Source organism: Colletotrichum paranaense, assembly GCF_030867605.1.
Source record: "Colletotrichum paranaense strain IMI 384185 chromosome Unknown Scaffold_11.1, whole genome shotgun sequence".
Classification (NCBI taxonomy): domain Eukaryota; kingdom Fungi; phylum Ascomycota; class Sordariomycetes; order Glomerellales; family Glomerellaceae; genus Colletotrichum; species Colletotrichum paranaense.
This window is the reverse complement of record NW_026848969.1, coordinates 1-240,126: the sequence shown is the minus strand read 5'-3', so window position 1 is coordinate 240,126 and position 240,126 is coordinate 1. Positions and strand designations below refer to the sequence as shown.

At 51.7% G+C, this 240,126-nt stretch overlaps 82 protein-coding genes across 82 annotated transcripts, besides 1 other annotated feature; 38 read left to right on the top strand and 44 right to left on the bottom strand.

Moving 5' to 3' along the window:
- Window positions 1-7,056: 7,056 nt before the first annotated feature.
- Window positions 7,057-7,587, bottom strand: CPAR01_12403 (uncharacterized protein; the record flags this gene model as incomplete). Its single annotated transcript, XM_060496659.1, has 1 exon — window positions 7,057-7,587. The coding sequence occupies one exon, from the start codon at window positions 7,585-7,587 to the stop codon at window positions 7,057-7,059; it is 531 nt and encodes a 176-aa protein (XP_060344192.1).
- Window positions 7,588-9,351: 1,764 nt separating this feature from the next.
- CPAR01_12402 (uncharacterized protein) lies at window positions 9,352-9,713 on the top strand (the record flags this gene model as incomplete). The annotated part of the gene is made up of 2 exons (XM_060496658.1): window positions 9,352-9,359; window positions 9,470-9,713. 2 exons carry the CDS (start codon window positions 9,352-9,354, stop codon window positions 9,711-9,713), a joined length of 252 nt encoding a protein of 83 aa, XP_060344191.1.
- A 1,320-nt stretch (window positions 9,714-11,033) lies between these two features.
- Window positions 11,034-11,129, bottom strand: CPAR01_12401 (uncharacterized protein; the record flags this gene model as incomplete). The annotated part of the gene is made up of 1 exon (XM_060496657.1): window positions 11,034-11,129. The coding sequence occupies one exon, from the start codon at window positions 11,127-11,129 to the stop codon at window positions 11,034-11,036; it is 96 nt and encodes a 31-aa protein (XP_060344190.1).
- A 3,851-nt stretch (window positions 11,130-14,980) lies between these two features.
- CPAR01_12400 (uncharacterized protein) lies at window positions 14,981-16,340 on the top strand (the record flags this gene model as incomplete). The annotated part of the gene is made up of 4 exons (XM_060496656.1): window positions 14,981-15,030; window positions 15,095-15,177; window positions 15,231-15,314; window positions 15,385-16,340. The coding sequence occupies 4 exons, from the start codon at window positions 14,981-14,983 to the stop codon at window positions 16,338-16,340; spliced, it is 1,173 nt and encodes a 390-aa protein (XP_060344189.1).
- An 8,449-nt stretch (window positions 16,341-24,789) lies between these two features.
- Window positions 24,790-26,570, bottom strand: CPAR01_12399 (uncharacterized protein; the record flags this gene model as incomplete). Its single annotated transcript, XM_060496655.1, has 5 exons — window positions 24,790-25,611; window positions 25,668-25,793; window positions 25,851-26,044; window positions 26,121-26,128; window positions 26,185-26,570. The coding sequence occupies 5 exons, from the start codon at window positions 26,568-26,570 to the stop codon at window positions 24,790-24,792; spliced, it is 1,536 nt and encodes a 511-aa protein (XP_060344188.1).
- Window positions 26,571-28,118: 1,548 nt separating this feature from the next.
- Window positions 28,119-28,805, bottom strand: CPAR01_12398 (uncharacterized protein; the record flags this gene model as incomplete). The annotated part of the gene is made up of 3 exons (XM_060496654.1): window positions 28,119-28,607; window positions 28,670-28,726; window positions 28,776-28,805. The coding sequence occupies 3 exons, from the start codon at window positions 28,803-28,805 to the stop codon at window positions 28,119-28,121; spliced, it is 576 nt and encodes a 191-aa protein (XP_060344187.1).
- A 521-nt stretch (window positions 28,806-29,326) lies between these two features.
- On the top strand, window positions 29,327-30,999 carry CPAR01_12397 (uncharacterized protein; the record flags this gene model as incomplete). Its single annotated transcript, XM_060496653.1, has 2 exons — window positions 29,327-30,842; window positions 30,908-30,999. The coding sequence occupies 2 exons, from the start codon at window positions 29,327-29,329 to the stop codon at window positions 30,997-30,999; spliced, it is 1,608 nt and encodes a 535-aa protein (XP_060344186.1).
- A 599-nt stretch (window positions 31,000-31,598) lies between these two features.
- Window positions 31,599-32,938, top strand: CPAR01_12396 (benzoate 4-monooxygenase cytochrome P450; the record flags this gene model as incomplete). Its single annotated transcript, XM_060496652.1, has 2 exons — window positions 31,599-32,783; window positions 32,855-32,938. The coding sequence occupies 2 exons, from the start codon at window positions 31,599-31,601 to the stop codon at window positions 32,936-32,938; spliced, it is 1,269 nt and encodes a 422-aa protein (XP_060344185.1).
- Window positions 32,939-32,975: 37 nt separating this feature from the next.
- CPAR01_12395 (uncharacterized protein) lies at window positions 32,976-33,098 on the top strand (the record flags this gene model as incomplete). Its single annotated transcript, XM_060496651.1, has 1 exon — window positions 32,976-33,098. The coding sequence occupies one exon, from the start codon at window positions 32,976-32,978 to the stop codon at window positions 33,096-33,098; it is 123 nt and encodes a 40-aa protein (XP_060344184.1).
- A 256-nt stretch (window positions 33,099-33,354) lies between these two features.
- Window positions 33,355-33,981, bottom strand: CPAR01_12394 (uncharacterized protein; the record flags this gene model as incomplete). The annotated part of the gene is made up of 1 exon (XM_060496650.1): window positions 33,355-33,981. The coding sequence occupies one exon, from the start codon at window positions 33,979-33,981 to the stop codon at window positions 33,355-33,357; it is 627 nt and encodes a 208-aa protein (XP_060344183.1).
- Window positions 33,982-34,610: 629 nt separating this feature from the next.
- CPAR01_12393 (serine endopeptidase) lies at window positions 34,611-37,510 on the bottom strand (the record flags this gene model as incomplete). Its single annotated transcript, XM_060496649.1, has 4 exons — window positions 34,611-35,698; window positions 35,761-36,534; window positions 36,595-37,348; window positions 37,403-37,510. The coding sequence occupies 4 exons, from the start codon at window positions 37,508-37,510 to the stop codon at window positions 34,611-34,613; spliced, it is 2,724 nt and encodes a 907-aa protein (XP_060344182.1).
- A 1,179-nt stretch (window positions 37,511-38,689) lies between these two features.
- On the bottom strand, window positions 38,690-39,887 carry CPAR01_12392 (short chain dehydrogenase; the record flags this gene model as incomplete). Its single annotated transcript, XM_060496648.1, has 2 exons — window positions 38,690-39,603; window positions 39,668-39,887. Coding segments are annotated over 2 exons (1,134 nt in total), but the record flags the coding sequence as incomplete, so codon positions are not given.
- A 663-nt stretch (window positions 39,888-40,550) lies between these two features.
- On the bottom strand, window positions 40,551-41,779 carry CPAR01_12391 (uncharacterized protein; the record flags this gene model as incomplete). Its single annotated transcript, XM_060496647.1, has 5 exons — window positions 40,551-40,755; window positions 40,813-41,300; window positions 41,366-41,590; window positions 41,653-41,667; window positions 41,726-41,779. The coding sequence occupies 5 exons, from the start codon at window positions 41,777-41,779 to the stop codon at window positions 40,551-40,553; spliced, it is 987 nt and encodes a 328-aa protein (XP_060344180.1).
- Window positions 41,780-42,341: 562 nt separating this feature from the next.
- Window positions 42,342-43,185, bottom strand: CPAR01_12390 (uncharacterized protein; the record flags this gene model as incomplete). Its single annotated transcript, XM_060496646.1, has 3 exons — window positions 42,342-42,947; window positions 42,998-43,032; window positions 43,086-43,185. The coding sequence occupies 3 exons, from the start codon at window positions 43,183-43,185 to the stop codon at window positions 42,342-42,344; spliced, it is 741 nt and encodes a 246-aa protein (XP_060344179.1).
- Window positions 43,186-46,107: 2,922 nt separating this feature from the next.
- Window positions 46,108-46,335, bottom strand: CPAR01_12389 (uncharacterized protein; the record flags this gene model as incomplete). Its single annotated transcript, XM_060496645.1, has 1 exon — window positions 46,108-46,335. The coding sequence occupies one exon, from the start codon at window positions 46,333-46,335 to the stop codon at window positions 46,108-46,110; it is 228 nt and encodes a 75-aa protein (XP_060344178.1).
- Window positions 46,336-47,312: 977 nt separating this feature from the next.
- Window positions 47,313-48,743, bottom strand: CPAR01_12388 (riboflavin transporter MCH5; the record flags this gene model as incomplete). Its single annotated transcript, XM_060496644.1, has 1 exon — window positions 47,313-48,743. One exon carries the CDS (start codon window positions 48,741-48,743, stop codon window positions 47,313-47,315), a length of 1,431 nt encoding a protein of 476 aa, XP_060344177.1.
- A 1,661-nt stretch (window positions 48,744-50,404) lies between these two features.
- Window positions 50,405-51,416, bottom strand: CPAR01_12387 (uncharacterized protein; the record flags this gene model as incomplete). The annotated part of the gene is made up of 2 exons (XM_060496643.1): window positions 50,405-51,114; window positions 51,185-51,416. The coding sequence occupies 2 exons, from the start codon at window positions 51,414-51,416 to the stop codon at window positions 50,405-50,407; spliced, it is 942 nt and encodes a 313-aa protein (XP_060344176.1).
- A 1,785-nt stretch (window positions 51,417-53,201) lies between these two features.
- CPAR01_12386 (uncharacterized protein) lies at window positions 53,202-53,959 on the top strand (the record flags this gene model as incomplete). The annotated part of the gene is made up of 2 exons (XM_060496642.1): window positions 53,202-53,549; window positions 53,606-53,959. 2 exons carry the CDS (start codon window positions 53,202-53,204, stop codon window positions 53,957-53,959), a joined length of 702 nt encoding a protein of 233 aa, XP_060344175.1.
- A 594-nt stretch (window positions 53,960-54,553) lies between these two features.
- CPAR01_12385 (oxidoreductase) lies at window positions 54,554-55,621 on the top strand (the record flags this gene model as incomplete). The annotated part of the gene is made up of 1 exon (XM_060496641.1): window positions 54,554-55,621. The coding sequence occupies one exon, from the start codon at window positions 54,554-54,556 to the stop codon at window positions 55,619-55,621; it is 1,068 nt and encodes a 355-aa protein (XP_060344174.1).
- An 897-nt stretch (window positions 55,622-56,518) lies between these two features.
- CPAR01_12384 (cytochrome P450) lies at window positions 56,519-58,302 on the top strand (the record flags this gene model as incomplete). Its single annotated transcript, XM_060496640.1, has 3 exons — window positions 56,519-56,749; window positions 56,823-58,060; window positions 58,131-58,302. The coding sequence occupies 3 exons, from the start codon at window positions 56,519-56,521 to the stop codon at window positions 58,300-58,302; spliced, it is 1,641 nt and encodes a 546-aa protein (XP_060344173.1).
- Window positions 58,303-58,621: 319 nt separating this feature from the next.
- Window positions 58,622-60,091, bottom strand: CPAR01_12383 (arrestin; the record flags this gene model as incomplete). Its single annotated transcript, XM_060496639.1, has 1 exon — window positions 58,622-60,091. One exon carries the CDS (start codon window positions 60,089-60,091, stop codon window positions 58,622-58,624), a length of 1,470 nt encoding a protein of 489 aa, XP_060344172.1.
- A 570-nt stretch (window positions 60,092-60,661) lies between these two features.
- On the bottom strand, window positions 60,662-61,507 carry CPAR01_12382 (enoyl-CoA hydratase; the record flags this gene model as incomplete). Its single annotated transcript, XM_060496638.1, has 1 exon — window positions 60,662-61,507. The coding sequence occupies one exon, from the start codon at window positions 61,505-61,507 to the stop codon at window positions 60,662-60,664; it is 846 nt and encodes a 281-aa protein (XP_060344171.1).
- Window positions 61,508-63,044: 1,537 nt separating this feature from the next.
- CPAR01_12381 (uncharacterized protein) lies at window positions 63,045-63,902 on the bottom strand (the record flags this gene model as incomplete). The annotated part of the gene is made up of 1 exon (XM_060496637.1): window positions 63,045-63,902. The coding sequence occupies one exon, from the start codon at window positions 63,900-63,902 to the stop codon at window positions 63,045-63,047; it is 858 nt and encodes a 285-aa protein (XP_060344170.1).
- Window positions 63,903-64,558: 656 nt separating this feature from the next.
- CPAR01_12380 (homeobox and C2H2 transcription factor) lies at window positions 64,559-67,277 on the bottom strand (the record flags this gene model as incomplete). The annotated part of the gene is made up of 3 exons (XM_060496636.1): window positions 64,559-64,664; window positions 64,717-65,641; window positions 65,702-67,277. The coding sequence occupies 3 exons, from the start codon at window positions 67,275-67,277 to the stop codon at window positions 64,559-64,561; spliced, it is 2,607 nt and encodes an 868-aa protein (XP_060344169.1).
- A 1,208-nt stretch (window positions 67,278-68,485) lies between these two features.
- CPAR01_12379 (major facilitator superfamily transporter) lies at window positions 68,486-70,151 on the top strand (the record flags this gene model as incomplete). The annotated part of the gene is made up of 4 exons (XM_060496635.1): window positions 68,486-68,887; window positions 68,944-69,405; window positions 69,463-69,889; window positions 69,961-70,151. The coding sequence occupies 4 exons, from the start codon at window positions 68,486-68,488 to the stop codon at window positions 70,149-70,151; spliced, it is 1,482 nt and encodes a 493-aa protein (XP_060344168.1).
- Window positions 70,152-70,986: 835 nt separating this feature from the next.
- Window positions 70,987-71,844, top strand: CPAR01_12378 (uncharacterized protein; the record flags this gene model as incomplete). Its single annotated transcript, XM_060496634.1, has 1 exon — window positions 70,987-71,844. The coding sequence occupies one exon, from the start codon at window positions 70,987-70,989 to the stop codon at window positions 71,842-71,844; it is 858 nt and encodes a 285-aa protein (XP_060344167.1).
- Window positions 71,845-72,386: 542 nt separating this feature from the next.
- On the bottom strand, window positions 72,387-73,988 carry CPAR01_12377 (major facilitator superfamily transporter; the record flags this gene model as incomplete). The annotated part of the gene is made up of 1 exon (XM_060496633.1): window positions 72,387-73,988. One exon carries the CDS (start codon window positions 73,986-73,988, stop codon window positions 72,387-72,389), a length of 1,602 nt encoding a protein of 533 aa, XP_060344166.1.
- Window positions 73,989-75,941: 1,953 nt separating this feature from the next.
- Window positions 75,942-77,084, top strand: CPAR01_12376 (glutathione-dependent formaldehyde-activating enzyme; the record flags this gene model as incomplete). Its single annotated transcript, XM_060496632.1, has 1 exon — window positions 75,942-77,084. The coding sequence occupies one exon, from the start codon at window positions 75,942-75,944 to the stop codon at window positions 77,082-77,084; it is 1,143 nt and encodes a 380-aa protein (XP_060344165.1).
- Window positions 77,085-79,121: 2,037 nt separating this feature from the next.
- On the bottom strand, window positions 79,122-79,295 carry CPAR01_12375 (uncharacterized protein; the record flags this gene model as incomplete). Its single annotated transcript, XM_060496631.1, has 1 exon — window positions 79,122-79,295. One exon carries the CDS (start codon window positions 79,293-79,295, stop codon window positions 79,122-79,124), a length of 174 nt encoding a protein of 57 aa, XP_060344164.1.
- A 555-nt stretch (window positions 79,296-79,850) lies between these two features.
- CPAR01_12374 (uncharacterized protein) lies at window positions 79,851-80,045 on the top strand (the record flags this gene model as incomplete). Its single annotated transcript, XM_060496630.1, has 1 exon — window positions 79,851-80,045. One exon carries the CDS (start codon window positions 79,851-79,853, stop codon window positions 80,043-80,045), a length of 195 nt encoding a protein of 64 aa, XP_060344163.1.
- A 1,471-nt stretch (window positions 80,046-81,516) lies between these two features.
- On the top strand, window positions 81,517-84,980 carry CPAR01_12373 (catalase/peroxidase HPI; the record flags this gene model as incomplete). Its single annotated transcript, XM_060496629.1, has 6 exons — window positions 81,517-81,814; window positions 81,887-82,041; window positions 82,475-82,547; window positions 82,738-83,169; window positions 83,336-83,471; window positions 83,741-84,980. The coding sequence occupies 6 exons, from the start codon at window positions 81,517-81,519 to the stop codon at window positions 84,978-84,980; spliced, it is 2,334 nt and encodes a 777-aa protein (XP_060344162.1).
- A 257-nt stretch (window positions 84,981-85,237) lies between these two features.
- CPAR01_12372 (major facilitator superfamily transporter) lies at window positions 85,238-86,891 on the bottom strand (the record flags this gene model as incomplete). The annotated part of the gene is made up of 2 exons (XM_060496628.1): window positions 85,238-86,220; window positions 86,276-86,891. The coding sequence occupies 2 exons, from the start codon at window positions 86,889-86,891 to the stop codon at window positions 85,238-85,240; spliced, it is 1,599 nt and encodes a 532-aa protein (XP_060344161.1).
- A 436-nt stretch (window positions 86,892-87,327) lies between these two features.
- Window positions 87,328-88,239, bottom strand: CPAR01_12371 (uncharacterized protein; the record flags this gene model as incomplete). Its single annotated transcript, XM_060496627.1, has 1 exon — window positions 87,328-88,239. The coding sequence occupies one exon, from the start codon at window positions 88,237-88,239 to the stop codon at window positions 87,328-87,330; it is 912 nt and encodes a 303-aa protein (XP_060344160.1).
- A 513-nt stretch (window positions 88,240-88,752) lies between these two features.
- Window positions 88,753-88,839: a sequence feature (Short protein (CPAR01_12370, KAK1527812.1) was converted to a misc_feature.).
- An 862-nt stretch (window positions 88,840-89,701) lies between these two features.
- On the top strand, window positions 89,702-90,640 carry CPAR01_12369 (uncharacterized protein; the record flags this gene model as incomplete). Its single annotated transcript, XM_060496626.1, has 1 exon — window positions 89,702-90,640. The coding sequence occupies one exon, from the start codon at window positions 89,702-89,704 to the stop codon at window positions 90,638-90,640; it is 939 nt and encodes a 312-aa protein (XP_060344159.1).
- A 19-nt stretch (window positions 90,641-90,659) lies between these two features.
- On the bottom strand, window positions 90,660-91,178 carry CPAR01_12368 (MarR-family transcriptional regulator; the record flags this gene model as incomplete). Its single annotated transcript, XM_060496625.1, has 1 exon — window positions 90,660-91,178. The coding sequence occupies one exon, from the start codon at window positions 91,176-91,178 to the stop codon at window positions 90,660-90,662; it is 519 nt and encodes a 172-aa protein (XP_060344158.1).
- Window positions 91,179-94,072: 2,894 nt separating this feature from the next.
- Window positions 94,073-95,753, top strand: CPAR01_12367 (glycolipid 2-alpha-mannosyltransferase; the record flags this gene model as incomplete). The annotated part of the gene is made up of 3 exons (XM_060496624.1): window positions 94,073-94,534; window positions 94,577-94,699; window positions 94,770-95,753. Coding segments are annotated over 3 exons (1,569 nt in total), but the record flags the coding sequence as incomplete, so codon positions are not given.
- Window positions 95,754-96,226: 473 nt separating this feature from the next.
- Window positions 96,227-98,487, bottom strand: CPAR01_12366 (uncharacterized protein; the record flags this gene model as incomplete). The annotated part of the gene is made up of 4 exons (XM_060496623.1): window positions 96,227-96,850; window positions 96,910-96,931; window positions 97,543-98,086; window positions 98,469-98,487. The coding sequence occupies 4 exons, from the start codon at window positions 98,485-98,487 to the stop codon at window positions 96,227-96,229; spliced, it is 1,209 nt and encodes a 402-aa protein (XP_060344156.1).
- A 1,265-nt stretch (window positions 98,488-99,752) lies between these two features.
- Window positions 99,753-100,415, bottom strand: CPAR01_12364 (uncharacterized protein; the record flags this gene model as incomplete). Its single annotated transcript, XM_060496621.1, has 3 exons — window positions 99,753-100,198; window positions 100,251-100,300; window positions 100,375-100,415. 3 exons carry the CDS (start codon window positions 100,413-100,415, stop codon window positions 99,753-99,755), a joined length of 537 nt encoding a protein of 178 aa, XP_060344154.1.
- CPAR01_12365 (uncharacterized protein) lies at window positions 99,921-100,289 on the top strand (the record flags this gene model as incomplete). The annotated part of the gene is made up of 1 exon (XM_060496622.1): window positions 99,921-100,289. One exon carries the CDS (start codon window positions 99,921-99,923, stop codon window positions 100,287-100,289), a length of 369 nt encoding a protein of 122 aa, XP_060344155.1.
- A 230-nt stretch (window positions 100,416-100,645) lies between the features above and the next one.
- CPAR01_12363 (uncharacterized protein) lies at window positions 100,646-101,203 on the bottom strand (the record flags this gene model as incomplete). The annotated part of the gene is made up of 1 exon (XM_060496620.1): window positions 100,646-101,203. The coding sequence occupies one exon, from the start codon at window positions 101,201-101,203 to the stop codon at window positions 100,646-100,648; it is 558 nt and encodes a 185-aa protein (XP_060344153.1).
- Window positions 101,204-102,655: 1,452 nt separating this feature from the next.
- On the top strand, window positions 102,656-103,257 carry CPAR01_12362 (acetyltransferase; the record flags this gene model as incomplete). The annotated part of the gene is made up of 2 exons (XM_060496619.1): window positions 102,656-102,869; window positions 102,929-103,257. The coding sequence occupies 2 exons, from the start codon at window positions 102,656-102,658 to the stop codon at window positions 103,255-103,257; spliced, it is 543 nt and encodes a 180-aa protein (XP_060344152.1).
- Window positions 103,258-103,297: 40 nt separating this feature from the next.
- On the bottom strand, window positions 103,298-104,571 carry CPAR01_12361 (FtsJ-like methyltransferase; the record flags this gene model as incomplete). The annotated part of the gene is made up of 2 exons (XM_060496618.1): window positions 103,298-104,406; window positions 104,469-104,571. 2 exons carry the CDS (start codon window positions 104,569-104,571, stop codon window positions 103,298-103,300), a joined length of 1,212 nt encoding a protein of 403 aa, XP_060344151.1.
- Window positions 104,572-104,966: 395 nt separating this feature from the next.
- On the top strand, window positions 104,967-107,431 carry CPAR01_12360 (DEAD/DEAH box helicase; the record flags this gene model as incomplete). The annotated part of the gene is made up of 3 exons (XM_060496617.1): window positions 104,967-105,197; window positions 105,267-106,517; window positions 106,574-107,431. The coding sequence occupies 3 exons, from the start codon at window positions 104,967-104,969 to the stop codon at window positions 107,429-107,431; spliced, it is 2,340 nt and encodes a 779-aa protein (XP_060344150.1).
- Window positions 107,432-107,764: 333 nt separating this feature from the next.
- On the bottom strand, window positions 107,765-110,119 carry CPAR01_12359 (uncharacterized protein; the record flags this gene model as incomplete). Its single annotated transcript, XM_060496616.1, has 1 exon — window positions 107,765-110,119. One exon carries the CDS (start codon window positions 110,117-110,119, stop codon window positions 107,765-107,767), a length of 2,355 nt encoding a protein of 784 aa, XP_060344149.1.
- Window positions 110,120-111,613: 1,494 nt separating this feature from the next.
- Window positions 111,614-112,956, bottom strand: CPAR01_12358 (uncharacterized protein; the record flags this gene model as incomplete). The annotated part of the gene is made up of 5 exons (XM_060496615.1): window positions 111,614-111,959; window positions 112,017-112,157; window positions 112,215-112,332; window positions 112,389-112,758; window positions 112,810-112,956. 5 exons carry the CDS (start codon window positions 112,954-112,956, stop codon window positions 111,614-111,616), a joined length of 1,122 nt encoding a protein of 373 aa, XP_060344148.1.
- A 1,972-nt stretch (window positions 112,957-114,928) lies between these two features.
- CPAR01_12357 (carboxylesterase) lies at window positions 114,929-116,698 on the top strand (the record flags this gene model as incomplete). The annotated part of the gene is made up of 2 exons (XM_060496614.1): window positions 114,929-115,357; window positions 115,421-116,698. 2 exons carry the CDS (start codon window positions 114,929-114,931, stop codon window positions 116,696-116,698), a joined length of 1,707 nt encoding a protein of 568 aa, XP_060344147.1.
- A 1,356-nt stretch (window positions 116,699-118,054) lies between these two features.
- CPAR01_12356 (uncharacterized protein) lies at window positions 118,055-119,221 on the top strand (the record flags this gene model as incomplete). The annotated part of the gene is made up of 1 exon (XM_060496613.1): window positions 118,055-119,221. The coding sequence occupies one exon, from the start codon at window positions 118,055-118,057 to the stop codon at window positions 119,219-119,221; it is 1,167 nt and encodes a 388-aa protein (XP_060344146.1).
- A 1,633-nt stretch (window positions 119,222-120,854) lies between these two features.
- On the top strand, window positions 120,855-122,732 carry CPAR01_12355 (uncharacterized protein; the record flags this gene model as incomplete). The annotated part of the gene is made up of 3 exons (XM_060496612.1): window positions 120,855-120,959; window positions 121,014-121,878; window positions 121,927-122,732. 3 exons carry the CDS (start codon window positions 120,855-120,857, stop codon window positions 122,730-122,732), a joined length of 1,776 nt encoding a protein of 591 aa, XP_060344145.1.
- An 899-nt stretch (window positions 122,733-123,631) lies between these two features.
- Window positions 123,632-130,057, top strand: CPAR01_12354 (TPR/MLP1/MLP2-like protein; the record flags this gene model as incomplete). Its single annotated transcript, XM_060496611.1, has 3 exons — window positions 123,632-123,920; window positions 123,988-129,387; window positions 129,441-130,057. 3 exons carry the CDS (start codon window positions 123,632-123,634, stop codon window positions 130,055-130,057), a joined length of 6,306 nt encoding a protein of 2,101 aa, XP_060344144.1.
- Window positions 130,058-131,236: 1,179 nt separating this feature from the next.
- On the bottom strand, window positions 131,237-133,046 carry CPAR01_12353 (P450 monooxygenase; the record flags this gene model as incomplete). The annotated part of the gene is made up of 5 exons (XM_060496610.1): window positions 131,237-131,658; window positions 131,722-132,375; window positions 132,448-132,547; window positions 132,630-132,749; window positions 132,807-133,046. The coding sequence occupies 5 exons, from the start codon at window positions 133,044-133,046 to the stop codon at window positions 131,237-131,239; spliced, it is 1,536 nt and encodes a 511-aa protein (XP_060344143.1).
- Window positions 133,047-134,384: 1,338 nt separating this feature from the next.
- CPAR01_12352 (uncharacterized protein) lies at window positions 134,385-135,034 on the bottom strand (the record flags this gene model as incomplete). The annotated part of the gene is made up of 3 exons (XM_060496609.1): window positions 134,385-134,552; window positions 134,691-134,873; window positions 134,981-135,034. 3 exons carry the CDS (start codon window positions 135,032-135,034, stop codon window positions 134,385-134,387), a joined length of 405 nt encoding a protein of 134 aa, XP_060344142.1.
- Window positions 135,035-135,639: 605 nt separating this feature from the next.
- On the top strand, window positions 135,640-137,118 carry CPAR01_12351 (tannase and feruloyl esterase; the record flags this gene model as incomplete). The annotated part of the gene is made up of 1 exon (XM_060496608.1): window positions 135,640-137,118. One exon carries the CDS (start codon window positions 135,640-135,642, stop codon window positions 137,116-137,118), a length of 1,479 nt encoding a protein of 492 aa, XP_060344141.1.
- Window positions 137,119-138,632: 1,514 nt separating this feature from the next.
- Window positions 138,633-140,302, top strand: CPAR01_12350 (FAD binding domain-containing protein; the record flags this gene model as incomplete). Its single annotated transcript, XM_060496607.1, has 4 exons — window positions 138,633-138,796; window positions 138,841-139,178; window positions 139,238-139,434; window positions 139,502-140,302. The coding sequence occupies 4 exons, from the start codon at window positions 138,633-138,635 to the stop codon at window positions 140,300-140,302; spliced, it is 1,500 nt and encodes a 499-aa protein (XP_060344140.1).
- Window positions 140,303-140,743: 441 nt separating this feature from the next.
- On the bottom strand, window positions 140,744-142,393 carry CPAR01_12349 (major facilitator superfamily transporter; the record flags this gene model as incomplete). Its single annotated transcript, XM_060496606.1, has 3 exons — window positions 140,744-141,028; window positions 141,091-141,798; window positions 141,854-142,393. The coding sequence occupies 3 exons, from the start codon at window positions 142,391-142,393 to the stop codon at window positions 140,744-140,746; spliced, it is 1,533 nt and encodes a 510-aa protein (XP_060344139.1).
- A 1,092-nt stretch (window positions 142,394-143,485) lies between these two features.
- On the bottom strand, window positions 143,486-145,471 carry CPAR01_12348 (multicopper oxidase; the record flags this gene model as incomplete). Its single annotated transcript, XM_060496605.1, has 4 exons — window positions 143,486-143,659; window positions 143,728-144,630; window positions 144,703-144,998; window positions 145,066-145,471. The coding sequence occupies 4 exons, from the start codon at window positions 145,469-145,471 to the stop codon at window positions 143,486-143,488; spliced, it is 1,779 nt and encodes a 592-aa protein (XP_060344138.1).
- Window positions 145,472-146,596: 1,125 nt separating this feature from the next.
- On the top strand, window positions 146,597-147,231 carry CPAR01_12347 (uncharacterized protein; the record flags this gene model as incomplete). Its single annotated transcript, XM_060496604.1, has 2 exons — window positions 146,597-146,771; window positions 146,843-147,231. The coding sequence occupies 2 exons, from the start codon at window positions 146,597-146,599 to the stop codon at window positions 147,229-147,231; spliced, it is 564 nt and encodes a 187-aa protein (XP_060344137.1).
- A 610-nt stretch (window positions 147,232-147,841) lies between these two features.
- Window positions 147,842-151,535, bottom strand: CPAR01_12346 (calcium-translocating P-type ATPase; the record flags this gene model as incomplete). The annotated part of the gene is made up of 5 exons (XM_060496603.1): window positions 147,842-148,432; window positions 148,487-148,702; window positions 148,798-149,940; window positions 149,992-150,422; window positions 150,473-151,535. The coding sequence occupies 5 exons, from the start codon at window positions 151,533-151,535 to the stop codon at window positions 147,842-147,844; spliced, it is 3,444 nt and encodes a 1,147-aa protein (XP_060344136.1).
- Window positions 151,536-155,516: 3,981 nt separating this feature from the next.
- CPAR01_12345 (heterokaryon incompatibility protein) lies at window positions 155,517-159,166 on the top strand (the record flags this gene model as incomplete). The annotated part of the gene is made up of 5 exons (XM_060496602.1): window positions 155,517-155,802; window positions 155,874-155,995; window positions 156,068-156,581; window positions 156,637-156,700; window positions 157,009-159,166. 5 exons carry the CDS (start codon window positions 155,517-155,519, stop codon window positions 159,164-159,166), a joined length of 3,144 nt encoding a protein of 1,047 aa, XP_060344135.1.
- A 129-nt stretch (window positions 159,167-159,295) lies between these two features.
- On the bottom strand, window positions 159,296-163,141 carry CPAR01_12344 (amino acid permease; the record flags this gene model as incomplete). The annotated part of the gene is made up of 4 exons (XM_060496601.1): window positions 159,296-160,426; window positions 161,389-161,968; window positions 162,024-162,874; window positions 162,950-163,141. 4 exons carry the CDS (start codon window positions 163,139-163,141, stop codon window positions 159,296-159,298), a joined length of 2,754 nt encoding a protein of 917 aa, XP_060344134.1.
- A 3,212-nt stretch (window positions 163,142-166,353) lies between these two features.
- CPAR01_12343 (uncharacterized protein) lies at window positions 166,354-168,714 on the bottom strand (the record flags this gene model as incomplete). Its single annotated transcript, XM_060496600.1, has 1 exon — window positions 166,354-168,714. The coding sequence occupies one exon, from the start codon at window positions 168,712-168,714 to the stop codon at window positions 166,354-166,356; it is 2,361 nt and encodes a 786-aa protein (XP_060344133.1).
- Window positions 168,715-171,392: 2,678 nt separating this feature from the next.
- On the top strand, window positions 171,393-171,563 carry CPAR01_12342 (uncharacterized protein; the record flags this gene model as incomplete). The annotated part of the gene is made up of 1 exon (XM_060496599.1): window positions 171,393-171,563. The coding sequence occupies one exon, from the start codon at window positions 171,393-171,395 to the stop codon at window positions 171,561-171,563; it is 171 nt and encodes a 56-aa protein (XP_060344132.1).
- Window positions 171,564-173,889: 2,326 nt separating this feature from the next.
- Window positions 173,890-175,644, top strand: CPAR01_12341 (major facilitator superfamily transporter; the record flags this gene model as incomplete). Its single annotated transcript, XM_060496598.1, has 3 exons — window positions 173,890-174,147; window positions 174,219-174,455; window positions 174,526-175,644. The coding sequence occupies 3 exons, from the start codon at window positions 173,890-173,892 to the stop codon at window positions 175,642-175,644; spliced, it is 1,614 nt and encodes a 537-aa protein (XP_060344131.1).
- Window positions 175,645-176,038: 394 nt separating this feature from the next.
- CPAR01_12340 (artemis protein) lies at window positions 176,039-177,923 on the bottom strand (the record flags this gene model as incomplete). The annotated part of the gene is made up of 4 exons (XM_060496597.1): window positions 176,039-176,060; window positions 176,138-176,843; window positions 177,003-177,767; window positions 177,878-177,923. The coding sequence occupies 4 exons, from the start codon at window positions 177,921-177,923 to the stop codon at window positions 176,039-176,041; spliced, it is 1,539 nt and encodes a 512-aa protein (XP_060344130.1).
- A 641-nt stretch (window positions 177,924-178,564) lies between these two features.
- CPAR01_12339 (major facilitator superfamily transporter) lies at window positions 178,565-180,126 on the top strand (the record flags this gene model as incomplete). The annotated part of the gene is made up of 2 exons (XM_060496596.1): window positions 178,565-178,709; window positions 178,766-180,126. 2 exons carry the CDS (start codon window positions 178,565-178,567, stop codon window positions 180,124-180,126), a joined length of 1,506 nt encoding a protein of 501 aa, XP_060344129.1.
- A 1,418-nt stretch (window positions 180,127-181,544) lies between these two features.
- On the top strand, window positions 181,545-183,193 carry CPAR01_12338 (uncharacterized protein; the record flags this gene model as incomplete). The annotated part of the gene is made up of 3 exons (XM_060496595.1): window positions 181,545-181,704; window positions 181,754-182,088; window positions 182,150-183,193. The coding sequence occupies 3 exons, from the start codon at window positions 181,545-181,547 to the stop codon at window positions 183,191-183,193; spliced, it is 1,539 nt and encodes a 512-aa protein (XP_060344128.1).
- A 3,004-nt stretch (window positions 183,194-186,197) lies between these two features.
- CPAR01_12337 (uncharacterized protein) lies at window positions 186,198-186,810 on the top strand (the record flags this gene model as incomplete). Its single annotated transcript, XM_060496594.1, has 2 exons — window positions 186,198-186,413; window positions 186,694-186,810. The coding sequence occupies 2 exons, from the start codon at window positions 186,198-186,200 to the stop codon at window positions 186,808-186,810; spliced, it is 333 nt and encodes a 110-aa protein (XP_060344127.1).
- Window positions 186,811-187,865: 1,055 nt separating this feature from the next.
- Window positions 187,866-189,461, bottom strand: CPAR01_12336 (uncharacterized protein; the record flags this gene model as incomplete). Its single annotated transcript, XM_060496593.1, has 1 exon — window positions 187,866-189,461. One exon carries the CDS (start codon window positions 189,459-189,461, stop codon window positions 187,866-187,868), a length of 1,596 nt encoding a protein of 531 aa, XP_060344126.1.
- A 4,919-nt stretch (window positions 189,462-194,380) lies between these two features.
- On the bottom strand, window positions 194,381-196,130 carry CPAR01_12335 (uncharacterized protein; the record flags this gene model as incomplete). The annotated part of the gene is made up of 5 exons (XM_060496592.1): window positions 194,381-194,596; window positions 194,673-194,825; window positions 194,889-195,605; window positions 195,942-195,995; window positions 196,047-196,130. 5 exons carry the CDS (start codon window positions 196,128-196,130, stop codon window positions 194,381-194,383), a joined length of 1,224 nt encoding a protein of 407 aa, XP_060344125.1.
- Window positions 196,131-196,922: 792 nt separating this feature from the next.
- CPAR01_12334 (uncharacterized protein) lies at window positions 196,923-197,373 on the top strand (the record flags this gene model as incomplete). The annotated part of the gene is made up of 3 exons (XM_060496591.1): window positions 196,923-197,138; window positions 197,211-197,258; window positions 197,323-197,373. 3 exons carry the CDS (start codon window positions 196,923-196,925, stop codon window positions 197,371-197,373), a joined length of 315 nt encoding a protein of 104 aa, XP_060344124.1.
- Window positions 197,374-197,638: 265 nt separating this feature from the next.
- On the bottom strand, window positions 197,639-199,569 carry CPAR01_12333 (protein kinase; the record flags this gene model as incomplete). Its single annotated transcript, XM_060496590.1, has 3 exons — window positions 197,639-198,192; window positions 198,251-198,650; window positions 198,727-199,569. The coding sequence occupies 3 exons, from the start codon at window positions 199,567-199,569 to the stop codon at window positions 197,639-197,641; spliced, it is 1,797 nt and encodes a 598-aa protein (XP_060344123.1).
- Window positions 199,570-201,366: 1,797 nt separating this feature from the next.
- CPAR01_12332 (uncharacterized protein) lies at window positions 201,367-201,632 on the top strand (the record flags this gene model as incomplete). Its single annotated transcript, XM_060496589.1, has 2 exons — window positions 201,367-201,522; window positions 201,585-201,632. 2 exons carry the CDS (start codon window positions 201,367-201,369, stop codon window positions 201,630-201,632), a joined length of 204 nt encoding a protein of 67 aa, XP_060344122.1.
- A 566-nt stretch (window positions 201,633-202,198) lies between these two features.
- Window positions 202,199-203,584, bottom strand: CPAR01_12331 (uncharacterized protein; the record flags this gene model as incomplete). The annotated part of the gene is made up of 1 exon (XM_060496588.1): window positions 202,199-203,584. One exon carries the CDS (start codon window positions 203,582-203,584, stop codon window positions 202,199-202,201), a length of 1,386 nt encoding a protein of 461 aa, XP_060344121.1.
- A 3,267-nt stretch (window positions 203,585-206,851) lies between these two features.
- On the top strand, window positions 206,852-208,777 carry CPAR01_12330 (L-ascorbate oxidase; the record flags this gene model as incomplete). Its single annotated transcript, XM_060496587.1, has 3 exons — window positions 206,852-208,195; window positions 208,255-208,521; window positions 208,586-208,777. The coding sequence occupies 3 exons, from the start codon at window positions 206,852-206,854 to the stop codon at window positions 208,775-208,777; spliced, it is 1,803 nt and encodes a 600-aa protein (XP_060344120.1).
- A 356-nt stretch (window positions 208,778-209,133) lies between these two features.
- On the top strand, window positions 209,134-210,427 carry CPAR01_12329 (cytochrome P-450; the record flags this gene model as incomplete). The annotated part of the gene is made up of 2 exons (XM_060496586.1): window positions 209,134-209,208; window positions 209,264-210,427. The coding sequence occupies 2 exons, from the start codon at window positions 209,134-209,136 to the stop codon at window positions 210,425-210,427; spliced, it is 1,239 nt and encodes a 412-aa protein (XP_060344119.1).
- Window positions 210,428-211,031: 604 nt separating this feature from the next.
- Window positions 211,032-212,771, bottom strand: CPAR01_12328 (uncharacterized protein; the record flags this gene model as incomplete). The annotated part of the gene is made up of 4 exons (XM_060496585.1): window positions 211,032-212,018; window positions 212,082-212,265; window positions 212,328-212,411; window positions 212,482-212,771. 4 exons carry the CDS (start codon window positions 212,769-212,771, stop codon window positions 211,032-211,034), a joined length of 1,545 nt encoding a protein of 514 aa, XP_060344118.1.
- Window positions 212,772-213,918: 1,147 nt separating this feature from the next.
- On the bottom strand, window positions 213,919-215,780 carry CPAR01_12327 (uncharacterized protein; the record flags this gene model as incomplete). Its single annotated transcript, XM_060496584.1, has 3 exons — window positions 213,919-214,937; window positions 214,996-215,061; window positions 215,123-215,780. Coding segments are annotated over 3 exons (1,743 nt in total), but the record flags the coding sequence as incomplete, so codon positions are not given.
- A 708-nt stretch (window positions 215,781-216,488) lies between these two features.
- On the bottom strand, window positions 216,489-216,809 carry CPAR01_12326 (uncharacterized protein; the record flags this gene model as incomplete). The annotated part of the gene is made up of 2 exons (XM_060496583.1): window positions 216,489-216,596; window positions 216,663-216,809. The coding sequence occupies 2 exons, from the start codon at window positions 216,807-216,809 to the stop codon at window positions 216,489-216,491; spliced, it is 255 nt and encodes an 84-aa protein (XP_060344116.1).
- Window positions 216,810-217,634: 825 nt separating this feature from the next.
- On the bottom strand, window positions 217,635-223,643 carry CPAR01_12325 (GPI mannosyltransferase; the record flags this gene model as incomplete). The annotated part of the gene is made up of 3 exons (XM_060496582.1): window positions 217,635-217,697; window positions 217,756-223,084; window positions 223,177-223,643. The coding sequence occupies 3 exons, from the start codon at window positions 223,641-223,643 to the stop codon at window positions 217,635-217,637; spliced, it is 5,859 nt and encodes a 1,952-aa protein (XP_060344115.1).
- Window positions 223,644-225,792: 2,149 nt separating this feature from the next.
- On the top strand, window positions 225,793-226,074 carry CPAR01_12324 (uncharacterized protein; the record flags this gene model as incomplete). Its single annotated transcript, XM_060496581.1, has 1 exon — window positions 225,793-226,074. One exon carries the CDS (start codon window positions 225,793-225,795, stop codon window positions 226,072-226,074), a length of 282 nt encoding a protein of 93 aa, XP_060344114.1.
- Window positions 226,075-227,245: 1,171 nt separating this feature from the next.
- On the top strand, window positions 227,246-228,692 carry CPAR01_12323 (C4-dicarboxylate transporter/malic acid transporter; the record flags this gene model as incomplete). The annotated part of the gene is made up of 2 exons (XM_060496580.1): window positions 227,246-227,505; window positions 227,603-228,692. 2 exons carry the CDS (start codon window positions 227,246-227,248, stop codon window positions 228,690-228,692), a joined length of 1,350 nt encoding a protein of 449 aa, XP_060344113.1.
- A 550-nt stretch (window positions 228,693-229,242) lies between these two features.
- CPAR01_12322 (uncharacterized protein) lies at window positions 229,243-230,083 on the top strand (the record flags this gene model as incomplete). Its single annotated transcript, XM_060496579.1, has 2 exons — window positions 229,243-229,395; window positions 229,457-230,083. 2 exons carry the CDS (start codon window positions 229,243-229,245, stop codon window positions 230,081-230,083), a joined length of 780 nt encoding a protein of 259 aa, XP_060344112.1.
- Window positions 230,084-231,393: 1,310 nt separating this feature from the next.
- Window positions 231,394-232,962, bottom strand: CPAR01_12321 (mannosyltransferase; the record flags this gene model as incomplete). Its single annotated transcript, XM_060496578.1, has 3 exons — window positions 231,394-231,817; window positions 231,920-232,012; window positions 232,073-232,962. The coding sequence occupies 3 exons, from the start codon at window positions 232,960-232,962 to the stop codon at window positions 231,394-231,396; spliced, it is 1,407 nt and encodes a 468-aa protein (XP_060344111.1).
- Window positions 232,963-240,126: the final 7,164 nt, after the last annotated feature.

The window sequence follows — 240,126 nt, the reverse complement described above, 5'->3', positions numbered from 1 at the left end:
GACAAAGGGAGTGCATCTTTGACGTTGATCCAAAACAGGTAAAAACACTGAAAAACCACTCGGTCTGTCAGGAAAGCCTTCCTGCTCGCATCGCCAGTCTGAGAGTGGTGATGCCAGGTAGTTCTCCATCACAGATCAGACGGAACTAAGCACAGTACCTGGAATCCAAGGTCAGATTCCACCAATGATCAATCAAGTGCCTTGGATCTAAGAGTATTTTACGTTCAAAAGATAATGTTTACTAACTCCATCAAGCTGACGGAACCCGAGGACCATGACACTCGTCAAATCCAAAATCAACCACCGTACTCCAGCCTCATGGCCAAATATTGATCGGATTCGTGTCTCAAGTCCCGGGTGCGCGTCTCTGTCACTTGCAGACGCATGCCCTTGGTCCGCAAAGGCAATCTCCCGCAGCTCAGCCCAGGAGAAGAGTAAGACAGAGGTCCGTCGCGATCGCATATAGCGGACAGCCCAACTCTGGGAAGTGCCCCAAGCTGATCAACTGAACGCGTCAAAAACGTCATGTACGAAGTAATCTCAAGTGTATCAAAGGTGTCGAAGGATATCGTTCGGGTGGTCGTGTCGAGAGGGCAGTATCTGATCGAATAGTAAACCTGGTGACAAGATATCATCAGCGACACAACACCAATCAGAGCGGGGAGGACTCTAACACAAAAACCCCGCACACAATATCAATAGAAACAAAGTCTGTAGAAGTATTCGGAGGATCGTGAAAGAACCCAAAGTCAGAATAGACCACGCATAGAGACGCGCCTATGTAGTGCCGGCCTGAGTAACATACCTTGATACACATTCATTCGGCGTCCGAATTGATTGACGATCAGTAGAGTAAAGGGATCAGATCTGGTTCCCAGTCATTGCGGAGTTTCGTGACCCTTGAGCTGCGACAGCAACGATGGAGACCACCGAGGTGATACTTCCTGTCAGTGGTATCGGAGCCAAGATTTACCTACCTTGGAAAGATAGTGGGAGAGCTGATGTCTTCGACAAAGGGAGCCGTCAGCCAAGTTTCCCAGATATCCAATGTTCAGTGTGAATTTCTGACGTCCGAGGATCCTTCTCTTGGGCTTCCACCATCCCTAGCCCGAATCTCCCTTTCTCCTATTCTCTTCTCTTAGCTCTATCATTCGTCTTTCCCTTATTTTTTCTCAGTTGAGACACGGCATCGCATCCAGCGCGCCGCATGGAGACGTGGTCTAGGCGGCGCGCGATTCGGTTTCGTCGGTTTCGTTCAAACTCGATAGATTCGGTCTTGGCATCTTTGTCGACAGCCGTTCGGCCGGCTTGTCGCACGATTCGAATAAAAGACTACGAGTCATTAGAATAGTCCCATCAAGGCCTCTCTGACTCCACATGTGTTGATGGGATGGCAGGTGTCGGGTCAAGTTGGATGTTTGTTGTCGTCTCTATCGATCCATGGTGTTGAGACCAAGCATACTTGGGAGTTTTTGATACTGGAAATCGCTACGACAACGAGTTCATGATGGATCAGAAGTAAAAGAGAATGATTGCGAGGAAATAATTCAGTATATGTATTCGAATTTACCCTCTACAATCATCATCCAGTCTATACTACCAACATATTTCGCCCTCCAAACCAAACTTCAGCTCCTTCTCTCGCCCATCCAAACTATCCACGCAGCCGGCGCACCGCTCCCGGCTCTACACCATCCCGCGTTAGCATAACCAACCAAAGCAGTCTCTAAGCTTCCCAGGACCCATGGTAACCAAAGAATCCTAACCAGTCAACCACCCACTCAAAAACTGCAATTTCTCGTCAGAATGATAGCTACAAAACAAATGCGTTACCAAGGCTCGCAACTATGCGGAACAACCAGAGCCTCAGCCTTGATAGAATCGTTAGTGTGGAACTACGGACCAAACCTTCCAAAGAGACCAGATCAGACAAGAGTCCAGACGGGTACGGGGGCCCTCTCTGCCTCCCCTCCTTTCCCTCTTCATCCCCCCTCATTTCCCCCATCATCCAGAGAATCATCACTCAGATCAGAGGCAGAATAACTGCCTCAGCCTTGGACCTCCTGATCACCAACCACCTCACTTCCCATTTTCTTTTTGCCGCCTCTTCCTCCGAGATCTGTGCTCCGGGTGTTTCATTGACTGACTTCCGCGTCGTCATTTTACCGCCACGTTCCGCGATCTTCTGCAAAGAGAGAGAGAGACTCAAGTTTTGGTCCTACCGCCAAGGTCACAATTAGAGAGGGTAAGTGAATCTCCTATGCCGAACACGCCCCGGGGAGTGTAGAGGCACAAGTGATAGTGGAAATCCGTCACTAGTGGCTGGGCCCTAGCCCAGCATGGTCCTTCCTGGGAGACAGTGAGGATCTAGACAGCATTCGAAACTGCCCGCATATCTAGTTAGGTGGCGGATCAACGCGGCCGAGTGGAAGTACGATGGGTTCAAAGCTCAGTCTCAAAACACATCTCGTCCCAACTTATCCATCGGCACATCTTGGCAAGGCGACATAAAATACCACACAGACTTGCGCCAAAATCTGGCCGCGGATGTTCCGATGCAATTGCTAAAGCACGTCACCTTGATCCGTCACATTTCCCGATTGTAAAAGCCGTTAGTAGATAACTGATCGGAGCCGTAGCCCCCCCCCCCCCCTTCTCCCCCACGATAGTGGCCAATGGACGATCCGATCGGTGGATGGTTTATCTCAACGGCTATTAGACGTTCGATATCAGTCGTGGGCCGATGTCTAGTCCATTGTTCGTGTATGTATGATCGCTGTCGTCTCAACTATGCATTGACGCAGTTAGACTCTGTACAGCCGGAACATCAAACCTGTCATGGTTTCTCTCTGCGCAGTGTCATTGGCAGAATAATCATGGCTGCATGACACTTTTCAGAAATTTCCAATAACACGAGAAAACCATATTGGACCAGCATCTTGCCTTGGTAGACCTGCAAACCTAGAGTCCAATCTCCACCGGACCCGAAGATGCAGTATTGGCCATGGCTCGATTGTGCTCCATTTATTTACAGAGGCGGTATCTGTACTTGGTGCCTCTACTCCGTAGCCTCTGGGCTCTGCGTCTGGGGCTCGTGAGATTTTTAGCGTCTTAGTGCTCTCTGTTGGGCAACCCGATTCTAAGCGCGATGTAACGGCGGCTTGATGAACCGCCGTGAAAGTGCAACTGTGACCTCGATTGTGGACTCGACGGATTGCCTCGCCTACTAAGCCGTGCGATAATGCATGTACGCTGTCTGGTCCCACAAGCGGTGATTTGGAGACAGTCCGGTTTGTGCAAACCAGTCTAGAATATGTTTCCAACCGAGTTCAAACGAAACGAAACAACTAGAATTTCCCGGTCCATCACCGGTATTTGATCCAGAAGAGGGGCAAACACCAAGGTGCTCGAGACCCCGAGTGCGCCTCGGTTGGTGATGAGGAGATCGGTCGTCTGGGAAGAGCACTCAGCGCGCATCGGGACTCCAGTCATTCGAGGGTGCGCATGGTGTGCGATGTGGAGAAACGGCGAGAACAAACTTCAAGTTAGGACGCCCGAGTCGATCTACCTAATTACCTACCTTAGCTTAAGCCTTGGGATTAGAAACATGTGGGCTGGATACGATGCTATGGATGCTTTGCCCGGCTTTCTGGTTTCGAAGCGAGGAATCTAGACGGGGAGGGGGGTCAAGAAGAGCAGGATATTCGGAAATCCGTAGATATTGGTTGTGCTTCAACGGTCTCCAAGGGGCTGCGTTGGTAAAGGATATCGTCAAAGATTGGCATGGTAGGGCATTAGTCGACCGGGCCACCTGCTAGCGAGCCGTGTCCCGCCCGATGCCCCGGACCCCATCCAGGTTCAGATAGGAAGCGAAGTTCTGGCCGACAACAGTGTCAGTATCGACGTGCGCTTCCGCTGTGGGAAGCTCGGAAGAAGTGCCAGAAAAGCACATGCAATCTGGGCGCGGGATGCCAGAGCCGGCCAGGAGATTGGGGTGGCGGATGGCTGGCACGCTCCTACTTGCAGTGTAATATCGAACATGCAAGCTTGACACCAATTGACTCAGTGGGACCGCGGGTGCGCGCGTTCTACGTCGGCCGCAGCAGTGGCCGCAGAAGACATGAAAGGCCGCAGCTGGAGAGGAATTGTGTGCGAGAATGCCGTTCCAGGCCATGATAGCCCTGACCGACGGCCGCAGAAGACTGAGCTGACAACGTCTTGATTCTGTTGGTACATGGCATCCACCAACACAGTAGAGGGTTTGATGAATGGCTTGCAGAGGTTCCTTCCTACACAAGAAGATCATCCCGACGACGCCTAAGTTGTGCATGAGATGACCTCTTTGGTCGTCTGCAGTGCTGCACTCCGCATTGCGCCCGTGGTAGAACCAGCCAATCCACAGTTCTGGCGCGCTGTCGGCATTCACCCTCGCAAATGACGCCAGGCGCCCCGGCGGATTGCAAGGCATGGCGAGGCCAAAGCGATCCCATTGTATGCGTAAGCCAGGCTGTCTGCAACTTCTCTCTGCCCCCAGCGTTGACTTCTTTTCTAATCTCAAGATTGAACAGTCGCAGGCGCGCCTGTCTTTCCGTGATAATTTGTGCAGTCGCGCTGTGGAAGGAGGGACTCGAAACATTCATCAGGCGAGCTGGAAATAGCCCAAACATGGCGGCAATTCCCAACTGTGCATGAAACATGGGGCTCGCGTTAGGCCAAAAGCGACATGGGTTCTCTGGGGTCCTTGTAGCTCGAACGACGTTGTTGCTTGCGTTCGGATATTCGACTATTTGGCGACGATGACCGGCCGATAGTGATGCAGCAGACGGATGGGTTGACTGTCAACTTCGATTGCAACCTGGTTTAGCTTGGCTCTTGGCCGTCTTCTGTGCAGACATGTTCCATCATATAATTTCGCAAAGACCCAGTCTTCATTTCCCCATGTTGCCTGCAACGTCGTAGGTGACACACACTTCGCCTTCGAGGGTTGTGTCCGTATCCATACTTTCACAGGCTAACAGCCATCTCTGTTAGTGTGCAGTGGTCCACTGTCCAGCCATTGATCCTCTTTTCCCCCCAGCCAACCGCCTGTCGGGTTTCTCTCGCGCTCGGAAGATTTGTCGGGAGCCTTGAACCGACGTGGGCTCTTTGTGAAGCGCGACGAGCATGGTTGGCCAGACTGACGTGACATTGGGGGTGCGCCACTGACAGACCGGATGACAGGCTCAGGGTTTCTAGTGGGCCGCGTCAAACGTTCCTGACGACCTGGGCTATTGGCCCTTCTTCAACGGAACTTTGCGATTTGTGAAATGGGTCTTCAAAGACCGTCCAAACGAGATTGAGTTTGCAAGGGCGACCTTGTTCTGCGCAACGAACCACAGCCCGCAAGGCGTTGAGTCGACAGACAGCTGCACAATCACTACAGTACTACCACTGAGCATCCGCCACTGTCAGTGTGTCGTTGGCGACGATCTTCGGTCACGCAAAGTCGTCCGAATAAGGTTGAGACCTTTAAGAACTCCAAGATTCCGACGAAAGCTAGACTTGACTCGATCGACGTTATAGGTAGTTCTGTTCGTGCCGAGCCGAGGTATTCTCGTCATTGGACTGGTCAGTGACAGTCTTTCAGGTGCCATAAATAGCCGCGCACCATGCGAAAGTTCTTGATGAGTATCGTTCAAAGAGTGCATCAGGTGTGCGAACATAAACAACGGCAGACTCGGATTTGCTGTCTGATCCCAGGGAGAGGTCCAATTGAACAGCCTGTTTTGCATGTCAGCTCCCGAGACCCCGAATGAGCCTTGATTAAACCTCTGAGCAAGCAGAATAATTGCCGTGACACTCGGTCAGATGTGAGAAATTGCCAATCTCTCCATATCCAAACCGGCAATTTGTCCGCAAGCAAGTTGTAGAGTGGTGATGTGCGCAGGTTGAATATCAAGTTGCCCAACGCTAGACATAATTGGGTAGGCTCATACTGAGTCTCAAGAGATCTCTGGCTAGGTATCTGGCATCAGAGAAGAGTATACTGCTAAAACTGAATTCTTACATTGAAGGACGTTTCGAGATCGATATCCTGAACCGCTTTGCAGGAAAAGAGTATCAAGAGATGACACTCGTTAGTGCAGTTCGGCCGAGTGCAAGTCTTTCGGGTTGTGGGTGGTGGGTGTGGAATGAAATGAGGTGGTGGGTCACAGAGCCGATCAGCACCGTGCCGCAGGAGACCTTCGCAAGACTCCATGTGACGTGACTGCCATTGAATTCAAGAGCAGACCGTGACCAAGCCCTGAATGGGCCATCATGATCCAACAAGACTGTTGTGTCCCATAAGTGCAAGTGAAAGGCACCAAACCATGTCAAGCTGCCATCAACTTCACTCTGACCCCGAAAAGATGATCGAATCCGGGAGTTGAGTCGAAGATCCGCAACGAGGCACGACTTGAACGGCGGGTTCGCAAGAACGCCAATGTAAACAAAGCTGGGTTCCGAGGAATGTCTCTGGAACTCTACAGTTGATGCGATCCGTCCCGGGGGCTAGCCATTCAGCCACACTTGTTATTTTTCGTCGGTCTGATCGACCTTGACGGGTATCCAATTCCCGTGTCAATGCCGTGCACGGCATGACCCAGCGGAAGCCGTTGGCGGGAACTCTGCCGTCGAGCTAGAATAACGGACGTTGGACACATTGTTTGTATGCAGCTTCTACACTGTCGGGGCGTGCTGAAGAGGACGCCGCTTGGACAACACGTCAAATTTGGCCCAAGGACAGAATAGACAGGGAGCCCAAGCGGCCACACGGGTCTCACTTTAATCTGGTGGTGAATCAATGAGGATCTCGAGTCGAATTGAGATGGTGCCTGGCCTATTCATGACTTCTGTTCTATCTCGTCTGTTATCGTTCAGGTTGGATTAGAGGATGGCTTTCCCCCTGATTAGGGAATAATCTCTGCGAGCATTCCAGCGTGAAGACATTTCTGGAGAAACTGATCAGCGGAGCGAAACCCGGCTGATAGTTCCTCATCTGTAGGCCCCTGATCCCCTGCCTGCCGGATATGGAACCTATTTCGAGGGCTCTTTTCTTGGAAGCCGTAAATCGCTGCAGGGGCGTTTCACGATATTCCAGAAAGATTGCCGACGAAGGTTGTCAAAAAGGCGTTGCATAAGCAGGTGCGAAATGGAAATCTGGGGGATGATGCCATCCCGCCTCTGGCGGAGGAGGTTGTGCAGGGGGCATCGGTATGGAATAGAGTTGTGAGTTCTTCTTCTAGAAGACCCAGGATAAATGACAGGCCGAGGCGAAACAGTAGTCCAGATGCAAGAGACTCTTAGAATTCGCAGCCTTGTCGTGTGGCCAGTGGCATGCCGGTCGAGACAGTGCATGCCTCCTCCTCGGACTTTGGTGCGGCGCGACCTAGTCATTATGGTGCAGAGGGGGAATAGGTGGTGTCGGCGATTGGCAGGGGCAGAGTGGGCAGAATACCAGGAGTAATCTGATATTGCATAGCCTTCCGGCGCTCGTTTGAAGGGGTGTTTGCTGGGCTGAGTGCGAGTGATTGCTGACAGACTGGGAAATTCTCCTTCGCGTCCCATGACGCCCCGCCGAAGAGCTTGCTCGCCGGTCAACACACAACGTCAAGAGCAAGGAGGCTGGTCTTAGAGGCAATCGTGTCGTCCATCATTGACTATATCCGTCGTGGCCCATAGGGGGGGGGGGGGTTTCCCGTTTTAGCTGGCAGCGATATTTATCGTGAGGCGGCTTATTGGATCCGATGAGCGTACTCCAGCCCAATGCGAGGCCAGAGTGATGCAGGGCAAGCCGCAAACGCTGCCATGTCGAAAGCCCAGGGAGGGTGATATGTCGTCGGTGATGACAACGGAGGCCTCTCCCAAACAGAACACATCGGACATTGCCGTGATATGCGAAATAACAGACAGTGACGGAGTCATCTGAAGTGTTTGTGTCTACCCAGCGACCGCTGTGGTGAATGGTGTTGGGCGGGCGTTGACTGACAGGGCGTTGGAGTGGACGAGGGTTTGGAGGTGGACCGGAGCGGAGGACGACGGTTTATTTGTTTCATCAATGTCGAATTGGGTAGGCAGGTCGCAAGAACAGGAGGTGAATGCTGGCAGTGACAAATGATCTGGAAAAGGAGAAGCATGTCGAGTATCCATAGAGTCGATTCGGAAGCGAAACAATTGTGCATGTTGAACATGTCCCGCCGTGAATCGGATTGTGGCATTGTAGTCGGCGAATTTCTTCATGCCGGTGGGTGGTGGAGGAGGGTGGGGGATGTGGGATGGGAAGGGACTCAGGGAGAAAGGGACGCCCAGAAGGGAAGGAATGACAACCCAAAGACGGAAGCGGGAGAAAGAGCCAACGAGAACCTTGGGACTGGGACGTATTGCGTCCAGTTTCTCACGTCAGGTACTGAGGTAGCTGCGTTCTCCATACAAGGCAGGTGTCCAAGGTACCTACCTACCTTCCATGCCTTATTTCAATGGAAAGCAGAGGCATCTTTTGAATACCAGCGATGAGTACCTGCCTCTTTTGACTGTTGCGCACGATCAACTCAAAGTGACAAGAAGCAAGAGGGCGATAGTACGTACGGATACGTACTGCAAATACATGGAAGTAGGAATGGGAGGAACGAACGACCTACTTTGCAAAGTCACAAACAGACAGCGGAGTCATCCACTTCCTCAGCGGGATGGACACAGAGGACCAGGAAGAGTGGAGATATGTCACATTTGATGGGTCCGAAATAAGGTACCTGAGTACTTCGGTACGTATCCTCACGTCAACACCTCATTGTGGTGGAAGGTGCCCTGCACTGAGCCACTGTGCGAGGAAGGAGCCAGCAGGGGAGTACCATCTTTCCTCTGTCTTTGCGCACCGTGATCTCCAGCCCACTTGTAGTGTTTGAACACCGTGTTTTGTTAGAAGTTGATGATTTTCGCACAGTATGGCCAGCCAAGGCAGGAACACTTCGAACCTGGAGTCACGTCGTGAGCGGGCATCGTCCCCATCTGTGCCTTGAATTCACCTCTCCTGCCTTGATCAAGGTAGTGAAAAGCATCAATACTAAGAAGAAAGTAAATCTGTCAGGTCGTAGCTAAGGTTGCTTGATCCGTTCCTCGTCAGTTGGGCCGCACGATGATGGATACGTAAGGCACCTTGTCACTGTAAGGTATGGTAAGGTAGGTCAAGGTTCTACCAAGCCCAGGCAAGGCTGGGATCATTGACAGCTGTCAAATGAGCCACTCTCCGGAGCTTCAGGACCCTCGACGTGCCGCTTGGATGCTGGTCCTGCCAACATCAGCATTGAAACTGACTATTATTGCGGATATCGCAGTATGCTAAGGTATGAATGCCTACCCGAGTCTCCGAGGTGGCATCAGAGTGTCAAGGATAAATGGCGTGGAGGACGACAGTACCACAGCCTGATGTGTATGTGACAATTGAGCACTCAAGTTGGTGTGAGATGGCGCTATCTATCTCAGCTATCCGAATCTTTATGGAGCATCAGTCTGTCCTGTCATTCTTGTCAGCTGAGGTTCTCGTCCTGACAAAGAACTTTGAAGAACTCACGGTCCTCGACGAATCCCCCGTTTTCCCCGTGTGGCCCAGTCCGCCCCGTGTGGAGCAGCTCGGAGTTGGCCGAGGCAGGGCGCAATTGAAGATTCGGATCAAGCATGTGCTTCATCAACACGGATAGCTTAGATAGTGCGAAGAAAGGAAAAATAAACACGAGAAGAAAAAAAAAACCGTCAATCTTGTCTTGTCTTGGAAGGACGTTTTACCCGTCAAGCCAACGTTTGTCCAAGCATTGTCTCAGAAGCTTCCATTCATGCCTTGATGCCTGCTACGACTTCTTCTTTTCGCCGCGCACAGACGGCAGGGTGGAGCCGTAGACTTCCGGTCCGGGCACGGCACCCAAGGCCCCAGGGGCAAGATCAAGAGGAGCAGGGATCAGGGATGTTCGTGTCAAGGATGTTGTCAAGCTGTCTTCTCTGCCCGTCAGGGGACAAGGGGGAAAGTGGAAAGCACGGAGGCAGTGGAAGTGGGAAGTCGGAGAGGAGACACAAAAAGTGAACTGTGAGGAAAGAAGTTTAGGCATGGGAGAGATGAAGATGATGGGCGGTGGGGGTTGACCAGGGGCGAACAAGGGGAGGAGAAAAGGACCCGGTCGTGGATGATGTTCTTCTCTCCGCAGAAACGGCCAAAGCACAGTGACTTGCAGCATCGATGGTCAAGAAATGGCAATGATGTGCCTACGCGTTGCTGCGATATTCATTTATGCCGCGGGAAAATCAAGGTGTTGAGAAAAGGAAGAGAGAGAAAAGACAAGAGATTGTCCCGATTGAATCTCAATCGGCCCATCTCTGGCGTTCACGTAATAGCTGGATGTAAACCCCTAGGGGACCTTATGCCAGGGCTGATTCATCTGAGATACAATCCATGGTGGCACAGTCTGTTTTTTTTTTTTTTTTTTTTTGTGGTCGGATCCCGCCGTCTCTTATTCACTGCACTTTGCACTTTGTACAGGGCAGAAAATAACCGGACAGAGCAGGGATCCTCCCATCGAGTGCAAGGCGAAGCCGCGAAGCAACAACGCAGAGACTACGGAGTACGGTAGAGCAGAGACGATTTACGTATGCAGGCCCTACCACCCGATTGATCCTTCCCTGCCTTTTTTTGTTGCCTTTTTTTCCCGACATCCACTCACTCACTGACTTACTCCCACTCACCTACTTCGTGCACAGTAAAGTCAGGGTGAAAAGTCTCGAGTCACTGACCTAATCACTCAAACCACCTCACCTGCACCTCTTGTTGACTTCCATTAGCTAAGATAAGGTACCTATGTACCTGCCTACCTTACCTTACCTAGGTGAGCCAACCTAAGGTACAGATGCAGCACCTCGCAGCTTGCCCTGTTCAGTCTTGCTCCTACCCTTACCAACGCAGCTGGCGTTACTTCACCCACCTTCACCTGCCTTAGCTCAGCTTAGCTCCAGATCAGGCTACCTTACCTACGTTACCTGAGGCAGAGACAAGACATTCGACGCATGGTGGTGTACCTCGACACGGTCCAACACGTGTGTCGGTACTTTCTCGGGCACATGGAGCACATGAAGCAGAGACACCTTAAGGCAAGGCCAACGTCTGCGCCTCTGTCCAGACTCCACGCAGTAGGTAGGCCTCGAGGTGTGGAGAGAGGCAGAAGAAGGAGGGCAGGTTGCAGGACCATCTTTCCCAATGTGGTCTGTTGCTCTGTTTCCCGTTCCATCCTCGACTGGACTCGAGGAAGGAAGTACCTGCCTTCTTTTTCCCAGCCCAGCCCTGCCCTGCCCTGCCTTACCAAGTTGCGCCTAAGGTACTCCGTCCGGACAGTACCATGGTGCGGTACCTGTCTACTTGTGGCGTACATCGAGACATCGCAGACGACACACCCGCACCCGTCTCGAGGACGGGCCAAGTATCGCCTACTTCCGCCATCCGTGCTTTCTCGTAAAGACGGAAGTCACTTTAGCCTGACAAGGTACCTTTAACTCAGGTAGTCCACGCATCTCCCGTCTCATTCAGCACTTACCTTCAAGGGATATCCTTCCTGCCTACTTTATTGTGTGCGCAGCAAGCAACCGGCCTTCGCGCCGCGGTCCATCTGAACGCCCCTTCCCTCTCAACCTTACGGTCCTTGTCTCTACTTTGGTAGGTATACGGATACGTACCCAGTGTAATAGGTCGTCGATCCAGACGTGCCTGCCATTCCACAACCTGTACGCTCCATTGCTCCATAGTTCCAATGGGTGTGTGGATGCATCTGGGTATTGCCTGCCAGTGTCTCTTTCCCCATCTTTTTGATATGCATGGGTTATGGCCAATACCGACATGGAACGGTTACAGAGACTGAGCGGAATGGACATGGGGAGGCACGGCAAGGTAGGGTAGGAACGGGAGACCAGGTCCCAGTTGAACAATTCAGCCAGGTGAACGCCTTTCACCTTCTCCCGTCCACCTCCTTCTTCCTCCGTGTCAATCGACAACTCCTTCCCTTGGCTATTTATCCAAGACTCTACGAGGTACACTATTCTTGGTTACCTAATATAAGGAAAGGGAAGGTATCAAGTCACTTTGACGTTGACTCTCGCGCCTCGCGCCCTGCAACCTCACTTCCTTCTTTTTCTCTCCACTGGTGAATATCAGATCTGTTCCGTTCACCTCATTTCTCCTCTTCTGCATCTTTCCCCCTCAGAGTTCCCTGGCCTGACACTTCATCGTTTACAAGGCCCTCACTTTGGCCGGCATTAACCTTACATGAGATCCACTTGGACATCCCGACTGATGTGGTGAGGCCCTCTGCGAATGCTCCCGTCAAAAGTTCCCTCCCGACCATCTCCGGGACCCGTGCCGTGTCTGACTTAGTCCATCATCGTCTTTTTCTTCTCGCCGCATGAACGCACAGAGCAAGTCAGGACCCGTCAGAAATTGCTTCTAAATCCGACCGGACCTCTCTTTCATCTGCGCGTTCGTCTCAGGGCCCAGCCACGTTCTTCATCACGTCGTTGTTCATCTTCAAGTCATCAATTGCTCATCAACAACAAGACGGCACCAAGACTCATCTGGGCAGCAAAAACGCATACTCCGTACCCTATGTTCGGATTACTTTCCGCCTTGCATCCACATTTGATACATCGGAGTACCCAAGCTCAACGGCATCACCAAACCCATCTTGAGATTGATTGATCATCCTCCGGTAGCAAGAACGCTCGCAATATCCGTTACTCGGCACGACACGCCCACTGCCAAACGACTTCCGCACGAGGGTCAACTCAGCCGAGTCCAGCCCAAGTCAACTTGGCTTCCCTTGACCGCCCCCAAACCGCCGCTTGACAGGTCGCTTCTTGCCGAAGGTTGTCGACTGACCAGACCCGGGACGACCAGGAACGCCTCCGCCAAGAGACTCGAACCTCGCGGCACAGACCAGAGCGACACAGGGATTCTTCATCGGTCTCTCCTCAATCTTTCTGTCCCCATCGGAAGGCAACCAAGGCCTGGGCCTAGTCTATGTCACCCCAAGAGTCCCGTCCAGCATCTGGCATCCAGTTCTTCTAAGCACCCTGATAAGTGTAGGAAGTACCTGCTCTAGCAATCCACAGTCGACCAAGACAACAGAGCCGGACGCCCACTTACCATTTGGCCCTATCTTCCGAGCTACGCCCTTGCCCGCCCTTTTTGAAGTTTGAAGGCGAACGCCGTTGCATTCAGATCGAACTGTTCGTTCCTGGGTTAGAACGTCCGGCACCTAGACATGGGCTTGGGGTGTCTCTGTGTATCGTCATCGTCTCCAAATCGCGGTTGAAATCCCCGATAATCTGAGAGCCCCTCTCAAAGAGAAGGAAAAGGGGATTCATTGGTACGACACACCGTGCATCCTACTTGGGTATCCCACCTTAAGCTGCCACACCCCCCTTCCATCTTCCACTCCCACTCCCACTCCCACTTCCAATGCTCCTTCATTCTGCTGTGTCCGTCCAGACAGTCCTGTCAGAGAAGAAACAGGCAAGCATTGGCCAAGTGAACCAGCTCTTGGGACAGGGTTCATGGCGAGGCAGGTTGGGAAGACGGAGACGTGTTATTCCTCGGCACACCCCCCGCCATCTCCAAGCTTCTTTTTGGCTCAGTGCTCACAGCTTGGCTGACCGTTTTCTTTTCACAGTATTCCCAGTCCTAATCCCATACACCCAGTTCCAGTACTCGATGTTGGACGCCTCCTCCCCATCCCCAAACGTCTCCATCTTGTACACGCCCCTTCATGCGACCCCTGAGGTACGGTACCCTCTCCTACTCCACCCGTCTTTCCCTGATCCTGACAACAGCTTCCAGGGCCATTGAGACCTAGTTGGCCTGCCTGACTTTATATCAAGATCACTGCTTTACCTCCTAGTTGCATTTTCATCAACCATCTATCTACCACATCAGGTTCAACGGCATATCATCTCGGATACTCTCCCGAAGCCTTCTGCCCTCATTCCCATCTCTTACTCTTCGCAGCAAAGCCATCCTTACTCGACACTCGACTTTTGATTTCATAATCAGCAATTTCAAGATAAAGAAGGCTTAGGTTGCGTTTTGGTGGTTGTAGCAAACTCGGACAAGTATACGCGCAACGATTCGTGCGCCCGCTCCGCGCTACTCGTAGACCTCGAGTTGTCCATTTCTGCCACGGCGCTGTCGACGTACCACTGTGCTCCTCAACTGAGAGGGACGGGTGTAGCTTGCTTTGCCATAGGTAGGCCAGACCCTGTCTATATCGCCAACACATGCTGTATCTGTGTGGGTATGCTGAGAGAAAGGCCGTTGCCACTGACCACTTAGAAAGTAGAAAAGAGCCGCTTTCTTGGATACACTGGCACTACTATTGCTTCCTACCCTCCAACTCTCCTCTTGTTGCCTCTCCGCACAGGAACATTCCGATCAGTCTTCCCTGCTGCTGTCCTGTGTCCCACCTCGAGGGATCTGCGCCTGGTACTGTACGGAGTACACTACTTCGCGCTACCATCATCTGGCAGGGGTTCAGCAACCGTCAACTTCTTTGTCGCATTAAATCTCCTCCTTCCACCACTTGTACTTCTTCCATCACTTGTCGCTGTCACGTATCGTATCAGATAAGCCTCGCCCACCCGTATCCATCATCAACGGCTCCTCGCACTCGAATAATCAAATATCGTCTTTCTTACCGCGCCGCCCATTTCGGAGATACAAAAGTCTCTCGTCGCCACGGCAGACCAGCTTTCCGGGTATCAAACCTACCCTGCTACACTGATCCAACATCGAACGAACTGCCCCTATCTCCGACGTGTCAGGATATTTTGAACATAACAGACCAACTATTTCTTTTCTTACCAAGTAACAACGAACCACGGGACACCTCACAGCACATTACGTTGTCATCCGAATCATACCAATTGAACACGACGACAAATGTCGTACCAGTCTAGTTGGCACACGGGGCCGGCTCCCGACCCCCAAGAGTATGTCTAAGGCTCAACACCATGATGGATGGGAGAAGTTTGGGTAGAAGCTGACAAGTCTCAGCATAATGAGGGATAGGGACTCGTTGCGTCTGGTGATTGTTCAAGCGCCGCAACACGCCAAAATAGCAACTGGTAAAGAGAAAGGTTCGTCTGCGGCCGACAATGCTACTCGATGTGTACCTAATGTAACTTCACAGATCGTAAACCTATTGACCCTCCACCGATTCTCAAAATCGACCTCAGAAGTCACAATCAGAATTACGCAAACTTCATTCTGTCTAGTAAGCTGCGAAATCATCCTCCTGAGCCCTGTTTGCGACCTAAGCTTGTGGGACGCTAACCGTGCAATAGGCCCTAGCTTGTTCGTCCAAGTCTACCTCAAGCCCGGTGATAAGAAAACCAAAATGGATCCCGAAACCTGTGCAAAAGGCTTGGTGGGATCGACAGTATCCTCCCTGCAAAAGTACAAGAGTATCGATGGCCAGGACGAAGGCTACTTCGTTTTTCCCGACCTCTCTGTCAAGATGGAGGGCTTTTTCAAGCTGAGATTTGCGCTGTACAACATGAAGGGCGGCGAGGTGTATTTCATGACAGAGATGGAATCCCACGGCTTCCAAGTTCATACGGCGCGGTCCTACCCTGGAATGAGTTCCTCAACGGATTTGACCCGTCATCTCAGCGATCAAGGTTGTCGATTGCGGATTCGAAAAGATTCGCAAGTTGTCAAGAATCGCAAACGACAGTTCCAATACGGCATGGACTCTGAGCAAATGCGCAGCGTCCGGCAACGCCAGGGCATGGCTCAACTAGCCCAGCAAGCCCAGCGCTCGAAAGATCTCGCACAACAGCAAGGCTTCTCCCACCAAGGCTCCGCGACGGGAGTTCCAAGTCCGGCATCGTCTTCTCACGGAAGCGCACAAGCATCTGCCGGGACAATAATGCAACAGACGAGTCGGCACCAAGTCCAGGCGGTCAGCTACGCGCATCCACAGCCTTTGATGGCACATTCCATGCCAGGGATAATGGGCATGCAGTTGCCGCATTCGTCAGTGTATCCGCCACCAACGCCATCTTCTGGGCTGTCGGTTGCTTCGCTTCCCTCTACTTCACCTACGCAGAGCCCAGACTTGGTGACGCCTTCATACTATCGGCTCGACGCAGGCCTCTACGATTATACGGCAACTCAAAACAGCTTGGGGGACACTTTTTTCCCGCAGTCTCATCAGCCTTACAAGACTGAGCAATATTGGGAGAGAGACCCGGATAGTAGGATTAACAGTCATGGGCATGGTCACGGCCACAGCTAAGATACCAGAGCTATGGACAGGTGAAGAGCAAGAGCTCAACCGCTTTCAACATGAGACCTGAGCGGGAACATCAATATGGTGGTGATTTTGGTTTCTTATTTGGCTTGGTGCACATTGACGGGGGGTGTCTAGAGACGGTATTACTTCAAGCGACATTGCATAACACCAGGAACAGTTGTTGACAATGGGTCGATCCGGCGTTGGTGGTTTCGAAGGCTTCAACAGAAAATAAGATACCCTTGGGATTATTTCAACGGGCATTGGTTGGTAGCACAGTGGCGCAGCGGAAGCATAGAGTGGCATGAAATCTCAAGCAAGTCATCACTTTAGACTTTGTCCGTAGCAATAACAAATATTTCCTTCCATACCTTGCATGGCGTGCTGGCTAGTTCTCTCAAGTGCAGGAATATCAAAACTAGGCAACTAAACCATTGGCAGAGGCGTAAGGTAGCGAAGAACCCAGGGCCCTGGTTTCTCGACGGAGCGGCCCTCCGTCAGGAATCCTTGCGCCATTAGGCCGAATACCTACGGAGCGCGCTATTAGACTTTCCAAGTGTATTGGACCAGACCCTTGCCCGTCACAAATTTGCTTGCGATGCGCGATGAATAGACGTTGGTACCTAGCAGGCAGACAGGAAGAGACCGCGAACCCCGCACTGGTGCTACTTGAAACAAGACAAGTCAAGGTAAGGTACGATAGACAACAACATAAGTCAGGTAGTCAGGGGGTGTAAAGGAGGCAGGGCGATGTCAGGATAGGGCATGAAGAGAGTTGATTGGAGTTCAGGCCCTCAGCCTTTCAGCCTTTCAGGGACTAGAAAGGGAGGGAGGGGTTAGTGTTGCCAAGCTATCAAGCGCCAAGCATTCAAGGGAGGTGTCAAAATGTGTCAGGACTCTGGCGTATCCGGACCAAGGTAGGTATGTGCTCAACGTATGTGTGTACGGAGTACGGAGCATGTCTTGTTGTCGGAAGATGCCGTTTCGGATATCGGCGAGGGTGCATCGCGTCTGGTGTAAGTGGTGTGTGTGTGTTGGTGTGTCATGGTTTTGCTTCACTGGGGTGTAAGGTAACTTAGGTACTCACTGGCTGCTGCGGCGCAGGTACCGCAGTGCGTCCCCGTAAGGCTTGTCCGGCGGCATTTCGGAGGGCCGGGCGCCCGGCCGGGTGTTGGGGTTGTGGGGCCTTAGGGGGGGAAGGGGAGGGCCCCATCACGGTGTGCCTTACCTTACGCTTGGTGCCTACAGGTATGCTGGGGAATGTGGACATGTCAATGAGGGATGGATCCATTCGTATGAGCAGATTTCGACGGATTGATACTAGTCTGTGTGGGATTGGCTAAGTGAATGAAGGGTTGATGAGTGATATATCCCGCGGTTTGCTTCGTGGGGGCACGGTTTTGTCTTGGTTCTGTGGTTTTTGGGGCTGACGGATTGGGGGTTTCACGTAAGGTAAGGTACATGAGGCGCGGTGCTAGTAAGGTGGTAAGGTAGTAGATATCGGATGGGTGTTGAAAATTCTGTTCATGGGCCTTGAAATGCCTCAGACTCTGAACGACATTATTTCGTAACAGGGACATTGACATTCTACCTTAGGAGTATTGAGTAACGTAAAGAAAAGCATTGACGTTCGATTGAGTAACGTAACATTAAGCATGAGCATCGAGTGACGAATTGGCCCACGGAATCCGCGCAATTATTCCGTTCGTCTAAAGAACGCCATTGCCTCGGTCTCGGCTCAGCGACATGGCTCGGGCGGGTGAAAAGATTTTCAACCATGAACGTGATTGCTCACGTGTGACCGAGGTTCTTCCCTGAAGGTGGAGGATCAGTATGAGTTTATGTGAATCGAGTTTTCAGTAGAGCTCGGTCACAATTCACTGCTAGTTTGAAAGGAAAACCCATCGTGAGGTTCAAACAAGGTGAACACAAAGTTTGGAAGCATCTTTACCCGGCAGCATTCATGCGATGGGTTCATCTAAATCCAGCCCTATGAGGCTAAGGTACGACGCCAAAGTCAATTGCCGCCATGTGTACACAGTCCACGGTGAGCGCAACCAGACGATCGGTCCTACGAGTGTGATGGATGCCGCATCTTTTGGTCTTGAGCTATCTTTGAGTTCGAGCTCACTGCGGGTTAACCAGAGTCCTGGTGTTCATCGTGAGCCGTGTGGCAGTTTAACTTGGTTGTGGCGTTGGCGCGCACGTGTGCCATGTAAATGTCAGGCACATCACAGCGCCTTAGCCTGTGAGGCTAAGATGAGACGTGTTCGAGTGAGCCACGGGAATGATGATGCGGCAGGATCAGCGCGCCAACTCAAAAAAAAAATGACAAGTTACGGGCGTTTGAACCTTTCACTATGAATGGAGCATCGTGAGATGAAGTCAACTGGCGAGGTTCTGCGGTGATGCGGGCAGTTGACAGCTACTCCCTCCCCGCAGAATGGAGGGGCGGCGCGGGGCTGCGTCTGACAGGCCGCGGGGTCCCTGTGTGCGGGGAGCGAGAATCTGTAACACATGCTGCCCAAGTTCCCGGCACTTCGTCTCACTCTCACTCTCCACACCACCAACTCAACTTCAACCTCAACATGACGATTTCTATCTACCTACTGCGGTATCTCATCAATGTCTCATAGCAGGCCATTCCAAAGCTTCAGGTCAGGGGCATTCTTACTGCCACGATCCGACTTGGCGACAGCAACAAAACACCGCTGATTTCTGTCACTCGGCCGTCGTCCCATGATCCAAGCTGCAAACCCGGGCCGGAGGGCGCAGCCGCCTCATCCCGACAGGAGATCATGACGATCAATCACCACCTGGTCGACACATCACACTCGGGACCTTTATGCGGCTCTTTCGTGATCCGACGTACCGAATTTCCCCCCCCCCCCCTTCCCCGATTTCTTCACTGAGACTGTATCCGAACTCCGGGATGTGAGGCCTGCATCCATGCCCGCTCACAAACTTCACCCTACCCACCACCACCTCGTTCACCCGTGATCTGCAGCTAGGAAGTGTGGTGATCACGCAAATATCCTGACACCCTGCGCCTCACGTCTGGAAGTCTGCAACTTTTATAGGATTGGCTTTTCTATGGCATTGCATTCTGAGCAGGGCGTCTCGGAAAATCCGGTGCTTGGGAGGCCCTTGGTGCATGTGCGATTTGAGTACTATCCATGCCGTGTGCCAGGCGTCTCGACTACCCCTCACCGTTTATTCGTCTCATGTCCAGATGAACGCTCCATCATCGTATGGGATATCGACCGGCCATGACGTGCGTTTCGAGGTACTAGAATGCTGAGGGCCAAGATCCGGTCGATCATACATCAATGAACCGCTGCGTCATCTCTTCTGGAGTATTGACGCTTTGCTGCATAGGCTCTAGTGAAGAAGTTTACATCAACCTAGATCACTTGGAAGGACATGCATAGATGGAGGAAACTTCCAGTGTGAGAAGGCTGAGCTTGATTTCATCAACACATTCTAAATTTAGCTGCCCGAGACCGAAGAAGAAGGATGCCCAAAAAGTAGAGGACTTTGCCCGTGATCGCCACATCGTTGGCTCAATGAACGTTCTTAGAGGTCGCATCTAGTTGCACGGAGATGAGGGTAAGGTGAACAACCTGTTGGAGTTGCGAGTCGCACAGCGAGCATGGCAAACATCAGCCACCCGAGCTTGCTGGTTTCCGTCCGAATTTCAATCTCATGTACCCCCTGCCGCCCAGATTGTCACCTCGGATCTCGGGAGTACTACATGCATGGATTTCAAAGGAAGCATCCGGACGATCATACGCGCAGAGGCCTCTTGACATCAGTCTTCGCATAGATCGGGTAGGCACAATGAAAAGAACTGCCCAAAGAACAGAGACTTGACGATGTGTGACTATACTTTGCAATTACGGTATTGGCTGGGATTGCTGCACCGGACACTAATGTCACGAGGCCAGTCAGCCAGGGCTGCCAGTACGGCATGAACACGCTTCCGATTCAAGGTCGGGAGATATGAGAATGGAAACACTGTTCGACACACCTCAAACCATTTATGGAAGCTTGGGTGTTTTTAGGTTTGAGAACTTGCCAATTTCCAGCAGCTTGAGTTTGGAGGGTATATCCAGCACCCTTGTTTACGATTAGCACGGCTGATGTAACATTTAGCAGAGTTAACTTCACGTTGACTAGGTATTTCGCAGAAAGAGGAACTACGAATGATTGTGCGATGCCATCATATTCGGTATTGGTGATATCGCATTATGCGCACTCAATTTCTGCCGAGCCCTACTGATAGACAGGAACATGGCCAAGGCGTCTGGCCACTCTTTTGACGGCCTACCTTACCCAAAGAGCACTTTAGGTAGGTCAAAATACACATCTGCATCTATCAATTTTGCCTAAAGTCAAACATTCAGACATATCAGCGATGCCAAGAGGCCCTCAAAGATCATATTGTAGTCAATCAAATACTTTTCTCCATCACCTGGTTGAGGTGCATTGTGCACCTACCCCGATCAACCTCTAGATCTTAGGTGGCATTCAAAAAGCACAGGTAATGATTCATACAAGAAGCGCATGGACTTGGATGCAACAAGCCGGACGATCACACATGGCATGTTACGACGACACAGACCATTGCGGAAGAGTTTTGCCGGCCGGAATTGCAATAGAGAGTTCTCTCAAAGAGCCTCAAAAATAGCCGCGGGAAAGTTAATCCAGCAGTTCCGGATACTAGGTATTCCGAAATGTCCAATGTTGGCACAGCAACCATCGTGTTCGGGACTCCAGCCACATTCCATTTGGAGCGAGAATCTTTAGCCGTCATAGAGAGAAAAAGTTTGAGAAAATCGCATAGTGTGACACGCGAAAGGTCGGAATTTCAAGCGAGAGAACCCAGTGATGGACCGGACTTCCTCGGCCTTGAAACCCCACATCAACGGTGCCTGGGCTGAGCTACATTCGGAACTCTCCCACCGGAAGGAAGATTGCAGTCGGTTTAAGGTCTCAACAAGCATCCCATGCTAAAGAACTTCGGAAAAGATACAGGAACTCAGCGAAAAAGCGTTCGGGGTCCTCGCAACTCGTATAGACACTTTTTGGCCTCCGGTGGTTCGAAAACTTGTCTGCCGTCGGAGGTTTTCCAATTCGGCCATCCCGAGCGGACAGATGTCCGGATTGATAATCCGGCATTTGACGAATTCTCAATTAGGCTCAGAGATTTCCAAACTGGACATCTTGGGAGGAGATAATTGCCAAATTAAGTTGCTTGTCGGCAACTCGTCGAACGCCCGCCGCTCCCTGTTACTCAAGATGATTGAAGCCTATGTCCTGCCTTTGTGGATGTCGATCTTGGGGGCTACATGATTTTCATCCCATCTCCAAGCGTCTCGATACCAGATGGCACTTTTTAACCGCATCGCGGGCAGATGCGACAGTCTCAAGTTTTCCGCCGGCAGGGCTGGAGAAACTCAGCTTTGACGAACGGTGCGCTCGTTCGCTGCACCTCCCAGGAGCTGGTTATACTTGTTCTGATTCTCGCACGTTCGGGCCGTACGCCGTAACTCGACAACGGCGCCCTGCTTTACGGTTCGCCCACGCCCGCAACACAGACCTCGCATCTCCATCCGTAGATACGAAAATACTCCTTCAGCCTTTCAGAGACGTTCCGATCCCCTGGTCTGAGCTCAATTGACTTTGCTGGCACTCCCGAGCCAAGACCGAACTTCACTGAAGTATGCTCATGGCTAGCATGGCTGGCGGGTAGAACAATCTAACAGAATCTACGAGGCATTTGGTAGGCCTCGTTCGGGCTCGCCCGCCAAGCCCCTGGCGCCGTTCATCATCGGTCTCTCCATCGTACGAATATTTGCTTTTTTTCGTCTTTCTGGCCTTGAACCCCTGGCTACTCTATTGCGCGACGAGATCCTACATATTCTATGCTCGGCATCATCCAGATGATCGCCCTGATGCCATTGTCCGATGCAAGCCAGACATGGGTTCCTCGTCTGTCCAGCCAGCCTCCACAGTCATTTTCAAGCTGCATACACACTACCGCCGGGGCACCAGATGTATATGGTACATACGACTTGACCTAGACCAAAAGTCCTCACGGCAATGTGTAGGCACAAGGTGGCACCTCTTGCAACGGCAATGAACAGGCATCACAGCCGGAATGCTTTAGCGACATGCAGAGATAAGCATATGCAAGTTGGTAAGCTATCCATCAGCTAACCCCAGACGGTGCAGACGGGCGCCAGACTGCTGGCTCACTCCCCTAGTGATCCCGCAACGAGCGGGCTCGCCTCGCCTCCAGGCCGCACCGTACTAAGGATTTCACAACGCACCCTACGGCGGGAGTGGCTGGAGAACAGAAATTTCTTTTATGGTGGAGAGCTCGCTGAAGGCGGCATCTGCACGAGAACTGGGCAATGATCGGATCAGGTAGTAGGCGACCGTCAGACAGCAGGATGATCACCTATATTGGCGGAGGAGTGGCGGAAAGCTCCAGATTGGGGTTGTCCAGCCCCGATCCTGGCCTCCCTCGTTCCATATGAGGACAATGCCCAACTGCCCTTACCCTTCATACGGCTATATTCACCGCAACTATACCGTCCTCCATCATCGTTATTCCCGACGCCTTGCTTCTCTTTCCCGTCTCGCATCAGCGGTCGCTCAGACACCTCAAGACTGATGTGCCATTCATACTATGTAACCCCTCACCTCCCCTATCCCCCGCTCGCCCACTTTCCCATTTACCCCAACTGGCAGTTAGACTGGTGATGGATGCCGCCGCCGGATCGTCATGGGTGTGTGCGGATCGAGACGACTGGGGTGCCTGGGGAAGTTGGTAGGGCCTTGCCGGGACTGCGATTCCGAGGCTTGAAACATTACGCTAGAAGCAGGGCCGATTCCCAACGGGCCTTACGGCGCGACGGCAAACTCTGCCCTTGGCTCCATAGTGGTCCTTTCGAAAAGACAGGCCGCTTCTCTCAAATGGTCATTGACATGTATGTAATAGATGGTAGGGGCAAGACGTTACTTGGCACAGTCCAAACATCAGCAGATGGTGACATGAAGCTTTCAGGGGAACAACCCCAGAGCCGTGGGAAAAGACCTGCTCATTTCGGTGGCATTCATGGCGCCGATCCAGTTGCGAGCATGCATCGCACGGGACATCTGTCAACCCTCATCTGCCTACCTAGCTAGTTCGACCCAGACTCTGAGGCCTTGACCACCGAAAGGCCGGGTTCTTTTGACATTTGCGTCTCATTTCTTTCGACACCCCCCGCTCTCCTCCCCCGCGCGCGGGCGGTTTGCCTGCCGCAGGCCCCAACCACCTTGGTGTTGACGCCCATCTCGCCAATGTCGGGGTCTGGACCCGATGCCGCGAAAGACTTTCCGCGATTATGCGTTACACTGTGAACATGAGAGTCGGTGGCCTCGGCCGGGACACGATACTTCCTGTCCCTGGTCTGTCGCTTAGATGCACCTTTGCCGCGCATAGCATTTGACGCTTACCCTGCACGCCGGTTAATCACTTCCGCTAGGTGATACGAAAGGACGTGTTCACTGTGGCCAAGGGTTCACCTTGTGCAATAGCCCCGGTCGGTTATGGTGTTGACCTCATCTGACACCCATAGTTCAAGTCTGATATTTATATCAAATTAGCCACTAGCTATGGATAGACCTGGCTTCTAGACTTTCTTGCCGTGTTAGTGGCCCAAGCCCGAGGTATGGGCTCCGGCCCGCCGATGGTCAAAGCCAACCTTTCGGCCTGCAATGCTAGCTTGACGGTTGGTTGACAGGAAACCGTTATGAGAACTGCACGTGCAATGGGACGCCAAGGTCGCTCTTTTTGGGAGGCTCAGCCTCTGCAGTAGGGATCGTCTTCCCGTCGTCCGGATTGCCCAGCCGTGGCGTTGGGAATCAACAGACACAGAGGTTGTCAAACCGGACCTTTTGATTGCAAGAGAGTCTTTCGAGGTGATTCGCATGGACAAGGATACGTTCGGCACTGTGCCGAAGGCTCACAAGGATGAAGTTGATGTTTGGAATACATACGCCGTGAAATATGGTGGCAAAAGTGTTGGCAGCAATGATCATTGCCCAGGCAATCCTGGCATATTGGTTTCGAAGGAGTACGCATCAACTTGTGAATAGCTTCACGTTCCCCTTGCTGCCGAGGCGATCTCACAAAGTTCCACGACAAGTACCTTTAGAATGAGAACATGTCAAACTCAATTAGGTCAGACCATGGCTTTTACGTATAGTCACAATAGTCATAAGGTAATAAGACTGGTTATAGATGCTGGTTTTGTTGCCCATTCGAATAGCTAGTAGTCGTTTCAGGACTGCTAATACATGTAACTATGAAGATTACCTCCCAAAGTGAAATAAATCCCGAGCATGCAACGCCCCTGTGACCGTTATAGGTACTCAAAGCAAATAATAATTTGGGCTTTCAAGTATGAGCAGAGACGCTCTGGGGGTTGTGGAAAATATCCTTGGGATCCCAGTGTGTCTTGATATCTTCCAGAGCAGCAAGACTCGACCCCCAATATGACTTCTGAGCATCCCTAAGATCCGTGTCCACAAACCCTGGGTAGGTACCAGTGGCCTCAGGAAGGGCGTTCATCAGCTTCCTGTGAAAATCTTCAAGAATGGTGCGGGTCGTCTTCGAAGCATCCGGGGCGTATGATTGATAGAACATGACCTTGTCTCTGTGAGCATAGGATGTACTGCCAACGGGAACCTCTGCAACAGCACCACCAGCAGCCTGGAACTTGATAGACCAGTTGTCTTCCATGAGCTCAGCTGGCAGACTGTCAAGAATACGGGCGATCTCTATCCTGGAAAGGACGTCACTGCTGCTCAAGCCCAAACTCTTCGAGTAAAGCTTGTTCGGGATGGAAGCCGTATGGAGAGCTTCTTCGGCAGCGAGGTGAGCAAGAGAACTCTCCCAGGTCTCTTGACGAGTTGTGATAGGGACATCAGCAATTTGAATGCGGCTGAGAATACCACTCTGCTCAAGCTCTGCCTCTGAGCCGACCCAGGTAGAAGAAATGCGAGCACCCGACGGACTGAAGATCATTTCTGTACTGAAGCGGTTGTCGAGGGCAGGGTCCGTGGCAACAGATTGCCAGGTATGCAGGACATTGGCAGCCTCCGCTGGGTGGCTATACGAATGACTTTGGCTAAGGTGAATAACATTTGATGGCGCCGGATGAGTACTCATGACGAATTCGGTGACGATACCAAATCCTGCACCAGCTCCTTTCACAGCCTGGAGAAATATATCAGTAATTGGAGCATGTAGCATCAATTTTGGGAGGAACTTACGAAGAACAAGTCCGAGTTCTCCTCGGAGCTCGCGCGTACAACTGTCGAGTTTGCCGTGACAACCTCGACTTCAACTACATGATCCAGGGTTGTACCCCACATACGGGTCATTGGACCAATCCCGCCCTGAACACAATTTGTCAATGTTCGTCTGGGAGAGCTTGATCTGCTTGAATTACTTACAACGGTAGCGTGGCCTCCGATGCCGACGCCGGGGCACATTCCATGAGGAATCGCTCGCTGGGAAGTGCCCAGGTGCTTATCGATTTGACCTAGTCTCGTACCGCCACCAACTATGATGTTGTTTGAGCTGGAATCTTGCGTATATTGGAAGTGTTCCATATCTACTGATACGGCACCGTCTTCGCCTCCAAGGCCTTGCAACGCAGTTAGCAATCGGTGTACTTTGTTTTCTCAGCGCGCAGCAATAGACAAGGCATGGGAATAGCGAACCATAGTTGCTGCCATTGAAGTTAGTAACAGAATCCTTGATCTCTGTGTTAATGGTCAAACTCACCCCCAACCGTGACTTCCTGCCGTCGCCTGGACTTTAACTCCATGTTTCGCTGCGCATCTTACAACGTTGGCAACCTCTTGGGCGTCTTTGGGTCTGACGATCGCCGCGGGTGTGACTGTGCGACCGAGATTGAAAGGGGCCATCCACGTAGCTTCTCCCGCATTCTTTTGGCTAGGAAACTGGACGCAATCTGACCTTCCTGCACAGACGTCGTTCAGGCACGACTCGATCGAAGGGGTGGGCTTGTGGACAGGCCCAGGAGCAAAGTAGGTCTGCGCCGTCAGGCCTGCCAGTACTGTAGCAGCACCAATGAACCAAGAGTTCCACTGAACTCCTTTGGTAACCTTGGCTAACCTAGAGGGTTGAGTTTCATATGAAGTGGACATGATGAGATGTGCTAGAAAAAGCTCTGACTTTTGCAGTAGGTTAAAGATATGTGAAGTGGTTCTGGTGAGACCGTTGAATTGGGACGACGATGGCTGCTTCTTATAAGTCCAGGACAAGTAAAATACCCGATAGCATAGGATAGTTTCTTGACCGCTCCCTGAACTACTCACCTACTAGAAGGCATGTGATTGTGGTGATGGACAACTCCTTCGGACGGTGGACGTTTGCCGGACCCGGCCCCGCATCGCCGATCGGTCTCAGCCCGGGTGTTCAGAATCCGTGGATCGGCGAACTGTGATAACGCAGCTGGCTTCCCCTTGGCCGAATAAAACTATTGCCGCGCGTAACGCGGTACCCAATTGCAGGGATTTCATGCAACGAGCCTGGAACTGGGCATATGTTTCGGGATGAGCCCCATCAGGAACGCTCAACTTATAACCCTTTACGGGTTGGTGATGTCTTGGATCGTTCAGCTCCGCCAGCCTATTGAGACATCAGCCCCAATGCATTCTCCATATGCTAGCGCATCTGTTCTCATAACTTTGTTGAAAGCAGGATATCACGCATAGATGCTGTCGATCGAACCGTGTCCTTGGCCTCTTAGATCTCTAGGTGCTTGTTCCGAGTTAGGCGTGTCTCGCTCCTGGGTCTCTTGTCTTACACTCTCAAACCCTCCGAATACCCGTCAGTCGGCCGCTATCCAACACATAATACATCGCGATTCCCTCAACAAATTCCGAGACACAATGCACAAATAAGTACGTCATGTCCTAAATAGAAGACGCCATTCTAACCAGGTGAGGCTCCCACATGCCGCGACAGAGCGCCTTCATGACATCAACTTCAGTAGCTATTCACATGAAATAGACAGCTGGAGATTAGAATGGCAGAACAGTCAGTCAACACTAACACAAGGGCGTTCGCGCTTCACTGAGACGTGGGTGCCTGACTTGGCTTTTCGCCCTTGTGCCTTGGAAAACCCATTTTTGGCCGACCTTTGTATTGTCTCAAGCCTGAGAATGGTACATTTTACTCCTGTGGATATTATGTTGCATATCAACTACGCCAATGCAAGTTCTGCCGACCATTCATCCCACTGTAAGTACCTCATATGTGGCCTCAAGACGGGTCAACGAAGCGCGATGCTGGGTTTTGATGATTTCAGCTTCCTGTATGCCAGTAGTGGCTTGTTCGAAGTAGCTAATATCAGAGGCATTGTGAGAATACATGTGTACTTCATAATGCTTGAGGAGATCATTGAAGACTTCAACATTTGAGTAGGTGGGTTCAACAGCACCATCTGGATATCTTAGTGCGGACTAATTTGGGTACATCACGGTCCATCGCGGATGAACTTGCCAGGCTCTAGATCTCCACCGCTGCTCAATTTCTCGCTAGCCATCTCTCTCTCTCTCTACCCCCTGCCAACCTCCACCGCTTCCCGCCAGTATCCCAACAAGATAGCTTTCATGATGGCCTGTCCTATCATAGCACCTTGACCCCAAACAAACGCTACCAGTCTAAAGAAGCTGTGGTCCAATGCAATCTTACTTCATCTTGGTTGCCTTCAAGGGATCCAGCGAGCTGGTGAAGTCGGCGGCCTTGGTGGCCATATCAGTGGGGAAGCTCAAATGCTCGTGAATCCACTTCCACTGCCCCTCTGTGTTCTTCCGCGCGATTCCCGTCCTTCTAAAAGCTGTGTCAAATGACACACCGCCAGCTGTTCCCCAGGTATGCTGTATCATGGTGGAGTAGGCATACTCTTTGGACAGAGCCGTGATTTCAATGTCCTTGAACTCCATGTTGCCGTCATTCCAATACGGAAAGATGGAGTCAAAGTGCTCTTTGAAGCTGCCACGGATGGTGTTGCCGAACATGTCGTAGCTGAGCATGTCATCAAAATCATAGAATCGCCGAGCGCCCACCATTCCATTGTGGTAGTCTTCGCGCGACTCCTTGTTCCAGTAGTGCAACCAGCCACGGTAAAGCTGGTCCATAACTTCTTGCTCTTCTATCGCTAATTCTTCTTTGTGATACTTTAGTGTAAAGGTCAGCCTAGGCCTTGTCTATAGAATTGCAATGATATGGTATCACTAACTTTGCTGGCTGGCATGTGGAGAAAGTCAATCTGCTTCCGAACGTCGGCATAATTGCTCTTTTACCAGTCAGATTCATCTGCTCGCATGAAAATTGTTGATACTGACAGCATCTTCGACAAAGCCCTTATCGTTCATGTTGAGTGTGCTTATAGAGTAATCAAGATATTGTGTCTATCCTGTGGACGGTTCAGCAATCAGTGGGAAAGGAAGTTACGGCAGAGAGCAGTATCTCCATATTTAGACTTCGCTATGAGCCTGAAAATCGCCGCAGTTGGCTATGCGGCCCGCGCAGTCGCGGACAAATTCTAGCCATGAATTAGTCCGTCCGAACAATCATTCGCAAGTTTCGCAACCCCTTGCGAACTTGGAAAATGCCAGAGCCAATTACACAATGATGGTCGAGAGAGCAGAGGTAAATGAACCAAATAGGCCCGCCAACCCAGAAAAACCTGCGGAAATTTGCCCGCACCTACGTGAGCTCGTGGGGCGATGAGCTCTCACATTCGGCGCCATGCTTCAACTGCATCATAAAGGTGCATGCGGTTCCTCCTCATATCTCTATTTTCAGTCAATTGCATGATTATTGGTCTCATTAGCTAGACTTCCTACCCTATCGAGTTCCGGCTTAAGTTTGTTTATAATTTCTTCCCAGCAAGATGGGCTCTCTGTCCTCTCCCGAATACGATGCTATCATCGTTGGTGGTGGCTTCGCCGGATGTTACACCCTTGACCAACTCCGAAAGGCTGGATTCAAGACCCTTGTGATCGACGACGCAGCCGATCTTGGCGGTGTCTGGTACTGGAACTGCTACGCTGGAGCACGTGTCGATACACCCGTGCCTCTCTATGAGTTCTCTGAAGAAGAGATCTGGAGGCCATGGACCTGGTCCGAGAAGTATCCCGGAAGAGAAGAGATCCGAAACTACTTCCAGCATGTCGAGTCCAAGCTACACCTCAAGAAGGACGTTATGTTCAACACCCGCGTTGTCAGTGCTGACTTCGACAAAATCGGTTCCCACTGGACCATCACCACTGGCGACAAGTCCATCTTGACCGCCCGATACTTCATTCTCTGTACTGGCTTCGCTGCGAAACCAAACATCCCAGACTTCAAGGGCCTTGATTCCTTTACTGGCGTCTCATGTCACACCTCGAAGTGGCCTCAAGAGGGTATTGACTTCAAGGGAAAGCGAGTTGGTGTTGTCGGTAACGGCTCAAGCGGTCTTCAAGTCATACAGGAGATTGCCCCCGAAGTTGAACACCTGACAGTATTCCAACGCAGCCCAACCTACGCCCTCCCCATGCGACAAGTTCCCCTTTCTATTGAGGACCAGAAAAAGGAGACATACAAGGAGCTTTACGAGCTTCGTAAGAACACTTTTGCTGGCCTGGACTTCGAATTCAATCCTCAGGCTTGTGCCGAGACAACCGCAAAGGAGCGCCAGGCATTTTTTGAGGAGATTTGGGCAAAGGGCGGACTATCTTTCTGGTTGGGGACATATCAAGATGTCATCCGGAACAGAGAAGCCAACCAACACGCATACGAATTCTGGCGCAGCAAGGTCCTGGAGCGCGTCCATAAGCCCGCGATGCAGGAGCTTCTTGCCCCGGAGAAGCCGCCATACTACTTCGGAACCAAGCGAGCTACTCTCGAGCAGAGATACTACGAGGTCTACAACCGTGACAACGTGGCTCTGATTGACACCAAGGCCAATGCCATCGCGGAGGTTGTCCCCGACGGTGTCTTCACCGCCGATGGCGAGCTGCACAAGTTTGACGTTCTCATTCTTGCTACTGGCTTTGACTCAGTGACGGGAGGTATCTTGGCGATCGATATTAAAGGCGAGAATGGGCAGTCATTGAAAGAGAAGTGGGCGAAGGGCACAACGACGCACCTTGGAATAATGACTGCTGGGTTCCCCAATGCACTGTTCGTCTACGGGCCTCAAGGTCCGACATCGTTCTGCAACGGACCTACGTGTGCTGAGCTCCAGGGCGGTTGGATCCGCGACACACTTGTTCACTTGCGAAAGAACGGCAAACGCTACATTAACCCTCGTCCGGATGTTGAGCAAGAGTGGCGAGAACTTGTCAACCGTATTGGAGACGAGACTCTGCTGCCCCAGACAAAGTCTGAGTACATGGGGACCAATATTCCAGGGAAGCCTAAAGGTAAGAAGTCATCCTACCGCCCCTCTTTGCTCGATACTCAAGGAAAATCGCTGACTTCATAGCAGAGATGCTCAACTTCCTTGGCGGCGTCGTCGAGTACACTCGACGCATCAATGACTCGCTCAACACGGGCCTCCAGGATTTCACCGTCCAGTAAGAAGGGATGGAAAGTGTTTATTAGGGGAAACTGTGCGGGGTTTTGCTTGCTCGTGAGTCGAACATAGAAATATACCATCTGTTTTTTCCTGTTGCGGAAGTTCGGCGCCGACCCGGCGTTGTTCCCGGTTTCACGGCGCGGCAGCGTGCATATTGTATTTCTCGGCGGTGCCACATCGGGTTCGCGGCCAAGAGGAAACCCCGATGCGGTGTGCGGTCTCCTCCATGCGAGCATCCATCAGCCACTTGCAGGCTACGGACCGTTCCGTAGTGTCTTCCAGCCCTGGTCCGGCAGCCGTCGAGCAAGGATGGGCACATCCGTTACGGGGGAGAGGCGGATTCAAACGTGACGTTGTGCAACGGAACAAATCATGCGATAACGTCGCTATCTTACCAAGCGACAGCTATATGCCAAGAAACTGAGTAATGGAGTGGAGTCATGATGTTACAGATGTGATGGCGGCTTTATGGGCGTCAGTCAAGAGGGGGCTTCTGCGGTAGCACCTTGCGGACATAAAGACGTTCAGTTCCAGCGTTGGACCTGGCGTCGATTGAGTCGTGGACTTAACCAAGACCGGCAGCTCAGTCCATATTATTACAATGGCTTTGAGCTCCTTTTTATTGTTGAGAACTCAGCCGCTGGCTCACATTGCTTTAGTGGCACTCAGTTCTTGCCTGCTCTTTTATCTAGCTCGAGGCATTTATCAAGCGTATTTCTCGCGGTTGAGTCACATTCCAGGCCCCAAGTTATGGACCATATTCCCATTCATTCCCAAATTCAAGATACTGTTCGGCACCATCGACCAAGATATCCGCGAGTTTCACAGGAAATACGGCAATGTTGTACGTTATTCGCCAGATGCGGTGACATTTACGACAAGCCAGGCCTGGAAGACTATCTACGGCCATGGGCACGGGCAGTTTCCAAAGTACAGTGCCTCCAAGCAACTCGACCCTGACTCCAACATCCTCGACGCCGATGATGTCAACCATGCTCGGATTCGCCGAGGAGTAGCCCACGCTTTTTCGCCACGGTCTCTGGCTGACCAAGAGCCGATCATTCACGACTATGTCGATAAGCTCGTACGAAGGTTATCAGATGTGGCTGAGTCCCGAATGCCGACAGAGATGGGGAGATGGTTCCATATCGCTTCCTTCGACATTATCGGCGACTTGACGTTCGGAGAGTCTTTGGGTGGTCTCGACAATAACGAGTTCCATCATGTGGTAAGCTCTGTCCTCATGTTTATCGAGCGAGCTAGAAAGCTCTTCGAACTAAACACACTACTTGGCCCGCTATCGTGGATCGTCTTGCCGATTTTAGCGCGGGATGTTCAGAAGGGTTTTATGGACCAGTTTGACTACACCAGAAAAGCCGTAAACAAGCGATTGGGGAATGACTCTGAAATCATCCGCAAAGACTTTATGCAAGGTTTGCTCCGTGGGAGAGACGAGAAGAGTATTAATTCCATCGAAGAGATTGTCACAAACTCGAATACCCTCTTCGTCGCCGGTAGTGATACCACGGCCACTTTGATGACGGCTTGCACTTTCTACCTCTTATCGACGCCTCATGCACACAGAAGAGCAGTTGAAGAAGTCAGAGCTGCGTTTAAGTCACCCGGCGAAATCAACTTTACGGATGCTACGGCACGTCTGCCTTACCTCCTCGCTGTGCTCAACGAGACCTTCAGACTCTATCCACCCGTGCCGACTTCGCTTGAGAGAATTGTTCCAGACACAAAAAAACCAGCGTACATTGAAGGAATGTTTCTCCCTCCAGGGGTAAGTGCTTCACAGTCTTTGTCCCTCTCCTCGTCCAAGCTTGAAAATTTGCTAACAGAGACGTGTTAAAGACTCGTGTTGGGGTTCATCACTCCGCTGCCGGTCTATCAACTTCCAACTTCGCTGAGCCAGAGAGCTTTGCTCCTGAACGATGACTTCCCAGTGTTGCTCAAGACCCTAAGTCTCCATTTTATGCGGACAAGCGGGACGCTATCCAGCCATTCTCGTATGGCCCTCGCAATTGCATCGGGAAGCACTTGGCATACAATGAGATGCGCGTCATCATTTCGCGACTGCTATGGGAATTCGATATGAAGCTCGACTCGTCTTCGACCAATTGGACACAACCATATTCTAAGCACAAAGCCTGGTCCATCTGGAAGAAACCACCTCTGTTGGTGCACATCAAGAGACGTCCTTTGGCAATCTAGAACCTGACCGAAAGTGGGAATAAACAATCTTTCAACGCAGGCCACGAGGATCCTTGCATTTACAACAGTCTTAGCCGATTGGTATTTAAATGAAAAGCATGATGGGCTTCAATGCCACTACCTGCCAGAACAAATTTACCTTATGGACCCAGGCCTCCCATAATCTTCAAAATCTTGCTTATCGGGCTCTTGAGCTTGTCTGCCTTCTTCCAGTATCCTGCAGCCGCCAAACCGGTGACTACCAAAAAGTCCATGTCCAGCGTTTGAGGGGGAACGAATAGTTCAAAGACCGGATTTGGGTCGCCCCCTCGACCTTCGGGCTTTCCTGACCATCTTGCTAAAATTCGATTCCCATCGGTCTTCAGGTAAAGCGTGTTCGTCGACATGGTATTTTTGGACATAACCCATCGGTAGTTGCAGCCGTTGAAGTTGATTTCGTGTCCATGGCTGTAGTCCGTAAGCCCCAGACTGAGTTCTGATCTGCGTAGGGTGATTTGTGTTCTTGAGGACATGGTGTGGTATTTGATGATACCAACGGCATTGCCTGCGGGGACCTGTGCTCTGGGGTCGGCGGAGACAATCGCAAGTACGCCGCTTTCAATGTTCTCGTTGACAGTCCACACTGGAAACTGTCGTCCGCTCTGATCAACGCGGTATATGGTTCTTTGGGTTCCGCCGTAAACATCTCTGAGTTGGAGAGTTTCGCATACTGGGATGTTGATCTTCGAGTCTTTAATATAGTCGTCGGTGATTTCATACCAGCCCATACTGAAAATGGATCGCAGTGCGTGAGAAATTTGGATTTGTATTGCTCAAATCTTTGTGCGTTAGATAGAGGTCAAGCGATATGTTATAGCACAAAATGAAAGCGGAGACTGATAGCTCTGTGGATGGCTTTGCAGCTATTTAAAGTCCGAGAATTGAGCAGGAGGACCCTCTTAGCATTGCCAGAAGACAAGACAGACCACATGATGTGTAAATGCACTTCGCCGCAAACCTATGCAGAAGAATGATATCATTGGATCTTTTCCGGCTCATTGAGACAAACTTGCCCGAACTGGGAAGTAAAAAGTCCTCTGTACGTGCAAGGCAGCAAGGTTGTTCCGCTAGGTCTTACTTCTCTGACCAGTGCCAAGCGTGGCTCATCATCGCAAGCGAGCTTAACAGGGGTTGACTAACCTGTCGCAACTCCCCAGGCTAAGGTAGGCAACATTGTTAAAGAGCTCAAGATGGGAACGGAGACTCCAATTGTTTTAGTTTCTTCTTCGTGGTGACCTTATAAATTTACTTTATCTGGTCGTGTTCAACACCACTGGATATAAATCCCATCTTCGCCAGACTTCATCATTTGGGTTTGCATTGACCTTATTTATTTCGGTGTTCCCATATTATTGCGTTACCTTTTCGGAATCGTTGAACTCGAAGGGAAAATGCTGTCAGCAGTGTATTCCAGAACCCATGTACCGGCTTCCCAGGTTTCCCAGTCCTCCTCCTTCGCCGCATCTCCAAGCATCTTCAGTGCCTTGACGCGCCAGATGTAAGTACCAGCCGGCACGGGAGCTTTGTTATCGTCGGAACCATCCCAATACCAAGTGGAACCGTTCCATGGGACCTCTGACGTACTCTGGTAGGAGTTGACCACTACATTTCCAGTCTTTGCGTCTACCATGTGGATGCTCATGTTGCGCGACTGCAAGAAGAGGAAGACCTCGATGCCGGGAAACTCATTGCCTGGGAACGAAGCTGGAATATCTGCGGTGATGTTCAACGTGCAGGTATAAACGCGGCCTGGTTCGGCATGCGATGCTTTGCCGGCAGTTACATTGTATGACGACAGATAAGATTTGTCCCGGTTGATGCTGTGTAAGGTAGTCAATGGCGCGCCGAAGCCGGTGTAGGGTAGCGAGAGTTTGTTGATGTCAGCTGCACCCTTGGCTTCAATGTTGATGTAGCCTCCAAAATAGGACACACGAGTTGAAGCTTCCGACAAAGCGGGCTCTTTTGAGACCGAAACCGAAACAGTGGCTGTCTTCCCTGGCTCAACTGAGAGAGTTGTAGGGTTGATGCTGACTTCGGCGTACACTGGATACACCACGGCCTCAGTGAGTTGGTAGCTATCCACCTTCTCAAGCACATAACCAGAGCTGGCTCCAACATGACTCAGATCGTAGGTGGTAGTCTTCAACCCGGTGTTCTTGATTGTGAAGGTTAACTCTTTGGGGCGGTTGGCCGTGTCATTGAATGAAAGGGCAGAGGCGCTGAGTAATGTGGTCGAGTGAACTGCTCCCCACGCGTCGACAAGGCCAGACCCTTGTTGGAAGACGGGTGCCAGGAAGTCTCCAGTGTTTCCTTTGCCATCGTACCACTTGACAGGCCGTGATGTGGCCGCGATGACATTCCGGATATCTTCAGAGCTGTAATCGGGATGCTGCTGTTTGACAAGCGCAGCGATGCCGGCGACAAACGGGGTGGCCTGGCTAGTGCCTAACGTAACACACCTATCAATGATAGTGCTCGCATAGCTCGCGGATAGAGGTTCAACTTACCACTGACCACTCCATAGCCTCCAAGCCATCCAGGGAAAGTACTCAAGATATTTCCTCCGGGGGCATGGAATGCGGGCATGGATCCTGCTCGAAGAGTTGGGCCCCAGCTGGTGAATACGGAGCTCATGAGACCAGAGCGGTTATTGGCCTTATAAGTGAGACTAACATCTGCAACAGAGACCTCGTTGGCAAGGAACACCTGAACGGAACCGTGCTTTGCCTTGGCATCCAGTAGTTGCTTTGCTGTTTCATAGTCAACCGTGACAGCCCCTTTCTGGTTTGCTGCGGAGACCTTGAGGAATAGCGGGCCTTCAGAGACCGTGTAATTGCTCCAGCTGTAGTACATGACATAAGGGATGCCAAACTCTTTCGTGAGTGAGACTGTAGAGTTATCGGCTGCCATCCAGCATTGGTCAAACTGGGAGAGGAAAATGACTTTGGACAAGTCGGCCGGCAAACTGGACTTATCAGGAAGCAGCTGGCAACCATTGGTGTTGGGTGTGTCTGAAGTCCAGACTGTCAGCCCTTCTTTTGATGGGAAGTCGAACGGCATGCCAGGGACAAAGCGAAGCGATCCACCTTCACCTCCTGCGGTCCAATTGCCTCCCCAGTTGTAGTAAGGAGTTTGCGAGTTGTCGGTAGACCCAACGGCGGCGATAGCATCTGCACCCCCAGGGCTGGCGCCTGTGAAGATGCCAGGGCCACCGTTTCCGGCTACAAGGGAGATATAGGTGCCGTTGTTAAACAGTCGTGTGGCTACGATAGACCAGGGGTCTTGAACCTGTCAGCACTTCCCCTTCTTTGAGTTTAGAACTTAGAATGGGGCCGAATTACCTTCAGGGAAAGTAAGGGCACCCCCATATGAACATGATATAACGTCGACGCCTCTTTCTGCAGCTTCGAGGAACGAGTTGATGATCGCGTCATCCGTAGTTCCTGAAGTACAACCTGTGATGCGGTAAAGCTCGTATGTGGCATCAGGGGCCACGCCAACGACACCAAACCTCCCCTCATCACCCTTGGCTCCTACAATACCCAGAACATGAGTGCCATGGAAGGAACAGTTGTCACGAACATCATTGTCGCCGTCTGTCATGTCGTGAGCATAGACAATGTTGGTCTTGCTGAGGCCCGGAGTATCGATGTCGAAACCGCTGTCAATGACTGCCACACGGATGCCTTTACCAGTGATATTGCTGGCGTGTAGCTTCGACACCCCAGTATCAACATGCGTCGGCAAGGTATCGGCTGCGATATTGTCTCTTGCTTGGAGAGCCAAGACCTGAGACAAGTCGCGCTTGGACGAACCATGAGTGCTGCTTCCCCAATCGCCGTCAGAAATACCTGGAATTCTCGGCATGTGGACGGCTGGTGCTGCTGAAGTTACAGGCCAGGCCTTCTGAATGCCATCAATCGACTGTATGGTCGACAGCACCGCCTTCTGAGAAACTCCATTGTTGGTGCAGTCGACGTTGAAAGATCCGCCTTGAAATACAGCGTGAGTGAAATGATATCGCGAAGATGCAGTGCAGGTTAAGCCAGAAGCTGCCAGAGATGCCTGAGTCCGGCTGATGAGATCTGCTGGGCTCTGTTGCTAGGTTAGTGGCATCTACGCTACCGGGACACACTTGGGTGGCTTTACCAATTGCACTGATGAATCGAACTCAACAACAAACGCGTCATTGTAATCAGCCACAACCAAGCATGGGAGGCAAGCTGCGAAGGCAGCCTGCTTAATGAATGACTTCATGATGGTCCGGCGGACAGCTGAGTAAACCAAAATAATTTCAACCGTGATCCTTCGACCACGATCAATAATCGCCTCAATCCTTATAAAAGATCTGAGGTTCCTGGGAAAGACCCCTGACTCGCGCAGACCATCGCTTGGCCCCTACCGTAAAGTGCAATACGGGCTTTCGCTTTCGGTGCAAGCCGAATTGTCAGTGGTCGAACTCTAACAAATTGAGCGCAATTACCGACTTCTCCGTACACCTCACTGTACGATCCTCGACGCGCTTCTTGCGCCTTACCGCAGAAATACCATAAAGGGGTCGGCCCTGGATGTCCGTTCTGTCCACTCGTCCTTTGGCCTAGTGACAGCTTGAACTCTGAGCGTGCAGTACGCACAGTATCATTGTAGTTCTGAGATTCTTGCATCTGGACTGCACGTGGCAAGATCATGCTTCCAAGTCTTTTAACAAGGCATTGATTTGGGAAACTGAGCTTGAATTTCTGCTTGAGCAAACTTTCCCGTGCGATGAGCTGACACCCACAAAATTCCAGACTGGTTGCCACTTTGGAGACAGGCAACCAGACCATACATGCCCGTACCTGCTCCGGTTTGGCCGCGCCGAGACGTCCGTATTTGTTCGTTCGAACAGCCATAGGAGGGGAGCATCTCTCGTAGGCCCGCTAGACCGGGGGTCGAAAGTCAAACGGCTCACCGGCCAGCCCTCGTAGTCAAACGCCTTCGGCTAAAACCCTTTGGAGCACGCGCTTCTTCTGATACAAGTTTGGATACTCCGTACTGTTTAGACCTGGTGCTGCACAATTGTACTATCGTTTGCCGCGGTCATCAATGGTACTGGCTTATGCGCTATTCTCACGATCTGTGAGTTTTGTTCACCACGTCCCCGTGCAGCAACCCAAAATTGATTTCGTGACTCCTATCGTCTGTCAGTGCACCAGGCACCTCATCAAGTGAATTGGTCGGAGATAGTCGAAGGTTGCGCGGTCTCGCTAGGCGAGCTTTTCTGATACCAGACTACCTTAGATACCTGAGAACTTACACGTAGTCAAGTGTCCAACCCACATTCGTCGCCCGGCGCCATTAAGTACAGGCACTCCGGGATATGCAGGACGTACATTACGACCATAGAGTGCGTTTTCAACCTACATACATGCAAATTCAACGCCTCATGTAGTAATATCAATCTCTGCCAACAGCCCATTTGGTGGCATCCCTCAACCAAGAAAAGACCATGTCTGTTCCCTTTGACCCGTTTCTGGCAACAAGGCCCCTCTTTGGGTCGGGGTCTGGACCCGGCGCGTTGAAAGCTTCGACCAAGCGCGTGTTGTCTTTGCCAACTTCCAAAATTGATCCTCCGACAAGAGCTTCCTCCTCGACGCATCGTAGCATTGCCTCAGCAACCTCTCGCGGGGTGACCCAACCATCCTGCGCTTCGTCCAGATTGACCAGCTTCTCCGGATGCTCAGTCCAGAGCGGCGTCCGTACGACACCCGGTGCAACAGCGTTAACGCGGACCCCATTTGTCTCTTCCAAGCGAGCGAGACTGCGGACGAACCCAGTGATAGCGAATTTGGAAGCTGCGTAGAGAGGAGCATTGATGTTTGCAACCTGTCCAGCCACTGATGAAATGTGAACTATGCGCTTTGGGTTTTCGGGCGAAGCTTCGATAGAAGGTGGCAAGGCGGCGTTCGTGGCCTCCTTGGGATGAAGCCAGTACGAGATGGCCAGCTGCGTAGAACGGATGGGATGGGTGATGTTGATATCAAGCAGAGCATATTTCCCGCCTTCTACACTGTCCTTGCTCTCGGATGACCCAGGAGGGTGCCAGAAGTTGGACCAGTGCGGCTCATAGACACCCGCTCCGGGACAGAAGATGTCGAAGCTCCCAAATTCCTCCATGGCGACCTTGAACATGTTGGATAGTGCCGGCCATGATGTCACATCGGTCTTGACGAAGACTGCGCGTGGCCTGGCGTTCGACTTGTCTTGGTAGCTCGAAACGAGCTGCGCCGCCTCCGGCCGAAGAGCCAGGTCAGCAATGACGACATTGCAACCACGCTGAAGGAGCAGCTCAGCAAAGGAAAAGTTGATACCTAGGATTAATGAAATTACTAAATATTTTTTAATGCGGTGGTGACAGGTCCGCTTGGTTGATACCTGAGCCAGCCCCTGTGATAATGGCCGTCTTTCCGACCACGCTATAAGGTGCGACTGATTTCTTGGTGGGGTCCGTCATCTCGCCGAATATGTTGGAAGTATGGAAAGACCAGCTGCTAATCGATAGAAACTTGATTGCCGGCGTTCGCAGTTCACGAAGGCAATCCTTTGAAGTAATGTACCACGGTGTTATGAGGGTGCTACGGGAGACAATTTTGTGATCTGAATGATGTTAATCTTGGGGCAATTGAGTAGGGGTAAGTAGCACATCGAGAACTTTGGCGAGGGGTGAGAGCATGGATCGGCTTGTACACGCTCATGAGGCCGACGATCGGACCCTGAGCTATGTCGAATGAGACGAACTGGCGAAAGACAGGTCCACGCAGTCTGTAACGCCATGTATGGCTTCTCCACGGGGCGTGCTCCGTTTACCCCGCAGAGGAACTCGTTGAGACGAGTGGAGGCATGGCTAACCTCATCCAGGCGCTTAGACTTGCCTCAAGTAGGTACTGTGATACCACTACATTTTTGCCCACCAATGCCGACTGGAAGAGAGCAAGATCAACGAGTGGCTGGTTCACTAGAGACAACAGAATCCTACAAAGTCGTAGAGCAAGTGTCGGATGGGAGGACTGCTGGTATTCGAAATGTACCAGCATTCTGGTATGCTATTCAAATGAAAGCATGTAAAAATCAATCGTCCATAAATCTTTACTACAACTAGGTGACTGAAGGCCATCGGAATTTCAACACCTGCCCATCAGAAAGACGAGAAAGGGCATAAAAAGACGTACCATACCAAGGCAAACTCGCCAGGTAACCTGAAGCTTAATCTATTGAAGGGTATTGAAATTGTAAATCAGAAACTATAGTTAATAGCTTTTCAACCATCATTCTTGAGTACCTTTTGCACTGAGTCCACCACGGAGCTGAATTTCCCCAGAGTCATGAGTGGTGAATTGATTGTCATCCGAGCGAAGAAACCGAGCGTTGAAACCAGATATCTGAAGATCGTGGCCCGCTCATTCGCCCTTGAGATGAAAGTCGCAACGAGGCAGAACGAACTGACGGCAATGCGCACCAAATTCCTGGAAGAGTGTTAGGTTAGTGCTAAGAGCGAAGAAGACAACGCGACGGAGACATACTGATCTGTACCCGCCTTGGTGGGATCGACCTCGACGAGCAATTTCAAGATATCAATAGCAGACTCAAGAACCTTTTGTTCAATCTTATCAGTGCTTGAGTCGCCCAAAGAACTGGCTGAAAAACGTCCACAGACGCACAACACTAGCTCGAAGTAGAGTAGGCTTGCTGAGATATCCCCCTCTGAAGGTGTCATACACGGACTATTCGGTGAGGCGATTCTCGGATCCCACGTCATGGCTGATGCGGGCTGCTGCCGTGCCGTGAAGACGTCAACTTTCAACTGTTGAAGCTGTTCCAACCAGTTGTCTAGATTCTCTGATGTGAAGACCATAGACTGTGAAAGAGCTTCCTGACTGTCGAAGTCGCTTGCTATCCTGGCACAACATTGAGCTAGACGGTAATGAACCCCAAAGGTTTGAATCAACGGCTTTCCAGCTTCGATCCCGGAAGACATCGGCTCGTGGTCGATGTAGGCATCATTCAAAGCCTAGGCAAGAGTATATAGGTTAGTGTATGACTGACATGGCTAATGCATAGAGTCGGCAGGCTTACCGAAGCTTGTCCGTTTCGCAATCGATACGGCTTTTCGATGGTGTACAGCAGCCAGAACGCGTGCTTTAATGATTCGACCTCTCCGGTCGTTTGACAAACTGTCTTCAAGCATGCTAGATTGTTTAGTTTAAGGGATTGGGCGCAGGAGACTGCGACTCCTAGCAACCAATCCATGTCCGCTGGTTTCCACAAGGCTGAGGCAACGAGCTTTGCGAATAGTGTCAGCTATAAATGAGAATTTCACATACTAGTGTTTAGAAGCCTTTCAAATCGACTCCTATACTTACAAGTGTAATAAGCGCCTATATAGTTCAGTCAGAATGACTCGCTGTACTCAAGTAGCGCGGTGTGTAGAAATACCTTGAAGCTCAGAGCTGTTGAAGGGCACATGTGTATTTTCTCGATGTGCACCATTGCGTTGCTATATAAGCATCTCATGTGCGATTCTGTCTCTTGTGACACTCCGGATTGCCTCATAGAGGTCAAACAACCGATAGAAAGGGCCGCGTACACGATCGAACTATTGACATGGTCCGACATCCCCTTCATAACCACATCTTCGAAGAGTCGTGAAATCTCAGTCTCTCCTATGTATCTCGACCCACTACGAGAGATTGTTAGAGAACAATCGATCTGTCAGAATCGTATGCTATAATTTCGAATGACTCACAGATATGGTTCAGATGCGGTGAAAGCTAAGGGTCAAAGTTAGCTCCTATCTCCATATCTATCTAGACTGCTCTTGGAACTGATAGCAGTGTACCATGAAGAAACTCAACTAGTGTTTCAAGGCTGGGCTGAACCCTTTGATAAGTGTTCTCCGGAAGCTTCGGGCTGTAACAGCAGGTGGTAGATTCGTCCACAAGATCCATGAGGTTCTGTCCGAACTGTTTAGAATTGCAAGAACTCCGATCCCGTCCTATGAGGAGCTTCACCATATCGGTTGTTGAGTACGCAGATGTTACTCATCATCTTGTCAGCTAAGCTCAGGTGTTCCAAAATCATGAAACGTAGTCATACCACGAACAGGATGGTCGACAGTGCTCTCGTCGTTGGCTGTCTGCAGATTTGAAAGATTCCAGCCGGCTGTTATCAGACCGTCAAAATCCTGTGGACCAGAAACGCTATGTCCATTGGACAAAAGTTGTGTGCTCCAACAATACTCCAATGCCGAAGAGACTGGACTGGCGATGATCTCCGTGCTTTGTGTTCCTAGAGCTTCAGGCGAGTTCAATAGACCACTTGACAACGGTCCCCAGTGTTCTTCGAGGGATTCAGTTGTCATAGCGGTCGGGAATTGCCCAAGATCCAAGAGTCTGTTCACTCCAGAGAGTGACGACTGAGTTGATGATGGCCCAAAGTATCGTAAGTGGTCTGTTGGTGATGGGGGTGATGTAGACTGCTGTGACGCATAGCTGAAGTCTTCGAATGAAGCACTTTGTCTGGTTGTTGCGTTCAAGCCTGAGAGGTTGTGCTTAGTTGCTGTATGGCAATCAACGCAGTCTGTTTGGATCTCCCTACTGTTTTGGCTGGATCTTCCTCTCTTCTTCGGTGTGACATAGAAGCAGAAGGAGGCGGATGACTGCAGATCATGAGAATCCAGTGGTACTATCGAGGCACCAGTACACTTACGAGGCACTTATCACAGCTCGGCCTGCCACCATCGCCTAAAAATTGTCAGGTTGTCATTGTGAAGATTTGTTTGAGCATCCCAACCCACATTTTCGCTTTCGTACTTTGCAAGTCTCGCAAGCGCCAGGTCGACGTTTGTATACTCTCCCGCCAACGTCCGTGGTGTTTACTGAAGTCGGCGAAGACATCGCATGAAATAGCTTGGAATGGAATATGATGGATGGGATGGCAGAGGAAACAGACACAAGAGAGCTTATATCGTCGTGGTCAAGGTGTGTTGTGGGGGTCTTGGAATATGTAAACCATCCCCGCTTCATGTTCATCACAGCTGTGCGTAGTTCAAAGCACTGATAGACCCCGGGCCGTGATTTCCGAGTCGAGATGCAGGAGATCGTCCCGCGAGGACCATCCAAGGTAAGGTAGGCTGGTAGCCCAATCCCTGTCCAATGAGTCCTGAAAGATCTAGCCGGCCATGGTTCTTGGCCTACATGTAACAAATATCATGTCTCTTGAGGACGCTACTAAACCTTGAACAGGCAATGCTTGAGTCCTGCAATCATCCAGACGCCTCGTGGAATGGATTCTGCTGGACTTCTAGCCGAACTTTGATGGCTTGACCCCCCTCCCCTCCCTACCTTTCAGCTCAGGTCCCCATTGTTTCTAGGCCTGTTCCTATTCCTTGGATAGTAGTAGCTTGGGTGCATATCGAGAGAGACACATGTCTGGAGGTCAAGGCCCCCGTTCCCCCTCTTTGGAGTTGGCCCCACCCGCCGCATCGTTCACTTCGTGTTCCTATCTAAAAGCTCAGTGCGACAGCCACGGAGTTCCATTGGAGAAAGAGTTGTGATGATCTGTTTCAGAAGATTCGTTTATCCGAAGAAGGCTTCCTTGACTATTCCAGATGGTGAGCATTACCCGCAGGTCTGAGAGAGACTTGTGGATCAACTTCGGATTTCCCTCTCAAACCTTAAGGTCATGCAATCAAGAGCTTCGCTTCACTAGGTTGATATCTGTTCATCTTATAGTAGAGTAGCTTGCTGAATTCACAAGATGATCACCCACTCGTGTTTTATTTTGCGGCGGCCTGCTTCTTTTCGTCGCCTCTTTCTCTTTCTCACTCTGGTATAAATCATCACTTCATATGTACTCCTGAGTCTGGGCGTTGTTTCCCCCCCGCTGCGTTGGACAGCTTTCTGGTTCGGAATGATGTCCGAACTAGTGACTGAGGCGAGTGACTGACGACAGATATGTTCATTGTTATCATCGCCATCGCAACTTGCATCGATGATCGCCATGGGAAATGGTATCAGCGCTGCCAGCCGGATTACTTCACCAGGGCTAGGAACTCAAACGGTGCACAAATGGCCTGACTTTGACTTGCCGTGATGTTATCCGAATGAATGTTGGACAAGATTAGACCTCCCGCTAGGGTCACAACTCAGGTGTCGAGGAACATATGCATGCGTTGACTCGGGTGCAGGTGCGCGAACTCTACATACGACCCAATTCGTGGTTTGAAAGCAGGCTAAACCCTTGCTCGTAGTGTCCTGGAGTCGAAACTAGCGAAGCTTGGTAAATCTTCGGTAATGTTAAACTCTTTCGATTGCATCGTTTGCCACAACCAACTACCATCGTGGCCTGATTCCAGACTAAGCCCATGCCAGCTAGAACGGGCTTGGCCCTGTTCTGCCCGCTTTCGTACTTGGTTGTATTGTCCTCAGCCCTATCCGACGGCCTGGGTGCTAGCCTCTCCAACCAGCAATCCCCAACCACATATGACTGGGCGTAGAACGTTTATTGCAAACCCCAATTGGGCGAGCTGACGCAAACAAAAACTCAGTGCCTCACGACTTCGCCAAGGTCGCGCGGGGAACTGTCAGTCCCGCGGGGTACTGGTTCGCCTCAGTAAAGTTCTAGGTGCAAGTGGCCGGCAGGCAAAAGTCCACGGTCCCCATCCATAGCCACCTTATCTTGCATTGGCTACCTTACATAAAGAATAGCTTATGCTGCTCCTAGCGTACTTACTGTGTGCCAGAGCTTCTCATCTGAAGTCTGGGTGATATCAAGCATTCTGGAGTTGCCTACAGCAGCATAGCGTCAACGTTTCTAGTTCGAATGGGCACCTCCGAAAACGCTTCATATGCCATGAACATGGCCAATGGGACGTGGCTGAGCCCACTCAGATGAGCATAGTCATTACAATGAGGAATAAACTGGTCGCTCCATGTGTTTCCGCATACGTTTTTCTGTATTGCATATCTCACTAGCCTTGATATGCCATTTCGCCCAGAAAGGAATTCGAGGGCCTTGTCATGTCGGGTCGTTTCATATCTCCGACATTGACTATGTTGAGCCAATCCGTCATGTCATAATACTCACGCGTTCTTTGCAGGGAGAGGCCGAACCTGAACGGATATCCCGAGAGGACAAAACTCGCCGGGCTTACACACAACCGGGAGCAGCCGTGGCGTTATTCTCATGCTGGGGTCGGGTGTGCGGTGGGGGGCAGGAATCTCCAGTTTCACACAAAACCCCCATCGTTCTGTCGTCTGAAGCTTTACTCTTTTCTCAAGATGACTTTTACTGTAAATTGAGTTGATGGGAAAGTCCAACCAGTCGCAACCTCTGCCGCCCCACGCCTCCCAATGCCTCCCCACGGCTTATTACCCACCGCGGCTATCTGGGGACGCTGGCAGTTACGGCTATATTCTGACTTCGGGCCATATAGGAGTAGCGAAGCTTTCTTTGATAGCCACATTTGGATGCAACTAGACCCCGTTGTTCTCGAAGAAGGCTCATGATGGCGATCATTGTCGGGAGGTCGGGCCTTGCCCCGTCAGAAGTGTGAGTTTCCGGCCGGTGTTCATTGCACGCTAGGTGAGGCTGTGCCTGTGCCGAGATCCGACCACGTCTCATGAACAGGTGAGGAAATAAGTCTAAATAAATCGCTCATGACGTTGGAGAATTCCTGATCAGCTATGACTGGGCAGATAAAAGTCGAAAAGATGCTCCTGCCTCCCATCCTGCAGATATGGATAAGGCCGCCACAGCAGGCCGTGAGCGGCAGGATTTTCTTTCCAATGGCATTTGCACTGCAGAACCACAGACCACTAGACTAGCCGTAGGTAGATGAACAGAAAGGCACAGAGCAGCCCATCGTCGATGCATTCAGAGCTTATACCAGCTATGAATTTGACCCAATCAAAGGCTCCCTCACACGATGAAAAGCGATGGCCACGCTTTGCCTGACTCAGGAATTCGTTGGCAGTAGTTTGGAGAGCCATACAGATGCACCGACATCTAACATTGACCACAGTTAGCAGCAGATTCCTCCACATGCTCTAGGACGTTGAGCGTTCAGCTGCATATATGATCTGGATGGAGCCATGCCAAGAATCACGGACCAGGAGTGTCCGAATCGAGTCACTCAGTAGCTTATCGTCATTCACTTTCGTCTTCTTCTGGGAAGAGATCGTTCACTCACTAAGTGGGCTAGCTCGATTAGGCGACAACACCCGCAAGCCAGATGCCATGGTGCTTCCACAGCAGGAAAGCCCCGCTTCCTTGTCCTCACAGATCACTCTCGAAGTCTTCAGCACGGGGTCTATGAGAAACATTGAGTCGGACGTTGAGTAGATACTGCTTGATGTTGAGTCATTTCGCCGAGATTTGCGGCTGACATGATAATCGGCGCATCAAGAAAGTACCAGGGCAGTAGCACTACCAGCTCGCCCAAGAAAATGAGGCGAAATTTGCCTTCCTCATAATCCTGTCACCGCTCACATATGCTGCACTTAGTCAAGCTTAGAGTCGGCTAAATGGACCTTCCCCGCGCGTTACACCGTAGAGCCATTGAACCTTTTCTGCTATATTATGACTCAGTGAGAACTCACTAGCGATAGTAATGTAGTAACTACATGTTGAATTGAGACAAGAGCCACGATGAGGTCCAGCTTCTGGGGGTCTTGTACTCGATAAGCAGACTTGACAGCCCTGACAGCCCTGACATCGGCTTTTCCGCGGCGCTTCGGCCCGAATTTGCCATGATCATGTACCTCAAGCACAACATGGATCACTGACCCATCTTGCGTAGAGAATCATGGAGACAGATCACTGGCAGTGGTCAGATCCTACCAAACCCGGGACAATAGGAGTAAAGACCGATAGGAATAGCTGCACATACTAAAGCTGAGAAGTAGACAATTGAGCTTATTGGAGAAATGTCTATGGTATAGGAAGTAGCAATGTCATGCAGTCTCAGAAATACAGCTCTTGTTTGAACTTCAGGATATTGCCATTAATGTTGACTGCTCTCTTAAAACCTTGCTGAGATTTTCCACCCCACGGCAAACACCCTGACCGCGGCGTAGCAAATGAAAGCAAGAAAGTAAGAGACACCGGAAAACAAGATCAGGCCCTTCCAATTTTGACCTCCTTCCTTTGCCTCGAGGATGGCACCAGCAATTGGCAAACTGCTCAGAGTGCCGAAGCTGGCCATCATCATCGCCGTGGACAAATACCGCCCATATTCCCTCGCGTCACATAATTGGCCTAGACAGACCGGGACCAGGCCCAGGTTACTTCCGCTTGCGAAACCGAATATAGCCACAAAAGCTAAGAGCATTGGTTGAGAGTTGCCCGAGGGCAGCCAAAGACCGAGAACTGTGATGAAGCACAGGGCGATGGTGATGAGAATGACGTTAAATCTTCCGTACTTGTCTGCAGCTAAGCCCGGCAAAAACCTCCCCACTGCTGATGTTGCGTTGAGGATGGAGAGAATTGTATACGAATGAACGTTGCTGCCGGGCAGAGTCGCGGCATAGGAGATAATGTAGGTTATGGGAACGAAGAGACCCCATTCCATGAAGAAGATCCCGACTGCCGATAGAGTAAACTTGAGATTTTTGAAGACGGTGAAGTCAGGCCAGATGGATCCGGGTCCTTCCTTCTTTGGCAGCCGAGAACGAATAAAGAGAGTTGCGGGTACTGTGAGTCCTAGGAGAATGAAGCCAAGAATCCGTGCTGTCGGACCAAACCCCAGAGTCGGAAACAGGTTCTGAAGCAAGATGGGATACACTATTCCACCTATCGAACCAGCTGTGGCTGCTATGCCCGTGGCAAAGCCTCGGCGCGAGTCAAAGAAGTGAGCAATAGCGCCATAAGAGGGTGAGTTTAGCAGAGCACCACCCAAGCCACCTAGAATCGAGTACGCCAGAAGGATTTGATAGTACTCTGTGTGACACCCGTTAGGAAAAATGACGAGTTTAGCCGTGAGAAGGGGCAAACCTTTGCATAAGCTCAATAAGAGAAGGCTTGCAGACATGCAAAGGCCACCAGCGACAACGAGGCCGCGGGGGCCATACTGGTCAAATAGGGGGCCAACTTGAATGCCAATAAAGAAGACAATAAAAAGGTACAGGCTGAATATCCATCCAATTTCGGATGAAGAATGATCAGCGAGTTGGTTTTCTGAGAAGTATGACTCAAAGACGGCAGCCGAGTTGATGAGGCCGAAAACCGAAAGCATTGCACAAAATGATCCAAAGACCACCAGCCACGCCTGCCAGCCGCCCTCAGGAAAGGTCAATTCGTTGAGACTCGCGGCATCACGTTCAACATAGCATGATCTATCTCTTGACCTTGATCTCTCTTCGTCGTCGTGGAAGTCTGTAGATGGTGAAGATGCTATAGGGCCGCGAATGTTTCTCAACTGTATGGACGATGTTTTTACAGCCGTTTGCGACATCTTCCGTGCAGGTCCTGTCAATTGCACGTAAAGGCGAATGTTTAATGCACCGCTTCTTTGCCTCAAGTTGGCTGGGCTTTTGTAAAGGAGCTGTTGAAGAAGGCCAGTCTCCTCTATTGCAGTCGTTGTGAGTAGACAAAGTTGAGGCACTGTTGATGAAAGAAGATATGTTTGACTCAAAATCCATTTTCGAGTTCTATGCCAGCAAGAAAACACTTGGATCCACATGCACGTGTTGCGTCCTTTTGGCCCTATCTGGTTACTGGAAAGTATCTTTCTCTGCTTTGGATTAACAGTTGGGCACTTTAGTACGTCGCCAATCTAGCACTAAGGCCGAAGATAGCTAATACCTCGCTCATCAGTGCTGTCGTAACGACGTACCTAGCTAGAACAAGGACGATACCCCGATACCGTAGACCAACAGCGCATTTAATCAGGGCCCGACCCCATGGCCTCCTGCTCAACTTATGCCCACCTTTTTGAGAAACAATCCTTTAGATATTTCACAAGGTGAAGATGTCTCATAGACATGAGAATAATTGAAGGCAACTCTGATCAAGTGTGGGCTTGCTCATTTAGTGATAGAAAAAAGGAGGACAAGAAAGGAAAAGACAGCCAATGCGCAGCAGGGTTTAGCAGCTCAGCAGCCCTTGCTTGGAGGGATCGACCCTGGCGACCGTTCTCCGCCGCTCTCCACCGTTGACCGCGGTCTCTCTTCCCGGGTAATTATTACTCAATCTAGACACTTGACCTAATCACCTAATGAGAACTTCCCCGAATAGGCTCAGTTTATCGGGCTTAAGGTGAGAGTTCCCGAATGAGTGACACCCGTAGGGTTTCAAGTGAAGCGACTCGGCCGATTGAGGTAGACACACTATTCCATGTCATTTATGATTCTCCTAGAAATCAAGTACTGCCCTCACTAAACCGTGTAGGGCAAACTTGCATAAACAATTGAGGTAGAGACTCTCGGAATGAAATCGTGCCTCTTCCTTCCGATGACAAGGTTCATTTACGCATTTTCGGTTAATTGTGGTGAAGCCGCCACATAGGTACAGCACCCTAAGATGTAGGTCATGGTCTATCGGGTGCCTAACGCTGTAAGGCTTGGTGAGCCATCCTGTAACAGAGAACTGACACACAAACTATGTAATACTGAATGGCTGTAAACAACAAACACAGTGGAAATGAGACCACCCCTTCACTCAACGCAACCAAGGTAAATCCGGCCTTCCAATTCCAAGACACTTCACCGCTATAGTTCGCATAAGGATCTGCGTTTTGAGTTCAAACGTAGGTTTGCATAGGTGATACATCCTGCAAAATCTTCGCAAGAGCTGTGTTCGGGCATGGAATGGGGATGTGCCCAATTATTATTGATTTAAGTAAGGTCATTAATGTTGTAGTAGTAATACAAGAGTACCTAGTGAGAAAGAATACACAAATAAGGCCATTATCAGTTGCAACGAGGTCCAGGAATCAACCTAATAGTCTACAAGACGACTTTGGTTAGATGTAAGGGGTCTTCGCAGATTCAGAGGCAAAAACCACCTTCCCTCTCGTTGTCTTGGACGATCGTAGGTTTGATGAGGAAAAGTCGGCTATCAAGCGTACACAATAAAACTTGACCAAGCCGAACAAATACAACAAAATCCACTTGATCAAGCCTTCTGGTCTATAAGCCTCTGGAGAATCTGCTTGCTGGTCAGATAGTCGGAAGTGCCGTTCTCCGGATCAGCGTCCGTGGCGTTCTGAGCACCGCAGACAGATCCAGCACTGTATTTGCCTGCAGGACCATCTACACCGGCAAAATCCCTCTTTGAATTTGCAAGTAACATGTTCTCGGCAGCTTCAGGAAGCCATCCATTGATGAAGTCGCCGTGGGTGCAATAGGCGGGGCCGCAAGCCAGTTCCAGAGGGGCGGTTCCCTCCCAGCCGTCAGGCAAAGCCTTGCGAAGATCATAGCGGATGCTGAAGCGCAGTTGGGGCATCCTCTTCATATCAAGAGGGCAGCGGTTGGCAGGCTTGCTGGTGGCGGTCCAGTGTTGGGTTCCAGAGTATGTGGATTCGAGTGTCTCTTGGTTGACACAGTCGTGGAACAGGAGGATCGTCTGCAGATGGGTGTTGCAGGTCTTGGACGGAAAACCATTGACGTCCTTCCCTGCGCTGGAGCCACCCTCGCAGAACCATTGGATGCCCGCTAGAGGCTCGGTATCAGCTTCGGACTTTGCGGAGGCGTTGCCGACGACAGCCTTGTAGTCTTGTGGAATGGCGACTTCTGCCTTTTCGATTGCAACGTAGTAGGCACTGAATCGACTGATGGGAACGGGGGCAGTGGCGGTTTCGTTTTTGTAAAAAAGGGTAGGAACCCCTAATTTCGGATTAACAAGCAGACTTTCCTATCTTGATAGAGATTATCTCTTTGACAGAGCTTGACTTACAGTAAGACGAGTAGTCGTTGGGGTTGACCGCTGTGGCACAGCCCGCTTGCAACTCTTTGGAGGTGGTTGTGTTCAATGTCACAGCATCAGAACCGAAAAATGTGTGCATGTGGCTAGCATACTGGCCGGGTATAACCACAGGATCGATATTCTTGTACATGAATTTGTCAACGATGGTGACGGTGTAGGCACCAGCTGCACCGGCAACTGCCAAGATATTCGCGAACTTCATGTTGCTAAGGTAGAGGAGGATTGGCTCAAGTCGGTTCTCAAATGAGCGAGTAAGATGCAGGCAGGCTGGTATAAAAAGCGACGACACTGAAGAGTGTATGATCAAGAGCGAAAGCAAAAGGTGAAGACAATAATCAAGCTGGACTACTGGCTATTACCTCAGGACTCAATATGTTTCCCTGGCAATTCTTAAGACTTCTCCGCTCGATATCCCTTTGATGCCCCTCGTGCGGGTTTGACGGAGCAGTCCGCATGTTGAGATGTGGGCACGCTTCTTAAAGCAGGGGTTTGAGTCTGATTAAGGTATAGCTATCTCCACGCCAAGAGCCCAGGTGGGAATCCGATGGATGACAGTCACGTTTTCAGAAGTTTAGCGTATTGGTGAAACCCATCAGAATGCAGTGGACAGGCGTTACGCCGATCCTGAAATTTTCATTCCTGCGCGCTTACACGCTGACAGTTGGAGCACGGGTGTAACTTTAGACTTGGTCCTAGCCTACTGCCACGAGGACGCCATGCTTTGATGATCGAACCTGATCCTTCTTTCATCCTTATTCGTGAAACCTCTTTACGGCAGATGCGTTTAATTAGATGTTGTTTCAGTTAAAATGCGTATTCATCGCTTCGTATCTGCCTTGGGCCTACTCCATTGTTCATGTCCCCATGTGGAATAGTGGCCTAAGAACGTATGTTACCTCGACCTACCTACTCCTATGTCTTCTCCAGATGAGAAGATCATTGTAGTGAATATTTTCCTGGCTTGAGCGAATCTGACTAGCCAGAAACGGATGAATCCCTCAAATGCTCCGTAGTTCACCTTTTCGCTTGCCGGCAGGGCGAAGCAGCAAAGCTCCATACCTTTACTATATTCACACTTCAGATTATTGACAGTCGTGTATTCCACGAAAAACTCTCAATCTCATCTTTGTACTGTGGAATATCAGTTCATGGAGGTGGCTTTGTTGGGAGACAATCTTCCAGGCCAGGAACCTCGTCATGGATAAACTGCACGTATCGGACATCTCGTCCGGAATGTGAAATTTATTTTTCCAACCTGGTCCTGGAATCCGACAGACTTGCCCCGTCAGTCCGGCAGATCTGGACGCGCAGACGACGATCACTACGGCTCACCTGAAAACACCCACACTAGGTGGCTAGGAACCTGGTATGGTTGAACGGAGCGACCCGCATTAGCCCGAAGACAGCATCTACAGGGATGTAGTTCAATATATGTATGCCACTTCGGGGCAATGATTGTGCGGGTGTCTCTTCCAAAGAGCGGGCAATTCCAATTTGTTACAAAGGCTGCAATAAAGGGTTGGCACGAATGTTTTGCCCGGATATGCGTTGATCGTGGACGCCAAAGTTTCCTTTGCTCCGAGAAAAACGAAATATGCCGGCAAGTTCACCATGGGGCCCCGCGCCTACGCGCAATAATGTACATGAGATGGCATCAGTTCAGCTCGACATGTCGTCTCGGTCGAAAGGTTGAGACTCAACTGGTGGACTCAGCCATCATATGGTCCGTGACCATCATGGGAGTCCTCAAAGATGATAGGTCGTATGCTCATGAGAGACGTATGAGGGGGCTATCAAAGCTATAAATATCGAAAGTCAGATCGAAGAACTATTAGAATTCCGAGAGGTCATCAAGCTTGATAAACCAAGTGCATTCAGGCATCGTCAACAAAATCACAATTTCTTCGTCATCACTAGCTTTCCAGCTTACAAACTTCGCGTAATGAGATCCACCGTCTTTACATCAATTCTCGCATTGGCGGCGACGATGGCCATGGGGTCGGCCGTGGCTCGAGCCAAGAAGCCGCCGTTTTTCTTTCTCATCGGCGATTCCACCGTGGCGGTCAATGGAGGTTGGGGTGACGGCTTCCTGTCTTACCTCAAAGACCCCGCAAAGGGCGAGAACAGGGGCAAAAGTGGTTCTACCACCGTCTCCTGGAAGTCAAACGGCCGCTGGGCTTCACTCTTGCAGGGTATCAACGACACTAGGGCAGACTACGAGCCAGTTGTCACTATCCAGTTTGGCCACAATGACCAGAAGAGTCTTACTTTGGATGAGTTCAGGGCCAATCTGGTTAATATCGCGACCGAGCTCAAGGACGCCGGGGCGACTCCGGTGGGTTCGCACTTCATTTGCAGTGTACCAAATCTGGCGACTAATACCATGCCTAGATCTTCATCACGTCTCTTACTCGCCGTCGCTTCGAAGATGGCGAAGTGGTTCGAGATCTTGCTGAATGGAGGGGCAAAACGATCGCAGCGGCAAAGGCCAGCAGCGTTAGGTGGCTTGATCTCAACCTTGCGAGTACCGACTATGTCAACGCCATAGGGGAGGAAAACGCCCAGTACTATAACCTGGCTAGCACCGATAGAACCCACTTGGGGGAAGCTGGCGAGATCGTTTTTGGCCGCATGGTAGTTGACCTCTTGTTAGAGAAACGCAGCGATCTAGACGTCTACTTCAGCGCTGACGAAGAGATCACTGACGCTATCGCGAACGGCGAATTCACTACAGGAGGCAAGTGAGGGAAGCTGGACAGACGACAACCTCCCAAAGTTCTCACAGAGCAGAAAGGACTTGGTACTCGATGATATCTGGTGCATGTGTACATACCTACCATCAATTGAGGGGTGACTGTGGTAGCTGAGAATCAACAAGGCCGTGGTTGAATTTTTTACTACGCACACATGTCTGGAGCTTGCACAGTGATGCTTGAGTATCTAGCCGAGGCCAATGAGTGAAAAAAAACGATGAGAAAGAATTGCAAAGCACCACCCAAATCAAGTATTTTGGACACACATTGTAAGCTAGGAATAGGTGCATCGAGGACACGAGCGATCGTGTTTCTATGATGACAGATCCCAGGACCATGGCACTGGTGAGTGGGTCCGGACGAAGAAACATCGCCAGACGATGTGGCCCAATTTGGAAGGTCGTCAGTGATCTGCAAGTAGGATGTTGAGATGGCAATCAACGAAATGAGGAGGCCGGTATACCACAAACCAACCCGAACCCCGCCTTGACACCTATACGCACTTTAGATACAGACCCAATTCCCTTGAACGATCCCCTCTTCTTACCCCTATCAAACCGATCAATCCCAACTCTATACTGCCATGATGAGGCGCCTTCTTGCACTCATCTCAACTCTTGTCGCGAGCGCGTCCCCTCTTGCAGTGACGCGAGGTGTCCATGAGCGGAACATGAACCTGACTCTGAAATGGGACATTCTACCGGTCAACAGTCAACAACAGTTCCGAGGATTGTCACCTGTGTCGGACCAAATAGCCTGGGTGTCTGGTACAGGAGGAACGGTTCTTCGCACCACCGACGGCGGTGCTTCGTGGCAATCAGTTGGTCCCGAATTGTCGACCGAAGACGCCGACCTGCAGTTCCGTGACGTGCAGGCCTTCTCGGCCGAAAAGGCAATCATCCTATCCATTGGCGAAGGAGCGGACTCGCGCATTTACATCACGAAGAATGGAGGAGAGTCTTGGACGCAGAGTTTCGCCAATGAGGAGGCATCGGCGTTTTTCAACTGCGTCGACTTTGAAGACGATGAGAGGGGCATTGCCGTGAGCGACCCAGTCGATGGCAAGTTTCGATTGATTGAGACGCTCGATGGGGGTAACACCTGGACCATCGTGGACCCCAGCGGCATGCCCTCTGCTTTAGAGGGCGAATTCGGATTCGCAGCCAGCGGGACTTGCATCTCTACCGCAGCGGGTCGTTGGTATCTTGCATCGGGTGGCATTGATCCCGGCAGGATCTTCCAGAGCGCAAACGGTTATGAGTGGGATGTCTTGAGCAGTGCGATTGCGGGTGGTGCCTCGGCTGGGGTGTTCTCGGTACGATTCAGAGACGCGCAAAACGGCATTGCAACTGGAGGCGACTTCAACGTGGTCAATGGTTCACTCCATACATCAGCATGGTCCGAGGATGGCGGAGAGACCTGGACCGCGTCGGAGGTGTTTCCGGGCGGATACCGATCGGGCTCATCATGGGCCCCGGGGCTGTGTGGGGTGGCTGTCGCAGTTGGACCATCTGGCTCCGACATCACGCTTGATGCTGGCAAGACTTGGGTTACATTTGACACAGGCTCGTTTGACGCTGTCGAGTGCGTTTACGGCCGAGTCTGCTGGGCGTCCGGCTCAGCCGGAAGGGTGGGCAAGCTTTCATTGAGATGATAACGGATGGCCACATGCAGAAATGATGAAGGCCTTCACTGCTCTCAAGGAGAATCCATGGACGGCTGGAAGCTTCCAACTCAATTCTTCAGAAGCTCACCAACGAGTCCCCTGTGCTGCACGGGAGACAGGCATTAAGTAAAATAAACTCGTTTTCGTTCGATATTCAACAGCTCTCGGTTTGTGTGAAGGATGACCTTATGTCTTGTCCGCTCCTTTGCCCTTGAGAAACACGGCCAATACGAGTGCGATGGCGGAGACCATCCCGATACACCTAGCCTTTCTAAGCAAGGTTCGAGACAAGAGGAAGCCATACCCTGCATATGCTATTCCACCCCTCCACGAACCTGCACTAACATGATCTGCAAGTGAATCCGGTGCCATCGTGTTAGGTTACCTCGCGACCCAGAGCAAAGATGAGACGGCACGTACCTGAAACAGGTCACAGCGTGCCTCGCTTAAGCAGGCAGGATTCGACAGACATGGTCCCAAAGTTCCAATCAAGAGCTCTTGTGGGGAGCAAACGGTGCCCAGCGAGGGGCATAATAAGGAACTTTGGAGGGGATGTTGTTCGTTGTCAGAGACTATTGGAGGCAGCTGAAAAAAGAAATGTAGCTACCTGATTAAAGTAGAGCTGTAGGTATCCGCCGGCAGCTCAAGTCCCGTCCAAATGACAGGCTCTAGCCTAGCCGCCAATGCAGCCAGCGCGTCATGACCTAAAGCCCAAACTAGCATTACCAATCGTCGACTCCTGAGCGGTCTGTTGTTAAGGTCCGAAATTCCACCTACACATCTCCGTCTCACTCCTACACTCTGGGTTGATCTCAGTTCCTTTTCTCTGCAAGCTAGAGACGACGATGCTCAGAGAACGATAGCTCTGCTGTACACTACGTCACCATGGCGGGCAGTCTTCACGCCCAAATCACCGAGTCGCTGACGCCTGGGCGCGTCTTCAGCTCCCTCTTTATCGTCTTTGTTGGTTTGCTCATCCTCGATCACACATGGAAGCCCACATACCCAGAGAACATTCCCGTTGTGGGCTATGGGAAGGGCACCGTCGCACGCTTCAAGAACTTCTACTACTACATGTTTCGCTACCGAGACTGGGTCATTGAGGGCTATAAGAAGGTATGCTATCATTCCCGGCGCGAGCGACTTGGTCAGGCCAGAAGAGACACTGACTTTGTATGCGACAATGCAGTACAACAAGCAGAACCGCGCATTCGTAGTCCCCGCTGCCGCTAGTAGAGCGCCCGACATCATCCTCCCGCAGTCCCTCACGAAATGGCTCCTCGAGTACCCTGACTCAGTCGTTTCCGCCCATGAAGCGCATAACGATGTCCTCTACAGCGACTACAACTTCCTTGGAAAGGTTTACGCCGATGATGTGTGGCATACTCTGGTAATCCACAAGAGTCTGGCCCGCCACCTGAGCACACTGATTCCCGCGATTGAAGAAGAGGTCTCCGTCGCTGTTGACGAGGCCTTTGGCACGAATACCGAGGACTGGAAGACCCTTAACCTCTGGGACGCCTGGCTGACGATCGTGCCGCCCGTGACGAATCGCATGCTCGTGGGAGAGGGCGTATGCCGCACCAAGGAGTTCTGCAAGGCTATGGTTTCGTTCGTCGACCAGGTCATTCTCAACTGTTTTGCGCTGCACATGGTTCCCCAGACCATCCTGCCCATCCTCGGACCCTTGATCGCATTACCCAATTGGTGGCTTTGGCGCAAAGCCTCGAAGCACAGCCTACCGGTAATTAGGAAACGACTCGACGATATGGCAAAGAAGGAGGCGGGGGATCCGGCCTACGAGAGCTGGGTTGCGCCCGAAGACTTCATCACCTGGGATATACGCATGGCAAAGGCTGAGAAGAAATTCTTCGAACTTGACCCCTACGTTATTTCGAAGCGACTGTTGCCGATCCAGTTCGCCGCGATCCACACGACCGTCATTACCGGCCACAGCATTGTCCTAGACTTGTTGAGCTCCGACCCAGCGAAGGGCTATATCGAGGGTATCCGGGAAGAGGCAGAGCGCGTTCTTCGCGAGGAAGGCGGCAGCTGGACAAAGAATGGACTATCGCGGCTGTATCGCCTTGACAGCGCAATCCGTGAAAGCCAAAGGCTCAGCAACTTTAGCTGTACCCTGATGGAGCGTAAGGTTATTGCCAAGGAGGGCATCACCAACGAGCAAGAGGGGTGGCATCTGCCAAGAGGCACGTTTCTCACCGTTAACCTCGAAGGCCTCCACCACGACGACGAACTGAACCCCAACGCGAGGGAGTACGACGCCTTCCGGACGAGCAGGAAGAGGGAGGAGTACGAGGCGAAACCGCAGTCTGACCGCAACTTGGACGAGGGGCTTAGGTTGAAGAACCTTGGGATGGTCACAACGAGTGATGCTCATCTGCCATTCGGCCACGGACGACACGCTTGGTAAGCCGTTCTCTCTCTCTCTCTCTCTCTCTCATATAGCCGCCATCGTCTCAGAACTAACGATCTGCAGCCCTGGCCGCTTCTTCGTCGCCCACGAGCTGAAGATGGTAGTTGCCAACTTGTTCCTCAACTATGACGTTAAGCCGCTGGCCGAGAGGCCCAAGCACCAGTGGGTCGGCGTCACTGTTGTCCCTCCTGTTGACGCAAAGATCGAGCTGAAGCGCAGGAAAGGCACTGTATAGATAGGATGGTGACAGCGATTTGATGGTAACGAATATCATGATTGACTGGCGTATTTGGACAGGAATGGATTACAGAACTCGACATACTTAATCGTGCACAAGATATCAATATAGCGTAGTTTTACCCTCATTGTCCCTGGTATCTAGCATTTTCTAAGCCGCGCCTTCCTGTTTTCTTACATGATCTATGGATGTGGCTCTCGTCCAACCACTCCGAATCTCAAATTAAGAAGCTCGCTAGATAATCTTGCTCTTTGTAGCGGACTAGTCGTCGTCTTTGGTTGGATTCGGCCGCTTAGTGATGTGGATTGATGTTCCCTCACAGCGCTCGGCGATGCTCCCTCAAACGTGCGTAGACAGCTTCGCCTCCAAAATTATCCCAGCTAGGCAACTCCGACTCTGTGGACGCCTGAGAGCGTCCACTTTCTTGTTCCTTGAATATCTGGACAGGCACCAACAGGGGAAGCTCAGCTCCCCCCGCCGTGACCTTGATCTCAAGAGTATACGTCCGCGAAATCAAGCAGGAGTGGAATGTAGGCGGGAAAACGTGGCTTGAGGTTGGCAGTCCGAAATCGACTTGCGTCGAACACGTATATGTAATTGGTACACCGTCATCCTGGGTGCTGCTGTTGCGTATCACCGTGATGTCTCTCGATCCTCGATTACCTCCCTTAGTTCTTCCTGATTCCCCATCCTCGAGAATGTGAACATGTTGAATCCACGGTGTTATGTTTGTGGCGTTGACGATAGTAGGGGTAGACAGTATTGTTGGCTCTCGAGTTACGCCAACGTTGGGAAAGCTTTGTGCCGGTCGCGTAGAAGCCCAGTTTTGCGCCAATATACTCGTAGACTTGATCTTGACCTGCGGCGGCAGCATATCTGGCGCCGTGGGCCAGAAAGCAATGTCGATGTAGGCTGACGAACTGGATGCCGCGTGTCCATCAGAGCTCAACCGGATAGCTTGGGGTTGGGATGTCTTGGCCGTGATCTGACCTGTAGGTACAGAGAATATGTTCTTTCTGACAGGCTTGGTACTCTCGAGAACGTAATGAAGGTCGTGCTTGTCGAGGATTAGGGGCGGATCTTCCGGGGATGGCGCGAGGATGCTAATCGGATGCTCAGACTCAAGAATCGGTGCCGGTAGTTGTACGGTACTACCATCGTCGATATTGAAAACCCTGGCCCTCACACTGTATTGTATCTTTGCCATACTTGTTGCTAAATCATCCTTCTCAAATCCGGTCAATGAAGACGGCAGGCGGAGATGATGGTGCCGGACTGCTTCTGTTTGGACTTCGTATTGGCATACATTGCTGGTGAGTTGATGCGGAATGATGAAGCTGAAGGGTATTGAGTAAGTGTTTCCACGTCTGAATAACCTCGTTGAAGGGTAAGCCGATTCGGGTACAGGCATGTACAGCTTTAAGAGTGTCTGTATCGTTTCGGTCATGACGTGGACATCTTCCCGTCGAACAATGGCTTTTCCCAGGAGATTAATCTCGACGAACCCGAAAGCTGTATCCTGTTGCGTGTTTACTTTGACGGTGCCGGAAACCTGGGATCCTGCGGAGTATATCTTCGACGTGTAATGATGGTCGACATGAACTTCTACGTCACTTCTCGTTGGCATGCCGATCAGTTTTGTCATCGACATCATTTTATTTCCGATTGCTCGCATGGTTCCCTTCTCATTGAATATTCCGCCTGACAGTGCGGCAGAAGCACTGGACCTGAAAGCTGAAGCTGACGGCTTGGATCGGTGATTGGAGCCAGCTTGGTTGGCTGTCATGTTGAAGCACGGATTCTGCAACATTTCGGAGTTCATGAAATTGGACAAAAACTGAAACACATGGCCTTTTCAAAGTAATTATGAATACTGTGAGAATAAGACTTCTATTCTCGGATAGGTTAGCTAGTTCATTTTTACATGTGTGCAAGCCTACAAAGACTTCGCTACTTGCGTGCTTGACTCTACGCCGATTACGCCGACTACTCCGCAGCAATATCATAATCCATTCCGTTGGTGAGCTGAGAAAGTCCGAATTCTCAAATCCGCTTGCTCACCCTACTTTTCTTACCAATCAGCGAAGAACAATTTAAATATTTCTCATGGATGGTAGTCATAGTTGACTCCCAACTCCAAGGCTATTGCTCACCCTGTTCCATACGTGGGCCACTTGGCGCCCCAGTCACCGAAACGCGTGCACTCTTGACAAGGTCCCCATATGACATTCTGCGCCCTTCACTAGTTCAAAACAGCCAGGTTTCTGTGCTGGCTTAGCTCCCTAAAGTTTGCAGATTCCGATGTCGGCATTTTGACCCGGCCAGTTTCCAACCTGCCGTCAATCTAGCCAAAGCCTCAAATCTTGGCCTTTTCGAACTTTCCATGCCTTCCCGCTCCCTTGGCAAATTCCGTTGCACCCCGAACACTCTCCATGTTGATCACTTTGATTCCCTGGTCAAATTCGTTGCTCAGAGCATCCTCGAATGAGCTAGCGTTGTAAGTCGAGTAGTAACAGCTCGTTCTATCAGTGTTCATGCAGGCCTGTGGGAACGCCAGCAATTGTCGAGCAATACTTGTTGCTTCTGCCAGAGCCTGGCCCTTGGGCACAACCCGATTAGCCAGGCCCATCTTCAACGCTTCTTCTGCGGATACTCCGCGGCCGGTGAGTATCATATCGAGGGCTCGACCGAGACCCACGATGGCTTGTAAGCGAACAGTGCCGCCGTCAATGAGAGGGACGCCGAACCGTCGGCAAAAGACTCCAAAGACCGCATCATCTTCAGCAACACGGATGTCTCCGAGGAGAGAAAGTTCCAAACCTCCGGCAACAGCATACCCTGATACTGCACTGATGACTGGCTTCTTAATTTGCATTCGTGATGGGCCGATGGGCCCGATATTGCGGCTTTGAACTCGATGACTGTGTTCGATGATGGGCCCATTGTAGCCTCCTTTCACAGACCCATGCCCATACTTTGCGACCTCATGGAGGTCGAAGCCAGCACAGAAAGTGCCATTTGCTCCATTGAAGACACAAACCTTCTGGACTGGGTCGTTTTCGAAAGCTAAGAAGGCGTCGGTGAGTTTGTGAGCAGTTGGTCCATCGATTGCATTCCTTCGGTGCTCTCGGTTGATGGTTATGGTGGTAATACCATCGGATGACTTGGTCACTTGAACTGCTTGTGGTTCGTTCTGTGCCATCTTAAAGTAAGTTAATTGCGCTACAGTACTTATTGTTTGATGTCAGAGTGAAATTTTAATTTCTTCAAACCTGCGAAGAGAATGGTCAGGTTCATAGATGATTACCGCTTCCACGGTTCCATCTACGTCATCTTGACCGGTCTTACTGCAGCTTCCCCGCTATGATCATGGCCGAAAACCTTGAGCTGCCTTGTGACTATGCCGATCTCCAAATATTCAGATTCATCCACTTGGGTATGTGGCATTCGGATTACTCCGTTGATAGCTGAGCCGACGGCAACCGAGTATCGTTCATTCTTGACATTCATCGCACGTGTTGATCCAGAGTTCATCGAAATGTAAATAGGTCCAGTAAAGTGACCTGCTTGTTAAGATAGCTGCAAAATTCGTTTTCTCGCCGGAAGACCAGTTCGTAGATCTTCCCTGGGCACTCCGCCAAGCGTCAGCCACGAGAATGGCCCTCTGACCCAAGCTCGAGCTCTGGGATTTGGACCGCTGTCCAAGCCCCCGAATATGAAGTTACACACCGTAAGCAGTCTCAATCAACGTGGAGTCCGACAGGCGGTCTATTTGGCTTATGGTCATCTTCCATATACGATTGTCGTACAGGAACTTAGGCAGCTCATGGGGTTCAAGCCTGAATCACTAGACACTTAGACTTCGGACCAATGGCAGTTGGATTTCTTTCGGGACTCCTTACGCATCTCTGATATCATATCAATGCGTGCACATCTTTGCGTGTCAATCTCAGAACTTGTGTAAGAAGATACACGCCAAAAATAGAAGGACTTTCATGGAATGCAAGCTGGAATAAGTCCCTAGCTTACTCTAGCTTTGGGTCGCTGGGCCACTCGTAGGTGGTGCCTTCGTTTTTTGCTCCACAATGTGAACGACTCCAGTTTCTTGTAAGAGATTCTTGATATTGCGTCCCTGGCAAGTAGTAAGAATTCGACCTATTTTCTCTCCGGCCAAGTCCAATTCAAAGTGCAATCGTCTAGGCTAATTTTGACGTTCGGTAGTACTCAGCCAGGTTGGATTAACTTTGGACTTCGGGTGCTGGTCCCCAAAGTCAATGGCCTAAATTCCGGTTCCCGTTCCAACATCGAGCACTCATCCAGGCCCATCGTCTCCCTCAAAGGGAATGAAAGATAAGCGATTATCCAGAAGTATCAAAAGAGCAGGTTGAATAAGATCGAGTCCCTCATTCTGTTCCTGGTCGTTCGGAGCCCAGTACCCTCCGGTTTTGCTATTTTGATATGTTCTACCGTATAGTTGGCGGTGTTCCAGACTACTCGAGGAGACTGAGGTTGTAGATGAGAAGATGCTTGATGGGCTTGGTACTCTCCATCAAGGACAGTCGCTGCCTTGCTATGTGTGTCCGACGTCATACTGGCGGTTTCTTGGTACTGTCCCCACCTGTTATTCGGGCTTCTTGAGGGTAGAGGCTCGTTCAAGAAACTCCAGAATTTTGTGGGCTCCATAGACCGAGCAACGCTCCTTTTGTCTGAGCGATCTCAGGTATTCCTTGCATTTGTTCCTAGAGTGGGGTTGGCTGAAAGACTTTGTACACCGCAATCATATCCTCCTCGCCCAGGCCGGCATCGCTCGCCTGGCCGTAGATCGAACGACACAACTCTGCCAGAGGCGACCGTACGTTCGCCCGCTTCGTGGCTTCGGTGATGAGTTGCATGCTATTGTAGCAATCCTTCATAGATGCTTGTGGATTCCAATCCCCATTGACAACTTTGGCGACCTTGATCTTCGAATATGCGGAAGCCATGGGACCGGCGTCGAGTACCTGTCCGAAAGCATCGAGATCGAGGCCCTGCGCCCGAGCGAGACTGAACGACTCTGCAAGAGCGACCGTCATGGTGTTGAGGTAGAGATTGACCGCGTACTTGGTCTTTAGGCCTGAGCCGATTGGCCCGCAATATACGGCAGCGGTGGTAAGCGGCTCCACCACCGCCCGCATGCTCTTCGCCACGGCCGGATCGCCGGCCATGAGACCCACTAATTTGCCCTGCTCCGCCGGGATTTTGCTGCCGCTGACCGGCATTTCGAGGAAGTTGCCTCCCGCTTTGTGAACATGGTCCGCTACCTGTCTGCTGACTTCCAACGGAATCGAGCTCGTGTTTATTAAAGTTTTGCCGCGGAGTGCCGATTTAAAGTCGTTATTGAAAATCGAGGTTAACGCTGGGCCGTCGAAGAGCATAGTGAAGATCACATCAGATTGATGGGCCACCGCCGCCGGTGTATCGCCGATCTTAGCACCAACTTTTGTGAGCGCTGGGTATTTGGAAGCAGTCCGGTTCCACACGGTCAGTGGAAATTTGTGAGCGAGGTTCAGGGCCATCGGAGTGCCCATGAACCCCAAGCCCAGAAAACCAACACGCATTGTCCAAAGCCTAGTCCTCGAAGTTTTGTAAACGGTTGTCGAAAACGCGATGAACACGTATGAAGATAAGCACCGGAACCTTCGAATTTTACTACTTTGCGTGAGATGGATAACACGTTGGCTTTGAAAAATCGGGAAAACGTCTTCCCATTGAAAAATATTCATGGATACAGTAAAGACAAAAGTTTCGCTTTAATACTCTGCACACGACTAGTACCTTTCGAAATCTCTAAATTCATTCGATGAGGGTGGATAAATCAGCGGTTTTAGCGAGATAGACTCACGCCCTAGGGCGACAATTCTATCAATGGGACAGGTTACGGATAGTCCCTGCGGATAAGCCCCATAAAATCCATGTCAACTGCTCCCTACGCCCTACTTGTGATCCAAATGCGCAGGGCGCGTGTGGATTTGGCCGGTATCGCTGGGATATGAGCGAGAACATTATTTGTTCAAACGTCTCTCGAGTCATCATCTCTAAGGACTTCAATGGTGGATTCCTTTTCTAGAATATAGAGAATGACAGGGTTAAATGCTACGCCTTTCGCGTGGAGTCTAACGCATGGGGGCTGAGAAGCTATGCACCTTGAACCATGGGCAGTCCAACGAATTGATAGCCCAGTCTCTTGCAGCCACATTGGAGGCGAAAATCTTGTTCACGAAGGACTCAGTCCTGGGTCATCGTCAAGAATGCCCATCTCGCGCTTGAAGTCTCGAAGCCAGTCTGGGTTGTCCGCTGGAGTCTGATTCCATGGATCGTCACTAAGCTATCGTTAGCTCTGAGTTATTATAGGTAATCTTCAAGAGGTATTACTCTTCGAAGGAAATCCACCTCGCCTGATGTTGGAGTTCGGCATCGGTGGGAATTCGCCTGTTCGGATTGCGTGGCGACGTCGTGATGGTTACGAAACGAGTGAGCTCCTTCATGAGCTTCCTATAGCAATTGTCGTCATTGACGAAGAACGAGGAGGTCGAGTACACCTTGCTGATGTCGCCCGTCTTACCGCCGCTAGCATTCACCTGTGTCGGATCAGGTGTACTACCTGAAGAAAGATTCGCCCCCGAAAACTCAAGGCCGGCCTCAGCTGCTATGGAGCCTAGAAGGCCTTCGGATACGCTGGAGGGAGGAACAGCATTCGAAGCCTCCGACGGCGAGAGTCCAGTCCGATGACGGAATGCGGCAAGCCAGTGAGGAGAGCCATTGATGAGACTAAACAAAAAGTTTGTAAAGAATTCCGACGGATTGAGCGAAGAGGCCTCGATTCTTTCGACGATGTTGCAGGCCTCTCGTTGCAACTCGTCGTCGGAAATTTGTGGCTCAATCAACTTGGATATCTCCACGTAGCTCTGCAGTTGCTCTTCCAAACCGCAGGCCTCAAAGATGCACGCTTTACCGTTTATGCTAAGATACGTGAATCGTGACCTTGCGTTGTTCTTCATCGGTCGGACCCGCGCCTGCTGTACGATGGATTCGGATGACATGAGCAGATCTCGCAGCCAGCTCTGGGTTGACGTTGCGGGTCTCTTGGAAAATGAAATTGAGTCGCATCCAAAAATCACGCAGCAGCTCTCGTATAAAAGTTCTGCATTCGTAGGCATCTCGTCCTTGGTGTTTTGGTGCTCGGCTGAAAAGTGTTCAAGCTCTAGCTTAATCAGCTCGTAGGCATTGGGCGGTGTCTCTGGAACACCTTGCTTCGTTGTAAAAGGCCATGGCGAGTTGCGTTCCATGTGAATCAAGTCTGGGCAGCACCGATTAGATCTTGCATGCTTGAGTTCTCTAATGACACAGCGGCACTTACAAGGCTGCACCGAGTTCTCGACCATGTTCAAGACATTGTCGTCGAATCCCCAATCACCGTGCCAATCTGCCATCGTCTTTCCGTCTTTGAAGTGCTCGGCCAGATGATCTATCCGGTCGGTCCACGAAGACATTGTGTGACCGCAAAAGCCGCACCGGGAACGTATAATCTCGCTTTCGTATTTCCAATCTCCCATAGGCCACCTCAAGAATTTGGCATCATGAACCAGCTTCAAGTGTTGCTGCAGGTGATCTTTCCGATAAAATGTCCGGTCCTCAGGCTGACGGTCCCTACATGCTTGATAATTATGCTTCTCTAAATGTTCCTTATTCGGGTTCGCTTCGCTGCAAAAGATGCAAACCGGTTGCCCGATGGCGTCAGGGACAGTCGCGCCGGTCGGAGCGCATTCCCAGCGCTCGAGAGAGAGATGCAACGACTTTTCGTGACGCTGCCAGTTGTGTTTCGTCTTGAACGTCTCTGTACAGAACGTGCACTGATATGTGTTGCTGGTCTGCCAAAGGGTTCCTGTGCCCTTGGCCTCAGGGCGTTTCGCCAGCGCTCGACGCCGCCTCCGCTTGACTGCACTTTTCCCAAGGGGTTCGAGAGACCTCAGAGACGTGTGAGAATTGTGTGAATATGCTGAGTTGGCCGAGCTTCTACTGGAGTGAGACGTTCCTGCACTGCTTGCCGAAGACTGCCCGTACAAGGACCGCGTCGGAATGGTGTCTGTCAAGGATCGGTCGCCCAAGTCTTCCCCTTCTGACGAAAATCCAGACACAGCGTTGGCAATAGCCGATACGGACGCAGGCTCATGCTCTGGAGGTGAAACCTGCCATCTCTGGAGAGGGTTCAAATGTTGGAAAGTGTCGGAAAGGCTGGAGCCTGCAGGAATGTCGATGGGCATGGTTCTTGAAGAGGTAATCGCCGGAGAAGGCGGACGTTTTGGCGGCACTTTGAAGCGCGTCCGTCTGCGGGTGTTGGCCAGCCAATTGGTAATCTGCTGTCTGCTGAGGCCGGTCTGCCGCTGCAATATTTCCATGTCCTCGGTGGTTGGGTACGGGTGATGGTTGTTGTTGGCCAACCATGTCTTCAGAATGCGGAGGGACTTGGATGAGAAGCGAGTTCCGATCTTCGGCGGCGTTGTGGTATCTGAAGGCTGGAGTGATGGTATGATATTCCCTTCGTCGCCAAATAGGTGTCCCATAGGCTCTCCGTCGCCCAAGGCTTCTGAGAACATAAACACGCCAGGCTCGTCAAATTGGTTGGCGTTGTTCACCGGTTGCCTTTCGACAAAGTCCATGCTGACATGTTGGCTACCCAGAGCGGTTGGGGCGGGGCCAATCGCAAATGCATCTTGTTGATGAGATGACTCAACACCAAGAACACTGAGAGGTTCAAGAGAACCAATGCCCTGGAAATTCTGTGAAGTTTCGTCTTGTCCAGTTCCAAAGCTGGTAATGTCGAGTTGCTGATTGTTGACAAAGTTCGACGTAATGAAGTCCAACTCAAGCGCGGCGGTGAAGTCGTCGATGCTGAGAGCTTGCGTATCATTGGCTGCACCCGGTCCCTTGTCCATCGTTGTGCGAGTTGTGTAAATGCGTGAGGATGCAGCTTGTCAACGTCAGAGGAGTGGCATCTGTTAGTGCTGTCCAAGAGCAGATAGGATGAAAGTTTCCCCGAATAGACTCTCTGCTTTCAGATGGTCAGGGAGGGCAGTCATATTGTGCCCGCACCCCGCAGTGAATCTTGTTCCTGTGCTCGGGTCATCATCAGCCCGGCTATCGGCACACCTCTCAATTACTCTGTATCGCTCTTCGTCAATCTCCCCCCATAAGGTGAGAGTTGCGGGCTAACTTCCAAATCACAGCTCTGGAGAAGCTTAATTGACGTTGATGTGCTGTGGATGAACCCCGTAGAGCTCTTGTATTTGCGACAGGTTTTGCGATATTTTTTCTCGCTTTTCTTTTGGATATCTACACACGCGACTTTGAGGAATAGCAAGTGATCGGCTGCCTTCCACGCACCACTCTGCTAACACACTCCCTTTAAGTTTGCGGATAAAGATGCGGCTCAACCACACAATGTCTTTCGTACCTCTGTTTCAAAATACGATTCCGTACCACCGGAGCCGAGTCCGGCACAGGACAACAGGTCGACAGGCCCGTTGACACCACGCGACACCAAATTCGGCTGAGCATTCGGCGACCGAGCCGTTTGTTCTGAGCCGGCCGATTTCGGAGCTCTGGGTACCACACAAAAGATCCGTAAAGACACAAACATTGCCGCGCTGGTTTCGATCTCGGTCAACCCCACCCATTTGGCCTCGATTGCTCGCCCCGGGGTGAGCCCGTCGGGAGATGTCCGTTGCGGCTAACCCCCGCGCCCCAACAATGCTACCTTGAATTCAGCAAGGCGGTGTCTGATTCGTGGGGACGCAGTGATGGCTTCTGTTTGAAGCAATTCATCTACCAATTTTGCGGGGACAACTGGGCTATTCCGAGGGATGATCTATCAGTCCAGTCACCGAGGTCGGAAAAGTCAGCCAGGTGCAATGTAGTAGACGTTTCCGCCGGGTGGATTCTTCGCAATGCCGTCGGTCAACGTCCTTTCTTTGCCGAGTTTTTCGGGCAGCTAGCTCTGAAAAACTTGGATTTCCCATTCATTTTTGCGCAATGGCAGTGCTACGTGGTCGCCAAGTCACGGTCTTTTCTCAGATTCATCCCCGCATGGTCGAACGGAGAAAGCCAAGCCAGGTCTCTCGTCCCACATCGGCAGCCCGCAAACATGTCTCACGACGAAGTCGAACAGTCTGAGAAGCCGGAGCCGAGCAGCGACGGCCGGCCCGAAACCCCGGACTTGGCACCGACAACTTCCAATGCGGAGAAGAGTGGCAGTATTGTGCCGGCCGTGGACATGAACGATGCTAGTCTAAGCCGCCAAGACACCGAGGCTGTCTACAACAGGTTCACGCCAGCCAAGAAGAGGCTCGTAACAGCCGTTGTAGCATGCGGCGGGATTGCGTCGACGGTCTCTTCCTTGTTGCTTCTAGCTGCCATCCCCGAAATCGCTGCCGATCTCAACACAACTGGAACTACCATCAACGTCAGCAACGCTATCTATGTTCTATTCATGGGCATATGCACCCTCTTCTGGGGCCCTATCAGTCAAGTTTACGGTCGAAAATGGGTAGGTTGACAAGTTTCGGTTCAATATCTCGGTACGAGCTCACAGAAAACACGCAGCCCTGCATTGTCTCAGCATGTACCTTCTTTGCCTTCAATGTAGGAACGGCCTTGTCGCCAAACCTTGCAGCCTTCTTCGTCTTCCGTATGTTTTCGGCGTTCACGGGAACAGCATATTTGGTGCTCGGCTCCAGTTGCATCGGCGACATCTACAAGCCCACGGAACGAGGCACCGCGCTTGCATTTTTCCTCAATGGCACTCTCATCGGTCAGAGCTTTGGCCCATTTATCGGTGGCGTTATGGTGAACTTCCATAGCTGGAGATCATTGTTTTGGTTCCAGTCTGCTCTCGCCGGGCTCACGGCAATCCTTGCGGTGGCATTCCTCCCAGAAACCAGCCACCGACTGCGCTCAGACGAGTTAAAGGGATTGAGCACTAAGGCAAAGGTAGCTCAGGTCTGGGACTGGGCAAACCCGTTCCGTGTACTGGCTCTCTTGCTGATACCTAAACTCTTCGTGGCTGTAAGCTACACTCGGAAGTTATTCTTTATCATTCACCGTTCTAATCATGCGACCTAGGGAATGGCTGCCTCGGCCTTAGTGTGGAACATGCAAGCATTGCTCACCCCTATCCGATACGTCATTAACCCTAGGTTTCACTTGACGTCGCCTCTCGAATCAGGGCTCTTCTTCCTCGCACCAGGGTGTGGCTTCTTCTTTGGCACGTATGCCGGAGGACGCTGGGCCGACCGAACTGTCAAGCAATGGATCAAGATCAGGGGTCGTAGAGTCCCCGAGGACCGTCTGAGGAGCTCATTCGTGGCAATGGGAGCTGTGATCCCTATCTGCATCATTATTTACGGCTGGTCCATTGAGAAGGCGGTCGGCGGGATCCCACTTCCGGTGATCTGCATGTTTATCCAGGGCTTCGCCCAGGTAATCGCATTTCCCAGCATCAACACGTATTGCTTGGATGTGTTCAAAGGCCGGAGCGCCGAAGTCATAGGTTCGTCCCTCTTCTACACACTACAGCTTGCCTTGTACATCAAAATAACAACAACTTTTGTGTTCATCCAGCGGGAAACTACTTCTTCCGATACGCTATCGCAGCTGTCGGTACTGCTTCATGTTTGCCTGCAATTCAAAGCATTGGCGTCGGCTGGTTCAGTACAATCACTGCCTTATTTGTGTTCTTCGCCGCGGTTGCTGTATACTGCGTTGTCATAATTGCCTCAAAGGAAGATGCCAAAGTCAATGAAGCGGTCTGAAGTGGAATCGCAGCTAGATCCAATGGTCCCACGTGGCTTTGGATGGGATGATAATTCTTGGCTCATCTTGTCTCAAGACTACCTCCGCATTGAGTTTCACTAAGCCGGCTCATCTTTATCCATTCATATACCGCTATCGCGTAGCGCTATTGAATGCTCAATAGTCGATGATTCGACTTCCGGGCCTGGAAGTGATTCCGAGTAAGTATTATGCATATAATGTCCAATCTGATACAGCGAAGCTCAGCCAAGGCGAGGAAAGGTTTGGCAATGATCGCCAAGTGTACCAAGCAGCTACTCAACAGCGAACCAAAACCCAATACTAGCAATCGCAGCGAACTTTGGGGGAGTATGATGAAACTTGACGTAAAAGGAAGCGAGAATCATGGCAGAATGGCATACTTTGCTTGATAGGGAGCGCGATTTCTCTCGCTCGGTCCCTTTATTATTGTCTGCACGGATAGCAAGACGAACTGAGACCTTTGTGAAGTGGCAGAGACCGAGAGTGCGATCCCGAGTGTACCTACAAGCTATCTTGGCAAAACGGTCAGATGTTTCAATGACTCGATCGGGCGAACCTTGCTATTGCGAGAAGGTCGGGGGCAGCCGAGTCTTCCCCCATGATAGCATTCCGTGAAACACATCAAAACCATCTCGGTCCGGCCAATAATCATGTCCTCTTTCTCGGACTTTATCGGCCCCGCTTGCTCCAGTTATCTCTATTGGGCTTACACCTAACTTCACGATATTACAGGGTCAAAACAAGAATCATTCATCGATCTGTGTACGAGCTTGAGCAAAGAAAGCGGCCTCTCTGGCCCCCTCGCCCCGAGATATGGCGCAGGTCAAGGGGGCGATAGGTCAGAACCTGTCAACTGAGGAGGCAATCGCGATTACGTGCCTAGCGACGGCTGGTATCTATAACGCCCTCGAGTTATACGTCCTAATCTTTGCGAGATTTCGCCGACGAAGCGGACGATACTTCTGGAGCATGCTAGTTGCCAACACCGGCATCCTGCTTCATGCGTGTGGCGGCCTGGGTCGGTTTATGCAGCCGACGAAAACGGTGATACCGGGGATATTCGCCCATATTGGCTGGTACTGCATGGTCACGGGCCAGTCCGTCGTATTGTGGTCACGATTGCATCTCGTCGTTTACAATCGCATCACTATCCAGTTGGTGTTAGCGTTGATAATAACGTCCTTCTTCTGCGTTCACATTCCGCAGACGGTCCTCTTCGCTGGAGTCTGGGCAGGCAATAGCCCAGTCTGGGACACCCGCTTCAAGATATTCGAAAAGGCATCTTTGATGGTGTTTACTCTGCAGGAAATGATCATCACCGGAATCTTCGTCAGGGCCGGATTTCGAAACTTCAAAAGCCTCTTCGAGTTCAAGGCGCAGGAGGCAAAGGTCCTGCTCAGCTTCCTCATCAGTATGTTCGTGTTGGTGTTCCTCCTCGACACCGGGCTCGTCATTCTGGAGTACACGGGCTTTTTCGTCTTTCAGACAACTAGCAAACCCATCGTCTACAGCATCAAGTTGAAAGTTGAATTTGCGGTTCTGGAAAAGCTTCTGGCATTCACACGGATGAAGCAGTGCGACTGCCATCAGCTGGAGGACATCCCGAAGGATGCAACCAAGTCTTTCGCCAACAATGCTACACTCGCTACCACGATGAACACGATACCTTGAGGGCAACGCACTAAATACAGAACATCAACATCAAGTCTTGGGCCGAGAAGAATATGGTATGACAGCCAGGTGCCATCGCGACGCTTAGACAGAAACCAGTGGAGAAGCCAGGGCCGTCCGACGTCTTGGGTTGCCACCAAGGAGAATGACTATAACCACCAAGACTCTCTAGGCGCCGATCCATCGTTAGTGAAGCCCCTAGCTAATAGAACAGACATTCGGAAAGCTACCATGGGTGAGTGCAGAAACATTCTGCAACTGATTTGGGTCTCAATGCGGTGTATCATTACTGATTCCGAGTCACAGAGTTTCAAAGAGTCTCTTGACTAAACTGTGGAACCAACATCGACTCTGCACCTAGTTGACTCGTCCCAAGGTTTCACCTGTGCAACAATTCGAAGACAATGACAGCATCTTAATGTAACTACAGACAGTGGAAGAGGTCTGGTAAGCTGCGAGATGAGATTGTATATGAAAAGAAACATGTGTCTCAAGGGACGTACTATTAGACGGCGAAGATACATTCGTCAATAATGTTCAGCTTATAACTCATATCTAAACTCTTTATTCTCGAGATCCGTCAAATCCCAGAACTCGTGGTTCTCCTCCACTTTATAAGCATCTCCTAAAGCCGCCTTTTCAGCATCACGCTTTTTGTTCCTTCTCTCCAACACCCAGCGCATCAAGAATAAGTCGACTGTAACCAAGAAGTAAATAATGCAGATGGATATCTTTGCAGGGAGATACCTAGGCGCATCCCGGGCCTGGAAGGTCTGAGGAGATATGATGTTACCAATGGTGTATGCGATGGTCCCAATGCATGCGACGGTGACTTTCTTGGTGGAACCTGCAACATTGGTGCTCTGCAGTCCCAGAATCGTCGTCCATCCGATTGGGATACCTCCTGAAGTGTAGTACCCGATCAAGGCTGGGACCTTCGAAGTTGTAGCCATGAGAATAGCACCGATAATGGCAGGGATGTGACCGGCAATGCACCAGTAGAGTCGTTGTCTCGTCTTCATTGCTAGCCAAGTCAGGCCGACCAACGCCACGATCTCGTAAGCCCCGAGTGGCGTGACGAGAAGAAGCGACTCCTCACTCGTGTATCCCATGCCTCGCACTAAGATGTTGCCAAAGCTGGTTGCAATAGAGTTGGGGATGTTGGCCGCGAAGATCCAAAAAGCATAAAGCCAAGTCATTACATCGAGCAATGCCTCCTTGACGTGCTTCCATTTGAACTCCTGCGAGCCAATACCTTGCTCATTATCCCGGATTCGCTCAAGGTGAGTCGCCTTTTCTTCCTGAGAAAGAAATCTGGCAGTGGCCGGCGAGTCAGGCATGATGAAGAAGAACGCGATACCAACGAGTGCGGTCAGCAGACCAAGGAACAAGAAGATCACTTGCCAACCCCTCAAAGCTGCGTTGGGGTCTTTTCCAACGTGTGTTGCGACGCCATATGCGAAGAAGCCACCAAACATTTGAGCTGCACCACAGACAGAGAACCAGATTCCGACGCGGAATGCCTGTTCCTGCTTGGTGTACCACTGGGAGGTGAAGAGAACCCATGCAGGCACTACAGCCGCTTCGAACGCACCAAGGAGAAAACGGCAGACAAGCAGGCCAGCGTAGTTCTTGCATGCGGCGAGGCAAGCTAGGACGACGCCCCATAGAATGATATTGATGGAGGTGTACTTCGCAAGAGGAAACATTTGGATGAGTCGGATGGTTGGGAACTCGAAAGCGAGCTGGCCAAAGAAGAAGATGGAAGCAACCCAGTTGAATTGGTTCCCGTGGAGACCAGTGGATTGCTGAATGCCCGTGACGCTGGCATATGAGATGGCTGTCTTGTCGATATATTGCAAGAAGTATACGATGCAAATCAGCGGCATGATGTGAGTATCGATGCGGTGCTTGAGCCTTCTATTCAGCTCTGGGTCAACAGTGCGGGCTAGAGGGCCAGTTTCGTTGAGAAGTTCGAGGGCAGCATCAGCGCCAGTCTTCGGAAGGCTCTTGGCAGCTTGCTCCGGGCTCTTTGCTCCCGTCGGCGCCGAGTTCGACGCCACGGATGCGGAGCGCTCGTCTGAATTGGAAATATCATCTGTAGCAGGTGGCTCTGCCACTCCCTTGATGTCGTGGTCGGCCATAGTCTGTACTGTCGAGTTACGAGACGACAATGCAACTAATCTTTGCCAATCAGTGATCAGGCAGCATTAAGTTTGACAAAGAATGTCCGCAAGAAGTAGTCCGTAGTAAAGTTGCAAGGAAAGATGCTTGCTCTTATCACTTGCATCTGCAGCATCACAGCAGCGTTTAGAGCACACCATCAGCAACGCCTCGTTACTCATGGCTGGGCAAATCCATACGCAAGGTGCAAATACCAAAAGTTTTCACTGACGACATCCACATAATTCCGATAAGAGACGACGCATCCACCAGAAACCGACGTATCAAGACAAATGTCAGACGACTTTTGATCCTTCGTGTTACTCTGACAAGCACGTCATCGTGAACCCGATGGTGCAAGCCTTCAAAAGTTGCCTATTGAAGATTTTGTACCCCACCTGCTCGGCTCACCAGCGTAATGGCTCGACTCGGAGAATCACGCCACGGCCAACCAGAGCGGTGAAAACCATGAAATGGCGGCTTGAGTCGGTTCTGGAAGCCATAAAAGTGACTTCAATACTATGCTGACGCTTTTAATAGTTTATCCTTATCAGTAGGCTCTTATCTGTGTAGATACCTGGGTTCTCTGGGTTCCGCCATTATGGTTTAGCTCAACCCTCGAGGTCCCGTCATGCGGGCAAGACGATGGACTCGCATGAACGCCTTTCCCATCTAATGAGACTAGCAAGGCAACTTCCAGACACATGCAATGGCACAGACACGTGAATTGCGTAGTCATTTCATGAGAACGTGAATCTCATAAGATTGGGACAGCTTAGATGGTGGATTCTGTCTTTTGCGACCCTTCCTGCAATTGGTTAATGTTCCTCATCGTTCCAGTCGCGGTATTGATGAGACTTTCAAAAGCGCTCAAGTGATTGTATTCCGCTATTCTGAGAAGGGATCCCGGGGGGGCGTAGGTTTTCCCGTCTAGTTTCTGAATCTACTTCGTCCAAGCTGGACCGCTGAAGAGCATCGCAGGTCATTGAAAGATGACGACCTAGGACAACAAGCCAATCGGCAGTCTGTAACTTACCAGCTTGGTATAATCATAGTTTATCATTGCTATTATATGCTGCTGTAGCCTTCAAGTTTGGTAATCGTTTTACCTCCCTCCAGGTTCCTCTCAAGTCCAGTATGGTGTAACTACATAATGGGACGGCCCACGTGTGTGCGCGATGGAAGAACCCGTACGCTTTTCAGGTGGTGTGTTTGCCCAGTCTTCAAGCTGTACCAAAGGTGATATTAGGAGATGTTCTTGGCTGCGACTATTACAATTCACATTCGAACAGTCTCGTCGCACGAGTGAGCCACAGTCATGCCCCAAAGGCTGCGGCGAACAGACTTGGAGTACTGGGCAATCTTGAACTCAACACCCCACCTCCTGGCTATTGACGCTGTTGCCAAAGGTTTGCAGCCCTTAGCCGGCGTTATCGGGCGCAAGTACGGAGTCTCTGGATAATTACCGCTCAGTAAATCTGTCAACGATGACGATTCTGGGAGAACATGGCTGTCGTGCGATACTCCGCGCATCTCGCATCAGACCCGCGGAGAATCAACCAGTCAGATGACAACGCATGGCTCACTAAAGAGGCTTCCCGATATTCCGCACCCAAATCGCGGTTGGCTGTAAACGCGCCTTACAGACGCCCTAGATCGACGCAGGCCCCCGGCGACTGCGGGGTCGATATTCGCCGACACTTTAGAAGACTCTCCGCTTTCGGGGTGGTTGATCGGGATCCGGCTGGCTGTGCCGTTATCAAATGCTGCAAGCTGATGCGGGGAATCTGCTGACAGCTTATCCAAGCTTGAACCATTCATTACACGTACGATGTCAAGGTCGTGGAGTAGAGATCATTCATCATATAAATCACTCGCCTGCTGCAGCTTGCAGCATAATTACTTCCAAGTCTTTGACGTTAAAGAAAGCCATTATGTCACCCAATACATTCAACATCTCCTGCCTTTGCGGCGGCGTCTCGCAGCAGGTTCAGTCTGTCGTTGCTCACGGAGAGACTCTCAAGTTGTCCATCAACCATGGCGACGTTGATCGACACGCCACAGGCATTCTCTGCGCCTCTTACTACCCCATTCATGAATCTCATCAAACGGATGATACGACTGCGTTTCATGGCGTTGACGGGTGGACAAGATACTTTTGCAGCACGTGCGGATGCCATGTCCTGAGACGCAGAGATATTGATGGAGTGACTGTGTGGGAAGCAGCCACTGGCGTCCTACTGCATAACACGGCCGACGACGTTGGCGCGGACGCGCGTTTTGCAAGGCACACCGGCGTTTCCGATACCAAAGACGGCGGGATCTCGATATGGCTGTCCGAGATTGATGGACAGCGGCTAGAATCGACGACAACGCCGGTCACTCCATCATCACAGTCCACGACGAAGCTTCCTCCCACGCCAGCTGGCTGTTCAAAAGACTCTCTGCACGCCTCATGCGCCTGTGGCAGGGTGAGCTACCAAATCACACGGCCAACCGAAGAAAGCTATCTACCGCACTCCGGCTTCCCCGACCTACAATATGCTCAAGTCGAACATTCCGCCGAGTTTATGAAGAACCCCGACACCGTCAAGTGGTGGATTCGAAGCAACGGCACAAAGTACTTGGCTGGAACCTGTGCTTGCCGGTCTTGCCGCCTCATCTCCGGATTTGAGGTTCAGACCTGGGCATTCGTCCCCCGATGCAACATCTTCTTTCACATCCCCGGACCAGACGACGGCCAGTCCGGAATCCTCCCGCTCAACTTCGTAGACTTGCCCGCCGGGATCGTGAAGACATACGAATCCTCACCTGGTGTCTTTCGCGAATTCTGTGGTAACTGCGGTGCAACGATATTCTGGCGCGACAGTTGGCGACCAGACGTCATCGACGTCAGCGTAGGGCTTCTTCGGGCAGACGAGGGTGCGCGGGCCGAGACATGGCTGGACTGGTGGACGGAGCGATGCAGCTTCGAGGAAGAGACGGAAAGGGGTCGATCAGGGGAGCCCGCGCGCATTGCCAGGAGGCTCATTGACGGCCTTGAACGAGGCTTGCGCTCAGGGGCCCAGTCAAAGTGATGTAGCTTGATTCAATCAGAAACAGATCGTTCACCGTGAAGCTCTTTGCAGGTCGCTAGCAGGCCTATAATAGGCAATTTGCAGAATCACGTTCTTCTTGGCGAACAAGATAACAAATCATTTTTGCTACGGGCTATAGAAAGATGGATCGATCCGGCAATCTGAAATCTGGATTCTATTTTCTTACCGCTGAGATTAGCCAAGGATACCCGAGTCATCCCATGTCCGTTCCAAGTTTCGCAATGATTGCACTGCTTTCCAATTCGGATGAAACAGGCGGGTTTCTATATCAATCCAGAAAACATAAAAACAGTGCCCGTGAACTTATCAAGCATTGTTTAAGGGGCTATTTCAACCGGCTTCCCAGTGGGATAGACTTGGCGTATGACTCGGGGGTCCCTTTCGGGCCTGCCAAGCGCGCCGGGCCGGGCGGGGCCCCCTTAACGGACGGACACGGACTCTGTCAAAGGTCGGGCCCGCGGCGCCGGGTCATGTGGAGGGACACGTGGGATATTGGCGGTATACTGATATCATGGGACCGGAGTTGGTGGGATACCGGGCAGGCTCATACTTACCGACTTCTCCAGGTCGTCAAGCTGAACTCACCGTTGTCTGACCGAGCGGTTAGTTTACTTGGCATGCTTATGTGCCTTGGTGACAGCTACTCGGATCGATTCCAAGCCCCGCAATCCTTTGTTTGCTGACAGCTTACTGCTGCGCCTCGGGGTAAGGGTAGCATCACAGAAACTCTCACTTGCAGGCCATCCTGTGTCGTTGCACAGGGAACGTCTGTCCGTATCTTCACAAGAGGTCTAGTTTATTGATGCACATCGTTGTTCGGGATGAGTCTAAAGCGAGTATCGCGCCACTTTCTCACTTTCAACGAAGGTAATACCGACTAGACCAAGGAGCGCTGACGAACCGAGCCTCCTTTATTGGAAGCTGAAAATAGAAGAGAGCATCGCCCGCTTATGCAGTGTGATGGAGTTGGGCCCTCAAGCTTGGCATGCACAGCTCAACCTAGTCCGCATCGCGTCGTTGGTTTGAGTTGCGACATCAGGTCGACGACATGTCTGCTCTCTTTGACCATCTTGGTGGTGTGAGTTATTTTCATCTTCGTCTGTACTGGCAGAGGAACGTGGGCATCTAATTTGTACGTCTGGTCTTACAATTTTCAGACAAGGCGGTAATCTTCTTGGCTTCTGACTTTGGAGTACAATTATAGTGAATGTTAGTAAAGGCTCACTCGATATGGGACACAAGTGTTGACGACTTGAAGAACATTTAGTCAATTGCTCTCGGATGTAAACATGTCCGCGACGGAGTTTCGCTCACGAGGCCAATGCCATTTGAATCCAATACAAGCCCATGATCAAAAGCCGAGACGGGCATAGCTTCCTGAGCGAGAATCGGTTCACTTACACTTCCTTGAGCTTACAAACATTGTTGGATATCACTCGTGACTACGAAATCATGTTGCATGAACTCGGCAGTGAGGTAGTTGGATGCCAAAAAGTAAACTTCTATAATGGTCCATGCTGACCCTTCAGGTTGGTTCATCGCCGAAGACGAATAATATTGAGTAGTATTGAGTCCGATGAAAATTGACTTAGTAGCTCAGGTCTGTGAGTTGGGAAACTTCTGACTTTGCATGCAACTCCAAGGGAAGCTGGCAGAATTGATCACATGGATCACGGGTTGCATCTGCCTGTCCTTCCCAAATGGAAATGTCGTCCGCCTCGGCATCCCAGAGCAAAGTCAATTGAAGACAATGGTAAGTTGAACGGAGTGAAGAACGTGTCTATTGTCACTGTGATCCTTGACGGCTTTGACCGGCGTCCTATAGAATTGAGGCAGTTTATAATCACAATAGGGTGCAGCCGAGTCGATCAAGGTTTCCAAGTTTACTTTTGGTATAGTGGGAGGGGGAAAAGCGATATGATTCATCATTGGTAAGTTTGCGCGCGTGGAAGGGTGTGAGATGAACCCCGAAAAACAAATCTCCCAGTTCTTGAATTGCCCGTGCTCCCCTCCCCCCTATGCTGTGTGGCGTTCCCCGAGATGATATCGCAAAGTAAACTTTCCGTGCCCCCTCAATACTGCATCCTTCGTATAGGTAACTATAGCTGGTCGTGCACGTGTTGGGGTGGACATGGACAGTGGTCTGTGGAGGAAAAAGATTATAGCATGCCACGGACACCGCGGACGCATACTTGGTACGGCAGAGACGAAAGAGGGTAATGTTTCCGGCAACTAAGTGTGCAGTGCCCAGCCAATGTGGTTCGACACATTTCTAGTACAGGCTCATGACCCGTCGGCAAGTGGGTGTCGGCCGAGTAGCAAAACCAGTGTACAGGGATAAACGTGATTCAGAGAGTTGCACGCTACGGTAGTTGACAGGGCGGCAATCTCATTCTCATCTCAGCCACTCCCAGCGCCAGATTCTACCTCTGCTGTCGCCGTGCTTCCCAGTGCGGCTTACCCCAGCAAACTCCCAAGGGCCTCCGGGTTCGCAGTTCCAAGCCAAGGGAATGGTGTTGCGTGTCCAAGGCCCAAGGGGACTCTGCATGTGATGAGAAGCCACCTCGCCAAGCATCTTGGCAGAACAGGTGGACGGGGTGACTGATGTGGCTATACAGTATTACTCGGGGGCAATCTTTTGGCACGGGCACAGCCGGGGTCGCAGGATTTTCGGCCGACAGCTCTCTTACTGTAAGGTGCATGCACGAATACTCGCGTACCTCAAATCTAGCCTTCCTGTTCAGGATGGTGGTGCTGGCTGGGTTGGCCCGGCCTGTCGAGGGTTTCTTTCGTGCTTGCAGCTGGCGTGTTGATCTGCCACGCCGCCTGGCTGCATCCCATCCCGCCCGCATGTCTGTGTGGGTGGTGTCACCTTGCAGTATGTCTGTGGACTGTGGTTCCGAGTGTTTCTGTGCCGTGCGTTCCAGTCGAGGCCGTTGAAGGCCGCCATCAACGGCCGGCCGGCGCGGGGATGGATCGTCGAAGAGGGTCGTCTAGGAGGGGGAAGGCGTTCGGGTTCCAGATCCTCCCCTCCAGAGGCTTGCTTTTGCTTCTTTCCACACCCAAATACTTGCCCGCCGCCAGAGGGAGGTAGGGCTGAGTCAATGCACGATTGATGAAAAGCTTCCTTCATCCCATGTTGGGTGGTCGCGATTTGGGCCAAAACCTTGTGCGACTCTTTAGAGTCTAGACCTGTAATGGCAGGTTGTCTACTCCGTATGTACAGCTAGGTTGTCTAGTCTCCCACCCGGCATTGCATTCGGGGGGTTTTGCTGGGACATGGATTCTCGAGACTCTCTAGGAGCTTCGCTAGGAACAAAGTCGCAAGTCCGCAGAAGCCAGATGAATGACGGAGGCATCAATTAGCCCGTTGCGCGCGGGCAGCTCCGTAAATGCTAAGTGTATATGCAGTCCTAACTTCTAAGTGGTGTTTACAGACAGGGTACAGCAGGATATAGCAGGGAGAGGGCGGGTTGATATGATCCGATTTGTTGCTCTTCGGAGTTTAGGGGGCGAAGTCTATTAGATTCAAAAGTGGCTCCCGCAGCTTGGAAACTGTCATCGCACAATTGGTCGCGGTTGGTGTGAATTATTGCAGGCTTTACAGAAATACTACCTTACTCTTCCAGTCACCCAGTAACTTGGCACCGGCCCGCATCATACTGTTGACTGTTGACCATCGGAGCAGGGAGCACAGCTCGTCAGCTCCCCGGATTCCCTAGCTTATGCCTGGCTATGGATCAACATCTGAACTCATAATCCCGGCCACGCCAACTCCATCCTGGTGTGTTCTCCTCCTTGGGCCCCATGTCTTCTCCATACAAGTTGCCGTAAGTTTCACCCATATGGACATCGCTTAGGACACATCCCTGCCCAAAAGTGTGAAAAGCGGATCAGACCACACCAAAGAGCCATCTGCCAATCTGCGTATGTTCACGCCCATCCTAATCAAACAAGATTGTTATTCCAGGCGCTTACTCTGGATCGCAAACCTTGCCATGGGGCATCTTAGTGCGCAATACCGACTCGACTGCCGTTGTAGGAAGCTTATTACCAAGGCCCCCGTCAGCGATGCCTTGCGCAGCATTGGGGACGCCGGGCTTGGAAGCGGCCTTCGCAGGTCTTGGTATTGTTACTAATCATGGAGTTCTGGAATCAAATTATTCCCACATGGAGATGCTCCATCGTGGCTCGTGGTACCTGCCAGAAACCGTGTCATTGCTCGTGAGTCGTAGGTCGTCACAGTTTATTACTTATGTCCTGGGGTTCGTCCCATCTTGGAATAAAGATCTGTTTCCTCTTCTTCAGGAACACACTCATCTCTCACCCGTTGAGTCTGCTACCCCCCGGTCTCACTCTCACCTAGTCATTCCTTCTTTGAACGTCCTCTGGATCAATCTGTCTTGTCAACATGCACGCCAAACTTTCAAGCTGCCTTTTGGCAGCTTCTGCTCTCCTGCCCGCCGTCACGGCTGAGGGTTGCCCTTTCGCCAAACGCGATGGTTCCGTCACCAGCGAGCTCCCCAAGAGGGACACGGCCGAGGGCTTCGGCCGATGCTCGAGAATCAGCAACCAGGCTGGCGGCGGCACCCGCAGCCACGACTGGTGGCCTTGCCAGCTTAGACTCGATACTCTTCGCCAATTCCAGCCCGCGACCAACCCGTACGGAGGCGATTTCGATTACACTGCGGCTTTCAACTCTCTGGATTGTGAGTAGATTCAATTGGGAGGGGAAAGAATAAACGATGTGTGGGAGGATCCTCACTAACACCCCACGACAGATGAGGCTCTGAAGAAGGACCTCCACGCCCTGATGACGGAGTCCCAGGAATGGTGGCCCGCCGACTTTGGCCACTATGGCGGTCTCTTCATCCGCATGGCCTGGCATAGCGCCGGCACTTATCGCGCCATTGACGGCCGAGGTGGCGGTGGAATGGTGAGCCGTTTTTTCTTCACTACACCTCTTGGCTTATGTTTTACTCTCTTCTCTTTGGCTATGCTATCCCGAAAGTCCTTCCCTCCTCCCCCCGCTCTCCCGGTCTTCCTAGTGCTTTCCCACTTGGCACGAGGTAGCTGGAAGAAACACCGCGTTGTAACCCCCCCTCCATTTTAGCATATTTCTTATTCCTTGCCTACCGTTGCACTTGATCATCTCTTCGCGGTCCTATTCGTCTCGCGTTGGAATCTCAATTGGTTAGACGGAGGTTTTTGTCCTATCCCGGACCAAAGCCAAGAGGTGCTAAAGCATCTCTGTCGACTTTTTCTCCACCCGCACCGCGTCACGAAATATAGACCTGGGCTGTTTGCATCTTATCACATCTTTTGATTCTTCTTGAGGACTGGCGTTTACTAATATTGGACTGCTGCAGGGCCAACAACGTTTCGCTCCGCTTAACAGCTGGCCTGACAACCAGAACCTCGACAAGGCTCGCCGCCTGCTGTGTAAGATTTCCTATCCTTATGCGCTCTTTTGTGATTCGGCCCACCCATGTTCGACTTGCATCATCGACTCGGTAGCGATATCCACTTTTGCCGTGGCTCGATGGCGCGAATAGAGCGTTGTTGTGGGGCTCTTGAGAGATAGAGAGAGAGAAGAAACGTTTGCTAATCCTACCTCTTCCATGTTTTACAGGGCCTATCAAGCAAAAGTACGGCAACAAGATCTCATGGGCCGACTTGTACTTGCTCACCGGCAACGTCGCCCTCGAGTCCATGGGCTTCACCCCCCTTGGCTTCGCCGCTGGCCGTCCCGATACCTGGCAATCCGATGAGTCCGTCTACTGGGGTGGAGAGACGACTTTCGTCCCCAAGGGCAACGATGTCCGCTATAATGGCAGCACCGACATCAACGAGCGCGCCGACAAGCTTGAGAAGCCCCTGGGTGCCACCCACATGGGTCTCATCTACGTCAACCCGGAGGGCCCCGATGCCAGCTCCGACCCCGCCGCTTCGGCCAAGGACATCCGCGTCGCTTTCGATCGCATGGGAATGAACGATGAGGAGACTGTCGCTCTGATCGCCGGTGGACACGCCTTCGGCAAGACGCACGGTGCTGTGCCTGCAAGTGAGTTGCACCTCATTCACGCGTCCCCTCTTCACCATCCCGGTGCAAGTCGGACGAACGCGCAATAATTGAGCGCCTCCGGAGAGAGCTCCGGCTCACCCCCGGGAACACGCGATTTTCACCGCCACTTTTGGAACATGCAAATGCTAACCGGCGTCTCTCATAGGCAACATTGGAGGCGAGCCCGAGGCCGCTGACCTTGGCGAGATGGGTCTCGGATGGCACAACAGCGTTGGCGATGGCAACGGTGTCAACCAGATGACCAGTGGTCTTGAGGTTGTCTGGACCAAGACCCCTACCAAGTAAGTCATGATTGTGATGAGTCTATTTCCGTTTGCATATGATTTGCGCCCCTCAGGGTCTTGGCACTCCAGTCACTCCCATTCCCCCTCCACTCACTCTTGAGAGGTCTTGTATCTCTCATTTGCCGAACACTCGCCTTTGAGAGAAAGAGAAGGTCATGGGAGAAATGATGAGGCGACAAACGATGAGGCCAAGAAAAGCTATTTATACACCAACCACACCGGGTGATTATGCAGTGACACACCGACGCTAATCCTTGTACCTGCAGATGGAGCAACGGCTACTTGGAGTCTCTCATTCACAACAAATGGACTCTCGTCACCAGCCCTGCCGGCGGTCACCAGTGGGAGGCTGTCAACGGCACCCTCGACTACCCCGACCCCTTTGACAGCACCAAGTTCCGCAAGGCCACCATGCTCACCAGTGACTTGGCTCTCATCAACGACCCGTCCTACCTCAACATCACCACCCGCTGGCTCGACCACCCCCAGGAGCTCGCCGACGCCTTCGCCAAGGCTTGGTTCAAGCTTCTCCACCGTGACTTGGGTCCCGTCGCCCGCTACCTCGGTCCTGAGATCCCCAAGGAGACTTTCGGCTGGCAGGATCCCCTTCCCGCTAGGGAGGGTGAGCTCATTGACGATGCTGATGTGACCAAGCTCAAGTCTGACATTCTCGGCACCGCCGGTCTCGACGTCTCCAAGCTCGCCTCCGTCGCCTGGGCCTCCGCTTCGACCTTCCGTCACTCCGACAAGCGTGGTGGTGCCAACGGTGCCCGTATCGCCCTCGAGCCCCAGAACAAGTGGGTTTCCAACAACCCTACCGTCCTCGCCGAGGTCATCGACGCCCTGAAGAAGATCCAGACCAGCTTCAACACCGGTGCCAAGAAGGTCTCCCTCGCCGACTTGATCGTTCTTGGTGGTGCCGCCGCCGTCGAGAAGGCCGCTTCTGACGCTGGTGTCGCCGTCACCGTCCCCTTCACTGCCGGCCGTGTCGACGCCACCCAGGAGCAGACCGACGTCCGCGCCTTCAATTACCTCGAGCCCCAGGCCGACGGTTTCCGCAACTATGGCAAGGGTACCGCCCGCGCTCGCACTGAGGAGATCCTCGTCGACAAGGCCTCGCAGCTTACCCTCTCCGCCCCCGAGCTGACTGTTCTCGTCGGTGGTCTCCGCGCCCTCGGCGCCACTTTCGACCAGTCCAACACTGGTGTTCTTACCGCCAAGAAGGGCCAGTTGACCAACGACTGGTTCATCAACCTGCTCGACATCTCCACCGTCTGGTCCAAGACCGACACCGAGGGCGAGACCTGGACCGGTGTCGACCGCAAGACCAAGGCCGAGAAGTGGACCGCCACCCGCGCCGATCTCGTGTTCGGATCCCACGCCGAGCTCCGTGCCATCTCTGAGGTCTACGCCAGCTCCGACGCCAACGAGAAGTTCGTCAAGGACTTCGTCGCTGCTTGGGACAAGGTCATGAACCTTGACCGCTTCGACTTGAAGAAGTACTAAAGTGCTATCCGCACTAACCCAACTGTTTCTATGTTAAGGATTTAAGGTGTTGGCGGTTATTCTTGTATCTACTTTATACCTCATATATTCTTTCGCCTGTACTCTGTCCCCCCTACAGCTCATCGCCGTGACTCATAATTCAGTTTGGTCGGTCGGCATAAGAAGTCAAGTACCTGCCCTTGAAACCATTCCCAATGCCGAGACACGCAACAGTACTCTAGAAGACTATTCAATTACTGGAATGTCTGGAGAAATTTCTATGAACTTGTATTGGGCTGACCTGACTTTTTCGGCTTCGGCTTGATGAATATCGCAGCTAGAAGCATGCAACCAGAAACGCCAGTAAAGAATGCCCACATCACACGCAAAGCAGACATGTAGATAGCCTTGCTAGCCCCTGAAGTTCCATCGTTCCCATTCTCAGAACCAAGCTTCCCTGCCGTCAGCTCTCCACCACCGAGGTTATGCTGCAACAACACTGTCCCGATGACAATGGACATCGAAGAAAAGAGAGACCTCACAAAACTGAAGGCCGACATAGCAGCCGCCATATCCTTTTGCTCCGTGTGAGTCTGAATTGAGATCATGGGACTTTGGAAGAGCACACCGGCACCGAACCCAGTGATCATTTGAAATGCCACAATCTTGGCCCATTGCGTGCTGATGCCAAAGCTGATGAATAGGCCATTCCCGAGAGTCATGAGCGCCGAACCAAAGAAGATGGGAATAATGTAGTTACCAGTCTTCCGGGTGAACAGCCCCCCGAGCATTGTCATGACCGTGAGCGGAATGAGTAGAGGAAACAGCGTAATTCCAGCGATGATCGGTTTGAAACCAAGGACAACTTGGAAGTACAGCGGGAGGAAATAGTCGTATGCAATGAAAACGAAGCTGTGGATGCAAGCAAGGGTGAAAGAGGCAATGTTGGTGACCTTTCGGAAGATTCGGAATGGAATAACGGGATTCTTCGCGAAGCGAGCCTCCCATATGATGAAGAGCGCGAGAATGAGGACCCCGAACAGGATGAGGCAGATGACCAAAGCAGAGTTCCAGGGTACGATGCCACCAGCACCTGTTTCGAGGCCGTAGAGGAAGCAGATTGTGCCACCTATGATGAGAAGGAACCCAATCCAATCGAGGTCCCGAAGACCGGTAATTAATGGCTCTTTGGGGGTTTCAACCTTGAGGGTGAAGAATAACACCACCAGGGCGACGCCGTCGAACGGCAAGTTGATGAAGACTATCAAATGTCAGTTCCATGCCGCTCCGTATTGGATTTGGGGGTTCCTTCTCACAACACCATCTCCATCCAATCGTCTGTGTAAAGACACCTCCAAGTACAGGGCCGACCGCACTCGCAATCCCGTAGACGATGCCAGTCATGCCATAGTACTTGGCCCGATCCTCCAACTTGAAAATATCGCCAATCACAATCGTGATTAGAACCAACGATCCACCTCCCCCGAGCCCCTGTACAGTCCTCCCAGCGATGAGAGCTTGAATGTTCCCAGCCAAGGCCGCGATCAGGCTTCCCGCCATGAATGTTGCTGCCGCAGTCATAATTGTGAGCTTCCGGCCGAATATGTCGGACATCTTAGCCCAGACCGGTGTGGATGCCGTGCTGGACAAGGTGTACGCGCTTCCCACCCACGCGTACTCCGATGCCGTGGCCTGAAGAGTTGCTGCGATGGTGGGTAAGGCCGTGGCGATGATGGTGATGTCCAGGGCGCTAAGTAGAAGAGTCAGGCAGAGGGCACACATGACGGCGCGGCGACGGATCGGGCTCATTTCAGGAGGAACATAAGATGCGGCTGTGATCACGCGATCCAGAGCACTCTGGGTGTTTCCATACTGCTCTGAGTTCGTCTCTTGGGGCTTTTCGGCCGATGTTGCTGCAGGTGAATCACCCATGATAATCCTGCTTTTGTCTCAGGAATCGAATAGAATGAAACGATGCAGAGTGTCCATGGAACACACGATGACATTGCTGTTGGTATAATCATTGGCAAGCAGTTCCTTCGAGGATTCTTTTCGTTCCTTGCGATCACCATGTGGCTCGGTTCGGTTCGGTTCGGGGATCTGGAGTAATGCAGGTCGACGGGGTCAGACTAAACGATCACTTGCAGCCAATTGGCCGATCTTTGCATATCAAGTCTCTGGAATTCGCTTTTGATTCATTACTCAGGTTCATTTCATGTCTTTGAGCCCCAGACTGAAATGCGACAAGACTTTCCTCCACCCACCCAACCAAGTCGAATATGCTTGAATATCTCGCTCGGCCGGAACAGTCGCCGAGTCCGGTGTTTCCTACCACTCGATGATCTAGTACGCTACATCGGTATACCAATCAGTCAATGGTTTCCACATGCCCCTTGAGTTCCTTTTGGATCCAACCGTAAATGCTCTCCTGAAGTTCGCGGTCCTGGCTGAGCTTCGAACCAGATTCCGCCTTAGCAGTAGGACCGTAGTATTGCCCGCTCTTGGCGTCAGGGCTCACAGCTGCCCAGATCTGCGATAAGGCACCCTTCTTCACAGGCGTGGCGAAGAAGATGGCTGCATACAGGAAAGGTTTGAGAAACATGCCGGTGGAAGCATGGTGAAGATTGGTCGCAACCATCCCCGGATGGACAGGAACGATCTTGACTTGTTTCTCTCGCTTTGCCAAAGCCTTGGCGTAATGGAGGTCAGCAAGCTTCGACATGGTGTATCGTTGGGTAGTAGGTCGGTTAGGCATTGTTGTTCGGATTTCTTCGAACTTGTAGATATCGTTCGGGGCTAGTGCGTGAGCACTCGAAGACAGCATGACGACACGCGTCTCGGGGTTCGTCTTGGCCGTTTCTCGTATGACCGGTAGCAGAAGCTGGGTAAACAGCGCTGGCCCCATCACGTTGGTTCCGAACTGGATCTCATACCGTTCCTTGGTAAGGCCCTCGGGGGTCATCATGATGCCAGCGTTGTTGACGAGTATGTCCAATCTAGATTCTTTCTTGAGGAATTCGACTGCGGCAGCCTTGACGCTGTTAAAAGATGCTAGATCAAGTTCGAGGAAGATGATGTTTGTTGTTTTGGGGTTCTGTTGTTGGAGTTCTTGGATAGCCTTTTCAGCTTTGTCTCGGGACCTGGCTGCAAGGTAAATTCGGGCTGGGTTGTGTTTGCTGAGCTGCCGTATCGTCTCGAAGCCAAGACCGACGTTTCCTCCAGTAACAATAATCACCTGATCGCGAAGATCAGGGATGTTATCGGCAGTGAAGGATGGCATCTTGGGACGGAGTGTGCAAATGGCTCGACCATGGGGTTTGAACCGTGGCAGGTAGAGTGACTTTCTGATATTAGCAAACGTCAAGATGTTAACAAAAAGGGAAGAGGCGATTTAATACATTGGTCAGAAGTGAGCTTGAATGTGAAGAACGGAGGTCCGATGGGCGGCTGAAGGTGCCGCGCGGGAACTTCGACGAGCCCGAGGGTACAATGCTTGATAAGCCAGTCCAACGAGCCGATCTGGGGCGTAAGCAAGTCATTGAAAGAGGAAGATTCGAACCAAGGAGGACAAGAGAACGGAGCTGGCTGGGATTTTCTTCGGGGACTCCCAGTCTCGGCGGCTCTCGATTGTCAGCCATAAATTCTATCAGAGGCTCCGGCATTCTCAATGAGCCAACTCGCGACTTCCTCGTTGCTTACACCCTTGTCGGGTAGGTCCGGCCTGGACTCTGAATTTGGTAACGCACCTTCCCTTCAATGGGAGAAAGTACCTAGATACCTGTACCGGGCCGTCATGGAAGGACGGGAGGTACGTAGCCGGGAGCTCGGCGTTTGTGTGGGCCGGGACAACGTCCCCGTATCACTCCTTAGATCTCGGTGACGTCCCGACGGTTCCCTGGGCATCTCGCAGCGGATGCTGTCAGCTCGAAACTCACGGAGTCATCCTCGGGGTGTCAATCCTGAGGCTTAGACAAGCATCTACGGACAGTAATATCTTATCCAGAACGACTCGATCTTCATGGTGATTCGACTCCTATCATTACGCGGTGCATAAATACCCCGTGCTGTAGTGGAGCGCGCTGTATGGTTGTCTCTAACAATCATGCGATCCTCGCTTGATGTTTGGGCATCAACTGACGACAGACTCGCTATTTCGGGGTTGCGTCAGACGCGTAGAGTTACCTATGGCTTGTGGGCTTTCGATGGCTGGCGGGGTTTCTGTCGAGGAAATCACCACAGGTTATTGTACGAGGTCGCCAGTTCGTAGTGCCCGGCGATCGACAGTATTGTCAAATGTGGCGGCGAACCCCCGTTCCGTTGCATCCAGCTCGCGGTGGATGACTCGTGAGTTCTTTGGCTTTAAACAGAACATCCGCAGTAAAGGCTCAAAGGAGTCTTTCCGGTTGGTCGTCGACCGAACAAACCAACCTCGAACCAGCCTAGAACAAGTCTGAAGATTCCTTTTTTACCCCCAACACTCAAGATGGGCGAATGGCAAGCTGCCCATGCAAGCCCCATCGACAGGGGAGTAAGCAATCTATTTCTGCGACACAGCACGTCCCACTGGACCTTTGAGCGTAGTAGGTTCATCCCAGCCAACAAGGGAGTAAGCAACCTATTAATCCCCCATAGGAACACAATTCTGAAAGAACATCGCCCACAGCATGCTCGATAATCAACGCGCAAAGATATCGAAAACATCATTTTCGAGATGGAGCCGAAAGAAGTAGATGCACTAGACGATGAAGACGATTGGACGGGCGTTGCGAGCGCCGCCGAAAGACGAAGACGGCAGAACAGGGTTCACCAAAGAGCCTACCGTAGGTCCATTCCACAACCCCGCTGTCAACCATGCTATCCCGTTAGCGAAGAAGGCTGATATTGTAATCCAACCAGGGCAGAAGAGACACCTGAAGCGTATTGCACTCAACAGTACTACAGCTTCAGCTTCAGCAGAGCCTCAAGCCGAGATGTGCCTGATCCTCGCTGCTGCGCCTAATGCGCGTAGACCCATGACTTCGTCCCAAATGCAAGAGATGCTTGGGATTTACTATTTGCTCAGATGCGCCGGCATACGCAAAAATGTCGCCGAATTCCTGCAGAGAGCCTCTCTGAACTGGACCCTACAGCTCCCTACCCCGCGGGACCTTCCCGCTCTCACGAGACTCAACGCGTTCGACGCGCTAGCAAGAAATGCGCTGGTGTTAGGCATCCCGGTAGAATTGATCGAGAGCGACGATGGCGACTCTCTCTTCATACATCAAGGCCCCGAGCGGCCCGGATCCAGCGAGGTCCTGCCGCCTCATCTCTCACCAACGGCACTACAGAGGACTGTCAAGCATCATCCATGGCTGGACCTATTCCCAATACCGAAGATGAGGGATAACATTCTTCGTGGTATTCAGTCGGGCGAGATAGACGAAGATGAGCTGTGCAACGCTTTAGTTTGCGACCTCTTGGACTTGGACTCCCCCTCCAAATCATCGCTTGTCATATGGGGAGACGCCTGGGACTTGAATGGTTGGGAGCTGGGTCCTGAATTCTTCAGGAGATGGGGCGGGCTAGTGCAGGGCTGCCCCGAAGTGCTGACAGCTACCAACTACTGGCGACAAAAAAGAGGTGTAGGGAAAATAAGAGAGATCAACTCGGGCGGCTCGCTGGCATTAGATATCACATGGTGATTGAAAGTTGTGTTTTCGGCTATTTCAGTTGCAACTCCCAAGTCTCTCCCACTCGCTTCTCTCCCCAGGCTTGATGTTCTTCGGTGGCTTTCAACTCGAACCCGGACTTTGCATACAATCGCCGCGCCCCGATCAAGTGGTTATCAGTTGATAAACCAACGCTCTCGAATCCAACCTCCCTTGCAAACTCAACACAAAGTCGTATCAACTCCGTTCCCAAGCCGGAGCCTCTTGCTTCCTTTTCTACAAGGAAGCATCTCAACTTCGCTCTGCCTGGTATTTCGCGGTCCTCGATGAGCATGATGGAGCCCAAAAACTTGTCGTCTCTCTCTGCGATCCAGCATCGTTCTTTGGCTGGGTTGAACTTGAGGAGGAAGTCTGCCGTGATTTGGCTGACCATGGCCTCGAATAGCGCGCCGTAGTTGTATTCTTTGGAGTAGATTGCGCCGTGTCGGTGGGTGATGTAGCCCATGTCACCCGGGCGGTGGTTCCGGAATGTGATGGAATTGAGAGCATTGGAGCCGTTGGTTAACGCCATCTTAGCGAATCGACGATGTGCTGCAGACTGGACGAGTACTTGCCCCTTGAGTTCTCAAAGACAATGCAGCGACTGGGAGACTGCAATAGCTAATGATTTGATTGCGAAACTTTGAACCGTCGCCAATTGGATTCTCTTATCACTTGTGGGAGGGGGCCTCTCTTGATCAGCGGTGAGCTTGTTCCTGGCCTCGGGCCTCTGGTGGGGAATGTCAAAGTCATGTCATCCAAGGGCGCACTGTACTTAAGCGCCACGCTGCATGTCATGTTTAGTGTCACTGGCAGACACCAGTGACCTCAGAGAGTCAGCTTGGAGGCTTCTAGAGGCTTCTGAATTGGCCCGCGCTCAGCAAAGATACCACTGGCTCATAAGATTTCAGTAGTGTCAAGCTATCATCAGAACTTGGGAATCGTAATGCAATCCTCTGACAGGAGAACCTAGAACTCGAAGCTCAGATACAGTCACTTGACCGTATATCGAAAGGATTCTGGAAAGGGCACGACTCAGAGCAGTGTGACTAGTCAAGTCTGGTTCTTCGCAGCAAATGACTTACATTCAAGAAACGGGTGAAAGTTCTATAATGCAGCTTTTGTCACTCTCAAATTTAAGAAACCATACTGGAGTTGCTGTACAAGGATGGCCCGACAAGCCCGACTACTACGATGTCATCTCTAGATAGATAGGACTTCTTGATGGCTGGCGTAACACGCCGTTCAACTCCTCCGAACTGCTAACCCCCCTCCGCAAGACATCTCAGAACCTCAGTCAACTTCGCCAGGCTCACCCGCACGTATGGCATGTTAAATTTTATGATAGCCAGACGATGTTCTAGATTTAGATAAAGTCAGACTGCCAGCTCCCACGGCGATGCACCCAAATTGTCACCAAGCATTTCCCACCCCTCCAGTCCAACCATATCATGACACTGAAGGACACCAATAAACCAAACATAATGCACCCAAGAGCCGTAGATCCTTGGGATAACCAACAGACAAAATGCAGCCACCCTTCCTCATCAAACTTTGGTATGTCCATGACTCCACACGCCCATATCTGTGCTGCAAAGCGGTTTTTGTCGTATAATAATATCCCATCTGGAAACGGCAGAGAATTTGCGTAATCGAGATCGAAGTGCGAGGATTGTTCAAGACCGGCGAGCGTAAATTCCATGGACATCAATGCGAGAATGACGTTGGTGATTAGCATGAGAAACAGGCTGAATCGCGCCTATTGCATCATCTAAGATAAATTGTCAGCAGGCGTTGTCGGCGGTAGCTGCGACCATGATCCCCCTATTCCACACTCCTGGTTCCCAGATAAGCCTGAACAGAGAACTTCACGATTCCAGTCGAAGCTAGAATTTGCTGTCACTTGGTCCTACGAAGCTGAAACCTCTCGGAGATCCACTGCCCCATAGACATCACTGGTGTTGGTCTCAGTGCCGTGTTTTCACGACGCCATCGGAAACAGACCCCCCTCGCGAGCCGATTCGGCCAGCACAGATTCGCCGGGTTCCCGTATGGACACGTTCTCGTTGACTCAATGGATGAACAAGTATACGAGCGTTACCGAGCAGTCTACAAAAAGAGATCAATGGACGCGTTCAAAAACATCTGTTCTTTTTTTGAGCATGAAGAGCACGGACATCATATGCTGAATGCTGTGATTCGGCTCCATTACGAATGGGGAAACCTGGACATCGTCAAGCACCTACTTGAATCCAGCGGTGGACTGTCATCAACTAGGTTCAACTCTTATGGCATCAATTCTTCGGAGGACAATTGTCTCACCGGGGCTGCCTGTAGATGGCGGGAGGACGTCCTTGACTATTTGCTCGAGTCCGGCATGAACCCCAAAGGGGTCATGGGCGACATTCCCCCCCTTGCCGCGGCAATACGTGCTGGAAGTATTTTCATGGTACGGAAGCTTGTCAATCATGGCGCGAGTCCTCATGCTTGGCACGGAAGAAGCCTGTTTCAGTATGGCATATGTCTTAAACATACAGCAATACTTGAGTTCCTCCTAGATAGAGATGTATTATACAGCGACGGTAGAAAGAGTGGAAAGCGAAGGACGAGATGAATACATGTGCTACATAGTGGAGGTGTTCTTGTTGACACCTACGTTCAACCATTGTCAGATCAATCTATCATATTTTCCTTAGTTCGCAGCAAAAATGAACAACCAACCGGGTCTTGTTTCCAGCGGGCCATGGATGCTTGACACTGCAATCAACGCACAGGTCAAAGCTTGCATATAAAGGCCAGTATCATTGTTCCTCTTTGACTCCAAGCCAGCAAGACCTCTTCAACATTTTGCTGGTCTTTGGATTGGTAGCAATCCTTCGTGCAGAAGCAGATGCCTTTGGTGCTGAAAGATCCGGAGGGCGCTGATAAGTTGGGCATTGACATCAATGATGCTTTTCTGCTGCGGTAAAGAAAAGCTCGACAGTCTCCTGTTCTGCCATGTGAAGATTAGGGAGCTCAAGGCATGGAATTAGGAGGCTGTCACAGATTCGAACATGAACATCCAGAGTGCGTTTTATGATTATCACACAAGCATTCAGGTGAAATCACGTGTCTCAGGAGTATATCATCTGGGTATGGCCTCACCGAGCTGCCCTGGGCGCCTGAGGCGCAGACCTCTCGATGAGGTCTCCAGATCACCAAATCACGTGAAGAGGCATCAACATACACGCTCCTTCCTGCCTTCTAGATGAGAAGAATTTTAAGCGAGGCGCTAGTGAGGTTGTGTGCCTCACTGCTTCTTCGTTAGCCGCCCACACGACTTCTCCTCCTGTCAGCATCACGATCTCGACTTTCCCTTCCATCAACCTTCTCCCCCACAACAACCTCATCCAAACAAATCCACCCTGAGCGCACGTCGCCGCTAGATTCCCTTTTTCGCACCAGTCACGGCGTGGAGTTGATACCTTCTCCCTCACCTTCACTTGTTTTCCCCCTACAGGCTACATCTTACCCCTGATCGTACACCTCGATACAGCGGCCAAGATGGCGGCACACAGCCAGCTGTCTCTTCGATCCTGTGCTTCTCTAGTCTTCTGGACTGCACTGGCTCTTTTTCAGGTTCCCCTTGCTTTGTGTGGTTCTGTCCACATTCACGATGCTTCGCTACGAGCTGCCTTTGTCTCGCTGGTCTCGGAGCAGCAAAAGGAGCAAATGGTAGCCTCTGTTGCTCAGCTCGAGCAGCGATTCAACCACAAGTACCGCTACGACTGGGTATTCTTCAGCCATGAGGAGCTTAGCGAAGAGTTCAAGGACGCTACTTCCAACGCTACTGCCTCGACTGTCACTTATAACTTGATCCCCCAGCAGCATTGGACTATCCCGAGCTCTGTTGACCCCGGTCGCTTCGAGGCTGGTTTGGTGCGCACTTAGGGAGTGAACGCCGACAAGGCCCTCATCAAGACTGCCCATCACAGACGTCGCTGGTCTGCTGGACTCTTTGCCCGAGAGAAGCGTCTTCAAGCCTACGATTGGTTTTGGATGGTTGAACCTGGCGTAAGTAGGCATCGTTCTTTCTTCCCTTCCCTCCTTTGATTTGTCTTGGCTAACAAGGCTCTTGTTCTAGACCAAGTTCCTCTGTGATATTACAGTCGATGTCTTCCGTCTCATGCGAGACCGCGGAATTGCCTATGGAGTCAATAAGGTTTCTTTCGAGGGTGCCGCTAACTCTGAGCTCCTCTGGAAGAGTACCAAGTCCTTCATGGATACGCATCCCGACATGGTTCGACCCACTGCCGATATCACCTGGATTCTAGGCAACAGTGCCAAAGCCAACAAGCCTACTCGTTCATCAGACTACTACGTGGATGAGGCTGACGATATGGAGAGCTTCTACCTGAGCTTGGAGGACGAGAGCTGCAGGGCCATCGGACAGGGAACTGAGGGTGACATGCCCCCCGGTGTTTTCCTTAAAGCTGATCCTCAGCAGTGCGAGCCAAACACTGTTGCCGATGCCTTTACCACTCGGCTTGCTGCGAGCTACGACCAGTGTGACATGGACACCCCTATTGAGATTGGCAATCTCAACCACTTCCGCGGACCTGAGCACCGCTCCTACTTTGACTATCTCGACAATGCCGGCGAGTTTTACTACGGAAATACCAGCAACGTTCCTGTCCACTCTCTGAGTGCCAGCATGTTCCTCCCACGCGACAAGTTCTGGCTCCTCGGTGATATGGTTTGCGAGATGCATGGCCTCCACAGCTGCCCCCCGATGCCTCACCCGACCTACAACTCCAACCTGCAGACCGAGAATAGTCCCAACTACCTGGCCAATGTAGTAGAAGCTTCTTGGTTTGGCGCCTATAAGGACAACCAAGTCTTGCTCATCCACCTCGTCTGGGAGAGAATGGCGTCCGATATGGCCCGCCAGAGAGGTATTCCAGCAGCCCAGCTCGGACACACTGCCCTCGATGAGCGTAACTTCAAGCTCTACAAGCCCGAGAGATACCCAGTCGATGTCACGCTGACTTGGTACTCGCTGGAGGATAGCTGGCGTTCCTGGTCTTGCGATCGCCTCAAGTGGTTCCTTGGGGTGTTGGGATGGTGACCTTTTGACCTGGAATTCGGAATTAGCCCCTGGGGCTCGGGTGTGTATGGAGAGCCAAAGACGGCGCTTCCGAGCAGCAGGGCAAGGGGGTTCAGGCTTGGGATTTCACTTGTTTCGCGGTACAATTTAACCTACACAGCTTCTATCAGCACCAGGTAGCCATCCTCAAAGAATGACTGATGATTCACACCTAACATTTCGCCTGAACTGCCTAGAGTACCCACCTCACCTAGGTTCAGTGTATTGTAGACTAGTCCGATCAATACGACTGTGAACATGGTGCCAGGCAAGACTGTGAACTCACCACACGGGCGTGTTTTGAGAATCATCCATGGATACAGTAAACTCATCGAGCTAATCAAACTTCTACATTGAATGCTACGGCAAAGTCAAACACGTTGCCTCGTACCTCAATCTCGGCATCGCATAACAAACCCATTTTGCCGGTAACAATGTCAATCTTCCCCATAACCTTAGTGGTCGTGGTCGTCATTGCGATAAGGCCAATCTGAATAGGCTTCATCATCCATGCTATCACCCGCGTCCTCTTCCATCCGTCTCTCTCGCATCATGGAAGCCATGGCCCTACAAGCGACGCAATTGTCTACTGTCTCAATATAAGACGCCGGCCCTGCAACCGTATACTCGCTGATTTCCATGCTGACTAGTCTGTGGTACTCGTTGAAGTCCGCCGTGATGAGGAGCTGATGATCGCGAGGGCTGGAAAGGCCATGTTCATCGTCGAGTCTATACCATGCATGGCATGCCATGTGGCCTTGACCGTAGGTGCAAAGGAGTGGAACAAACTTCATACGGGGTTCAGCATTGTATTGGCTGGCGAAGTAGTCGTTGATTCCTTCTCTTCCTTCAAAGGTTGTTCCTTCGCAGCGTGGAAGATTGATGCTTGTCGTCAGAGTCGCGTCGTCGGTGAACCATTCCCAGCTGCTATGGAGACCTCCGGCGTTGATGTTGTCTATGAGGGGTTGTAGATGACTATGCAGTATTTCTTCGAGCCAATCTACGTTCTCGTCATTGCACCAGAAGTGGATGGCTTCTTGGACGGGGTCAATTTCGGGGGAACCATTCATGGTGAAGACCTGAAGTAATGTTTAGCAATGCAACAATGACCGCAAACTTTCTCTCCCTTGCAGCTTACGAAATCAATGGGGAGCCTCTGCCTGTATTCGGATAGATATCAGACAACGGAGAGACTCTGCGAGGTTGTGGGATGGTGGCAAAGAACCGCGAGCGCAGAGCGTAGATGGACGTCGTGTTGTTTTGGGTGGGGCGACAGAAGATCAGGAGAAATTATGGCAAGTGATGTTGACAGCCCCTTGGAGGCTCCCTCGCGTTCCCAGTGAGTAGGATAAGAAAGAGCGAGCTTGCCGGACATGCAGCTGGAGGATGTCGTTGAAGAAGTTGCGATGCCAAAACACCAGGAAGTCGTTCTTGAGAACGCTTGCCTGTCTGTGCAAAGCAGAGACCACTTGCCGTTGAGTGCCTTCTAACGATGATAAGAAATATTTTTTTTCTTCTATTTTTTGTCAATTCATGCTAATGATATATTCAAAAGGTAAGTTCCTCAATGTTTCCAATGACATATGATCGAGTTTGCGCCTTCCGAGTCCCGTCATTGCACCTTTGTTTCTTGTGACAGCTGACTGCACAATGCCTCTGCTATTACGCAGTTTCTTCGCTGACGCTTTCCAAGTGTAGATCAACTTTTCTGGCTCTTGTTGCCTCGACAAGCTGATTGAATGCACAGTCGAGCGCCACAATCTCTGAGTACCTAAACTCCACTCTCTTGATCATGACATTTTTGTCGAGGTATATCACAAAGGCTCCCCCGAACTTGCCGACGTGGAAGTCCCCTTTCATATCCTCCTCCGCTCTAAGCGCCTCTGTAGTCTTGCTCGCCTCCTTGGCCTTGTTCGCCCCCTTAGTCGTGCTTTCCCGTATCAACCCTTCCCAATAAGAGAAGATTTTGCCCTGTTCAACAAATGTTGAGATTGGGATATATCTGCTGGTTCTGACTTTATATGCAGTTGGACTGTCGCCTCCAAGTGCTTTGATTATGTTGCACTTTCCATGGACGACGTAGTCTCGGTAACTCTTTTCGTCGAGTGAAGGGTCGATCATGGTGCAGTCGTCGGCAAGCCATTCTAGGACACTTTTATCGACCGTCGCCAATCCGAGCATAAAATTTTCAGCTGCCTCTTCTAGCAAGCGGCGAACTTTCAAGTTGTTGTATTTGACCTCAGTGCCGTTCCCTTGCTCCTTGACTTCCTTGATGATGTCAAGGACAGGACGAATGGTTTCGTCAGAAGCAGCCACTACACACAATTTTCAGATGGGTATCGCATCACGAAGGTGTATCTTCCTTACTTTCTACAGATACGTGGGCGAGCTTTTCTAGTGGTCGATGCAATGAAGCGTGTGATAAGGTTGTGTTCTAGGCGAGTCTTGGTCGATTGAATTCTGAAGATGATGTTTGGTAGTCTTTTTTGTTGTCACGAAAATTCACTTGGCCATATTGGATAGTTCATATTGGCATTTAAGCATTATTTAAGAACATTTGATGTTGGGCCTCCTTGGTGGAGGATAGAACATGAGATACGATTACTTCCAGATTGGGAAAGCCGGGAGTCACGCCAAATAGGGTCGGTACATTGATGAACAGGACAACAAAGCGAGAACAAGGCCAAAGGCTGTGACGCCCGAGAGCGCAGATCATTTTGGCGGTAAAGTAATGAGTTGGGAGATGTGGCGGCGCAGGTAATCGGTAAAGGATGCAGCCCTCACAAACCTATATTATCGTGTCAGCGGGTGTCAGGAAAGATGCCGGGACTGAACAGACGACAGCTTGATATGTCGCACAAAGATTATGCTCCCTTCTTTGTATTATACCAGTCACTGTTCAGGTTTGCGCCCTTCCTATTCACGATTTCAAGATCAGGATCGAGATGATGGACCTTACATCACGAAGGTCGAAATTGAGGCACAGGCACTGTGTGGCGTCACGACCTCGTGTTACCACTTCCCTTCAGGACTGAACAGAAAAATGGCAACTTTGCTTTGAGGGTGTGCTCCTAGGCTTGTTGAGGGACGTTCAGAAGTCTGCTGACCATCAGGATGCCTCTGTCGGCCTCAGGTCTAGACCCCTTACAAGCTCAATCTTCTTCCTTCTGTCATTGTTCACAACCAGGACCCAAATCTATCTTCCTCGTACAACTACATGTGACCCGATTAGCTGTGGCATGGTTAGTTTCCTAATCACGGTGCGAATTTTGGTGATGTGTCCGCGGTCGGAGATGTGTGGTTTCGATGCAGATAGTGGTTCTGTTGAACTCGACAAACAGCCCCATCGCTACTTGCTTTAATACATGCCGATTTCTGCCTTGTCTGTCTGCGTACGGCATGACCATACACTCTCAACTCATCACTGATATAGCTTGATTTTTGGAGTATTCTCACACCATTTTAGGCCCAGATTTGGACAGGTAGCTCCGATAATATGGTGCCCTCGTGCGTTCATGCTAAAGGGGGGTCAACGGTGCGCTCGCGTATATAGCTCTCGATATCTCCGTACTTCTGCATTAACAAAGTGAAGGAGTGCTTGTGTTGCCCTCGCCAGACACTCGAGGTCGCCATGTATGGTGATCTCAGTGACTTTGATTTGATTTGGATCTGAGGTATTTATACAGGTGAGATTCTTGATTTCCGGCGACTTCAAGGGATGATTGTACGGGACTCAGAGGCAAACATCGAATGGTGCCATGATCCGGAAAATTGAAGAGCAGAAGCATGAGCTGTTTGGCCTTATGAGGAGGAGACAACACATCAACATCCATCTGCTGCCTAATACCTGGCTCGCTCTCGTACTTCCTTCGCGATCTATCTAATTGGTCGATACCAGTGTCCCTCGGGACTCACCTACACAAAATCCAAGCATCTCAGCTAGCCGGCAAATCTCGCGACCAGTGTCACTAGCCTGCCATGTCAAACCTGATCCGAATCTTTTTCAAGGACTGCAACAAGCGCGGATGGCCCAATTTCGGAGTGGCGTTTGCTCAGGTTGCGACTCTTAACATGAGACTCAATGTTTCGGGTCGAATCTAAAAGAATCGTGACGAGATCGTCAAATAACACAAGACCGACCTTTCCGACATGGCGTCCAAATACCGAGATTTGGAAGTCGCGCCCATACTCAATCTCTCCGGCCGCAGCCGCGTCACCTGCCATGTGCACGAAGTAGCAGATGGAGTTTTTCGAGCAGGCTGGGCCATCATCAGTGAGAAGAGTTTCATCCCCGATATCGACAACGCAACCCAAGTCCAAAAAGTGGAGTGTCGATCCATCGTAGGTGAAACCCATCTGTTTATCAGCGATAACTTCAAGTTTCTCATGAGGGATGATGCATACACTGAATCCACCAGCGAGCAATCCTATAAACCTAGGAAGGTGATGGAAGTCTTAGAGTCGAGGAAAGCATCTCACCTCGGGCGAGTGACACTATGTTTTGATGCAATAGGATGACGCATTGAAGACTTTGGCGAGTTCAGTGCAAGAGTTTGGTTCACGCGAATGAATCATGAATCGTCTCCCCACTCCTCCAACAGACCTGACACCAAGCTCGCTGTGAATGTGGAAAAAGGACGGCATTGTGAGTTTACTCTTATCAGTCCAGGTAGTCAGATTGCTGTAAATAACGAATGCCCACATTCTTGCTCGCAATGGCACGAAGATGTCACGAAATCAAAACTAGAAAGAAAGCGTGCTTGGAAGCCTTTGCTGTGATTTACCGATGTTTTAATGTGCCTATCTGTTATCCTCAAGGATTTCGTGTAAGCTATGAGGCATGGCGCCCTCTCTGTGGAGCCCCTAGACCTTCTCTAAAACCCGAAATTCTCCTTCATGACCACGACGTCCTTCTTAGACTCCTTTGCAGCGTGTCTCAATTCTTTGAGGCCGCCGCCTGTGGTGATGGTCTCTTGATCTGTGTCTCGGAACTCGATACGTCTGATGAGGCACTTCTCGTCCACATCAAAGATGCAGACCATGCGTGCTCGCTCGAACCCCGATGCAGCCTTGGCTGCAACCTCATTTTCGCAAACTGTCTCAATCCAGAAAGCCTCCAAATAGCAAGTAGCTCTGCCCCTATCGACGACTAGGAGCTTGAAGACAGTGCTTTGATATTCCTCTTGGTCATCCTGATAGTATTGGATGACCGAGTCCGCACCATTGTGAATAGCACCCGGGCTATCTAGACTCCATACGAGCTTGGCGTCCTCTCTCAGGTAACCCTTGGCCGCGTCCCAGTCTCCTCTATCGATCGCGTTGTAGAAGCTTCGAATTCTGGTGTCAATGACACTACGCATGGGGCGATCTGACACCTCGCCATTCACCTCGGCGGTGAAATGCTCAAGGTCATCTCGGTCAGTGGACATCATGACGTTCTTGCCGTAAATTTGAAGTTAGCATCTGTGTAGGAAGGTGCAGAGAATATGCACGGGTATACCTGAGATTCCTAAGTCAAGAGACTAGCCTGATTTTGAGTGGTTCGGAGGTGGCTTGGCCTGAAGGATAAGCGATGTTGAACGGCAGCGGTAGATAACTGTGTTTGCGCGGTGCCTCCAGCGATTCTCTCATGCCAAAGGAGATAAATAATTAGAGCAATGTTTCTAATACGGTAAGGCGAAGCTGGGCATCAAATGCCCTGAGTTGTGGTTGTGGTGTTGTGGCAACTTCCAGTGGGTGGAGGAGGGAGAAAGGGGAGATGGAGGGAGGGCTGGAAATTGTTCGACCTTTAATGGGGATTGAGATTGGCGGAGACCGGTAGAAGAAAGACGGAAGGTACAATTCTATTTCAAAGGGCAAGTACGTATCCAAGGCTTTTATTTTCTTCCCGCGTATTCGCGTGTACGAGGTCGTTCTATCGCAGGCAGCTGGATTCACGATTTTGACCCTAGCAAATGGGTAGGAGGACGTCGCATACTTGAGTCGCTTGCTTTCTCTAAGACTCAGTCACTCTCTGGAATCAAATTGGTTTGGAGAGCTAGGCCTCCCATTCGTACTCAAGGTGATATCAAAGCCTACCCTCCTTCCTGAGAACAAAAGCTGAATGACTGTCCGCATCCTTGCTGATAGCCAGCAGAGCCCATCATGTCCTCGAGCACTAGGATCTAGTCATCAAGCCCTGTAACGCTCTTGCAACTGCCAGCATTGTCACAATTTGGACCGACTTGCAACAATTATTGACAAGCTTCATTCTCTTCCCAGCCCTCGGCGCAGCAGCCCGAACCCCAAACAGTCTGCAGTGCGATCTGCCTTTTGACCCGTATTCTCCGTGTGTCATGTGAGCTGTGTACTCGAATTTCATTCTTTTTTGGAGGCAATAAAAAAAAAAAAGTCTCATGAGAATAAGAGAATATGGAAGCATGAGGGCAGTAGTAATAGGGAAAGAGGTCACCGATGGAATGACCGGCATAGCATTGTACCCCCACTTGAAGCCCGAAGGCCCCACAAAACTGCCCCCGCGACCGCGACGAGCAACGGAGCGAAGGGACCCCACCCGGAGCGAGCTTACCGAGAGAGGTATAGCAGGGAACCCGGCAGATGGTCTACCCCACCTCACCGGCCCAAACTTGCATTCCCTTCACAGACGGGGGGTGGGTGGCTCGCAAAGTCTCAGTCCGGGCGGGCATGACGTGAGGTGACGGACATTTGTTCGGAGGCGGGGGTTGAACTTCCCGCTCGATCCCCCTCTTCCGCATGCAGTCTCGAGCTCAACCCTCGTAGAGTTAGGTTTCGTACGGATCCGGGCACCACAGACCAAGGTGGGAGTTTCAAGTATCTTCCAACTACATCCTCTATTCATTCATTCATCTAGGCAGCGGGCTACGATGCCGAATCAGATATCTAAGCAGTGGTATAAGGACGAGTACCTCATCTCCACCGACCGGTCGCTAGTCGACCTCAACGCCGTGAACGATGCCTTTGATTCTGAGCTGCTGTGGTGGACGAAGCGCGTTCCGGAAGTAGCTCTGAAGAGGCTGATAGACAATTCGTTGTGTCTGGGGGTGTACAAACTCCCACAGTCTACCGCCGACATTGCAGGTATGTCGACAAGCCTTCCGTCGCCTTTTCCCTAGGTTCGTTGCCTAACCCTCTAGAAGGAAAGAAAGGCCCTGAACTGGTGGGCTTCGCCCGCATCGTGACGGATTACGCCACCATTGGGTATCTGGCGGACATCTACGTCCTCCCCACGCACCAAGGCAAGGGACTGGCGCCGTGGCTGATGCAGTGCTTGAACGAGATCTTGGACGAGTGGCCCGACTTGCGACGCTTTCTGCTTCTGACGTCCTCGCCGCAAGCGAGTAAGTTGTATGAGCAGGCCTTGGAGACAACGGAATGGGGCGTGTCACATTCAGGGAAGCTGTATCTGCTGGAGAAGCGCGGCCCTGCAATGCCCAACGGTCCGTCAGACGAGGAGGATGAGGATTGAGTGCGGACACCATGTTGGTATTGAAATGTTGTCGTAATCATCATGCCTTAATTGACGTCTTGCCGTATGCTCCGCCAGCGGCTTTTCTCAGCTCAATTGCGCGCTTGTACGGGGGTGCCGTCGGTGGCTGGACGGGATCCAAAGAAACGTGATCCTCGGGGAGTTGGTATGATGCGTCAGAGTCAAACGCCGACAGGTCACCACATGCGATGAAGGGTGCAATCCATCTAATGTGCTTATCATGATCCGTCGTCTCGTCCGTCTCGTCGTAGGCTTCCACCTCAACAACCTGACCATCTCCCCTCGTCGCAGACGCCGTGGGAGCAGAGTCCCATTTCCCAGTCAGAGGGTTCTGCATAAGCGCATCAGCCATGACAGGCAGCTGGCTCCTCCTCTCCTCGACCATCTTGGGCAGCTCGTGACCAACGCCAAGCGGGTTCTCAAGACTGGCCTGGAAACCAGTAGGGGGTTGGAAGTTGATGCAGACGATGAAGGCCTCCACACTGCTAGCACGAGAGGATCTCGGCTTCGCGACGATGACAGTCTCGAAGAAGATCTTGAGTTGCGCGTAGAGGAGATCGACATTGCGGCCGCGGAAGATCTTGGCGACGAACTTCCCACCGGGCTTCAGTACGCAAAGAGCGAGGTTGAGGGCGGCGAAGAGCAGCTGGGACTGGACGTAAATATCCAGGTCGTGGAGGCCCGTGACGTCCGGTGCACCGTCGCTGATGACGAGGTCGACGCGATGGCTGGCTTGCTGGCTCTTGGAGTTGGCGGCGTCATAGTCGGGATCCAAGGCCTTGAGGAGAAGGGGTACCGTGGCGGGGTGCGTGATGTCGGCACGCAGAGTAATGATGCCGGGGAGAGGGCTGATGGGTTGCAGATCGATAGACACGATCTTGACATCCTTGCGAGGTTGTATCTTTTCGGTAGCAGTCGCGATCTGGGTCTTCTGCCCTGCGACAGCAGATTCAGGGGTAGCCGGGAAGACGCCCAGCATCTCCTGACGGAACTTGGCCTCACGATCCTCCCATGCTGAACGACCGAACTTCTCTCCCTTGATGAGAACACGAGACAGCACCTGAGACCAACTACCAGGGGCGGCGCACAGGTCAACGACTCTTGTTACGTTGGCGAACAGGTCAAACTCTGGACCGTCGTTTAGCATTTATAGTCAAAATGTCACGGGATGGCGGGGTAGAATGAGTCACCTTCATCCAATTGCAGCAGCTTGAAGGCACTGCGTGCACGCCAGCCTTGCTCCTTTGCAAGACGGTAGTAAGCATCGCGCTTATCCTTGGAAGATTTGCCCATCTTGAAGTGATAGCGAGAGTCGGGAAGAGAACTATCGAGGGCTGATACGAGACGGAAATGGCGGGGGAGGGGAAAATTGCCAGCAATGTTTTTTTTTGGAGGGGTCAACGCCCGCTATGGCCGCCAAAGAAAATTTGCTGCAGCGCTGTTCTCGTAGGGCTGAATTAAGGTGCGGTCTGTGCATTGCCTGGCGCCTAGGAGCTGCCTCTTCCGGCTGAAGTATTTTCCGGGCCCGCCAAAAATTTCGAGCAGCGCAGCGGCGCCGGTGCTTAATTGCAGTGGACGATATGCGCATCGACTTTTTTTTTTTTGGGTTGATGTGAAGATTACTCGCGGGGCATTTTCCCACACCTTCCTTTTGCGCTCCTTGTATATACAATACCAGGACCCTCAATATGCAACACAAGAGGAAGCAACAGCCTTCTGGGGCTGCCCAGAATCCCCAGAAGCGCCAAAAGTCTGCTGGCGGAAAGGCCGCGGCCCCGAAGAAGCGCAAGGTCGCCGTCAGTGCGCTACCATGGAAGACGGTCGAGGTCCCCGAAATGTTCGACGATGCCGAGGGTTTCTACGGCTTGGAGGTTATCGAGGGCGTTGATGTCGTCAAACATGGGGATAACGTCGAGTTTGTATGTCTTCCAGCCTATGCTTCTCTTCCTCGCCCTCTCAAATGCAATGCATGACTGACTACAATCTAGATCGCTGCTGTTCCCTCTGGCGACGAGAAGGAGAACGACGAAGACGAGTTCGAAGGCTTCAGCGACTCTGAGCCTGCCCCTACACAAACCGACACAATAATGGAGGAGGCGGAGGCAGTACCAAAGGCAGAGACGAAGAAGACCAAGAAGGAGAAGAAGGCTGCCGCTAAGGCAGAACAAAAGGCACAACAAAAGGCACAACAAAAAGCACAAAAGGTGGAAAACACGAAGGGGGGCAAGCCTGCAGACAAAGCCGATGAGACAGACGCCGTTACACCTGCACTCGCAGCCGAACCCGAAGGCAAGAAGAAGAAGGAAAAGAAGCAGAAGAAAGCTCAGCCTAAGCCGGAGGACGCCAAGCTTGAAAGCAACGTTTTCAAGGCTCTCGAGGAAGCTGAAGAGGCCGAGGAGGATATCGACACGGCTCCCTGGGTGGACCTCGGTCTCTCCCCGGCGACTGTTGCGGCCATTGCCAAGCTCAAGTTCGCCAAGCCAACAAAGATCCAGAGCTCCTCGATACCCGAAATTCTCGCCGGTCACGACGTCATCGGCAAGGCCTCTACGGGTTCCGGTAAGACGCTTGCATTTTCGATTCCCATCGTGGAGGAATGGCTCGAGAAGTTTGAGGGAAAGGAGGACGAGAAGAAGCCGGATAATAAACCCTTTGCGCTCATTCTGTCGCCGACAAGAGAATTGGCACACCAAATCACCAACCACATCAAGAATCTTTGCGCCGGTCTGACCCACGCGCCCTTCGTTTGCTCGGTGACGGGAGGTCTGTCAGTCTTCAAACAGCAGAGACAACTAGCCAAGGCAGATATCGTTATTGGTACGCCAGGTCGTCTGTGGGAGGTCATCAGCTCCAGCACGGAGCTCCTGAAGGGGTTCCGGCAAATCAGGTACCTGGTTGTCGATGAGGCCGATAGGCTTCTGAGCGAGGGACACTTCAAGGAGGCGGGAGAGATCCTAGACGCCCTTGACCGTGAGGTTGTCGAAGAGGATGATGAGGATGAGAAGGAGCTCTCGGAGCGACAGACGCTGGTCTTCTCTGCGACGTTCCACCAGGGACTGCAGCAGAAGCTGGCTGGCAAGGGCAAATGGGGCCTCATGTCGGAGACGGAGAACATGGAGTATCTGCTGAAGAAGCTCAACTTCCGCGAGGAAAAGCCAAAGTTCATTGACGCCAACCCAGCCAAGCAGATGGCCGCCGGTCTCAAGGAGGGTCTCATCGAGTGCGGTGCCATGGAAAAGGTAAGAAAAAAGCGCTCGCCCAATCTATCATGATGATCTGATCTAACACGTTGCAGGATCTCTACCTCTACACAATCCTCCTGCTCAACCCGAACCGCCGCACTCTAGTCTTTACGAACTCCATCAGCGCCGTCCGTCGCCTGACCCCCATGCTCCAAAACCTCAACTTGAACGCCATGGGCCTCCACTCCCAAATGGCCCAAAAAGCCCGTCTCCGCTCCGTCGAAAAGTTCACGGCCACAAAAGCAAACACCACGTCCGTCCTCATCGCCACCGACGTCGCTGCCCGCGGTCTCGATATCCCCGGCATCGACCAGGTCGTCCACTACCACGTTCCCCGCGCCGCCGACATGTATGTCCACCGCTCCGGTCGTACCGCGCGTGCCGAGAAGACGGGTCTGAGTATCATCCTCTGCGGGCCGGAAGAGGTCGTGCCGACGCGCAGACTCGCGGCCAAGGTCCACGAGAAGCACTCGAGCAAGAAGAAGTACTTTATGCGCACCATCGATATAGATCGCCGCATCGCTTCCCGCCTCAAGCCGAGACTCGACCTGGCGAAGAAGCTCACTGACGCGACGCTCGCCAAGGAGAAGGGCAACAAGGACGAGGACTGGGTCAAGGCTGCTGCCGAGGAGCTAGGTGTAGAGTACGACAGCGACGAGCTGGAGAAGGCAGGGACGTGGACGGGTCGTGGAAGTCAGCGGAAGAAGAAGCAACAAGAGGACAAGAACATTAGCAAGGCGGAGATGGGAGCCATGAGGGCACAGCTGCGCGAGTTGTTGTCGAAGCGCGTCAATGCCGGCGTCAGTGAAAAGTACATCACGTCGGGTAATCTCGACATCGAGGAGTTGTTACGAGGCGGCACGGGAGATTTCCTGGGCAAGGTTGACGGCTTGGACTTGGAAGATCTGTAGGATGGTAGCCTCACGCATTCACAAAAAGACAATACCATTTGATTTCAATCGTGCAATCAAAACTTTTCATTCCTGGTACTCTTGAGCTACCCGTTCGGCTCGATACCACGACCAATTATTATATCCATAGCGGATTCCGTAACCATAACCGTAACCGTAACTGTAGACCATGTCCTTGATCGTGACCATCCTAGTATAAACGAAACCGAACCGAAACCACGACCATATCCGTATCCGTGAACTGGGCTCGCCGGCCCTCGTCACAGAAGTATAATACAACAAGAAAAGATTTGTTCGCACTGAACAATAAAAAACCGAAGCTCGTGGCCTCGCTCACTCCTCCATCACCGACGAAGGACCCGCCTCACTCTTCGGAAGCTGTTCAGACCTTCTCCTATTCGGAAGTGACTTCATCGGTCGCATCGTCTTCGCGCCTGAGCTTGACTGCGCGCGTTCAGGCTTCTTGTCCGGAGTTGAGGTGAGTGAGAGAAGGTGTTTGCCTTCTTCGATCTGCTGCAAGACCGTAGAAACACTTCCGGTCTGCAGGGCAGTGAGTCTGGGGCCGGACTTGGGGTTTTGAATCTGGTCCTCGAGATCTTTGACTCTCGAGGCCAAGAGTGTGAGGTCCTCGCGTCCCTTCTTCGTCTTGTCACGTAAGGTAAGCCTGCCCGTACAGCTCATGGAGTATTGAGACTCCAGCTTCGCAATCTTCTCGTCCTTCTTCGCAAGCTCGGCCTCCTTCTTCAAAAGTTCGTCCTCGTGGGTCTTCTTGATCAGGTCCAAGATTCCGTCTTTGTTGGACAACTCTTGAGTCTTGTTTCTTTTAGCCATGTTGGCCTTGAGGAGCTCTTCGTTGGCAAACTTCCTCATCCTCGCCGCCAGGTTGGTGTTTTCATTGAGAAGGCGTTGCACCTCCACGTTCAGCCGTTCGGTTTCGGCGCAAAAATCATCATTGGCCACCTTCAGGTTGCCAATGGTGTGAATTGAAGCTCTCTCGGCCTCCAGTGATTTCCGAAGCTTCTCTTGCTCCTCTGCGAGCTCCTCAATGTATCCCTCGATCTCTTCCTCCGCCTTCTCCTTCTCCTCGCGGACAGTGCGCAGGTCGATCTCCAACTTGGTGACTTGCACCGCCTTTACTTGCAAAATCTCCACTGCTTTTTGCTCTACCAGCTGGGCCTTTTGAATCGCAACGTCTCTCTCTTGCTGTAATGGAGCAATCTGGGTGGCCTGGTCCATCAATCGCTCCACTTGCTGCTGTAGGGTATCCCTTTCAACCCGTGTCTGCTCTGTCTCTTGTTGCAACATAGCAATCTGAGGGCTCAGGGCAACCATTTGCTCCATCTGCTGCTTGTAGCCATCTTTCTCGTCGCGCAGTTGCTCTGCTTCGCTTCGCAGGTCAGCCACCACTCTCTCAGCTTCCGCTTTGAAGCCTGCGGCTTCTTGGATCTGGGCGCCTTGCGACTCAATGGTTGCCTTGGCTTCGGCCTTGACATTGGCTAAGTCTGTCTGGAGCGCGAGAATATCTGCCGACGCTGATGCTTCGATATGTTGCTGAGTGACTTGCCACTCCGTGGCAGTAGTTGCTTGAGCTTGGGCCTTGGCCAATTCCCCGCGAAGCTCGACAATAACCTTCAATAAGTTGTGCTCCGTGTTCTGGCTATCAGCCTTGAGATCGTTCATCTGGGTCTTGCTGATGAAACGCCCGAACGTGGCCGAGGTCGCCAGTGCCTGATTTACCGAAAGCCTGGCTTGGGTTATGGCGAGCTGTTCCTCGAGGTGCTGTTGGGTTGGCTTGGGAGCAGTCTCTACCGCTTCAGATTGGATTCCTGTTGCCAACAGCTCTACCCGAGGGGAAGTGTCTTTCTGACGCTGTAGTGCCTTGATGTCAGTACGTAGCACGCCAATCTGGTCTTCCTTGCGCCGGGCATATTCTTGGAACTTCTCCTTCTGAGTGTCGATCTTTTTCTGGAGGTACTTCGCTTGCGAATTGGATGCCTCCCGACAGACATCGGCGTCGTGGGTCTGCGCTTTCTGGTACTCCAGCTCTGCCTCGAGTCTTGCGATGGTTGCTCCATCTGTCTCGTGTGCAAGGAGTCTCGCGTTTGCTTTCCGGAAACTGTGTTCGGCATGTTGAGCACGGGCTTGCTGCACATTGATAGCGTGCTGAAGCTCCAACACCTTCGCATCCATCTCGCTGACTTCCGATGCGTAGGAGTTGGACTGCCTCAAGGTCTTCGTCAGACGTTCCTCGGCATTGTCACACACCTCTCGTTGGCGGTAGCATCTTTCGAGGTCTTCTTGCGCGGGCGTAGGAACTGGTTGCTCAGTTGTTTGCTCCGGGAGCTGTCGGGGGGCAACTTGCTGCACGTCGGTATGCGAAGCCGGCTGGCGAGATGCAGAAGCTCGGCGAAGCGCATCACACAGACTCATGACAGCAGTTTTGAGACCCCAGATAGCCTCCAATATGACCGCGCCCACGCTGGATAAGACGCTAAGGGCGTGGTCTCCCGTCAGAGGATGAATAGAAGCCAGGATGAAGATGACGAAGATAAGACATCCGATGCTTTTGGGGTCGAGCAGGCCGTTCTCGCGAAAGAGCTGGTAGATCAGACTGCCCAGATAGCTGAGAGCCATCAAAATGGCAATTATGCCGGCAAAAGCGAGAGCGACGCTGAACGGGTCGATCATGATGTCGGTTCGGCGTTCGTTAGAGGGATGACACCGGTGGCGGATGAGACGAACCTCGGCGAGCGATGAATAGATGGATGAGAGAGGGATATGAGGCCTGGGGTGTATAAGGAAAAAATGCAATCTTCTGATGAAAAGTGATTGTCTGAAGAAGGATCTCGTGGGCAAGCAGATGGAGGTTCTTGCGATAGTTGATTTCTTCGGCGTGAAGTTGAGAAGATGGCTCACGTAGGGGTTGAAGAAAAGAGAAAATTGGAGGGATGGACGAGTGAGATGAGGGTGTGAGTGAGAATCGAAGATGAAAATTCAGAGGGATGTAAAGATGAGGAAGGCGCTGTTGGGAAAAGCTGATCTTGAGGGAAGGTGCGTCGGGAGAAAGGCGCAAAGGTGAGGCAGGTGCGAACTGACAAAGCGACAGAATTTTTGCAGTGGGTAGGGCTTCTATGAGGTCCTCTTCAACTTTTACTCAATTGTCTAAGGTGAGAAGTCGATCTCTTGGGTTTCATAGGCTTCTTTATCGAGGGCAGCTGTCTTGTCCTGCATCTTCTCACCTCTCCATACAATGAGTTGGGCATACAAAGAGGATGAGCTGAAAGAGAAACGAGCTCACTCATTTCAAACCGAATTCCTTTGACACGAGCTGCTGTGTTTCAAAGCGGCCATCTTCTTTTGGCCTAAATTGATCAGAGGTAAAGATTTTCTAGGTCGAGGACGACATTGATCGCGAAACCAACGCGATGTCATACAGTCTAGAGTTCGTTGGCTCAGAACTTCCATCTCAAAGGTGTTAAAATGTATGGCTTAGCACATAAACCCGATTCTCTGATTCTCGATGTGAAAGATTCTCAAGATCGGTACATGTTGTGTGTGGTCGACCTTAGCTATTGTGGAACTCCGATCTCATGATGTTGGAAGTCACCTTGGCCTCACCGAGGTCCCTAATTTCAAATGCAAAGCGTCTATCTCCACGCTTCGCCAGGCTCGACAAGCATCAGGGTATTCCGGAATCATAAATAGGAATAATACATGGTGTCAAGTTTTCTGTCAGGCACCATATAGCGGCATGCAATTCTGGCTTTTGATTCCCACCGGAAGGCCAATAATGGAAGCATTCGGTGAGCCGGTGACGGGTGACGAGTGACGACAAGGCCCCAAAGCCACAAGGCAGCATCGATTCTGGTAGTATCGATTCTGGTAGCATCGATTTGGCAGCATTCTCCAAATTCAGTGGCATCAGCGAGGTTAGAGAATATCATCCGCAGGTTTGCTCACACGATTGTTTCAAATCTCTCCCCAATCATTGTCGGCTCATCAGGCGCCCACGGGCATACGATTGCATGTTGACTACGAGTAGTTTATTTGATCGCCATATCCAATCAATCTCTATTCAAATCATTCATATCTGGTATCAAGTGGCGCTAACTCATAATTATTATAGTGTAAACCTTCGTCCGAGTCCAGCCTGGGTGTCCATCAACTGTTGGTTTCATGATCTCATCTATGACCCTCCTTGAGCGAGTCGAGCTCAATTGAGCTTTCGCCTTCACTCAGTCCTGTTAATCTTTCATGCCGCACTCTCACTTCTTCGGTCTTGATGATGCCGTTCATGCCCGGGAGCGGCGATGCCTGGCCGCCCTCCGCCTCTTGGAGGGCTTCCTGCGATTCTTGCCATCCTCCGGTGGACATGACAACAACAGAATTCCGGCCGTATTGTGACCCCGGGCCATATCTCTTCGTTGATCTGACCTCCTTCCTCGTTCCTGTGTCAAGTGCATGCGATTGTGACTTGTTTCGTGCATAACTTCGTTGAGTTGACTTGAGCTCTCGGTACAACATTCTCCTACACGGTGTCAGAGGTGAAGAACCAATACGCTTGATGAGGGGGGAGACCACATACAAGACCGGGATAGACACTGCCATGATCGAGGCGGCAGGTTCTGTCAAAGTCCAGATCGTAAGGTCAACGCGCTCGTAGGTGATGTCTGGACTCGTCATGTTGACCACCAGGACAGCTTTCACGATGCCGCATATTCCGGCACTGTCGTCGATGTTAGTTCACCGCAAAAGTGGCCAGGGTGGAATCCGAAAGTCTTACATAGCACCCAAGCTCATTGCTACGGCGACACCAAGCCTTTCGCGACGCCGCATCGTTGCGCCCATGAGAATTGGCCACGGCAGGAATGCCAAAACGAAATCGAGAATGGCGGAGTAATCTGCAAGCAAGTGAGCATGCAAGCCTCATGAGAACACCGTTTCGCGGCAGTCTTACAGGCAGCAAACAACTGGAATTTGACGAGCTTCTTCTTATCCCAGCAACTTCCCGGCACGCTGCTGTCCCATACTCGTTGCAACGGTGTGCATTTGGCGAAGCCAAACATCCATACCAAGTTCATCGAGATGTTGATGGAAACGATGATGAAGATGAGAAAGTATTTCAACCATTGGTTCGTGACGATGCGGTACAGCGTCAGGGCGAACGAGCTTTTGCTAGTCGTCGTTGCGATGATTCCGAACGTGGCGACGAGGATCGTGTTGAGGTTTATGAGCTTGAGGTTATCGCTACTGATCGTATCGATATGGCGTCCAAATCCGAGAGAGACGATGTAGGAGTTTATCGAGATGGATATCACCAGTGACACCTGCAACTATGAGCTAGGGGGGTAGGACAATGACGGCTATTCTTCACATACCATTGACGCAATCAAGAGATGGTCATCCCACCATAAACCACGTCCACGCCATAGCTTACAATAGATACGCAATGAAAGCAGCGTAGCGCTAGCGACACAGAGAGACCATGTTACGGCGAGGAGTCTGGTGCCTCTATCGTCGACCATCGTCAACCTCACGGCAGGCGCACAGTGCCACGAGATATGATAGAAGACGTCGTAAGAAACAAGGACGGGAGTCAATCAGTGGATCCCCGGGAATTCTGCTCAAAAGCGGTCGAGGTCAGCGCACACGCGGGAAGTGCATCACTCCCTCATATTATACATTGGCATCGCACATGATGAAATCTAAGATCAGCGTCCTTAACAAGGGGGCCCCCAGGTACCAGAAAGCCTCCTACCCTCCATGAACAGTCCTTAGTTTCGGGGAGTGCAACCGACTTTTCACGCTATGTGCCCCCCCTCGAAACCGGCGAGAGTATTGCCTGTGTCGGTGATAGGATTCTCCCCCTCAAAGGGAGAAGCAGGGAGGGAGGCGGAGTTCGGACGAAGTCCCGCCACCTGCCCCAAGGAACACCTCGTCACGGGCAGGCGAAAGACAGATCAGGCTTCGACCGGTGCACGACATATATCACGGCGGGCGGAAGCGGGAGATTTGGGTTCGTGGAAAAGTCGAGGCCGGCCGCCAACACGGCGGTGCTGGGACCAACGTGTGATTTCTGCTACTACGGGCACTTACTTCAAACGGAACTGTTGGATCGCTGGGCCAAGTTTGTTTTGCGTCTGTAAATCCACCGGGAGGTACGGATGCAAGGGAACTAGCAGCCTCACAAGAGTCAACGGCTCACCACTGACGCTGTGGCTGTTTTTGGTTGCAACTACACTTGTCTTGGAATGATCTGATGGGAACACGAAGTTGGTTACTTAAACAGTAAGGTAGGACTGGGACGTTCCCATGGGCTTTTGGCTCGGGGTCCATCTCAATCGGAGATCCAGCGCCATGCTCCAACAGCGTCTCCGCATACGGACCACGTTCTCCTCTATGTACAGACGCATAAAGGGTCCACTGGCATCACGCAACTGTAATCAATGAGAATGTTAAGGTGTGTGTGGTCTCGTTAACGGATTCTGCTACCAAAGTTCCTTTAGCCCTGCCAGGCCGGCCCAACTATGCCGGGGCAGCTGAGGAATGTGGGAATGTGCCCACTCCTCAACTCAAGATGGCTGGGGTACCGGTCTCTAGTGCCGAACTCTAATCCTGGGGCTTGAGCGGAGAGATCCCATTCGTGCGCCAGCGATTTTCCCCAGGATCATAGCCGATGGTCAATATTACATATCTCGTTTAAACAGTACCCATATGGAGTTTTCGGGGCTCTAGAAGACACTAAAAGAGTCTACTCACCAACACGAATATTGGCTGCGCCGTTACTGCGCAGTAGCGTGGTCTCACCATCGATTCTGCTAACCACAACGAGGTATGCTTCTCCGATGTTCTGCCAGGTCTTTGGGGGCAGCGGCAACACGGACGGTTACCAACTACGGCTCCAATCTGCGGGGGATGCTGGGCATCAGGCCACAACCCGTCGAACCCGTGATGGATGAATTCCTCGGCCGAGAGATCGATGGGGAAGCTTCGCCATGCTCTCGCCATGCGACACAAGGATGAACTTACGTAGTAGCATCTGATCGAGCCCCCTGAGCCGAAGCACGCAAATCGTGTTGGAGGGCTGCCAAGTGCCATCCGCAGGGGCAATGAGACGGTACGGACTTCTTGTATGTGTCATCGTAATCTAAGGTATGGACTAAGTCTGCTAGGGGTGATCGGCAGAGCCTTGGAAGAGCCGGTGATTATTTTCCAAAACGGCTCTTAGTCTAGAGTCGTCGTAACCCAATATTCCGGGCAGTGCAGGGACTAAGAGGCCGTCTTTACGGAAATTTCTTTTCACGCCAGCGGACGTTGAGGCAATTTCTAGACGATATGTCATGATTGGTTCCCGAGTAGCGTCGACGGGCTTGATCAAAATCTCCCTACCTGAACCTCTGTGCGACTGACATGAGACACACGCAGGTGTTAGCCTCCCTTTCCTTCTACACCGCATTCTAGAAGCTGCACTTCTTCGCCCGTTGAGCCTTGCCCACCATGCGTTCCCACGCGTTTAGAGTTCTTCTGGCGTTTTCGTCGTGCTTGGGCGTGTCCGAGTCCTCCTCGCCCGCCTATTGGGGTCCTCGTCCCAAGCCCACGCCGCCTGGACCTCCTGCGGTGCACCTCTCAGACGGGACCTACGTCGGAGTGCGGAACCAGCAGTATGCGCAGGACCTCTTCCTTGGTATCCCGTATGCACAACCCCCCGTTGGCCCTCTCCGGTTCGCTGCTCCTCAACCGCTCAACGAGACGTTCGAGGGGACTCGTTCAGCTTCCGAATATGGCTGGATGTGCATAGGGTATGGCTCCGATACTGCCAACTTGGGAAACCCCGTTTCGGAGGACTGCTTGACCATCAACGTCGTGCGTCCGGCCGGTGTCCAGCCAGGAGATGATCTGCCTGTTGGCGTTTGGGTTCACGGCGGCGTAAGTTTCTGCCAAGTGTAAGACAACCTTTACGTGGTACTTTTGCTGACTTTGTCGAAACAGAGTTATGTAAACGGAGGCTCGCGCGACCCGAGGTACAACCTCAGCTACATTGTCGACCAATCCGTCAAGGAGGGAAAGCCTATTGTGGCTGCATCCATTAACTACCGTGTTTCGTATTGGGGCTTCCTCTTCAGCAACGAGCTGCAAAACGCCGGTGCTGGCAACATTGGTCTCCGCGACCAGCGCCTCTCGTTGGAATGGCTCCAGCAGAATATTGGCGCCTTTGGCGGTAGCCCTGACAAGGTCACCATCTGGGGAGAGTCTGCGGGTGCTCGTTCCTTGGGCATGCAGCTCGTCGCCTACGATGGTCAAAGCAACAACCTGTTCCGCAGCGCCATCCTCGAGAGTGGCAGTCCCATCGCGAGGTTCGCCGACGCCGACGACTGGCAGCCGTGGTTCAATGCTCTCGTCGACAAGACGGGTTGTACCGATGCCGCTGACAAGCTGAGCTGCTTGCGAGGCCTTCCCTGGCAGACTATCAACGCCATCTACAACGGCACCAACCCCCTGAGCGTAACACCGCCTACCATCAGCGCTGTGGTTGACGGCGACTTCATCACTGCCCAGGGATCCGAGCTCTTGGCTGCGGACAAGTTCGCACATGTTCCTCTTTTGCTCGGCAACAACTTCGATGAGGGCACCGCATATGCAAAGCAGGGCATCAACACCACTGAGCAGTTCCAGGCCTGGCTTACTGCCCTTCAGCTGGACAGCGAACAGGTGGCCGCCATCTCGGAGCTTTACCCCGACGATCCCGATGTTGGAATCCCCGTCTCTCAGGTTGGCCGACCTGCGGCGTACCCATTCGGCCTTCAGTGGAAGCGGGCAGCTGCCTTTGCCGGCGACTACCAACAGCACAGCGGCCGCAGGCTCCTGGCCAGCACCTACGCTGGCGCCGGACTGTCCGTTTACTCTTACCTGTGGAACGTCTATGTCAACGGCATCGCGGCCGTCTACGGAGCAACCCATTTCCAAGAGGTCGCGTTCGTGTTCAACAACGTGAACGGAGTGGGATATGCTACCAACCCCTTTGCAGGAAAGCCAGAGACCTTTGTCGAGCTGGCGGACCTCATGAGCAAGATGTGGGTTGCGTTCATCCACGACACCGATCCCAATGTCTGCAGCGGCCCCAAAACAGGTCCTACGTGGCCATTGTACACGGTGGATGAGCCTAACAACATCGTCTTTGATGTAAACCGTACGGGTCTGGCCTATGTTGAAGAGGACAACTACAGGGCGACAGAGATCGAGTATCTCTTGGAAAACGTCTTTGTGTAATGCTGACGCTTCAGCGCCCATCAAAGTCACCTCCAAATCATGTCTTGCCTCAAGTGTCTAGATTAATAATGCCTGATTAATCATTCTATCATAGCCTTGTAATAGAAACACTTCATCTCGTTGAGCTTGCTTTCCACAGGCCATCCAGGCCTTCTCTAATAGCATCGTTTCAAGCTCGAAGCAACACCTAATTGAAGGATCTTCCACTCTTACTCAAAGGCCCGCTTGTACATAGAGGAGTAATCAAGAAAATGCTCGGGATAATTCGGAGAGTTTCTACAAGCGAGTCCAAACCGGTTGCGTTTGGCGGCAATTCAGAGTATTTAGAGTTCATCGATATTAATATCTGCCCTTTGATCAATGCAAACCCAGCCGTTGCTCTGCAAGCTGTGGATTACTGAATGCTTGTGCCAAGACCTCAACCCGCTTCTCGTTACAATCCCGGTGTTGATCTTGCCGGCCTATCAATTACCCCGATCGTGAACCAAAAAATGCCACCACACCAGCCACACCATCGCGGGGTGGCGGGGTAATGCAAACCAATGCTCACAAGGAATCGCCAATGATGACTAGGCATCTCCACGAGAAGGATGAGCTAGTTGCAGGATATATAGAACTCATGAGCATCGTTGTGAGATTATTAAGAACTACTCACCGTGAGAACGGCACTCTTCATCAACGGTCGCAACCCTGCGTCAACGACACATCAAGTTAATCGGGTCAAATGAGAGCAGTCGCCAAGCAGGTATCAGGGACGGGAATAGCTGCTGAGGCTGCATTATCATCGCAATCCCCCAAGGACCCTGTTGACTCATTGATCTCTATAGCTTTCTACTGGACTACCTTGTGTAGCGAGGGCTGATAGATCTAGCCGTCTTCTGCCACAATCTTCACAAATGAAGTGTCTCTAGAGTCTGGAACATCCGAGGAACGTGATCAAAGCCTCAGACAAGATGTTACAAATCATCTGAGCACACATCCCACATCAGCTTCTCATTCTCACGTCTTGACCGATGTCGTTCATTTAGCGTCAAGGAGATGGAGGGCGGACCGGTCAAGGTCCTCACTTTGAATAAGAATAAGCCTTGCGCCTCACCAGCCTAGACCTAGTCGATGGCTTGCAAGGTTTCCTGCTTCCGTCGTCAGCCTCGACCATGAGGATATGGAGATTTGATATGACATGATCTAGTGGCGTGGTGGCCCCGACAAACTCAAGTCTGATGTGAGCCGTTTCGAGACCTCTATGGGCGAGAAACTATAACACCGCTGTGAGTGTTTATGTATTTAAAACCTGGCTCATGTGGTTTCGGGCAAGCCAAGTCGTCAAGGGAAGGAGCAAGCATAACAACTTTTAACATGTACGGCATTCAATCAACAGTCTTCGGGAGGTCGCGAGATTCTTCCCCAAGCAAGATTCCACTACCGAGGAAATCAGTTGGGCTCGAGAGGAGAATGAGCTGCTTCTCCGCCAGCAATATCAGCAAAGCCGCCCCTTTTATGATGGCGTTGGATAAGCAGCTATACCAGCCCTACAGTCCACGAACGCCTCTGATCATGACGCCTATACAGAAAGACGAGGTGACCAGCTCAGCTCGGCGACAGCACCATGGCGGCCCCTCCGACGAGTCTAGCGTCGACAATTACTTCGAAATCCCCTACGATGCTGACGAAACCCGAGCCGCGCAATCCCCAGAGACAGTGGAGGAAGAGAATATCGAACAGGAGATGACACAACACGAAAGGGACGTCGCAGAGGCATCCACCTTTCTGGAAGGCTTTATCATGGAACGATGGGAAACGCAATTGCAGGCGGGATACATCAAGATTGTCTGCAACTTGACCTTGGACGAGATCAGAGAGCTTGGTAGACTACGTATGGCAGATGGCACAAGAGAATGTCGAAAGCTCATCACGGCTCCGGTACTTCACGATGCCATCGGCCATGCTCTCTGGCTTGAGATGGCAAATGAGATTGGCCGGCACAAGATGACCACACAGTTCGCCAACACAGGCCTGGCTGCAGTGACCGAGAAGGAGGAGACACCAAGACCTTCTGTCATCAAGTGGTCCATCGAGAAAGAGGTGGCCGAACGCAGAGCAAGATCGATGAGGAGGCGGGCTACGGAGGGGGATGTCTTCACTGAACTAACGCCGTCCTTGAACCACTCGGCTCCGCCCACCGCAGATCGTACAAGGCGAAAGAGCGAAATGCCGCCCCTTCGACCCAATCAGATCATGTGCACAACATGCGGAAGCCGTGCGATGCCCGACTACAAATCTGACGAAGAGCAAAGCCAAACCGATGAGGACGAGAACTGCGATGTGGACATAAGCACCATGCGAGAGAATGGCGACGTTGAGGTGCTGGAGGCGAGAGACAGCATGGAAAGGCAAGTGAAAAAGCGGAGCAGCATTTCGAGGCGGCTGTCCCTCAAGGTGAACCAGACTCTAACAAAGTTCGGTGAGGGTCTCGCGCCTGGTTACATGTACGGTGGTGGCGCGGGCGGCCGGGTGCTGAGTTGAGTGGCGAGCATCCTGAGAGTGTTTGGCCGGGCCTCTCAATGTTCAATAAGGACCTCTCGTTCCGGAACAAGGTGGCAGAAGTCAGTTGACATGGATCGATGCCATCGATGAGTACCGTTTGTACAGATCATGGCTCGGGAAGTAATGTAGGTGGAGGAAGATGCCTAGAATGATACCATCATGGTGAGAATGAGAGACTCCTGTATTCAGGAACCTGGATAGTCTGTGGAAGGTTGATCCATTTGGTTGCAGTTCTGCACCACTGACTCCGTTGATCCTCAAGTTCTACTCTGAATACGGTGATTATTAGCGACATTTTGGTTATGCCACGGACAAACCGCGCCGAGCTCGGCCGGGTGATGACCCGGTTGCCGTCAGTTATTGACTTGCCTTATGTAAGCTGAAATTGTCCTACTCTTGCCCTGGTGCCTGTGCTCCATCTTTGATAGACCCTCCTCTCAGTCAGCACCTAATTATGAACCCAGACACCCACGATACACAGTCAATCAAGGCTGCTGTGCTTCTTTCAACTTCACGCCAACAAATTATGTTGGCCTGCCACAATATTCAAGGCTAGCTCTGAACGGAATGTCTCATCTGGGCAGGCCAATCGCGTCTACCGGTTTCTGTCGCCCCTGGATTGTGGCGTCTGCCGGCTCCTGAGTCATTTCTGCCGCCAGCAAAGGTCAAAGGTACATAGGTTATCATCATATTACCATTTTGACGCCATCACGATGGGTCTGGAAAGTACCGACAGATCGAACAACCAGTGTTGTCTTCTTTTTTGGACCACTTTTCGACTTTCCGAAGCGATGTTTTCCCCGCCAGCGAGGCAAATGAGTTGTGACTTGCTGCGAGTGCGAGGTCCATGGCTGTACACTACCAAATCATCAACTTGGCTTGCCTAGCTTGCTTGGCCTAGGCTGAACCAGTGTTTGATTAAACAACGCCATCGCGGCTGCAGCTAAGCTGTCTTGTGGACACCTCCAACGTTGCTCCTGTTTCCGCGAGGGTAGGATGATAAGAGGCTCGTTGAAACGTGCGAAAGCTCTTCACCTGTTCATGCTGTTCAACTTGGACATTGTCACAGAAAATGATGAGGCTTGATATCTCCAGGGTAGCGAAGACTCCGCCAGACTCCGCGATGAGTCGGCTTTTTCGTGTTTTTCCGGACAAATGACGCGGAACATGAAATCTCCACTGCGGAACCGCAGAGGCGATCACGTTGAAGCTATCCTTGGCTCAGCCCTTCAGCTGTCAAGGGGGTGGTGCAACTTTAGCGCCATAGTGACAGGGGTTAGTGACCGTCGTGGTGATGATTGACCATCAAAACACCAAGTCAGCCTAAGCCGAAGTAGAGAAACTGGATAAGCTTTCACGCTTTTCACGGGTACACGGGCTCAACGGTGGACTTCATTACCCCTTGCAGCGAGTTAGAAACTGTCTCTCCCCCGCGCTTAGCTTCCCATGCCTAGCCAGTCACTCTAGGCAGAGACATTGCCATTTGGCCCCCTCGTCCTCTTCACATCATGCTTCGTGAAAGGCTCCTCCTGTCTTTTCTGACTCTGTTGACCGTTGTCGACGTTCCGTTCCTTGATATCCTTTGATTGCTGTTGTGGTTTGCCTGGGAGAGATGTCGCGGATACCCGCCCAGCTATGGCTGTCTCTCTTCCTCATCGGCCTTGGGAGAGCCGCAAGTATCGTTTATGTCACTGATCTTTCCATTTACACCTTGTTGGTATGTCCAAAACCTTTGCCGGAATGGTGATTAAACGATACTGACCCATATCAGGCGCCGTGTGTTCAGACTGCCGTGTCGTACAATATCTTCTCCCAGACCTACTCGGCGTGCGGTGAAGCACCGACAGATTTGCAGTCATGCATATGCACGAAGAACAATAACCTCGCCGCCATCTCAACATCCATCGCCAGGTCAATCAGCTACAGCTGTGGCTCAACCGCATCCGATGACCAGACCAGCGCCGCGGCAGTCATCAGCCAGTACTGTAACCCCGATACGACAGTCAACTTTCCGACGCCTACGACCAACATCGTTACCAAGTATGCCACCGATATCGCCGAGTTCGCCAACATGGCCCCGTGTGCCCAGTCTGGCGTGTCGTACGCCATCAGCTCAATGTCAACGTATTGCCCTGAAGCCGCAAGTCTGATGGCGCCCTGCATCTGCTCGAAGAACGACAACTCAGCACGAGTCAGCCGGTCCATCGCATCGCTTGTACGGTACTCATGCTCCAACGCCGCCGACGTGACTTCGGGTCTCGCTTTCTACGATGCGTACTGTGCCATGAATAAGGGCACTACATCGTTCCCGCAGCCTTCGCCGCCTCCAGGAGATATGACCTACTACATGACGGCGCTCTCACAATACAGCTCGCTGGCCGCATGCGCACAGTCAGGGTTTTCGGATGCTATCTACTCGCTTACGAGATACCAGTGCCCGACGGGGCCTCAGGCCTTGGCATCTTGTATGTGCTTGAAAGATGGAGTGACTAACATCGTCATGAGCACGGTGACATCGGATATCAAGTGGTATTGCTCATCTACGGCTACGGATGTTGTATCTTCTGCGGTTGCCGTGTTGGATTACTATTGCAAGGCAGCTAGAAACGAGGTGGTGGCCACTGTCGCTGAATCAAGTGAGTAGATCATGCGCCATGATCGCATCGTGACTAACCAAGCGATAGTTGCTCAGACTTATCCAACAGCACAGGCCGGCACGGGGTCAGGGACTTCGGGCGCCGAAGCTACTGCTACTGCTACTGGCTCTTCGGGTACTTCTGGCGACGGTACGAATACCAATGGCAAATCGAAGTCCAGCATTCCAAGCCTCGCAGCCATCATCGGAGGTGTTATTGCTGTCGTTGGTGCCTTGTCGATTGCCGCTCTCATCGCGTTCATCATCTACCGCCGTCGGAAGAAGAACGAGGCTGGGTTCCCGCTTCCAGGTGCCGCCGGCCCTCCTGAAATGGCGGGCAAACCTGAATTAGGCGGCACGATGCTGTCCGAGCTGCCACCCAAAAGCCCTCAGATGAGCGTCTCTTACACGACTGGTTCTCCACATCCGGACACCATATCGCCCGCGTCAAATGCTGGTGGTGTATGGGCCCAATCCCCCCCCGGCGTGGAACTCCACGGCCAGACGAGATTGCCGTCCGAGATGCCAGCCAACACCAACGGCCAGCTGCAGCCTGCCGGACAATGCCTGCCTTCGGAGCTCCAGGCGCAGCATGGCCAACCGGCATATCCGCAACAGCAACCATATGGCCAGAGCCTGCCTCTCCCACCCGAGCTTCAGAACAGCTACAACCAGCCACATGTGCAGAATACCTTAGCAGAGGCTCATGGGCAACCGATTCATCAGATTCCGAGTGGGCCATCGGCGGTATATCAAGGGCAGGGACGAGACAGGGCGGAGCTTCAAGGGATGGGATGGCATGCAGGCCCGACGCCAGGTTACTCTGAGATGGATGGGGGCCAGCAGCGACAATAATGATGGCACTGATAACGGCTAGGCTGGTGGTGGATTACTGGGAAGGGAGTTGAGGCCTAATGAAGACGACAGGAAAATACTTATACTTGTTTAATCCTTAGCTTAGTTTAACGACGTAAGAAGAGATATACCCATTTTTACACACCAAGAGAGAAACTAGCTACATGCGCATTTGAAGGGAAAAGAGTGTCGAGGGAGGGAAAAAGCTTAGAATCAAGAAGAGCCATAAGATAGAGGACAATATTGGAGCCTTTTTGAGGGTCAAGTTGGGGATGCATCTGGTTAGTCTGGAGCTCACCCTTCGATGGCCTGGGGTTTCGGTGAAGTCTTACCGAGCAAGGACAAAGGTGAAGATCGGCGTTCTCGGTCAGGAAGCTTTGACTTCATCAACTCACCGAGAGAGGGTCCCACCAGGATTGAGCGAAGCTGTTGATGACTCATCCGGATGATCCTCGGGTGTCAATCCAGCTTCCTTCTGCAAGGCCCCCTGATTGGCCCAACGAGTACCTTTGTCGCCCGTGGTTGCAGGCAGCTCCCAGCCTTGTACCTGCACTGTGCGTTGGCCAGAAAACATTCGCCTGGTCGCGCTCTTCCCAAAATCTTGCGATCTGCCAATTAGCCGCCAAATCCCACCCAATTCCTTGTCGCTTGGAATCAACTCTTGACCGCCTCTACCAAAATTGGCGGCTCTCGAGAGACTTCTCATCTTTTTCCGTGGGGCTGTCCTCCCTGCTTCTGTTTCCATCACAGCAACACCTACCTCAGCCTTCCCGACCGGTGGGGTGTTTGACGCGCGACGCAGCGAGCCCATCGCCAAACAAACCTACCTACATTCCGACCACAAACGACCTCGCAATCCTCTTTCGATGTCCATGACTAGACCCTGAGCTTACAACAACATGGCAGCGGCGGTGGATATCGGCTATGTGGCCGGCCACCTAGGGCTGTCCGAGTCGACGGTCTCGACAGCCACAACCGACCCGACCCCCGAGCTCGTCGCGAGCCTCCTCGAAGCCGTCATTGCGAAGGCACGCGAGCACGATGAGTTATATGCTCAGAAGCTTCAGGTCGACATCGAGCTCGAAAGCGCACACCACAGCGCCGAATCAAGATGCCAGACATTCAAGGCGACAGCCGACAAGGCCCTGAAGGATGTCGAGGAGATTCGCCAGAAGCTCAAAGAAGAAGGTCTGTACAATGACGAGATTGTTCGATTGGGGTATCAATTTCTGGGTGACTAACTTGACCATGACAGAAACGAAGCGACAAACGGTCGAGAACGAGCTCCAGTCGCTCAAGTCCCGCGGATCCGATCACGACTCCGAGATCACTACTCTCCGCGACCGCGTCGAGTCCCTACAATCTTCCAATCGCGCGAATATGGCTTTGCTTGAGTCTCGAAACGCCCGCGATTCAGAGCTGTCTGAAGAGTTGGCGAAGCAGCACCAGAAGAACGTCCAGCTCCAAAAGGAGATCACGGCTCTGCAGCAGTCGGTTCAGGCTGCTCAGGCCGCTGTGAGTAGCGCAAAGTACCGAGAGGAGTCACTACAACAACAACTCGATCTTGCTCGACGCAATGGCGAATGGTTCGAGACCGAGCTCAAGACCAAGAGCGAAGAAGCTCTCAAGTACCGCCGCGAGAAGGGCGCTCGGATCGCCGAATTACAACGACAAAACGAAGACGCGAAATCTAGTATCGAATCCCTGAAGCGAGGTGAACAACAGCTCCGAGATCGCCTCGACGCAGCTCAAGCCAAGGCGGAAGAGGCCCTCACCAAGGTCCAGCAACAACAGGAAGCATTCGCCCGCAGCGAGGAGAGCTACAAGCACGAGATCGAGAGCAAGCAGCGCGTCGTTGATATGACCAACCAACTTGCCGACAGTCACAAGGCCCGTGTGCAGACCCTAGAGGGCGAGAAGGAAGCCTTGAAGGAGAAGCATGCAAACGAAGTCCGTCGTATACAGCACGAGCTCGAACGCGAGAGGGAGACTTGCCGTGCCCTGGAGGAACGGGTGACTCAGCTTGAGGGCGAGGTCGACGAGCTTCACGCCCGCATTGAACAAGGACCCCCACCGGGATCTGCACCTCAGACACCCCGTATGAATGGATCCCTTCTCGGAAGGCCTGCCTCGCCTTTTGCTACTCCTGCTTCTGCGCGAAATAAGTCCGCCATCACCGCAACACAGGCTATCGACGAATTGTACAAGGTCAAGGGGCAGCTGGCCGGAGAGAAGCGCCGTAATCAACAACTCGCCGAGGAGCTCGACAATATGATTGCTCTGTTGGAAGCCAAGACACCCGAGATCGAGGAGCTCCAGAATGAGGCCGATACCCTGAGGTCCGAAATTACTAGGATGTCCGAACTATCTCAGTCAAGCTTCGAAGAGCGCGACGCAGCAAAGAAGAGCGCGCGAAAGGCTGAGAGTGCCTTGGCCAACGCTCAGGCCGAGTCCAAGATCCTCCGCACACAACTTCGTGACCTCAGTACACAGATCCAGATGTTGGTCTTCAACATGCATGCCCGCGAAAAGGGCTTGGAGCAGCTGACTCGCGAGGAGACGGTCCGCCTGGAGCAACTTTCCCGTGGAGAAATCGCCGAGGGCGCTCTCAACGACATGTCGGATACCCACCAGTTCATTACCCAGAAGTTCGTCGTCTTCAAGGACATTCAGGAGCTGCAAGCCAAGAATCAAGAACTTCTGAGAGTAACCCGCGAGCTGGCAGAGCAGATGGAGAGCGAAGAGGCTGTTGCCGCCAAGAGCCAGGCTGTGGAAGATCACCAATCGGTCGAGCGACTGCAACAAGAGCTCGCCAACATGATTGAAGAGACCAAGTCCCTGAGATCAACAATGGAGAGCTTCAAGTCCGAGCGCGACATGTTCAGACGTCTCCTTCAGCAAAAGGCCTCTGCCGGCGAGCTCGCTTCTATCCTTGGCTCCGACGACGGCCAGCGCCTCCCCCTCACTAGTATCGAGACTGAGGAAGGTGACGGCCTGTCCCCACAAGCTGCGCTGCGTAATCTGCAAGTCGAATTCGACACTTACCGAAACGACGAGGAATCCGTCCGTCGCTCCTTGCGGGAGCAGATTGACAGGCTTTCAAGCGAGAAGAATTCCCTTCAGGGCGAGGTTGCAAAGATTACCAGCCAGATTACCCTTGCCTCCGAGAGATACGAGATGCTCCACTCCAATTTTGTTGCGCTGCAGAGCGAGAACAAGGAGATTCAGAAGCGCAACCAGACGCTCTCAGAGGACTCCATCAAGCACGAAATCCGAACCCAGCAAGTTGCCGAAGAACTCATCGATGCCAAGGGCTTGCTCGAGAGCGTTCGAAACGAGGCGGCCAACCTCAAGGCAGAGAAGAAGTTATGGAAGGACATCCAGGATCGTCTCAATCAAGACAACGAGAGTCTTGTGCAGGAGAAGACGAGACTCAACAATCTTTTGGCAAGCCAGCAATCCATGCAGAACGAGCGTGACATTTCTGAGTCTGAGTACAGGCGGAAAGCTCAGTCCAAGATCGAAAATCTTGAACAAGAGCTGAACAGCACGAAGCGCAAGCTGTCTGATGAAATGGAAGAAGGCAAGAAGCTTCAGCTCAGGAAGGAGTTCGATGCTCGCGAAGCCCAGAAGCGCATCGATGAGCTCTCTACCAGTCTGAGCCAGATTCGCGAGGAGCACGTCGCTGTTAAGACCAGCCGCGACCACCTGCAAGCTCGCGTTGATGAGCTCACCATCGAACTTCGCAATGCGGAAGACAGAGCTGGTCGCCTGGCGCCCCGGCCAACGCCAAGGCCCGGCACGATGGCACCTCCTACCCAGACTGACCAAGACAGCGAGGCCGAGGTTCGCGAGTTAATCAATGAGGTTTCCGACCTCAAGAGGGAGCTTGACATCGCTAAGTCTCACCTCGAGAATGCCAGGGAACAGACAGAGCAATACAAGCAACTCAGCGAACAAAATGAAGAAGCTCTTACCGAATTCACAACCACCACAGAGCAATTCAGGGAGGAGATGGATGCTGCGTTCGCGGCCAAGGACGCCAAGATTAAGGAGTTGGAGCAGCGTGTTGAAGATCTGTCATCGGAACTCGCTAGCTCCAACAAGGAACTGTCCCACCTCCGCGACTCCCAAGCCGAAGTTGCCCGCAAGTACGAGGATGAGAAGACGATTCTAGACGAGGAAGTGAAGCGTTTGAAGGAAGAAGCGGACCGCCACTCAGAAGCCGCCAAGTTCCACCAACAGGACCTTCGTGCTCAGTCAGAGATCACCGCCAAGGCTCAACAGGACTACGAACACGAACTTGTCAAGCACGCCGAGGCTGCGAAGCTCGTTCAACAGTTGCGCACCGAGTACAACGAGCTCAAGAGCCAGACGGCGACTCTGAGAGCCGAGGCGGAGTCGGCCAAAGTTGCCCTGTCTCAAAGTGAAAGTTCCTGGGAAGAGAGGAAACAGCGAATCGAGCAGGAAATGTCAGAAATCAAGGCTCGCCGCGATGATGTCAACGCACAGAACAAGCTTCTGCACGAGCAGCTGGAGAGCATCACGAAGCAATTCTCTGCGCTCAAGGAGGGTCGCAATGCGGCGGCCGGGGACGGCAACGATAGCGCGGAAACTAGCAGCGACGGTGCAGCCGACGGTCTTCGGGAACTCAACAATTATCTGAGACGGGAGAAGGAGATCTTGGAGGTGCAGTACGACCTCAAGGTGCAGGAATCCAAACGCCTGCAGCAACAGCTCGAGTACTCCCAATCCCAGCTCGATGAGGCTCGGTTGAAGCTCGACCAGGAGAGACGCTCACAAGCTGAGAGCGGTCAAGCCTCCGTTGCTCACAAGGATCTGATGGATAAACTCAACGAACTCAACCTTTACCGTGAGAGCAGTGCCACCCTCCGCAACGAGCTCGCCCACGCCCGGACGCAAATCTCCGAGAAGAACACCAGGATCGAGGAATTGGAAGGCAAGGTACAGCCTCTGGAGGCTAGGATCGAGGAGCTCCAGACTCAAAAGGGCTTCCTCGAGGAAGAAATCAAGCAAGTTCAGGAGGACCGCGACAGGTGGCAGAAGCGAACCGAGGGCATCCTTACAAAGTACGGCCGCGTTGATCCCGCCGAGATGGAGCAACTCAAGCAGACCATCAATGATCTGCAGGCCGAGCGCGACGCTCTCAAAGAGTCTGAAGGCCCTCTGCGAGCAGAGTTCGAGGAGATCAAGCAGACATTGGAGACGGAGAGGACCAATTGGGCGAACGCTCGCCAACGCATGACCGATCAGTTCAAAGAGCGGTCACGTAAGATCACTGGCGAGAAGAATGAGGCAATTGGTGCACGGAACGAGGCGGTCACGGAGAAGGACGCTGCGATTGCTGAGCGTGAACAACTGCAGCAGCAACTCAAATCTATGAACACCGAGCTCGAGACAACAAGACAGAATTTGCAGACGACAACACAGCAGCGTGCGGAGTTTGAGCAGCAAGTCAAGAACTTCCAGCAACAGGTACAAAGGCTACAGCAGGATGCTCAAGCCAACCAATCTAGCGCGCCACCTCCTGCCGCTCAACCCACGACAGACGGGTCTCCACCAGTATCTTCGGAAGTAGTCGCCCAGTTGGAGCAGCAACTCGCCGAGATGCGAACCCAATTGGAAGCCATCTCAGCCCAAAAGACGACCGCCGAGCAGGAGCTTGAGGCCCTGCGATCGCAACTGCAGACAGCCGTCTCCGAGAGAGACCAGGCTGTCGAGGCTGCACAGCAGGCTGCCCAGGCGCAGCTTCAGCCCGCCGCCCAGTCGACGGCGGAGCCTGTTGCCACAAACGGCGCGAGTGGCTTATCCGACACTGAGCGGAAGGCTTTGGAGGAGAAGATTGCTACCGCCGAAGCCAAGGCTACAGAGGCTGACCGCAAGGCGAAGGAGCTCGAAGAGAACATCACCCAGACCATCAAGGAGCGGTCTGATAAGATGCGCAACGCACTCAATGAGAAGCTACGCCAGTCTCGCGAGAAGATGGAAGCCGAGTTCGCCACGAGGGTAGAGCAAGAAAAGGTCATTTGGAAGGCTGAGCAGCAAGGCGCCGCACCTGCTAAGCCTGCGGGCGAACAACCGGCTGTGCCTGCGACGCCCATCAAGCAGCAAGACCCGGACGCAGCTCCGGCAACGCCAATGACCGGTACACCTGCTGGTGCTGCGGATCTATCTCAACTCCCCGATGCCGAGATTCGGAAGTTCCTTTCTACCAATGCTACCGTGCGGAACATTATGTCGGGAAATCTTAGAAAGAAACTCGAGGAACAGACTGCCAAGGTTAAGAACGAGACAGAGACGAGCATGAGGGCCGAGTTCGAGCAGAGAATCGCAAACGCTCGCGAGGAAGGTCAGCTGCTGGCACAGAAGAAGTCTGCGCTGCAGATCAACATGAAGGACAATCAGCTCAGAGGTGCCAACGCCAAGATCGAAGTCGTGTCCACGGCCGCAACAAAGACACCTCAAAGACCCGTTGGGGAAGTTTGGGAGGAAGCTAAAGTTGCCAAACCAGCTCCCGCCGCGCCGCAGCAAAGCCCGGCGAAGCTCGCTGGCAACGCACAACCCGCCGCACCCCGTCCTTCGATCTCGGCGCCCTCAGCTGCCACACCAGCCCAAGCTGCTGCCCCGACACCTGGTGAGTTACTCCAAATGAACGTGCAAACTCTACTCTTTCTAACCGTCCTCAAGCCCCACCAGCCTCAACCAACCAAGCACAACCATCAACCGGGGCTGCTACTAGCGGAATCCCTGCGCCGGGCAGTAGCATCCCTCAGAAGAGACAAATACCTACTCCTGGGGATACCAAGCCGGCAGCCAACAATGCTGCAGCGAACCCGTTCGCGGCCGGTGCTGCTAATGGCACTCCGGCCCAGGCCAACCCGTTCTCACAGAGTACACAAGGACAGCAGCAGCAGCAAACACCACAACAGCAACAGAACCCCTTCGCTTCCAGTACACAAGGGGCACCGGCGGGTCAGACCGCACCGCAAGGTCATGGGCTACCGCAACCACCGGCTCAGGCTGCCCCAGGCCAAAGGAGTGGCATCCCTCTTCCAGGACGAGGCGGTGCAGCTGGTCGTGGTCGGGGTGGCGCTTACGCTGCCGGAAATAGGGTGTCAAGCGGAGGTGCAGAGAGAGGTGGTCTAGCAGGACGTGGCGGACGTGGTGGTGGCCGAGGAGGACAAAATGCCGGCTCGTTGAACCCTGGTGCCAACGATTTCCAGCCTGGTAACAAGCGGCCTAGAGGAGATTCCGAGGCCGGCGGAAATGCTGGTGCGAAGCGAGCCAGAGGAGGTGGACACTGAGTCTCGACTGGAGACACGAGCTCGTGGGCGATGTGGTAATAGCGGTGGTTATTGCTTTCCAGCTTTCAATCTGTATCGGTATGCAAAAGGGGTGCAAGGTGGTTCAAGGAATGGATGAAAACGGGCAGGCCACAACGGTCTGCGAGTGTGTATAACCAGCATATACTCTACAAAATGAATTTTCCTATGTTGAGCAGATGTGTTTTTGTTGCCAGCCGCGTGCTGCTACAGTTTCACCCTCTTTGATTCTTACGTAAGGACGGCCAAATCTGAACAACACGGCGATATGCCTCATCGATTCGATCAGATACAATGAGCCATCGCATCTGTCGTGGTTCATCAAATTTCCAGAGCCCATGAGTTGAGATACTCCATCATCCCTACCTCACCTACCAGGTAAAAGCAACTTACTTCTACCCATGAGGCAACTCAAAGAGCCCTGGCACAACGAGCTACTCGAATGTATCCTACTCGGACGTATTTTCCTTGTAATTCGAGGATTTGTAATGTGTTCCGTCAGATAGTCAGACAGTCTGTCAGTCTGTCAGTCTGAAACGGAAAAGAAGGCTAAGCTGGCACGTTTTGCATACCGGACCGTCCACCAACTCCAATTGAGAGCACATCGGCCTGGAAACTGACTACTCGACTCGCGCAAAGGTAAAAAGCTGGTGTCATGGCAGATCTCTTGATCCCGGGACTTCGTCCGGCCCCTCTCAAACAATCTCCAGGACCCGCACCGGAGTCCATAGCAAACAAGCCCTACCCTCCGGAAACGCGGTAACCCTGTCAAAAGACACAACACGTCTAGAGATGGGCCGTGAAAATAATATACACCACCCCGTCTGGTCCAATCCACCAAAGGCTCCATGGATTGATTCCGGCTTGCTCACGGCAACATACCAAGCCATTGGATTCTATCCGCCCGGCTAGCTCAATCGGTAGAGCGTGAGACTCTTAATCTCAAGGTTGTGGGTTCGACCCGTAAGTTATAGCTCAATGCCACATGATGATCATGGAACATCACCACTGACTCTGCCTAGCCACGTCGGGCTCAATTCCCGTCAGCGATTGACGCAATCTCTTTTTGCTTTTCTCGACACTTTTGTCCACCTTGTGGTTGAGTAAATTTTGAATCGTTTCTGCTCATTCATGTCTTGCTTCTCGTGTGTTGTCTCTCTCTCACAGCTCAATCTCTGGGGTCCTCGCCCTGCACCCAATAACCGTCCTGGGATCCGGCACAAAGCGACTGACGAACATGCTTGCCGGGGGCTTTCCTTCCACAATCCTCCAATCGTAGTACATGATTAGATGCGCCAACACAATCTTCATCTCGTTGCTGGCAAAGAATCGTCCCGGGCACGCGTGCGTTCCATGGCCAAAGGCGAGGAACTCTGGACTCGTCGAGACAAACTGCCACCGGTTCTCCTGCCCCGGCTCTTCACGCATACGCAGGAACCTGTGGCCGTCGAACTTTTCGGGCTCGGGTCCCCAGAGTGCTGTATCGCGGGTGTTGTGTGTGGCTACGGTGATCAAGGTGCCCTTTGGGAGGTGGGTTCCGTCAGAGAGGGTCATGGCCTCTTCGACTCTGCGGTTCATGATATCTAGAGGGCGTGTTAGCAGGTCCTCGGTTCAAGATCCTCGCGGTAGGACCCGAATGTGCTTACGAGGACCCAATATGTGCAATCGCTGGCTCTCTTTCATACAGCTGTCCATCAACTTCAACTTGAACAGACTGTTCTTGCTCCAACCCCTATCTTCGGTAAACACCTTGACAATCTCTTCTCTCAGCAGAGTGAAATACTCTGGATACGCCAGTAAATCATACAATATGGCAGTCACCACAGAAGACGTCGTGTGAATCGCCGCAAATGTGAGAAATAGCTGCCCAGCGACGACATCAAACTCTCGTCCGCGCCGAACATCGTCAATCCACGACAATGAATCCATAGGTCTTTCCTTCTTATCCCTCGCGAGCCTTCGCGCCGCAAGCTCCGGCTCCATAATCTTTCGTGCCTGCGTGATTTGACTTCGCAGGTACTTCAGCGTCGGCACGAAGCGATGCACCAGTGGGCGGAGAAGAACAGGCCAGGCGCGCAGAGCTCGGCCTGCGCGGAGAATGACACCGGTGAAGTTGATGGAGACTGCTATCCACTCTTTGTCGCGACAGAGACGATCCCCGAGGAGGATCTTTGCAGATAAGCGTGCAGCAAGTTGAGTGGCCACGGGAAAGAATTTGACTTCTTGCCATTCTTTGCTTGACGGGAGTTGTTCTCTGAGGATGAGAGACGCCTCTTCGCGGAGTCGCTCCGTCAAGTACACTGAAATACCGATCAGCATTGGCGCTTTTGATGTCTTTGCCTGTCTCTCGCTGTTTCGAGGAGCTCACTTACTCAGTTCTTGGTTGAGGTTCTTCCGCATGGCTTCTTGTATGATTTCTCCCCTAAGCCCATCTTGCAGGATATCCAAGCCGGGATACCGCGTGAGCCATTGCTATGACCGCCGAGGTTAGAAGAATTCTGCTCATAGGCCCTGACATTTGGTCAATTCAAAGTTTCCTATTCTACAGACTTACTCGGTCGATGAACCCGGTGAATGTTAAGCGTTTGTCATTCCGAACTTCGTCGCATAGACTCGGAGGTAGCATCACCAAGGGACCAAACGGGGATATCACCTGAAATGGCCGGCCGTGTGTCTACGGTCTCAGGTCAATATCGTGAATTCTCAAAGATTGAAGTCAATTTCAGCATACTTCTTTGAATCCTGCCCGCAAGAGCTCGAAGGCGTTGTTGTTCCATCTTTCTCTCGCCTTCTCATATGACCATTCTCCTCGTTCTTTGCCGATCAATTTGAAGCCCGCGTACGGCTTATCTTCGCGGAAATGCCAAGCCAAAAGTCCTACAGCACCGAGAGAAGCGAGTAATAGTGTCGTCAAGGTTCCAAGCTGGTTCCATGGATGGTAGTCAACGAGAGGTTGTAGGAGGATGCCCATGTTGTTTCGGAGATATGGAAGCCCTGCGATGGTGATCCTAGTCTTGACCGTCTTAGCGTAGGCTGGTAACGCGGGGAAGCTCGGCAGTTGTGCCTCGATGTCAATGAGGATCTTGTGGCTTCAGGTTGCTCTTAGTTCTCTGCCCAAAGTAACTGGTTGTCTGAAGTCAAAAATGGATGGGTGTGCAGCGTTCTTTTTTTTTTTTCCTGCGTGCCGCTGGACGAAGAACACGATGAGGAGATATCAGACCTTGGGATGAAGTGGGATTTCTGTCCTTTATCCTGAATTGCATGCTACATTACTCGGTGTAACAGTATTTTGACTTTGTCATGGTTCGGCCTTTCGAATCCAGCGAGGCCGTGCTGATACACGCTGTGAACTCTATTTTAAGCGGCAGCGGGGGATGAAATCGGATCAGCTGCACGAACCCACAGACCCAGGGGTTCGTTGGAGACTGAAGCTCTTCACGGTGAGATATACCGAGAAGTGAACAAGGACTCCTGATTCACAATGAGTACTGACTAGGCCAGAAAGTGTGCCTCGAAAGAGATGTCTGATTACCAGTAACATGCTACGTAGTCCGAGTCTCTGAGTAGTTGATGCTAGATATTAAAGCAGTATTGCGATTCCGGCTACATGGTACTCATTAGATACATCTCGCGCATGCTTGACCAAAAACACCAACATGATGTATTAAACACTTGTATGAGCTACCTTACATACTGAAAGCCAACTACTAACAGAGATTGTCGCAAGTACTATCCTCATCAGCCAGCAGCCTGCAGACAAAAAGGAGGATAATTTTCCAACGTAAGATAATGCACAATCAATGGGCGAAGTAAAAGACAATGTTGAAAGGGACGAGACTCGAACTCGCGCGGGTTGCCCCACCAGGAAACAGAAGTTAAGCTGACCTTAACCTGGCGCCATAACCAACTCGGCCACCCTTCCAGGAGCCCAGATTCCACTGGAGCTGTTGTGGATGCGGATGACCGGCAGGGAAAGCATCTATAATCTCGAGGCATGGGATATTTCTGCTTGTTGTGGAGCGTTGGGGAGTGCGGCAATCGAATGAGCTTCAATATGACTTAGTGCGGTGGAGTTGGGGTTGAGTGTGGTCTTTCGAGTGATCTAAGCCTATCACGACCCACAAGTAAAAACCGGGACTGGGCAAGAGGTTCCCGTGGAGTACTATAGATCATGATTAGGGATTCATCATGAATGGTGCTCACGAACGGGAGTCTTGAAATGCGAAGATCTAATTCTGGCTCTGGTCTGACAGCAGCAGAGAAGTTACAGCCCGTGACGGCAACTTTATCGCCCTAGGTTGGGTCCACATCATGCACGCCGCCTAATCCTCTTGAACCCATATCCTCGATGTAAATGTTGACGTCCAAGGCACTCTAGTATGTGTTTTCCGAATAGATCACCTCGCAGCGCAATCGGTTGTAAAACCTGGGAGAACCGTGCACTGGTTGCACTCGGTAATACAGTCAGGATCATTCTCTACCCATACCACAGATATATGAGGCCCTCATGCCAATCTCTTTGGGTTTCTTGGCTATCTTAACCTCCTCTCCAACCAGGTGGTTGTTCTGTCCCACCGGTCCGGCTGTGGAATAGCTCAGATGCAGTGGCGATTACCTCCCTGACGCTAACGGAGTTATCATCCTTGCTTCCAACCAACTTCGTCTCCACCATACTTCCGTCCCCGAATTCAGGCTCGCAAAGTACATGCATCAGGACAGCAGCGCATTGCTGTGGAGTGGGAGTCAGATCATCCGGACGCACTCCGTCACGGCAATACTCGGGATGAAAGATGAGACTCTGCGGACAGCCAGTTCGTTATCGGTATGAGTGAGGGGAAACGAGAAGAAATTGACGTGGTGTGATGTAGGCTCTGTTTTACTCACATAGACTGCTCTAGGACGAACCGCAGCGTTGCGGATACCTGGCGCCTTTCTGAAGCCACCAAGGCTTATAACCATGCTTAAGATTGCAGCGTTGTAGCTTTGCTGGAAAAGCACATCGGCGTGTGCGTTGACTGCACGTAACTCTGAGCTGAAACTAAATCCAAGGCTTTCTATCCTTTCTTCCTTCCTTCCTTTTATCTTTTTTAAAAAAAAAACCCCCCCAAAAAAAACTTGATACTGCAACGTAACTATATATACCTTGAGGTAAAGCAAGATCAAATTCAGTACTTACAGTGGATCAGTAATGAGCCGAAGAAGAATAATGAGAATGAGGGGAAAAGTAGAGACTAAAGCCAGGGCTCAAGACAGCGACCACGTGAGAGAATGAGTTCTGAGGTGCTCAAGAGGGGAGAAATGAGGGAAGCCACGCAGCTGCCAAGCACGACGTCAAATTAACCAGATCCCTTAAAGTCGGCATCGGTGCCAGGATGGTACCGATCGGGTGTTTTGACCACCGCAACGGCGAGCTCCGATTTGCAAAACACAGCCTCACGGGCATCAAGTCAAGTAACTTGGCTCTGGGAGCATAAGTATATATATACGACTCTAATCAAAGGTTTGTAATTAAGACATATCGCTCCTTCTTCACAGCAAACCTCTTCTTCTTCTCCGGTTACAACATGATCAACCTCTATTTTCTATTCCTTACTGGATTCTCATTTGCCCATTGTCAGGCTCGAAATCTTGACATTTCCCGTTGCTCCCTCGAATCGATCACAGAGGTTTTACCTCCTGGTGTATCCATCAACTATGTCAACTTTGTCGCCGAGAATGGTACTTTTGGCGACAGAGCAGCCGTTGGAAATGCTACTGCGTTGCCACAAGGATGCGCAGTCGGTGTCAATCTCATCTCATCTGCTACTTCCTCCTACAACTTCGCCCTTTACATGCCCACCAATTGGAACCCACGATTCATGGCCACTGGTAACGGCGGCTTTGGCGGGTTTACCAACTGGGCATACATGGGAATGTTCTCTCAGTACGGGTTTGCATCCATGTCAACCGATACAGGACACATCTCTGGGTTCGGTGACACCTCTTGGGCCCTGAACAATCCAGAGGCCATGATCGACTGGGGATATCGTGCAATGCACGGCTCAGTTGTTGTGGCCAAGGCGGTCCTAACTGCGTACTATGGATCTGTACCGGATTATTCCTATTACGTTGCCTGCTCAACTGGAGGCCGCCAATGTCTTAAGGAGGTGCAGGAATTTCCCGAGGACTTTGACGGCGTTCTTGTGAACGCGCCAGCTTGGTGGACAACCCGCCTTGGTGCAGCAGGCGTGCAGAGAGGCATTCTCAACTTGCCATCTGATGATCCGAAACACATTCTAGTCTCTCTGCTGCAGCTCATCTTGACTGAGATGATCAAGCAATGTGATCCACAGGACGGGATCACGGACTCCATCGTTATGGATCCTTACGCCTGCGACTTCCGCCCTGAAGCCATGCTCTGCACCTCAACAAACAACAACGCCTCAAGCTGCTTGACGCCGCAGCAGATCAATACTCTCCGCCAGTTGACAAGCGATTATGTCGAAGTTGATCAAACTTTTGTATTTCCCAAGCCATCACTGGGGTCAAGTCTTGCGTTTGTAGCGAGCGGCACGGAGGAGCCATCTGCGATCGGCTTACAATACGTCATCAACATGGTGGTGAACGACACAGACTGGGACTGGCGAAGTTTCGACTTCAACACCGTGAAGCTGATTGATACCATTGACCCCGGCAACTCGACTGCCGATAAATACGATCTATCTGCTTTCAAGAACCGCGGTGGCAAGCTGATCCATCTTCATGGCCTTGCAGATGACACAATCAGCTGCGGGGCAAGCATATACTTTTACGAGGAAGTTTACAAAGCTATGCAGATCAATCTTGACAACTTTTACCGTATGTTTCTGGTTCCGGGTCTTTTTCATTGTACTGGTAGCACCGCCGCGCCCTGGTACACCGGTATTTCGACGATTGGCGGAGCTACCCATGGCGTGCCGGGCAGCGACGATGCCGACCATAACGGAATTTATGCCATCATGCGATGGGTTGAAGAGGGTATTGCACCTCAGAAGTTGGTGGCCACAATGTCCTTCGAGGAATAGTCAGACAGAGACCTATTTGTCCTTACCCTCTCAAGGCTCGTTACGTTACCGGCGAAATTGATTTGGCAGACAGCTGGGAGTGCGCCTAGAAATGATCGTTGGATTTCACAGACGGCGACATCAACAACACGGAGATGCGTTTTCTTTCTCTTTTTTTTTTTTTTTGTGGATGGTATCGCATGGGACCTAAACATGTACAGTCCGAAAATATTCGTGGTATTTTGGCGGATCCGGAATTTGGACACCACTTCTGTATTGGACTAAAGGTGATTGGACGTAAATTAGAGGCGAGGTCGCTGTTTCTTAGTGCTGCTACCTTCGAATTGGTCATCGTGAGTGGACGCCAATAATGGACATATCTTTGTCTGGTACACCTGCAGCAGTAAGCGGAGAAGCACGTTATTGAATCAATATAGCCAAGGATTCCCCCAGGCGACTACACCGAGGGGCCATCGCTATCATTACGTATGGTCAGCTCGCTAAATGGGGAGGTAGATGTAACTCCATGTTCTCAAGAAACATGGCCTCTCATCTAGGTATCCTACATGAATAAGCCTGCAGCATCCTTTGTGATTTTCGCTAGGCCGCGACTCCGACTTCCGCATGCACTGCGGTGAATAGCTCAACAATCGAAGCATTCATTGGGCCATGTCACACAGTCACGCAGCACACCACCAACGGATCCACACACAGGGTAGGTAGGTGGCTTCGGACCTCCTGCGTTGCAACACTCCCCCACGCCTATTGATGTCTATTGATTCTTGATGCCCAAGGTGTCCACCAATGTATCAGCGTCCTATCACCTTCTAGAAGATCACAGGTTCACCTGCAGGAGGGCAGAGGAAGGTTTTGTACTTTGCAGTGGATGGAGACAAAATCCATGACACCAGGCATTGACGAATGATCGATGTTGCCAGCGAAGAAAAAAGTAACGACTGCTCCTATCAGCTATCCACACCGTTCAATAGTCTGAGTAGAATGCCACTCGCTTAGGGTCAGCTTTCATGTAGAGCTGAAACTTGAGTACAGCGATGTTCCCTCAACATTTGGCTTTTCATCGCGAGGTTGTGTGGACTTCCGAAAAGCACGAGTACGCGAAAAGTCACAGCCGAAAATACGAAACTCAGAGCCTTTGAACAATCACTAGCATCTTTGAACCGAGCAGCCTGCCGATGTGATTTCCTATTGTAGTCGATGTGGCTGGATAAGAAGGTGTGTGATTGTCAGCACTTATGCGACCGCATCGTCTGATCCACTTGACAAGCGATGCCATCTAAAGCAGCATCGTGGCGCCCCAATTTCTACATTTACGGAAGGTGTCCAACTTGACAGCAATCGCATCTCAGAAATTTTGATTGGTACATGCAGAGGGAAGACCCATCTGACCTCAGCTGTGCTTGTTACATGATGTGTCTAGAGTATTTACATTAAATAGGACTCTCGTGCCCCTCCTCCAGACTACGCTCGCAAGACTTTTGCATCACTGACTTTGCACTCTTGTCATCCTGCCCGTCATGAACATTGATTCATCAAGGCTATTGACGCTCTTCGTGTGTTTAGGGTTGGCAATATGCGTTGAGTCTCTATCTGCGACGTGTCAACAGCTATCCGCATCGACGAAGATCCAACAATACCAGGGGATTGAGATAGAGTACACCCAGGAACAACAAAACTATTGGTAGGCTCATTGATCCAGCGCTGAATTATTTTAATCGCCAGTAGGTCGACTGCTTGCAGCAACCTGAAGCCAGACTGTATCCTGGTTCCAACGAGTGCTACAGAGGTTTCAGCTATTGTCAAGGCCCTGCTTAATAACAAAGAACAGTTTGCTGTTAAGTCGGGAGGACATAACCCGAACAATTACTTTGCAAGCGTGCAAGGTGGCCCTTTGATCTCTACAAAAGGGCTAAAGGAAGTCGTGTACTACAAGGAGAATAACACGGTCAGCGTCGGTCCCGGAAACAAATGGGAAGAGGTTCACGAAGCTCTCGAGGGAACTGGAGTGACTGTCGTTGGGGGCCGCATCGGGAATGTCGGCGTGGGTGGCTATCTTCTAGGAGGTATCTTGATGTTCAACTTTGGCGCCTGCATGGAATGAGGTATCTAACGTTCTTCAAAGGGGGGCTCAGTTTTCTCAGCACTCAATACGGCTGGGCATCGAACAACATAGTGTCAGCGGAGATGGTACTTGCGAATGGATCGATAGTCACCGCTTCCAATACTTCCAATCCGGACCTTCTTGCTGCCATAAAAGGAGGTGGCAATGCGTACGGAATCGTAACAAGGTATAACTTGCAAGCGCATGCAATAGGACAGGTAAGTGCTTTGGTCCCTCAACCAGCGACTTCCCATTGGTGACAGAATCTGCTAATACAAGGGGCAGATATGGGGCGGAAACTTGGTATTTGGCGGCGACAAAACAGATGAGATACTCGCGGCGATTCGAAACTTTACTGAGAATTATCATGATCCAAAGGCAGCCATCATCGCAACTTCAGAGTTGACTGTATTGAACAGCGTCAACATCTGGATCTTCTTTCTGTTCTACGACGGACCACAGCCTCCATCTGGAGTATTTGACGAATTCTTGGATATCCAATCGTCGCTCAACACTTGTAAGACGAGGTCCTACACCGACTTGCTCAAAGCGAACAACGTCTTCGTCTTGAAAGGTAGTGTTTACACTATCGCTACGGAGACGACACCTCTTCCGCCAGCTGCAGCAGGCGCAAAGGTGATGCGATCTTACTATGACCATTGGTACAACACGTCAGCTGTAAAGTCAGGAGTAGCTGGGATCATTGCCTCGATGGCTTTTCAGCCCATACCGAAGTCACTAGCCCGGATCAGCCGAGAGAGAGGTGGCGATCTGCTGGATCTTGATGATGGGTTCGACAGAATCATCTTCGAGTTTGATTACTCCTACTTGTTTCAACTGGATGACGCTGCAGTTGATGATACCATGGTCAAACTGTATACTGGTATGAAGTCTCGTGTTGATGGATTTGTCCAAGACGGCACTCTTCCAGACGCCTACAGGCCCCTGTTCATGAACGATGGATACTTTCGACAAGACTACTGGGGAAGATTGAAGCCAGAGAAGAGAGAGTTGGCGGAAAGAGTGCGGGCTTCGGTTGATCCAGAGGACCTGTTCCATAACAGGACCGGAGGATTCAAACTCTAAGTCCAAACTATCCAGATTCCAAGTACGAAGAATTCAACCCGCGTACTTTCGTGGTTAGCTTTGGTAATCAATTGAATCGCGTGATGTTAGGCCGAACTTATGTACTCACACCCAGCTTCTCATGAGCGAATCATTGACACCTCATCGCCTCGGATTCTCTTGAGTCTTGGCATCTACCAAAAGGCCAATATAAAGTATAGATCGAATGACCTTTCCAGAAGACGTTGGGCAGGCTAGGAAGTTACGTAAGAGCTCGTCGTATTACGACACAAACTTCCTCCTGCGAAAGCTCTTGCTTAAAGTAAATGCGCATGCAGAAAGCTGCTTGATATTCAAAGGTTCTCTGCAAACTCTGCATGTACATTTCCAAATGTAGATATGCCCCCAGAGCCTCGTGCCGTCGTCTTAACTACATCAGTCATTGTCAAGGTAAAGATAACCTCAAAGGGTGTATCTAAACTCCTTGTTCATACGATCAGTCATATCGCTGAACTCGACATCCTTCAAGTGGCTAAGCTCTCCTGCTTGAACAAATCTATCCCGTCGCTTATTTTCCCATATGTAATAGTACCTTAGCATCAACGTGAACATCATCGCCAACCCGCAGGTTACGATGATTGCTGTTTTGGCTGGGAGGTATCCGGGCGCAGACTCAGCCGTGAATGTCAAGGGTCCGATAATGTTACCAACACAGAAACAGATGAGCAAAGTGGCGTTCATGGTGACCTACGCCCTCACGCATTAGTTCTGGATTGACAGAAAGACTGTCGAGAAAAAGTCCCACGTACCTTCTTGGTGTGACCGGCGTAGTTGGCACCAACAAGAGAATACAACAACGGCAAAGTTGCCCCAATGCAATTCGTCATATAGTTTCCAATCAGTTTACCAGCTTTACTGTCCTCTGGTAGGAAAGCCATCAGCGCAGCTCCGATGACACCGGGTATCAGAAGGCAAATAATGTTGATAGCTCTTTGATTGAATCTCCCTGCCACGTTGGTAGCCGCTAGAATCGAGACGATACTGACTGCACCTGAAGGGATAGATAAAAGTGCAGTCTCCTTAGACGTGTACCCAAACCCCTTGATAATGGTGGCCTGAAACGAGGAGACGGCTCCATTGGGCACATTTGAAGCGATGGTGATGAGCGCCAAAAGATAGGTTTGTGGGTCTGTGAAACACTCGATCGCCTGCTCGCGCTTGAATCGCTTGTTTTCGATGCCAGTCTGGTTGCTTCTTAATCGCTCGATAGACCAAATTTTCTCCTCGCGGGAGAGGAAGCGTGCGCTCATCGGATTATCCGGAAGAATCAGAACTACCGTGATACCGATAGCAATGGTGATCAAGCCGCAGATGAGAAACATGATCTGCCATGAGGTAAAGCCGGAGCTATGGTAGTGCTGAAAACCGAAAGAAATGAGGGAGCCGACGATGGTGCCGCCACCAGTGCCGAGATACCAGATGCCCATCCTAGGAGGCTGTTCTTGACGTTTGTACCACTGTAGATGAAACATTAGAAGGATTCAAGCACGTGAAAATACGATGAAAACTGACCATGGTCGTAATGACGATGAGTGAAGGGGCAACAGCACTCTCAAAAACGCCTAGAAGGACTCTCGTCACAACTAGCCCGGCCCAGTTGTGGCAGGCTGATGTAGTTGCCAACACCGTACCCCACATGCAGACCATAATCCCAATGTATTTTGCCGTTGGGAATCTCTGCATGCCCCAAGCGTGAGGGAACTCGAATGCTAGATAGCTGACGTAGAATATCATGGCCAGTTGGGAGTATTGATCGCCAGTGATATTGGTGTCGCTCTGTAGCCCCATGACGTTCGCGTAGTTGATCAAGGTTTTGTCAAGATACTGGAGAATGTAACACGCAAACATGAGGGGAACGATTCGCCAGTCAATCTTGCGCTTTAAGAGGCGCTCATCCTCCGCTGTCATGGGTGTGACATCCCCGCCGTCTCGAAGAAATACCAGCGCAGCATCAGCGTTCTTGATGTCCTTGACCTCTCCGACCAATACTTCGGACTGACCACCACCAAAGCGTGTGGCCTTTTCGACATCGATCTTTCCGTCGGAGCTCATGGTGATGGCATGAGGAGACGCGGCTGGAACTTCAGGCTGTAGCAATAGTAGGGACGAGTGGCTCTGCCATCGTTATATGGGACTGCCCGTCGAAGCGCCTCTACTGATATCACGGCTGTCTATGACGCACCTATATCTAATGGGGTGTAAGGATCGCGTGGAGATGTTCAGCATGTTGGAGAACATCCCCATTCGCGCCCTCGATAAGTATGTGGCGATCGTCAGGCCGTTGCTGTTCAGACGAATTAAATGCTGCGTTGCGCCGAAAACCATGCCATTGCAGGAAGGTGACTGGGGTGTTGGTTGGGCCCGGTAGTCGTTATCTCTCAGTCCGGAAAAGAAGGACCCGAAGATATCATCTTATTCCCGATCGTGGTGCGGCAAAAACGTCTGAATGCCGATACAGCCATCCTATCATTATCTTGTTCAGCTGATAGCGCAGCGCTGCAGTTGAGGGGTTGCGGGGAATGCTCGGTGTCGGCACTGAAGACCTGAAGCAGGACGAGTTGTTCGCTAAGCCTCGTACTGGAGCCAGCCGATGGCGGAACAACACAGTTGCTTGTGAGATGTCTTAAGCTTACTTGTGTCCATACTAGGAACAGGCAACCAAGTCATGTTATCAAACAAGTATTGGCGCGGAGTTGTTCTGCATGATAGTGATATCTTAAGATATGTTATCAGGCTGCAGATGTAAGTATCCAAGAGGCGGCAGCCCACTTCGTGCTGATAAATGCTCACTTAGCTTCACTCGAGAGTTAGTTAGTAATACTCTGTAATGGACACTACCCCACGTTGGTCCATGACACTACTTTCTATACATCCGTCACGCTTCTTGGTCCTGCTGATCATAAGTAATGAAGGCATCGGATCTCAACTGAAGTATCGAGCGTGCGGTTTTGGTACATGGGAGTGGGGCGAATTCATCAAGCGAGGCCATGACAACCGACACGTAGTCCAAGCCTTATAGATAGGTGCTTGAGTGAAAAGTTTCTATTACATTATGAAACGTTTTCTGCCCTCTCTGCCCGTTGTATTATGGACCTTTATGACCCTTGAGCACGCATAATCATTCGATATTACTAGCCTCAAGCCTTAGACACCGGAATCATATTGATTCAAGTCAGACTGGACTACGTAGTTCATCCAGTTGGTGCAGGTCTGGTTCAGCACATCCGTGTCATAGGTGATCTCCGACTCTCGCTCAACGATTTGCACGGCAAAACCCTCCGAGGTGTGCCAAGCAATGTGGCAGTGCATCAACCAAGCCTAAATCGGACGGCAGTCAGTGGTCTGAAGATCTGGAGGCAATTTAATGTGATCGAAGAGGTACTTACACCAGGGTTATTCGTCTTGAATGCGATGACCAAATATCCACTGCCTGGCATCATAGCTACGTCTCTTCTGGGAGCGTTTACCAAGGTCAGACGATCGGTCTGAGTGCTGTCAAAGTTACCGTAACCAGAGTCGAGAACCCAGAAGTCGTGGCCGTGAAGGTGCATGGGATGGTCCTGAGCAAAAGGCGAGTGAATGACCATGTACACCCACTTGTCAGCGTCAGGCAGGTGGATAACGTTTTGCTTCGTGAGCCAAGTAGAGTTCTTTTGCGAGATTTGCATGGCGGTGGGGTACTCCCATTGGGTATGCATGGAAGTCTTGTTCATCGTCCAGAGGAGGGCGTTGTCTGTGACTTCAACGGCAACCTTCTCATCTGCGCTGATGTAAGTGTCAGACGCGTTGATGGCGAGGTAAGGCACAAGGTTGGAGGATGCCTCATCCAAGCATGAGTCAGTGTAACTGTAAGCCGAGGTCGTGGGATCCGAGGTGGAAGAGTTGGAGTAACGAATGATACCCTTGACATCGTCAACAGCATCAGACTCGGAGCAGGACTCTTGTGCAATGGATCGCAGCCAGAAGTCGCCGTCGGTCAGGTCCTTAGCCTCCACAATGATGTCGTAGCGCTGGCCCATACCAATGCTCAATTGCGTGGCGTTGTACGGGACGATGGGGACAAAATCTGTTGCGATAATCTCCATGGTATGATTGTCGATCATGAAACGGAAGTGATTATCTGCGGCGGCGTTGACTAGGCGAAGGCGGTACCTAGTTCCGGGTTCGAAAATTGTTTCGAATCTAGAGCCCATGGTGTCGTTGAAGGTGTTGGTGCCGTTGATCAGACCGTTGACTGCTGTGGGGGGACCTCCCGTAGCAGCTTTGGTAACGAGTTCATCTGCCGTTTGCTGGATGAAAAAGTCAATCAAGGGTTCTTGAGTTCTTGAGTTCTTGCCAAACAGTCCAAGCATTCAACTCACGTGATACCAGTCGTTGAGGAAGAGATGACCCAAGTCGACGTCGTAATTTGCCGAAGCCGGTCCGTTGATAGTGATGCCACCAAAGACTCCATCCCATGCTTGAACGTAGAAGTGAGAGTGATACCAACCGGTGCCGTACTCAACAGCTCGCCATTTGTAGGTGTAAGTGTCGTTGGGGGCAATGGGGCACTGGGTGATACTAGGGACACCATCCATTTGATCCGTCCAATTCTGTCTGATACCATGGAAGTGAAGACCGGTACCGTTTGTCTGAAGCGAGTTTTTCAGGTGGACAACTGCCAAAATTCAGTGTTAGCCCCTCAAATCAAGAACAGGCTGGTGTCCCTGTATGTGATAACGTACCAACAGTGTCACCCCAGTCAGCAATAATGGTTGGGCCGGGGAATGATCCGTTGATGAGCTGCACTGGCATCTCGTATCCATCTGGAGCGGCTGTGCCATTCTCAACATTGAACCAATATTCTCTCACTACGCCTGTATCCGGGACCTCATCGTAGTAGTTTGTAGATAGGTCGAAACCTTCTGTCCAGCAAGCTCTGTTCGAAGGACTATTGACGCACGCGGCACCGGAGCTAGGCGAACCAGACGAGCCAGATGAACTAGGCGAGCTTGAACTGGCAACAGCCTCGGTGACTGGGGATACGTCAGCAGAATCACCGGCGGTCTGGTGTCTGTTTGATGTACAAGCCGCAGTGGCACCAGTAACGACAGCTACTGCCCAAGTGGCGAGAAGCTTCCCGCAAACCATTGTGATATCAAGTAAGAAACAACGAAAGACTATTAGCCCACAGCCGAAACAGTGAGAAACGAGTGTTGAAGTCAACGATTAAAGAAAAGAAGTGGTTGAGAAAACACAATGAAATCTGCCCCGTCTGCTGGTCTCATTTATATCTTTTTAGGTTTCGATGGCCACTGAGAAGTTGGGGACAACTCTAAATATTTGATGTCTCCATCCCTCTCTTCGCAATTCTTTGGACAATTGAACCACTCCGCCTTTCATGATGCGGGATGTGGGCTTTGGTGAGCAACAACAAAAAACGGATTTTGCCGTCGGTTTGGGCGTCTTGCGGAGCAAGACGACTGTCGTCTTGTGGGTGCAAACAGAGTTTCTGCCTCGCAGAGACTAAGTTGTCCCACATAGTACGGTGATTCCGCACCGGGATAACCTCCTCAGCCCAGCAGGCCGCGATAGATTACACGTCGACTACACGTCAAACCTGCCAGTGAAGTGAGAAGAAAGCCTGCATCGGTGGGGCTGTGAGGACGGGTCAGATGGGGATATCTATTTCCAGAGTGGCCGTGGGCATTATGGTTGATTCACCGTGAAATGAGATGCGGGTGGTGATGGATCTAGCCACTCACCTTAAGCCATGCAATAAGGCTGACCTGCACCCGCAACGTTGGAAGAATGACAGCCGCAACAGAACTTCAGATGAAGGATCCCGGAACGGCCCCATTTCTCCAGGGGTAAAAACATCAGAGCCTTCCTAGTCAGGAATAAACCCACAACTTTGACAACTCTGACTTGTTTATTTTGCTGTCTGTGCTTCCCGATGGTGGGCTTCGATTGCGTTTACGAGCTCGGAACTGCCCCTCTTTGCCAAAAGAACCAACGACGATCACCGGGCAAGCGGCATCTCAAAATCGGCAATGTGGGGGGCAATGCTTAGCATCTCCTAGTGGGTTGGGTGTAAGTGGTGAACACCGCGGTCTTTAAGGATTACGCCAACCTGGAAAGTCTCTGTTGTGTGAATCGACATCTATGTGCTCCGCGTTCTTCGTTGCTGGATTTCTGACTTAACCCGGCCGCATTCCTGTCCCCTCAGCCCCGATCTTGCCAAAGGCTCTTACCTTTAGTTCAGTCGTTACCAAAATGAATTTGTCCAAGGTCGGAGTTCTCGCTCTCCTGCAGGCCGGTCTCATCTGTGCCTCAGCCATCTCTCCCTCGTGGAACGTCAATGTCAAGCGAAAGGCCGAAACAAACGCAACACTTTACGCTTACGGAACGAACTCATCTTCATGGCCTATTGCTTATGGATTGGATGACGGTATGTATTCCAGTCATCCGTATAAATCAAGTTTTGGGGTAACAACAAGCGTTGCTGACTTCACCACACAGGATATCTGTACATCACTCAGACCCCTGACGATGCCAATGCCAACCTAGTCCCGATCACTTGGGATCTTCCGTCCATCACGGGTGAGAACTGGAAGGTCAATGGCACGTTCGTGAACGGAACATCTGCTGGCTCTTTGACCATCACCGACAGCGAAGATAATGCAATGGGTCTTACTCAAACCCCTCAGGCAGTCACTGTTAACCAAACTACCTATGGGTGGGCGCTTTTTGCGACACAGCTGGTGTACAACAATAACTCACAGCTGGAAGCGCAATTCTGGGCGAAGCCATCTGAATGGGAAGACACCTATCTTCTGTTCTGGAACGCAGACGACCTCGTTTCCACCGGAAGTTTCCCCGTGGTCGTCAAAGGGGTCGAAAATTCCTAGAGTACGCATTGTCTGTTATTTGTTAGCGAAGGTTATCCAAATTCGCTATAATGCGTCTTTTCTCAAGATGGTGTAGGGCAAGTTGGTTGATGGACTTAATTTTCGTGCTGTGAAAAGTCGTAATTACATCAACTATTTTCAGAGACAGGAGCTAGAATATCTATTTCCGTCCAGAAATCTATTGTCATCAGTTGGAGTTGAGTCTACCTAGGTGCAAAGACACTATGTGAGCACCTCATGCATTGTTAAACGAGGATGCTAAACCTTCGAAGATACCAATTCCTAAATTCAGAACTTGAAACGATTGAGACTCGAATTGGTAACAATATGCACTCTTGGAGGTAACAGGCGAAATTTTACTATTTCTTCTTTTACGATTACTTATATGTAGCGACAGTCTTTTCAGTCGTTGTATGTTCCAAATATCCAACGTGAAGTGAGTCTCCCATCCGAGGATCAGACTCCATGAGAAAGACACCTTGAAGGATGCCACGAAAATACCGCTCAAACATTCCATGCAAATCAATAGATGTCGCCTCTGTGATAGAGGTCTTTCCGTGCCTTACTCTACCATGCCATGCCATGCCACTTCCCGCTTATGGGGGTTTCATCAAAGCTGCTGCCCCTTTTCCTCGGGTGGGGCGACAATAATTGTAGCAGGTACTTCCTCATCTGCTGCGGTAGCATCTCGTTGCTTTCGCTTGAACAATCGGCCAACAGGCGCAAACATTCTCCCGAGGAATCTGTACACCAGTACAAAAGGCTTTCCGACGAAAACAGCCACTCTTTCAAACCAGACGTCCGGAAAAATACGGACCAGCACACCCCATGGCAAAGACATGAGGGCGATCACGACGGAGATGGCCCACTGGGTTCCGTTGAGGCCACCCTCCTTGATCTCAAACACGCGACCGCCAATGAATACGATTCCCACCTGAAGACCAACCATCAGGAGGTTGATGAAAATAAAAAATTGATTGCGATGGACACCCTCGAGCACGTTGAACTTGTTATCGAGGCGTCGATTGTTAAATTCGTTGAAGATTTGCATCCAGACAAAGGTGTTGAAAATGACCGTATCGAGTTGCAGCATTTGATCCTCGCTATTTCTGTCGTAGTTGAGAATCTCGGGGCCGGCGAAGTAAAGGGTGAGTGTGATGATGAGCTGGAAAATAGCTTGTCCAATAATCATCTTCCACATCTAAAGTTGGCTGTCAGCTGTGTTTGCAGGATTCAGCAACGGAGAAAGGCTTACGTTGATCGTGATAAGTGGTGCATCCTTTCTTTGAGGGGGCCGGTCGAGAATCTTGTCGGTCGGAGGATCCGTTGCCAGTGCGAGCGCAGCAAATGTGTCCATGATGAGGTTGACCCAAAGCAATTGAACAGCTTTCAGCACCGGCTCCATATGAGGGTCATACATGGCTGTGATAAACGCCAAGAGGACAGCAGTGATGTTAACGGTAATTTGAAACTATATCGTGAACATTTAGCAACCTGGTGATGCGTATTTGAGTGACTGGGGGCAACAGCCAGGTGACTAGTCGCCTCGATCGATTAGGAACTTACTTGAAGAAACTTTTGAACGGCATCATTGACTGCGCGACCCCACTTGAGTGCAGTCACGATCGATGCGAAGTTATCATCCATGAGAACAATTGCGGAAGCCTCCTTGGCCACTTCGGTACCTGAGATGCCCATCGAAAAGCCAACATCTGCGGCCTTGAGTGCGGGAGCATCGTTCGTACCATCACCTGTGACAGCGACCGTCTCTCCGAGAGCTTTCAATCTCGTCACGAGAATCCGCTTGTCTTCAGGAGACGAACGAGCCAATACCTGTAGCTTGGGAAGAATGTTATTCATGTCCTCATCAGAAAGTTTCCTGAAAGCTGGTCCTTCCATAATCACTCCCTGAGAGCCGGTGAAGATCCCGCACTCTGTGGCTATAGCTTGAGCGGTGACGATGTTGTCGCCAGTGACCATACGGACTGTGACGCCAGCATGCTGCGCAAGCCTGACCGCCTCGGGAACACCCTCTCGGACGGGATCTTGAATTCCAACAATGCCGAGGAACACTAGGTCAGAAGGCGTCAGTAGAGACTCAAGCTTGACGTGTCCATCTTCTGAAAGCATGTTTGCAGGCGGCCACTGGGGGTAGTCCTTGTACACGATGCCAATGGTCCGAAGGGATCGTCGAGCGTATTCGTTGATGGTTGATTCGAGAGATTGTCGCTCGGTGACCGTCATGGGCTCTTCAGTCAAAGTCTCCAGCTGAGTCTTAGATGAACAGTACCCAAGCATAATCTCAGAGGCACCCTTGACCAGCACACGATATCCCTTCGAGGTGTCGCGAAGTTTGATGACCGCGGCCATACACTTCCTTCCGGAATCAAAGGGAAGCATCTGCACGACTTGCTCGTTGGCACGGGCCTCAGCAAGGGACTGAAGACCAAGGTGATCTTTCGCCAACTGTAAGAGTGCTGTCTCGGTCTTAGATCCGATGAAAGTTGCCTGACCATCCTCTTGACCCTCAAAGGCTGTGGAGTTCACAGCAACCGACTGAACGATAAGTTCCTTGGTTCCTGTAGGCAAGCCAGCGGCCCATGTAGTGACGTGAGGTGTCCCCGATGTCTTCTCATTGTCGGACTGGGACAATGCAGTGAAGCTAGTGGTGGAGAAGGTGCCGGCCACGACCGTCATCTTGTTTGTTGTCTGTACACTGTCAGTTGCTGCTCGGTTCATATCAGGAAGAACGAATCATACCAGAGTGCCTGTCTTATCCGAGCAGATTGTCGTTGCGTTACCCATGGTTTCGCAAGATCGTAGTACGCGAACGAGGTTATTCTCCTTGAGAAGCTTCGTTGTCGCGAACGCGAGGGCAAGAGTGACGGCCAGCGGCAAGCCTTCAGGTACAGCTACAGCAATGATAGCAATAGCAACGACAAGCAAGTCCATGAAAGTCGATGCCTTGTCAGCAGGCAGTCGGTCATCACTAGGAAGACTGGCAACGAATCTGAAAAGCAGGATGAAGAACATCAGAGCCGATGCACCTCCACCGAGCTTGGCGATGGCGATGGCAAGGCGTTCAAGCTTCTTTTGTAGAGGTGTAGCTTCGATATCGTACCGTACAGACATCATGATCTTGCCGAAGCTGCTGTGGACACCAACAGAGGTGCAAACGTAGGTTCCCATACCTGCAATCTATCAGCTTATAAGTTTGAAGGATAGGGGGTAAAGATCGTACCTTCGAGAACTTTGGATCCTGAGATGATAAAGGGGTCCAGGTCGTCATGATTGTTGTGTTTAGAGTCCAGAAGCTTCATGACTTGGTCGCCAGCAGTCTTCTTGAGAACATCGGATTCACCAGTAGCCGAAGATTCGTCGCACTTGACTTCGTGTCCTTCAATCAAGATTCCATCGGCAGGGACCATATCGCCAGGCTCCAGATGGAGCACTTCGCCTACCAGGATCTCGTTGACATTGATCATGACTGATTTCCCGGAACGAATGACCTTGACTTGACGGTCATCCTTCTTTGTGTTCAGCCTGACGAATGCCTTCTCCTTCTGCCAATCGTTGTGGGATCCGACGAGGACGACAATGATGACCGCAGCGCAGATGGCGACGCCTTCGACCCAGTCGACAGAAGCCGGTGCGCCTGCAGGCCTTTCAACGCCGAGTGTCTCGTATAGTCCGAGGGCCAAAGAGATGACTCCGGCAACCGTCAAGAGAATAAGTACCGTTTCATTGAACGCGATCCACATCAGTTTCCAGATCGACTTGGGCTTTTTTGGCGGCAGTACGTTGCGACCGTAAACACGGGTACGGTCCACGAACGGTGCCCCGGAAGACGGCACATGCTTCTCTGTGGTTGGGGAAACCGGTTTGCTATCGTTGTGGTTGTCGACTGCTTCATTAAAACTGATTCTTGATCTGACGCCTGCTTCGTCGACACTGAGACCACTGCGTACATCGGTCTGAACGCCACGAGCAATACCTCGGAGCCCGCCGAGCGCCCTGAATGCTGAGAGGGACTTGGGGTTCAGCAATTTGTTGAGTTGGCCAGGGGAAAACGCGAATGGGTTGTTCTCCACGTGAAAGTCGCGCTCCGTGCCTGGGTCAGGCCTCAAAGACGATTCAATATCTTCAAGATCGAGGCTCGCACCGGCGGTACTGGGGGCAGCGGTGGTCCCGGACGGCGTGAGAAACGGATTGGACCCGTCCGGGGCAATAGTGTCGGCATCACTCGTGGCCCGCGAACGGGAGTCCGCATGTGGGGGGTTGGGGCTGAGAAACTTATCAGCCATCATGAAGGGGATGTCATGTATAGCCCGGTAGAAAAAGAGAAAGTGCTGTCGAGCTCGAAAGCAAGACGTGCCGAACAAGCGGCGCCCAGAGAATATGAATACTCTTCCAAGGGCAGCTTTCGCCGGGCTACCTCTTTCAAGCTTAGCCATCCAACCTCACCTTCATCATAGCTCTCCACTTTCCGACAGAACGGCAAAAGCAAAAGAACTCAAACCCCGGCCGAATCAGCACTGCCACACTTCAAGAGACTTATTACTGAGGAACCAATATTCCTGATCCCATCTGATAAGCCCGAATTAGGTAGATTGGGGCCGGGAAATCGTTCTGACAAGCTTAAAGAAGTAGGCATAGCACCGTGTGTGTGGAGAGATGACCCGCCGGAATGCGGCCCAGGTCAGCCTCAGAAACCAACGAACAGCACATGATGCAGGCTTGGCAGTTTAAGAGAGCATTCACAGGAGCTCTGGTTGATGATCAAAAGTAGCTAGAGGTGTGAAGCTTGAAGAGAACGGGAAGGAGGAGGCGAGAAAGGCGAAGACTAGCTTGGGGATTGACAGAAATCTTAGCAGAGACAGGGGTGAACGAGGGATTTTCGAGCAAAGAATAAGCGAGATGATGGTAGGATCAGACGAGTTTGCGAGGAGAGGGGAAGGTTTAGCCGTACATGACAGACAAGAGTCTAGATGGCACGGATTTTGCTTCTGTTCCTCGCACTGGAGACAGGCCAAGAGTCAGGCAAAAAGAGGGGTTTCAAATCCTATTTGGCAACGGAAAAACAAAAAGTTCTCCAATATGTCGTCGGTGGCATGTCAAGAGCTTCAATGGAAGGTCAGGCGGAGCACGTGTGCGGTCGATACGACCTCGGCAAATCTTTCCCTGTCAACATCTCTCGTCGCCTCTAGCGACATCCTGTTGGCAATCACTTGGGGCGGGGGCAACCCCACCCGATCAACAAGTGTTTCCAGCTTCCTGTAGGTTGCTCATCGGTGTTCGGGCGGAGTAAGCTCCAGTTCATCATCCGTACTGTTTCCCGCGCGCGCTTTGACTCAGGGGCGGGATCATGTTGCAAAGCTGTTGAATCGTGTGGCACTTTGTTTCTTGGCTAAAAGAGCTGTCGTTTCCGCTGGGGAATTTTCCTTTTGTCAATATTTCATGGCGCCATGTTATGACCATTGTCAAGACAGAGTCATCGCATTGAAGGACGTTCTCTAACATGCACAGCCCGGCCAAGAGTCTCGAAGAGCCTCACAGAGTCTGAGGTTGGCACGGAAATCTGATCTCCACGGAGTACGAGACCGGTCATGTCGAGCCGAAAGCCCCTCACCCGCTGATCACACCTACTACTGCATCGCAATAGAAAGCCAAGAGTTCGCTGACTCCTTAGCTTCGCCATCTCGTTTTCAAAACTTGAGTCCAACTCTCAGCATGCACATATTGCCGTTGAATTGATGCGACTCTGAGCTCGGAAGTCACTGTAGCCGATGCGAGCTATCCAAGAAGTCCGGTCGGCAATAATTACTGGCGCAAGCCGGCGAGCGCTTACGTTGGTCGCCGGCGGGAGGTCGCAATCGAGCATGCGGGGAAATTCCAGCCTACAATTGACTCGCGCTCGCGTTCGCTTCAACATGCACATCAATTTTGACCGCCAATTCAATCGGTGGTAATCTACGGTAGACAGTGTCAACGCCAACTGCAGACATGCCAATCCAGTTTGCTGTACGGCGCGGAATCTTTGTCGCCTCAATTGCGGCTCTCTGTCTCGACCTACTCTAGGTATGATACGCTGCTGCCTATCGCATGTAGAGACGAGTTCAGAATCTCTTGAACGTAGGGGCCCTTACCATCCGTTTTGAACTGTGTTTCCTCGGCCTTAAGCACGACTATCGATGACAAGCTGTTTCATTTTGAGCCTTAGCGTAACTCAGGTCTTAACAACACGCACTCAGAAGACAGTCAAAATCATGGCATTAGCAGCAGTATCAAAGACAGCTTCGTTGAAGCATTTAGAACTGCTCTTCAAGGGCTCAGAACCAGTTCAATCATCAATACAGGCCGATCAACGAGGTACAACGATGACCAACAACTTCTGGAGCTCTAATATTGTTTCGTTGTCTCGTCCATCGCTCGGTATAGTGACAGGATGAGCAGGACGTTAGACTTGGCCTCGACAGCAGCTTTAATTGGATTGCCATTGCTTCAGGCGACTGCTGTCTGTCTTCATGTTAGCATCTGGTCGGCCCGTTCACCTACACTAGACTCACCAACGCACGACAAATAAATTGATACTATCGTGATCAACAGAGAAACTTCTGATTGAACGATTTCCAAAAAATCCCTAAGCTCTGAGGAATGCTTACTTCTACAGCAGGCAATATAGCTGTTCTCGAATCAAGTTGCAGTAAGGCCCAGAGAATAAATAGCTACAGGTACCAACATGCTTCTAATCAAAGGAACAAATTTCGGGGTTGAATGAATAGGGAATCATGAGCGTGAACACATGAATTGATCGTGGGGAAGTAAGGTATCGAGCGATACGACTTGAATGGCGTCATACGGGACATGCGTTGGGCACTCATGTGGCGGTGGAGAAGGGAGTTTGAACTTAATTAAGTCAGGTGAACAACACACAAGTGAAGGAGTGGCCTCAATTCCTTGGTATAAGTGTGATTAGTATGAATTAGAAGCTATCAGTCGGTTCTTAAATTGAACACGATTTTTCAGCTGCCTTACCATAGACAAGTCTTGCATGTGCAGCAGTCATCTTTACTTAAGGTACCTACTCACCTACCTTACCTGACATATATGTAGATGCGATTTTTCGATTTTGTCAGCGGGAGCAGTTGGTAATCGCAGCTTAAGCGTGTAGAGTTTTGTATTTTAAATCTCAGGGAGAGTACGTTTGTCTCAATATGTGTGGATACTTTCCGCGAGGCTGGATACTTCAACCGAGCTTTCCAAACCTCAAAAAAACGCCTTTTTGGTCAAGTACTAATCTTAACTCGAATATTGCTTATACCACCCAAGACAATTTAATTGTCTCGAATCGCGTGATCGGCGGCCCGCCGGCCCTTTCTTGAGAACGAGTTCCAACGCGCAATCAAGAGCCGACTAGACTGGACAAATTGGGTACTTGTTTTTCTGTATCGGGCATAACGGATTAGGCACTGATCATATGAAACTTTCTCTTGTCTAATAGGTCCCTGAATAGACACGCATCGAGATTGTGGGGGGAAAGGCTAGTGGACTGGCTACAAGCTTCAAAGTTGGAACGAAAACATTTCCTGGGCTATTGAGACAAGCGGGGAGTGAGGTAGCAACGATTCAATAGCATTCAATGGCATTTCGCTCGGCAGACAATGACTTAAGCACATTCCATTTCCGTCAAAAATTGTAGTCAAGTCTCATTATCTTGGTGCTGGTCTTCTTGAGGCATATCTCCTTCCCGAACCTCCTCAGTCTGTTTAGTTGGGCCATGATATGTACCATGGTGCTCCTTAGAGACGCTTGCTATCTTAAAACATACGATTTCAAAAGCTAAGAAGTGAAGTCAATAATAAGGTAGTTAGGCTTCATAAGAACCTTTACCTCGTCCTACCCATCGACGCTTCGTCGCAGGGGTCTAGCGCTTCTTCGCTGAAGAATGTGATTCGACCACTCGCACTCTCTCTGCAACTCCACAGTTCGAACCCCGCGGCCCGGACCAGGCAACGGGCGACTAGGGTTCGAATCCGACAGCTCGGTCCAAGGTCTGCTGTAGGCAGTATTGTCCGGTAAACACTCAAGACTCGGGGTCTAGACCATCAGGCTCTAGCCAAGTATCATGGCCATCTACGCCGTCATAAATAAGCGACACACGCTCCGTCAGGCTCTTTGATCCCAACTCTTCTCTTCGCTCTCCAGTCCCTGTTCATCAAGATCTCAACCTCCCGCTGACAACAAGTTACTGGCTGGCGTATCATTCGATCAGGTCTTTCCCAACTATGGAGCCTACCAGCAAATATGTTGCGCTGGTCTTCGGTGCTAGTGGGATCTCCGGATGGGCAGTCACGAACAATTTGTTCATTTATCCCACAGCATCCACATTTTGCCGCATTATTGGTCTAACAAACCGACCGATGGACCTGTCAGGAAGCCAACTTCCCAAGAATGATCCTCGTTTGGAGATCTACTCTGGCATCAACTTACGTGAGGATATCGAGACTGTCAAGGAGCAAATGAAAATCAAGATCCCCAACATGCAGGACATCACGCATGTGTACTACTGTGGTCAGTATTGCAGCCGTTGACGAGATATGGTATGTGAACTGAGACGGAAAGAGCCTACTCAAATGCGACAGCATATTCAGTCGACGTCATGGAGATTCGTAATATCAACGTCACCATGACTCGAAACGCTGTCAAGGCGGTTGATGAGATCTGCTCAAGTCTGAAATTTCTGAGTTTGCAGACTGGCACCAACGTTAGTAATCTGCCATCTGCTACTCTGCTGTGTTCATTGTATGCCACTACCTTACTTACGATACTGAAATAGAGCTACGGAGTGGCTGTCTTCCAACATCAGGACAAGATTGAGATACATCCTCCATTGAAAGAGTCTCAGCCGCGAATTCCGTCTCCATACGGAGATGAAATCTTCTACTACGGGCAAGTAGATGCTATCGAGGAGTTACAGAAGGGCAAGTCCTGGAGATGGTGTGAAGTTCGCCCCGATGCAATCGTCGGCTTCGTTCCTGGTACGACTTCAATCATGACGTTTCTTGAGCCGATCGCTCTTTTCCTTGCGCTCTGGCGTTATGTCCATGGGCCCGGAGCCGAAATCAAGTTCATTGGTACAGCTACGAACTACACCCACACCAACACAGACTCATCGCAGGATATTATTGCAAAGTCTCATATTTATTTATCGACCGTGAAGCCAGAAGAATTGAACGGGGAAGCTTTCAATACTGCTGATAATGCAACTCCAGTTTCCTGGGTGGAGCGATGGCCTGTCATGGTCGATTATTTCGGGCTGCAGGGAACGCCTCCAGTTGAGGGAGCACAGAGTGAGTCTCTATACCGCTGCCATTCCTCTTTGATATATCTTAACATATTTTTCAGCAACGTTTCCCGTCGAAAAGTGGTGGGAAGAACACCAAGATGACTACAAGAGGATGTGTGCCGAGTATGGCTTGAAGCACCGTGATATACCAGCTGCGTCTTGGATATTCACGATGGGGGTCGGCTTTTCTCTCTTACAGAGAAATCGGGCAATGTGTCTGGATAAGATCCGGTCTGTTGGGTTTCAGGAAGAGTTGGGCATGACCGAAGGCTATCTCATCGCCTTTGATCGCATGGTTGCTGCTAACATTCTTCCCCCGCGGAAATTGATGTAGACTTGGTAGGTTCAAGACCGCCACCAACTGGTGACCTTCGCCTACTATGGTACAAAATTAGACAACAGCTGGTGATTCAGTGGTAACGACAGTACAGTGGAATTCTGAAATCTCCAGTGAAGCGCTTGGCGTCGCAGAAGATACGCCGGCTGAATGTAACCCTGTTTTGTGCACACGCAGAGCTGCATAAACTCCAACCTCCTGTATCATTCACTACGAATGGAGCCCAAGTCTATATGTGTGCAGCGGGGCTTCCTGGTAAACCCCTCATAAGTCAGCTGCTCATTTTCTCATTTCGACCTTCATCGGAACATGTTGACGCCCAGAAGCCCTCGACCATGTCTCTTTGTCAAAATTGCCGTCAGCTTGATCTTGCTGACCTAGTTGATGAGGAATACGAAGTTCAGGACATTATTCTTCATTCTTCAATCGCTGATATCGAGAGAAATGTTTCTGCGTGCGATTTGTGTCAACTCTTCCACACATCTATCACCGAAAAGCTCCGGGTCGAGGGAGTTAGTGTTGACCAAGAGGCTTGGTATGACACAGACTCGCCGGTTATCTTGCGGGGCACTCAGTACAAAGATGAGAAGTACGAGTCTCGGGGACTCTTTTGGGTCAAGGTCCGCTGCGATCGCCTGAGCCCGAGGGCATACTGCTATTTCAGCTTCTATCCCAAAGACGAGACGACCCGGCTAGAGGACTCCATCCTAGGCAGACCCATCAAACCTCCCGCTAAGCAACTCAGTCTTGTGAAAGACTGGGTGCGCGAGTGTGAAGACCACCACCAGAGTTGCCATTCAGCCCCTGCTACTCTGCCCAACCGAGTTGTAGATGTCGGTGTCGAAGGAGTGAGGGAGCCTCGGCTCGTTGTGACGAGTGGAGAAGTCGGCCGATACATGACATTAAGTCACTGTTGGGGCTTACATCCTGTTATTCGCACCACTAGCGAGACAATTAATGGCCACATCAAGTCGTTGCCAATGTCCAAGTTACCTCCAACGTTCAGAGACGCAGTCTTGATAACGAGGTCACTTGGCGTTCAGTATCTATGGATCGACTCCCTCTGCATCGTACAGGACTCAAAAGAGGACTGGGAACTCGAGAGTGTGAAGATGGGCACTATCTACGCCTCTTCATGTCTGACCATCGCTGCCTCAGCGTCCGCAGACTCCACAGGGGGTTGCTTCTTACCGCGTTCAACTTCAAATCACGTTCAAGTTAAGTGTACTCGGAAGACGAACGATGAATCGGTGTCTATTCCCGTATTCTTACGACCCAGACCTCGTGACTTCAGTCACCTACCACAAAGCATCCTACATTCACGTGCGTGGGTAACGCAAGAGCGCCTACTATCTGCCCGAATGGTACACTACGACTCTGATCAACTTCTTTGGGAATGTCGTGAATCTCGTCTGGCAGAAGATGGGGTACCGACGGATGCATTCGCAGTGCAAAAGTTAGTGTGGGACGAACGACTTCACCTTTCATCCCCTTTTGCGCAAGGACGTCTATCTACATCAGAATTCGTGTGGGACTGGTACGATATGGTATCGGCATATAGTAGAAGAGACATCACCAAGTCCTGCGATCGGCTACCAGCGCTTTCCGGTCTCGCCAAGGTGATGGAGGAATGCACCGGGCAGCGATACCTTGCCGGGTTGTGGAAGTACCACCTGCATTATGGGTTGCTTTGGAGGAGAAGCGAGAATTGGCTTGAAACCCCGTCAGATGGCTTTCGCGCCCCAAGTTGGAGTTGGGCGTCTTTGGAAGGCGCTGTCATGATGCCCGAGATCGGAAACATTCTGCCCTCGGGAAACGAGATGGAGGTGGTGGTGAGGATTACTCAAGCAGAGACAACGCCACTCGGCTTGGACCCGAGGGGTATGTTGAAATCGGGATATCTGCAGCTAGAGGGAAAGCTCAGACTAGCCGATCCAAGAGAAAACCCAGAATCCCCGGGTTATCAGAGGTTCTCGACCTATCGGGAAGAGTTAGCAATTGATTTGCTTAAGGAGAATGGGATCATGGTCGGATTAGCAGTGTTCGACAAGGATTACTGCGGAAGTAACATCCCTCTCTACTACTTACAGGTGTCGAGAAGAGTCAAAGAGCCAAGCCGTTGGTACGGGCTCCTGCTAGAGGCAACAAGCCAGCCGCAAGAGTTCCGTCGTGTTGGCTTCTGTCGCACGGAAGAGTATCCACTTCGAGACTGGTTCGCGCATGTCGCTGAAGAGATGGTCACGATAGTCTGAGTATTTGTTTCAGCCTCCATACTTGGGGGAGACCACATCCAGTCTCCAGTCAATACTGATTCCAAGAAATTATTATACGCTTCTCAGACACCTGACCTTAATGTGAATAACAGATGTCTTTGGCCGGAATCAGGTACCGTGGGTACCGCTGGTCACAGCATATATCATTGTGCCGAATTCGTCTAGGTCCTCCAGCCATGCTTTTACTCTTGTACGCCTGTGGATAACTTCAGTCTCGCTGAAATTTTCAGGCACAGGCCATAATTCGTCGATAGCCAGCCAACTATCTGGCCATTCTGCTTGCTGAAGGTCATATACACCTCTCCAGTCGCGCCTCGTTCGAGTCTCCCACAACGCCTTGGACGCCGGCGCTGATAACCCGCGTAACTCGGTGGCAAGATGAGTTGAGAGGCCGTCATGTGTCAGCAGGGCGCTATCGAAGAGGCACATCGTGAACAGAGTTCTTCGTTTAGCCTCGGCGGCAATCCAGCACTCCCACCTGGGACGGGGCTCATCTCCGGAAACGCACGTGAGTCCTTTCTTCGCCACCGCACATGCGAGGTCCTGGGTACTCATCATGGCCTCCCGTAGAAATGGGTAATAAGCTTTCCCGAATTTGAAAAAGATGACCATGGCGTAAATAAGATGCGTTTGAAATGCTGCGAGGAGTGCCATATCATCGTAGGAAGCGTGTTGGCTGTAAAGCCTCGCCATCTCTACCTTGAGTTCGTTGGCTACGGCCTCGGCGCCTGCCACATCGGGCCCACCAAAGCTTCGAATGACCCTAAGACAATTTGACAAGGGTTGGCTGGATGGCAGAGTTATCTGGGACCAATGTACAAAAGGAGGAACCTTGCGCCCGCGGATGGAACAATCCACGTAGGATTCCAGAATCCTCTGGATGAAAGCCGATATACTCGGCGAGTAGTTCTTTACCAATTGTCCCGGTATTGGGACGAAGTTATTCAGCCATCGATTGGCAATGTCATCAGCGTTGATGGTGCAGACAAGGCTCATGTCCGAGAAGTCGAACACATCAGGCTTGAGGACGTCTGATCGATCGGTGTCTGTGGCCAGCAGTTCGCCCGCCCGGAAGGAAGCGCACGTCTCGTTTGACGGAATGATTCGAAACGGCGAGAACCCCGCGTTCGCTTCCACAGTCGCGGATATCGTGGTTGCTACGCGGTCCGTATCGACCTCGGCTTCAGCCTCTGAATGCAGACCGGCAGCACCCGGCGCGGATGAAGGGATCGTCCGAGCCTGTGGATAGAGACATGGGAGGCCCCGCTGGTGGCACCGGGAACATGTCACAGCTTTCCGGTCACATTTGGCTTTGGCGGTCGCGCATGGCTGGCATGCCTTTTGTCGTGAGGTCGAATACCTGGCGGGCCGCATTACTAGGCCAGCACGGCTACAGTAAATGATCGCGTGAGTTTGGAGAATTTGAGCATCTTAGGCCCGGTGGGATAAGCCGGTTTCGCAACGAGAGCCGCGCCAAGTGAGTTGAAGTTGCATCTAGAACACGAATCTGTATGGACACCTTGGAGAGTTGGAGACGAGCGAACTTCCCCGCAAGTCCAAGCGAGGCGGGGAAAATGAGCTTTACGTAATTGAGAGACGACGGTGTCAGTTCATGTACTAAATGTTATGGGGCTTGGAATAGGCGCTGTAATGACACCGTAGATCGAAAACTGAGTAAGTAGAATAAGCAAAAATGATATTCGGCTCTGGGTATGATTTGAACACACGACCTGCAGGACCGCGGTGAACGGCACCTGCCGCTCTCCCTGCTGAGCTACCAGAACGTTATGTTGGCAATCATATCCGTCAAAGAACGAGCGAGCGAGCGACTTGATGCAGTCAGATGGAAGGACGCAGCGTAGTTCCAGGGATTGTGTCGGTTGCATTGGCTCTAATGGGAGCACAAGCTGGCCGGGGTTAACGTATCTGGATATGAGTCAACAGCTGTAAGCAAGCAGTGGTTCGCTGATGTAGCCTATATCTCTGAGTCCAAGTGGTTGAGCTTAGTTAAACATTACCAAGTTGGAGCAAGTTGTTCAACGAAGCCCAGACGTCAAGAAAGAATGATAGTCGCACGTTTGACAGAATGTTATAGTCATTGAAACATCAAATAATTATCGTTATGCTACCAGCAACTTTTACCACATCTTTTCCCAGGTTCTCCTAACGAAAGACATCTCAGCCAGTCTCGCTCTCTCCACCTCCTCGATGCCACCCTCCTCCCAATGACGGCACTCGGCATCAACCTCGGCCTTTCCGCTGATGAGATCTGCCTCCTTGGGGTGAACGAAGCGGGTCCTCTTCAGAACCTTCCAGATGAGAAAGGTGACGACACCAAAGATGAGACCAAAGTAGGAGGTGATGAAGCCTCTCACGCTGAAGGGATAGAAGTTGTCAAAACCAACAAAGATGAGAGCCAGGATGCCCAAAAGCAGAGCCAGACCGGGGAAGTACGGGGTCCAGGGAGACAGGTAGGGGAGCGTCTCGGGAGGGAAGTTCTGGGCCATGCGGGCGCGGTAGAAGCCCATGTAGGTGATGAGCATGAAGGTGTATGTCATGATCAGGGCGGTGGTGGTCAAGTCGACGAACCAGAAGAAGACATCGACGGCGCTGTTTGACGAGACAAGGAAGGTGATGCAGGAGATGACGGTGACGACAAGGACGGAGTAGATGGGAACACCGGCCTTGGTGCACTTGAGGAGGAACTTGGGGGCCTGTCCGTCGCGAGCGAGACCATAGAGAGTGCGGGAAGTCGAGTAGAGGTAAGCGTTACCGCAGGACCTTGAAAGCTGTCAGCATGATTCGAGAGTAAGCATCACGTAGTAAGGGTACTCACCATCCAGAGAGGAGAATGAAGGCATTGATGATATCGGGAAGAGCCTTGATGTGGAGGTTCTTGATACCGACAACCCAAGGGGAAGCACCAGCACCGGGCTCGCCGCTCTCAATGGCGCCGAGCAAGCCAGGGTCGCGGGAGCTGCAGATGATGCCGACGCACAGAACACCGACAACATAGAAACCGACAAGGCGGTAGAAGATGAGCTTGGCGACGCGAGGGATGGTGCGGCGGGGGTTTTGGATCTCACCAGCGGCGAGGGCGATCATGTCGGGACCGGCAATGGTGAAGGCAGCGTAGATGACAACCTTCCAGAATCCCAAGAACCTTCCTGTCGACCCGTCGGTGAAATAGGCGTGGATGTAGTTGCCGTCGCCCCAGTTACGGAATCCGTAGGCGTCGTTCATAGGGTTGCCGCCGGACATGGTGATGAGGGTGATGAGGCACAGGCCGATCAGCAGTATGACCTTTGTCGAAGCCATGATGAACTCGGATTCTCCGTAGTACTTGACTGCAACCAAGTTGACCGCCACACAGGAGACCATGGCCACGGCAATCCAGGCAGCTGGGTTGATATCCGCGTTCCAGTATTGAATGACCGTTGCGACAGCGCTGTATTCCGTACAAACCAACATGAGACCGGCGAAGAAGTAAGTCCATCCCATGGCGAAACCGAGAGCAGGGTCAACAAAGCGAGAGGCGAGTTCGAAGATGGTACCGCGAATGGGCAGGTAGGCGCACATTTCGGCGACAGACAAGTTGAGCGGCCAGATGAAGAGGAGACCCCAGAAAGTGTAACCGAGAACGAGAGAGAGAGGGCCGGCCTTGGACAAGACACCGCCAATACCGACCTGTCAAAACGTATTAGAATCTCGAGATAGCTGCGCTGCAAATCGCAAACCTCGTAAGGCTGTGAGAAGACCTACCCAAAGACCGGTACCAATAGAACCTCCGATAGCCATGAGCTGGACATGGCGAGGGCTGAGACCACGCTGGGTCTCGCCATAATGTTGAGCAACAGCAGCATTGGTGCCAGACATGACAGTCCCGAGCTTGTTGCTGTTGGTGCTGTCGGCACGGCTGAGGCCGACAGTCTTTTCTTCCATCCCTGAAGCCATGTTGGGCGGGTGACGGTAAGATCTGTGTTTTTTCTTCGGTGATCCGACGTCCAACTGTCTAAAAACACAAGTCGTCCAGGTATAGGTAATTGCTGGCTGAAGTCGGGTAGTACCACTCTCAGAGACGCCGAGCAGATCTAATAGGATGCGACTGAAACACAACTCAACAACCTGGACGAGTGAGGAGGGCAGTTATTCTATATAGATGAGTTGGTTGTGTGCCCCTGGCCCGACGCTACCTTGCGTCCGGCGGCCCCCCTTCCCCTCCATGGTTAGCTTGCTAACCTTCATCTGACGTCTCCCGGTTCCTGGGAGAGAGACAAGCCAATACGGAGCGTTACGGAGGTATTACCACTGGGTATGTGTGTAAGTATGCGACTTACTCGGGTCGTGATAGACAAGACCAACGGACGGGCCCAAGTGCCCCATCTAATAGGAGCCCCGCAGAGATAAGCAAACCGCGCCAGGGGATGGTTGGCAGCTGGCTGGGGCGATCAGAAGTGTGGGCGCGGGGGGAGGAGACTTGAGGAGGAAGCATCCCTGCTTGGGGGTAAGGGAGGCAACGTCAGAACGGGCGATACCGACGATAACGGAGAGAAAGTCACCTCGTTGAGGGTATCTTGACGCGTTTCTTTGATCCATTCCCAATGAAGATGCCCTCATTCCCACGTTTACGATTAGCCGTCCAAGGGTTCCACTGGCGTACACATCCGAATTCCGCGCCTGGTCGAATCATTGCAGCAACAGGCCAACGGCAGGCCATGAGCTGAGAATCACCTCAAGCATTGGGGTAAGAGGAAATCTGAATGTGATGCCGACGATAGCCACTGATCCGAAAGAGGAGACTTGGTGGAACAGATGTTACTGGGTAGAACAAGGGGCCCAGAAAATCCCCGGCAGTCGTCGATTGGGCGGCCCACGCATCAAGCATTTGCTGAGACTTTTCACGCCTTTCGCTCCCTTCAGTTCTTCCTGGTTGGCGTCGGGCTGACGTGTGCTCCAGGTCCTGAGCTTGTCTCCAAGTCTCTCCAGAATCCAAGGCCTCAAGCCGCAAGCCTTTGGTCTTGAGCCAGACCATTTCCTAATATCTTGGCAATGGGTCGAGCGACATCCGACGTCGGATTCAGCCATGAGAACCAGGAAGAAGCCCCCCCATTATCCGATAGACGTCGAGTTGATGGTTGGCTGAAGCACCTAAAAGACCGAAAAGACCCTTGGAGAAGCGCGGGTGAGAGGCGAAAACTTGGGGCTTAGCTCCAATTACTACCGACAAACGACCGCGTTCTGGCATGACTGACGGCTCTGTACTGCTTGTGTCTGCCGGCGGCCACGCCGAAAAGGTGTGTAGCTTCCTCGAGGAACGCGGCAGCAGAAGCCCTGGAGGCCCTGCTTAGCTCCGGGCTGGCATGTCCATGTTCCGTACCTTTCCCATCAAACAAGGAGCATGGCGGGATGATTTGCGGTGCCATTGCAGGAGAAGATGCACAGAAAGCGGGTAGAACCCCGACAAAGAACCCAGCCCCGGGTCCAAGACGCCCAACCTGAACGCAGGCACGCAGGCTACACAGCGCGGTCTGCCATCGTCCCAATCACGGCTTGCGGGAACGTTCGGGGCCTGACTCGCTCGTCTGCAGAGTGCAGAGTGCACACAGCAGGATTCGGAATCCCGTACCTAGTTTGTCTGTAGGGCGCGCGTTTGTCTAGGTTTGGCTGGCCTCGGTCCCAGTAAATTGTCTTGGCTTTCTCAAAGTCTCAATTCTACGCCGTACGGTCTGTGTAGGTATTCGTGCCGGTAACCCATCACCAGAACGCGGCGTTCGAGACGAGGCAGAGAGACCTGATAGTAATTAGATGACAGTGGAGTGGTGTCAGGCACTAACGCATCCCCATCTTGTCGTCCGGGGAAATTCACTATCACCGCGCGAACCCTCTTTTTCAAAGTGTTTTATTACGTACATTTGGTTGTATTAAATGGGTCGATGCGCCCCAAGATAGGATCCAGACCGAGAGGGGCGCCGACGCTTGACCGATCAAACTGGGACCAATTCGGCTTAAGGGAAGATAATGACAGACCGGTATGCTGTTTGCAAAATATAGGATCAAGACCGGGAGCAATAAAACACGGGGAAGTGGCTCGCATGCGTGGGGTTTCTGAGATGCGGCGATGTGGTGCCCTCCATTGCGTGAAGTGCTCGCAATGTGCCCACCGAGACAGGTACAAGTTTGGTACAAGTTTTTGCCATTGCAATATCAATATGAACAGTAGGTCATGGAGGAGCTTCGTTATATGCTTCTTCACCCTTCAAGGGCGCGCGTTTGACAACCCAACAGCCAGGGGATCTAATCGGATCGCCCAAAAGCGCATTCCCGGCTGTAAGGTCAATACAGCGGCCGGCGCAGAGCCAGGCCCGGTCCCAAACTCTCGGGGCGGCGCCATCTGAAAGTGAGACTAGGTATGAGAGCCTAAGAAAGGGAAGTGTGGTGGTGTGAGCCGGGAACACGTCCCGGTCCTCTTCAGCCGAAGAACCGGCTACGTCCCGGCCGCCATCCTGCAACGCCCGCCCCTTTGATCAATATTCGCCGTAATTATTCACGTCGTACACTCACGGTCTGCAGTCTGCAGACCGCAGATACAATTGCATACAAAATCAAATGTGGTAAGATGAAGGGCTAAAACAAAGTATCGGGTCTTGACGGCGGATCCCGCCAAGCACATGAAGATGCATGAAATCTCGCAAAGTTTCGTCTACCAATCGTTCCAGTCCTCAATCGCGGTCCGACAGTCAGTCGTACTGGATATTGACAGGTCTTCCTTCATTCCTCGATCCTGAACTCGATCGTCATCTACACGCGTAATATGTGCTTTCTAGCGTCACGTTGAAGGGGCGGCCTTCCCATTCTCTCTGTCCCACCCTCACACACTCTCTCTCACACTCTCTCTCACACTCGGACAGTCTCTTCCTCTATCATCCAGTCCTCCGTCGACGAGTCGCCCGATTGCAGGGTATCACGGTAAGAAAAACAGCAATCTAGACTTCCGCCGCGGTGACTGTAACTGTGATGGTCCCCTCACTCATCCCCTTGGAGGTCACAGTCTCGACGATGGTCTCCGGTTCCTCGCCGTCCTCATCCTCTTCCCCCACAATCTCTCTACCCGACGAGTCCACCTGTCGCCGATCGCCGCGCCGCCATCGCCCCTTCAACCAACGCCGTCAGCTCTTGCTGCCGTTCTTACTGCCGTTCACCACCGTCTTTGGCGGTCCTGCAGTCGCGCGAGGAGTGCGATCGCCGCTGCCTCGGGTGCCATTTGTAGGAATATAGAAATCGTAGCGGCTCGGGAAGAGAATGATGTTTGCCAGCCGCAGGAGTTCCGTCTCCGCTTCCGTCTTTGTCTTGTTCCTGATGCCCTCCTCATCATCAATATCCATGGCATCCGCATGCTTGGGCGGGATGACACCCGCTGGTTCGACATCGTAGGGTGCCAATCCCATTGCGCGGAGGCCGTCGACTCCGCCGTACTCCTCGACCTCCTTGGCACCGGGACGATCCTGATGCGAGGCTTCGCTTCCCAGCCCACCCAGCGTGTCAAAGTCCGGCCCCGGTTGACCGGTCTGGAATGCCTTTCTCTGGCGAGCGAGGAACAGGGCATTTGTCTGCGTTAGGGGGCAAACGGGGGTGTACGTGAGCAGGGAAAGCTCATTTGACTCGTTTTGCAACGACGGCGGGACGCCTAACCTGGTGCCGCCCGTGATGATGGAGTAGGCCTGGTCGCAATGCCAGATGACGTAGTCACCGGCCTGTAGGCTAGGCATAGAGACCAGACTCCTGCGCAGATGCAGATGCGGGTGCCAGCGTTCCGTGAGACGCTGAGCATGACCCGGGACGGCTCCGTGGATAATGGTATTTGGCTCCAGGTCAAGCGTCCAGTTGGACGCATCAAGATACGCAGCCCACTGGTCCGCCTTGCCGCCATCCGGCTGCTCTGGCGGCCCACGCTTCGGCGAGAAGAACGGCCGCAAGAGGAAGTACGCAGCCACCAGCTTGGGCGACGGCAACACGCGCACCATGCCCTGCTCAACCTCGGTGAGCGCGAGAATACCCTGGAACATGCGGAAGATGCTGCAGGCGCCCGCGCCGTTGTACAGATCCGTCGTGGCACCGACTCGGCCGGCCGGATCCCAGGGATCGTAGGACTCCCAGTCGCCGCGGAAGACGGCCTCGTAGGTGCCGCCACGGCCGTAACCGTCCGGTTCCCAGCGTTCTAGACTGCCGCTGTCGATTTGCGCGATAACGGTTGATGAGGCAGTGGTGCTAAGAGAGTCTGCGGCCGAGTTTCCGGTGGGTTGACCGACGGCGCCGAGCTTGTCGTTGTGAATACGAAGACGATCGGCATAGCTCACAGGTGCCCGGGTGATGTGCACGTCGTCTGTCGATTCCCAAAAGGACATTGCGAACTTTTGCGCGCGCAGCATGTTGGGATGCGCGCGGGCACGCACCTGAACGGGCGTCCAGAAGAGATCAATGCAAGTAGGGTCGTGAAGAGCGGGTGGCTTGAACTCGCGGTTCTTGTCGAGATACTCGTGAGTTTCGTGCACCCATTTCTGAGCATCGTTGGGCGGCACAACGCCGCGTATGACAGCTACACCATACCGGCGCAGCCTGTGCGCAAAGGCTTCGACGCGGACAGGGTCATTGATGTCGGTGAAGTTGATGGACGGGATCAGCTCCGATCCGCGAGTGGAGATATCTGTAATCTCGGTCCTCAGAGCATTGATGAGACGGTGCCACGAAGCCTCAACGGCAGCTTCGTGGCCGGCGATAAGCCGCTTCTTGACGCCAGCGAAGCGCGATGGCAACGGGATGGGCTCGGCCCCGTAAAAAGAGACGACGGGGGGCTCCATACTTTTGGGGAAGACCTTGCGGCTTGCAGCGGCTGCAGCAGCGGCGGCACCGGCCACTGCAGCAGTGGGAGTCGAGGTGGGCGAGCGCGTCGTCGCGGCAGAGGTTGCAGCTGTGATGGCCGCAGACGAAGGGGGCGAGGTGAGGAGAGTAGAGGTAGGGGAGACGGAGGTGGCCCGGGACACGGCGGTAGACGACGGCGGGGTCGTCTTAATAATTCTGGAAGAGGTCCTGCGTCTTCCTCCTCCTCCTCCTCCTCCTCCTTGCCCTCCTCCTGATGGTTGTCCGGGTCCTCCTACTCCTAGTATCCCTCCTCCTAATAACGGTATCCCTCCTCCGATGCTCCCACCGCTTCCGCTCCCGCTGCTGCTGCTTGACCCTGTACGTGTACCTGACCCAAGCCCCCTGCGAGTAGTAGCAGACTTCTTCCCCAGCCGTGATTTGGGGGACTTGACAGACGAGGAGGGTGCTGCGGGAGCTGGTGTTGTGCTTCCTGAGCTCGTATTACTACTGGTCGTCTCGGTCAGGATCGCTGTGTTGCCGGCATCTCCAATTCCCCAAACTGCTGCTCCTCCTTCTCCTTCATCTCCATCTTCTCCTCCTCCTCCTTTCCCCCCCTCCTCATTTGCGGGGGGCGCCTCAGTGGGGCCAGCGGCCCAGCGGGCCAAGATCATCCGAGCTGCCGTCGTCCAGAGATCGAAAGGGGGGTGGTGTGGTGGGGGAGACTTTAGCAACTCTTATTACTCGAGACCTCGAGTCGAGAGCAGCGTGAGTAGTGTGTTTGGATGCACACACTCACACTGATACACGCCTATGCGCGAGTCCTGCAGCCGACTCACGAGTCAAAGTAAGTACTGATACCAAAGGTTTCCAGCTGCTCTGTACAAGCTCAGTCCTGCTCAACAGAATCTTTCGCTAGCCAACAGATGCGATTCCCGATGGATGATCAATATTGTGTATGGGCCGGTCTAGTTCCCGGGTAGAGCAGAAAAAAGAGACACCTCATGTGCTCAAGTGACTCTCAGACTGATGCGTCGTGTTGTTGAGAATCATGAGAAGTGAGATCGAATATCGTATCCGGCTGGCCGAGGTGAGATTGAAGCTGTCAGTTGATCCGATCGTTGCCTCCAAAGCAAGGCCTTTCAAATGAGCGAACGAAACGCAACGCGTAAACCCAGCTCTCAATAGTCTTCTTTTTATATATTCCGAAATGTCTCGTGACGGCGCAAACCACACCACAATGTCGTGGGCTGTCAGCGCCTGTTATTCCCAAGTGGTGGAAACCGGACACAACTCCTGTCCTGCAGAGGTAATGATCCAAAAACCCGGACAGACAGCGGGCGGCGGCGCAGGAACAGAGTAAGTTCTGGGCCTAGTGTCGCTCGGGGTTTTCTTGACAGCAGTTCCGAATCGAGTGAAGAATGACACCTCGTGACCGTCCCAAAAGGGGTTGCAAATAGTGGCGGACCAAGACGGCCGAAATGGTAAGAAACGGTAGTTGACCTCGTCGTTTGTATCGTGGCCAGAAGAAGACAGGCTCAAATATTGACATGAGTGTTAGTGTGGCTGAAATTCATAGAACCACAGAAAACCCCTTTTCAAATCGAAGTAAATAAAACAACGCGTGTACTCTTGGGGCATCACGAAGACTTTATCATCAAGGGATTCAAGGTCGCGGCCCGCACTACAAGGCAGAATGTGTCCACAATTCCCATCTCTACCTTCGCGTCAGCATGGCCATAGGAACAACAGGATGCAGAGCCGAGAAGCTGGTCCGGCCGTTCTGGGCTTGGCCTGGAGGGGGTAACCATCCATCTGCGACGAGATAAATTGCTTCAAAAACCTCACTTTGCACCAAAACCGTCTTCTTCCGGGTGAAAAAGATAGGGCGGGAGGGGGCGCCGCGGAGCTTACGGGCAGATCGAGCGCTCGTGGCCCCATCACGACCTCCGTCTGCGCTGCCCGCCGGGCCGCGAACCCGCGTAGCAGCGCCACGGCTAAAATGCGGAATGTCGCTCTGAGCGTGGGTTGGTCAGAGCCCTGGAACGGCCTCCTCCTCCAGAGTCTCCCATAGTCTCTCAGATGAGAGTCTCCCCGGCCCAAGAGGCCGCTTCTTCCTCGAGCGGTATCCTTGTCATGGCCTACAGTTCTGTCCAATCAATCCCCGGTCTCATGAGTGTGTGCGATGGACAGAATCGTACAAGCCTCCTGTACGACGGATACAGACAGTGGTAGGTTCCGTGAAAGCCGCCCGCCCCCATGTTTGTGGGAAAACCTGGGCGAAGAACCGTTGGGTTTTGGGACTTGTTGGTCGCTTTGTACATGGGATTTCAGCGGAGGGATACCAGTCGGCTTTGCTTGATTCTCCCTGGAGGCATTTCTTAGTATCATACGGACATCCCACTGGCTAAATTCCGGAGTCTCTATCTTTCTCTCTTCGTCCCCATCGGCAATGTGTCTGTATTGAAAATCACTGTTCGGGGACCAAAAGACGGCCTGCAGCCTACCACTCAGATCCTGACCCTCGGGGCACATTGCGCCGCAGCTAAAAGGGTGATAAGACGTACAGAACTTAAACTGAGTCGCGCTCGACATGCGACTTCATGCCAAAAAGAGATCAATCACGCTGCGGAATCAGGAACATGTGAATGGTGATGGATAGCAGTTGCAAAACACTTGTCAATAAGCCCATAAGGTTCTCCTCCTGTTTCTCCTGCATTGATAATGGTCATGTACTATCGCCAAGTTGTGCGCGTTTTCGGATACGAATGTGACTGGCAGCTTTTACGTACTTCTGAGACGCGGACCCGAAGAGCTTCGTGAGGGCCGAAAGGATGGATGGCCGAAGGACAACTCCGTTCCTGACGGACACTTACTCGCCAAAGAGTTTGCAACGTTGCTGCAGTTCATTGGGCCGAACTGCTGACTGGACAGACTCAACTATTCCAGACGAAGGGGGTGACGACGCCAGAGAAGGGAATTGTCCATCTGGATTTTGAAGTCATGTTTGAGGGGGCAGAAGGACGAACGGCGTGTGTGAGCCTTCACTCACTCCTCAAGGTGAGCTAGGTATCAGAGCGTAGCAACAGCGAAAGCGACCTGAAGGCTCGCGACCGATGGCGATGTGAGCCTCCAATGGCGTCTTTGCTTGACACAGAGGGGCGGCCCAGACTGGACGGTCAGTTGGCGGTGGGAGGATGTGAATCGACCTCGATCGAGATTTGCCTTTGGGCTCCTGGTTTCATTGCCAGTGTTTCGTGCGCATCAACACACACCACCTGTTCGTTGCAGAAGGTCCATCGGGACCAATCTCTACCACTTCAAGAAGCAGTTCAACCAGTCAGTCCAAGGTATGTCTACGGATATGGGGGGCCGCAACCTGGAAGCATCCCACGAAAAGACTCCGGCGGCCCAGCAGTGCAGCACCAAGAACACCAAGCTGGCCCGTTGGCCCCCAAATGTCGGGCAAACGCAGAGGCTCCGTCTGCCCCGATTCCCCGAGAACCCCCGCCAACCATTATGATTGCGGGGGTACGGAGTATCCGTAATGTGCTAAATAATAAGCAAGGCTTGCCAGGGCTTCTTCCAGCCGCCGACATTGCAGGAAGGGTCTCCCGTTTGCCGTCTCGCGTGGATTGGACTGTGGGACGAACTGACTGGGGCCAGAATTTCACGCGCACTTCCCACTAATCCAAATATCCGTGAATTACTACGGATACTGCCTGCTTGGTCATCAGTAACCGAAGATTCTGCCCCGATCCACCGACCCGAATGGAGGCATACGACGGGCCCTTGAATCTTGATGCTTGAGTTACCTTGGGTACAGTGCTCCTTAGGATCCCGAGGGGGAAAAGTCCACACACACGGCACACGCCGCCGTTGGATGGCACGTTGCCCGCATTCTGCACGTCTTGCAGACTGTCAGACAGGAAAGGATCCGGCAATACGACGAACCATGGACTACGACGAACGAAATGTCCTGAAACCCGATGACCCTCCGATGCTCTCGGCCGCCGGGGGCTACCTTAGTTGGTTTAATGTTGCTTACCACGTCTGTAACTGTCTGGCCAACCAGTCGCGTGCTCTCACGACTTGGAATTCTCTAGTGAGGAGATATGACTTGGAAAGTTGGAATAAGAATTCAGTTAAGGATTCAAACGGACGAGCGGTGCATATGAGACGTTGGTTCTCGGACTGGGTCCTATCACCAACCAGTTTGGATAAGGGGTCGCGAGAAGGTGTACTGGGTGTTATGTGTATGCATGGAGTCTTCCAATGCAGATACTCCGTCTGATTTCTGCCATGGCAAACTTGTTTTTCCGCATGCTTCTCTCGCAGCATCCTTTCTCTCTCAAAGTCACAAGCTCATCTAGCATCTAGCACAAGATGTCTGTCTTCTGCGGAATTCCAAGCTACCCACAGCAGCTGTTAAATCGGCGGCTCGGCCGAAACTCATATTGCTCCAAACGCCGCCGATTGGGACCGTTGCACGGATGGTGCCGACAGGCAGATCCCAAGCCCAGAGTTGAACGCAAGGCTATGTAATAAGCACCCAATTTCACAATCTCGTCTGGCGGCCAACCCCTCCCGAGATTTGACTTGGAGAGTCCTCATCTCCATCACGATCAGACTTTCTGCCCAGTAAATAGCGTAGCACGCAGAACGACCCCTCCACTGTCCAGTGCCCAACCCGAGCCCGCCAAACCTGTCAATAAACTTCCGCTTGAAACGGTTTTGGGCGAGTCGCCCGTGATAGCCCAGGGGTACCCGTCGACATCGACTTGCCTATTGCCTTCTAAGCGACTAAGCCTCCCGAGCCTCTCCATAGCATGCCAAGATTGACGATTTAAACTTTAGGCACGAACCTTGTTGCTGTCAGTCGGATGGAGTTTGCATTTTTTTGCTGCTCACACACGCACACTCTGCTTCACCGCTTGGCTTCGTCTTCGTCTGTTCTTTTGCAGTCGGACAACGATTCCGTACTACAACTGTCCTCCAACATGTTTGCGATGAAGCGATGAAGGGAAACCAAACAGGCTTGAACCCCGCCGACCCCGCGACTGGGAACGGGCCCAATCCATCACATCCAGACTCCCCAGCCGTCCTTCTCTACACCATCTTCCGCCGTTGTTGATACACCACTTGCGCCCGCCAGGGAAAATTTGGTGCACGATCACATCGTACCTTGCCTACCTACGGATACACCACTTTATCCACCCCTTGCTACCTCACAAGCAGCAAGCCTCGAGAGTCCAGGGGCCATGGCGTTGGGTTTCAGATGGCGGTTAGCACGCTCAAGAGAGCAGAAGAGGGAGAGAAGAATCAGCCTTACTCTACAAAGGGTACTCCGTACACAATCTACCTCGAGGTTTGCTGGTCTTGGCCCGTTGTAGCTTGTAATTAACTCGAATAAACTTTTTGTGATGCCTTCCCAAATCGTCAAAAGATTGTCGCAGTCGACGACCGAACATGCCGTACGCTTTTTTCCTCCCAACTTTTTGGCTTTGGCACGCCGTTGCCCTACTCCAGTGTCTCTCTACTCTATCGAACCCAGGGCCCAACGTGGTCTCTCTTTTCTCCACGCACCACATGTCAAGAGAAACTCTCGAGAACTCCATGGTCTTCATATTAAGGGACCTGGTCTCCCGTTCCCGTCAACCTTAGTTTGTTGTCGTCTCCATCGGGTTGTTCTGGCAGCACACCGGCCGTCGTTAATTTGACATTTTGGTCCAATTTTGCAATAATCGTGTCCGCTCACTATTACACGAGTATCTCTCTCTTTCTCTCTTGCTCTGTCTCCCCTCTTTCTCTGTTGTTTTGCTACCCGTTTTGCCTCTTTCAAAGTCAAGATGAGCCGCGCCAGCAGTCGATCGTCAGACCGGCCGGCCTCGGCCGACCTCTCTGGCAGCATCTACCTCATCACCTCTGATGGCAAGACGCTCAAGCTTCCCATGCCGAGTAACTCGCCCTATGACCCGTTGAACTGGAGTTTGCCGAAGCGACTAGTCGCCATGGGAGTACTCATACTATACTCGATTGTTTCCATGCTGGAGACGCAAGCTGCCAGTTTAATGTACAAATCTCTCGCTGTCGAGTTCAACGGACAGGTATGATCTTCTGCTACTATCAGGCGGCGATGCCTCAAACCCAGCCGACCAGGTGCTAACACATTTCTCAGCAAGCCGACAAGTTTCCACTGAATATTCTCGTTTCAACACCGAGCACAATATTTCTCGGCCTCGGAGCATTTCTCTGGATACCCCTATCGGTAGCCATCGGGAGACGGCCAGTCTTTTTGCTAGCTTCGTGTTTTATGACAATCGCTACGGCCCTGGCTGCGAATGCCTCGGGTTTCTACCAGCTCCTCGGGGCTTTGAGTTTGCAGGGGTTCTCGGCCGGGTTGAGCCTGAGTGCGGTATGTGACGGCCCTTCTTTCTCCGTCCTTCTTCCCGGTGCTCGACTAACCTAAATTGTGTTTTCTGCAGTCCATCTTGATTGTCATTGACTTGACCTTCATCGACGAGCGCCCTAATGCTCTAGGCATGTTCTGGAGTATCGGGTGCGGCGGTGGCCTCGTGTCCCTCCGCATCGTCCCGGCACTCGCGGCCCCGGGATGGAGAAGCTTCTATACCGCTTGGCTCGTCCCTTGTCTCGCCGTATTCGTTTGCGCCTTCTTCTTCCTGCCCGAGACATACTTCGTCCGCCCAGCCGTTGCCTTTGACGGCCACATCCTCGTCCAGGGTGGTTCGGAAAAGGTCAAGATGTACGACGACTGGGAAGAGCTGCCAGGCGGAAAGACCAGCGAGGTAATCCAGCCCGAGGCTGTACCCGAGACGGTCTGGCAAGGCATGGTACGGCGATGGGGAGTGCGCAAAAGCGGTGCAGGGTTCCGGGAGATGTGGACATGCTATGTGCAGACGATGCTCTGCGCGTGCAATCCCCTCGTTTTCTGGGTCGCGATCCTTAACGCCCTCAACTTTGGCGCAATGATCTTCATTGGCGAAACGTACGCGGTGGTCATGTCCCAGCCGCCGTATAACCTCCCCGAGCGTGTCATCTCCATGGTCAACCCTGTCTCGGCGATCGGTTCCCTTCTCGCTTGGCCCGTGTCGACCATCCTGACTTCGCGTGTTGCCCGCCGTTTGACACTCCGTAACGGCGGGGTCCGAGATGCGGAACACTACCTCATCGCCTTTCTCCCGGCCGTCCTGGCTGGTGCGGGCAGTATCTTCTTGTACGGCTTCACCGTGCACTACAAATGGAGCTTCATCTGGATCTTCGTCTCCTACCTCATCAACGCCTTCAGCGCGGCTGCGTACGGCATCGCTTCAACGCTTTGGGTAACGGAAGCCTTTCCTCGGTGGGCGGCGCCAGCTATGGTCATTGTCGGCGGAGCGGGGTACATGTTGAGCTTTGCGACGAGCTACGCTGTTACACCATGGCTCAGGTCACAGGGCTACCTGGGTGCCAACTTCGAATTGGGCGCTATCCTCCTCGTCGTGGGTGGTGTTGCTGTGCCCCTTGCTTTCTGGGGAAAGAGTTTGCGACAGTACATTGATGGCCGGTGGGGTGTTTCGGAAGCTGGAGCGTTGCGTCCACAATAGGAAATCGCGGCAAACAGAACGTGAATGGAGTTTGCGTGTACCCATGTATGGCCCAGTCACTATCATGGGAGGTTGGTTATATTACAGCGTTGAGGCCCTATTTCCTTGGTTCGCGTAGCTCGTCAACGAGCAAGACCCGATCGTCAATGATAATCATAGTCACTAAGACTGAGTGTGGACCCAATCCTTGCGTTGTGATGCCCTGCTATATAGCTCTTGAGACATTGGTCAAGCTCAAACCATTCCAAGATCCTTATCTGGAGTAGTATGGTGATCAATAGTAGAGAGGAGGCTAATTGGCGTCCACTCCCCGCCGAGGAGATTTTGCTCCATGGCAAAATACGCATCTGCCCGAATGCGAGAAACACCGGCAGATGCTATGAGCGAAACCGACTCAGTGGGCGGGATCGGAGTCTCTAGAGTGTGCTCTGAGTTTCCGCCCCGGTAGAAGAAGTCACGTTGCTTCCGTGTGGGGAGCCGTGTCTGAACGGACCCGGGGTTGCTATCGAGCCCCAGCACAAGTGTCTCCTCTATTTCAACGGCGGAAGGATCGGCTGCGATGCTTTCGCAACTATGGGATGAGTGTAATGCCGTGGTGTGTGCCTCAGTGGCCAGAAATTGACTATTGCCAAGACCTTTGGATAACGGTTGTTGGAGGATTCTCAGACTCTCGGCGAGTTTCTTCATCTCCATGTCGTGGGCGAAGGTATCGCCAGAGCAGAGATTACCAAACAGGTATCGTATACTCGTGGTGTTTCTGAGCCAGTCGACAGGATTCACTGTGCAAGGCCACACATCCTTGGGGCGAAAGATTCGAACCAGGTCACATAGCTCTTGATAAGACGAATGCCGGGAGTAGGGAAACGTGATAACTCTCGGCAGTTTCCCGCTTAGCCCGTCTATTGCTGGTTGCGTGATTTGTGTGGATTGCTCCTCCAGGTGCTTCTTTCGACCAACTGCTTGGAAGGCGTCCATGATGGCCGCCTGATTCTTCTCTCCAAATGACGCAATATCGAGATCCAGAGAAAGGCTTCGCCCCGTTTTGACACCCGTTTCGAGGAACTCGGAAAGACGAAACTTTGCCTCTGGGGAAATATCCGCATCTTCGATGAGCTTCGAGACTGCCGTGATGTCTTCCGTTGACAGAGGGTCGAGCTCAGCGTCACGTTCTAGATCATCTCCGCCGCCGCCAACACCCACTTCAGCAATGTCAGCACCGCTCCTCAGATGCGCGATGATTGGCTGAATTGACACCACTTTTGAGTTTTTCACCGTGTTGCAGAGGTTTCCCCTCTCGCAACTATGAAGTCGAACATTCTCATCCCGGGTGAGGCACCCGGGGTGGGGTGTATTCCCACATACGTAGCCTGCCAGAGCAGGAGCTTCTGGACATAGATGAACGGAAGAGCTGAAGCGATCATTCGATACCTTGCTAGTGAGAGACGAAAAGATGCGCATCTTGTAGTCGTCGACATGAATGCGGGAATTGAGAGCTTTGGCCAGAGCTATCCAGACGTGTTCGTATCCATAAGTCCATGCTTGGATGTGGAAGACGGTGTTATCTGGGTATTGCGCTATTTTGCGGAGTAATTCTGCAATGCCCTCGGCCTTGGTCTGGAAGGGTATGTCCTTGATGAAGGAGGTGTCAAGGTAGATTTTATCGAGCGTCTTCATGCCAGAGGTGTACTCGATCACGGCTGGGTTCCTTGCAATCGTATTCACAAACCATGGCTCGCTCCGGATGTCGCCCGTGTAGAGTATGGCGCGATACGAATCCTCAATGAGGAACATAACAGCACCAGGGCAATGGTTTGCATCGAATAGCGTGACCTGAATGTGACTGCCTGGCGACAGCTCCAACGTGGTTGGGGTCTCCAGGGGTAACGGCTTGAGCAGATTCTTCAGATGCTTGTACGTCTGCACGCGTGCCTCGAGGATTCCTTTGGCGTGATTGATGCGACAAGGGTAACGCTCGAGACGGAGGAGCATCTCCCGAGTGGCTGCGGAGCAGTAGACGAAAGGAGACCGTAGGGAGTCAAGCCCAGCCAAGTGGTCACTGTGTATATGGCTCAGGAAACACGCGAGAGGCGGACGACGGTCTGGATGCTTCCGAAAGAAGTCAACTGTAGAATGGTAAGTGATATGCCGCGATACAGATATGCCTGGTTGTGCGAGGTGAATCCTGTGAGGCAGCAGGCTGATCGCTGTGTGCATTATTGGGCAGGGGATTTACCTCGTATGTCAGGGAACTCCGCGACGAGTCCGTTGAATGTCGACATGGTGCCGGTCCTTCATCATTCAGGCGGTAGTAAGACGAATAGCAATCATGCGATGCTGTTAAGAAGTAAGGTTGAAGTCGCGTCGGGAAAAGAAGGTGAAGTCACCTGAAAGATGAGCACACAACTCGCGAAGGAAGCTCCGATCTACTTCTGGAAGCTGCCAGCTGGTGGCAGCCGCTCCAAGTGGAGTCAGACGAGCCGGACGGCCCAGTCGGAAATAGTGGGTCGTCGCTCCGGCTCCGAACTCACAGATCCGGAGATCTTTGTACCTGAGTCTCGGTCTCGTGCTCATCCGCAGGAATTGCCTACATTCTCCCTGATAAAGGCCCTTAGAAGCTAAGGCCATATTCTGTTGAGTACACCAGATCAATAAGCGCATTTGGAGCCTGCAGGAGCGGGTGTGGATGCAAGACTCAGGCCAGGGTGCTCATTGTTGCACTTGGACGATGGGGCAAAGTCTCAACTCCGAAATAGTGGGGCTCAACTCCGGAAGCCGTTCGTCATGGTCAAGTTTACGAGACATCGACATCGACTGCAGCCGTATTTAGACCAACGCCTCCTTCTTCCGGTCTTAAGAGCAAGGAATTACTTTCAATCCTTCTCAAAATCGTCAATCTCACTTAAGAAGACCAAAGTCAAAGATGACCCCTCGAAGTGCAGAAAGAACACTCAACGTCGATAATACGGAGACGCACTCCTCATCTGATCAACCTCACGAGCCGTACACCATCTTCGATAAACATCAGAAAAGAGTCATTATATCTTTAGTATCGATTGCAGCCACTTGTAAGTCAAGCCAGCTATTCCGAAGACATTGGCTTCTCTGCTAACCTAGACCACAGTCTCAGGCTTCGCCTCAAACATCTACTTCCCAGCCCTCCCCACCGTCGCCGACGACCTAAGCGTCTCAGTAGAGCTCGTCAACCTCACAGTAACCACCTACCTCATATTCCAAGGTCTAGCACCAAGTCTATGGGGTCCAATCTCCGACGTCAAAGGCCGACGAGTCGCCTACTGCTGCACCTTTGTCGTATTTCTCGGCGCGTGCATCGGTCTCGCAGAAACCCAAAACTACGCAACGTTGATCATCCTCAGATGTTTACAGAGCACCGGTAGCGCGAGTACAATTGCTGTAGGCTCTGGGGTCATTAGCGATATTACGACGCGGCAAGAGAGGGGCGGGTACATGGGCGTTTTCCAGGCCGGCTTGCTTGTTCCAGTTGCCGTTGGGCCCGTCATTGGAGGTGCTTTGGCCGGATCTTTTGGATGGAGGAGCATCTTTTGGTTCCTTGCAATCTACTGTGCTGTATTCCTCGCATTGCTGTTACTTCTACTTCCAGAGACTCTCAGGTCTGTCGTCGGCAATGGTACCAGAACACCAAAGGGTTGTCTGGGAAAGTATCCCTTGATCATCTACCAACGGACCTCGGAGATATCATGGCATGCCAACAGAGCAACTTCAAATAAGGCACTTGTCAAGCACGTCGACATCACCGGACCCCTCCGGATCCTCTTCAACAGATGCGCTGCCCCTATCGTGTTCTTTCTCGCCGTCTACTACGCGGTATGGCAGATGAGCATCACAGCCATGTCAAGTCTTTTCAAGTCACGCTACGGCCTATCAGAAACCCACATTGGCCTGACGTTCATCGCAAACGGCGTGGGCTCCATGATCGGCACGCTAGTCACGGGCAAGCTTCTCGACCTTGACTATCAGCGTGTCAAGGCAAAGTATGACGAGAGCAACGACCAAGAAAGCAGCACCCTTACGGGCTCGGACACCAATGCGGGGTTTCCAATCGAAAAGGCGCGTCTTCGTCTCATACCAATCTTCGCACTTCTCCAATCCGTCTCCATTGCAGTCTTTGGATGGACGATCAACTTCCCTCGCCAGGTACATATCGCACTGCCCATCATCTCGACCTTCATCACGGGCTGGACCGCCGTTTCGACGCAGTCTCTGGTCATGACGTACCTCATCGACATCTTCCCCGACCGCAGCGCTGCAGCTAGCGCTAGCGTCAACCTCGCCAGGTGTCTTTTCGCCGCTGGCGGCACGAGTTTTGTGATGCCCATGGTGAGCGGGATCGGGGTGGGGTGGGCTTTTACTTTGTGTGTTGGGGCTCAGCTGGTTGCACTCATAGGTGCGGGGGTGCAGTGGAAGTTTGCCGCGCGGTGGAGGGGGGACATGGGCAATAGCTGATCAAGATCTTGAAGAAGGTACGACACATATGAAGTGTCTGGAAAAGTTGTTGACACGATCCAAGGTTGAGTAAAGCGTCCCTGAATTAGAGTAGACAAAAGAAAATGATATTTCCCCCCTTTTTGGACAGCCCATGTAGCAACCTGAAGATTTTATCTTGGTCAGCTGTCTCTCTCGGAAAAACAAATTATGAAGTCTCGCTGGAGGGACCGTAGCGTGAATCTGAAAGTCTCTCCAAGTAAAGGGACGTAGGAATTCAAGTGACTCATTGGTAGCAATGCGGAGAAGACCCGGAGGGTGTGACTTCAACTTGTTGGCCCCGTTGCCCCTCAGCCTGACATCGATGCATGGTGAACTCCCCAACTCTTATCAATCTATCATTACACAGTCCAAAGAGCTTTGATATCGGATAGCCCGGTGATCGAGTCACTTCAAGAGAAGTCAGCGGCAAGATCATTCTAATGCCCCATGATCAGCCTTCAATTAGGCATCTTCAAACCGCCATCCCTATCACTGATTACTTCTCTCTTGTAGTCGTAAACTTTCCTAACTCTAGGTACTGCTAGGATATTATACAACGACACCCTTCATTTCCGCCTTTGTATAAGTGTAAATCTGTTCGAAAGAGATTGAAGATACAGCGAGGTCTCGAAAGCACATCGACCATCCTCCACCGAAGAACGTCTTCTACTATAAGCTCAGCTCGTGGAGTTCTGGAAAGATGTAGAACTCTTCGAGCTTCGGTCTTGTGCTTGGGAGAGAGTGTAAAACTGTTGAACGCCCTATTCTGAATCCAATCTCAAATATATCGAGTCATGCGTATCGCCGTCTGACATGGAAAACTTTGCAAAGTGTTTAATATTGACTCAGCTTGAGCACTGTTAATCACAGCTGGAGGCCTCTCTAATCGACGAGTGACTTCGCTATCGCCTCTGGAGATATCGAAAAGGTCGTGGACTCCATCAAGAAATTCACTCGTAGCTCCACCAAGGTCTTGTCACGAGTCGTAAGAGAGTGAAGTCATGAGAAAAATCTTAGTCGCAAAAAGCACGATAATCGGCAGTCGATTGCACGACACAATTGACTCATGATGGATGAGGAAGAAACAGCCGGCAATGGTATTCAATGAATAGTCCACAACAGGTCGCCGAAGAATTAGAATCTCCACCCCGCGATGGGGCCGCGAAATCTGCAAAGACTTAAAAGCCACCCTCCGCTGTTTTCAGGACCATCATAATCAGGGTTCAATTGTGAGTCAAGTAGGCTGTGATATTTACGGCGTCAGGGTGGTGGCGTCAGGGTGGTGTAACTTGCGTGGCTGCGGAGAGAGTTTTCGGGTTGACGAAGACGTCAGCCAAAGTTGTCTTCCCTCAAGGCTCAAGGCCTCAAGGACCTGATAGCTTTCGACTTGTGAGAAAATGTCGTCGACTCGTGAAGCCATCTTCGCCGAACCCAGCAAAACGCACATGAAATATGTAAGCCACCGAGAGTTACAAATGGAATTACCCGCAATCAAGGACCTCAGGGTCGCCGAGCAGTCGGGGCCTGGTCTACCAAGGTCGTGCCACGCTCGTGAGGGTACGTGCCTCTTCAGCATATGAGCCCGTGAGGATGCTCGTATTTCGAGATTCTGATACCAAGCTTACTGTCTCTCTCATAATGATGCCGATTTCGATCAACATTGCCGTCCAGAAGCCGCTCCCCGGGGTCGAGCCTGACACGACTAGCACCAAGACGGTTCAGCGGCAGTCCATGCAACAGCCGGCAAATCGGCTCAGGTTCGACCTGAACTGCCGCTACTACGCAACTCGAGATGATATTCCCCAGTGCTTAACATCCTTGTGGAGGTATCTGCTTCTCCCAAAGCACCAAAAACAACTGGCAGGATGGGAGTTGCTGGGGAGAAGGTTGAGACGTGGGCAAAACATCGAGGACAAGACGCCGAAGATTGTATTTTTGGAAGTGAGTCAACTGGTTTCCCAAGCACGAACGCCCGTTCTCAGACATCACTGACATAAAATAGATGAGGTTTGCTCATATTTGGCTAACCTACGACCAAATGGGCGTTGCGAGACGTGCGTTTCTGGATACTATGGAAGCCCTTAGAGACATCATGTCAGGGTTGGCAAGGGCGAATGCCGACGAGCGAGGCACTCTCGATTGGAGGAAGGTTTTTTCGTTTGCCTGTCATCCTCGCATTGCCAGTGACTGTAAAAGGCCGTGGGGCATCGAGCCAGCAGGATATTACTGTCACCCTCTCGAACAGGGTGGGCCAAGTGGTAGTGCGCAGAAGGCAACCCAGGAGCTTCTCCTCAAGTACATGGAGGTATGCTTCAAACCCGGCCGAGTCTTGACTATGTGCGGAACGCTGAAAGAGCATGCTCAGGTGACAGATCCCGTTTGTGGAATGAAATTGGCGACGACCTCGAGTTCCGTCGCCCTTCGAGAGGCTCGCAGGCGAGTTGACCGGAGCGACGACAACACACAACCTCTCTGGAATGCCATTATGTTTTCTTCGGTTCTCGGGCCCAACCCTCTTCAGCTCGATGTTGACTTGGCCGTCTTCACAACAAAGAAGGTCGTCAAGTGGTACGACGAGCTTCTTTCCTTGTGTAAGGTTGCTGTGCAATCTCAAGGCATTGAGAGTCGAGTGGACATTGCGGTCACCCTTGCTAAAAAACTGCAAGTAGCGTCTGAACGGGGAGACGCCGCATCAGATAGAGTGTCAGTCACATCCGAGTCCGCGTCTGAGAAGACTCTCTGTGGTGAGAAAGATTGGGGTTTAGGCAAGGTGACTGTTGTTGAAATCGAGGATGTCAGGGATTCGGCGAGGTACGAGGATCGAGAGGAGCTGGCTCAGCCCAGAAAGGCAAGATGGTGGAGAAGAGTGCTGGCATCTTTCGTCACCAAAGTCCGGGCCTCGCATCGCCAACGGCAACAGGATGAGGCAAGCAAGCTCGTTCGTCGTTCATTGGAGATCAGCCGCAAAAGAACCGAGCTGAGCAAACGTGTTGTTGAGTGCAAGCCTCTTCCCGAATTCTACTTGAAAAGTCATCCAGGTAACTGACACCTATTGTAACCTACAGTCAGCGCCGAAGTCGAGCAACTACGGCTTACATCCAGGGGATTCATTCTGCAGCTGAAACTACAGACAAAATGGCGTCATGTCCAGGCAGTGGCGCAACGACCCGGTGTTACCATGGTCGAGGTTAGCAAAGTGACGACTGTCAATATTGACCACTTGTCGTGTGAGCGACGGCGGACGCAGGCGATCCGCGAGAAAGTGGGCAAATTGAACCGGGCAGACGATGCCATGATGCAGGGAGTAAGAGATATTTTGGAGCGCAGCAAGAAACTCAACAAGGAGCTCAAAAGCTTGCAAAAGGACCTGATGAAGTACGCCTATCGGTATGAACCCAGAGCAAGCTTGGGACGGCGGGGGACACTTGTATGTTGCGGGTGATGGCCAGAACGAGGGGTTGCATTTGGTGGAAAGGATTTGTGCATAGATGTGGCCAATCAAATTGAACTCTTCTTCCGACTTTCGATTTCGAATAGTGACAGCCAAACGGGCGTGTCACATCTGTAAATGCTGAGCATAGATTCATGGATGTGGGCTTTCTGACTTCTGAGTTGCTTCGAAAATAGTCGCTCGCGTGGGGGTATGTCCTTGTGGGCTCCTGAAGAAGCGCGTTTGCGGGGCTCAACGTTCTGGCAGCAGCAGCAGGGACAGCACGGACAGACCCTTGATGCAGACAGCGCGGCGGGGAGGCCTTGGGGCGCGCCGTTGGACGATCATCGCTGTGGCCACGATACCCTGCAGCCTAGGGCGTTTTCTCTGTCTGCCATTCTGTGCACAAGGCGACATGCGCAGGCCATGGAGACAGGAAATGGCGAAATAACCGGCTTGTCCATTTGGCGTCGTCACATTCTCCTATTTCGTTGAATGCTCTTGATCATTCTTGTTTCCCTCGTTCGATACTTCAATATTCGGGGATGTGCGCCCCTGAGATGAAGAGCTCGCCATGTGAAGCAGGAACAGCACGGTGAAGGCGGGCGTGACGTTTGCTGTGGTCATGGGACACGCTTGCGCTGCACGGTTCAGGCGGACGTTGCCGCTGAAGAAGGATAAAGATTCGATCTTGAGATAGAGTAACCGTCGACGGTGGTTTAGACTGTAGGCACGGTACAGGGGAATCTCGGGGAAGGCGCCTGTTATCCATCATCGGTAAAGAACAAGATAGACCGTAAGCCATCTGATCCGTAGCCATGAATGAGCCCGGGAACGGGAGCCCAGAGCGTTAGACTCCAGAGTCCAGACACCGGGCAGTTGGGCGCCAGACGTCGCGTGCCGGGGTCGTTTCGGTCGGTCTAGAACTGGCGCGTCCTTCGCTTGGGTCCATCATGTGCTTGGTCTATCGGGGCCATCTAACGAAATTGCCGTAGCCGCATTTTGCTCGAAACTTGATTCGATGGTCACTGTATACATGCCGACGAGCGCTCGAAAACGTGGCTACATCATGAGAAATGTAGACAAAGAAGACGAATAGAGGTATCAACGTAGGCCGAACCCTACGCCGAGTCCGAGGAGGCTGGAAGTGGGAGGGAGATAAGAAGGGCGCAGGCTCATTAACAAGGTCGGGCACCGCTGAATTGCCGGGTCTGCGCCAAGGCGGGGAAATTAAGGGAGAAAATCATAGTGAAATGCGGAATAGAGCAGAGAGGCAAAAAGAGGGGAAAGGTAAAGGTTTACGAGAGAGAGAGAGAGGTTCAAATCAGAGGGTCGACATGGGCAGGATGGGGGGAAGAAGTGGAAGATGCAAGAGAAATAAATGGAGGAGGACAGTGACAGCCAAGGGAATGGGGGGGACACTGGCGACTGCCAACTTTGAGCTTAAGGTACCTTAGGTAGGTACCCTAGGTGTGGTGAAGAATGGATGAAAGTGGGAAGGGGCGCAATATCAGGCCGTCTTGCCGTGTTTGATTCTTGATAAGACGCCCAAGAATCACGGGGGGGGGGGGGGGTCAAAACAAATTGTCTAGGCCAAAGAGCAGGAAGGACTTGGACCGTGTAGTCAGATTAGAAGGTAACTGAAAGTGCCTTCCTTACCTGAAGGAAGGGAAGGAAAGGAAAGGAAAGAAACAGTATTAGACGCAGCTGTCTAACTCTTGTGCCTTCCTTCCCTCCAACCTGGAAGTTCAATCACTGGCTGTCCCGCTCTTTCCTGTCTCTCTGCCTCTGCCTCTCTGCCTCTGCCTCTCTGCCTCTGTCTCTGCCTCTGTCTCTGCCTCTTTCCTTCCCGTCCCTCCATCTTGCCATCGCAGGTGAACAAGGTGCTCCTTCCATTCTATCCTCTCGCAAATTCATCAAAAAAGAAGGCAAGGCTTGACTCCATTCATTTGAAAGATAATTTAGTTAGCCGAAAGAAAATAAACAATACGAAAATCAATTCCCTTCACATCGCCCACGATGATCCAATATCCTAAACGTGTGTTCCGACACCGCTCCTCCCGTGCAAAAGGTGTGTGTGTGTGTGTGTGTGTGAAGACGTATGTGTGTGGTGTGTGCCCCTTGTGACCGTCCACCACCAGCACCACCGACCGCCAGCACTCAATCAGCCATATCCGCAGTCCTCCCCCTCTCCCCTCCCCTCGCGCCGCAACACGAAACCACGTCACCTCCCATCTTCTCTTTTCTCACAACAACACCTCGCCATTCCACCACTCTTCGTCGCAAACTTACCATTTTCCATCGTCCTTTGGATTAACCCAATTCTGCAGCTTCAGAAAGCTTTAACGCGTCACTTTTCCATCGTCTTTATCCAACCGTGAGTCTTTCAAAAAGTACCAACTTTGGCCCGTTTTTCCCGCCCATCGCGCCATCCGCCATTCGCCTTCAGGTTCCCCCTCCTCTCACGGATACTCTCTCTTTCTTCACGTCACTTTCTCACGAGCGCTATCACAACCACAACCTCTTCTTCTCGTCGCATTACATCTATCGCAATCGCGTCAATCTCGTAATCGTAAAGCAATAACTAACATTCCATCGCGACACCAGACCAAACGTCAAAATGGCACGTGAAGGAACCCGCTCCCAGACCGGCAACTCCAAGCCGCGTCTCTTCCCAGTCGTCGACACCGCTCCTGTTCGCAAGCAGAACACCACGACCACCACGACCGCAAAGAAGCCCAAGACTACTTCTACTGCTGCCAAGGCCGCGAAGCCTGTCGGCGTCACCAAGAAGAAGGCCACCACCGCCAAGAAGGGCCCTTCTGTCGCTACCAAGGTATGTTCATGAGACATTGTACATAACACGTGTGGGAGGCGCGCAACTCTCTCTCTCCTCCAGAACCACCTTGTAATTTCTCTGCTTCTTCTGGCGAGAATCTTGTTTTGGATTCGGTCCCATCATGTTGTGTTCTTGTCCAGCAAACCTGGGTGTCCAAGTCGCGCTTGCTACAAGAGATCAATTATTCTACCCCATCCCTACGATACAGACCTTTTTCTTGATAACTTTCTTGCCATTACTTGATGACTGAGCTTCAGCACTAACACACCTTGCGCAGGCCAAGTCGGTAGCCAAGAAGGCAGAAACCAAGGTGGCCGCGGCCACCAAGGCAGGGAAGAAGGAGACCAAGCCCAAGACCACAAAGGCAAAGGCGACCCCCGCCGTCGCAGCCTAAGTGTTTATCTTGACTGCTTCTCTCTTCGAAGCATGCCTGACGCATGAATGAGTCTCTCTCCAATCTTCAGTACGGCCGTGGCTTGCCAGTGTCTTTTCTCCTCCAAGATACCACCTTGATTGTTGTTGAGCGAGCGGACTTTTTGGACTTGCTATTTGTGACTTTGGGTTCTTGGGCGGGCGTCTTGTCTATCGGATAACTGCCTGTCTATGCGCGCCTCGTCCGCATGTTATTTTTTGGGAGGCTAGCTTCTCGTTATCCCTCTCTTTAGTGTCACGTTTGGGTTTCTTTCGGTCCATGGGGTGGAAATGCAAATAGGTAACTTACTTGTTGTGCTTGGGTCTGGGTCTCTGGGTTTGGGTCTGGGCTCGTCTGGTTTACTTCGCGTTTAGTTACTGCACTGCAGCTAGGACCGAACAGGGGTCCAATGGGGAACAGTCAATCATGGATGAAGTCGGTGTTCGTTGACATCTTTGGTCTCAAGCCTGTGTTGAAAAGTGTCCACGACATGTGGTTCTCGGCCTCACTGGCGCAAAAGATCGGTGTTGAGTGATTCGGACTCTTATGAGTGACAGCGTGTTCGAGCACGTTACTTGTCTTACCTCACAACGTAGCATAAGGAAGGCGTCTGGCATAGTCACACACTCATCCAATATAAACTGGCCTGACGCCATGGGCTTTTCTTACCAAGCGTGGTCGATAGCCAATGATCAAGGGTTAGTAGCAGCGGCCACCGAGAGGAATCGTTGGTAGTAGTATATTCAAAAGTATAACGAAAGTGGTATCAAGGTGCACAAAGTGTGCCAGTACGTCTATGACACTTTTCCAAAAACCCCATTGCCCCTTTTCGCCCCCCCCCCCCCCAATTTTTGGGTGGCATACAGCCTTGGGACCCCTCCTCCCCGTATCGAACCATCGTCGTTATGCCCAATAGGTTTATCCACCCAATGCCGCCGAACAAAAGTAATGCTGATGCTCCATAGTTTAACCAACCACAAGCGCCGTGTCCCCCATTACACCGACCAGTACAAGCTCCGTCAAAATCGAGAATGAAATCAGATGGGGAAGTTCAACTGCTGTTCCGCCCATGGGATGTTATAGTGGTTCTCCCAGTTGCGTCCGTTGCGCGGGCCCTCCTTGATGAGCTGCATCTCCCGGACTCCGCAAAACATGCCGTTGCGCCCCGTTCGCTCAACCATCTTCCACCCTTCCCGGCGTTGGTAAATCTCTTCCATGAAGCGTTGCCCTTCGACAACCTCTCTGTGAGGGTTCGGGGTCGGGAACCGTGAAAAGTAGGTAATGATCTCCTGCGGCAGGGCCATGAGCCGTTCCCAATGGCGAATAACACGTTCGAGGCGTTGTGTTCTCTTGCGATAGGCCACGCGCACGTATGGGTTCACAAAGACGCCCATGTCTGGCTCTCCGGCCTTGTCTGCGACACTCGTAACATCGGCAAGGAACAGACAGCATTCGCAGGCGTCAAAGTAGACCTCGGGTTCGTAGCGGAATCGGACTGGTGTCGTGGTGTTGTGAGGGTGATCTGGGTTAATGACGTGGTGCGCAATAGCTTGCCAGTCTTTCGTCGGCAGCTTCTTATCCACGTTCTGGATGTACTTGGCTTGCATGGCCACCATTCCACCCCAGCAGCTCTTGACGGGGACCGCATCTGTCTGCGAGAGCATGGCCTTGCGTGAGATTGCCTGGCCCTTGTTGGTGAAGTAGGGGAAGATCGGGATGCCGTTGGAGTACCCTTCAGCATCGCGCTGCGCATAAAGGTCATACTCGAGGAAAGGGTTCCAGTCATAGTCCAAGGAACATGCCGACAGGTAGTGAGCTTTGCCGTCTTCGCCCGCATTCGTGTTGAACAGTAGATGAGCGGCGTCTACCGGCGCAAAGAGCGCGTCGTTGAGGAACAAGATCTTGTCATACTTGACAATCCCTGCATCCGTGTCGTACTGGTCCAATGGGTAGAGCGCGCGGTTGCGCATCTCGGACAGATACGCCAAGCGTTTCAACCTCTGTGTTCCATCAGGCATGGTGACATGCGGGAAGACGTTGTAGTCGACCTGACCCTCGCTGACGATCTTGTGCTTGCATGGCACATTTTTCTTAAACTCCTCCAGAGCAGCAGTACCCAAGTCACCACTGTCATTTTCGTAGATGCTAAGGAATGTGTTGTCCTCGCCAATCATGTGGATTAGGTCCAGTACATTCTTGGCCCATTCTCCCCCTGCAATCTTGCCCTCTGGGTCAAACAAACTGACGGCAATGAATACCTTTTCGTTTTGCATATTGGCGCAGCCAGAAAGGCTGTCGGACACCAGACATCTTTTTCTCAAATTTTTGTAGTGCTTCGGATGGCGCGTGTACGACGGGAAGAATATCGGTGTTGCAACGATGATGAAGAGTATGAACATGAACGTATATCGGAGTAGGAGTCGCGGGAGGGATCGAGGTTGTCGACGGAACTTTCTCAACAATGACTTTGGCCGTCCTTTAAGCCATGCAAGCAGTGTTCCTCGTTGCCTCCGGCGCGAGATCGAGGTCGAGCCGGGCAGCAATGGTTCCTTGTGTTCGTCATCGAGGTCAAAATCTTCTACGGATGATGAAGACCGCTCTTCAGCGAAGGCAAATTCCCCTGATTTCGGCATTGCGGTACTTTTGTTCGCGCCAATGAAACAAGGCTCGGTTCGAAGGGATCGTGGCCGTATCCGTCGTCTTCGTCGTTGTCGGCTCCGTTATACAAATATGTTTCTATATGTAGGTTCTAAAGGGCATCACTGTGTAAGTCTATGCAAAAGTCGTATGCCAAGACAAAACTCACGATGATATTAAAAGTCCAAAAAAGATTCCCGTTGGCCGTGATCGAAAATGGATGTTGCAGCAGCTACGCAGAAGCAAGGTGTCAAGTCTGGCCGTTTTCGAGTTTTGTTTGGAACATGCGCGGTCAGAGGATCCAAGATCGGACGACGATTGCAGGGCTTGGACTGAAGACGAGCTGACGTTGTCTGAGCAGGGGAACAGGCCCAACGGGTCTCCTTGGCAGAGATGGGGAGGGGGGGACTCGGGAGCAAGTCGAGGAAACTGAGGATTAAACTAAGGTAATAAGGTAGACCAGGAGAAGAAAGAAGATGGGGGGATAAGCATTACAAGAATGGTAGCGGGTTCTTGACGAAGCACAGGAAGGGAAAGGCGTGGAGGCGTGTAGGTCTGGAACGACGGCGAGGAGGAACCAGGACGAAAAAGGCTTCGAGGAATGGGCTTAGAGTTTGGGATCGAGTTTGGGGGCAGACCAAACATCAGTCCGGCCCTGCCCCAAAGGCAGCCACAATTCCATAGCAGACGACCCACGGTCCATGATCCACGACGGCCCACGGCCCACGGCGATGACGGCCACCGCTAGAGGTTGGCCGGGGACACGACACTTCCGAATTGGGAGCAGCATTGTGCGATTAGGGATGGTCCATGAGGTAGCTCATGGGGCCAGTGACAAGACCTGATGGCCCATGGATGGATGGACCATGGGAGTGAGAGAGACGGGGACCTGAGCTACACAATGTAGATTGACCCATAATCTTTCTGCTCCGTAGTTGTACAGACCATTTGTACACTCTGTACGGATCTGTATTTGTACAGTCGTTGCGTAGAGGCGTAGAGGCGTAGCGTGCGGGTGGAGAGTGTATCCTAGGCGTGAACGTGGGAATGGCTGGCGAGGTATGCGCAGCCGCAGATGCTAGGGCAGACGCAACATGGCGACAGCTTGACTCGAGGGCGGCATGGGTTGGGTCGGTGCCATCGGCGGTAGACAAAGGGGGCGCGCCGCGCGCAGTGTTTGCGTGGTTGCCAACTTGCTTGCTTGGTGCCCTGTTGAGCGGGAGTGGGTGCAGGGGAAGGGGAAGCAAGCGCAGGACGCATGTCGCAGGGCAGCGTGGGGACGCAAACCCTCGACGGCTTCGAAACTATGTTTCTGTTCCGGCAATGCGGCGCCATCCTGGTCTGGACCTCATACACTACTTTGTACGCAGTGGTAGTGGTGGTGGTGGTGGACTGCCGGTGGGGCGACGCAGAGAGCAGCTTCGCAGCTTTGGTTTGCTTCATCCATCGTTTTCATGCAGAAGCGTCGATGGGAAGACGTGCGCCATTGGCCAGGAGGAAGCGGTGGTGGTGAACCGTTGGGGTATGGCGGATTTGCCCTCAATCGTTCAGGCGTACGGAGTACTAAGGTAAGGTAGGATGGCTTTGGGCCGACATTTTGCAGGAACACTGGAGGTGATGCCGCTGGGGAAGAGACTCAATGGATGACGATGGCCAGGTTGGGCGAGTGAGACATTGATGCCGATTTCCAAGTGTTGCAGCTTCCAGGTTGAGGTTGGGGGAATATCAAAGACAAGCGCCAAATGGAAGGGAACTGGAAAGAAGTTCCGCATCCAGTATCAGATGCCAGGGCAAGAACGTGCTCGGTCGAGGTCGAAGAAGAAGGTCCGGCTGGGCAAGCGGCAGACATGGGTAGCTCCGGCACCTGCCAGCTGTGCCTCTCCCTCCTTGCTTGTACCTTTACCATGGGAAGGACCTTGGCATGCAGCTACCTACCTTACCCAACGTACCTGATTGTAAGGTAAGGTACTTGGGGAGTTGGGGTGAGCAGTGGAAACAACGACCATGACAGCAACACACAAGCAGGTTGTAAATAAAGTGCAAACAAACATCACTTGAATTATTTTGTTAAATGTGTCGTTTGCACGGCCAAACAGTGATGATCAGATTGTTATGTACCGCGTACAGGGTCCCGGTGGTGCCAGTTGCTAATTGCAGAAAGACAAGGAGGCAAGGGGGATGGAGTACCTAGCGGGCCCCGTCTCTCAAGCATCGAAGATCGCAAGGTGCAGGGCTGCGAACCAAGGAGTCACAGTAAATGCCAAGGCCCAAATGGAAGGAGGTTTTAGAGCTCCCAACAGTAACAGTCACTGTGACACTAGGATTAACTCCTTGCTCCCCTGCTCATGATCAGAAATTCAAAATCACCACTACCGGATGCACGGCCCATTTCTCATCTCGTTTCGGCCGACCTTTTATTTTTTTTCTTATTTCCTTCCTTCCCAAATTTCTACTAGGCGGCAAGCAAGCAAGCAAGCAAGCAGACACAACAAAAACAAGCTACCTTTGGTATCCGTAGGTACGGAGTACCTAGGTTCCATTTAATTTTCCCACTTACCTTCCTTTTACGCTGCGTGCTTACCTAAGTTTAAAAGCACGGACACCTCTTTTTTTTTTTTTTTTTTTCCTTTTTTTTTTTTCCTGACTCCCCGAGACTGGTCTTCGAGGTTTCTCATCCTTCCCGTTGATTCCTTCCGCGGCCCCTCTCTCAATGGAGCACCTCAGCTCTTGGCAAGAAATATCTGCCATTCCAAATAAACTTCCATTGTTGACAACCTTCAAATTGATGCATGATGGAATGCATGGAATGATGCACATTGCACTCAGGACTAGATGCTCTACTTCGTACTGTTCACGTCACCACATCTTCCCTCATCATCCCACACACGCACACACACAAAAAAGGCATCGTTCCACTGTTCACGGCACGCCGCACCACCCACCTTCCGTCCTGTTGTGATGCACTGCGGTCTGCCACCACTGCCAAACTCCACGTTGCATCCCTGCCGTTGTACCGATTGGATCCGCACCACTGGGAAGTTCCCCTATTGCTGACTTGCTGTCTATTATTTCTGCTGCGCACCCAGAAATCTTTGCAAAGGCCAAGTCAGAAAAAGGGTCAAATTTTGAAGATCAAGAATAGCTCGCTACAATATCTGAAGACTTACCTACCTACCTTGCTGAGTATCCAACGACCCATGTCGCACTGCCCGTAGGCATCAGACAAGCAACAATAACTGGCTGTTTAGTCCTTGGATTCACCAAGCATTAACTCTGCCTCGGTACTTCCGTCCATGCAGCAGCTTGCAGGCGTTGGCTGGCGACTTGGCGCACGCCATCAGCCACAATTCGTCGAGTCCCCTTACGCAATCCACTTGATAACGCGCTTTAGTCAGCGGCCATCTCTCACTCAAATCTCCGTTGCTCACTCACTTCCATGTCACTCACTCATTCACTCACTCACTCACTATCCAGACTTTCATGAGCATAACGGAAGAGGAGGATTCCATTGAGCAGTGTAGTAGCAATCCCTACTTCCGACTATGTACGGATACAAACGCACATCAAATGACGCTTCTCCGAGGTATGGAAATTTGTCTTTGGACCATCACGATCCTCACTGGTCGCAATTTTCCCCTTTGCAGGCCATCATTCAACTCCCTCACGCGCCAGCTCCACCCTCATTTCGGCTCCGCGGCATCGTCAACAGGCCTGTACGAGTGAGGGGCCGCGATTCGCGGCCTCCGATCGGCGTCTGTCAGCACCATCTCCAATCCCTCCCACACGGCCACGCCTCTTTACATCTCTTCATCTGGCTTAGTGCAGGTAGATGCAAGACGTCCAAGAATCACGCTATTGCTTTCCCAACCTAACAGTTGAACTTTAGCTTCAGCTGGTCATGACACTGCGTAAATGGCAGCCTAGAAATACGAGCTGTTTAGGTAACAACAAGCATTCTTACTGAGCATGGAGGTCTGCGGACCGTTCCTCTTCTCTTCACGGCTCAAGATGTGGGGTGTATAAGATTTTGAACATTGAAGCATCCGTACTTAATGCTCAGACGCCAGTCAATTCCACTCCTTTGAACACTACGGATATGGATACAAATAGGGTTTCTGACTATCTTATTCGCACCGTTCCTGGATTTACCCATGTAACTCTTGCATTTGTTACTGTATGATCTGAAGAGGATTGAAACCCCTGTAGACTGGATAACCAATATGAACCTCACCTTCCTCTTGGTGATCCTTGCTCCTACGACACGACTCACGACATGATTGATTTGCCTACATTTTCACCGTGGACTAAATGGACTAGGTAAAGTATCTGGTATCATTATCATCAAGAGAAATGGATGACAAGCTCCTGTACGTCCGGTGAAAAGCCTCTGCCTTCGCACATCAAGTGTCACTCGTCAGGCCGGAGCCTCGCCTAAGCTTTTTGTTGGTAGTAGGAGAATGCAAACCATTTCTGTCCTCTCCATGCCCTGGGGCAAAGGGGCCATTGAGACCCAAAGACTCAATCATAAGAAACCATACTAGATGTACACTTATCTTCCTTTTCCCTGCTCAAGTCTCGCTGAACTATCCATAAAGGTGGCGTTCGCATAAAAATTACGTGATTAAGTAGTTGAACGTGCGGTAACCGCCAAAGCTAAAGCCTCTAGAATAATAGGGTGAAAACTTCATCATTTACACGCCAGTGAGTATGAAGCAAAGTAGCTCATAATATCCACGCCGACTTCTGTTAACCTTGGATCTCAGTGATATATGACCGCCTGTGTACCTACATTATTGAACGCCCACAATATCCAGTCGAAAATTCCTACAGTGGTGGCCGCCTCTTCAGATGAAACCAGGATTCGCCCTAAACAAGTCCCCTGCCTCATCTCAGTCAGACAGAGTGACCCCCCTCTTTAAACATACTCGAATGTGTCATGTCTTTGCGGTGAATTGAAGTAGTTGTCCGACTTATCCGCCATAGCCTTCTCTCGCCGTGTCCCCAAGAACCATGCAGCAAGGGTGAGCAGTGTGAGGCCAACTGCAAGGACTGCGAATAGCCAAATGTGTTTCGATACCATAGACTGACCTTCAACTGCCTCCCAGTTGAACATATCCATAGAAAATATAGCCTATGGTTGTCCTCATTTAGTACTTACAGAGGAACTCATGCAAAGAAGTCTCAGCAAATTGCAATAAATGGCTTACCGCAACACTAGATAGGGGGAGATATATCATTGTCAGAAGCGCGATTGTCCTCATCTGAGCGCTCTCGACCTTTGTTTGTACTGCAATGGCAGCATTCGCTTTTGACATCTTGGTGTTGGTCTTTGAGTCTTGCCTTGCAATGTGGTTCCAGACCTGCCGATGTCATTACTACCTTTGACTCTTGGAGTCAAGTCTCGCGTCTGAAAGATGACTTACTGTTTGCATTGCCAATGATGTGTTGCAAATCATCATCTGGCACTCATCAATCTTATCGTCGTATTCTATCATGATGTCGTCCACCCTATTCTTCATCTTTGTTCCTACTTTCGCCATCTCTGTTGCTCTTGGCTCACTCTTGTGAATGTACTCAACCCCGCTGAGAGACTCGAGCTCTGTCGTTATGATGTCAATCTCTTTTGAGAACTTTGTCAATTGTCGTTTTGCCATACGAATTTGGTCCATCAAACTCTGGCTTTTAACACAGAGAGATAAATGCTGTTGCGCCTTTGAGCCGTCCGTATCTGCGTCTGGACTCCAGGGATGTGTCTCGAGCTTCTCTGATCGAAGTGTGAAATCGTCCAACAGATCTTCGACTCTCTCAACCAACCTCGCTCTCTCTAGCTCTTCGAATATCCCTGGCATCATGAGTGGGTGGAAGGCTTGTTTGCCTGCTCTTCGCACTTTTGACTCAATGCTTCTCATCTGGTCATCGTTACAACCATACACCACAGCGAACGTGGTCCCGGTACTCGGTATGTAAGTGGCAGACATTGCTAGATCGTCCGGCAGACTTGAAGACATGCGCGCAGAAAATGCTATAGTACGTGTCAGACTCTTGAGGTAGACAGTAGCGAAGGAGGAACGAACACATCTTGAGATGACCTGACGTCGCGTCATCTTCACGGGCGGAAGAGAAGCACGGGACCAGTCTTGCTATCGTTCGTTTAATATTTCGAGATACGTGAAACTCTCTAGTGATTCTTTCCCAAGTGTTTCCTGTAAACGGGAGGTATTGTATTCTGCCGGGTGCTTCGGACATCGGAGGAGCCCTGCTACACAGGCTATTCGGAATCAGTATATCATGCCATAGTAGCATTGCCTGCTTGTGATGTAGAATAGAACGTTTGAATACCCAGTATCTAAGAACTTTCGACTCACATCACACACAATCCTGGCTTCAAGTCCCTCCAGTCAGGAGAGCTACTTTGTGACTGTTGGCACTTGTAGTCAGCATTGCTGCTTGGCTGGTGGAGAATGCTTCAAACTTACAGAGCTAAACCATCGCTCCCAGTCTTCTTTGGTATAAAGGGCTTGGCTTGTAGGCTATGGAGTGTAAGCCACCCCGAGAGCTTTATGTAACAGGTCGCCACAAACCTCCTCACCGTCTAGGGATGTGAGCACCACAGCCTTTCGCTCGGAGTATCCAAAGAAACCAAGATCTGACGCCGACCATGTCATTGTCTCAATTGGTAAATCCATCCTTTTAACTTGATGTGTCAGTGAGTATTGATTCAAGAAGACTTTCAAGCTCCTGGGTTCTCAACTCCGCGAGTATTGAGATGCGTGGTCCGTCAGAGGTAAGGACCTTCTTGATGGTGTCGAACGACGGTTTCTCTGACAGCGTCGATATTATTCCCTGTGTATGTCGACTTCCTTGAGAGATACATGTATAAGTATGCGAAAGTCGGCTCTAAGATGGAAGCTGTTTCCGTAGCGTCGTTCATAGTTTCTACACTTCCAAACCTCTCTCGACATCCTGCTCTCTAGCCTGCCTCGCAGGACGCCTTTGGCTGGTTTAGTATGCCTCCATGCCCCCTGCCCACACTACGCTGGCCGGGACCAAGACCAGTCAGTATTATGTAGGCTTACTCGCATTGCAGCAACCGAAAAGCCTCTTTGCCTAGTGTAGCTATGCAGGCAGATTCGAGGTGCGATAGGCAGTGTTCATGTATGTGTTGTCGGGCCGCCATTGGGTTCTTCTCATGCATCATGCAAGACAGGGCGGGCGGACATCGAAATCAGGATTGGATACCTGCACGCATGATCCTATCCTCTCTAGACAGAGAGACCCGCCATTGAAGCTAGCTCGGATGCCGCCCCCGCCGTTTTTGCCTTTTGAGGTCTCCAACCACTTCTTCCCCCGCCTCAATTTGGACACCGAAAACCAACAAGCCTCTCATACAAATTGCTATGAAGCACACCTTTTCGGCACTTGAGGGAGAATACATCATAAAGCACCGAGAGCCCGGGATGTCTTTCTTCCGCAAGAGCTGGGGCCGCGGTGATGAATCAGAACCGAAGGCAGAACCTGAAAAGAGTAGTACGCAAGTAACACAAGCGACAACGAAACCAGGGCCGGGATCAGAATTCCCGTTCGAGGAGAGGATGAGAGCGAGATATCATGATTCTGCAAAGTTGAAAACATCACTGGATTCTATCTATGGCCAAGGGAATTATAAAGTCAAGGTACACTGCTGTTACTATAAGACATGCTCATTTACGGCCGGTACATGATTTACTGACGATAGCTTCAAACAGGAAAGAGCCAACAGATTCATCCTCATGCTGCCCAAGCCACTTGAAAAGGTCTGATATACCCCCTGGTAAATCCACAAGTTGAACTAACGAACTAACGTATTCGGGTTTGGAGGGCGAGCTAGCAGTGATCGAACAGCGCATTAGAGTCCACTACAGCGATTGAGTTAGTAGTTGGCTTTCAAGCTCGGGATATGGAAATTCTGACCTTTCGAACTGAAACGTTGTCTCAAGGTCGGACATGTGTGGACGCCCTGACCTTTCTTCTTTGAATCGTGTAATTGATGAAATCTAAAGTTCGTGGTCTGACGCGGGCTCAATGATAGCTCATGCTACTGGGTTTGAGCTTGAGCATGAAAAGATTTAATCCATTCACCTTCCCGGGTCTTGGGAAAGTTGCCTGGGCTTCTCAGCCATCTCTTTCGCGAATCTTAGCTTTTAGGCTTGAGATAGTAATCGGGGTCGACGGTGCAAGCCTTCAAAAGTTCGTTCATCCTTTTGCTCAATAAGCTTGATGGGATTCTCGTCGTGGACTCGGGATCTAGCATGCGGTCTCGAATGACGTCAAGCAAGTCCGAAAGGTACCAGGAACAGTCGCGGTGGTTCTTGAGTTTCGTTATCCATTTGGTAACCGAAGACTTGAGATAAGCCTTCTTGTCTTTGATTGAGAAAAAGACATCAGAGTCGAAACCATGTTTATCTTGTTCCAGTCTGAAATCGGGAAAGGTTTTTTCCACGTCTTCGAGCCCGAGCAAAAACCAGGTGACATATTCGAGGAACACACATCCTAGGCTGAAGATATCCGACCTTGGTGACACGAGACCAAATTCCAGGTCAAATTCGGGGCAGCGATACGTTGCCGTTCTTTCCAGGCTGTTGGGGTCTTGTTTTGAGCGGGAAACTTGAGTGTGCAGTCGCCCGAGACCGAAATCCGCCAAGGCCAAAAGACCAGGAAAGCTATCCGATTTGAACCAAAGGAAATTTCCTGGGAGAGAGTCTTTCAGTCAGTCGTGTATGAAATGGGATAAGAGTAGTCAATTTACCTGGCTTGATGTCCCCATGGCGCCCATACAGTTGCTTGTTGGAGTCTCGGTCTTCTAGATATCGTACAGTTGGTTCGCGATCGTTGTGAACATAGCGAAGAGCTTCGGAAACTTCATAAAATTGAGTCGCCATCCACTTGCAATGCCGTTTATCTCTCACTAGAGCTTCATTGCTCTGCCAAAACTTGTTCAGTGTTCCATCGGCCCAGTCAAACAAGAGATAGAATGTTGATTCTCTTGTCGCTGCATTCTTAACCTCGAATGTGGCCAGGAGCTGTATGATGTGTTTCTTTTGATAGTTCTGGGCAGTGGAAACTAGTGACGACAACTCGAGATTGAAACTGTCGCGACTATGCGATGTGAGTTTCTTCAGCGCAAAGTAGCCTTGTGGATGCCGAATCTAGATGGGTGAAACTGTTAGTTAATTTGATCCCTACCCAGGCCCTTCTCAAGGTCTGCTCTACAATGTAACTTACCCCATGTACTCCAAAGTCAGAATGACCTTCGTGAATCTTTACTTTGTATACCTCGCTGAAGCCCCCGTATGAATTCCCACCAGAATCTGATTTTCTTTCTTCTTCCTCAACCTTAGCCATAACCTCCATCGGGAAGACGTCTCCCGTATCTAGAAGGTAATGTTGATGTGTTCCATGCTCCCATTTGATGAAGGGAGAGCACATGGAGTAGGTCCATTGGGAAAATCTATTACGATCTTCTGGTCGACGATAGCTATTGAGTAGGCGATGTTCCTTGTGCTTCCTGCACTGAAGCGTTCGACGTCTGTCGTTGGGTACCTTTCGAAGGGGCAGGCAGCTATCCCTCAGCTCATCAGTCCACATGTGTTTTGATATATCCTCGGCTTTGTCAATTCCAATCAAAATTGCGAGTAGCTTGACACAGGGCGACTTGGAGCCATCTGCGCTACCATACTGGATTTCTCTGGCGAGCTGATCTTTGTCCTGTACGCCTTTGAAGCACTTGAGCACATGAACAGCAGATAAGACTCGGCTGTGTGTCATGATCTGTTCAAATGTGCGCCTTGGTATAAAGTCCTTGTCCGGTTCAAGAAGGTCAGGCACCATGGCAGCCGCTTCGTCGAGTTCTTCGGCAATGATTCTGATAACATCGTGTTCGAAACGAAACTCTTCTGGTCGCCTGGATGCCCCAATGGATCCTCGGCTTGCTGGATTTCGTTGTTCGCTCTTCAGTCGAAAGGACTCGCCTCTGTCATGGATGTGTGTGACTTTCTGCGGATTATCCAATACAAGCTTTCCTTGTTGGAACAGCAGCCTAAAAACCTCTTGAGGTTTGGTTGCCATGATGCAAGTAATACGTAGTCTGACCTATGCAATGTTAGGGAGTCCAGCTCTTAGCCAAAACCCACCGGTCAGTGAACTTACCAATGATGTCCGACTGGTACCTTTGCTAGATGGTGGCTCAGTGACGGACCTCAGAGCTGGTTCTCGCAACTTATAACCACTGCCTATCAATCAAATGTGATGCGCAAAGACGTCGCGCCAGCGTAGAGGAATTCCACGAGGCGACGCTACGTGAAGAAGTGCGAAATCCACATGCACGCAAGATGGAGAAATGGGGCCGGGATGGAGCAGATCTTAAAGCCAATCGTACACAGAAAATGGGCTGTGAGAGTTGAAGTACCTTTCTCAGAGTCTATATCCCCAGTTGATGGAGTGGTGCCTCGGACCATGATTTGCTGGCCTTGCCATCTTCTTGCCAGTCTCTGTCACACATCCTTGGCCTTATTAGGAAAGCCTCGTTGACGGGCCTTGCATCTAATGTAGAATTCGGTCAGCGAAACGGCCGGAGAGCACATGGCGATGGCATCTTGATAAGGCAGAAGCAGTAAGGCACTGGGGCGCGCACCAGGATCTCAACAAGCCGCAGCAAGATGAGGGCAGTATCGTGATTGGTCTGGTTATTGTGTCTTGCACTTAACCGCAGTTGGCATTCCACACGTGCCGTCAGACAGCCTGCTTATTCCATCTGAGAAAGCCCGACGAAGTGTATGCCTAAGGAGGCCTCGGCCCACCGCCCACCTTCATCCCTCACGCCGAGCAACAGCCCCCACAGGCTGCCTCAACATCGCCTGCAAGGAAGTAATACGATAGGAAGGGATGAGCTTTCCAACCTGTCAAGAGAGCAGTGGCTCTCGTTTCTATATGTTCTGGATGGGCGGAGTACCTAGATCTTTGGGAGTGTCTCGAAGAGTTTAGAGGGGGTAGACGAACTAGTCTTCGGGACTGGCGTTGATGCTTTTGGGGATTCAATCGAGATGAAAGAAAGCATAAGAGCAATCAATGAGAATGGACTTTCAAAGATTATTCATATTATCCGACTCCTACCATGAGAATAGTCGAAAGGTTTGAAGTTCCGATGCCCCAGATGAGCCTGTTGAGAACGCGCTGCGCAAGATGCTCCAACGAGCAACACTGCACTGTCGCGGCAAGACACGGGATTCGATGGCTTGCAGCACCAATAATCAGCCCACTTGATGAAATTTGATATGGCAGCGAAGTTCGAACAAACCAGATTGTATGTAAGGAGCGCACCCATGACAGTGAGGGATTGCGAACCTTGCTTTTATTGCCTGCAGTGTAACCAACATGCATTGACAACACACTAATACTGCGGCTCAGTCGGTCAAAGCCTCAAGGCGAGGGGCTGGGTCGCCCGTGGTCCGCCTCGACCCTTGTCTCATACCCAATCAACAAGCCAAGGTTGTCTGCGTTGATGGCCGGGAATCTGGTGGGACAACATGACCAGTGAGACCCGTGTGACAATGATGTGGCGGTCAGGGACTAGACGACCACATCCTCATAAGTTGAGTAGGTCCTCGATGAGGAGCTCATGGGAACGACTCTTGACCTCACAATTAAGTGACTAATCACTATTCATTGGTAGCAATGTGCCGACTCTTGCCACTCTGATCACCCGGCCGATTCTCTTTTTCGCGGGCCATTTCCAGGTTAAAATAGGAGTTTCGCTTCCGACGACTGTAGCGCAAGGCGTCTGGCTGCCTGCTTTCTCAATCGCGCCCTACTAGATCCTCGAACAATCACCTTGTCGATTTCGTACCTCAAATTTGAGTAAGCGTCATGACCTGGCAGCAAAGACGTACACCTTCCGGCAAGGTTCAATGGCAATGTAATCAGGATGGCACCCAGAATGCCATTATTTCTGCATCTCAAGTCAGCTCCAGCCAGCTCAAGGAATACTTGGACACGAATTATCCGGGACAGTACTCAGTACAGGTAAATTTTCTATCCGCCGCTTTTGAGTTTTACCTGCCGTGAGGAAACTAATCATGGCCCAGCTGAAACGGGATAAATTCCGAATCACAGTTGGGTCACGCGTCCGTTAGCTGCATCGTAAGTCTTGCACAAAGAATAGCGACACCAACAGTGACTGATCTCGAGATACTAGTAGAACTTCGCGCCCGTATTATGACCGACCCTCGCCGCAATGGGCTTGGATCTAGAGCAATTGCACCATAGTGCTACATGTACAGAAGGAGTGACAAAGCTTGCGCGTGCAGTGCGCTGGGATACTTCACAAGGCATCGGCTCGGTATAAATAGCATAGCTAGCAATAGCACAAAAACAACCATAAGAGATTCTCAAAGAAGACGAGCTGGCGTAAACGCAAAAACCAGGCAAGGCCAGAACTTCAAAAAGGTTCAATGATGCACGCAGCTAGGCAAACAAGAGGCTAAATCTAGTCGCTAGTGTTGAGATATAGCGCAACATAGCTGAAGGCGATATGGCTGACAATCAATTCGGCATGATAGAAGGCGTGCTAATTGCTGTTATTGAGAAGAGAAGAGGAGTTTGCGGATAGTATAATAGATTGTATCAAGTGGAGGGGATCTTTGTTCTGAATGGTAAAGCTGAGAAAGTCACGTTGTACACCGGTTGACTCCTTCGGGCCTCACAATGTGAGTGCACGAACCTTTCTTTCCACCGCTGCTAATGCATCCATGCCATCATTCTCATGTTTTAGCTTCATTGCCGCCTTTTTGAACTTGGTATCTTGGAAAATACGGTCAACTCCAAGCCTGATTTGATCTGTCGAAGGCCTCTGGGTCGATAGACTGACGCCAAGGCCAGCGTAAACTGCCCGCATAGTAACTTCAATCTTCTCCTCGCTTTCTCCTGCTAGTACAATGGGAACACCGTTCCTCACAGCATGTGTTAAGGCGCCATATCCCCCGTTGGAGACAAATACATCGGTATACTCAAGCATAATGTCGTAAGGCATATAGTCCACGACCCTAGCGTTCGAGGGAACGACAAAGCCATGAGGGAGTTGAGCGCCACGGCCACCCAAGGTTGCAACAACGAGGATGTCTTCAGTTTCAGAGAAGGCTTCGATTGTTGGAAGAACGAGTTCGGAGTAATCCATATTGACAGTACCTTGGGAGACGAAGACCACATGCCGGTATTGATTGTCTTTCTGAGCTCTCTTGACCTCTGACCACCATGAAGGATACTGAAAGCTTGGAGCAGCGGACTTACGAGGCAAGACACCTGCGAATTCCACAGATGGTGGTAAGTCCGAAATGTTGTATTCAAGGCTGGGAGAGCAAAGCTGCAACGTACAGTCATGCGCCGTGTAGCATGAACGGAAAATGTTTGTCTTTAGGATGGCCGTACACCCAGTATCCTTCATGGCCTGCTGCCACGAATCGATCATAGGTTTCATTGGGCCTCGCTCAACCAACTGTTGGAGAACCGCATTGCGCTGACGCCCTGAGTCGGTGGCGTCAGCGGGCAAGCCAAGCGAGACTGGTCCCGTGTCTTGACTTTCCATCATAAAAGCTGCCACACCGATGCCAATAGACTTGGGCGCCGTATTGAAGCCTTGAGGCAGAGGACGGCCATGTCTGAAAGGAAAGAGCGACCAGTTGAAAATGTCTTCGACAACAATGATCTGGCGGTCTGGATTCCGTGCTTGTAATTGGGAAAGAACCTCCTCCATCTTTAGCGTTCGTGGAGGAAGTGTCTCCAAGAAAACAGCTTTGATCTGCGCAGCGAACCGCTCCGGACCAATCGGCAAAGAAGCTGCTTCGCGGAGGGCTTGGTAGGTCGTGTTGGTCATAGGGCTGTTGGTAGGAACCCACTCGGCGCCCGCCTCTTCAACTTTGTTCCGGAAGTCTTCAGTTGTAACAAACACAACTTCGTAACCCTTCTTGACGAGGTATGCTGCGATGACAAGGAGCGGGTTGGTATGACCTTCTCCGGGGAAGGCCGCCATGAGAATGAGAGGATTGCTTTCTGAAGCATGTTGAGTGACTTTTGATTTGTTGACCGTCATCGCGTAAAATGTGATTGATCACTTGTACCTGGAAAAACTTCGCAACCAGGAACAGATGGCTCTTGGGCCTCTTATAAATACGTGCTCATAAGTCTATGATCATTCACGATGTCACCATTTGCTTATGAAGCATGAATGGAAACCATGCATCGTGTAGTAACAAATATGGACCATTCGCAACGCGTGGGGATGGACTGAACGACGATTGAAGATTTTGGTTGGTTGTTGAAAGCACGTATGGATACATTTGCTGACCAGGCTTGGCGACCGAGCAAAGACACGGAGTGATTGTTCATGGTTGAAGGCGTATTCCCCCGACTGAGACACTCATCGTGAAGTGCCAGAACAGCCGCTACGTGGAACCGAGGGGCCCCTTGCAACTTGATATAACGGTTGGGCAACTAAGCATCCAATCACAAGCTTAAGAGTGCTTATGGCTAATTGATATTCCAGTTGAGCCGCTGCGCGTAGCGTTATCCAACTTGCACATGAGGTGTTATCCGGGTACCAAAGCTCGCGTATTGGTGGGAAAGACGCGAGGCGACAATGCTTACAGAGATCAGTAGCCCAACTTGGACATGAAGACTAAGATCTTGGCACTGGTGATCTTTCGGGCTTGCGCTCGGGATACCTTGAGCTCCTTTGGCGACTCGGTGTTACGAACGGCGCTGTGAGTAATCTTCCTACGTAATACGCCACCGGACCCTTGATACCTGCTTCTACCCTGAAAAGGCCGTTGCGATATACGGACAGCTTGTTCCTAGTGTTCATGCTACATTTGACAAAGTTCTCGCTAGTGACGCGGCTGCTCCCGCATCTCAAAGCGGACGCTCTCACTTGATACTCCATAAGGTAGCTTTGAATCGGACCACATTCTCTTCAGAAAACCATCACTTGACATTTGGAGCAGTGTGATTTTCGCTTTCACGCCAATACAGCGGGTCTCTGCATCTTTGCGTAGTATTCCTCCCGAAATGTGAGGTGGCGAGGCGCTAACGTCGTGTTCTCGGACACATTGCACTAAACGCGAGGCGCGAGCGCCTGAACGGCACCATTCACAGTACTTCATTACTAAGCGGTTGCCAAACTGTCCAGGTACTGCCTGAACAGATTTGAGATCTTGAGATCGGTAAATTCTCACCGCCTTCGCCTTGAAAACATAGGCGAAGCTAAAATCAATCTTCCAACCCATATTTATTACATAAGCCTCACTATTGTGAATACTGTCAAAGTCCTGTCGTTAATTTATAGTAGGCTTACAACCACACTCTTAGCGTTTAAGACCAAGAGACCGCAGACGTTGAGACCAGCTAACACGTAGGGAGACACTGCTCACTCCTCAGTCAACTTGTGCAGGCTGATATACTTCTCCAAGTGTGGCAGTATGAACAAGATACTGCCATATCCTAACATGTCATCATTGGTTCTTGTAAATACGTCTTCATGTAAAGCTTTCTATCAGCCAAAGTCCATTGTACTATACTAGAGCAGATTCCTGAGAGGTTATGTGACTGAAGTAGCGTAGTTGTCTATTTCAGAATGGTCACAGACCCTTTCTGTCTCCAGTTAACCTCCTGGCATTATTGAAACTTTCCACATCCGAGAGTTCATGAATGGGATCGACCTCTTTTAACCACAATGTGCGTGTTTTTCAAGTCAGATTCCTGAGCCACACGGTAATCTATTAAGTACTTGCGAGGATGGTCTGTTGCATACATATTTGTGTAATTCGAGATTCAAGTGCGTCATGAATCGCTTTCCGATGTGTAGAGGCCCGTTGACAAGGTCACTAGGTTGGCTGGATCCCTCAAGGCCCAATTAGGCGACCTTGACTCAACAGGAAACTAACACATATTGCATCAAATTGTGGATTAAAATGATACTTTCAGTCTTGAGCCGTGGAACCTTCTGATAGCCGGCTGCTATTTGGTAACATCACTTTTCCACCGAGCAGGCTCGGCTCCCCTTTGCATAGATTTGTGGTGCCGACTGCTTATCTAACAGCTGGGGGTTTAGGAAGGGTTGGTGAAATTGAGGCATGTCTGTTATCAGGAATGCATGCATGCCGTATTCTCACCTCTTCCTCAAAGTTGTCTTCAGCCAACTAAGTATGGAAGTGGCCACTTTGCAGCTGTCCATTCTATCCTCTTTGTCAATTCTCCCCTCTCGGCAGGCAATTCGAAGTACATGGCAAGGTGTAAACCCTTGATCAAGAAGGATCCGTGATTCGGCTCGTCGAAGTCATCTCTGATCGAATGCAATTCCCTAGTATTCTCGACGAGTTCCATCGTATTAGGCAAGATTGATTCCGGGTGGCTTGTAATATTGTTGGAGTCTCCGCGCTCACTCGAGTCAGATGAAAGTATGGCCAACTGCATATTCCCGTAAATATTCAGAATTATCCACCTCAATCCAGAGCCAGAGACGCTAGGTGCTTTCCAACGTCGGCGAAGGCGATGTGTCAAAATGATCATCGACTTTTGTCGGATTATGACAGAGGTTAGCAAGCGAGCATGACTCTTGATATGTGATTTTTTGGTACTCTTCATTTGAACCTAATCTGGGGTCGGCCTACGCCGTAGTCGAATCAAACCTTATAGGACTTGTTGAATCCCTTTGGCGTGCAGTTGCAGGTGAGCTGGCCTGCTAGGGCGGACGCTAATCTAATAAGCGCCCGCAGATCTCAAGAGACCCTTGACTTCAAGTCCGAGAACTCCGGACACGAGGTGGCCGAATGCAGAACATAGCTTCGAGACGGACTTTCGGGAACAACCATCAAACAAAGAAACAGGCTTAATTGGAATTTGAAATAAGTACAAGGATCAACCAAAGTCTATTCCAAAGCCAACAACGCTACTCAAGCCCACTCTCTTCGCATTCGCAGCACTAGGGAGTTCCGATTGGAAACAATCACATTTTAGGTTTGCATCGCGGGGCTAAACCGGCACAGGGCCGCTTGACCTGCAGTGCCGACAACGTGTGCGTGTACCGCCGACGAGGAACGAAGCCAACGCTTCGGCGGGTGAACGCAACGGTAACTTTATTAGTGGAATGAACGAAGAGGGGCTACGAATGCCCACGGTGATGTTGGAATGGGTAGCGCAGAAGGCTAACTCAATGATGGCATTCCCTCATCTTTGCTCTGAGACAGGGCGCCGAGTAAGGGGGTTCGTGAGCATACATCTAAAGTGAGGCCCTTTGCCAGATTCTGCTCGACGTACTCGGCTCCCACACCCTCCTCTTTCCTCTGTGCGTTCATTGACCATGATGCAGTCGTTCGTTTCGGTACTTTGTTTCTTTGCCCTGCTTACGCAGGTCTCTGCTTGGGGCCCGCGCAAGTCGGATCACGGGCCCCCAGGTCACTATGGAGGTCGACAGAAGCATGGTGCCAGCTTTACGCCGGACTTTGTGTTGAAAATGACTTACGAAAACGTCTCAATTGGTTGCCAGACAAGAATGTCGGCCCTGATCAATGGCACATTGTTCGGGCCGACGCTCAGACTCAAGCCTGGGCGAAGAAGTTGGATCAGAGTCTACAACGATATGCCAGACCATAATGCAACCATCCACTGGCATGGTTTGAGCATGCGCATGGCACCTTTCTCTGATGGTAGCCCATCCGCCACCCAGTGGCCTATTCCACCTGATCATTTCTTCGACTACGAGGTCTACCCCCTACGATCCGAATCCGGTACCTACTTCTACCATTCTCATGTCGGCTTCCAAGCTATGACAGCTTCTGGCCCACTGATCATTGAGGACAAGGCCGAGCCCCCCTATGCATATGATGAGGAGAGGATTGTCTTCCTCACCGACTACTTCAACAAAACGGACACCGTTATCGAGAAGGGTCTCGTGGCAACACCTTTCACCTGGTCTGGCGAAACGAATGCGGTCCTCATCAACGGCGTCGGAGTCTCTGTTGGGGAGACTGCCGGAAATGGAAACTGCAAGCTACCAGTCATCGACGTGGAGCCTGGAAAAACTTATCGCATGCGCTTCATTGGTGCTACGGCATTGTCCATGGTGCAAGTAGGCATCGTGGATCATGACAACTTTACCATCATCGAAGCTGATGGTCACTATACCAAACCTCACACTGAGAAGTTCATGCAATTGACTTCGGGTCAGCGTTTTGATGTCATCTTCAAGACTAAGACCGAGGCAGAGTTAAACGGGAAAACCGACTACCTTATTCAGTTGGAGACCAAAGACCGTCCGAAGGTGTACCAGGGCTATGGCGTACTACGATACTCCAAGGCACAACCGCAGATTACAACAGCTCCAGTCACTCCTCCTCTGACACTTTCTAACAAGACGTATGAATGGGCAGAGTATGCCTTGGAACCGTTGGTACCAAACAATTTCCCCCAGGCTAGCGAAGTAACTCGGCAAATTCACATCGACAATCGTCAACTCGCGACCCAGACTACCCTTTGGCAGCTCAACGGACTGCAATGGAACGAGACTTCGACGCCTTATGCGGGAGACCAGCCCTACCTGATCAACATCTACGAGAACGGGCCGTCTGCCATTCCGAACTACACTGCCGCCATGAACAACAACGGCTGGGATCCGATTACGTTGACATGGCCGGCAAAGATGGGCGAGGTGAGTGTTTGATGCTGTTCTGTTTCACTCAATAGAATATTGAGTTGACATGATCCAAGGTTCTCGAGATTATTTGGCACAACACTGGATCACTGGTCAATGGCAATGGTGGCCTCGACTTCCATCCCTTTCATGCTCATGGCGGACATTACTGGGACATTGGCAGTGGAAATGGAACTTACAATAGCACCGAGAACGAGGAGCGGCTGAAGAACTACAATCCAGTCAAGCGAGACACAACAAACCTTTATCGATATGGCGAGAAGACAAAGTCTGGCGATGTTTCCGGGTGGAGAGGCTGGCGTCTGCGTGTGGAGGACGCCGGTGTATGGATGGCAAGTCTGCTTCATTTCCACAAGACTTGCTAGACATGAGCTGACCAAAGCCTAGATTCACTGTCATATTTTGCAACACATGGTTATGGGCATGCAGAGTGTTTGGGTCATGGGAGATTACCAAGACATTACCGGCATTCCCGCTGTTGATGCGGCTGGATATTTGCAGTACGGAGGAAACGTTAATGGCAACGCCACTTTCGCACCATCAGTCGTGCACTTCTTTGAGGAAGATGAGGAAAAATGATACCCATAGACTGAGATAATTGTTAGATTTAATGTATTGCAACTGTTGTGTCCGTAATCGTCACCAAAACCACAATGAAGCCAATAGTTGCGGACCCACTGCAGGGATGATTATGGTTTATGCAATGAATCAAAACCCAGGAGCCGCCCACGTTCTACAAGGCAGCCTCACTGTTCGTTCAGCTGAAAGTGTCTCCTGACTCATGATGTACCATAACAGCTTTTTGATGGTGAGAATAAAAAGCATTCCTGTGCCACGAGTCTTGGCAATGCCAAGGGACTATTGCATTCAGTGTCAGTTAACATTGGTTCTCAACTGAAAGGGAGATATCTCTTCCTCTACGAGAGAAAGCCTTCATGCAATTGATCCACGGTTACGATGCGCTCTGCGCCTCCCATATTGGGCTGGTACTACTCCTTATCAGCTTTTTTGTTAGTTGACCAGGACTTCTACTGCTGCATTCTTGCATTTGTTGACAGTGCGTAGTTTTTAGCTTTTGTTGCATCTCGAACCATCTATAACATTTATTTCCATCCTTTAAGCCGCTACCCTGGGCCTCGACTTTGGGCCGCTTCTCGACTACCGTGGAACATTGTCAACCTTCAGGGCAACCTCGCTTGGAAAATCCGCGAGCTCCACGAAAAGTATGGCTCAGTTGTCAGAATTGCACCTGATGAGCTGTCTTACACGAGTTCTACGGCCTGGAAAAAGATATATGGTCAGAGGTCACCAGAGTTTGCGAAATGTTTTGACGGAAGGGGGATCGCTGGGCCTAGTGTGACTAACCCAGCGATTCGCAATGGCGGCATCGTGACGGCCGAGCAGGAGCCTCACTCTCGACTTCGTAAGGCAGTTTTGCCAGCCTTCAGCGACCGTGCACTAAGAGAGCAGGAGGATATCCTCCAGCTTTACGCAGGGAAATTGATGAAACAACTACGATTCTCTAGCGAGAACGGAGCTCCTCAGGACATGGTCAAATGGTTTAGCCTTGCTGCCTTTGACATCATTAGCGACCTGGCATTTGGACAGGCGGCTGGGTGTCTAGACGATGCATCCCAACCATGGTTGCAAGTCATTGGTGCTCGAGCGCAGGGAATTGTCCGATACCAGTTCGCTATCTACTATGGACTTGAAGCCTGGCTAGAATGGCTCGCCCCAAAGGCCCAAAAGCTGGCTCTGAAGAGACATGGCGAGTTGACTGCCGGCAAAGTCAAACGCCGACTTCAACAATCCGATAACAAAAGAGATTTTATGAGTTACATCTTAAAAAACCCACAAGCTGACTTCAGCAATGCCGATCTGGTCAGGATGGCGTCAGCTTTCATTGTCGCAGGCAGTGGCACGACAGCTACTGCACTTTCTGGCATCACCTTCTACTTGTGTAGCAATCCAAAGACGTACACGGCACTATCGGAAGAGATCAGAACCGCATTCCAGACCGAAGATGAGATCTCAATGGCATCGACAGGGGAGTTGAAGTATCTTAAGGCAGTCATCGAAGAAGGGCTGAGGATATATCCCCCCAGCCCAAGCGCTCTGCCGAGATTTGTGCCTGGAAGCGGTGAGGAGATTGATGGGAAATGGGTTCCTGGGGGCGTGAGTCTGATCCGCGACGAATTGTCCATGAAGGTGATAGAAGCAAGCCGCTAACATTCTTATTGTAGACGGCAGTTGGCGTTCATCAGCTTTCCGCTGGTCACTCGGAACAGAATTGGACTAATTCAAGGGAGTTCATTCCAGAGCGATGGCTAGAAAAGAGCGACATATGTATGTTTGCCAACGACGATAAGTCTGCGAGTCAGCCGTTTTCTTATGGTCCTAGAAACTGTATAGGCAAGAGGTAAGACAGCATTACTTTCGTCCCATGTGCTTTCTAACCATGTTCCCTAGCATGGCCTATGCAGAGCTGCGCATAATATTCGCCAAGTTGATTTGGAATTTTGATCTAGAACTGACGGAGGAATCAAAGAAATGGACTTTGAGACAAAAGACGTACCTGATCTGGCAGAAAGTGCCTTTACTGGTTAGGTGCAAGGACAGACAATAGCACATAGTCATTGACCGTGGCTTGACGACTTGGCAGAAATAGAGAGGAGAAGGGAGCGAAGTATTGCATTAGTCACTCATTTGTCGTGTGTGCTATTATCAGCATTGGACCTGTGAATATCTCGGTATTTGAGGTCAGACGTTATGCAAAGCTATCTCTCCGCGAAACTCTCGTGACATATGTAAGTGTGACAACCACGTCCTCTTCTTACATAACGTAAGGATTATACACGCTTCCGTTGCGAACGGCCTCCCGGTACAATCTCTGATTCGCTTTGTAAAGGTAGAACTTCAGGCTTATGGCACTCGTACACGCAATCAGGCCCATAACCATCATCATGATGAAGGCAAGCCGGTAGCGCGGCTCATCCGAGTCAACGAAGAAGTAGGGAGCGATCAGGTTACCAATCTGACCAAGCACGTTGACTAGTGCGACGGAGATGGCTCGCTTCTCTGGCGTCCTACCCATGGTGTTGGATGTCCATGTTGATATGAGGGGGTTTGCAAAGTACATGCCCCCAACATACACAAAAGAAGCAGCGTATCGTGCTGTCTTGCTCTCGGTAGCCAGGCATATGATGTAGCCGATACAACCAAAAGCTATGGGGCCGGCAAAATGGTACCCGCGCTCCTTCTGCCGATCAGAGTGCCATGCGTTCACGAGAGAACCAAGAGCCGCAAAGATATAAGGCGGAGCAGTAAGAACTAGAGTAATTGTGTTGTTGTAGCCAAATCCCCGTACGATGGATGGGAAGAAGTTTGAGAAACCATATGCAGCTGAGATTCCGATGTTCATGCCGACAAGCAGCCACATTTTGTAGTCGAAAATGCTCATCTTCAGGCCAGCCCAAACGCCAGCTGTGGCTTCCGAAGTTGACACACGATCGGCAAGGATGCGAGCAGCAGCCAATTTGCGCATGTCCTCCGTCATAGACCAGCGGGCGCTACCAGTATTGGAATCGGGGTAATCTGGGAGAATGAAGAGAGCAATCATGGCAAGGCCTGCACCAGTTGACGCCAAAACGATGAACAGCCATTGCCAGCCTGCCAAGCCATACTTGCCTTCCAAGGTTCCAAATACGGCTGCTGCAATGAGACCAGCGGTGCAGAAAGCAAGTGTTTGGCCAGTGTACAATAGTGCGCAGCGCAACGCCATTTCCTTTCGGGTGTACCAGCAAGACATGACGTAGATAGCCTAGAGACCTGTTAGAAGAATGCTTAAGGGACGAAGGTGGACGGATTTTGGGTTATAACGTACACCTGGGAACAGAGGTGCTTCGACCACGCCGAGGAAGAATCTGACGGCAATGAGTCCCTGGTAATTCTTGACTCCACAGGTTGCTGCCGAGACACTAGACCAGACCAAAGCCATACAGCAAAGATAGAGACTGGGTCGCACTTTTCCAATGATCATATTGGACGGTATTTGACCGAGGACGTATCTTTCATTCCAAAGTCAGAGGTCGACATGAACGAAAGTAGAATTAATGGTTGATTCGCTCACCCGACACTAAGAATCGATACTGCAGTCCCGTACTGGTAGCCTTCAAGATTGAGATCTTCATCCAGGCTACTAAGGCGAGCTTGTCTGAAGCGGTTACGTTGAATCAGCAAAAGTACAGACTGGCCTTTCTCATCTCATTTAGGCAGTGACTTACGCAATAGAAGCTCGGTCTAGATAGTTGAAAAGATAGAGTACCCATAAGCATGGCATGAGGGTCATGTCAAGACGCTTGACGACCTGCTTTTCGAGATCACGCCAGTTGGCGATACCAAGAGCCTCGATCTGTTCTTCGGGGGTAGGTAGAAGGTCGCCTTTACCATTGGATTCGTTAGCCTCCATTAGAGAGGGGTTCTTGGTGACATGATCCGTAGCGGCGTTGTCGTTTCCAATGGGAGGGGGCGTGCCGATGCCTGACTGGGCTGTGGACCTCTCTTCATTGGCCATGATTATGAATGATCTCGATGAGTAACAGCTGTATAGCGCAGACAGTATCGATGAAAGGTTAGGGGAGACGCCTCTCTTTATATTTCGGAGTCCCTCACTGTTAGATTTATACTCGTTGAGCTGCCGTAATTTGGTTATTAGGGCCTATCTCCGATGTCCATATTGTGCTTCACTTCCCCATGCTTCTCCGCCATCCAGAATGGAGCTTCCCCAGACCCCGCCTCCATACTCCAGTCAAGCTGATTTCTGGCGGGTCTCCCCCAGGTCCAGAGAACCCATAGGTGAACGTTCAGGCAAAGGACTCGATAGTCCCCCCCCCCCCCCTCCTTCAACGAAATTACAGATTTGCGTGTGTTATCATCCAAATCTGTGTCTCGGAGGCCCACGGCAATGATTGCTATCAACAAGAAGCAGGCAGGGGATCATGCAAGATAGCGGCTTATCACGGTGGAGTCTCCGCGGTGAAGTCGAAATAGGCTTGGCCACTCGGCATGCATCTCACACGAAGTCCCCAAGATCAATATGAAGGTCTTTAGTTCTCGATACGTGAGCCGGCCTCCGGCTGAACTTTCTTGGCCCCGAGATATTTCGGGAAGATTCGGGTAATGTGACAAGGTCTGATGCTAAACGAAGACGAGAAACTGGCAAGTGATGGGCCTATTGTGGGGTGTATAGACATGTTTTCACGATACTGGCTTGATTAGAGGACTGGGTTGGTTTGGCAAGCCAAGATGTCCAAGAAACCAAGACCTCTTGGTAGTCGGGAGTTGACCGAACCGCCTGATTTGGACGAGAATCTGGCTGAAAGCACGACTTGGCTGCTGTATGATGACCACGCCCAGTAGAGCCGCAGTCCAAACCCTCATGGATCTAAATCCTGATCTCCACTCATTTACACGAGAGATGTTTGGACCAAGAACATCGCAATCGACTCGGACCGCACTTGAAAACCCGACATGATACGTTGTTTTCGCCAATGCCTTGGCGGGAGGAGATGCCATTAGTAGCAAAAATGCATGCTTGATCTTTACGTTTCTAAATCAAATGGGTAGTCACCTTTTGCTTTCTCTCATGCAACGAAAGAGTTGCAAGAATCATTCTTGGCAACTGATCTGCCGGTAAACATCAAGTCTGGCCGTGTTTGCCGTCATCGATGGCATTCAGCCTCTATCGGATGTACTCTAACTCGCTTTGAAAGACCTTGGAAGACAAGCTCAAAGCTCCTCTGACCACTGAACCGATAAAGGAGGGACCGTAACTCATTCCTTGAGATCGTTATTTCCCGAGTCTGCCTGAGGACCTTGTCCCTGTCACTGAGAGCTTGAGCGAAAACCAACGAGTCTTCTTCATCACCAACCCTCGAGAATTGAAAGTGTGTTTCAAAGCCGTCTCGTTTGGTTTCTCCTAGTAGGCGAAGGCTCTTCTTCGCCGCACTCCTAGAGGAGAATCGCCACGATGCTGCTTCAGTATCTCCATTCCACGACACGTATACGTTGACGACAGAGCCCTTACCTCTAAAGGCAACTATAGCCGGCTCCTCTGTGGGCGTGCCCGTCCAATTGAATCGGAATCCGCGATAACTTTGGACCAAGTGACCCTCGGGATTTGAGTCGAGGTAGGCGTGAAACAAGACGTCACCATCATTGCTGTACTCCGTTACCGCGCCCGCTTGGCCCCAGTTGATGAAAGCATTTCCATTGGAAAGCAACTGTAAGTTTCCTTGGGTACGGGCCGATAATCCATCCGGAGCGTCGTATGTTTTCAGAGCTTTAGCTGTGCCGTCGGTGTGGTTGAGTTGGTAGATCCGGCCGCGCGAGAATGGGTTCGTCTTGACCGATGCAGAGTGTGCGCCGTTATCAAAGAGCGAAATTACCTCGATAGTTCCATCAGCCGAGCGACTGCGGAACCGTGCGTGATGCTGGTAGCCAAAGACATCTTCCTTGGGAAGGGTAAAGGAAGAACCTCCGTGGAACCCCCCAAGTTGCCAGATGATTTCGCCGTTTGTGCCATTGATCTTGAAAACGGCCGCGGTGTTGCGTGCTGAGACAAGGTAGTTGCCCTCATCATCTTTGTCAACACTGTTGACGTGGAAGTAATTCCAACCATCAGCCTCGGTTTTACCGCCTCCTGGGAGGCCTTCGCCAAAGTCAAGCGCGAATGCGCTGTCTATGAGGCGTTAAATGGGAATTTTCGCAAGATTCATGCTGTCTGTCTGATGACTTACACTTCGGGTCAACGTGGTCAAGACTTTCCCATTCGAATACGACCTCGCCCGTCTCAATGTCAATCTCTGTCATCCCAATCAGCCTTCGAACACCTCCGCCGAGTTCGAGAACACATGAGCAACATACCTTGAAATCCACCCGAAATGATCCAGTTCTGTTCTTGACTTCCTCCCCATGGCTTGAGAGATACGGGCCTAGGGATAGGTGTCTCTATCAAAGCCGTCTTACCATCGACCAGGCGGAACTCATGGCCCGAAACCAACTTGTGCGACCCGACTCGCACCACCTTGGCAACTTCGTAATCAGAACCTATAAGAGTATGATATCCAAACATGCGCCCGTGATGCCCATCAAGGAGGCCTTGGAAACCGCGTAGATATTGTTTCCCGTTCCAAGTATCAGGGCGAAAGTTGGCAACCCAGCCGGCGTAGTAGCCAATACTAGACCATACGAGTTCCCCGTCATCACGGAAGATGTAAGCTCCAGGTTGATTCGGTCCGCTGTTGCCATCCTCAAAGCCGGCATAGGGGGCGACGAAAATGTACCCCTCTTCTACCGAGTCTCGAGCTGGGATGGTGGTGTTAAGCCTCGGAGGAGCGAGGTCAGGTCGGGAGCGAAATTGCCAGTCAGCTGCTATTGATGGCACAAGACCACTCACGGCCATAAATGCAGTGAACGCTTTCATACTGGGACGAGGAATCTTTAGCAGGCTGCAGTAGCCGGCAAGGATATATTTTCCAGCTTCAATGTCACGAAGCAACGCATCAGCATTGAATATCTTGTGCCTTCGTACACTTAAACGTCTCCGACAAGGCAAGTACCCTCTCTCTGGTCCCAATTGCGCCAGAACCCCTCCACGTCAAACGCAAAAGATAGTTCAGATGGCGCAATGCATTCGACGTGCCATTGTCGTGTGTCGTCTCCGTCTTATCCCCGCAGGCTGTAGTCTAGACTCATCCGATGTGAATCCCCAGCAAACCCGATGAACAGCTACCAAGAAGTATGAAAAACGACATTAAGATGTTTACATGTGTCGTGCAGCGATGGTGCTCTTAAGGAATTTGACTGCTTGTGATCCTGGGCTCGCGGCCTCTGTGTCGATATCGCCACTCCTCGATGCGTTGATAACAGGCCTTGGCACCGTCTAGTTGTCCACAGCATGTGGCTCAAGGTAAGGTAGGTGAAGGTATTAGCACCGAACTTCAAATCTACAACGGCCGGAATCGCTTTCTGAAAGCCCAGTTAAGCTCTTCCGTTCAGCGCTTGATATTAGAGTACCCTGGTTGAACCCTTAGGTAAATTCCCAGACTGGAGAGAAGACCGCCAGTACACATGTGTACAGCAGCTAACTCTCTGGCACTGGGACGATGAACCACGAGTTCACAAGTTCCGAACCCTCGAATGCAGGCATTTATTGACAATCGACTCGCTATAATGACGCTAGGCAATGCTAGATGACTCAAAATGACCAAATGATTCCGCCTCACACCACCTAGGCCTCGCAAGCCTCCCCAGTAGACTGAACCGTGCCCAACTTATCATCACACGCAATATCGAACCTCGACTTAACGAGAGCGTTGGACTGGTCAAAACAACAAATCTTTTGCCTCGTCAGTACGTCATTATCCCTTGAGAGAAGTTCATGGTATCTTTAGGGTCAACTTACTCCCTTGCCAAGAGGAGCGCCTCCGGCCGTAGAACATACTCCATTGTCCTCAATCACCTTGTTGCCTACGTCTCGGCAAAGGGAGGTCGTCTTGGCGCTCAGACCCATGGTCACGAAGAGAACGAGTGTTGCGACTGTGGTCTTCATCTTGGCGGTTTCGTTTGGTGGGATGAATGGGTATGTAGTGTTCTTGATAGGCTTACGGCTGGATGGTATGGTGAAGTTTATACGTTGCACAAGCTGTGATGATTTAACAATTAAGACGAACAAGCCCAGAACATGACAACGTGGTTCGTCCAGTTTATATACACCTTTCCATGCCACAAAAAGGTCAAGGCGATGTAAGGCGACTAGCTGACTAGCTGAAGTCAAGCCCAGGCCTGACCTCGAGTCAGTCATGCGCGAGGACGGTGAACCGCCCCATCGGGACGTCTCAGATGTCAGGGCCTGAGACTCCGAAACGGCGACAGCGAGCATCCTGTCCCTGCTACCGCGCGCCATTCCTCACATCGCAATGCTGAAGAACGATTTAGGTTCTACAATTAAGACCCTTGGAACAAGGCGTGTCAGAGTGTTCCAGAACGCCGCGTCGCTTAGGCTGAGTTCGTCGCATTAAACGTGCTCAAAATAAAGTTTAGTCTCCCGACAGATGTCGTGACTCGAGGCATTCGTACACGGTATCCAGCTGGTGAAGGCCCTGCGACACGACTGCAAAAGCTCTCACTGAAGCAACTCATTGAATAGCTTCCGAAGCCAAACAGGTCGAGGTAGTCAATATGTACGATCAAAGGATGGATGTGAACTACAAAAGTCTACAAGCACACTGTTTATCCTAGGCCCGTCTATCAGGGCCATGCAATCCCGCTTCCCTGGGTGGATATCATTCCGTCACTATGCCTTTTATGATTGCCCATGTCCTAAACTGAACCAACACACGCATGCACGTTGCATACTTGAGCCATGTCGCGACGACTATGCGAAATAGCTCTTCCAAAGCACACCTTCCAAATCCTCAAGCTGTTCTGATGTGAAGTACTGTTGAAATGTGAGCCGATGTCCAACACGAGGAACGGGGTAAAATGATGGACTGTACCTTTTGATCCACACTCCAGCTATCTTGTCTTGTCTTCTTGAAGTCGGATAGGATTGATTTGGTAGCCTTACCAACCACGCCAGGGTCACTGGCAGCACGGGTAGCAAGGATTTGGAGCACCTCCGGCATCCAGGACGGCGGCGGCGTCGCGTAGGGGAAGGCCTCGATGAGGGCACCGAGACCCAGTACAGCGGCGTGACGACGCACAATCTGCTTGTTGTTATCGACGGGAGTCTCCGTTCCCGGGAGCTTCCTCTTGGGCATCGGATTGAGCCGAAGTTCGTTTTCGAAGCGTTTCTTGAGGAGATCAATGGTGGGATCGCGAATTTGCTTTGGCGAGCATCGAATCATGCCGGCCAAGGTGGCCGAGGCACAAGACCGGACTTCGAGTTGAGGGTCGGCGAGCATATCGCTGACGGCGTTGAACAGGATGTCCCGTTGCTTCTTTTCAATAAGGAATAGGCGACGGAAGTAAATCACTTGCATGTTGACCATGGATCGCAGCCGCTGGTGCCAGCTCGTGGCAGACTTGCCGATGCGGACCAGTGCATCAATGAAAGCCCCATCTTCACCAATTCTGAAAGGAATGTTCGGTAGATGACGGTAAACGTGGTAGGCGAGCCTCATAAGCTCGGGATCCTCCTTGACGTCCATCATGTGTAGAAGCTGTTCCATGAAAGGCTCGGGGAAGAACGGCATCAACTGGGTGCATTCCTGTGATGACAACGTACTGTCAAGCCATGTCAAGACAGTCTTTGAACCACTGGTGTAGGACGAAGGTGTCTGTTGACCGGGAGTACGCTCATGCCGCCACTTCTCGAGACGATCGAAGATCTCGAGCACAGTCTCAGAAAACTCCTTGCTTGCCTCGTATGGGCGAAGACCGAGAGATGAAGCCGACTTATTGGCTTCTAGCAACTTGTCGACATTCTCGAAAGATTCGTGATAGCGGGTTCGATAGATGGTGGCAATGACACGGCCCATGGCTTCTCTCACTGTCTTGTAGGGGTGATCAATGTGCGAGAGGAAATCTGCGAGGATAGGTTTCTCGTGGCGGAAATGCCAGCCTGAGTCCGTGATGATGAATTCTAGTACCTGGACCTTGCTTGACTCCTTGAAGGCCGCATTGGAAGACATGTCCAGCCGGAAAGAACTCAGTGCATCAACAAGCTCGTGCGACCTACGCGGATCTTTCGGGTCAACCGTAAGATGCAAGCATGAGACCCAGTACTGCAAGTTCTCGGGTGTAAGGTCCTCGTTAAGTACCTTCAGCATCAGAGGCGCGGCAAATCCCCATACTTTATCGCGGAACTCGGGCGGATCATCGCTCGATCCGCAGAGAAGCGCCGCAATGATCTCTGCCGTAGCACGGTGCTGGTGCTTGTCGCTACCATCGCCATAGACTTCAATGGTGAGTTCTTTGACGTCATCGAGCTTGATCGCTGTGCCCCCATAGTGCATGAGATCAAACACGTGCATCAGCATGTACACATTGCCCATACGGAATCTATCAGCGTTCGCATCGCGAGGTTCCTGCTTGAGGTACTCGAAACAGGTCTTCAGCCACTCCTTCGTGATCAGTTGGCCGATCTGCTTTCGGACAGCTGTCTCCGTATCGTCGTAGTCGGTGAAAGGCATAGGTTTCGCACGGGATGCGAGGAACTTCTTGCCCCAAACCAACCATCCAGGATGATCGGAATCGACCATGTACTCTGCGGTCTCGGGACTGCCGGCGAAAGCGTCCAGGTACTTCTGCGTGAAAGCTGCATCGCCTTTGGGGACCTCAATCATGATCTTGTTCCGGTCCTTTTCCTTCTCAAGCAGGTAATTGCGGTAGGTGTGGTCATAAGCTGCACGCATCTCTACAGCTTCGAAAACGCTGGTAAATGCAGCCATGTAGCTGGACCGCAAGCCAGGATGAGTGTCGTTGATACCCTGCGTCACCAAAGCGATGAACTCAGGGGGCGCGACCGTATCGAAGCGCAAGCACATGTTGCTGGCAAAGATTGCGCATCGAGACGCAATCTTCCAGTGAGCTGCTCTGGCCATTTCGGTCAACTCCAAGCCTAGCGCAAGCTTCTTCTTCTCGACACGCTCTCGACGTTGAACAATGAAGTTGTGACGGCTATCGATAGCTTTGGAGCAGTCGTCTGAAGGTCGAATCTTCTCGACAAAGTCTTGGTTGACGATGATCATACGCTCAAAGGGCTTGCCAAAGTCCAGCAGAGGGAAGAGAGCCGTCGCGTTGAGTTGCTGGATGCTGGGCTTATCGATGTTCCCGGCACGAAGGTATAGCTTGAGCGCGTCCGGAGCAAATCTCCAGTCCTTGACCATCGTCCTCAATAAGCTGGTGAAGAATAGGGTATACATGGCGCCCTTGATGCGATCGTGATCAACGTCGTCCAGAGCCACCCGGAGTCTGTCTAGAAGAATTGGAATCACAAGAGGCCGACCGCCAATCAGGGCCTTGAGAGATGAGTCGAGGGCGCTTTGTGCGACACGCCTGACATCAGCGTAAGGCGAAACAGACGACTGGGCGAGATTAAGCAAGAGTTGTTTATCCAGGTCGCTCTTCTGTCGCGCCGATGCGTTGTGTTTGACACGTAGAAGTTGATATGCATCCGCTCGCTTGATCAGCAACGGTCTTGGGTAAACCTTGCGAAGGCCACTGATCTTAAATGCAGAGATGTCGGATTTGTAGAGGCGAAGGTGTCTTTCGAGTGGATGGGCTGACCGCTCGATGCCGACGTCGGTAATCCAGGTTCGATAGGCCGCATATAGCGTCGTGAAGCAAGAGACATCGTCTTCTTGGTTTTGGTTGAGGAATTCGTGACTCCGGCATAGCAGCTGTCCGACGTCTTCTCTTAGCTCATGCAGCTTGTGATAGGCAGGATCTTCGATAGTGAGGAGATATCCAGCATCATAGCGGTATTGAGGTCGCGTTTCCTCGTCCTCGGCCGCCTCGGCAAGAGGATCATCGTCGTTCATTTCCGTGTCGCCTTCGCCGTCGACACTGGAATGACCATTCGGGCTCTCGCCGGAGGCGCGGTGCGCATCGAACAATGTTGCCACTCCCGAGATCACCAACCTGATTTGTTGGAACAATCGGGAGACCTCATCGGACCACTCCTTGTTCTTTCCCGTTCGGCTAACTGGGGGCTTTTCGCTCATTAAGAGATCCAGCTTCTTTGTAGCTGCTTTGGTCTGAGAATCGAACAGCTCCAGGGCAAACTGTACTTCTCCGGCCGAAGGACGATGCCACTTGATTGTGAGGTCAGCCGGAGAGGTTGTCTTTCCCCAGTCGGTGACGTCGAGTCCGCGCTTAATGATGTCGGGCTCATACAAAGCGGTGTCGATGGGATAGGTGTGTGTCAAGTTCAATAGCAGGTGGTGAATGTAGTTGGAAATGTGAATGGTGGGCAAACCACGGCACTTCTCTTGCATGTATTTGGCGATGTCATGGAGCTCGGTCTGATACTTCAAAACCTCATTACCAACATGCACAACAGCCATACCCAGCATGCTTACGTGCCAAACGAGAGCGCGATCTCTCGGCAAGTAGTCAGTACCGCTGCTTCGGTCTGATGCAGCATGATTGAAGTCAATCTCATTTCGAATATTGACAATGAGCATGGGAATGAAGACCTTGAGAGTCTTTTCCGGGTTCACCTTGCAGAGGGCGTTGAGAATCCAGGCCATGGCGTCTCTGGCCTGATGGACGACATGGGTCGAAACGAAGGAGGCGAGCTTCTCGAGTGCCGTGTCGAAAAGCTCAGGGGACAGCGATGCGAAGAGAGGTGAGAGAGCTGCCGGCAACGCGTTAATAACATTGTCTTCCGGCGTGCCCCCCCGGATATGGGACGCATCGGGCAGATTCTCCAACAGTGTAAAGACTTTGCCCAAGAGGGCGATGACGAACTCGCCGAGTCCCGCTGTTGATGATCTAAGGACGTTTGCTTCATCCTCATCGGTAAGTTCAGTTTCGTAGTCCAGTTTGATATCCTGGCCCTCACGCTCCATGCGCTCCATCTCACCCTGAACCCATTGCATGGCCAGGCTGGTGTCGTGGACATAATCGCCGTCCTTGACGAGAGGCACCATGGGAATGCTATAGGCGACACTTTGGAAGAAGTTCAATGTGTACTGCGTCTTGCCCAAGTCGTTGGCATCAATACCAGGAAGGGCAAGAGCCAGAAGAGCAGTAATGTGGCAGCGGAAGCCTTTGGTCTTGGACATGACGTTGGCAATCATTTGCAGGCCGTTCAGACTTGACGTTGTCCGGTGTACTTCAACGAGACCCTGCAAACTTGGGTAAAATCGCTGCAAAGCTCCAGGTAGGATGAGATTGGGCTCGAGGTATGCCAATCCTTGAAGCGACGCGTAATAGTAATGCGCAACTCTGTTACTCTTGGAGAACAGTCCCATGTATGTGACCTCCTTGAGCGCAGACACGAATCGTTGCTTCAAGGCGGGAGTGATCTTGCGATCCTCTGGCGTATCTAGTTCGCCGCTCTTTTCGCGGTTCCAACGAGACACAAAGATATCTGTTAGGTATACTGTAAACTGTCCCAAAAAGGTGGTCCATGATCCCACGTTGGAGGGGTGGTAGAAGGTGTCGATGGCCTCTAAAAGGCCCTCGAGACTCGCCAGAATGGAGCTTTCTTGCTCCAAGCACTTGGGCGACAAGGAGTAGACAATCCACCGGGCAATCATGTAAGCCGTGGGGTATTTCTTCTTGTCCTTCTCGAGATACAGGCCCAAGCCTGACGAGTAGTCGAGAGTCGAGTATGGTGAGTTGGACTGGCCGACCGGAATCTCTGTCAAGCGAAGAATAGCCGTAAAAATCCAATCAGACTGTTCCCTAGTAAAGATGCCGTGGGCATCGAATGATGTATTGGAGGCTTGCAAAAAGTCTCTTGCCATGCGAGAGTAGAGGTCAATGAAGAAGACATCGAAGCTCTTGGATCTCGAGATCAAAGACCACAGGTGGAATAGTGTGGGCATGAACTCTTGCGGCTGGGAGCACGGCACGTTTTCGGGGGCAGCATCGGTGGGAAGTAGTGCGTTGATGGTTCCGACGACAATATAGGCGTTGGAGACATCTGAGGTGCTAAAGTAGGGCAGGAACTCGTCGAGCATTTCTTTGCGGTCCTTGGGATCGAAGTATGTCTGAGCATGGAGGCATAGCTTCCACAACTGCTTTTGGGAGCGGCGCCTGTTTGTCTGGTGTGAAGCCACCTCTGAGGGGAGCACCAGGGCCTTGATCTCGCGCCATAAGGGGCGCCAATCGAGTAGAAGGTCATCGACGGGTTTGAGGTAGTGGTACTTTCTGTACGAGAGAAGTAATGGTCAGCGGCTAGTCTGGTAGGACGAAGAAGAAGCAGGGTTGATTGAGAGGAAGGGTAGGGAGTAGCAGCGCACCTCGTCAAGATGACAACCATGCGCAAGAAGCGGTCGGCAGTACTTGGCTCAAGGCCTGGGGCGAGGCACAGGTGATAGTAGAGCTTGGCCAAGGTTGAGCGAAGCTCTCGCGTCATCTCGAACTTGAGATTCAGCCACCCTGTGAGCTCTCTTGTCCAGTGCAAAGCACCGGGGCTAAAGTCTTCAGCCTTGATGGCGATGTATAGGTGCTTGAGAATACCGGCCAGAGCAGCATCGCGCTGTGATTCCTCTTCGACAGGAAAGGGCAGGTGATTGAAGTAGCTAAATGTGCGGGGGCGGTATCGCTTCTTGTCGTCCTCGTCGTTCTTTGTGTAGGGCGGACCGGGGGAGTTTGATCTTGAGATTGTATCGACGGAGGCGAAGTGGCTGGACAGGTAGTGTGCGGTAGAGGCAGCAGACAAGGCAGCGGCATGGTTGGAGGGTTGCGGCCCCGGTGTCTCGTCCATGGCGGCGATGGCGTCGTGTCGAGGACACTGGACGTTGGGAAGATGGGTGGGAGGTGTTTTGCGACTCTATCGATGAGCGACCGAGCGGAGGGGTAGCAACAATGGGGATGGTCGCACAGGTGCAGCAGGAATCAAGCTCTCCCGCTCCCACACCACAGGCAGGCGAGATGCAATGCAGCTGGGGGCGTCAGCGGACGGGAGGTCGGGTGGTGTCGTCGGTCGCGGGGCGTGCGTTGATCCGGGGGGGTACAGCACGAGATTGGAGGCAAGGCGACGGTTGAAGGTGGACGGATGGGCGGATCCGCGGGTGGATTGGTAGTACGGAGAGGACGTCAGGAAGAAGTCGTAGAGGAGGGGGGTTGTCGCGGACAGCTAGGGCAAATGTCTGATGGCCGCTGGGTATGGTTGTTGTCTATCAATGGTGGTCAATTGCGTCGTTGTGTTGGAAGTCGAACCAATGATGAATAATGGACGATGATGCTGTCTGGGTCGTGTGTCTCCGCAGAACCCCCGTTTGGCTGTCCCAGTCCAGTCTTGGGCGCGTGGGGATATGAGCACCGAAAAGGATACCTGGGACAAGGGGGAAATTGACTAGGACAAGAAGGAGAAGAAGCACGACAAGAACAACAAAAAAAGGGCGTTGGATGGTAATGCAATCTTCTGTTTCCCCAATTCCAAGCAGCCTGGAGAGGAGAAGGAGTAGGAAGAGGAAGAGGAAGAGGAAGAAGGAGAAGGGAAATAAGAAAATAAAAAAAGAGACAGATGCAGACGCAGACAGGATGCAGGTGCAGCGGGTGCAGCTGTGGTCGGAGCGGGAGAGGCAACAGAGGCGGGCACGTACTTCACCGGGGAACGGGTGACGGTATGCGGTCGGCGGCCTTGCAGCATTTGCAGTCAAGCAGCAGTGAGGAAAACTACCTACCTACCTTAATGTGCCAGGTTGGTGTACCTTACCTAGGTACTCGTACCTAAGGTAAGGTAGGTAGGTACGCAGGTAATAATGGACGCAGCGGGAGGGAGTGATGATGCAGCAGAGCAGCAGCCTGGGCCTCACCTTTGCTGGGGAGAGCCGGCGAGGAGACCTCAGCCTGGAAGGTGAGCTCTCAAGTATCTCTCGTGCCAAAGCTGGTGTGGAGATACATCTGATGTCAGAAGACCTGCTCCAGGACCTCATTACGCACCCTTGGCAGCCTTGCCTTGCCTTGCCTCGCTGTTCCTGGTGCCTTAGGTAAGCTTGAGGTCCCCACCTTAGGTTGGCTTCCTCTCTCAGTGACAGCTGCATCCCAGCGCTTGCCGCGATTTCCTTAGTTACTTACCTTGCCTAAAGTGCACTGCGTGACTGCGAAGAGGGCCACCTGAGCGGGGAAAAGGACCCCGAATGGCCCCTCTTTCAGCCTCCAAGTCTCTACATGTATCTCGTCTGCTAACTCAAGCCTGGAACTACTTCTCGAAACCTGCCGCGAGCACTGACTGAGACGGGAAGATGGACCATAAGGGCACAATCCACGCAACTTCAACCATCACCAAACGGACTTCTCTTACCAACACAATCGCGACGCCTCAAGTCCATCTCATCCACTTACGTATACAGACTGTGACGCAGCATGTCCAGTCGAGACTCACTGGTGGACTCGATATTGCGTCGCTGCACTTGCGTTGCTTCAGAGGAGAAAACAGACGCACAACCCGATTGCTCACATGTTACAGCATCACGTTTACGGAGCACCTCACCTACTTCAAGACCTTATTACAGCTCCTCAATGTTTAATCTGTACTCTGTACATCTTATTCCAACTCAAGTATCCGCACTCTGCCATCTCCCATCATGCTCATCGGTCTCTCCAACACAGTTCATCATGGTCAACCTCACCAACGCCAACACGTCGCCTTCATCTTTCTCACGTTACGGATACGGCTGCGACCCTGCAAAAAAGCACAAACCACGCGTTCCAACATGCTGCCATCGTGACGGCAACCTGCATTGCTACCCATGTCTACGTGACTATCCTCGTCGAAATTCACCTGCACCAATCGGTAGGCAAGCATCGACCAACCTGACATGCCCATAGATATACCGAGTATTGGCACCGGTTCGCGGCCAACAGCCTGGAATTGAGGAGGAGCCAAGCACCACTCACCAACTTCTCGCATGCCCATCCGCTCATTAGTCATGCTCAAACAGACAATATCTGCCCACAGACGGGCACGGCGGGGAACCGGCCGAGTGTTACCGGCCCGAACTAGGCCTGTCCGTCTGCAGGCCACTCGCGCCACATCTATCCGTCCTCCTGGCTCTTGCTGCTACTGCTGTGAGCATCATAGACATTGGCCAGGTCAATGCGCTTCTTTTCTCTTCCAGCTCGCCGAAGGCGGCACTCGGAAGACGCAATCATCCACCCCAACACTACGAGCTCACTCTCACTACTCTTGAGGTACCAGAAGCAGCCGTGTTTCACTCTCACAGTGATTGATTCCATCCTTGGGTCCAAATTCTATCACATGAATTCGCGGCCACGTTGTGTCTCGTCTGCCTGCGTCCAGCAAACCATCAATTCAGGGCCTGGACACATCCATTCCTGAGCCCTATCCAAATGGTAATTTCCGTGGGACAAGACTTCCAGCATGCGCGTCAAGATCTTGCTGCCGCTCCCTCAGCCTTCAGGGTCTACGTAGTAGGAGCTGAGCAGGCACAATGTGTCCGGTCGATTATCGTCCCTTGTTGATCAAGTCACGACAAATGCCGAATGCTCCAGATTTTAAGCATTTGATGGCCACTATGCCCCTGCATGACAATTTCGCCTCTGCCCACGCTCAAGGTTGAGGCTGTTCATGCGAGGAACATCCCAACTCACGTTGTCTTCAAAGCCGGACAGCCTATTACCGACCATACTTACTTCATATCTATGGACGGCCATTCGCGATGGGAGACTTAGAAAAAGGCAACGTCTCTACTGGTACCAAAGAGGAGATGAGACCATCCCCTCTCGGCCTATTCATATTTCAGAGCTAAAATACACGATGATATCGGTCCATTCCCTCAGAAATCGTTGGAAGGCACCCTTGCACCTATCCGCACAAGACCCCCAAGACCCCAAGACCCGATGGCATGGCGCCACGCCGGCAGTACCTTCTTAGCTCGCCGCCTCCGTATCGAACCGATGCCCGGCCTCAATTCGGCCCTGCCGATCAAGAATTTTCCAGACCGCTGTTCATCCTCTCTTGCCTTACGTATGGCTCGTTATTCCTACCGAGCAGTGACCAGCCGGTTTGAATCCCAGGAACGAAAGCCCTCAAAAAATACTCAAATCATACGACCGCCCCCTTTTCTTATCACTCCAGTACCGACTCGTTGGCGTGACCCGCAGGGAAGAACCACAGCAAAGGTTGGCTGACTCATCTGCCGCAGACTCTAAATTTAATGTAGGGCCATCCCCGTAGGTTGCCAAAGTACAGTGACGTCGATCATCTGAGCGCCAGGAACCTCGAGCAAGGAATCGCGTCCAAAGGTTGCAACAAAGAACCAATCAGTCGCTTCTCACAACTCATCAATCTCATCAAGAGAACCTCAAAACATTCATTTTACCCATGTCGAATCCATCATAATGGCTGCCGCCGACGAACCAACAAGTCAGTCCGATCCTTTCACTCTCATACTCAGCCTCGCGTACTCACACAATATCGCAGATGTCGTCTCCAAGGCCTCGACCCGAACCAGGGACGAGGGCCAAATCTCAGACGAGCCGCCCCAGAATGCCCTCATGGCCACCCTCTCCCGCACAAAGAGCAGAACCAACACCCTTCTGGAAAAGGTCTCTCTGCGCGAACGCATACATCATTTCACTTTTGCATGGTACACCCTAACGTATGTCTCATGCCACGTCCCGAGCCGACGGCTTCCCATGCAGGCTTACCGGCCTAGGCCCCTCACCCCCTGTATCTCACTGACACCTCCCACACAGCATGTCAACAGGCGGCATCGCCCTGCTCATCGCCGAGACTCCCCATCGATTCCGCGGGCTAGACACGATAGGTCTCATCGTCTTCCTTCTCGACATTGTTCTCATCTTCCTCATCACGTTGGCCCTTTGCCTCCGCTTCTCCTTCTTCCGAAAGACGCCAGCAAAAGCCATCACGCACCCTTCAGAATCCCTCTTTATCCCGACCTTCTTCCTCTCCATCGCTGCCGCCCTTTCCAACATTCAACACTACGCTGTTCCGAAATGTGGTCCATGGCTCATCGTCACCTTGAGAGTGTGTTTCTGGATCTACCTCGTGGTCACCTTCTTCGCCTCCGTCGGCATGTACCACCTCCTCTTCACCGGCCGCAGAAGACTGTCACTAGATAGCATGACTCCGGCCTGGATTCTGCCCATCTTTCCCGTCATGCTATCAGGTACGCTAGCTGGCTTCATGGCCTCCTCGCAGCCGCCAAATCAAGCCGCTGCTATGCTAGGCGCAGGTCTCGCGGCTCAGGGGCTGGGTTTCCTCGTCTCAGCTTTCATGTACGCGACGTATCTGTCCAGACTCATGACCATTGGCCTCCCCGTCCAACGCCCCGGAATGTTCATCGCAGTCGGACCGCCGAGTTTCACCGCCGCAGCCTTGGTAGCCATGGGTGCCAACGTGCCCCGGCTCATCGCTTCCGAGGGATCCATCATCTCCGATTCCCTCCGCGATGCGGCTTATCTGTACGGCATGGAAAATCCAGGCACCGTCGCTTTCGCCGTAAGGGCCGTCGCTCTCTTCACCGCCGTCTTTCTGTGGGGCCTGTCGTTCTGGTTCTTCTCATCCGCCTGTCTCTCTACGATGTTTGGGATGCCCGATCACTCCTTTCACCTCAGCTGGTGGAGTTTCGTATTCCCCAACGTCGGCTTCACCATTGCCACTATCCGCATAGGCGAGGCTTTCGGCAATGAGGGCTTGCTGTGGTTAGCCACGGTGTTCACCATTGCGCTGGTCGCCGTTTGGCTGTTTGTTGGCTTTTGCTGTGCCCGTGCCGTCATCAGGAGAAAGCTCGTATGGCCTGGCCGGGACGAGGACAGCGACTAAGCGACGGGCTTCACAAAGTGTCCCTCATCCGAGGTCTCTACTTTCAGGTTCTCATTCAATCCTAATGAAGACGGTGTGGCAACTTTAGAGCCTCCTCGTCCTGCTAATGACCTACTCTTACCTACTTTAGACTATATACCCCCAGCCAGGCCTTCCTGTACCCTTAGATATTAGCTTGAGACCATTGATTAAAGTACATGTTTATCCAGCTGTTTGCTGTTGGTGTTTCATAAGTATGCTCATGGCCTTTCAAGCCAGACAATGAAACTTGTGTGAACGCAGGTCAAAGAAAACAGTAGCCCAGCTTGAAGACAATGCCTTCTAACACATCGCGCACGTATACGTAGGTAAATAGACACACCGATGAGATTATGTAGTGAGGCATATTAAGCCCTAATGAATGAATACACACGCCGCTTTGGAACACCTTTTCACAAATACTCACGCATTCTGAAATTTCTGAAATTGGGGAACGCTCCTTCCATCGCCAACCCAAGACAACATTCATACTTTCTCATCATTCAACACGGCATCATCGCACAGAGGAACAATGGCCACCCCAGGCTCTCTCTACCCTCCCCCAACCACACCCACCTCCGACTTTGCATACGTGATTACCAACTGCGCCAAAGCCAAGGTCAAGTGGGAAGTTGAGAAGTGCTTCATCTGGCACGGTGACTGGGCGCCCTGCGTCCCGGACGAGGTAAGCAATCAATTGGCTTGTAATAGGTAAGAAACACGCAGACGGACTAATCAGTAGATAGGAAGATGAGGAAATCATCGGCGACCTGCAGTCTGAGGATGGCCATGGCCACCTGCCTTTGAAATTCCCAGGCCCTCTCCCTGATCACTTCGGCACCTCCGTCGTGTGCTACTCTCGTCAGAATCCCGACGGCTCCAAGTACGAGGTCATTAACTCCGCAGTCAACGATCCCAAGCAGAGTATTGCCTTCACTATCCGCCTGGTCGTTGGGAATCATCCGCAGGCTCTTCCCATGACCGGTAACGAGCTTTGCATCTTCCTTCAGATGACAGGCTTCTTCAATCCTAGTTATCGATACAAGGCCGTGGAAAACTATCTGGCCCGTAACGAATGTTACGTTGCTGACCGATCCAAGCATATCTTCTGCAACAATGCAGCGGTCAGTGAGGATGACGAGGAGATCAGAATCGTCAAGTTCGTCGTCGGCCAGGCTGATCCCCTCATTGATTCCATGTCCTTTTTCCTGCCCCTTTGGCTGGAAGCCCACCAGTTCGACGACGTCCTCCGCCGAGACCGCGATATCGAGCGCAAGAAATCTCGCTACAGAAAAGAATTCAGTTTCGAGACGGAAAGGGTTGCTCGCACCTCGGCGTACCTCATGCAGCTCAAGAAAAAGGCTCTTCAGTAAGGGATTGTCATTGGACCTAACCAGTCCTCATGGGATAGTTTTTCTGTTAGTATATGCACTGCTCGCCTCGTTCATATTACTCACACATATGTACGAACCATTGTTCCATTAGAGGATGCATCTAACATCACAGATGACCGTCATCGATACGAGTCTGAGATAACAGATGAGCACTGGAAGGGGGTCGAAGGCTGGAGATATGGCGACGCACGGTCTGAATGGGGGCTCGTAAGTCTGTGTCCTTTCTCAGGTTGAAGAGCGAATGAGTCCATGCTGATTATGCCTAGTCATCACCAAAACGCCATCGGGATAGGACAGCTATCATGGCTTTATCGTTCTTGTACCCAGAATGAACATCTAGCTCAGGAATACAAAGAACTACGCCCAAAAGGCTTTGTTCCTTGCTTGTTATCTTATGATTGTTATAGGTTGCCCAACATGTCGAATGAAGAACGAAAAGCTACCAATTCCAAGGCCGAGACTCCTTTCTTACAGAGTGTGCGAGGCTCCATGACATACCCCACGCCGCCGACTGTATGCTACATTTTAACAACAAGGCATCCGGCCCAAATTCCAAGCTCGTGGAATCCAGTTGTGTAGATCATCATACCTAATATTGTGCTGCACTCTCGACTAGGGCCCTCTTAGACTATTTGATCGATGCACCATTTACTCGGTACTTTTTAAACAGTAAACCCAGAGTTAGGTGTTCACAAATGATGATTTCAGAACAGTTTGATAGGCCACGATTGAACCATGGTCAGAAGGTCTCCCCTACTGCAATCTGCAGTCCTACCCTCGTACTTACTTTGATGCTAGAAAGAGGCTTAAAAACAGGTCAAGCCATTACAAGGTGCCTCGTGACTTGGGTCAATTGGATGAGGGACTTGTCACCGGTGGTCATCCAATATTAGCCTTTCATCACGATCATAGACCCTGAATTGCCCTGGAAGACAAATTTTATTGGCGTATAGATGACATGAACATGCCAGAGACGTCAACCGACCTTGGGAAACATGACATCACTCTTCATGCTTGAGTCACATTGTTTGACTACACCTCATACGCAAGGCTTTAGGTTTGCTTGGCTTACCTGCCAGCAAGAGCCAGGGTCCAGATAAGGGTTCATGAGGCTTTCCAGGCTATCCGAAGTGGCCGACATTCTTGGTCATCATCCCATATGCAGTACGGGGCGTTGAATTCACAAGGCACTTCCGTCATGCGACTCGATGTCAAAAGAAAAGTTTATTTATTATGATGAACAGGTTAAACTGAGATCCATGCGCCGCAGCAGCAGAACCCGGGGTATCTCAAGCAGGCGGTAGAAACGACGCAAACAACACACCCTGAATCATGGCGTACATTACGGAAAATATGACAACTTTGCCGCCAACGTCCCGTCTCTTGCCGTTGGCGCCGTGGTCCAGCAGACAACCGGCAACCCACCAGTACCACACCGCATACCCAGACGCAATCCTAGTGATGATCTGGACATGGTACGTCGTGATCGCCAAGGCGGCAAGCAGAAGTTGGGCAGCGGCCATGGAACCTACTAAAACCGACTTCGTGCCACTCTGCCCTTGTCGCTGCTTCTCCGCCGTCGGACTCCGCGCCAACCCCGAAGGCCTGTTGATGACTTCCCACCCGGACACCATGAGGAGTCCCAGCACCGGCGCGGCAAGAACGAACAGAGGAACGTTCGATAGCGTCCAATAACGGAACAAGCCAACGCCCCTGCGTGATCCAAGATTAGCAAGCGAGAACAGAATCTAGAGGAACCAAGTGACATTCACGATCCCTCAAAACCCAGATCCCACCTCAAATCTCCGCAAGTACCGACCCAAAGCACTTGACGGGGCCCGAGGGAGGGAAGCAGACAGAGGGGGGAGGGGTGACTCAACCATGACCAGACCCATGGCTAGTGTAGGGCTGGAGAGAAATTTTCATTCCTTAAAGAGGAAACGACGGTGAAGCGCAAAGAGTACATACCAGTAATGTTCCTGTACAAAGGAATAGATGCTGGGCACGGTCCGCTCACACCATGCGCGCGCCTCGGATGCGCCGGAACAGTATCGCAGCCAAGCAAGCGCTTGTGGTACAACGGACCCCGTTGCCACGAGGAGCCCGCCTGTGACAGAACCAAACAGAGCCGCAATATTTTTCAGGCTCATAGGGCTGGCCAGCAGCGGGGGCAGGATCATTAGACACTCGACGGCGAAGGGGAGGCCGTTCAGGAGGCCGTTTGACCGAGAGGCCGTCGCGAGACCAAAGATGGCGCCGGCCAAGATCTGAGCTGTGACCCATGGAAACGACCCCTTAGTGGAGGTCGACGCGGATGCGAGCACGTAGTAGCCGGCGAAAGAGAAGAAGGCGCAAAGACTCTCTGCGTAGGGTGCCGAAAGGAATAGGCCAGCCGGAGACAAGATGTGGAGCAAGGCGGACAGGAATGCCAATCGAGGTCGAGTAAAGAGCTTGATAGTTAGCTCGTACAGTATGAGAGCGGCGAATAGATGAGCTACGTGAGCGATCACGATGCTGAAGGCAGCTTCCGACGCGCCGGTTTCATCGCCCTCGAAGCCAAGCAGGCGCGCGACCCGGATCAGGCCCGAGACGACGAGTGGCAGACCAGCGTTGAAAGCCCACTCCTGTTCGAACACGTAGCCGCGTCTGGCGGATTGAGTGAAGTAGAGAGCGTCCCAGCGCGTCAGGCGGGTGACGAGGGAGACGTCGGACTCATTGCGCTGGAGCATCAAGGTCGTCGAAGTATCGTAAGATGGCGCCGCGGCGCTGCCGAGGGCGATGGCCAGTAGGAGGGCCTTCCAGGCGACGAAAGCGGTGATCAAGGTCTGACGGGGTTGAGAGTCATGGCGGGAGAACATGATTGTGATGACGTCGGGCAAAATCGAGGTGAGGTTGAGGAGCGGGAGATGCCGCGATTCCGGGCGCGAGTAAAGGTCCGCGAAGTGCCAAGGCGGCGGGACTTGTAACGACCACAAGTTGACAACGGACAAAAAGTGTGGCAAGAGATCCACTGCAGGGAAACTCTGAGAGGGAAGACAAAGTTTGAATGCCGTGTTGGTAATGATAGTTGTGGATGAACTTTTGGCTGGCGTTGCCTTTACCTTGACATTGCCGTTTGTCTCGTTGGACGGGAGGACTTGAGGTGAGGTTCAACGGAGTGGGAGCTTTAGGCGCGTCGGAATGGGCGGGAGCAACTGTGGCCAATTGCAACCGCCGAGTGACCTCGGTGAGCCGGCTCCGTCGGTGGCTCGGTGTACGGCGATAATGCACAGACCACCTGCGACTCTTTTTTTTTTTCTGGGGTTCGGATTTTCTTTTTCCTCTCTTCTCTCTGTTTAGTATGGAGTATGGCTTTGGCTACTGTATACCGTAGTCTCTGAGCGAGTTTAGGGTTGGAAAGGTAGGTAATACTGTTTGATCCGTTTGACAGACTTTACCTAAGAAGACATCCCGCCGAGGCGGAGTTCGGGGTCAGCACAATGCGAGCGGGTCTCGATCCCATCTAAACATTGACGATGTGGACGAGACGAAAATTTCTTCCTCCATTTTTTCAGCCCTTTTTGTTTTTCTTTCTTCTCGAAGCGTTCCAAACGTCTGTCTTCATGGGACGAGCCGTTGATTGCGGATGCCAGTGTCCACCTGGCTGTCAAGCCTTGAAGATGAACCGGGACTCAAAACTCCAAGACCATGTCGCCCTTGCCTGGTTACCAGGATTGTAATTAGCGGAAACCAGTACATAGACTGCCCCTCTCAATTCCAACCTCCTTTTACCCCTGTGCTCCTCTCCGCAGCAGTGTAGAGCCTGTACTCCAGGGCTCCAGGGCATTGAATAGCGGAGAGCCCGCTCAGCCCACGGCGCAGTGAGCACAAGTTTGGTGGACTCTGGCCGCATCAGGATCAGTGTGCGATGAAGGTGTGGCGAAGTCTCGGACCAGGTTCCACTGAACAGGGCTCGTCCAGGGCCGCCCGTGGGCAATGGGGAGAAGCTGGAACCTCTTACAGGAGAGCTTCATCCCCTGAATTTGCCGCCCCGTGTCTTTCTTCCCCTGAGATTCCCTCGACTGCATTCCAGCTTGACAAGAGTGAAATGAAGAGAATCTCGTCCATACGGAGTAATAGGTGCTCATTGCTCAAGAACCTACACAGCCTAGTCTCGGTTTGGCGACGGGATGCATGCTAAGACCAAGGTGGGCCGCACCACCTTGAATGGCAAAATGGATCGGGCCATGGGTTCAAGGGAGGATGAGGCTGGCTGGATATTGGCCTGTCCCCTTAATCTGATGTCTACACTAGGTACTTATCTAATCTATGTATTAATCGTCCGTTGTTGATGCATTTGCTTACCGCCATATGCTGACTGAAGGTGGTCGCAGTACGCCCAGGACGGAAAGACGGAGTACTAGGCATGAACGTGCAGACAGCCATTCATCGTGCAGACCGACAGAAAAAAGACCCGACCATGGATGCAGACGAGCAGCCACCATGATTATTTTCAATGACTTGTGTGCTTGGAAAAGGCCCAAACTTGTCCAATGAGCCAAGTCCCGGTAGATCCGCTGCACTCCAGCCAGCACGGTATGCGCAAAGGTGGAGGAGGGCGGGCTGGCGGCTGGTCCAGATTCCTTTTTTGTCACTTGACGTTTACCAAGATCCAGCCCAGCTCGCGCTTGATGGTTGAGTGGTCTTTCAGATGGACGGCGCCTTGAAGCATGTGCAAATGCAAGTTAGGCAGTACCATCCATATCTGGAGGTAAGGTAACGCAGGGAAAGGAAAAGGGGCAAGCTGCATGTGACTGAGACCATCGCTCACATCTACCTTACCTTGAGGTATAGTGTGTCAGGCGCATCTGCATAAGGTACTATATGTACTGTGGTATCTGTGAGTGAGGTACTTGGGCGTTAGGAAGGAAGAAAGGAATTCCTAGGGCTGCGAGGAGGTGCCTGACAGATTGGACATTGACATCCCGTGGGGACATGGTGACATGTTCATGGCGGGACGAGGAAAGAAAGATCCAAAGATGGGAAATGGGAAACAAGGTGGGAAGGTGACATTCCGTCCAGCAAGGCAGGTCGGCCCCGGTTCTTTTGGCAGATCGGCATCGGAGCGGAAAGCACCACTACACCGTTCCTCCGCCCTCGCTTTCCCTAGGTACCTTGGGTAAAGAACCCTTTCTCGTCGTGCCGTCCTCGCTTCTTTCCTCACTCGAGCTTGTAGCCTGGCAGGGCTTCTCCGAGGAGGCACAGGCAGTTCGGGTCCTTCCAAAAGTAAAGATTCACTATCGGATACTACCAAGTACCTGAGTTGGGTAAAGGACGTGAACGTTGAATGTTTGCGAGCCGAAGCTAAAAGTCATATGCACCTTGCGTTTACATAAGCCCACTCCGTACCGCAACAGGCAATTCGCAGCCGGAACCGGCCGTGAGCAGCCGGAGCTGGGACTTGGCCTGTGGTTGACAAAGGGAAGGTTGAGAGGCTGAGCAGTCATTGTTTGCTTTTGTTTCACATGGCGTCCCTTGCTCCCCTTCAAGCACAGAACTCACTACCTACCGCAGTACGACAGAACACAACAGGATGACGAACCCCTCCAACCTTGTTCTCAGCTCCAGCACGCTCAGGTGTCTTTGTCTGACCTCTGAGAGAGAGAAGTACTCGACTCTATTGCGGGCGGCCCTGAACGTCGTTGCTAACACTACCAAGAGACACAGCCAGTTTCCGACTTTCCTTTTAAGCTTCGCATCCATGGGCACCCTTGGCCCTTGAGAAGCTGTCACCAGACTGTCAATCCGCGTCCGTTCGGCATCGCTGGCAGCCACCGGATTGGCCATTGCGTCTGGACCCCTGACCTTCACTTCCTGGTTGACTGCTTTCGCGCCCGTTTCAGAGAGCAACGAACGCCTTGTTTATGTACGGATACTTCCAGGCCACGTTAGTGGTGTTCTCATAGGGCGGGCACTGAGAAGCTACAGGGCACTGCAAGCCACACAGTCCTCTCTGCAGCAACGTCTACTGCGTAAGAACGCCCGCTGCCAGATCCCAGGTTGTTCGGTATCACAGCTTGGATTTTGCACTGTGGCAGCCAAGCTGCTCCGAATATCTCATCGGGAACCTTGGCTCCGTCTGTGACACCAATCCCTTAGCGATAGGGCGCTTGGTGCTGTCGAGTGACCCCAGATCATGGTTTCGGAGAATGGAGATCATGGCGGTACTTTGTGCCTGGTGCTTCCCTTACAGCCGCACTTGCTTGCGGAAGCCAACGATGGATGACATGGAGCATCACCCGCAATCTCGAGTGGGGCACACGTAATAGCGAGGAATCCAATCGCTGGGCTGAGCTGACCGGCTTCAGTGATCAGCATGCCTATCATCACCGCTCGACTAATTGATGCCTGGGCCGATTCGCGACTTCGCCGGCGACAATCTCGCAACTGTTACACAGCTCATGGTGTCGATGCAGGACCTTTGGGCACTCGGCGGAGACAATACCCGAATACGTACGCTGGGGCCCTGGATCTCACCGCTGTTCCATATCTTGAACTGTCTTGGAATGGCCTGTTGCTACTCGACGATCGATGTAGAGGCGTTGGTGTTGCATCGCGGCATCTCGTTCGACGACTGAACGAATCGAATCGACACTGAGGCACCGCCGCCAATCTTGCAGACCCAAATCCGAGAGTGCCATGCGCCTTTACCATCTCGCAGGATGCAGCGATTACCCCCACCTAGTCAAGCGAACTTGTCCCTCTTGTCTATCATCTATCTAGGCACTACCTAGGTATCTAAACTTGTCCCGGCTGCTTTCCTTGCTGCAACATTGGCAAGACAATTCGCGGCAGTAGTTCCTCCTAATCAACTTTTTCAGTTCAGTCGAGAGTTGAGACTCAAGAACCAGAGCGCCAGAGCTGGTCTTGATCACCTAAACCAGCTCTACCGTCCGAGGAAACTAACAGCCATTCCGCCCAACACGTCATGGCCCAAGTGCAGGTACAGCGTGGCCAGACAATTGTTGTTCAGACGGTTCCAATCAGCCGGGCTCGTTAGACCCGAAGACACATTGAGTGCATTTAGTAGGCGTTGCAGGTAGTTTCTGTTTCTCCGAGAAGCTTTGGTTACGATAGCGCGAAACAAGCGCTGGAAACGAAACAAACAGACTTACACATGCCATGGACTCGACATCACTGCTTCTGAGCAACAGCAGTCGGCCTTCAACGTGTCACGGTTAGGGCAGCCTCGGCGTGCGTCCAGAGTTCGTCAGGTGCAGTAGGGGCAGAAGGTGCGGACGCCTATCGTGGATTCGGGGGACGGTCTGATCTAGGGCTTCCATCGGCTCGAGACGTATCACGCCGTGGCTGCGACTGCGTAGAAAGGCTAACCCTTCATCTGTGACGGCGCCCGTCTCCCGTAACCCGTCCCTACTTCTGGGCGGTGTTCTCGACCACGGTTCCAGGTTGATCGCCGGCCCAAATCAGCGGCTGCTAAGCCTGGGTGCTTGGGTATAGGCCGAGCATAGGTATGTTACGGTTAATCTTCATGAGGTGCTCCGACGAGTGTGATTCACCCGCCACAACAGACACCCTGTGGCACTTGCACAGTGAAGAACAAGAAGAGGGAGAAGGACTAGGACCACATCTTCCCACCTCTGAACGCACACAGACGCACTATCCGTTGACACAGCTGCACATAATTACCTATAGCTTGCGCATCTTGGGATGCCCAGTCCTGTGGCATGTGGGCATCCCCTTTTGTGGGAGGGAAGATGAACCCTCGTACCCTGCCAGACCAGCTTGCAAGGGAGACCCGAGTTAGCCGTCTATCCAATCTGAGTACGACCCCACCATACCTCACCCACGCGAGACTGCAGCCGGCGTGTGCCTGCCCTTTACTGGCCTAGCGCCCGATCGCAGCGGCAGACTGGGCTCCAGTGATCCAGATGGTCAGTCTTGGAGAGAACATCTGACTGACACCAACAATGTGCCTTGAAAGTCGGCGCCTTTGCGGTCTCTGAGAGTGGTCTGACACACGGAGCATCTGCCGCCTTTTCGCCTATTCAACGGGATTGAGATGAGGCCAGCTTTCTCACCGATGACGGATGAACGGAGTTGGGGTCGGGATTGTTGCTTCGCCGTCCTTCTCACCAACGCCTTGCGAATCGAATGCGCATCGACGATTCCCGAAATGTTGGTTCCCCTGGCTTTCCTAGTCGGGAGGTTCACCAGCAGCCCACACTTCATTTGGCTGGACTCGGGATAACCCTTCCCGCGGCGGGAGGGGGGGAGGAGACGCGCAACTGGTACTGGAGCCAACTGATTATAGCTGCGCTACCATGGTGGTCTCCAGCTGGCCGGACGAGAAACTAGACGACGTGGTTGTAAACCACCCTTCCGGGCACCTCCCCCTCGGCAGCCGTGTTTTACAGGCAAAGTTATGTGATAGGATTGAGAGTTCTTCCGGCAAGCCTCAGACGAGGGGAAACCGGAAAGGCTGAAGATTTGGACCAGCCATCCATCTCTGGAGGTTCAGCCCTTACCGGCGACACCCATCAAACACTACGCAAACACAAACACAGTTTGCTGTCTGTCATCATCTTGCAACACAGATGCAAGAAGAGTGTTCTCTGGATACAGGAGTTCAGCAAAGAAGCGAGGCAAGTTTCTAGCCAGACGCACAGAAGGAGCTGATACTCAGAGAGAGGCTTGTGGCCATCAGCACTGGTCTGGAGCTGGCCCCTCCTCCGTCAGGGAGCTCGTCACTAACGGTCCACGAAGAAGCGGTGCAATGGGCAAACGGTCGGAGAGGGAACCCCGTCCCGTCCGATCTAGGGTCTCGCAGTTCGCCGACGAGCCGATGCAAAGACGATGTGGGGGCGGCAGTCGCTACCCTGTCAGTCTTTGTGTATGTACTCCGTAATGGTCTGGTAAAGCCAGGCTGAAGTTGCAGCACAAAATTGCACAGCACATTCCGCAAAAGACTGGGTCTGACGACCCCATATCGAAACGGCCGAGCTGGATGTCCACTAACCAAAGCAGCCAAAAGCCACGATGCCAGGCTGGGCTGATGAATATGCCAACTACCTACCTACGGAAAGCAATGCCCATCTAGTTACGCGTCAGTAGCAGAGGCAGCTAAACAGGGTGTTGTGGTATGATGCAGAGGAGAGGAACCGTAGGGAGGTGGGGCCTTTCCGGTTCCCACCACGGCACGGGTTTGACCATATGGACGTCGTCACCACGTTAGCGGATGCTCCATTGTTAGCGGTCTTTTCATGGACGGGGCCTGAGTTGGATGAGATATACATAGTATGAGAGAGAGAAGCCGAAAAAAGGAGAATATCCATGATTTCATTCGATGCTTCCTGGCTTGCTTGGCCTGCTTGGGGCTTTCGATGGCCAGTACGGTAGAACTGTGAAGTTTCCACCGTAGCTCAGCACACGAAGGGGCATGGGGCTATGAGTGTGTACCGGTAGAATATACTCCGTACAGTAGTTGGAAAGAAGTGTTTGCCAGAGGCAGCGAGGTTTTACGAATTACCAACATTCCTGGTCTTCCACGATGCTTCCCCTGAATTTCCGCTTTGAGGGGATTTGCGAAAGTACGTATTTGCAAGTGCACTTCCAAGGGGGACAGCAAGTACCGCTCTTGCCCCAAGAGAGTCAGAACAGACTGGGTCTGGGAGCACTGGCAGCGCATATGTCAGACTTAGCTCACTGACTGTGTCGGGTTAAGGTGCCTAAGTACCTACGCAGTACGTAAGCTACAGTGTCCAATTTGTACTTGGTTGCACAAGTTCACAACAGAAACAGCCGGAATTCGCCTCCCACCTCAGTGCCCCGTCGCGCCCAGGGCAGAAGGCTCAGTACCTGTATCCATAAGGTAGGTAGGTGCCCGTACCGAGCAGCAGCACCGCTCCTGGCTCATACTTTGATTGGGCGCCTTAAGGTTCCTTCCCCCCTTCCCCCCCTGCTTACGCTCCTTCTGGGCAGCCCGGTTCATTTGGACATCGTCACTTCCTCCTGAGAATCGAATT